This window comes from Sus scrofa, chromosome 10 (assembly GCF_000003025.6).
Source record: "Sus scrofa isolate TJ Tabasco breed Duroc chromosome 10, Sscrofa11.1, whole genome shotgun sequence".
Taxonomy (NCBI): Eukaryota; Metazoa; Chordata; class Mammalia; order Artiodactyla; family Suidae; genus Sus; species Sus scrofa.
The window spans coordinates 52,821,565-53,071,769 of NC_010452.4; the positions used below are offsets into that span (position 1 = coordinate 52,821,565).

Consider the following 250,205-nt stretch of genomic DNA (forward strand, 5'->3'; position numbering starts at 1 on the left):
TTTTGCTCCATAACAAGTTTACCTCAAAACATAGCAGCTTAAATAACACATATGTATTATCTCATACAGTGTCTGTGGGTCACTTATCCAGGAATGGCTTAGCTGCGTGATTCTAGCTCAGAGTCTTTTAAAGGTATCAGTCAAGGTTTGGCCAAGGTTGCACTAACCTGAGGCCTTGCCTTGGCTGGAGAATCTCCTTCCAAGCTCACTCACGCAGCCACCAGCAGGCTTAGCTCCTCACCATGTGGGTTCCTCCTCAGGACTGTGCATGACATGGCTGCTGACCTCACCCCAGGTGAGTGACCTGGGAGAGAGCGCCATAGTCAAAAGCCGTCGCCTCTTGAGTAACCAAGTCTCAGAAGTGACACACGATCCCATCTACCATACTCTACTGGTCACGTACACCAACCTCGACACAGTGTTGAGAGGTTGAGAGGAACCTGGAGGTGGGGGTCACTGGGGATCTTGGAGACTGGCACGGTTTTATCCTCTGCATATTGCTGGATTCGGTTTGTTAATATTTTACTACAACTTTCGTATCTATACTCTTGAGTGAAATTGGACTGAAGTTTTTCTTTCTTATTACCAAGTGTCTGCTCACCTTGGAAAATGAGATTAGTAATGTTTTTTCCTTTTCTGTCCTCTGAGTTTGTGTATAATATCCGAATAGAATATCCAGAATATCAGAATTATTTATTCCTTGACTAGGCTCTGTATTTGCCTTGATTCAATTTCTTTAAATACATTGAAAGATCATTCAGGCTTTAAAGCCACTCAGTTTTTAAATTTCTTCTTGAGACAGTTTGTGTAAATTGTACTTTGATAAAATTCATTCATTCAATAAACATTATCAAATTCATTGGTAGTAAAATTGTGCAGAATGACTTTTTATTCTGTAGTCCATATTTCTAACTCGTTTAGTAATAGTCTCTATTTTTGCTGTTGGTTATTTGTGCTGTCGCTTTTTTTATTGGTCTCATCAGATGCTTGTTAAATTTATTAGGTTTTTTGAAAAATCAGTCTTTGGCTTTATTGATCCTCTATTTTGTGTGTTTGGCTTTTTATTTTATTGCCTCCTGTTCTTATTTCTATCTTGTCTTTTCTCCCACTTTCTTTGAGTTTATTTTGCTTTTCTCCTTCTATTTTCTTGAATTATATTCTGAGTTTATTAATTTTTAGCCTTTTTCTTTTTTAAATTATAGTTTTATTACAATGTTATGCCAACTTCTGCTGTACAGCAAAGTGACCCAGTAATACATATATACATTTCCTTTCTAATATTATCTTCCATCACGGTCCATCTCAAGAGACTGGATATAGTTCTTTGTGTTGTACAGTAGATTCTCATTGCTTATCCATTCTAAATGTAATAGTTTGCAAGCCTTTTTCTAATACAAACATCTTAGACCATAGTTTTTCTAAGTATTGCTTTAGCTGAATAGCGTTGTTTTCCTATGTACTATTTTAAGTATTTCTCAGTTCAAACTATTTTTTAAGTTCAACCATAATTTTGTCTTTGATCCATGAACCACTTAGATGTGGATTTAATTAATTTCCAAACATATGAAAAATTTGTCTCGATGTCTTTTAGTTGTTGATTTCTAACTTACTGCATTATGTTAGGAAAAACATGCTTGGTTATTATTTCAATCCCAAAACATTTGTTTAGGTTGCTTTAAGACTGAGTATTTGGTCAATTTTTCTAAATATTTTTTTTGTTTGTTTGTTTGTCTTTTTGCCATTTCTTGGGCCGCTCCCACGGCATATGGAGGTTCCCAGGCCAGGGGTCGAATCGGAGCTGTAGCCACCGGCCTACGCCAGAGCCACAGCAACGCAAGATCCGAGCCGCGTCTGCAACCTACACCACAGGTCATGGCAATGCCGGATCGTTAACCCACTGAGCAAGGGCAGGGATCGAACCCGCAACCTCATGGTTTCTAGTCGGATTCGTTAACCACTGCACCACGACGGGAACTCCATTGTAAATGTTTTGAATGTGCTTGTGTACATGCAGTTTTCAGTATATGTTTATTAGATTAAGTTTATGAATCATGATGTTTAAATCACATATTTCTTGAAGAACTGTTTTAGATTTATTTTTCAATTAAGAATGGTTATATTAAAAGATGACATGATGAACACAGATGTAACTACTTCTCTGAATAGTTCTATCAATTTTTGGAGTTCCCATCGTGGCTCAGTGGTTAATGAATCCGACTAGGAACCATGAGGTTGCGGGTTCGACCCCTGGCCTTGCTCAGTGGGTTAGTGGTGTAGGTTGCAGGCGAGGCTCAGATCCTGCGTTGCTGTGGCTGTGGTGTAGGCCGGCGGCTACAGCTCCAATTAGACCCCTAGCCTGGGAATCTCCATATGTTGCGAGTGTGGCCCTAGAAAAGATGAAAAGACCAACAACAACAAAAAAAAGTTCTATCGATTTTTAAGATTAAATTATTAGGAGCATAGAAATTTAAAGTTGCTAAATCTACCAGTTGAAATGAACCTTTCGTAATTAGAAATTATTCCTGTTTATCCTGAATAATGCACTTTGTCTTAAAGGCTACTTAGTTTAAAAGCAATTTGGCTTTTAATCTGGACCTTCTAGTTTCCCAATTATAGAATAGGTGGACTCTCCTGGATTCTCTTCTTTCCTTATCAAGGACCATTTTGCATCCTCTTTTTTAAGCTTCAGCTTATTTCACTGTTATTCAGTAAAATCATGTTCGTATTTTTCTCTATTTCTTCAAGTAAAATCCAATTTCAGAGGCCTGGCTTTTGCTTTAAGTAATAAATGAAATTCCAGACTTGGCTCTTAAAAATGCAAGTCTTCATAATTAAGAAAAAGAGCCTAAAAGACATTTGAGGGAGAAGGGCTTTCTCCCCTGGAGCTGCATTAAAGTGACCATGCTTGTGTCATAAAACCTGTTCAAAGAATCTGATCCGATGTTGTGTTGAGGCTTATGTGAATATTTATAACTGTATTAACTTGTTCTGTTTTTTTTATTATGATAAATTTGTCCTTGGAAGGATAATACAAACAAAGGCTCTGGAAATCATTGCTGTGTTCTTAATCTCCCAAGTGCTCTGTAATTCTGATTAGTTGTCTTAATAATCTGATGTTCTCTTAATGTCATCCATATTTCCATATAATATGAGCATGTGTGAGATTGTCCTGTCAAATCAGTAGCTTACTAGCATTTTTTCCTTCTCTCACACGCATGATAAAAAGAGTAAGCGCCCATGACTCTATTAGATTTCTTGTTTAACAAAGAGATTGATCATCTTGTTTCATTTATATTAACCAGCCTAATGGCTCAGCTTCCATGTTTTTGTTTTCTGTATTCTGCTTTTCTATTGCCCGAATTAGAAGCTCCCAGATGTGGGCACAGTAACTGTTGGTGGACTTGGTAGACTTTTGTCTTTGCGTTCACGGCTATGGTTGTGCTTAAAGAACCACACCAGTTTATCCTTCCTGATCAGGTGTATACTCTCTCTGTTCTCACAGTTGGAGCAGGGGGGCTGGGGGAGGGAGGAACCCTGTGTCCTGATTATGGCTCTGATTCAGGTTGTGCCCAACATTTATACTCTCACAAACTTTTAGCCCTGAAGGAGTATTCTGCTGTCCACTCTGATTCCACCAGTCACATCCCATGCTTTCTCCTGACCGAAAGGAAAGGGCAAAACGCAGAGTTTCATCCAGTTCCAGCTAAGACACTATTTGTGTACACAACAGAGACGAGTCTGGTCTCGTGTGGGACTTTCCATGTACCATCTGTGTCTCCAGTCGTTTTAAATTTTTTTAATTAAAAAATTTTATTGGAGTTCCCGTCATGGCTCAGCGGAAACGAATCTGATTAGGATCCAGGAGCACGCAGGTTAGATCCCTGGCCTTGCTCCATGGGTTAAGGATCCGACATTGCCATGAGCTGTGGTGTAGGTCGCAGATGTGGCTCAGATCCAATGTTGCTATGGCTGTGGTGTAGGCAGCAGTTATAGCTCCGATATGACCCCCAGCCTGGGAACTTCCGTATGCTGCAGGTGTGGCCCTAAAAAGACAAAAAAAAATTGCTGAAGTATAGTTGATTTACAATGTTGCAGCTGTGCAGCATTGTTTCGGTTACACATGTGTATATGTACATATATTCTTTTTCAGATTCTTTTCCATTATAAGCTATTACAAGATATGAATGTAGTCCCCTATGCAATAGCTATTTATTTTCTGTTTTTCACTCTAGTTTGTCCAGACTCTTTTTTTGCTTTTTAGGGCCACACCCATGGCATATGGAGGTTGCCAGGCTAGGGGTCTAATTGGAGCTACAGCTGCCAGCCTACACTACAGCCACAGCAGTGCCAGATCCAAGCCTCGTCTGTGACCTACACCACAGCTCACAGCAACGCCGGATCCTTAACCCACTGAGCGAGGCCGGGATTGAACCCACAACTTCATGGTTCCTAGTCGGATTCATTTCCACTGTGACATGACAGGAAGTCGTGTCCAAACTTTTAAATTTGGAGATAGCTTTCCAGTTTCTCTCTTACCTTGTTCCCGGCAAGAGAAAAATAAACCTGTGACTGGCATCACGTCTGGCTTTCACTGACTCACCATGTAGCCTTGGTGAGGAGCAAGAATTTTGTCTTAATACGTTCCTCTCGCTTTTGTTTCCTCTCTCACTCTTGCATCTGCAAAATCTGCTCAAGGATTACCACAATTTCTGTTTCTGAATATGGCTTTTGCAGTAGCATAGAGCATATTTTTGCCCCCTCTAGTTAAATAACTATGTGCATACTGTTTCTATGTCTTAATTTATTATGATATTAATGGCCAGGTCCTGCCATTTTTCTCTGGAAATGAATAAATCATATAATTTTATTTTAATAAAATCCGTATAAGTCAGAGTGCTCCAAAGAAACAGAACCGATGGGTTATAAAAAGAGATTTATTATGAAGAGTTGGCTTATATGTTATGGAGACTATGAAATCCCATGATCAGACATCCTCTGATCCGGTCAAGCTGACACATCATTTTACTATCACAAACTCTACGAGAAACTATGGGTTAGAAAAAGAGTTCAGAACTTTTTCTGGAGGGCAGTTTGCCAATATCTATCAAAAACTTTTTACCTAATAATTTTATAATAGAAATTTATCCAAAAGATATACTCACACAGGTATATGTTGGCATAGGAATAAGGTACCTTGCTGCAATATTGTTTATAATTGCAAAAGGTTTTTTAAAAATATAAGTATCCATGAAAAGGAAACTTCTTAAATAAATCATGGTATGGTAAACCAATACAACTGGTTAAGCAGCAGTAAAAAGGAAAATGAAAGCTCTTTGTGGCTTGACATGAAAGATCTCCAGTGTCTATTGTTAAGAGAAAAAAAAGTGGGGGGAAAATGCATGCATTTGTTTTTATATGCACAAATTAACTCTAGGAAGATTTGGAAAGATACCTAAGAAATGTACATTAGTTGCATCTACGTGAAAGAATTCCATGCCTGGAATTCCATGCCATACTCTAGACTTGGGTATGTGCTTTTTTTCTTCTGACTTTTGTACCATATTTTTGTATTACCTACTCAAAACTGGAAAGGAGGAAGGAGAAAAATACCCCCAGAATGTTAACTCATCTTTTAGTGATTAGAATCTGACAATCTCTTTTGATGTTCTTCAATATTTTCCTAACTTTTCTCATAGTATACATTACTTTTTAATTAGGGAAAATATTTTTGAATGAAAGTAATCATTTTTGTCCTGTTACTTACCATATAAGTCCCTCATACTGTGGTTCAAGCCTAATTCCTTCTGAAGAATAGAGAAAAGACAGGCTTTGAAGACACATATTATGCTGTCCCTCTTGATATAGTGAATTAAGAACAGGCTATTTGGGGAGTTCCTGCATGGTACAGTGGGTTAAGAATAAGACTGCAACACCTTGGGTCACTGCAAAGGTGCAGGTTCGATTCCAGGCCCGTTGCAGTGGGTTAAACGATCTGGTGTTGTCGCAGAGGCTTGGATTCAATCCATGGCCTGGAAACCTCCATATGCTATGGATGTGCCATATAAAGAAAAAAAATAAAAACAAAAAAGAACAGACTATTTTGAAGTGCGTGATATTGTATTGTTTCCTGCAAGGACTATATTGTGTAGCAGATCTCTATAATTTATTCCTCTAGCAACCCTGAAACTTTATACCCATTGCATGACGGCGCCCAAACAAAACAAAATATAAAACAAAACAAAAACAAGGAGACCCAGGGAAATTGAAAAGGGTTGAATACAACTGTTACCTTGAATGTTGTGATGCTGTCAAGGTGTTTGCACACGTCCAGACTCATCAAATTGCACACATTAAACATGTGCATTTCTTTGTGTTATGCCTCAACTTTAAAACTCTTTTTTAAAAAAACTAGATTATTATCTATGTGATCTCTTCTTCCAGCTAAATAATCCAAATTATTCTACTATTTGCCTTCACTATCTATACAGGTAGGAGGTAGAATTCTGTATGTGTGAAAGAGAAAACAAAGGCATCCCCTTTTTGAGTCCTTTGGGTTTACCTCAGATTCCCCACTTCATTTTGCCTCAGTTCTAGATCAAAGAATCTCACCGTTTTCTCTTTCTTCTGCAGCTTGAGTCCTCTGGTGCTACATTATCATTTCAAAGTAAAAAATTGTAAACTTTTTTGTGAATTTCTCACATGGAACCTGGGCCATTGTGACTGGTTAATGCATTTTCATGATTTTCTGGATAAATTCTCTTTAGGTAATGAAATTTCACCACAAGAGGTTATCAAGCTACATAATTTAAATTATTTATACAAAGACTACCTCTGGGATGTGAATGCTTTGAATTCTGATGACTGAGGTGGCAGAAGGAAATTTCCATGCCCTGAGATTCTAAGGGAGAGAAAGGTAGGAAAGCCAGTACTGACAGAGACTTCAAGGCTGAGACCCTCAACACAGGTTTGTCAGTATCAGAACTGTTGCCATAAATAGTCGTGTAAGTTGCTTTTGCTGACTCCCAGTGCTGACATGGCCATGGTCTACAGGCAGCGAGCTCAAAGGTCTCTGCTCCTCCAGCCAGGCAGGTGTTTTGGTCACAGCTTGCTCAGTCCACCAGACCTCTAACATGTCTCTAGGAAAACCGAGGGAGGCACTGGTTGATGTATCCACCCACCGGAATGCTTAGCTCCAGAATATCTTCTCTACCCAGTTTGTTATTGAGGTGAACCTAAATAAAAGCTACCGTGCACAAGAAAAGTCATAATTTTCATCCATGGTCTTTCTCGAACCAGACTCTGTAGTCTGGTCCAGCCCATTCTTTCTTTTGGAAACCAGAAACCACACACCTGGTATGAGGTTAGACCATGACATTAGCCCTAAAAGCAGGCAGACCTGAGTTGACCTCTGACCCCAAACACTTACTGTTTTGGTGATCTAGGAGAATGGCCTAATTTTTCTGAGGCTTAGAGTTCTTGTTGATAAAATTGGGCCAATAATATTGACCTCATGATATGGGTTGTAAAATTAAATGTATTCGAGGAAAATAGGAGTTCTTAAGTACCCAGTATTTCTTCAGTTACGTTCTCAACTTGTGGTTAAACGATAGCACATGGTATAATCTTAGAAGTTATATATATTATATAAATTATATATATACTGATATATATATTAAATGAAGGTATTTTCCATAATCGAACCTAAACAGTGGTAAAACTTACATAACTACTACCAATTATTCTATTTTATTTTTTAGTTCTGTCTCTTTCACAAGTCATTGTTTTAATGTTTGTTGCTTTGTTTTTAAAAGTTAATAAGAGAGTGGAGTTCCCATTGTGGCTCAGTGGGTTGAGAAACTGACAAAGTGTCCATGAGGATGTGGGTTCGATCCCTGGTCCTGCTCAGTGGGTTAAAGATCTGGCATTGCTGCATGTAGCAACATAGGTTGCAGATGTGGCACAGATCCAGCGTTGCTGTGGCTGTGGTGTAGGCTGTCAGCTACAGCTCTAATTCAACTCCTAGCCTGGGAACTTCCTGTGGGAACTGCCACAGGAGTGGCAGTTAAAACAAACAAACCAATGTTAATGAGAGAGAGAAATACATAAAAACGTTGAAATATTTTTCTAATATAAGATTGGTGATAAATTTAAAACTGAGTTCCAAGTTTTATTTTCACATTTTCCAAAAATACTTTTTGAACTGTGATGTGAAACAAACAAACAAAATCCACCAAAAATTATTCCTGTATTCATGTAAATAAAATTGTGCTTTGACTGATGTTTCACAAGCAGATTAAAATATTAATAGGACTGTTCTTCAAATCCAGGTCTGCAGAAGCTAAGATCAATTTCCCCGGAAAACAGACTGAATTAGAGCTCTGGGTATAATGATTGTTGGCGAGTCTTTCAGGCTCAGCACCTGTGGGGAAGGAAGGTGGAGGACGCAGGGTTGATGGAGGAAGAAGCTGAAATGTGAGGCTGTCCCATGGGCAGTGGGGGTCTGGGAAAGCCAGTCCGAGCAGTGCCGAGCAGTGCCGCCCTGAGGCAAGGGAGCGGGATCAGGACAGCTCCCTGCTGTCCAGTCCTCAGCTGCGAGCTGTTCCAGGAACGAAGGTAAGGTGGCTCTTTGGGGCTGGGGGCAATAGCCAGGGAGAACTTAGCTGAGAGCTGGGGAGTGGGAGGCAGTGAGGGGGTGCCTGAGTCACTCCTCCACAGCATCCACCATGTGCTTAAATTAAAATACATTCGGACTTTCTTCAGCTGGTATTGAGATGCGTATTGCAAACTAAGGGCTCCGAAACATTTAACAGCAGCAACCAAATGCAGGGCTGGGTACCTTTCAAAATCATCTAGAAGAAAAAAATAAAATAGAATAAAATCCTCCTTTGTTTGGAGACAGCCTAACAGTGAGCAACATGATTGTTTAACATGCTAAATAGCTATAAAAACAACCACAATCCAGGAGACTATTTCCAACTATTTGTGCTTCTCTTACTAACCTGTTGGTCTTATCAGGGTATCTCCTGGGTATTCAATATTAGGGGAATGTTACTCCCCACCCCCTAACACCCCAGAAGAGAACAGATTTTATATATGTAGCGATAAGTCCTGAGACTATTCATGCAGAGTCTCTGACAGTCAAAAGTGGTGAGACTTTCAGTGACGGCTGGGCTATTCCAGGGTCCAAAAGAGATGACCTTGGACTGAGCCCTAATTGGGGAATTGATCACTTTCTCGAAGCCACGCTGAAAAAGAAAAGCAATGGATGAGGGTGGGGAGATGAGAAGGAGGGCTTTTTACCGTGGATGTCAATTAGTAAATGTAGAAGGAATGATGGTAACAGAAAACCTACCATTTTACAGCTATTATAGTAATGATTTAGTTTAAAAATTTTTTTATTAAAATAAACATTTAGTTTTTAAAAAAAACAAACAGGGAGTTCCCATTGTGGTTCAGTGGGTTAAGAACCCGACATAGCATCAGTGAGGATGTGGGTTTGATCCCTGGCCTCAATCAGTGGGTTAAGGATCCTGCATTGCCACAAGCTGCGGTATAGGTCAAAGATGCAGCTCAGATCCTGCATTGCCATGGCTGGCTGGGGTGTAGGCTGGCAGCTGCAGTTCCGATTTGACCCCTAGCCCAGGAACTTCCATATACTGCAGGTGCAGCCTTTAAAAAAGAAAGAAAAAAAAAATCAAAGAATGCTGAAATTATTGCTAGTTTACTAGGGACAGGATTTTTACACAGTTTCAAGGTATCTCCACAGAGATTTTTAATCTCACAGAGGAAAATGGCAACTATAATGAAGAAACCTGGTAGTCACCCTCTTAACTGAACGTGATTCAGCTTAACCTTGGCACTCATGGGAAACTGATGTCATACACCAAAAGGTCATATCATCTTTAATGTAAGTTTCTTGCCAAAAAATGCATAATCTTGAATCTAATCTTGAGAAAACAATCAGGCAGACCTGAACTGAGAAACATGCTACCCAAAACAACTGGCTGGCATTGTTCAAAAATGCCAACGGCATGAAAATATTAGAAAGCTTCAGGAACTGTTGCAGATTAGAGGTGACAAAAGAACACAACCACTAAATGCAAGGCATAATCCTAGCTTGGATCCTGAATGAGAAAAAAAAAAAATTGCTATGAAGGATAAGCTTAGGCCAACCTGAAAATGTTACACATAGGTCTTATGCTAGATGAAAGTATTTATATCAGTGTTAAATTTCCTGAATTTCATAGTTATATTAGGTTATGATTCTACATTCTCAAGCAAGCCCACATTTGGCCTTTAACAACTTGTTAAAAATTTTTTGCTGACTTTTTTTCTCAACGTTCATAGGATCTGGTATCTGCCCAGGTAAGCCTCTTTCTGGAGGCACCTGTATTTCCTTAGATTTCAGGTTAATTAGCTGCCTGCAGTCTCAGCTCTCGAATGGGGTGTTAGTTTCCTAGGGCTGTGGTAACAAATTATCGTAAATTTGATGGCTTAAAACAACTGAAATTTATTCTCACAGTTCCTAAAGCCAGGAGTCTGAAGTCAAGGTGTCTGCAGGAGTGATTTCAGTCACTCAGGTGCCTAAGAGAAGACTGAAATTTAAGCAAGATCTAACTAAAATGGACACATGACACTATATAATTTGCAGGGCCTAATGCAAAAAGAAAATGTAGGGCTCCTTGTTCAAATCATAGGGATGAAAAGCGCCATTGAAGATGCTCACATATAAAGCTTTTCCTGTCTTCCATGGTCTTTCCACTGGTCAGAGTGCATTTTTGTTTAACAGCTTTCTGTCTAATGTCACTTTACATATAGAAAATTTTAAATTATTAGCATGGATTTTACCATTCATCTTTATAGCATGCATAACTAGTTTGGGTTTTTTTTGGGGGGGGGGGGTCTTTTTATGGCCACACCTGTGATATATGGAAGTTCCCAGCTGGGGGTCAAATCAGACCTGCAGCTGGGGCCTACACCACAGCCACACAGCAACACCAAATCCAAGCTGTATCTTCACTCTATGCTGCAGCTTATGACAATGCCAGATCCTTAACCTGCTCAGCCAGACCAGGGATTGAACCCACATCCTCACAGAGACAACCCTGGGTCCTTAACCTGCTGATCCACATCAGGAACTCCCAGAGCTAGTTTTCCATGCACATATAAGAGCATTGAGTTTGTATCTGGAATTACTGACCTTACGCAATTTGTACTTTGTAGCTTCTACATGCCTCTGTGTTTTTTTCTTACCAGGAGAGTGGAAACATTGTACAAAATGAACTCACCTGTTTTTATTTCACTTTTTGATACATGCACATTCTACTAGAGCCCTCTGCTTTCCTCTTACTTATAAGTAAGGAGGGACTGGAAGGAAAAAGACCCATGCCTTTCCTTTCCTTCTTCCTTTTCAGCATAAGTACTTGGCTAATATCAAAAAGTAGCAAAAGTAAGAAAGACCATGATAGGGGTAGTTGGTCACTCCTGTTGCTTCAAACACCATTGCCCTCTTTCTGTGTTCAAAGTCAGTTCTGGGTTGAATAGAAAGATTAGCTTCCCTGGGCTCTCAGTGCTCCCTCCCTCTGTCAAGACGTGTAAGATGCTTGCCTTGGGCTTGTCTTATACTTGCTTTGAGTCACTGAACTCCACCCCCCAGTGACTGGCCCCTGGAATTCTGTGCTCGTGGGTGTTGCAATACCGTATGCAAACAGGGCAGCAAGGAATTGCACATATATTCCATATGGGGTACCTCTGCTCAGGTGCTTCTGCATTGTCCCTTTGGGCTTCCCTTACAAAGGACAACTTCAAAGATAATGTTGCTAAGAGTCTCAAAATGGAAACAGCAGAGCATTCACCTAGTGTGGGGTCCTGGATGGTTGCACAGGTCACAGACCATGAAGCTGAACTTGAAAGGTTATTTCAGGGGATATCAGGCTGTGGAAACCACGGAAGACATTTTCAAAGATTCAGAAAATACTTCCATTTTCTTAGAGTGTGGATCTGAGGGAAATGAATTATCCATTCAGTTGACAAACTCAGTTCAATCAAAAGGTAATTTCCTAGCATCTTAATCTAGCCAAGGAGTAGTGACAACCCAGGGAGTCTCTCCAGCACTTGGGCTAAGACGCAGGGCTGCAGGGAGAACCTCCTCAATTTGACTACATCTTTTGGAATGAGGAGAGGAATAATGTTAAGAACTCAGACAAAGACTAATCCCCCCCACCCCAGCACACACACAATATTTATTTGCTCCTTTTCCCCTACAAAAATAGAACTGGTGAATTTTTTTTTTCCTTGCCTACGACATGCAGAAGTTCCTGAGCCAGGGGTGGAACCCAAGCCACATCGGTGACAACGCTGGATTCTTAACCTGCTGCACCACCAGGGAAATCATAGAAATACTGAATTTTAATAAGGCAAATGACCACCCAGAAGAAAGACTTTAATCTTCTACCCCTTCCTGCCATTGGGCTGCAGTAATGGGATTAATTTTATAAAGAGAAGTGAGTGGAAATATTTTGCACGATTTATAGAAAGTGTCCTTAAATAGGATCTATGTGTTTTCTTCCTCCCCTTTCCTCCCTCTTGTTGGACCATTTGGACAAAAGCAATACACTTGAGGGGTCAGGAGCCACACAGAGGAGGAAGCCTGGTGATATGGACAAGTTCATAGAGCATTACCCTGAGCCACCTACCTGTAGACTCTTAGGTAATAAAGAAACTAATTTCTCTCTCCTTAAGCTGCTGTTATTTATATGCAGGCCAACACATACTACAACTAATACAAGCACAATACTCAAAGAGCTCTCTTTTTCCAGAATTTTTAGATTTATTTATGTATTAAACTGTTCTTGCTCTCAAAGTTTCATTAAATCATAAATAATTTGCTCAACCGATTTGAAACCACACTGTGCCAGGTGCTGTTCTGGACACTGATGATACAACTGTGAACAAGGCATCCACAGTCTGCTTTCATGAGCTTACAGTCTAGTGGCAGGAGGCATTCAACCAAAAAATAAACATGGACTATGGCAGGAGGTGGTGGTGTGACCACCAAGTGGGTTAGGAGTATTAACGAGTGTCAGGGAATGCTTTCCTAGCAAGATTATATTTGAGCAGAGACCCGAAAGAAGTAGTAAAGTCAAAACAACTTGGTTATCTGGGAAAAAAACATTCCAGAGAGGAATACCAAAAAATAGTAAGTGGGAAGTGCGAGCAACGGGAAGATCATACTTAATGTAGGAGATTTACCTTTAGTGTGATGAGGAGCTAGGATTTCCCTCTGAGTGGAAGGATTAGAGGCTTTTGAGCAGGAGGATTGAAATGACCGGAGTTAAATTTTAAAAGCATCCCTGTGGAAAACAGAGGGGCTGGGGTGGGAGCAGAAAGACTAAGAGAATGTTGATGGTGCAGATCAGAGCGATAGTTATGGAGAAGCTAGATTCTGGATGTATTTTGAGGGTAGAGCAAATGATTCCCTGATGAATTGAATGTGCAGGATGAGAGAATAAGAACTCAAGACTGACTCTAAGATGTGGCCTCTTAAACACTGTCTCAAGGAAACACTGCCATAAATTCCAGCATTGGACAAGGGAGAGGTGAAGGCTTTGTGGCACTTCTCAAGGTAGGAGGGAGGGAGTGGGATGCACTGGGAGTTTGGGATTAGCAGATACAAACTATTACATTAGAATGGATAAGCAATGAGGTCCTACTATATCGCACAGGGAACTCTATCCAGTTTCTTGGGACTGACCATAATGGAAGATAATATAAGAAAGGGAATGTATATAAACGTATGGCCAGGTCACTTTACTGTACAGCAAAAATTGGCACAACATTGTAGATCAACTCTACTTTAAATCTTTAAAAAAGGTAGGCAGGAGTTCCTATCATGGCACAGTGAAAACGAATCAGATTGGGAACCATGAGGTTGCAAGTTCAATCCCTGGCCTCGCTCAGTGGGTTAAGGATCTGGCATTGCTGTGAGCTGTGGTGTAAGTCGAAGACACGGCTTGGATCTGGTGTTGCTGTGGCTGTGGTGTAGGCTGGCAGCTATAGCTCCAATTGGACCCCTAGCCTGGGAACCTCCATATGCCACAGCCCTAAAAAGACAAAACAACACAACAACAACAAAAGGTATTATAGCAGTAACTAGATTCACTATGACCTTGCATGGGCTAAACATACATGTATTACTTCATTTTATTTTCACACCAATCCTATGGAACATTATTTATTTATTTTGTCTTTTTACCTTTTCTAGGGCCGCTCTTGTGGTATATGAAGGTTCCCAGGCTAGGGGTCGAATTGGAGCTGTAGTCGCCCGCCTACGCCACAAGCCACAGCAACACCAGATCCAAGCTGTGTCTGCGACCTACACCACAGCTCACGGCAACACCAGATCCTTAACCCACTGAGCAAGGCCAGGGATCGAACCCGTAACCTCATGGTTCCTAGTTGGATTCGTTAACCACTGAGCCACAATGGGAACTCCAAGGCACATCTATTTAAACCCTCATTTTACAGACAAGGACATGGTTTTAAGTGGGTTGCATAGCTTGTCCAAGGTCACACAACTAGTGAGTGGCAGAGTTAATAGACCCACCTCTACCTGACTCCAAATGTGGGTTCCAGACCACTCAGTAATACAGACATAAGTGTTTCTACCTTCCATCTGTTTAGAGGAGAGCTGGCAAACTAATCCCCACTGGACAAATCTGGCTTTTCACCTGTTTTTGTACAGTTCCTAAGATAAGAAGTTTTATGGGGAAAAAAAAGTCAAAAGAAAAGTATTTCATGACTTGAAAATTATATGAAATTCAAATTTCAGTGTCTGTAAATGACGTTTGGTTGGAATGGAGTCGTGCCCATTCGTTTACTGAGTGCCTATGGCTATTTTCAGGCTACAGTGGCAGAGTTGGATAGTTACAACAGAGGCCATTTGGCTCACAAAACTTAAAATATTTACACTCTGGCCCTTTACGGAAGAAGTTTGCTAACCCCTGGTTTAGAGCATGAACTCTATCCTAACATTGATAAAATGCCGCACTTGTGAAACGTTTCCATCACAGTTAATTTCTCCAGTATCAGAGAAGGTGCTCCTTCATGGAAGAGAGTTTGTTCAGCTGGTTGAAGATTAATTGCTCATGTAGCTTTGTTCTCCAGTGAAAATGCAGTGCGCACTGGAAGACAACCCTGAGTCCCAACAACGGCAATAACCTTGAAGGTGCTCTGTCTTCTCTGTCTGTCTCTCTTTGTCTGTCTCTCTTTGTCTCCCTCTGTCTCTCTCCCTCACCCTCCCCTGTCTTTCTCAAATAAGGGTTAAATACCACTCAAATAACCTGTACATTTCAGGACATTGAAGATTCCCATTACTTTGAAATTATTTAAGCATTTACCTTTAGGACCTCTTTTTGAAAAATTTACGTTACCAAAGATCCAGCTTGGAAACTGTATTACACACTGAGATACAAACCCAATCAAGTTTACTTCTGCTGAATGCCAAGGGTGGATGATTATGATAACATTGATCAAGGGACAGCATTCTATAGATGAACAGTCACTTTATTTCCACCAAAAAGAATTTATGTAAGGGCCACAAATATGGCTCTCCCAGCAGAAAGCTTTGTAATGATCTAATGTGGAGGAAAATAATACAGAAAACAAGATAAGAGCTGTGTATAAAAGAGTATTCAATCTCTGTGCCAAGAGCAGAAAGGCTCCCTTCGTCACAGTTTTAATCTGTGAATCTAGAAGCAGCTGATGTGAAGCTCAGCATGTTTGTGTATTGCTGTCGCTGCTGCTGGCTTTCTCTTCCAATAAAAATCTATCTTATCTGAATTGATCTGAAACAGCTCGTTTTCATCTATGCCATTTCTGGCTTGGAGAGACTTGAGAAATCCCATCCTTGGGGTAGAGTTTTTCAAGTCCCTTTTCAGGGACCCACCTGAATTGCATTTGTATGTGGATGGTAATGCTACCCAGACTCCTCAGAGAGCAAGAACAGACTCTCCTTTTTGGTCATGCCCGCTGCCTCTAGTCATGCTCAACTATGATATCTTACATGTAAGTTTTCTTTACTTTAGAGATTATGTGTATCTACTACCTCTGGTAACAGATATTTTCTTGGGAAAAACTTAAAAAAAAAAAAAAATAGGACCAGGAGTTCCCATTGTGGCTCGGTGGGTTAAGGACCTGACAGTCTCCACGAGATGCAGTTTCAATCCCTGGCCTCAGTCAATGGGTTAAGGATCCAGCATTGCCACAAGCTGTGGTGTAGGTCACCGATGTGGCTCAGATCCTTTGTTGCCATGACTCCCATTTGACCCCTGCCCCGGAAACTGCCATAGCCCCCCGGTGGGCCATAAAAAGAGAAAAATAATAAAAATAAAAAATCATAAGACCAATCTTGATCCAGAGGGTGAAGGTACATACTGTTTCCATTTATAGAGCATCCTCTTTTTTGACAGATTTATAGATATATAATTCACATGTCATACAATTCACCAATTTTAAGTGTACAATTCTGTGGTTTCTAGTATATACAGAGCTGTATAATCAACACCATATTCACTCTTAAAACATTTTCACTACCCCAAAAAAGAAACCCTGCACTTTTTAGCCAATCGCCAACCATTCTCCCCCATCTCACCCAGCCTTAGTCAACCACTAATCTACTTTCTGTCTATAGATTTATCCATTCTGGACATTTCTTATAAATGGAACCATCCAGAATGTGATCCTTCATGGTTGACATGTTTTCAAGATTGATCCATATTGTGCCATCGATAATTGATTCCTTTTTACTGCTGAATAGTATTTCATTGTGTAATTTATCCTATGACACTCTGGAAATGACAACATTATAGATGTGAAGGACAGATTAGTGGTCTCCAGGCGTTAGGAGTGGTGGCTGTGGCGGGGGATGCCATGCCTGTGACTATAAAAGGAGAGCCAGAGGGATCTTTTTGGTAAAACTGTTAGGTATATTGACTGTGGTGGTGGCTACACAACTCTACACATGTGATAAAATTGCATAGAACTAAACACACACAAGTACACATAAATGGTAAAAATCTGAATAAGGTCAATGGGTTGTAGCAGTATCAATTTCCTGCCTAGGATATTGTACTCTGGTTGTGCAAGATGTTATCTTTGAGAGAAACTGGATGCAAGGTATACAGGATCTTTATATTATTCCTTACCACTGTATGTGACTGCATAATTATTTCAAAATAAAATTTTAAAAATAATAGGAGTTTCTGTTGTGGCTCAGTGGGTTAAGGACGTAATATTGTCTCCGTGAGGATGTAGGTTTTATCCCTGGCCTGGCTCAGTGGTTTGAAATCCAGCATTGCCATCAGTTGCAGTGTAGGTTGTAGTAGGTTTGAAGATCCAGCATTGCCATCAGTTGCAGTGTAGGTTACAGATACACAGGATCTGGTATTGCTGTGGCTGTGATGTAGGCTACAGCTGCAGCTCTGATTCAACCCCTGGCCTGTGAACTTCCATATGCCTCATGTGCAGCTGTAAAAAAGGAAGAAAAGAAAAAAGCTTTTAAATAATAAAAACATGAACATGACTTTCAGGAATGGCAGAGTAAGGACTCTGAAAATTTATTCCTCTGTAAAAGCAAAGAGAACACTAGCAAAAATGGTCAAAGTCAACTTTTTCAGAACACTGGAAATTAACAATTTGAAGAATATTTATTCAAGAAAAAACACTAAATCATGGTAGAACAGTGAACTTTATGGCATTTTTAACCTACCCTATTCTCATCCTAATCTCTCCAGTTTCAGGGTAGCCTTGAAAACAAACAAACCTGACATTGTAAAAGCTAATAGCAGGCTCTGGAAGGGATAGAATGTTGGAGCCTCCCCAAAGCCCCATTGCCAAGCAGCTGTCATAATGTGATCTATCTGACTGTTCCACTGTTTTCTTTCTGGCTAGAAAATTCCACTCACAAGATTTATCTTTATTTGACCTGACTCAGAGCTCACCCATTATGAACAGCATTTTTCCCAGGAGTGTTTGTAGAACACAAGCAGTGGCAATTGTTTAATGTCACAAATGAAGATATTCTCAGATACAGAGGCATTGAGAGAATGTTCACAACAGCATTATCATAATACCAACAAAAAGAAATAACCCAAATGTATATCAACTGATGAATGAATAAACAAAAAATGGAAAATTCATGTGGTGGAATATTACTCAGCCATCAAAAGGAATGGGAAGTCTTGATATGCTACAACCTGGATGAATTTTGAGAATATTCTAAGTGACAGAATTAGTCACTAAAGATCATATATTATATGATTTCATTTACATGAAAATTTTAGAATAGTCAGATCTATAGAGATCAAAAGTAGCTAGTGATTGCCTAAGGCTTCAGGGTTGGGGAAAATAGGGCAATTGTGCTTCATTATGAAGCATAACTTTTGTGCTTCAAAGGGTAGCATTGAGAAAATGAAAAGACACGCCACAGAATGAAGAAAACATTGTAAAGCACATACCAAATAAGGAAACTAGTATGAAAGAACTTTTACAACTCAATAATAAAAAGACAATTAACTCTATTAAAAATGGGCAAAGAATTTGAATAGACATTTCACCAAAGAAGATGGCAAAGAACTAATAAACATATGAAAAGATGCTCAACATCATCAATCATTGGGGAAATGCAGTCAGAACCACAAAAAGATGCCACTTCACACCCACTACAATGGCTAAAATTATAAAGAACAGAAAATAATAAGTGTTGCTGTGGCTATAGAGAAATTGAAACCCTCAAATATTGCTGGTAGGAAGGTAGAGTGATACACCCACTTTGAAAACAGTGAGTCAGTTCCTTAAAAATATAAACAGAATTGTTAAATAACCCTGATGTTTCACTGCTAGTTATGTTTTGGTTTTAAAATGTACTATGGAAAAAAAAAAAAACTAAATTGGGAGATAGGATTAAGATGGCAGAATAGAAGGACTGCAGCTTACCTTCTTGCATAAAAACAACAAAATTAAACAAAATGCTGAACAACCTTCAACCAAATGGACTGGAAACTTTCAAAAAGATATCCTACTCCAGAAGACAGAGAGGAGGCCACATCAAAATGGTCAGAGGGGTGATTACACAATATAAGCAACCCCATACCAACCAGGTGGGAAGCCCACAGACTGGAAAGTAACTATCACAGAGACTCACCTATGGAAGTGAGAATTCTGAACCCCACATCATGTCCCCACATCTGCAGATCTGGCATTGGGAGAAAGAGCCCCCGGAACATTTGGAAATGAAGGCCAGTGGGGCTTGTACACAGGAGCTCCATGGGACTTGGGGAAACAGATACCTCATTCTCAAAAGGCAACATAGATTTTCATGTGCACTTGGTCCCAGGGCAAAGCAGAAACTCCATGGGAATCTGGGTCAGACCTATCTGCAGTTCTTGGAGGGTCTCTTGGGAAAACAAGGGGTGACTGTGGCTCATTGTGAGGGAAGGACATTGGAGGCAAAGATCTCTAGAATAATCATCAGTATATGTTCCTCTAAAGGTGGCAATTTTGGAAACATCTGGCCACACTCATCAGCACTGAGAAGTCCCAGGCCAAACAACAAACTAGGTGGAAACACATCCCCACCCATCAGCAAACAGGCTGCCTAAAGACCCCCAAGGCACACAGCCACCTCTAATCATACCCAGAGACAAAGCTCCACCCACCAGAGGGAAAGAATCTGTCCACCTACCAGTGTGTAGGCACCAGTCCTTCCCGTCAGGAAGCCTATAGCAAGCCCCCCTTAGCAACTTAAGCCACAAGAGGGGAGGACATCATAAGCAAGAGTGGCTACAACTCTATTGTCTGCAAAAAGGAGACCACACCAAAAATCTATACAAAATGAAAAGGCAGAGAACTATAACTCAGATATGAGAGCAAGCAAAAAACCCATAAAAACAGCTAAGTGATCTGGAGATTATCAGCCTCCAGGAAAAAGACTTTAGACTGATGATGCTGAAGATGATGCAAGATATTGGAAATGAACTGGAGGCAAAGATGGATAATTTACAGCAAACATTGAGCAAAGAAATACAAGATTTAAAACTTAATCAAGCAGAGATGCAAAATACAGTAACTGAAACAAAAAATTCATTAAAAGCAACCAACAGCAGAATACAGGAGGCAGAAGAAAGAATAAGTGAGGTGGAGGACAAACTAGTGGAAATTACTGATGTGGAACATAGAAGAGAAAAAAGATTGAAAAGAAATGAAGACAGTCTAAGAGGGACTCTGGGACAACGTTAAATGCATAAACATCCACATTATAGGAGTGCCAGAAGGAGAGAGAGAGAGAAAGGGACTGAAAAAATATTTGAAGAGATAATAGCCAAAAACTTCCCTAACATGGAAAAGGAACCACTCACTCAAATCCAGGAAGCACAAGTGCCATACAAAATAAACCCAAGGAGGAACACCCTGAGGCACATATTTAATCACAGTGACCAAAGTTAAAGACAGAGAGAAAATATTGAAAGCAGCTAGAGAAAAGAAATAATAACATACAAGGGAACCCTGATAAGGTTATTGGCTGATTTTTCAGCAGAAACTCTGCAGGCCAGAAGGGATTGGCATGATATACTTAACATGATGAAAGGAAAAAACCTCCAACCAAAATTACTCTACCCAGCAAGGCTCTCATTCAAATTTGAAGGAGAAATCAAAAGCTTTACAGACAAGCAAAAGCTAAGAGAATTCAGCACCACTAAACCAGCTTTACAACAAATACTAAAGGAACTTCTCTAGGCAGAAAAGAAAAGGTCACAACCAGAAACAAAAATACCACAAATGACAAGGCTCACCAGTAAGGGCATATATACAGTAAAGGTAGGAAATCAACCATACACAAATATGCTACCAAAAACAGAAATTGTGAGGAGAGGAGGGGGCAAATGCAGGATACTGGAGATGCACTTGCAATTAAGAGACTGACCACTTAAAACAATCTTGTATATACATAGACCCTTGTACCAAAACTTCAGGGTAATACACACAAATAAGAAAAAGCAACTCAAATACAACACAAAGATAGTCATCAAACCACAAGAGGAGAGAACAAGAAAAGAAGGGAAGAAAAATGACCAACAAAAACAAATCCAAAACATTTCATAAAATGACAGTAAGAACATACATATCAATAATTACCTTAAATGTAAATGGACTAAATGCCCCAACCAAAAGACACAGACTGGCTGAATGGATACAAAAACAAAATCCAGGAGTTCCCGTCGTGGCGCAGTGGTTAACGAATCCGACTAGGAACCATGAGGTTGCGGGTTCGGTCCCTGCCCTTGCTCAGTGGGTTAACGATCCGGCGTTGCCGTGAGCTGTGGTGTAGGTTGCAGACGCGGCTCGGATCCCGCGTTGCTGTGGCTCTGGCGTAGGCCAGTGGCTACAGCTCCGATTGGACCCCTAGCCTGGGAACCTCCATATGCCGCAGGAGCGGCCCAAAGAAATAGCAAAAAGACAAAAAAAAAAAAAAAAAAAAAAAAAAAAAAAAATCCATATATATGCTGTCTTCAAGAGGCCCACTTCACTTCTAGGGACACATACAAATTGAGAGTGAGAGGATGGAAGAAAATATTCCATGCAAATGGGAATCAAAAGAAAGCTGAAGCAGCAATACAAAATAGACCTTGAAATAAAGAATGTTATGAGACAAAGAAGGACACCTCATAATGATCAAAGGATCAATCCAAGAAGAATATATAATAATTGTATATATATATATATATGCACCCAACATAGGATCACCTCAATATATAAGGCAACTGCTAACAACCTTAAAAGAAGAAATTGACAATAACACAATAATAATGGGGGATTTTAACACTCCACTTACAGCAATGGACAGATCATGCAAGCAGAAATCAACAAGGAAACACATGCCCTAAATGAAGTATTAGATATTCCATCCCAAAGTAGCAGAATACACATTCCTCTCAAGTGTACATGGAATATTCTCTAGGATTGATCACATTCTGGGCCAAAAATCAAGCCTCAGTAAATTTAAGAAAATTTAAATCACATCAACCATATTTTCTGACCACAATGCTATAAGACCAGAAGTCAACAACGATAAAAAAAAAAAAAAACTTTACAACACACAAACACATGGAGACTAAACAATATGCTACTAAATTGAAGAAATCAAATAGGAAATTAAAATATACCTAGAAGCAAATAACAACAAAGATACGACATTCCAAAACCTATGGGATGCAGCAAAAGCAGTTCGAAGAGGGACATTTATAGCAATACAAGTCTACCTCAGGAAACAAGAAAAAGCTCAAATAAACAACCTAACTTTACATCTAAAGCATCTAGAGAGAGAAGAACAGTCAACTAATCTATGACAAAGGAGGCAAAAATGTATAACCTAAAGTTAACAGAAGGAAAGGAATCGTAAAGATCAGAGCAGAAGTCAATGAAATAGAAAGGAAGAAAACCATAGAAAAGATAAATGAAACTAAAAGCTGGCTCTTTGAAAATATCAAAAAAAAATGATAAACCCTTTTCCAGACTTATCAAGAAAAAAAAAGACTCAAATCAATAAAATTAGAAATTAAAAAGAAGTTACAACAGACATTACACATCACAGAAATACAAAGGATCATAAGTAACTACTACATGCAACTATACGCCAATGAAACGGAAAACCAAGAAGAAACGGACAAATTCTTAGAAAAGTACAATCTTCCAAGACTAAACCAACACAAAATAGAAAAGATGAATGGACCAATCACAAGTACTGAAATTGAAACTGTGATTAAAAACTTCCAACAAACAAAAGTCCAGGACCAGATGGCTTCACAGATGAATTCATTCAGACATTTAGAGAAGAGCTAACACCTATCCTTCTGAAACTATTCCAAAAAATTATAGCGGAAGGAACACTCCCAAACTCATTCTATGAGGCCATCAACACCCTGATACCAAAACCAGACAAAGATACCACAAAAAAAAAAAAAAAAAGAAAATTACAGGCCAATTTCACTGATGAACATAGATGCAAAAATCCTCAATAAAATACTAGCAAACTGAATCCGACAATACATTAAAAGTATCATATGTTGTGATCAAGTGGGATTTATCCCAGGGATGCAAGGATTCTTCAATATCCACAAATCAATCAGTGTGATATACCATGTTAACAAACTGAAGAATAAAAACCATATGATGCTTTCAATAGATGCAGAAAAAGCCTTTGACAAAATTCAACACCCATTTATGATAAAAACCCTTCAGAAAGTGGACATAACAGGAACCTACCTCAACATAATAAAGGCCATATATGACAAATTCATAGCTAAACATCATTCTCAATGATGACATGCTGAAAGAATTCCTGCTGAGATCAGGAACAAGTCAAGTATGTCCAATCTCACCACTACTATTCACATAGTTTTGGAAGTCCTAGCTACAGCAATCAGAGAAGAAAAAGAAATAAAAAGAATCCAAATTGGAAAGAAAGAAATAGAACTATCACTATTTGCAGATGACATACTATACCTAGAAAATCCTAAAGAGGCTACCAAAAAACTGTTAGATCGCATCAATGAATTTGGCAAAGTTCCAGGATACAAAATTAATACACATAAATCAACTGCATTTCTACATACCAACAACAAACAATCAGAAAGAGAAATTAGGGAAATAATCCCACTTACCATTGCATCAAAAAGAATGAAATAGTTAGGAATAAACCTACCTAAAGAAATAAAAGACCTGTACTCTGACAACTCAAAAACACTGATGAAAGAAATCAAAGATAACCCAAACAGATGGAAAGACACACCATGCTCTTGGATTGGAAGAGTCAATATTATCAAAATGACTATACTACCCAAGGCAATCTATAGATTCAATGCAATCCCTACCAAATTACCAAGGACATTTTTCACAGAACTCGAACAAAATATTTTAAAGTTTGTTTGGAAGCACAAAAGACCCAGAATAGCCAAAGCCATCCTGAGAGAGAAAAAATGGACCTAGAGGAATCAGGCTCCCTGACTTCAGACTCTACTACAAAGCTAGTTACCAAAACGATATGGTACTGGCACAAAAACAGAAATACACATCAGTGGAACAGGATAGAGAGCCCAGAATTAAACCCACACACCTACAGTCAACTAATCTATGACAAAGGAGCCAAGAATATACAATGGAGAAAAGACAGCCTGTTCAACAAGTGGACCTGGGAAAACTGGACAGCCACACGTTAAGGAATGAAATTAGAACACTCCCTAACACCATACACAAAAATAAACTCAAAATGGATTAAAGACCTAAATATAAGCCCGGATATTATAAAACTCTTAGAGGATAACAGGCCAAACACTCTCTGACATAAACCATAGCAGTATCTTCTCAGATCCACCTCTTAGAGTAGTGACAAAAACAAAAATAAACAAATGGAACCTAATTAAATTCACAGCTTCTAATCAAGGTGGGACCAACGAGGCTGAAGTTAGATTTTCCTCAGCCCTGCACAGTTGTGACACAGCCCCATTGCCACAGGTTCACATGTCTGTGCCGTGGCCTCTCAGTTCCTTGACCTCTCACCTCTGATGATCACTTCCTAAACCCATTTCAGATGCTCACTGTCATGATGAGGCCTTGACATCAGCCATGACCAAACCCAATCTGAACCCCAACATTTTCTCTTTATCCATCACCACACATACCTTGAAAACCCTGTGAACTTCCTTGTCCTCCCTCTCTTGTTCTCTGGCAAAGCCCCAGCCTGGCTGAAACCAGCCATCAGCCTGATCTGTGCCTGTTCCTGAGCAGCTGAGTGGTGCTGGAGAAAAACGCACAGCCCCGCTGAACCGTCACACTGCAAATCTGTGACCATAAATTGCAAAAGGACACGCTGAGAATCTGAGAGGCTGCACTGAGGCTGTGGGGTCAGGAGGCCTGAAGGCGGAAGCAGGTATGTGCTTACTAGCTGTGTGACCACAGGCGTGTCATGTAGACCCACTCTGGAAACCGGTGATGATAATAGTAATGTCTCCCTCATGGGATGTTGGGAGGTATCCTAACCCATTTGGGCTGCTATAGCTAAGTACTGCATGCAGGGTGGTTTATACACAACGGAAATGTGTTGCTTACTGTCCTGGAGGCTGGGAAGTCCAAAATCAAGGCATTGGTATGGTCACATTCAGAACGCTCCTTCTGGTTCACAGCCAACACCTGTCTTTTATAAGAGCGCTAACCCATTCATAAGGACTCCATCCTCAAAACTTAATCACCTCCCAAGCAACCCCCCTTCTAATACTATCATATTGGGCATTATTATTTCAACATGTGAATTTGCAGGGGTGGGGAGGGGCTGTGTGGAGACCCTCCACAGTGGGAGGCTTAAACAGGATGATGAATATAAGCACTTAGTAAAACACCCCGTCTCTCCTGCTCTCTTCCTCCAAAGATACAGATGGGATCGATCTCCTGAATCCTCTTGTCTGTGGTTCTCCTTTGGCACTTACCATCTACTACCTTGTACTGTGTTTTATCTTTTTATGTGTGTCCATGTTATCTTCCCCACAAAACTGATAAATTCTGCAGTAGCTGAGAGCTTTTTTCTTTTTCCCTTCTCTTCTGCATGTGGCATGTTGTAACGCAATGCCTAATACATGGTAAATGCTTAGTCAATATTTGCTTTTCAATTGTTTGACATAATGAAATCCTTTATTGCCTGGGTGTCCGAAATCTTGAGAATTGATGTTTCATTTAGTTCATGTACTTCTTTCCCCCCACTTTGATCTCAAAACAGCTGACAACATATTAAAATAGCTAGCAAGAAAGTAATGAAGGAGTTCCCTGGTGGCTCAGTGGATTAAGGACCCAACATTGTTACTGACATGGCTTAGGTCCCTGTTGTGGCACCAGTTGGATCCCTGGCCCAGGAACTTCCACATGTTGCAGGTGTGGCCAAAAAAAAAAAAAAAAAAAGAGTAATGAAGACATCGTTTCTTCCTGGAAGACTGTCTAAGTCTATTTCAATCTATGTCTCTATCAAAAGTGGAGAAAATAAAAACAGACCAGGGTTGCCAGACAATATACTCAGTTAAATCTGAATGTCAGATAAATAACAAATAACTGTTGTTAGTATAAGTATGTCCCATGTGATATTTATTGTTTATTTGACATTCAAATTTAATTAAGTGTCCTGTATTTTTGTTTGCTAAATGTGATAACCCTACCATGAAGGCTCTAAGTCTCCAAGTTAAAAAATTGTGAACAAGCATTATTCTCTACTGAGAATAATGTGCCTAAAAAAACGAGTATGGCTTGAGACATCATTATGAAAACAAGCTTTAACCACAACTATGACCTTATGTGGAAAAGATATGTGATGAAAAAGCTAACGAAAGGAAACATTAACTGAAATATTGACACACATTGCTTTTGACTATAAATGAAAACAGTTGTTGCCATGAAATGCAATCCTGTACTAAATGAAAGGATTGGTTGGGCTTCAGAATCTTTTATAATGAGTGCAGAAAATGATCATATTTGCATATCTAAGTCTTCTTGGAAATACTGTTGCTCTGCATGTTGAAGATATGACTTAGAACTTACAGGACAGGAGTTCCCATCGTGGCTCAGCAGTTAGAGAACCCGACTAGCATCCATGAGGACGTGGGTTTGCTCCCTGGCCTCACTCAGTGGGTTAAGAATCCAACGTTGCCGTGAGCTGTGGTGTAGGCTGAAGACCCGGCTTGGATCCTGTGTTGCTATGGCTGTGGTGTAAGCCAGCGGCTACAATTCTGATTGGACCCCTAGCCTGGGAACCTCCACATGCTGTGGATGCAGCCCTAAAAGACAAAAACAAAACAAAACAAAAAACTTACAGGACAAATCTTAAGAAAAGTTAGAATTATCTGTGGTATGTCTTATTGTCACTCAGGAGAACAGAAATATAAATCATACCTCTCCATCATGTTTATTCAAGATGTCAATGAGAATTTTTATGTGACTGAAGAACTTCTAGACCTAGTCTTCATTTTGGCACCAGATTAGAATCTGATTTGTTTTTAGAAGTCATGAATAGTTCAATACTTACTGATCAAAATGATTAAGGGAGTTCCCATTGTGGCTCATGGGGTTAAGAACCCAACATAGAGTCCATGAGGATGCAAGTTCAATCCCTGGCCTCGCTCAGTGGGTTAAGGATCCTGCTTTGCTATGTGCTGTGGAGTAGTTCACAGAGGCAGCTTCAATCCAGTGTTGCCGAGGCTGTGGTGTAGGCTGGCAGCTGCAGCTCCAATTTGACCCCTACTCTGGGAACTTCCATATACTGCAAGTGTGGCCCTAAAAATAAGGGGGGGGGGCGAGTGATTAAGAGTAGTTATGTGTCCCTGGGGAGTCAGTGTTACTTCAGAGTTGTTGATCCAAATAAATAGTGCAAAGAGTGATTTGTATCAATACACAACACATCCTCCACCATGAACCTCTTGGTTCTTCGAGGTGAAACATGGGACTTGTCATGAGAGTAGCAGTTTACCTTGAGAGCTGCTAATTCTCCTATGGCTTAAACTTGGGCCATTTTCCAGTTTACCTGACTGTTTCTTAAGAATATGATCCATAATACAGAGAGGGAAAGGAATTTTTCTTTTTTCTTTTCTTTTTCTTTTTGTCTTTTTAGGGCCACACCCGCAGCATATGGAGCTTCCTAGGCTAGGGGTAGAATTGGAACTGTAGCCGCTGGCCTACACCACAGCCACAGCACCACCAGATCGGAGCTGCGTCTGTGACCTATACCACCGCTCATGGCAACACCAGATCCTTAACCCACTGAGCGAGGCCAGGGATCAAAGCCTCATCTTCACGGATGCTAGTCAGATTCGTTTCCACTGAGCTGCAACGGAAATGCCAGAGCTTTTCTTTTTAAATTCAACAGTATTTACGGAAAATCTAATATGGGATAGGCACTATTTAGAGGGAGGAGCAAGACAGACAAAGTCCTGCTCTTGTGGAGAGCATTCTAGTGAGTGGAGGGAAGAAATGGAATCATGAGTGAACAAGGAAGAGAACTGAGAGTGGGAAACGCTAGGCAGAGAACTGAAGAGGGTGGCAATGTGAGAGAGAGCACCTGGGTGCCCCGTTAGGTTAGGGGATTAGGAGAGGCCTGTCTCGGCTTAAGAGGTGGTATAATTTCAGTGCAGGACCAATAGAAGGAAGAAGCCAGCCATGCAAAGATCTGGAAGAAGAGATGTTCTAAAGTGAGGGCAGAGTCCCCAAGACAGGATGAGCTTCGTGTGCTCCGAAGGAAGACCAGGGGCGGGGGCAGGAACATGGTAGGCAGTAGAGCTGCAGTTAGAGGCCAGAGTATGGAGGATTTTAAAAAGCGAGAATTTCAGAGTTCCCATCGTGGCGCAGTGGTTAACGAATCCGACTAGGAACCATGAGGTTGCAGGTTCGGTCCCTGCCCTTGCTCAGTGGGTTGACGATCCGGCGTTGCCGTGAGCTGTGGTGTAGGTTGCAGACGCGGCTCAGTTCCTGCATTGCTGTGGCTCTGGCGTAGGCCAGTGGCTACAGCTCCGATTCGACCCCTAGCCTGGGAACCTCCATATGCCGCGGGAGCGGCCCAAGAAATGGCAAAAAAAAAAAAAAAAAAAAAAAGTGAGAATTTATTCTAAGTGTAATGGGAAGCCATGGGTTTTTCAATCAGAAATGTTATCAGCCATAATGTTATCCTTCAAAGTAAAGGTAGTATTCTAACAACCAGGAAAAGGCAAATGCTTTAAAAGAAAATTAAGCAATGGATAAAATATTTTAATAAATTAATCTTAAAACTAAACTGTAACTGCAATGTATACATCTAAGGATAACCTGACCCCCTTGCTGTACAGTGGGAAAATAAAAAAAAAAAAAAAAAAAAAAAAAAACTGACCTCATTACTGCATCATGAAGTATTGATTAAACCAAGATTTTCTCCAGAAATGGAAGATATTAGCACCATCTATTTCTCTGGAAAGAAATATGGTTTAAAATGATGTGTGGGTCTAGAAGTCTGGTTAAACATTTTGCGATAAAGGTCTGATTTTAATCTCATCTTCCATAGATCCTTAGTTTGAATGGATGTCATAGGTGAGAAAGATTCCTCACAAAGAGACGTAGATCCCAACGTGAGAAGGGTTGGTCTGTTGCTAAGTCTTAGACTCTTTTTGCATTTCCATTCCGCAGTTGTGCAAAGGTTTTTGCTAAAATTTAGCTTAGTAATTTTCCATTCTCCCTAATATCAAATAATTGTTCTTGGAAATGAACTGAAAATTAAGGGGTTTTATTTTATTTATTTTTTTTAGGGCTGCAAAGGAAGTTCCTGGGCTAGGGGTTGAATTGGACCTGCAGCTGCCAGCCTACACCGCAGCCGCAGCAACACAGGATCCAAACCGCATCTGTGACCTATGCTGCAGCTTGTGGCAATGTGGGATCCTTAACCCACTGCTCAAGGCCAGGGATCAAACTCATACCCTCACGGACACTATTCGGGTTCTTAACCTGCTGAGCCGCAATGAAAACTCTGGGTTTTTATATTTTTAACAAATGGATTTTAAATCTACTGAAAAAAAAATCTACATTTGGAACCAGTTTTTAAGAGTCCAAATAGAAGAGCAACACATGCCATTTTTAGCAAATGAAAAAAATCGTACTCATAGAATGAAGGAAATATGTCCAAACACACCTTTCCCTGCTTTCTCTGTAGTATGAGCTTCTTTCTCAGTCATTGTTATTAAAACATTGTCTTTACTTTTAAGAGATTCTGTGATTTAAAGTTTTTTAGCAAATTCTAGCTAGTATACTACTGACAACTTTTGTTATTACAAAAGGAGATGAGAATATTTGGCCCAAGGCAAGGAGGTGCTTTCAGGGTGCACCTCTGGGAGGCTGGTTGAAGCAGTGTGGGACTGGTCACCTGGTTAGTTTCACATGAGGCGGAAAGGACCTGAAAAGATTCACCAAGTTACCAAACACAAACTATCAGGTATCAGAGTGAAAAACTTAGCTTTTAGGAGCGGTCAGTGGCTGGGCAAAGTTTGAGAACCTACTAGAAAGGAGCTAATTCTGTCAATTCACACTGAAATGGGTGGGGATAAAAACAAGACTGACATCAGGGGAAAAAAAAAAAACTTTATTTCTACATTTCCCTTTATCACTAATATAAAGAAAGTTCTTTAGGAGTTCCCGTCACGGCACAGTTGAAATGAATCTGACTAGGAACCATGAGGTTGCGGGTTCGATCCCCGGCCTCCCTCAGTAGGTTAAGGATCCGGCGTTGTCGTGAGCTGTGGGATGGGTCACAGACGTGACTCGGATCTGGCGTTGCTGTGGCTGTGGTGTAGGCTGGCAGCTATAGCTCCAATTCCACTCCTAGCCTGGAGCCTCCATATACCGTGGGTGAGGCCGGAAAAAAGCAAAACAAAACAAAACAAACCCCAAGCAAACAAAAAACAACAAAAACACCCCAAAGAATGTTCTTTAGTATGTGCCTCTAAAGAAACACTTAACCTTTTGCAACTTTTCTCCTTAAGTTTGCTGTCAATATTTATTTCAAATGATTTCATCTGGACAAAAATGTTTTTTAGGTGGACACATGGTGGTACCTGGCCCGATTCTGCACGCCCTGGAGACAGCTGTGATGCTAAGGGCTGACAGTGGAGACCAGCTCGTGTGCGCAGAGGAAGGAAAAAACAGGAGCGGATCTTACGAGATCACTGTGGTGTCCATTCTACTTCAGGCCTAGTTTGAAATAGTGGCATCATTATAACTGATTCCTGGAAACGTGGTCTCAGCAGGTACTTAGGAGCAGGAAGAGGGAAAAGAAAAGAAGCCAAGAGGAGTAAAATGTAGTTGTGTGCCTCTCCCACAAATAGCTTGATTTAAAATTCTCAGTTTCACTTCTGTTATCAGAATTTTTACCAACTGACAAGTCAGAAATAATCAAATACCCTGAAACTTCAGAATATGGGACTTACATGTATTAGACCAAATTTTTCCCCTTAGCAATATTTTAATTTAGGGATAATTTTGTTTATTGTCTATTAGTTCTTCATGAGTCTGGTACTTCACCAGTAAGTATAGTGATATCAAGGTCTCAAGAGATAATTGGCAAATTGATGTGCTTATCAACTATTTATACCATTTCACAGTTATAAAATTTACAAACGGCAGAGCATGAATCGAGTCAATGTATCAAATTTTAGAAGGAGTTAAAGACCTGAGTATATGAGTTAATCACATTAAGTTTTAAAAGCGGAGCCAAAATACAAGCTTAGGAAACCATCTGTCAAAAAAATACCATGACAGGAGTTCCCATCGTGGCTCAGCAGAAACGAGTCTGACTAGCATCCATGAGGATGCAGGTTTGATCTCTGGCCTCGCTCAGTGGGTTAAGGATCCACATTGCCATGAGCTGCGGTGTAGGTCACAGATGAGGCTCAGATCTGGCTTTGCTGTGGCTGTGATGTTGGCTGGCAGCTACAGCTCCGATTAGACCTCTAGCCTGGGAACCTCCATATGCTGCAGGTGCAGACCTAAGAAGACCAAAAAAAAACCCTGTGACCTAAAAGCCATTCAAAAACCAGCAGAGGCAAAGGTTAAATTAGTATTTCAGAAGTTCAAATTATATATTTTTTCCTCCTCGTGAGCAAATATGTGAAAGGAAAAAGGAGGTGGAAAATTTCTTTTTAAGCATCTAAAAATGACAGTAAGTGAAGGGGGGCCTGGCGAATGGTAACCTGTACAATTTTCTCTTTTATAAAGCCAATTCTTCCTTAAACCTAAAGGTATAGGTTAGGTGAACATTATCTGTATCTCATCATTTGAAGCTATTGAAATTTCTAACAACAACAAAAAGTATGTTCACACCTTCACACAAGGTAACTCCTTTAGGATGTTAAAATAACCTCTGCCTGGAAAAATGCTCTTTGCCCCCTGGTGGTGAAGTTATTATTTCTTTATTTATTTTTAAAGTAAAAAAACTTTCATTATGGAGACTTGGCACTAAAAATCCTTCTGTGGCGAGCCAAAATAAGAGAGGATTATATATTAAAGTGGGGAGTGATGAATCTAGGCCATGGGTATGGTAAAAGAATTTAAATTTCTTCAGAAATTAACAAACAAACATTGTAAATCAATATACTGCAATTAAAATTTTTAAAGAAGAATTTAAGGAGTCCCCATTGTGGCTCTGCAGGTTAAGAACCTGACATAGTCTCCATGAGGATGCAGGTTCAATCCCTGGCCTGGCTCAGTTGGTTAAGGATCCAGCATTGTCACAAGCTGCAGTGTAGGTCGCAGATGCAGCTCAGATCCTGCGTTACTGTGGCTGCGGCGTAGGCCTGCAGCTGCAGCTCCAATTCTACCCCTAGCGTGTGAATTTCCATATACTGCGGGTGCAGTTGTAAAAAGAAAAAAAAAAAAGAATTTAAATTTCTCCTATCTTACCATTTGGAACTAAAATTTCCTCAGTCTGTCTCTATGCCACGTTGATTGCTAATTCAGTGTTATTTTAAAATGCCACCTTCTTTTAATAAATTTAATAGTAAGCATTTGTGAGGCATGGAATTTCTATGCATAAACTAATGCCTTAGCTGTGTGGCCTGTGACTGAGGTGAACAGCAACTTTGCACTGTTTCCTTTGTGTTTCAATTTGGCATCACAGACAATATTAGGGCTCAAGGGCAGAATGCCAAATCCAGGCTGTTCAGCCTGAAAGAATAGCTGATGAAGAGGTCTGTTAAAATCTTCTTTTGCAGACTAATTGGAGCTTTTGTATATGAGGGAAATACAATGATTTGTTGGGCTCGAGGTCAACCGAGGAGTCAGTAGGAGAGAATACCTTTTTTTGGTTGGTAAAAGGAGAAAAGCTAATTTTCAGAATTTAAAAAATGACTCAAGTAAGTTGGTGGAAACCTTGGAAAAATAAATGATAATCTTGGAATCGTGGAAGATGTTAGAAGAAAGAAATGTATATATAGATTCTATCGAGGCACATTAAAATCTGCATAAAGCAGAAAAACATGATTATCTGAAAAGACAGAGTTACTTCAGGGTAAGACAACCACCAGTGCATCTTTAACAACTAAACTGTTGAATGTGAATATTTTCCCTCCCTTTTGTTCATTTGGGTCATATGCTTTTAATTAGGTATTGTATAACCTTAAGCCAGATTTAGCAAGAACATCATGAATAATATGATTTTGGGATTTGGAACAAAAAAATTCAACTCACTTTGCAAACAAGCCATTATTTTGTGAAGGCAATCTTATCTCCCACCACTTTGGGCAGGCAAATGATTAGATGCATTTCCCATGAAACAGCAAATGATTAGATGCATTTCCCATGAAACAGGTGTTTGCAGCCTGAGTTTAATAACAAATGACTTTAAAGACAAAATCTGAACTTTTAAGAATAGGTAAGATTTATTTATGGAGCCCTTAATACAAGATAGATGGAGACTTCCCATAACATAGTAGTAACTTTTAGCAATTACTATAGATAGGCTCTAAGTATTTCACTTAGTTCCCACAACAATTCTGATAGTATTTGATAGGTTTTGGTAGTATTATTATCCTAATTTTACAGATGAGGAAACTGAAACACAGGGATCACCCAGCTAGTAAGTAGCAGAGCCAAGACTCAAATTTAGACAATCTGGCTCTAGAATCTGTATTCCTGTGCACCATGAGATTATTTGAGTAAATTATTCAGAGAAGTAAAAACCATAGTGTCAACATGATAGAAATATAGTTATTATTTATAACATGAAGAACATCTGTATTTATTTAGGAACAGCCTCAAGATTAAAATTCAATACTGCAATAAAAAAGAGATTATTTTCCAAGGAGGTGCTTCCCCAAACAATATTTTTCTAACCTTTATCAACTCAAAATAAGTTTGCATGATGTTTGGATAAATAAATTACTGAGTGAAGATAATGTTCCAGTAGAGAACAATGATATCTTAAGAACTTCAAGTCCATATATTTGAGAAACAGCCAAGAAGGGGTAAAAGAGAAAATTTCAGGATTTAATGACAGCCAGACATTTCTAAATCATGGGATTTGGAAATGGTGACTTTAAGAGAGATTTAGATTTTTGCTATAATAGCATTATTTTCATTTTTGTTTGATACAGTTAAATCGGATTTTACCCCAAGGGGAAGGATAAACTACCTCTTTAAGTCCTACTGGTCTATGAATTACTAGTGATCTTTCACACTACTCCCTGGAAAGGAGTGATCATTATGATGGTCAAGTTCACGTATAATAAAATCAAAACTCCTTCCATCACCCTCTATGTGGATAACCCATCCAATACCCTAGATTCTCCCTGTTCTCGTTCCCAATGGCATGTTCTTCCTGTGCTTCTTGGCCACAGACTATCACGGTCACACTCTGAACCTTGTCAACACCAGAATCTACAAACTGATGAAATCGTTAAAAATTTTTCATGTAACAACTGATATGCTTCCAGCTCACTTGCAAAAGTGCCATGTTGAAAACAATGAGTACTCATTGTGACCTTCCCTCTGTGAGTACTCTGTGGTTGTTTGTGTGACCCCTTATGTTGAACATTTAGCTCATTAATTGGCTGCCTTCCTTCTTGGAGATATTTAAGGCTACAAATGGGCTTTGAAGTTACTGACTTCACTGCATCGCACAAGGTTTTCAATGGTTTAACAGTGAGATACTCAGGTATGATTTTGGTTTTATTTATTTTTTGTTTTGCATTTATCCTATTTGGAGTTTGCTGAGCTTTTGCATCTTTTTCTTTTTTAAACCGCCTTATTGAGATAATTGACAAACCACATAATCCACCCATGTATTTATTTATTTATTTATTTTATTTATTTTTGTCTTTTTAGGTCCTCACCTGCAGCACATGGGGAGTCCCAGGCTCGAGGTCCACTTGGAGCTGTAGCCACTGGCCACAGCAATGTCAGATCCAAGCCACATCTGTGACCTACACCACAGCTCACAGCAACGCTGGAGCCCAACCACCTGACGGAGGCCAGGGATTGAAACTGGGTCCTCATGGATGCCAGTCAGATTTGTTTCTGCTGAGCCATGATGGGAACTCCCAATCCACCCATTTAAAGTATACAAGTCAGTGTTTTTTAGTATATTAGCAGGGTTATGCAACCCTTACCACAACCTAATTTTAGAACATTTTCTTACTCCCTAAAAGAAATTCCCTATCCGTTAGTAGTCAATCCCCAACCTCCCCATCTCTAGTCTCAAGTAACCACTAACCTACTTTCTGTCTTTCAAAGTTTGCCTATTCTGGACATTTCATATAAATGAAATCTTATATGTAATCTTTTGTGTCTGGTGTCTTTGACTCTGTGTGATGTTTTCAATGTTTGTCCATGTTATAGCGCGTATCAGTATTCATTCTGTTTAATTACTGAATAATAATCCATTGTATGTGTATATACCACATTTTATTTTTTTCATTCATCCGTTGATGGGCGTTTGGGTTGTTTCCAACTCTTTTTGGTTAGTAGAAATAATGCTGCTATGATAATTTGTGTACAAGTTCTACATTTTTATTTTTCTTCTATATATCCCTATGAGTGGAATTGCTGGGTCATATGGTAAGTCTGTATTAGCTTTTTGAGGAACTGCTGAACTATTTTCCAGCGGACTGCATTGTGTTGCATTCCCACAGCAATATATGAGGATTCTAATTTCTCTATATCTCTAAACTCCCTTTTGTCTGTCTTTTTAAATATTGCCATCATGATAGGTGTAAAGTGGTATCTCTTTGTAGTTTTTATTTGCATTTTCCTAATGGCTAATGATGCTGAGCATCCTTCATGTATTTATTGCCTGTTGTATATGTCCTTTGGAGGAAGCCATCACCTATTTTAAAAAATCTTGAAAAAATTCTTTATGTATTTTAGATGTAAGTCCCTTTTCAGGTGTATGATTTGCAAATATTTTCTCCCACTATCTACGTGATTGTCTTTTCACTTTCTTGATGGTATTGTTTGTGACACAAAAGTTTCAAATTTTTATGTAGTTCAATTTATTTATGTTTTCCTCTCTCACAGGCTTTTGGTGTCATATCTAAAGGACCACAGACTAGCCCAAGGTCACTAAGATTTACTCCTATTTTTTTTAATGAGTTTTATAGTTTTAACTTTTACCTTTAGGGTTATGATTTTGAGTTAATTTTTTTTTCATCTTTGGTTTTATGTCTTTCACTGGTTTTGTCAAATTCTTGGCCATTGTTTCTATAACTATTGCTTCTGCTTTATTCTCTCTCTACTCTTTTTCTAGGAGTAGAAAAGTGCTGGATTTATTCACTGTGTCCCACATGCATTTAAAGTCTGTCCTGTCTCTCCATTCTTATTTCCTTGCTTCAGTTTTGGTATCTTTTCTTGACTCGTCCTCAGATTCACTAATCCTCTGCTCTGATATGTCCAGTCTGCTGTAAAACTCATCACCGAGTTTTTGATTTTAGATATTATATTTTCCAATTTGAGATTTGCCATCGTTTCCTTTTTAGGGATGCAATTCTCTGTTGGTATTCTGCATCTTCTAATCCATTTTGTCCACTTTTTCTTCCATAATAGTTAAACTCCTTTCTCCCTCATCTGAGTTATAGTTCTCTGTGTTTTCATTTTTATAGGTTTTTGGTGTGGTGACCTTTTTACAGGTAATAGAGTTATAGCCTCTCTTTCTTCTGGTGTCGGCCCCCCTTGTGGCTGAAGTTGGTAGGGGGTTTGCTGTAGGCTACCTGATGGGAGGGACTGATGCCTGCCCACTGGTAGGTGGAGCTGATTCCTATCCCTCTGGTGGGGGGGGCTTTATCTCTGGTTGAGATTAGGGGTGGTTGTGTGCCTGGGGTGGGGGGTGTCTTTGGGCTGCCTGTTTACTGAGGGGCGGGGCTGTGATCCCACCTGGATTGTTGTTTGCCCTGGAGCTTCTCAGACTGATGGGTGGAGCCTTTTTCCAGAGAAAGGCTCGCTGCTGAATATTCCTGAGAGCCTTGCTTCCAATGTCCTTCCCCCACCACAAGCCACATTCACCCCTGTTTTCCCAGGAGACCCTCCAAGAACTGTGGTCAGGCTTGACCCAGATTCCCAAAGAGACTTTGCTTTGCCCTGGGACCCAGGGCACGTGAAAGCCCGTGTGCGCCTTTTAAGAATGGGGTCTCTGTTTCCCCGAGTCCTGTGGAGCTCCTGCACACAAGCCCCACTGGCCTACAATGCCAGACGCTCCAGGGGCTCTTTCTCCCAGTGCCAGGTCCCCGCACATGAGGGTTTGATGTGGGGCTCAGAACTCTCACCCCTGTAGGTGAGTCTCTGTGAACCAGTTAGTTTCCAGTTTGTAGGGCTTCCCACCCAGGAGGTATAGGGTTGTTTATATCATGTAACCACCCCTCCTACCTCTTGATGTGGCCTCCTCTTTGTCTTCTGGAGGAGGATATCTTTTTGAAGGTTTCTGGTCCATTTGGGTGAAGATTGCTGAGCCTTTGGTTGTGAATTTTGTTGTTTTTAGGAGCGAAGTTAAGCTCCAGAGTCCTTCTATTTCACCACCTTAATCCCATCTCCAATAGTTAAAGTCCTTATCTGGACTCCAATAGCTGGCTTATCTGTGGGGCTTATTTTATCTAATTTTTTCTCTTGCTTATTGGTCAAATTTTCCTGTTTTTCACACATCTCATAATTTTTAACCATAGGCCAGACTTTTATATTAAAAAGTATAGCCAATAAAGATGATGTTATTTTCCCCTAGAGATGAAAACAGACACTTAGGGTGAAGGTCAGGGATTGAGCTTAGGTTGGAGTTTTAGTAAGATTCAGTCAACTTCTGCTTTCTCGGTTTCTTAGGTGCGATTCCCCTGGGATTTTGATAGAGACACTGCAAGGTTTCTGTCTTCTCAGCCCAGCAGATACAGTTCTGCTTTTCAGAGGCTTTAAACTTAGATCTTTATCCTCCTACTCACACTACTTCAGAAATACTGCAGATGTCTTGAGGGGGAAGACTGTGTATTTGAGGCAGACTCCTCTTTTTAGGTAGAGCTCATTTTGTCTGCACTGGTAGAACGTGGGGGGATTTTACTCTTCCTGTCCTTCAGCCTCCCCCGCCACCCCAGAATTCAGCAAATGTTCTGTGAGAAAGCTGGCTGTAGGTCTGGGGCTCCTCTACATTTCCAACCCATTACACAACTCATACAACTGTTAAACATTTCACTGGTTTCTCTCTTCCTGTGTACACTGCCTCTGCCCAGGCCAAGCTTCATCAGTCCATGCCCAGAACCATTAAATGTCACCAGATAAGAAAACAGCTGTCAAATGTGAGCTTACTTAGTCCTGGCTTTAGCAAAAGGAGATTTATTCAATTGCATTGTCCTCTGGGAAAAAAGACTGAACGTGTGAAAATGCCAAGCTGGAAGTCTAAATGTGAGTGTCACTGTGGTCTTTGCAGAGACCTGGACCAGAACAAGCAAGGACATAATTTCAGGGTGGACTATTGCCATTGGAACTGAGCAGGAGGAAGCTTCAAGAGCAATACCTTATGGCAAGGAGAAGCAGTAACAGCACTGTACCGAACAGGCTTTAGTTCTCTTTTAGTTTGGCCTTGGAAAGAGAACTATTTCCTTTTCCTTTTTTCTTTTGGCCAAGCCCGCAGCATGCAGAAGTTCTGGGGCCAAGGATTGAACCTATGCCACAGCAGTGACAACGCCATATCCTTAACCCACTGGGCCAACAGGGGACTCCAAGAACTATTTCCTTTAGATGGAGTAAATCGTCAGAGTTCTTGGACAACATAAGAATAGAACCTGAGAGGAAAGTACCAGATTGCTAAAATATCAGGGCAAGGATCCTAGATTTACGGCAATAAGGTGCCAGTTTCAAATGTTATATTGCACTTAATTCAAATGATCAAATTAGGACAAAAGATGAATGTTGGAATATTATGTAAAAGTAGTACTTAGGATTATTGCTTTCATTTTATTTTGATGTTTTATTCATTGCATAAACATAAGCTAATTTAGAGACTTGGTAAAAATGCCTTTCACTTTAAGGAAACTGATCTCAAAAATCAAACTAAAAAAATAGTTGGGAGAGAAATGGAAGTGGGGAGGTATCCACGGGATTCAATTCAACTAGTTAAATGCTTGTATATACTATGCATTGTGCTTGGCACTGAGTGTACACTGAAAAAGGTCATACCCCTGGCTAGGGACTGAAAGTCTCTGTCCTCCCCAGATTCATATGTTGAAGCCCTAGTGCCCAAGGTGATGGTATTCAGTGGTGGGGCTTTTGGGAGAAAATTATGTTTAGATGAGATTGTGATGGTGGAGCCCATATTGTGGGATTATTGCCCTTATAAGAGGAGAGACTAGCTCTCTCTCTCCTCCTCCCCGACACGCCCCTTTGCAACCTAGAAGCGAGTCCTCAGAACTCCACTGTGCTGACCCTTTCCAGTTGCACTTCCCAGTCTCCAGAACTGTGAGAAATAAATGTCTGTGGTTTAAACCACACAGTCTATGGTATTTTGTTATAGCAGCCCAAGTTGACCAAGACACCTCTGCTTCTATATCTTTGAAAGTTAAGCCTTATGTTGAATTTAAAATGGGATGAGGAGTTCCTGTTGTGGCTCAGTGGGTTAAGGACCCACCTTTGTCTCTGTGAGGATGTGGGTTCAGTCCCTGCCCCCCCTCAGTGGGTTAAGGATCCGTAGTTGCCACAAGCTGTCACAGAGGCAGCTCAGATCTGGTGTTGCTGTGGTGTAGGCTGGCAGCTGCAGCTCTGATTCGACCCCTAGCCCAGAAACTTCCATATGCTGCAGGTGCACCCTTAAAAAGATAAAATGGGATGACTTCAAGTGTATATATTACTTTTAAGCAAGATACACTTGCATTCATTTATAACTATTTAAAAATACTTCTAGGGAGTTCCCTTCGTGGCTCAGTGGTTAACGAATCTGACTAGGAACCATGAGGTTGCAGGTTCGATCCCTGGCCTTGCTCAGTGGGTTAAGGATGTGGCATTGCTGTAATCTGTGGTGTACGTTGCAGACGAGGCTCGGATCCCACGTTGCTGTGGCTCTGGTGCAGGTCGGTGGCTACAGCTCCGATTAGACCCCTAGCCTGGGAACCTCCATATGCCGTCAGAAGCAGCCCTGGAAAAGTCAAAAAGACAAAAATAAATAAATAAAAATACATCTAAAACTGCAATAATAGAAGGATTTCTTCAGTAAGATTTACTTCCTGGATGCTGTTTTTGTAAACTTTGTCAAACATAATATATTCTTGCCATGAGAGCAAAAGTAGCTTTATCATTATCCCATGGAACTAAATTCAGCTGGTGGAATCTCAGAAGGGAAAAGCATAAGATCAAACTCAAAACTGGTCAAGCATCCTGAGTTATACAGCATTTTTTCCTTCCCTTCTGCTTCCTTATCAAGAGTAGGGAGTCAGAAAGGAGAAATGTGAGAAAGCTTTGAAGAAAATAAGATTGACATAAGAGAAAGCGATAGTCGTGGAAGAAAAAAAAAAAAAAACGACTTAAAAATAGAGTGGGAAGTGAGACACTGATGGGAAAGAGTGGGGGTTTTTAGCCTAATGTCTTTAAAAACAGACATCAGTTGGGAAAGGAACCCCAGTTGGAAAGCTGCTGAAATGGATACACTACACTTCCCTTAAGACTGTGTGACTTAATGACTTAGCCAGGTTTATTAATTTCTAATTAATTTCTATCAGGCTACCTGTTTTATGGTATTATGCCTGTAAACCTTAATTCATAATTAGAAGTTTACTTTTTGTCTTGGTTCAAATTTAATGTCTTCTTCACCTCTCTCAAGAGGATATTTTATTCTGTAGATCTGCCCCTTTTAGGCCCTGCGTTCAGTTCCTTCTCTTTGCAGATGGAATATTGAAATGTATGCAACAGAGGCTGTAATCAATTAATCAGTCCTCAAACGTGCTTTTAGTTTTGGTAGCGTAAGAAAGTAGCTGCTTCAAAGATACTTGGGATGTTCCAGGTAGATGTGCGATGTCCACAACTACCCACGTCTCTTAATCTGTGTCAATACACGTAGAACTTCTCCAGCGCGCCACGACGAGAGGCACTTCTCCAAGGCCCAGGTCTGGGGCACCGGCTTCCCTACTTCCGGCCCCGCCCCCTCTCCGGAGGTTGCTAGGAGACGTGATGTCACCGGAAGCGAGGCCTGGGATAGGCTGAGGCGAGGGGAAGCCTCTCCCCCGAGCAACCTCAGCTCCCGGCGCTGGCTTTCCAGCTGTCTGTAGGCCTGGGTGAAGGGTAAGGGTCCGCGAAGGGTGGAGCTGACCGCGGCCCCTCCCGCTCTCCCGCCGCTGTGTCCGTCCGCTCCCGCCGCCCCTGCCCTCCATCCAGGACCGGCCGTGGGGCGGGCGACTTCGCGGCGGCTGCCGGTGCTCCTAACTGAAAGGCACTGTTTCCACAGCCCGCGCTGTCCGCCACGTCCCCGGTCTCGGCCGACGGCGCTGCGCGGCGGGTGACCTCTCCGAGCCCGGCGCGATGACGGCTCCTTGCTCCCGGCTGGCCCGGCTTCCTCCGCGCCGCCGGCTCCGGCTCTTGCCGTTCCCGCCGCCGCTGCTGTTGCTGCTGCTGGCGGCCGCGGGCCCCGCGCGCGGCTGGGAGAGCGGAGACCTGGAGTTGTTTGACTTGGTGGAGGAGGTGCAGCTCAACTTCTACCAGTTCCTCGGGGTGCAGCAGGTAAGCGGGGCCACCCGCCCGCCCGAGGGCTGCGCGTTGGGACAGAAACCTGCCGGTCCCGGCGGAAAGGAGGGGGTGGGGCGGACTGTGACCCCGATTCCTCCGCGGGAGCCGGGCATGCGGGGCAAGACTTGGCCATCCCGGGTTCGGCTGCCGTCCTCAGTCCGACCCACCGGGGTCTCCTCGTAACCAGCCTCAGAGGGAATGGCCTGCCTTCCCCAATTCCTCACCGCCCGGCTCCCCTTCTCAAGTTCCGGTCTCAGTGACAGGCTGGAGGTGCCACCAGCCTGGGGTAGGGACCCTTCTCTTTTTCTCTGCCATTCTGGGGAGATTTTTGCGCCAAGCTTTGCTGGAGGAACAAGGAAGAGTGGCGTGGGTAAATCTTTTACTCTTTCCTTTCCTGCCGCGTGAATGTGGGAAAGAGTAGTCGTGTCTCTAAATTTTCATTTTCCCAATTGCACTTATCTGTCTTGTAGCAGCCTCCTTTCCTCTGCCTTTCCGGGAAGGTGGGAATGCATTTTGGTTGGTGTCTGGATGGCAGAAGTTGTTCGTTCTTGCCTAAGTTTGGAATCTATTTAGCCTGTTGGATAGGGTTTGTAGCACAGTTTAGAAATCTGGAGAAACTTGAAACCCCTGCGGTATTGGTCCTGGAATTCGTAGAAGGAGCTCTCGAGTGTTCCGGGACGGTGGAGGCACCTGGGGGGCTCCGGCAAGAGAAGCCCGACCAGTAGCGCAGGATCTTTGTCTTTTTCTTTTCCTTTCGTTTCGTTCTTTTTGGCTTGAGACTTTAACTGGTAACATCCGTTTGTTACTCTGCTTACACCCCGGGAGTGGTGAATGAGAGTGGATATTCCGTCTCTGAATCCTCCTGACAAGAAGATGCCTTTTCACTGATTGAACGAATATGGGGTGAAAGAGTTTCACATGAGCTGATTGAGCCCTGCATAAAATGCTTTGAATAGTTATGGGTGTGGGGGGGAGACAGACAAACTAAGGTTTACCAACAGTTGTCATTCGAGGCACACTTCACAGTATATTTCCCCCTTACAGTTTATCATAACTTTGTGTGAACTGTTGAGCTTAACACTAAACGGAACTTTACTTTTCAGTTAAATGTAGTTGAATATAAAACTGCTGTTGCCATGGCATCATGATTTTAACAAACTGCAATTTTGTAAGAGTTAAAGGGAGTTTAAGCATTTCACACTTCAGATTCTTATGTGCAAACAATTATATGATAATTATCTATATTCATTATCTTCACCTAGTGCCACTTCCTGCTTGAAGAGACAAAGCACACCTCATTTCAAAGTAAATGGTGATGCAATATGAGTAAAAATCATTAGAGAAATATAACTCCAAAGGCTTTTACGATTGGCTTTAATACTGAGGATTTATCATAATTGATTAGATTCTGTAGTTAGAGAGTCTTACACATAACCTATCCAAACATTTTGAAGATGTTCTCCAATTATTCATGGAGCATTAAGCCCCTTTAGAAGAATACAGAAATGTAATAGCAATGGTTTAAATTTTAGTTTATGCAATCTAGCATGCATGTGAACTCTCATAAAATTTTCATTTATAAATTCATGCAGTTTAATTTGCAGTGTAAGGCAGTGTGAACAACCAGAGCATTTGACTATATGGGCACAGATAGGAAAATAAAGAAGCATAGATAATTGAGAAGATTCTATGTTGAGGTAGAATTTGAACAGGAGTATTCAGAAAATTGTTTTAATCTTTGTTTCTCTATTCAGATGTGTTGAAATTGGAAAGAATATAGATGAAACTTTATTCCAAGCAGATAAATTGATTGGAACAAGTTCTTTACGTTACACTGAATCTTAACTTTTTTGGGAGAATTTCAGGAGACCAGAAATTTGGTAGGGACAAATGCAGCCTGTCTTGGTGTCTGGATTGCAGAAGTTGTTCATTCTTGCCTGCAGTTTGGAATCTATTTAGCCTGTTGGATAGGGTTTGTACCACAGTTTAGAAATCTAAACTGGGCCGTTAATGTGTACTTTCAAGCCAGAGCCAACCAATCTCTTCTTGACTAGCCAGACATGAGGGACCAGAACAAAGTAGATAAGTTAATTACTCAAGAATGGTGACCTGGCTCTACACACTTATCAGTTTTGTTGTTTTCATTCAACAGAGATTAAGTAAGCTCATCCCTACTAAATTTTAAGTACTGGGAATTGGCCAGTATATAAAATTAAACCCCCTGAACTCATGGCACTCACATTTTAGTAGGGGAAACAGATAGTAAACAACCAGACAAATAAATGTCAGATGGTCAGAGAAGGCTTCAGAAGGAAGGAAGGCTATAAATGCACTTAAGTATGTCAGACAGTCCAGGGCAAAGGCCTTGAGATGGGGGCTTGCTTAGTATTTGAAGAATGACAAAGCAGCCAGTGTGGCTGGAGCAGGATGCAGTAGGTGAGATCAGAGTTGTGCGGGTTGGGGGGAGATCTTTTAGGGCTTCATAAGTCAATATAAGGATTTTGGCTATTACTTCTAAGTTGGGGATGGAGGGGTTGAACAGAAGAAGTACATGATTGCCTTCAATCTTGAAATGATCACTTTGTGTTGCAGGTCATCAATGTGTATGTTATAAATTACTTGGATAATTGTAGTATAAAATGGGTGGTGCAAAGTGGTCAGATTCTGGATATAATTTGATTATAGAGGTTAACAAAATTTTGCTGATTGTTTAAATGAGGGATGTGGGGAGGGGAGAGAAAAGTTGAGGATAATACTAAAGCTTTTTCTAAACCTCAGAAACTGACTGAATAAATACTTGACTCTCTGGACTTGAGATGGTGAGCCTAGAATAGAAATAGGTATGGTTGGGGGCAATCAGTAATTTGGTTTTGGTCATGCTAAATTTGAATGTCAAATAAACAGTAAAATAGAGCTGGTGTATGGGCAGTAGGTTATCCAAGCCTGAGTTGTAAGAAGAAAGTCATGCAGTGTAGACAGTAAATTAGAGCGTCTTGGCACTTACTAGGTAATTTGAAGCCACAAAACCAGGTGAGTTCACTAAGGGAGTGACTGTAGGAAAAAGAAAAGAGTGGTCTGGGAGCTGGACCATGGGAGGAACCAGGGAAGGAGATGGAGAAGGAACAGCCAGTGAAGTAGGAGGCAAACCAAGAAAAGATGGTCTCTTTCAAGTCAGGTGAAGTAAGGATTTTAAAGAGGAGAAAGTGATCAGCGGGATAAGTGCTGCTCTTAATTTAAATAAGCTGAGTTCTGAGCGTTGCGTGTCAAATAACAGTGTGGAGGTCATGAGCTACCTCAGCAAGAGCTGTGTCAGCAGAGTAGTGAGATCAATAGCTTGGTTAAATTGAGTTCAGAAGAGAAGGAAGAGGGGAGATTTGGAGACAATTAATACAAAAGATTCTTGAAGTTCCCATTGTGGCTCAGCAGATTAAGAACCTGACATAATCTCTGAGAGGATGCAGGTTCAATCCCTGGCCTTGCTGAGTAGGTTGAGGATCCGGCATTGCCACAAGTTACAGCATGGGTTGCAGATGCAGCTTGAATCCAGTGTTGCCATGGCTGTGGTGTAGGCCAGCAGCTGCAGTTCCAGTTCTACCCCTGCCCTGGGAACTTCCATATGCCTCAGGTGTGGCCCTAAAAAGAAAAAAGAAAGAAAAATTCTGAGATATCCATACTCTGAACTAGATGCCAGGGATGATTAGTGACAGAATGTGGCATCCATTTTATCTCCTTTTCCACCAGGTCTAAGTTTGCTCAGTCACTCCCTAAAATCTGTAATTGGAGTAATCAGTGACTTTTAGAACTTGGACCAGGCCGCTAACTGGCTTATGATCTTGTCAAATTAGTTGCCTCACTTCTAGGACAAATGGTAGTTTCTTTATTTACTTCCTAGTAGACACTTAAATATTTATTAAGTGAAAAAGTATAAACATGGTTAACTAAAACCAAACAGTGTTTCACTGAGTGAATAATTGCTTGACAGTTTTTACTCAGTAGATTATATTTATATATGGCCTTTTATTGCTCTCATACAGCAAAGGAATCTCTTTCCATGTATTCCTCGGTTTCAAATTGGTTCTAAAAGCTTTTGAAGGGATTCCAGAAGATTTTAGTGGTGGTGTGTACACAGGTGACATACCAGAGGCTTGATCCATTTTTAGAGTGACTTTGTTGTTCACAGGGCATTCCAGTTTGGATTTTGCATCTTTTCAGAGGATACAGGGTAGAATATTAGAGAAGTATAGGGAAAACAGATGTGTTATTGAAATATCTTTCACTAGTAACTTAAATTCTAGGTTCCCAACAGTATTTATATTTCCTTTAACAGCTTCTGCTCCGTGGACATCTGTATTTCTTATGGGGTCAGTGGCAATTCTATATTGTCTCAGTGTCTTTTGGGACCATGACTTTCTTTATCCTTTGTACAGTGTTCTAGCCAACAATAACTATTTCATAGTCTTTTAAAAATCTGTGAATTGAAATTGTTAATAAGCTAAGTGATCTTAAATTTTGCAGTGTTTACTTTCTGATGAAGTCAAAGGAGTTTTCTTAGTGCCACTCATTATAGATTCCTGTTCATAGAGCTAGTAAATGTGCCTTTCTCTTGTCAATTTTTAAATAACTGCATCCTTACATTCTAATGAATGCCGAAACCTAGTTTAAAAAATAAAACTATTGTGAAGTGACATGTGCTTACAAAATTGTTGGATTTTAACTTTTTAATCAGAATCTGTAAAGCTCTTTCAGTCTGTATTTCCAGTGCACAGAATGCGTAAATGCACAGAATAGCAGCTTGTATGAGGGAGGGACAATTATGGCCCACTTATCCCATATGCTCATCCAAAGTTTAGACCTCTCTTGCCAAACTTTGACCCATCTTTTACATCTTTGGATGGATAAGTGAGTTACCTTGGTGGAGTATTGTTGCCTTTGGTTTGCTTTGCTTAAGTGGGGAGAGCAAACCAATCAAAAAGCTATGTGGAGTTGGACTCATTCTCTTCTCTGCCTAGACCAGTAAGGCAGTTATTATCCTGGCCAGACTTTCTCTTGACGCTGCTGTCTCCGTCTAGACTGAAGATGGGAGGGCAAAAATTGCCAGCAAGCCTGTTTGGCTCCCATACATAAATTCTCCAGTAGCTTTTCAGCAGTGAAGGTGCTATTTGATCTCTATTTACCTGGCTCTTGTGTTTAGTGTTTTTTGGATGGGAAAAACACAGAATCATTTATGGGGGCTTCTTGACTCTGTCATGGTGCTTTTTAGAAATAAAGAGGAAGATCTCTTTCATAACTGACTGGTGAACCGGTACTGTGATTTTCAGTTCTCTCTAGTGACCCTTGTGGTAGATTCCACTGAGCTTGTGGGGGTGGTTGAATACAGTTCACTCTTTCTCCAGTGAGTCTATTGCCTGGTAAATCTATGTCATGTAAGAGTCACTCCTCTATTTTCATTGTAGAATCCAAAATTATTTGTTAGGAGAGAGAGAGAGATACACAAAGTCTGCAATGGTAGATATCCTTTCAGTCATTTGCATTTCTGATGTAAAGCATAGCATAGCATGTATAGAATTAGAGCTGAATAATTAGTTATCTAATGGTATGCATACTTGCATCTGATTGGATTATTATAAAATTAGTTTACTTTTCTTACATATTCACTGTTTAGTGGAGGTTGCCTCGACATGTTTTATGGGGAAAAGCAAGTCTATTAGGCAACTTTTGCCACGTAATCTAGTGCTGATGGAACAGAAATCCTCTTCTAGTTAAAGGTTTCCTTTTTCTTTTTATGCTATCCTAGAAATTTTTGTCATATTACTCCTACACACACCCTAAGCTGAACTGGGAAATTGGAACTGTCATTTGTTATTACAATTATTCTTAGAGTTATATTCTAAAAAAGTAAAAGTTACTATTTTACCCAGTAATAGGTATAATGTGAATTTCAACAGTGTTATGTTTTATTCAATGCTGGGAATGATACACGGGATGGGATGGAGTTGAGGGTAGATATTTGACTTGGTTGCTTAGAGGAGAGCATATGTGGCAGTTGTACCACCAGTACAAATACTTCGATAAAATGCCTAGTACATTAAGCCAGTCTCAACTCTGTGTTTTCTACCAATGAACTACTTATTGCACAGACTGCTGCTGTATGGTCTTGGGAATCTTTTTCTAAGCCAGACATTATTGGGTCTATTTGGATAGTAATGATGTCAATTAATTCCACCCAGAATTAAAACAACCCCAAAGCTATTCTTATATAGAGGTGTGCAAAGATGGAAGGAAAGGAGTTGCAGTGAAAAGAGAGACTTCTAAATTGGGTGAAGCAGGACCCTAGACCATTTTATAATGAAGTTATAGTTATATGTATTTTCAGAAGCCTTTATTTTCATCAAAACACTTACTTGTGAAAGATAGGTCCTATACCTAATGGAGGTAAAAATAAGATTATGTCTTAAATAACATCATAGTACTCCATTTTAAGGGCTAAATTTTTTAAACTTATATTCACTGAAATTTTTGTCTAAGTGTGTCATTAGGACTTAATTAGAAATTTAATCTAAAGTTTGTATCTTATTCCCATCTGCCTTAATACTAAAATAAGGTTAGAACTCATTCACTTACCCAGTTAAGTGTTTCTGATTATCATCATCCAGCAGCTAGACTCTGTGAGTAATCAGGCAAGTTGGAAAAGCAAGGGCATGCCACAACCTACATTTTTTGGTTAGAATATGTGCATAAAACAGTATGTTTCATTATTAGACAGAAGCCCATTTTAGTGCCACTGAGGCAGTGGGCATAAAGCTATGTGCAGCTACATGGTCAGCTAATAGAATTTGAATTAAATATTAAAGGTAAGAGTCTAGGATCTGGAATTAAATATAGGATGCCTCATAGTATCAGCAGCGGTATTAAAATGGAAAAGAAGCAGTATTAAAATGCCACTAGGTGCAAACACCAGAGTTCTAAAAGGAAATAATTTTCTTAAATTTTGGAGTACATACAACTCCTGGTTATAGAAAGCACAAGACTTTTAAAAAGCCACATGAGACCCCACTGTAACATGTGTAGTGAGCAGTAGCCAAAATGAGTTAAGACCAGAAAGATTGTTGTTGTCATTTATTGGGAGGGTCCATATACATGCCTGTAGAGTCTTCTTATTTTTACCCCATACTTAAGACTTTATTTGTACCAATAAAATGGATCAGGTTAAGGAAGCTATCCCATGACCAATTACTAAGAAGCCTCTTTTGGGAATTTTGAAAAAAAAAATACAAATATTATTAGCAGTTATTTTCACTTATCACATTTGTAGTTAACAGATAAGCATTTAGGTTCTCTGCCTTTAGTATTTTGTGTTAGAATTGGTGATTAAATTTGATTTAAGAAAGTTAATGTATTTATGGATAATGTAGATTGACTGGAAATTATTGTTACTTGTAGTTAAGTATGTCATATAATGCTCAAATGATTGCATAGTAATGATATAATGATATAAAATATGTCATATTTTCTAAAGTCCAAGTGATTGTCATGCTGTGCAGTTCTGTGGTAGTTATACAGAATTCATGTAACTATTTGTATCCTACCTTTGTAAGTATATACATTTTAACAGAGTAAATTAGATCTTGAAATTAGTTTTGGTGGAAACTAATTTCACAGGTTTGCAACAATGCTGCCACTTCTCAAAACATTGTTGAAACTTTTATTTTGTTTGTTTGTTTTTTGTCTTTTGTCCTTTTAGGGCCACACCCGCAGCATATGGAGGTTCCCAGGCTAGGGGTCTAATCGCAGCTGTTGCTGCCGGCCTAGGCCAGAGCCACAGCAACGCTAGATTTGAGCCGCGTCTTAGACCTACACCACAGCTCGCAGCAACGCCAGATCCTTAATCTACTGAACAAGACCAGGGGTGGAACCTGCTACCTCTTGGTTCCTAGTCAGATTCGTTTCCTCTGCACCACAATGGGAACTCCCGAAATGTCTTATTTTGAATTGTCTTCGAAGCCTGCAGCATATTTGGTAGATTATCCTCATTAATAGTAAATTTTTACGATGGATTTGATTTTTGCCTGTAGCTAATAGTCATTTGGAGCTAAATTTGGTGACTAAATTGGGTTAGCAAGCTTGAGTAAGTACATTTTGCATTGACAAAGAGATCAGAAAGTAAATTTCAAGTAAGGCTCATAAACTGGTTTGAGGACTGTTCTCAAAGAAGAATTCCAGAGAGGTTTGGAGGGATAGCAACATGAAGTAAATCTGTAGCCTTACAAAGTAGCAGAATGTATGCCAGTAAGTGACTTTTAGAGTACTTACTACTTTGTGGGTAGCAAATTTTTGGAAGAATTTATACCTACAGAAGAAAACTATATAATAAAAATTATCTCAGTTTTAGAGAAGGGGGATAGAATTGAACTAGAAGAAAATATTATAATTATCTACCTGTGTTTAATATTAAAAACAAGGATCCAGAAAGTATTCACTACATAGTTTTTCTGAAATAATGCTAGTTGAAGCAGAGTGGCAGAGGAACCAGTGTGAACGTTAGGGATAAACACAGTAGCTGAGAATACCACTGAGGGAGAAAGTAGGAAATACACACAGACAAGGAAATGTACACGGGGGGAAATTGCATAAATACAAATACTATATAAATGGTAATGGAGTAATATCTCCATCTTGTGGCCTTTTTTGTATATTGTTGTTAAAAATGTTGAGGGTTGTATTTTCACAACTGTAGGCATAAGTCAGATGAAAATGCAATATGGGTCAGAGAGTTTTTGCAAGGCCTTTTGAGTCTGAGCTTCCCAGTTGGTGTGCAGTAGTCTAGTGTTCTGGGACAGCAATGCCTTCCCTTGAGTGGCCCTAACAGTTAACTCCAGTGTGTCTTACAAATGTAATTTTCTGTGAAATGCCATAGTATGGAAAATGTTGGAAAAGCACTGCAGAGGCATGCAGTTATATTTTTCTTCCAGGGGAAAATTTGTGCATGTATATGAACAGAGTCGTCCTGTATAGTTACTCTCATCAATCCTTGCTATTGTAAAGATCCTCATTTAGCTCTTATAGAATGAAGAGCATTATTTAACATATTGGTGAGAGAATCTGGATATAAAAGGAATCAAGAAGTCTTTGATAAATTAGTGCTCTTCAGTTACTTGATTACTTACTCTGGAAGATGGAATGACCATTAAACATAACCATAGTTTGAAACCATAATTTCAGAGGAATACTTTAGCAATTACTCATAATCTTCTTGTGAAGGGGATACAAATGTCTTTGGAATGTATAAACATACAAATTTGAGTAGCCTAAAGTAATATTTTGCAACACTAGGAGATAAGGTAGTATTTTATTTATAAATCCTGACTGGCATATGTTTCAGATTTTTGACAGATGACGGACTTTTTAAAGCCATTGATCCCTTAGAGAAGCACTGTGCTTCTAAGTCTGGTAGATACTTTAAATTTGTACTACTAGCACACTTCAATTTGGATACTGAATTTTGATTGAAAATACCTGATCTGTGTTGAGATTTCATAGAAAGTGCAGCTAACAAGTAGATACGTGTACTCAAATTCTTGCAAACTAACAAGTAGGTTCATGTACTCAGATTCTTCCAAACATACTTAAAAGCTTTGCAATAACTGAATCAAGTATGTTTTAAAAAGTTAAATATAAATGGCGTCAATTAAACAGTTTGGCTTCTGAGTCGCATTAACACATTTCAAGCGCTCACACATGGCTAATGGCTACCACATTAGATAGTAGCTCCTTAGATGAACATATCTCTGTTGTAGAGATATATCTAAACATTTTGGGATAAAATCACTGATTACTTTTTCCACTTTGTCAGGGGTGCAGTTTGTAGGTTTTATTTTTGTGTTTTAACTCATTGTGGTTTTGTGGTTTTGCTTTGTTATTTAGATTGTTACAACTGTGCTAGAGATCATCTGCCTAGTTAGTCTTCTGTGCATTTTGTCCATTCTTTTCTTTGGCTTGTAACATCTGTTAGTGTAGTCCATGCTGCTCTTATCAAGACAATGGTTCTGAACAACCAGGAGAGAGGCCTCTCTGCCGAGGGTGTTTTCAGGTAATCACCTTAATCCAAATTGCCATTTACTTTTGCTGACTTGCATGTTATATTTTATAATTCTAACTTAATATGTTAGGTCTTCAATGATGATTTGACCAAGATATCACCAGAGTTCCTACTTTGTGATTTTAACTTTGAGGCTACCTGTTCTCCCTATTTGTTCTGAAACTTGTTCATAAAATCTATTACTAGCTAGGAAATATTCACTGAATTCTCTACTGTCATTTATTTTATATCTCTTATTATATAATTTAAAAAAGAGACTTCCAGGTGTAGTTCTACTTGCATGCCAGTCTTTTGGCCCTTTGTAATATCAATCAGGAATTCTAGTCACCCTTTTTCACTTGCCACCTCTGCTACCTCCATTTGACTCCTGAAAGTACTGCTTTTCTTTGGTTTGATTAATTAATTGCTGATATTTTTGCCTTTGCCTTTTGTAATTTCATAAGCAGATAAGGAAAAGGAGTAGATCTTCATATTGGTGGTTCTTGTACCTAACTATTACTGTTTTAAATTGTCTGGTTAAAAACTATACTGAGAGGAAAAAAATTAAAACTTTAAAGAACTTATATAGAATCTCAAAGTTGGAAGCAACCTCACTAATATCTAACCTATTTCCTCATGTGGGAACCTCTTCTGTAGCCATCCCAGAAGATGGTCCTCCAGTCTGTTTTATTCATGCCTAACAAGGAGGGGATTATGAAAACAACCTGTTAAATTTTGGTAAAAGTAATCTTTTTCTTATGTAGAGCCAAAAATCATTCTTATACCTATTTCCAACTTTATTTGTAGTCTTCTTCTGTAGTATTCCTGAATATATATTCTCTCTGAGTTATTTTTCTGAAATGCCTTAAAATGCACATGGGAAATAATTATTGATTCTCTCCACAACAGTAGTTATTAAAAACAACAACAACCCACAGTTCTTTGTAAAGCATTTATACCTCAATAAAGGTGTTTTTTGTTTGTTTGTTTTAAATACGGCAAGCTGAAAAGCCTACTTGCTTTTATGGTCTTTAGATATGTGTTCAGTTCTCCTAGAAAAGACCCAAGCCACCCTAGTTAACAGTTGTCTTGGAACTACACCAAGCATGATTTGAGGTTACTATAAATAATTCCCTGGGCTCAGCAAAGTCAGCAACAGGAAATTTTTGAACTTTGAAAAAATAAGATGTTTTGGGGTATGCCAACTTTGATAATATGGCCATAGGATTAATTAATACTGTACACAGAAGTTATTATAGACTCTTAAGCAAAACCTGTGTGTTTAGCTGTGCCAGGTTGTGTGTCTGATTCAAGCCATGTTTTAGATTTCAAGATTTTTATGAAGAATTGCACATAGGTAGTTAAAGTGAAGGTAATTTCTCTTTCATAATTAAAATGTTATGTTTCTTTAGGTAGAATTTTGGTTTTCAGATTCATCTTGATTGGGTGTTTCTCTGTCCTTTTTATTCACCCCTCCCTAGGGGCTTTACAGTGGCTTTTACTCCTTTCCCTGAGACACCTAGACTAGGAGTAGGTCTTATATAGGCAGCTTAGGGCTCCCTCCTGAGGTTATATTGAGGCCATTGCAGATCCAGATACCAAGCCTGCAGGTTGCTTGGCCTGGTTTCAGCTGTTGGGGTAAAACTATGGCCTCTTAACATTTCAGATACTTGGTATTTTATAACCTGTAGCCTCGGGCAATGGCCTTCTCACTTTTTACATTTTTTTTTCCACAGGTGGTAGAGTCCCACTTCAGCCCTTGGTTTCCAGCATCAAGCCTGGCTCTGATCCCAGGCCTTTTGTAAAGTACTTTTAGTCCTCATTACTCTGTGGGAGTCAAACTCCGAATTTCTTCTGCCTACTTATAGGTGTGGAGTCTGGGCTCTAGCTTGAGCTCTGTTTGTTGCTACGTGCTTCCATTTGTTTTTGTCTACGGAGATACTTAACTGGTTTTGATCATGATGTTTATAATTTTCTCTCTTTAATTTTTATCACTGGTATACATTTGGAGTAGGGTTTGAGAGGAAGTCCCTCAAGTGCTTGCAGTGCTTTTGACTTCAGAATATTTTTAAAAGCTGTACTTCTTTTATACTATTATTTTTAATACCATTTTTCTACTATCTAAGAACCTTTTACTATTTATCATCCAGAAGTATAGTCAGGCCTCTTATTCACAGCAGTATAAGAGGCTCTTACTTAGACATCAAAGGGAAGAGTAAATCATTCAGTCCCTGTTCCTATCTGTCCACTATTCTCAGACTTGATCCAAGTCTGGGTGCTAAAACAGGCAAGTGACTTTCCTAAAATAATCAGATCCCTCAGGTTTTGAATAATAAGTAGATCCATTACCTCAGAGTAACATATATTTGGCCCTGTCATTGGTGATGTCCAAAGGAGAGTCTTAAACTGTCTTGAACCTAGGTGGAAAAATATGCCAAATGGGGAGATAGATATTGAAACTCAGGTACATGTCCAAAAAACTATTGCTAGAGGAAATGAATGGTTCTGAAGCTAAGATATATGTAGGTAATTCCATGTTGATCCTTTGTAAATATATACCACTCACAGTCCTTTTAAAAAGACTCTCTTGGAGTTCCCATCGTGGCGCAGTGGTTAATGAATCCGACTAGGAACCATGAGGTTGCGGGTTCGATCCCTGCCCTTGCTCAGTGGGTTGACGATCCAGCGTTGCCGTGAGCTGTGGTGTAGGTTGCAGGCGCGGCTTGGATCCTGCGTTGCTGTGGCTCTGGCGTAGGCCGGCGGCTACAGCTCCGATTAGACCCCTAGCCTGGGAACCTCCATATGCCGCGGAAGCGGCCCAAAGAAATAGCAAAAAGACAATAAATAAATAAATAAATAAATAATTAAAAAAACATAAAAAGACTCTCTTTTTCTGGACCTGAATAATAATATGTTCTCTTACATGTAGTCTTCAAAGTTCACAAAATAGGAGTTTCCACTGTGGTGCAACAGGATTGGCAGCACCTCTGTAGCACCAGGATGCGGGTTCAATCCCTGGCCCAGGAACTCTGTATGCCATTGGGTGGCCAAAAAGGGGGGGGGGGGTGGAAATCACAAAATAAAAAATAGGACAGTGAGGGTTAACCTCACTGAAAAATGTTTTCATAGTTGACTTGATGGACCGTACTAAAATCATAGAACCTCAGTGGATATTAGCTTCATGGAATTAAGTGATCTTTTTTTTCTTGTCTTTTGGCTGCACCCAAGGCATGTGGGAGTTCTGGGGGCAGGGATTGAACCTGCACCACAGCAGTGACCCAGGCTGCTGCAGTGACAACACTGGATCCTTAACCTGCTGAGCCACAAGAGAACTCTGGAATTAAGTGATCCTCAATCAATGGTTCAAGTAGTTTATAGAGTGCATATTTGGAATGTATTTTAAATGGTTTATTTTAAGGAAATGAGTATTCAGACTTACAACACAAGATAAAAGAGTCTTTTCATTTTAGATTCATAGGATTTAAGTATCAGTTTACAGACAGTTTGAAGACATTTATTTTATAATTATTATATACCTTTAATATTGTGTTGTTAATCTAAGGGAAGTCTTTAAAAATACTAATGTGAATGAAAACAGTGATATAATGATCTTTTTAAAAAAAATATCACTTACAATCATTGTTGCTTTTCTTTAATATGGATAACGGTTTTCTGTCTCTGCAGTAGTTCTCTGCCGTAATGTTTCTAACCTTTGTTTTTATGATAAAATAGAATATGCACAGCTATCTAGAGTATGTTATGAAATTCTGATAACAGAGCCTGTTTTTCATATTTATTCATTCATGCTTTCTTTCTATAGTATACTCATAGTAGTAAAGAATTGGAGACAATCAGATTCTAATAGTAGGAGATTATTTGAGTAAATTATAATATGTTCTTTGTGTGATACATAATTATTAATAACAATCTAAGTGAAAAGTACATGGCATCATGGAAAAACAAGTGAAAAAAGTGGGATAGCAAGTTTATTCACATTCAGTTTATAATTTTGTAGGAATTATGTATATGAACAAGGGTGAGACAGTAACATGAACAGATGAGAACAGTTTGAATTGTGGATTGGTGGAATTGTTTTATTTAGGAATGAGTATTTCATTTAGAGTCCTGAAACATTGCTAATATATACCCACATAAATTCTAATTTTATGCTAAAAATACCATGTGTTTATTTTTTATTTTAAAATATTGCCACATAATTTTTAATAATTATTTCAGTGAATCAAACTATTCCATCTTAAGTCTAATCTTCCAGATAAGACTATAAAACTCTGTTGTTGAGCTTATAACATGTAGAGATAACTGTATATGATAATGATAGCATAAAGATGGGGGGGAAAATGGAGCTATCATAGAGCAATGTTTTTATATTTTTCCAGAATAAATTTAGTATTAATCTGAACTAGATCATAAGATATTGCAATCCTTAGACAGCCACCAAGAAAATAAGTAAAAATTTTATATAATAAAAATTCTCACAAAGGAAGTAAAATGGAACACTAGGCATAGCTAGAGGTATACAGAAAACAGCAAAATGGCAGATGTAAATCCGACCATATCAGTAACTAAATTAAATATAACTGGATTAGGCATGCCAGAAAAAAGGCAGATAATATCAGGATGGATTTAAAAAAGAAAAGAAGAAAAAAGATCCAACTATATTCAACTATGTGCTTTTTACAAGAGACTTACTTTATATTCACAAATTGGTTGAATGTAAAAGTATGGGAAAGTTCCCAATTTTCGGAACTTAATACATTTCTGAATAACCCATGGGTTAAAGAAGAAAATCACAAGGGGAATTAGGAAATATTCTCAACTGAATGAAAACAAAAACAGAGCATATCAGCATTTATGTGATGCAGTTAAAGCAATACTTAGGTGGCATTTATACCTTCAAATACCTCTATGAACAAAGACCAGATTTCAATTCAATAATCTTATACTTCGGCCTTACAGCGCTTGGAGGGGAAAAAGTGCAAACTAAACTCAAAGCAAAAAGGAAGGATATCCTAAGATTAGAGAAACAAATGAAATATAAAATGGAAAGAGAAAAATCAGTGAAACCAGAAGTTTGCCCTTTGAAAAGATTGGCAAAATTGATAAACTGATAGCCAGACTGATCAAGGAAAAAAATATGTATATAAATACCAACTTTAGGAATGAGAGAGGATGCATTACTACTAACTCTTTGGATTATGCTGTAAGGAACCTAAATTGTGATTTGTGAAGTATCTGAGCATTTAATAGTTTTCAGATTGTTCTCTCCCATACAAATGTACACATATGTACACATTTGTATGTTACTTGTATATATAAGGTTATTTCTGCTGTTACATCTTTGCTCTCAGAATTTGATCTCACTATGTTTTGGCTTTTATATTTATTAAAATGTAATTTTTAATGCAAAATTGTAAGTCCTAAAGGCTTATTCATACATATCTTTTTATTAGATTTTATGCTTTTTAGAAATAACTCCAAATAGAAGAGATCAAAGTTGAAATTTTAGTTATATGAAAAATTCTGTTAAGTGTCTGTGGTAGACTACCAGTCACCTATCCATTTTTCTCTTTAGTAGCATAACCCTATATTATTGGATGTTGGAGTTAAAATTTCTGACAGGTATCTACCAGAATTCTTTACAGATGATGGGGGCCAATGAACAGAAGACATAGGGCTGGGCTTCTAGAGAAGGAAATCCTTAAAGGGCAGTTTGTCATTCTGTCCTTGTTTCTCCCTCCTTTCTGCTCACTGGAATGTAGATGAGATGTTAGTAGCTGTTGCAGCAGACGTTTTGTGATTAGAAGTGACCTTGAGACACCAAGAGCAAAGAGATGGTAGGGGCCTGGGTCCTTGTGGCCGTGGAGCCACCATAACTTCCTTGGATGCCCACTTCTGTACTTCTTTTATATGAGAAAAATAGACCTCTGTCATTTTAAAAGTCATTCAGTATATTGAGTTTCTATTACAAACAGCCTGTTTCTAATATACTGTTCTTACCTATATAAGGGGTTGTTCTTTAAATAATTTTTATTAAAAAATTTATATAAAAGCAAAGAAAAAAGAAATTTTAAAAACCTAAAGAAAAGCAGTTTTGACATTTTAATCTATATCATTTCAGGGTTTTTTTTTTTTTTTCTCATATATATTCTTTTTACCTCAGTAACTTTGCTCCTACTATTAACTGTGTCCGAAATTTCTTCTGCCTCCCAAAGTACTCTCATATGAGTACGTTTATGTGATTTATGCTAACTGCTCTTTATAAAATTGTGTAAAATACACATAACATAAACTTACCAATTTGAACCATTTTTAGTGTACAATTCATTGGCACTAAGTATATTCACAAGGTTGTGTAACTATTATCGCTATTCATGTCTAGAACTTTTTCATCATCTCAAAAGGAAACTGTTTGCATTAAAAAAAAAAATCACTCACCATTCCCTCCTCTCTCAGGTCCTGATAACCTTTAATCTATTTTCTGTCTCTAAGAACTTGCCTATTCCAGGTACCTCATATAAATGGAATCATATTTTACCCTTTCCTCTTGCTTATTTCATTTAAGCTTCAAGGTTAATCCGTGTTGTAGAACTCCTCAGAATTCTGTTTTATGACTGAATAATACTCTGTTTTATGTATACATCACATTTTGTGGAATATATACATTTATCTGTTGATAAATTTTTGGCTATTTTAAATACAGTTAACCCTTGAACAACACAGGTTTGAACTGCATAGGTCCATTTATGCACAGGTATTTTAAAATAGTAAATATTTTTAAATTACATGATCTACAATTGGTAGAATCTGCAGATGTGGGGGCTGAATAAAGTTGTATATGGATTTTCACCTGCACAGAGGGTCCGGGTTTCTAACCACACCCTCCCTCCCCTTGTTCAGGGGTCAACTGTAATGCTGCTATAGACACTGGTAAACAAGTTTGAGCCCCTGCTTTCAATTCTTTGGGGATATACCTAGAAGTAGAAGTACTGGATCATAGGGTATTCTAGACATAACTTTCTGAGAAATAGCCAGACTCTTTTCCACTGTGGCTGTACCATTTTACATGCCCACAAGCAATGAACAAGGGTTCTAATTTCTCCACAGTTTCACCAGCATTTATTCAGGTTTTTTTGTTTTTTTTTTTTTTAATGATAGTCATAGTGGGTAAGAAGTGGTATCCTATTGTGGCTTTGATTTGCATTTCTCTGAATGATTGGTGACGTTGAAGATCTTTTCATGTACTTGTCGGCCATCTGTATATGTTCTTTGGAGAAATGTCTATTCAGATCGTTTGCCTGTTTGGGGAGGAGGTTGGTTTTTGTTGTTGAGTTATAGGAGCTTTTGATATATCCTGGATGTTAATCCCGTGCCAGATATATGATTTGTGTCTTTACTCTCGTGATAGTATCCTTCGATGCACAGAAGTTTTACATTTTGATGTAAATGTTTATCTTTTTTTCTTGTGTTGCCTGTGCTTTTGATGTCATGTCCAAGAAGTAATTGCCAAATTCCATGTCATGAAAAATTTCCCCTATGCTTTCTTTTAAAAGTTGTATAATTTTAGCTCTTACCTTTAAGCCTTTGATCCCATTTTGAGTTAATTTTTATATGTGATAAGGGTTCAGCTTCATTCTCTTGCATCCAGATATCCAATTTTTCTGGCACCATTTGATGAAAAGGCTACTGCTTAAGTATTTAGTATTCAGTATCTTATTTAATATTTAAAACAGTTCTATCTAGTTAGGCATTTTATCAGTGAGTAAATTGAATTTCAAAGACTTCCCCATGGTAACAAAACTAATTGGTGGGATTAGGATTTACACTCTTGTTTGTTAGGTTCAAAGATCATAACCATTATTCTGTGTTATTTCTTACTATTCAGATGCCACCTGGTCTTAAAGATCCTGCCTAAATTTAATCCCTTTATTAAGATTTTCCCTGCTGCTTAACCTTCTAATCAGATATGATTGCTTCAGGGCAAATTTTTTATACTCTTAATTTGTAGTGCACTGCAACCAGATTGTAGATATTCAGTACATGGTGAGTGAATGATTGATAGAATTGTAATTCAAAATAATCTAACCTATACCCTTACCAGTGTAAAATGTGAGCAGAAACCAAAAGGATAAAAATAATCACAGAAAAAAGATAATTCCAAGAGTTCTCTTGTAGCACAGTGGGTTAAGGATCTGGAGTTGTCACTGCAGCAACCCAGGTCTCTTCTGTGGCGTAGGTTTGGTCCCTGGCCTGGGAACTTCCACATGCGGTGGTAAAACAAAAAAGTAATTCTGCATTTTGCTTAAAAAAATCAATTGCACAATTATAATACGGAAGATCTAATTTGACTTAATAAAGATAAATGCTAAAGTTCTGGTTGATCACAAACTGAATTAGGCCCCAACGGTATGATGCATCTGCTTTTAAAAATGAGCTCTAGTTTGCATTAATGTATGTGTAGTGACTTGGTTATAGAAAATGAAAAGTATAATACAATCTACAGTGTAATATTATGTACATTCCTTGTAACATATATATTAACAAATGAGGGTTTTTTTAAAGGGGAGCTATAAGAAGAGTAGAGATTCTGGAATCTCATCCAGTGAATTCAATACATATTGCATTTGAAAAAGAAAGGCTAATGGTGTGTGTGATCACTGACTTTAAATATTAAGATTAAGAAATATATTTTTAAACTTTTAACTTATGATCTTTCATTTTGGAATAATTTCAGACTTACCAAAAACAGTAAAGGAGCTGAAGGTCTAGAACAAACTTTGGTCAGAGTCATAGGTAAGCAAGAGAAATTTGATAGTCTTTTTATGCATTATGCCTTAGTCTGAGCAACTTGAGAAGGTTGTATCAGTCTGCCATGGAGATAGCCTCAAAGAAGCAAATGAGGATATCTCCTTTACTAGAATCCTGTCTTTAAGTAGCTTTTCATTATTTTCTTCTTTATCCAGATGGACCAGATCCAATGGTTATTTCTGCTATAATGTCATAATTGGCTTCTTGTTCTGAAAAACCACATGCTAAAATTAATATATTTTATAAGAGAAATAGGATTGAGTAGGGCCTTCAAAATCTATGGAACTTTATGAGCTCTAACAAAACAAAACCAAGAAATACTTAAAAAGCTTCATCTCCTACAGCATTTGTACCTAGCATCATAGTCAGTTCTTGGAACCCTTTAAAGTCCTGTTCATGCTCCTTTATTTGAGATAGAGGTTTTTAGGTCATTTGGATAAAAATTCAAACTATGATTCAGTGTAGAACCTTTTTCACTGATCTCTAAGTTTTTAAATTGAGGAAATGTATTTCAACTGTACTCCCAGTATCATCAGATAGTTCTACATAGTGGAAACCATAGACATTCACTATTTATTAAACGAAGGGATTTCTGTGAATTCGTAGCTTTTTTTTTTTTAAAGCTCTTTGTGTATTGCTTTAACTGTGAGAAAGCTTGTCTCCAAACATTTAAAAAAATGAGTGAGCTGGGAAAAGATCAAGTTGAGTTAACACAACGTCTGCATTATAATGACATCATACCACTATTTACTAACCACATGTTAAGTAGTTCAAGTTAAAGAAGCACTTGTCATAGCAGTAATTAACCTGCAATAAACTGAGTAATTGATTGCTAGTGTGTACTTCAGTGACAATGTTTAAACAGAGTTGATGTTTGCATTTTTATAGCCTTAGGTGTTTCTGATAACAATGTATAAGCATATCACTTGTTGAATTTACAGAATATTTGAGTAGAAGATGGCCTTGTGATGTGGTTGTTTTTTAGCCTTTGGATCCTTGGGTTTTTTGGGTTTTGTTTTTGTTTTCTTTTTGGCCAAGCCTGTAGCCTGCGGACAGTCCCAGGCCAGGGATTGAACCTGTGCCACAGCAGTGATAATGCCAGATTCTGTTGCACCACAAGAGAACTTCCAGACCCTTGGGTTTTGTAGAGGCTCTTTTGGGTAGTGGTTTTGTGTATGTTTCCGCAGTCTTTTAAATTCTTTCCTTTTTTTCCCCCTATGCATCTTTCTGTTCTTCCATCTATTCTGTTAGTCCCTGGCACTGTGCTAAGTTTTTATGGAATCTTCGAAAGAAGTATATACCATGATTCCTTCCTTTTATAGACAGGAGATAATTTGATAGCATTGCAAGACAGGATATAATCAATTGGTGGATTGTTCTGTGTTGCCTGTAAGCAGTAGGCCTGCCTGTGCTCTAGTATTGAGACACTTGAAGCTTAAGAAGATGCTGACCCAAGTTTGACCAGGTTCTGAGCCAACCCTTTCACTTGCTAATTGACTTTCCCACTTCATTCATTTCTTTAAATTACGTAACAATATATGAGTACTACAGAATCTTGCTTCAAGAAGTAATGGAATAGCCAAGATATGGAAAAAACCTAAATGTTCATTGATAGATGAATGGATTAAGAAGATGTGGTACATATATACAATGGAATATTACTCAGCCATAAAAAAGACAAACTAATGCCATTTGCAACAACATGGACAGATCTAGAGACTGTCACACTAAGTGAAGTAAGCTAGAAAGAAAAAGGCAATTACCATATACCATTTATTTGTGAAATTGAAAATATGGAACAGAAGATCCTATCTAAAAATAACAAACAAACAAAAAACAGTAACAGATCATGGCCAAGAAGAGCAGACCTGGGGTTCTCAAGGGGGAAAGGGGAGGGAGTGGGATGGATGGGCAATTTGGGGGGTTTGGGGGTGCAAACTGTTATATTTGGAATGGATGGGCACTGGGGTCCTGCTGTACAGCACAGGGAACTGTGTGTGATTGGGTCACTTTGTTGTACAGTAGAACAAGATGAAACATTGTAAATCAACTATAATAATAATAATAAAAAGAAGTAATGGAAACTCTTATAGAATTACCATGTTGTGTTTCTCTCTCTCCTTCTCTCCCTCTCCTCCTCCCCCACCCCCGCCTGTCTTCTCTCTCTCCCTCCCCCGCCCCATGAAAGTTTGCCTCTCTTGATGGAGTTAGGCTTCTAGATGACTAGAGGCCTTTGGTATGTTATATGCTTTAGTTTTCTTGAATATGGTATTGCCTATTAAAGAATTAATCAAGAAAAATCTCACTCTGTCCATGTGTATATTTGGTTGATGAGGAAAGAGAAAGATTGAAAGACTTAAAGTAGAAGGGCTTTAAGAAGAAAACTCTTGAAGCTTATCTAACTTACAAAATAAGCCAAGTGTTCCTGTATAGAAAGAAACTAGACAAGCTTTTGCAGTTATGTATTATCTAAATGTCAGTTTGAGTTCAGAAGAGAAGTATAAAGAGATATCTGCTTCTTCTTCAAGTCATACAGATGCTTGTGTTAAATTAATAATTACTACTTTTGGAAACCATTTTTCCTTCAGAATTTTATTTTAATTTATATCATCATTTGTGTGTTTATAAAGTAAGGGCATGAATTCTTAAAGAAAACCTGTTAATAGTTGCTTTAGAGAAACTGAGCTTTGTAGATTAATTAATTAGACTATACTGCAACTTTAAGCTAAATTATATGTTTACTTGGCACAGTCTATTATTTCATTTTTCTTTTCATTTTTTTACATTTGGTAGTTTTCTTTTTTAAAAAAATCACCAAGATAAAGTCGTGACTCTTGCCTGGCATTTAGGTACTAAGCACTCTGATTTGCATTTGTGAGCATGAGAGTGTGTGAAGGGAGTGACAGGCCAGCCAGGTGAGTGTCCACCACAGTCCCTCCCTCCCTACAAAGAATCCTGGGTGCCCTGGCTCATTCCTGAGAGCAGTTCTAGAGTTATCACTGCTCCTTTCTTCTGTTCCTTGCCATTGTTCCTATTTCTTCTTCACCGATGCTGCTTGTTTTGATGTGTTGCTTTTACAGTGGTTGTGTTGGTGTGTTTTGAAAGAAAAGAGAAGTAAGGGAACCTAGTAGGCAGCCTGCACTCAAGAAAAGACAGAGAAAGGCAGTGATGCTGTCCTTTCTTCCTACACTGATTTTAACACAGCCATAGTAGTCAATAAACAGCCTCTGTAGTTAAATGAAGGCTAAATTCTCCAGCTTTTTTGCTTTTTGTAACCCATCCAGAAAAACCAGAACTAGGAAAAGTGCCTAATTCCTAAAAGCAAATGTAACTTTTTCAAATGGTACTGATTGTTGTTGGGTTAGGAAATACAGTGTGTATTCCTTTAAACCCCACTTCAAAAATATCTGTTGGCATTTTCCCAGTATTTTATTACATTTAAAAATTATTGCCCTTAAGAATTTCTCTCTGTGGCCCAGTGGGTTAAGAATCCAAGTGCAATGGCTCAGTTACTGCAGAGGGTTTGATCCCCAGCCCAGCACACTGGGTTAAAGGATCTTGCATTGCTGTAGTTTTAGCTCAGTTTCAAACCCTGGCCTGAGAACTTCTTTATACTGGGAGTGCAGCCATAAATATATGTATATACGTGTCTATATAGCTATATATATATATATATATATATATTTTAGTGTGTGTGTGTGTGTGTGTGTGTGTGTGTATATATGTGTATATAGGATTCAGTGATAACTAACATGGCCAAAAGAAGATTTGGCATGGAATTTTAGCTAGGATCGTATTGGTTCCTTCAGGAGCTATGGGTAAAAGGGAACAGAGTGTTAGGATTAATGAATGAATATTATATGGGTTGCCTTAACTTACTATTGAACAGTTATATACTTTTATTTTTGATACTCCTATATATCATAGGAGTAAGGCCTTCTACATATGCCTGACGTTTTTTGTTTGTTTTTGTCTCTCTCTCTCTCTTTTTTTTTTTTTTTTTTTTTTTTTGTCTTTTGAGGGCCGCTCCTGCAGCATATGGAGGTTCCCAGGCTAGGGGCTGAATTGAAGCTGTAGCCACTGGCCTACGTCAGAGCCACAGCAATGCGGGATCTGAGCCGCGTCTGCAACCTACACCACAGCTCACGGCAATGCCGGATCCTTAACCCACTGAGCAAGGCCAGGGATCGAACCCGCAACCTCATGGTTCCTAGTCGGATTCATTTCCTCTGCGCCAGGATGGGAACTCCTACGTGTGCCTAACATTTCACAACATTGTCATTACCAAATATTTGCATGCCTAGTATGTGATACTTTTTTAGGTTTATAGAGTGTGTGAAAGATATATCCTTGCTCTCAAATACAGATAGTTTAAAAAAGATATGGTGGAGTTCCCGTCGTGGCTCAGTGGAAATGAATCTGACTAGTATCCATGAAGACACAGGTTCGATCCCTGTCCTTGCTCAGTGAGTTAAGGATCCAGTGTTGCTGTGAGCTGTGGTGTAGGTTGCAGACAAGGCTCAGGTTTGGCATTGCTGTGGCTGTGCTGTAGGCCACAGCTCCGATTTGACCCCTAGCCTGGGAACCTCCATATGTCCCAAATGTGGCCCTAAAAAGATGGATGGATGGATGGATGGAAGGAAGGAAGAATGGAAGGAAGGAAAGAAAGAAAAGCAAGCAGTATTTTGGAGTCAGGAAGATAAATACAATTTCCAGTAATAAACTTATTACTGTCTTTTAAAAAATCTTATGCACACCTTCAAGATACAAAGTTTCCCTTATACTAATAAATTACAATTATAGCTCTAACTGCTTTTGCAGCAGCTGATTGATTTATAAACCTGTTCGGTGCACATTAGGATTTCCCTGTTACATTTTTGTCCACTTAAATATGTTACTCTTTTCCTAATTTCCCCCTAATTTGTTTAGAAGAAATTTAAAGTGAACCTAACCTAAAAAAAAAAAAAAAAACCAAACCAAAACAAAAACCTTTAGTCCAAAAAACTTGAGTCATAATCAATTCATAGTTTAATAAAGGACATGTGTAGTTTGAATTTCTGGATAACCTCTCTTCCTTTGAAAGTGTTCCTTAATTAAATCCAGATGAGAGCAGCAAGAAAGGTATTCAGAGCACTAAATAAAATGGATGTGCTTCATGGAATTTGCAGAATTCATCAATACATGTAACAATGATTTATAATTGCATTTGGTCCTAACACATATCAGTGTACCTCTAACCAAGGCACAGTAAGATAGCTAGTATAAAACGCTAAGGTGAAAGGGTTAATTGGCCTTGCACAGTTCAATTTGCCACTCTAGTGGCACTTTCTGTTGTCTGTGTAAACAGAATTGCTAAGTACTTTCCCACTAAGCTGCCACCCTTTTATTTATACAGTTGACCCCCCAATGAGGAATGGATCAGTTTACCACTCGTTAGGCCTTTTCTTCCTGCCTTTCAGCCCACTTCATGCCCCCCCAGCTGTGGGTACATACCTCCCTAATCTTTCCTTAGTCCTTATGATTTGTGTGTGTATGTTCTTCCTAGCTGCTTTTTTCTCTCTTATTCATTGATTTAAGTGTATGGGTATGTACACCTGGTTCTGCTCATCTGTACTTCATTCTTTCTCACCTCTCTTCTCATTCATTCATCATCCTCTCTTTCATTCATCCAATTCCTACGTCAAAACTAGATACAACTCTTCTGAGTTTTTTTTTTTTTTCTTCCAAATAACGTTTAAATTTTTGTTTTGTTTTGTTTCGGTGTTTTTGGTCTTCTAAGGGCCAATCTGCAGCATATGGAGGTTCCCACGCTAGGGGTTGAATCTGATCTGTAGCCACTGGTCTACACCAGAGCCACAGCAACACCAGATCTGAGCCACATCTACAACCTACACTGCAGCTTGTGGCCATATCAGATCCTTTACCCACTGAGTCATGCCAGGGATCAAACCTGTATCCTCACAAGACAGTGTCAGGTCCTTAACCCTCTGAGCCACAATAGGAACTCCTCCAGTTTTGTTTTGTTTTTTTTTCCTCTATTTTAAACAGTGCCACAGTGAACAGCTTTACAGATGTCTTGTACATGTTGCTCCAATTTTTTAGAGCAGTGTTTTCCGAACAGCAGGTAGTGAAATCAGTTTAGTAGGTTGAGATCTGCATTTTGAAAAGAATAGAATGTAATAGAAAGTGTCAGAGTAAAGGCTACTTATTTTTTCATGAAAGGTACATCACAACTCTGAACACAATTGCATGAAAGGTACTTCCTACTGCAGGTCTCAATCAGATACATATTTTGTACTGTGTATCTACTCCCTATTTGGTTGATATACCCAGATCTGGATTAACTGGATTTTAGGCTACATAGTATTTTGAATTGTTTTGAATGTGCCAAATTACTTTTTGTAGTGGCTACATTAATTTACGATTCCTAAACCCTAATTAGTATTTGATATTCTAGTCAGAGTTTTATATTTTCTATATTTTTAAGGGTGAAAAATTCCATCTTATTTTAATTTTCATTTTCAGTAGTGAAGTTGAGCATAACTTCCTTATTACTAAAAAGAAAAATATTAAGATCCACCTAGTTGGTAGATTGCTATTCTTGTAAATCATGTTTCAAGCTAGCGAAAGCTTCATCTCCACACTCTTTGCTAGTACTTTTTTTTTTTTTTTTTTTTTTTTTTTAAGTAGTGGGCTTAAAACCTTGTGACCTTAGTAGGTAATTACTACTAAATATAATTTTGTTAACCTGGCCACATTATGTTACATTCAGGTTTGTCTCAAATTTGCTTTGAAACACAATTCTCCTACCCAATATGAGCAACTTTGGGTATAACAGCATATTTGTGGAATACTGATATCCCTAAGTATATGGATTTAGATTCATTTCAGCAGAATTCTATCATGCCTAATTCTTCTGTTGTAGGAGAGGAGTTCTTGGCAAGTGCTAAGACATAGTTCATCCCTTTGTTAGGACCACTGTGGACTGATAAGATCTTAGTATTGAGCAGAACATTAGAAAATAATTTTAGTTTAATTATTATTAGTTATCTACCTTCTGTTTCATTTTCTCTGGTAATGGAGATATCGTCACTTTCTTTCTAGACAGTCTTTCATTATTAGTGTTGGTTATTAAAATTAAACCTGATACCTGTCAGTTTTATTCATTGGTGCCTTCAGGAGTCACATAGGAAAGACCGTACTTCTATAATTATGACAGTTCAATATTAGAAATGATAGGATTTCTTCTTTGTTAATGGGAATTTTTATTTTCAGAGAATTGAGAGACCAGAACACACAACCAATAATACAACCAACAACAACGCACACTCACACTAATATCATTTCTGGGTTTATTACTTCCTAAGGCTTATTCTATAAAATGCCAGTTTTTAATATTTCTTCACTTCAGTTGAGTATGTGGTTTGCAAAGTTAAACAAAATTGCAATCTGATTTGGAAAATGATGTTATATTTTGAAAAGCCTTTCAGCTTTTTTTTTCTGAAGCAAAATCTTTCTATTAGAGTGTATCATGATATTTAGGTGACCTGGTTCTGTTTTCACAGTGAAATTACCCTATTTTTGTTTTCTTGGTGTAGAACATGAAATATGCCAGCAACTATTCTCCAGACAGGGCAGAAGTAGTTCTGGATTAAAACCTGTTGGTGATCATCAGTCCCTTTTATGCTGCCCATGGCAGTGGCCTCCTGACACTCTTGTAGAGCAAGTAATGTTTTATACTAGACAAATAAGAATTCTTTATAGGAATGCTTGAACAACCAGTGTTACTCTTGAGGGGAAACAGATTAGATTAATTTAATTTATAGTTTGGTTTATTTTCAAGGCTCAGTATTTTTCTCATTTAAATTAATTGCATGCTCAAACATCATTCAAACTTAGCACTTGCCTTCAAAATGTGGTAAGTCTGCTTCTTAATTTTAAGAAAGTTAGGAGTTTCCATCGTGACACAGTGGAAATGAATCTGACTGGGAACTATGAGGTCATGGGTTCAATCCCTGGCCTCATACAGTGGGTTAAGGATCTGGCGTTGCCGTGAGCTGTGGTGTAGGTTGCAGACGTGGCTCAGATCTGATGTTCCTACGGTTGTGGCGTAGGCTGGCAGCTGTAGCTCTGTTTGGACCCCCAGCCTGGGAATCTTCCACATGCCACTAGTGCGGCCCTAAAAAGCAAAAAAATAAAATAGTTAATTAAATAAAGTTATATTCAATGCATTTATTTTAGATTTAAATATATACTCTCAAACAGCAAATTTATGGAATACTTAGCACTTGAATAAAGCTATAATCACTAATTTCTTTTTTTAACTTTTTATTATGATTTACATTGTTCTGTCAATTTCTGCTGTACAACAAAGTGACCCAGTCATACATCTATACACACTCTCTCATCTTTCATCATGTTCTATCACAAGTGATTGGACATACTTCCTTGTGCTATACAGCAGGACCTCATTGTCTATCCAATCTAAATATAACAGTTTGCATCTATGAACTCCAAACTCCCAGTAAATCCCAATCCCTCCCCCTCCCCCTTGGCAGCCACAAGTCTGCTGTGCATGTCTGTGAGTCTGCTTCTGTTCTATAGATAGGTTCATCTGTGCCATATTTTAGATCCCATGTATAGTCATATGGTATATGTATTTCTCTTTCTGACTTCCTGCACTTAGTATGAGAATCCCTAGTTCCATCCATGTTGCTACAAATGGCATGATTCTTTTCTATGGCTAAGTACTATTGCATTGTGTATTGTACCACATCTTCTTAATCCATTCAGCTGTCAGTGGATATTTAGATTGTTTCCATGTCTTGGCTGTTGTGAATTGTGCTGCAATGAACATAGGGATACAGGTATCTTTTTGAATGGAAGTTTTGTCCAGATGTATGCCCAGGAGTAGGATTGCTGGATCATGTAGTATTTCTATATTCAGTTTTCTGAGGAACCTCCATACTGTTTTCCATGGTGGTTGTACCTGTTTACATTCCCGACAGTGCTAGAGGGTTCTCTTTTCTCCACACCCTCTCCAGCATTTGCTGTTCATAGTCGTATTAATGATGGCCATTCTGAACTGTGTGAGGTGGTACCTCATTGTAATTTTGATTTGCATTTCTCTAGTAATTAGTGATGAGCATTTTTTCATATGCCTGTTGGCCATCCATATGTCTTCTTTGGAGAAATGTCTATTTAGGTCTTCTGCCCATTTTTCAATTGGTTGTTTTTTTGCTGTTGAATTGTTTGAGTTGTTTGTTTATTTTGGAGATTAAGCCCTTGTCAGTTGCATCATTTGCAACTATTTTCTCCCATTCCGTAGGTTGTCTTTTTGTTTTTTTACGGTTTCCTTTGCTGTACAAAACCTTGTAAGTTTGATCAGGTCCCATTGGTTTATTTTTGTTTTTATTTCTATTGCCTTGGGCGATATAAGAGCTAATTTCTAATGGAGTTTTTGGTGTTAAATTCTGTCTTTTCTCTGAGACAGTGCTATTCAAAGTGTGGTCTGTGGGCCCATTGGTTTGTGAATTGTTTGTGACTTGTTTGCACTGAGATAAACACAGAAATTGAGAGTAAGCATTTAGAAATTTTTAAAGCGATTTGACACATTTTATGCCTATTGAATTAAATAATAAAATTTGTAGTTATAGTTTCTATATCCTTATTTTAAAATTTCTTTACTCCATAATTCTTATATATTTTATGTTTAGAAGTCTCCTTGAAAGCAAAACAAAGATTAGGTCACACTCCGTATCAGTAAGCAACTACAACAGAGTGGAGCTCTTAATTTTATGCAGATGTGTATTAAATAAAGGAGATAAAAGGAAAGGGGGGAGATGGTGAGCCTAAATTGTAGTATCCAGGTCCTGAAAACATTTCTGAGAACATTTTCTTTTGTATTTGAAATCTGTTTACATCATGTATTTAGTCATGCTGTCTCATCTTCTGTCAATATGCTCCAGTTACTCTCTGCAGTTATAACCATCCAGCTTCCTCTAAAATTCTCAAGTTCTAAAGTTTGAGAATTTTTAGTGCTATACATCTGTGCCATTTGCTCTTTAGTTTTAATGATTAATTTCAGTAAATGTACTTTGAAAATAACATCAGACTCTCAGTTCACAATACTTCCCAAATGAGTTTTAGAGGAGTTTCTGATGTGAGCAGAAATCAGTTATGATAAGTTTGGGTTTTTTTAAAGTATAGCATATCTTATATTTCTCGAAGGAAAGAGCTTAAAAAATGACTGTTATGTTTCTCATACTACATACTAAGCTAGTAGTTCTTTTTTTTTTTAAGTTATTATTTCTTACTTAAAAGTTCACATTGTATTTTCCAGGTATCCTTTTCTTTTGATTGCTCATAGGCCTGAAATGTTTCTCTTAAGTTAGTCCTTATAAATATGTAGCAAAGAGAAGGACAAGATAGGACTCTTCAAAATGATTTTAGCTTCTAAAGGTGAAATCGATTGTTAAGATAAACAATTTAGGAGTTCCTGTCTGGCTCAGTGGAAACAAATGTAACTAGCATCCATGAGGACACAGGTTCAATCCCTGGCCTTGCTCAGTGGGTTAAAGAACCAGCATTGCCGGAGCTGTGGCGTAGGTCACAGACACACCTTGGATCTGATGTTGCTGTGGCTGGGGTGTAGGTCAGCAGATACAGCTCCAATTCAACCCCTAGCCTGGGAACCTCCATATGCCACAGGTGTGGCCCTAAAAAGGCAAAAAAAAAAGATAAATAATTTATTGTTTAACAAAAGTAAAAGATATACAAATAACTTATTTACTCCTAGTTATTATTGAGTTTTGATGAGCCAAATCTGATTAAAGAAAAACAATCATTAGTGGTCATTTTTCCTAAATACCTCTAAACAACTTGTAAAATTAAAGGCATTATGCCACATCTATGTTTAGACATATATTGTATATACTTCTGTGGCCAGAGTCATATCAGGATTAACTAAAATATTTATTCTAATTGGTATGGAATACAAGTTTAGAAGCTGTATTAGAGACCTTTATCATGATATAAAATATATGTGGGAGGTTAAAAGTATAGAGAAAAATTAGGGTATCAGGAAAAAAAATCTCAAAATATTTAGGATAAGATTGCAAACTCTTAGGCTGCTAATTTTATCTTTTCTTCCTACCATACTAACTATCCCTGAGAAAATAGTTTTAGGAATATTTTGTGTGAAAGTAGCACAGCAGAAATCAAATCAATTCCATATTCTGTTGTAGTCCTTGTTTGAAAAGACATCATTGGTCTGTCAACTTTAGATAGAGATGCTGGCTTAGGAAGGAGTCTGTCATGATTTACAAAGGAAAACATTCATTATGGAAGGGCAGGGACAAATATTTGAATAGGATTGCAAGTACTTTCTCTCCTCTTGATAAATTTCAAATCCTTTATTTAAAAATGTTTAGTAGTCTGTCTTGTAACTGAGAATTTCCTGTTTCTATTTGCTTTCTGGTTCTAGTGCTACTTCTGCATTTTCCCCTTTTAAAAAAAAATTTTTGTATTTTATACTTATAGGGAAATGTGCAATTTTTTGGTTGTTTTCTCCTAAGCTCCTTTAAACAACTTAGTATAAGAGGGAAAAGGGACTATTAATTTATTAGATAACTTAGCTTTCCAAATAATAAAATTTGGAGGGCCACAAAAAAGAGAATTTACCTAATTCATAGTGTTCATTCCATTTTTATTTCATAGTACAAAATTATTTATATAACTTTGAACTACATTATTTTTTACTTTGCAATAAATCTGCCCAATCAAGAAAAGTTAGAAATATCAAAATGCCAAGTAGCCAAAAAATGCTATATTAGATCAATGAGATTGTTAAAATTTTTCATGGTAACAATGATAACTTAAGAAATTAACTTAAATACCTAAAATATTTTTAGTTGTTATCCCAGCCTTGCAAATTATGTATAGGTTATAATGAGAAAACCAGGAACTGAGTAAATTGGAAACTCAGCAGAAAACATCATACTTTGGAATCTGAAAAAAGCAGGAAAATGCCAGTGCTATATGATCTGGGTTAAACATCAGCTTTTTATCCTGCATAATGCATAAGCTCCTGGACAGAAGATGAGATTGGGAGGAGAGGGGCATGATTCCATTGATGTTATATCTGAAGCTCAATATTAAGATATCCTGTAGTGAATTTTATAGAAAGCACTGGTTTTGTAATCACAGCATGTTGTACCACTATTTTATGTATTACTTACATGGAAAGCATACTGTCAAAGCTTTTTACCATTTAGAATTATCATGTTTATCAAAAGAACTCTAACAGAATTAGTAAGATGTAGATCTTATTATTTATAACTCTTGCACATACCTGAAAATGAAAAATGTATGTGAAATAAATTGGTTAAAGGATTGTTAAAGTTCTCTACATTCAGAGCCCAACCCTTTTGAAACACTTTTTGACCCAGTCACTGATAATTAGTTTTTCCACATGGAGTCTTGCATTTCTGAAAAAGAATCAGGAATCATTTGTGCTCAGTTTCTAAGCCAGCTTGGTAATTATGCGGAGCTAACCTAACCTATGATATCCATTTTGGAAATGCTGCTAAATATGTCCTGTTTCCCCCACCTTGGCCCTCTCCTCATGATTGTTAGGTTCTTAGGAATTAAAAGGAGAGTTCCAGGATTATTTCTAGGATTTTTTGACAATAGAAATTCTGCAAGTCTTGGGACTAGTGCCTTGGAGGTTTGCGTGCACACGGGGAATAGCACCTGCCTCGTTATTGTCACTTAGAATTCCTATAATAGCAACTGTAGTACACCAACAATTTTAAGATTTGCCCTGAACTTAAAGAGTTTCAAGTGTGGGGGGAATGTTTATTTTAAAAGCATGCTGGCTAAGAGCTTAGAGTTGGGTTGCTCTAATAATTACTAATTGTGTGATCTTGGGTAAGTAGCATAAAGACTCTAAATCTTAGCTGTCTCATTTGTGAGATAAGGAGCCCTTACCTTAGAAGATGGTTGTGAGGTTTCACTATTATGATGCATGTAGAACATACTGTTAATAAGTGTTATTACTTTATCTCAGTTGTGAGAATATACTTTTATTGAGCTCCTTCTGTATTCTTTTACATATGTATGCTTTTACTTTGAAGGAAGTGGTGACTTGTGGAGAAGAAAAGATACTGATAAATTTAGGTGGCAAATGGCTGAGTGAAAATTGTGGAAAAAATTCTAATGGAACTTTCATTTTTGGTGCAATGTAAAATTATTAAATGTGCATTTATAACTAAAGGAAGGTATTTACATAATGGGTCATTTTGGAAACTTGACACTAAGTTATTTCTCTTGTTTTAGAAGATTATTAATGATTTTAAGTTGTAGATTTTGAAATGCTGCATTTTGTAACCATTATAAGAACTTAGATCTATTGACATATTTTGTAACTTTAGGGTTTTGATCTGTGATCATTCAATGAACTATTGCCACCTTGCACAGCTTAAAAGAGTAGGCAGTAAATATGTTTTTTTTTTTTTTTTTTTTTTTTTTTTTTTTTGGTCTTTCTGCTATTTCTTGGTCTTGGGCCGCTCCCATGGCATATGGAGATTCCCAGGCTAGGGGTCCAATCGGAGCTGTAGCCACCGGCCTACGCCAGAGCCACAGCAACGCGGGATCCGAGCCGCGTCTGCAACCTACACCACAGCTCACGGCAACGCCGGATCGTTAACCCACTGAGCAAGGGCAGGGACCGAACCCGCGACCTCATGGTTCCTAGTCGGATTCGTTAACCACTGCGCCACGATGGGAACTCCTGAATTGAAACTATTCTATTTGAAACTGAATAAAAAAGGAAAAAAATTAAATGCATTGCCCAGCTGGCCTAAAGTTAGCATTCCTTAGAGTGTCAAAACTTGCCTATCCCAGCCTGGTTGTTTGATAGAGAGGCAAAAACATCTCCCCTGAGAGTTTGTAACCAGGAGTGAGTCCTCATATAAATTGGTGGTTCTAAGTTAGATTACTTATGTAGGATGAAAACTCAGGTGGGGAATTTAATTTGAGGTAGTCTCTAATTGGCACAAGGGTCTCTTGTGCTAGTTATCCACCACTACTTTCTGGGTTATAGATGAATATGTATAGCTTATAGCTGCCAAGCTGGCAACTACTTTCACTAACGTCCCTTGAATGTTGGTATAGCCAAGCTAAGGTTTTGGCAATGGATTATAAACAGAAGTTATATGTGGCACGTCTCTGTCTTGCCTTAGGAAGGAATGTCTGTATACAAAGCCCTCCTTTCCCCCTGCTCCGCACCCCACCTATTTCCGTCTTGCGTGCTGAGAGTTGACAAAAGCTCGAGCTGGCAGAATTTGGACATAGAGATTGTAGTATGTGTTGAGCTGCCCCTTCAGCTATGCACGGCTTATTTCTAGACTATTACATGAGAAGGAAATAATCTATTTTATTTAAGTCACTATATTTTAGGATCTCTAGTGCCCTTTAAAGAATAAACAGATTTGCAAAAGACCATTAGTACCAGTATAAATTTTTAAAGATGGAAATAAGAACTTAGTGAATAAATTAAAAGAACCAGGGCCCAATGGAGAAATGGTTGATTCCAGGGCTGGGTCAGGAAAAAATAGAAGGTGAATCTAGAACACTGTGGTGCAGGAGAATAAGAAGGTGCTTAAAATATTATAAGGTTAGGAGAGTGCTCTGTAAATTTTTTTGTTGATTTTGGATTTTTTTGTTTTTTTGTCTTTTAGGGCCACATCTGTGGCATATGGAAGTTCCCATTCTAAGTGTCAAATTGGATGGACCTGCAGCTGCAGGCCTACACCATAGCCACAGCAACACAGGATCCTTAACCAACTAAGGGCCAGGGATTGAACCCATATCCTCATGGATACTAGTTGGGTTTGTTACCATGAGCCATGATGGGAGCTCTGCTCAGTAATTTTTTTTAAAAAATGAACAAATGATACATGTAATGACATGGATAAACCTCAAAAACAAGCTCAACAAATGAAGCCAGATACACAGAAATGATATAAAATTTATGAAATTTCTAGAAAAGATTAAAGAGATAAAAGGTAAACCTATGTTTGGAGTTCTCTTGTGGCACATTGGATTAGGGATCTGATGTTGTCACTGTAGCAGCTCTGGTAGCTGCTGTGGCACACGTTTGATCATTGGCCCAGGAACTTCCACAAGCCACGGGCACGGCAAAAAAAAAAAAGAATCTCTGTTTGCCTTGGGTTGGGAGTTGGAGTTGGGGTTGACTGCAGAGGGATTTGAGAAAATGTTTGGGATGACAGAGGTATTTTAAAACTGGATTGTGATGAAAGTTGCACAACTGGGTAAATTTATTTAAAAAGTCATCAGATTGAATACTTAAGATGTGTGAATTATCTGTAAATTTTTCAGTAGTGCTGTTTAAAATATTTGAGAGGTACTGTAAAAAAATGATGGAGTGGCAAAAGTAAATTAAACGTAGCAAAAGAAAAAAGCCAGTGGTAAAGTAGCAGCCTTTCATTATGGCTTCTATACATCAAATAGACTTAGGAGTAAAATTTGAGCCTTCTTCAATTTTGAGGAAAGTTTAAGAGGTGGCACATCTTGCTATTGATCACTAGTCTTACACTGGTGATTAGAATAATTCACTATTCCTTCATTCAGCAGTGATTTATTGATGGTTTACTATGCGCCTGGCACTATTTTAGGAACACAGCGTTGGACAAAGCAGACAAAATTCCTGCTCTTATGGAGTTCACATTTTAGAGGAAGAGAATGACAATAAATTGGTGATTTCGCACACACACAGATAGTTAAAATGCTTTGGAGACATGTTGGGGGAGGGCTGTGATTCTGAGCAGGATAGTCAAGTGAGCCATAATTGAAAGGGGGACATTTGAACAAAGGTGATATTCCTCCTGGAGGAGGAAGGTTGTGAGCCATGAGAGGAGGGGAGTCCATTTCAGGCAGAGAGATTGACACATGTAAAGGTTCTGAGCAGGACTGTTCCTGTGTGTGTTCAAGAAACATCAAGGAGTTGTGAGTGTGGAAAAAGCCAGAGGGAAAATTGTTGGAGTTGAGATCAGAGAGATAATGAGAGATCAGATCCTGCTTACTTTATAGGCCTTTTAAAGGACTTGGAGATTTTAATGTGATTGTAAAACCTTTGGCTTTTGGGGGAAAAAAAAGTGTGGTAAAATATATAAAACAAAAAATTTGCTATTTTAACCTTTTTTATTTTTACTTTTCATGGCCACACTTGCAGCATATGGAAGTTCCCAGACTAGAGGTCAAATTGGAGCTACAGCTGCTGGCCTACACCACAGCCACAGCAATGCTGGATCCCCAACCCACTGAGCAAGGGCAGGGATAGTACCCACATCCTCATGGATACTAGTCAGATTAGTTTCCACTGAGCTATGGTGGGAACTCCCCATTTTAACCATTTTTAAGTGTGCAATTCAGTGGCATTAAGTACATTCACAGTGTTGTAGAACCCTAACCACCATCTGTTTCCAAAGTTTTTCATCACCCCTAAACTGAAACTCTGAATATATTAGGCAGTAACTTCCCATACTCCCTCCCCCAGAGCTGGTAGCCTCTAATCTGTTTTTTGTCTCTCTGAATTTGCCTATTCCAGCTACTTCATATAAGTGGAATCATACAGTATTTGCCCTTTGTAGCTGGCTTATTTCACTTATCATAGAGTTTTCAAGGTTCATCCATTCTGTAGCATATATCAGAACTTCTTGCTCAGTAATTTTCCAGTATTTTACATTCATCTGTTGATGAACTTTGGTTATTTCCACCTTTTGGCTATTGTGAATAATGCTGCCAGCGACACTGGTTTACACATATCTGTTTGAGTCTTTGTATTTAGTTTTTTAGGGTATATACTGAGAAGTGGAATTGTTGATCATGCTGTAATATGATGCTTAACTAATTGAAGATCTGTCATACATACCGTTTTCCATAGTGGTTGTACTGTTTTACTCTCTCACCATCGATGTATAAGGGTTCCAATTTCTCTACATCCTCATCTACACTTACTGTATTTCATTTTTTAAAAATAGCCATCCTCGTAGTTCTGAAGTGGTATCTATTATAGTTTTGATTTACATTTCTCTAATTATTGCTAATGTTGAGCATCTTTTCAGGTACTTTTGGCCATTTGTATATCTTCCCTGGAGAAATCTTTTCAAGACATTTACCCATTTTTTTAACATGATTATTTTGTCTTTTAATAGTTGAGTTGCAAGAGTTATGTATTCTGGATATTTACCTGTTATCAGGTATATGATTTGCAGATAGTTTCCCTCTTCTGTTGCTTTTTCACTCTTTTGATAATGTCTGTTCATTGACGTCATTTGTTTTCTATAGCTTATGTTTTTTATTCCTTGATTTCTCCATTACTGCCTGGCTTTGTATTTGGTTGATTTGTGTGTGTGTGTGTGTGTGTTGCACCATTTTTATTCTCTTCTTTAAAAAAATTTTTTTTAGTTATTTCTTAGTGGTTACTTAGGTTGTTAAAACTAGCTTGTTGTTAAGTTTAAGACATTAATTGCAGTCACTAAGGACTTGGACTTCCTATCTGAGTGAAAGGGAAAGCTGTTGGAGGTTTTTGACTGGATCTGTTTTTTGTTTCAGTCTGGCTGTTGTGCTGAAAACATACTGTTGAAGGAAGGGGCCTGGCAAGGGCTGACGTCAGGAGCTGTGTTAGAAGTTTTTGTAATGATCCAAGCAAAAAAAGGGATGGTTGTTTTGGACTCTAGTGGTACTGGTGAAGGTGTGAGTGTTCAGATTCTGAGTATAACTTAATAATAGAACCGTCAGGATTTGCTAATGAATTGGATGTGGACTGTGAGAGAAAGAGGGGTCAAGGGAGACACCAGAATTTTTTGGAGAGTGGATTTCTGTTTGGAGATAGAATTTCATTTGGGGATAGAATTCCAAATTTTAAGAGATCTACATAAAATGGATTTTTCGTCAATTTTTTTAAAAGTGTATTCCACATGCAGGAGAAACTAAAACATCTCAAGGATATATACATTTATATGTTGACTTTCTGTTTTGTTTGTTATTAAACTGTCAGGATATATATTGAAGTTGATTCCTTATACCTTCCATGTATACTGTTTGCAAAACCATGCTTTATTGAGAATAATGATCATTAAATACTGCAAGATTGAAAAGTGACAAAGGAAGAAAGGAAGGAAAGGAGGGAGTAAGGGAGGGAAAGTAAAAAAAGAATTCAGTTATATTTATAGCATCCTTACCAAATGAGCAAAGCATGTTAATGACTTCTTGAAAAAAACTTTAGCAAAGTCATTATCCAAAAAAAATTTTTTGCTGCTGAATCTGATATTTAAATACAATCAGAAAAACCTCATCCCTTCCATTTACATGAATGTTCGGAAAAAGCAAATCTACAGAGATAGGCGTAGAGATCTTTTTGAGGTACTGGAAATATTCTAAAACTGGATGATGATAACCTTGCACAGCTCTTTGCATTTACTAAAAAACCATTGTGTACTTCAGACAGATTGCTTTTATGATTTATGCTCTAAGTAAGCAGTTTAAAAATATAAATGAATCAAAAAGAAAATTAAACCCTCATTCCTTGATCATTCTGATTCATATTTTGATACTTAAGGGGAATATTTTTGTTAAACTTTTTAAATCCAATTATAGTTTTAATTTCATTCCCTACTTATGTATTTTATGTATTTAAAATAGTGTATGTTTTATACAGTGGTGTTCTCAATTAAATGTGTCCAATAATAAGCTAAATCCCTGGTAAAAACAAATGTTAAGTAGCATATCGTGTATGAAAATGAATATTAACATCAAAGCCCAGCAAAGCAATACATAAATGGAAAAAAGCATGTGTTAATTATAAGTTCTTTTTTTATTACAAGGAATTATAAGTTCTTTTTTTAATATAAGGAATATGTTTTGGTTAATGGTGATATAAAGTGGAAGATTTCTACATGTATACATATATGAAAGTAAATTCATTTAAAAAGAAAAAGATCTAGGAGTTCCCTTGTGGTGCAGTGGGCTAAGGATCCAGTATTGTCACTGCTGTGGCTTGGGTTGCTGCTGTGGCACAAGTTCAATCTCTGGCCTAGGAACTTCTATATGGCCTTAGCACAGCCAAAAAAAAAAAATCTAGAGGGATGTATATGCACCAAACTGATAACCATAATTACTTCTACTGAGGGATTGGGGTTTGCCAGGGAGGATAGTTAAGGGGGATGTTTTACTCTATGTTACTTAAATTTGTGTGTGTGTGTTTATTCATGCATTACTTGTATAGCTAATAGATAGCAAAAGTACAAAGACTTAACTAAAAACGAGGAGTTCCTGTTGTGGCACAGTGGAAATGATTCTGACTAGTATTCATGAGGATGCAGGTTCGATCCCTGTCCTCACTCAGTGGGTTAAGGATGCGTCATTGCTTTGAGATGTAGAATAGACTGCAGATGCGGCTTGGATCTGGTGTCAGTATGGCTGTGGTGTAGGCCGGCAGCTACAGCTCCAATTCGACCCCTCACCTGGGAACTTCCATATGCCATGGGTGCAGCTTTAAAAAAAAAAAAAAAAAAAGCAACAACTACAAAGAAAAAAAAGATCAGAGCCTAAATGAAGGCAGTGAGAATAGAGAAGGTAAAAATGTGAAAAATATTTGGTTGCCAAGTTGATATAGTACAAAATCATTGCAGAGATCAACAGAGAATAGATAAGTAAATTATACTGAATTAACTAAATGGAACTATGAACATTACTTGAACATAAACATTATAAAAATTTTTAAATTTATGAAACAAAATAAAAAATTGATAGGTGTACTGACTAAAAGGAAAGAATATACACTGTAGTATGTACAGTTTCGTTTACAACAGTAAAAACAAGTAGGAAAATGAAGAAAAAGAAATAAAGATGACAATGAGAGAATTTAAAGTTAAATGAATGGAAGAGCACTTATTACCCTGTATTTTCTTTAAAGAATTTCTGAATAATCAAAAGTAGTTGGAAAGAAACTTTCCTAAAATGAGGGGTTGAAAAATGTACATGGTTAAAATTATTGTAAAGAATGCTAGAACAAATAAGGATTGTTTGAAAGAAAAGTGTGTACCCACTTTTATACACATCTTTGAGCAGCACACTTGAAATACATACCACAGCTGCTGGCCTACACCACAGCCACAGCAATGCCAGATCCTTAACCCACTGAGTAAGGCCAGTGATTAAACCCACAACCCCATGGTTCCTAGTCGGATTCGTTTCCACTGCACCACGATGGGAACTCCACCTCTAGTGTCCTCTTTATTATTCAGTTTACTGGCATTCGAACCCATGGTTAACTAATTAATGTTTTTGTCTAATTAAGCATAATTATTTTTATTATGAATTTTATCATGGATTTGTTTATATTTCCTATGTTAGCATGGATATAGAACATAACATATGGGAAAACATCAGTAAAAAACCTGGAAAAAGATTCTTCTGGGCCTAGCAGAGAGCTTTACATCCTCTGGAAGAATCACTGCCTAGAGTGGGAGTGGGGTTGCCCAGACCAGACATGGCAGCAGGACCCCAGAACCAGCCTGATCTGAGCTGTGGACGGAAGCCCTTAGAGCAGCTTGGAGTGGACTGGTGGGCAGAAATGTATTCTTTCTGTAACCATGGCAGACACCTAGCTGGCTGGGTGCTTCTGCAGGCTTGCCTCCCTCCCATCCCTGACCCTGCACTTAATAAGCATAGCTAGGATGGTGATGTCAGAAAGAAAAAGTTTTTCCTAAAATTTGGTATCTAAAAAACTGTAAAAAAACCCAAATGTTGTTTAAAAAAATCTAACATGATGCAAAAATACATAAAGAAGCGGTATTCTCATACTTGGTCTCTCATTCCTGTTTATAAAAAGTGACTGGATTCATAAATTTGGATGAAATTTATGTATCTCTATTATTTCCTCATTTGCCTACAAAAACCTTGTATTGTGAGATTTGCCCCTTAAGTTATATGTCATCCCCTAAATAGTAAGACTTAGAATTTTTCTATCCTAAACCATCTGTAGATTTAAAATTTTCTGTATTGTGGTAAATAATTTAAAATTGAGGAAAACGAATTTCAGATTAATTGGTCATCACTTGCTTCTGCAGTGTTAGATTAAATAATCTTATATCAGTGATTTTCAACCGGAGGATTTTCAACCCTCTGATCCTCCCTCTCCCAGACATTTGGCAATGTCTAGAGACATTTCTGGTTATATAACCGGGACGGCGGGGCGGGGTGGGGGAGTCATGTTAATGGCATCTGGTGGTAGAAGCCAGGGATGCAGCTAAACATCCTGCAATATACTGAACAGCATTGCCATCCCCTCACCCCTGGTAAAGAATTGTCTGGTCCAATATGGCAGTAGTGCCAAGATGGAGAAAACCTGCCTTATATGAAAGTGAGGACTACCCAGACAGACTACTTACTTCATATCTCATCCCTACCACTCACTGTGAGACTGTGAGTGGTTATTTAACTTCTCTGTGCCTCAGTTTCCTTATCTATATAATATTAATAGTACCTATTTTATAGGGTTGTTGAGAGACTGTTTAATACATGTGAAACATCTAGAATAGTATCTGGCACACACTGAGAATTCAAATGTTGGCTACTATTATTAATTTATCATGGTAGTTCATTCCTACAAAATTTTCAGTTTCTCTATGATTTGTAAACATGTGTCTTAGTAAAAAATGTAAATGCAATCAAAAGAATAAAATCAGAGTATTCTGAAATTTTCACATTACAAATATATAAAACAGAATGGTCCATTAATATCTACTTTAGCAATTTTGGTTAGTTTCTAAACACAGTTTTGAGACTTACTAAGTTAACCACATTCCTACATACTATTTCACACACAAACAATTTTTTAAAATATTTTAAAATTATGTCATGAGTGATGCATCTCACCGAGCAGCATTCTTTGAACTGAGGCATTATTTCATTGGTCTTTTCCCCTAGGTTCTGTAGCTGTAGTTTCGTTTTGGGGATATTTTGCTATCACCACATCCTGAGAGTACAGTGAGAGTGTTCAGTTTATTAAAATTGAGATTATTTTTAGAAGTAATAGAAAATCCTATTTTAATCACATCATTTTTTTCTTTTAGTAACTGTTGTAATGCACTATAAAATCCATTAATATTAATGCTTTGTGTTTATCACTGCTGTCCCTATTGGTGAAGCAATTTATGAACTGTATTTACATTACGTATATCACTAAACTACATAATGATTTAATTCAAAGTAGCTTTATATTCTTTGCAAATATAAAAATATCCAGAAAAGTTTCAGATTTACAAGTAATTACTATTTTCTAGAAACAGATGGCAAATCTATAGTCTCCATAATTACTAAGATAATAAGTGGTACAGGAGAAAAACAAGCTCATTTCTTATACCAAAAAAAAAAAAAAGAAAAGTGTGTGTAAATGGTATAGAGTGCATACATTTTTTTCTCCTTTTTTTTTTTTCTTTCAAAGTTCAGTTTTAGTTTTTTACCACTTGATGGCAGTGATGGAGCTAGAGCTACCCCAAGAAGGTTAGGGCAGGAACTCATCATGAATAACAAAAGGGTAGATACAAAAGAAATCTCTGACATTTTAATATTATTCACATTTCTAGGTGATAATACTTATATTGCAAGTGACAGTAATAGGGGGAAAAGCCTCTAGATGGAGCTTCAGTACTTTCTAAGGGAGAATATTTGCTCTATATTTGCAGATAAACACTTTATATTGTTGTACATAATGCATTGAATGCAGAATGAATTTTTTTAAAAAATAATACTTAAGGATGAATATATGTCAGTTGTAATTAGGGAATCTGATTCATGAAGTCCACCAATAATTTGAAAAAATAGCGACTTAAGTATCCTAAATTTCTATTTCATTGTTAGTATTTGTTGAAAAAAGTATGTTAAAATTGTTAGTCAAACATTCCTAACTAGTATTAGAATGAGCCTGCGTATCTAACAAGTTAGTAAGTCATTTTATTAATAAGAAATCATGTACTTAAAATCAGTATTGCACTTAATTAAGCAAGACCATCTATGTTGTTAATTGTTACGCTTATTATCACTCAACATTTCAGTTCTTAAGAGAATGTATTTTTCCAATTCAATTCCCTAATTTTTTAAAAAATTAAATCAATTTAAATTAACCCAAATTTAGTAATTTTTTGTAAAATATTATTTTAAAGAATACACGTTTTAAGTAATAAATATTCTTACTCTCATCAGATATTATTTTCTTTTGTAGTCAAATAAAAGAGTCCATTATTACTATATGTAAAAGTGTGGTGGTCATTTTCAGTAGGGGAAAAATGGGGATGTTGATGTTCTCAGTACACTGTTGATGTATCTACTTCTTACAGAATACCTAGAAAACAGGAAACAAAAATAGTAAGTTTTCTTACCACTCTGATCATATGCTTGGATTAATTTTGACATCTTACAAATCTTTTCAGTAAGTATGTGCTATTGGTTTACAATTGGTATTTTTAGCACTCAAAATATTACCAGGAAACCATGAGTAATATTTGGTTTGATATTTATGTGAGGTAATTGCTTTTTGTTGAAAGAGAATGTATAACTGGAAAATCATATGAGAAGCATGAAAAATGATTTACAGTGGTTTTATTTCAGTTTCTTAAAATTCTTATTCTCTATTGAGACAAGAGGCTCAATAAAAGAGAGTAATTGCCAATAACTCTTTATAATTATATTGAATGATAGTGTTAGCAATAGTTGCTTTCCTTTTTAGCTAAGCAAATAGTGTCTAAATTAATTTCGGATTGTGTGTATATAGTCAGCTAAATGTGCAACATAGTTTGCTTGTTAATAACCTCTGTAGTAACAAAGGCCTGCATTGCCTTGTTTCTGATCTTATTAAGTTTGGGGACTGTAGTAAGAAAGAAACACATTTCAAAAGCATCTGTAATTTTTCAAACATCTCCATTTGTTATTAATACCTCCTAAACTGATGTAATTGCATTAAATTAGATTTCAATTGTGTATTGAAATAAAATTGAAAAGATGTGGTCTGTTTATCAGAGATAGGAAAACTCAAAAATCAAAAACTGTTATGCTACTGCAAATAGGTATAAATGGTAACCTTGTAATAGTAGTTACTAATGAAATAAATCATTTAAAGTAGTGAAAGTTAAGATTCAATCTAAATTTTGACTTGAATCTCTCCTGACAAAGGGAAACTGAAACATTCTCCATTTCTCTGAAGCCCTTGCTTGCTCTGTGAAGAAAGTGGTTACATGTGTATCAAGTTAATTTTACATGTCCAACCTTTTCTAAAAGGAAACAGAATAAAGCATGCAGTTGTTATTTGCTACAGTCAAAGAAGACTTAAAACTATCTTTAATTCGGTGGAGGAAAAATTCCTCTCTTTTACATAGGTTGCTGAGTTGCATTTTCTCCTTTTAAACCAGTATGTTGGTATTATGTAGTATCATCTATAGTATTTAAAGTCTACTTAGATTGCTTTTTTATCTTGCATTCCTATCAACCAACACTTACTGTTATATTTAGGGTATTATACTCACTTTCAGTATTAGTCCTATAAACATCTTTAACGGTAACATTGATAAGGCAAAAATAAATTAAGTAGAAAAGGACCAACTTTTCATTTCTTTTGGTAAACTAGTTTTTAAAAAATAAATTTTCTTGAAATGTAGTCTACTTAACAGGTTTTATTAAACTGTATGACAAAAGTATAATCACAAGGAAATTTGTAGGAGTTGTTATAGTGTCTAATAAAAATCTTTTGATTCGTCAGAGCATTCTATTAATACACCAAAAAAAGCACTGACACAGCTCCTGCCATTTATACAGACTTTGAACGATGTAGATTGTTTGTCAGTTCTTAAAATGTATCTGGACAACTCTATAATGTTTTGTATGTATTCTAATACTATTTGTCTTTTTACTCTTGTGTTGAAGTTTTGATTTACATTGTTATTGAATAGCTTTCAGTACTATCTAAAATATGGTCATAAAGCAGCTAGAAAAACAGTTTGGCTCTCTAGTTCTTTTTGTTTCAGTAAAAATTTTATTCATTTTCATATATTTTAGCATTAAAGAATTCTTATTTTATTTTACTTTTGAAAGTAAAATATATATATAATAAAATAATCTAAGTTTCACTTTATCTTACATCATCAGGCTATCTAAATAGCTATTGAAATACTTCCCAAAGCTTGCTTTCTTTTGAAAAAAAGAATTTTTTTAATGAAGTTGTACTACACAAATGATGTCTTGGGGTTGATCTCACCCTGGATCTCCTTTCCCTAAAATTTTCATTATAAAACAGAAAAAATATATGATTACTTCTCTAATAACACTGTAACTTTTTAAACTAAAAAACAAAATATGTCAATGAAAAATCCTTCTGAATCTAGTCTTCTCTGTGGTAATTAACACTAAATGAAAGGCCATATTAATTAATATAGGCATAATTTTATAGTACAAGCATCATTTTACTGTACTTATAAATTTTATGTTAATATTCTTTTAATTAAAGTAGCCGTGATTTATGAAACAAATTTATTTGCATCCAAATATAAGTTTGATGGCTTACAAAAATTGTACTTGGATATCTATCTCCAAATTAATACGTAAAAAAAAATTTAGCCAATAACCAAAAACGAAACTTCAGTATGAATTAGTAGCTTATTAATGAAGGTTAACTAAATAATGAAATCTGTGTGAGGCAAAGAGTGTATAAAGTGTGTAGAGTGGATTATATACTATATGAATATACTTAAAATATGTACATCTGTAATAAATATTTTATGATACCTTGAGGAAGATGAATTAATTAGTTATTAATAAGAAATAATAGTGTAAACATAAAGAATTGTGTAGAAAAATTTTCAACTTTCTAGTCATCTGTTCTATAAATGCCAGCTAGATAGTATTTTGTTTTAATATTTTGATAAGATCTTAAATAAACCTGTGTTGACTTAGTGCTCTTGTTAACATATTAATTGAACTATAGCATAAAAGTAATAAATAATAGCTAAGTAAACTTAAGTAACTGAAGATGACCTGCAAAAAGGAAACTTTATTAGGTACAGTGGTAGATGTGTGTTAAGCTGTTGTATTATGAAAATACATGTATAGGAATTAATCCAATATTTTAGGTTTTTTTAACCTACATTTTAAACTCATTCCAGACCTGATACACTGACTAGTTTAACAAAGTGTTGAAATTTAAATATTTAACTTGTGTTTAAGTATTCATCTTAGATTTTATGATATTTGATTTGATAATAAATTTTCATTTTTTAAAAAATCCTTTCATTTCCTTTTGCTTTTGTTACTCAGTTTATTGAGAATGTAGCTTTGCTATAAAATGAATTTCAAAGTTCACTTCGAATGTCACCTATTCTAGGCTAAAAGTGTGTCTTTTAAAATTTTTCATAGACTTGTAATAATGTTTGTTAAGAATATTTTGTCAATTTTGAAAATATATGAAATTAAGAAAAGGAGTAATGTTTTATATGTTGGATGGATATTATGTGTATGTAAAGAAACTAATGAAATAACCTTTAGGGTATTTCTAAAGTTTTTTTTCTTACAGGCTAGCATAAGTTCTGCATTTAAAAATAGGTACATTTTATCTTAATGGGTATGTTTTGATGTGATGAAAAGCCTTCCTTTAAACCCTTTTATACTAAAAAACCTTAATATGTCAGAGTTTATCTCTAAATTAAGAATACTTAAGTAATTAATCAGTTATACTCATTTAAATACTTCATAAATAATACATAAAATGGTGTTATTCTAGAATAATAAGAATTTAAACACAAAGTGAAACTTAAATTGCACAAGCTTGCTTGATGTGCTTTTTACATTTAAAGTAGTCATAACTGCTTAAAGACTTAAGAGTAGAGGATCATTCCTCTTTCTGTCTTGAATTCCTGACTTCTTAGTCATGGGCATTTTTCTCTACGTATACTAGTTCTTCTTTCTGATTCATTCTATACAAATGATCATTACAAAAATATACGATTGTCAAGGTTTTGAAAGAGAGTGTTTTGTTATCAGTGTAAGTCCTAATTTGTTTTTTAAATGCTAATTTGTTTTGACATAAAAAATTTTTTATCAAATTGTCTTTACTAGAGTCCCCTGCAAAATCCTGTAGGCTTATAGAACTGTATTTGTTACAATTAGCAAAGTAAGCCTAAATTATTCAGATAAAGAACTAGAAGTATATTATCATCATTCATAGTTTTGTTAGCTTATCAAATTATTTTCCAGATAATTGTGATTTTAATCAATAATAATATCTAAAAGTTTATTTTGTTTTAATTTTAATTTCACGTTTTAATATAGGTCTATTCTGGGTTGGAGTGGAACTATTGAAGACTAGTTTGATTTCTCAGATATTTCTCATGTTGTGATTCAAAGAATGGGATATAACAAAAGTATTAGTACTAATCAATCTGTATTTCCTTACCAACTTGTAGTCTTTAATGTTTAAATCTATAATTATAAACATTTGAAAATCTGCATATTTACTATGTTTAAGGAATGTCAGAAACCATTGCACAAAGTCACTTTAGGAATAAAGTAAACGACAAAATATTGAATCTAAGAAGCACTTAGATGTAATATCGTAATAGTGTCCAAATCAGCACTGATGGAATCAGTATGGAAAATTTCTAATTCCAGGCAGATTGTGTTTGGTGACCTGTAGTGTACATTAGGAATCAAAGGTCAAAAGAAGTTTAGGACAAATTAATAGCATCTCTTCTTTAAAATACTTGCTCTTTATCTCAGCCTCATTCTCCACTTCCTCCCAATTGGAGACTTTCTAGGAAAGCAGTTTTACTAAAAACACATTAAATTAATTCAGAGGAGTAGCTCAAAGAAATTATATCTGTCTTAGTGAGAGGTGAGATGCCACCAGTTATACTGTAGGCAGTACATTTTTAAACCTTTTACTCACCTTGAATAGTTGAAACATTTAAAATTTGAGTATAATATATTTGAATTTTCCTTTTCTATCTTTTCTGTGTACTGCTTAAAAACAAAACAAAAAGTAAAATTCCAGAAGGAAAAGTGAAATAAGCCTAGCTAGCTTAACAATGAAGTTTCAAAAATTTTCCTTCATTTTACCCATGTACGAAAACCGGGAATAAACTATTGAAATAATTTCTGCATTAATTTGAGTATAGGGGTTTTTTTTTCCTTCTACTTTTAACTGATTTAATAAGAGATTTTAAATCATTTCCACATTCACAAGCATTATGTCCTATTGTGTTTTGAAGAACTCATGTTTCAAGAAGTGATTGCTTTCTAGCTCCTCTGTAGCCTTCCAAGAGATTGTACTGTCATACTAATACATTATTTATAAATAAACACATTTTGGTAATGCATGCTCAAAACAGTTTGGTAACCATTCCATTATAATCATCTTTGTAAGACCAGATATACTGACTCACCCATTGTTCATTACAATAGACTCTTTTCTTACCTTGTTCTCCTTTCAGTGGAACTAACATTATTACATTCTTTAATCTTGTAGACATTTCTAACATCTAGATGTGTTTGCCTTGCTCTCCAGGTCACATCAAACTCCTAGGCGGACTCTCCTCTGTCTGCATGCCACCCAGGCACTTCCTCCTTGGCTTTCACGATCATTTTCTGCTTCAACTATTGCCGTAATCTCCCCCACTCATTCAGGCCGTGTACTAATATTTTGAAAGATGAAATAGAATTTTGCTTTTAATAAGCTATATTAATAAGCCTTCTTTCTTTTGTGATCTCTGCAAACGTAGGCTTGTAAATTATTACAAATATTTTAACAAAAATTTTGGTCACAAGTCAAGCATGACAAATATGCTAAAGCAAAATATTTTTTCAGAGATGAGAACTGTCAGTAACTTCCTAGAGTATAATGATCACGAAATAATCTATAAGCAGCTATTGCATAATAAAAAACCCATAGTTGAGAAACTTGAGTCTTCTAAAATTCTTGCCTTCGGGAGCTGCTGAAAGGTATAGAAAAGATCCATAGTATCAAAGTATATACTCTGGTGTAGATTTCCTTTTATTAATTGTTGGTGGTGTTCTTCTTAGAAATTAGACCTACCCTGTAAAAAGGAAGAGAAATTATTCCAAATCTTCTCCCTGGTTACAGTCCTAAAACTAACCACAGAGCGAAAGGGAAGAATAAATCAGGCCTTTATCATTTCCTACAGTTTTATCTTTAGAAGGCTACAAATGAGGTTTCTTTCCATTTTTGTTGTTTATTCAAGGTAACGAAAGGGAGATCCTAGGGAATGAAACTGGTTGACAGGTAGTTTTGGGTTAATTTCCATGTATTTTGGTTTTTTCTTTTGGAAGAGATGTTGCTTAAATGTTTAGGTTGATTTTCTCTTGGATTTATTGCTATTTCTGTAAGGAGTGCATTTGAAGAGTCAAATCTACCAAAGTAGTTTGAGAGAGACAGTTTTCTGAAGTGAGGTTTTTATTGAAATGCACACTCAGGAGTTCCCAGTGTGGCTTAGCAGTTAACGAACCTGACCAGCATCCGTAAGGATGCAGGTTCATCCCTGACCTTGCTCAGTGGGTTAAGGATCCGGCATTGCTGTGAGCTGTAGTGTAGTTTGCAGACGTGGCTCAGATCCTGTGTTGCTGTGGCTGTGGTATAGGCCGGCAACTACAGCTCCAGTTCGACCCCTAGTCTGGGAATCTCCACATGCTACAGGTACGGCCCTAAAAAGACAACAACAACAAAAAAAGAAAAGAAAAAGAAATGCACATTCATACCTTCAGAAAAATGTAAAAATCATAAGAATATAGTTAAATGAACTTTCACAACTGAATCCATCTGTGTAATTACCAAAGCTGAGAAAGAGAATGTTACCAGCCCTTCTAAATCCTCTGTTGTGCTCCTTCCTTATCACTCTCCCCCACAAGGACAACCAATATCCTGCCTTCTGACACCATAAATTAGTTTTACCTTTAAAAAATTTTATATTCACATAATCATATAGTAAATGCTCTGGTTGCTTGACTCCTTTTGCTCAACATTATGCTCATGAAATTCACTCATGTTGTGTAGACTAGAAGTTCACTCGCGTTCACTGTTGTCTGTGTATTCCATTACATGAATGTATCCCAATGTGTTTATCCATCCTACTGTTGATGGACATTTAGACTGGTTCAGTTTGAGGCTGTTACGAACAGTGCTTCTGTGAACACTCTTGTACTTGCCTTCGGATGAGCATATCTTTGCATTTCTGTTGGTTACCTACCCGGAATGAATTTGCTGGATCATAGGGTATGTGTGTAAATGATCTTTAGCAGATACTGCCAAACAGTTTTCAAGTGGTTATACTAGTTTATACTCCCTTTAGCAGTGCAGTGATGTTATAGTTGCTCCATATCCTGTCAGCACTTGGTTATTAATTTCTTTTTTATAAAGAGAAAATCTTTTACAAATCTCCACTTTACAAAGATAAATTATCTTTTTTATTTTGGCCATTTTGTTAGGTATGTAGTGGTATCTCACTGGGGCTTTACTTTTCCCCAATGATTAATGCAATCGAATATGTTCTCATTTTTTGGCCATTTGGATATAAAATACACAAATTGTAAAGTATTATCTATTTCTGTGTAAAGTATTATCTATTTTTAATATGGTTACAGAGAAAGAAAAGTGGGGAATTTGAATTTACTGATCATTTCATCAGTGATTATCTACATAATTTTTCTTTTTCTTTTTTCTTTTTTGGTCTTTTTAGGGCTGCACCACCCACAACATATGGAAGTTCCCAGTCTAGGGGTTGAATTGGAGCTGCAGCTGTTGGCCCACAACCACAGCCACAGCAACACCAGATCCAAGCCACATTGGTGACCTATGCCACAGTTTGTGGCAACGCTGGATCCTTAATCCATTGAGTAAGGCCAGGGATTGAACCCACATCCTCATGGATACTAGTTGGGTTTGTAACCTGCTGAGCCACAATGGGAACTACCTATAATGTTTATTTTTCATGCATCACTTCTCAGTTATTACTTAACAGTTATTTTGCATAAAATTGGAAATATGAAGAAACAGTAATGTAGGAGAAAGGGTTAAGTTTAGAAATAGCCACTGTGGGAGTTCCCATCGTGGCGCAGTGGTTAACGAATCCGACTAGGAACCATGAGGTTGCGGGTTCGGTCCCTGCCCTTGCTCAGTGGGTTAAGGATCCGGCGTTGCCGTGAGCTGTGGTGTAGGTTGCAGACGCGGCTCGGATCCCGCGTTGCTGTGGCTTTGGTGTAGGCCAGTGGCTACAGCTCCGATTGGACCCCTAGCCTGGGAACCTCCATATGCCGCAGGAGCGGCCCAAAGAAATAGCAAAAAGACAAAAAAAAAAAAAAAAAGAAATAGCCACTGTATACTTAAGAGCCTCTGTTAAAGAACAGCTAGGCAGAGAATTACTAGTTTTGTCTCCCCGTGCCTGCATGTCCTCTTTTTCTCTTAGTGTGACCTTCCTACTCCCTCTGATGAAGAGTTCAAGCCTAAAAGAACTCTCTTACCATCAGCTTGCATCCTCATTCGTGTTAATTCAAAGAATCCCTCTCTCAGCTTTTATCAGCAATGTTTGTATATCGTCAGGATTTATAACATTTACAGTCAGATGCTTTCACCTTCCCACAGTCAAGCGACAGACTTAACTCCCACATCTATCCCCTCCTTCCTACTGTAGATGTCCCCTCTCTGAAGGCCAATTTTTATCTCATAATTTGGATTCTATCCCACCTGCTCTAGAAACATACTGTCAATAATCCTTTGTATCACCCATGTTTAAATTCTTCTATCAACTAGATCCTTTTCATTGGTATTAAAAAGAAAAAAAAAGACTTAGGATGGAGCATGATAATGTATATATGTATGTGTGATTGGGTCACCTTGCTGTACAGTAGAAAATCGGCAGAATTCTGTGAACCAGCTAGAATGGAAAAAATAAAATAAAAATCATTAAAATAAAAAAAAGAAAAATTTTCTTAATCCCACATCTCCTGTTAGCAGTCAAATTTCTTGAAAATCTGTCCTCATTTCCTCACTTCCCACTCATTCTTTTGTTGTTGTTGTTGTTGTCTTTTTGCCTTTTCTAGGGCTGCTCCTGCGGCATATGGAGGTTCCCAGGCTAGGGGTCGAATTGGAGCTATAGCTGCCAGCCTACACCACAGGCGCAGCAACTCAGGATCCAAGCCGCATCTGCAACCTACACCACAGTTCATGGCAACGCCGGATCCTAAACCCACTGAGCAAGCCCAGGGATCGAACCCGCAACCTCATGGTTCCTAGTGGGATTCGTTAACCACTGAGCCATGACTGAAACTCCCCCCACTCATTCTTTACTCTGCTCTGGTTTGGTGTCTCTATTACTCCACCAAGATAACTCTTCCCAAGGTTCCTGGTGATCTTCAAAATACCAAATCCAGTCAATACATTTCAGTGCTCATTTTACCTAACAATAGCAGTACTGATATTGCTGACCATTCTTTTATTTTCAAAGTAGAACTATACTCTTCTGATTTTCTACTTGCCTTTGGTTCTTTGTCATTATTTACATTCTTCAATCTCATTTAGGCCTTCATATCTTACCACCCCATACTTTCTCTTTAAGCAGTCTTATTTGTGCCTGGAGTTTGATTTTTCTTTATGTACCAGTCGGTAGCTTCTAAATGTATATATCTAGTACAAACTATTTCTTTGAGCTTCAAACCTGTGTATTCAGATGCTTAATTGATGATAGTTGCACTTGATAATTTCAAAGGCACCTCCTGCAGGGCAAACTCATAGTCTTCTCTTCTAATCTTACTCTTCCCGTGTTCTCCTGTTTCTACCAACGGTTCCAGAATCTTACTTGTGCAAGTCTAACACTACGAGCTACCTGTCATTTATACTCTTCCTCCAATCTAAATTATCAACAGTTCTCTTAATAACCTTTCTTTCTTTCCTTCTTTCTTTCTTTCTTTCCTTCCTTCCTTCCTTCTTCCTTCCTTCCTTCCTTTCTTCCTTCCTTCCTTTCTTCCTTTCTTTCTTTCTTCCTTTCTTTCTTTCTTCCTTCCTTTCTTCCTTTCTTTCTTTCTTCCTTTCTTTCTTTCTTCCTTCCTTTCTTTCCTTCCTTCCTTCCTTCTTCCTTCCTTCCTTCCTTCCTTCCTTCCTTGCTTGCTTGCTTGCTTTCTTTCTTTCTTTCTTTTTTAAGGCTGCACCCGTGGCATATGGAGGTTCCCAGACTGTGGGTCTAATCGGAGCTACAGCTGCCAGCCTACACCACAGCCACAGCAACTCCAGATCCTTAGCCCACTGAGCAAGGCCAGGGATTGAACCCATAACCTTATGGTTCCCGGTTGGATTTGTTTCCACTGCACCATGACAGGAACTCCCAGTAACATTTTTTTAAAAACCCAAAGATTATCTAAGATAAACTCATTGCTACTCCCCTACAATATGTAATTCTGTGGAATTCTATCTTCCCTTTTCTCTTATCCTAGGCTCACCCATTATTTCTTACTTGAACTGTACTAAGATTGCTGTGGTCAGAAAGTCGCCATGATCAGGAAACTATCATGATCACTTAGCAACAGCTACCACTCTACTATACCTGCCCCACTCAAAGGATTACCCAACACCCATGAAGCTAGGAGTTGAAACTAGGACTTCTAATACTGTCACAGAAAAACCTGTGGCTTTGTTTATCAGCAGAAGTGGTCTTTGCCTTGTTTTGCATTCTGTGTTAGAGTGCATCTAACTTCTTTAGTATAGGAAGATGCTCTAGAAATTCATTGTTGAATATAGTAGCCGCTAACCACATGTGGTGATTTGAATTTAAATGAATTAAATTAAATAAAACTTAAATTCAGTTCTTAAGCCATGCTTCCCACATCTCAGGTGCTCAGTAGCCATATGTAGCTAGTGGCTACCATGTGGATAGTGCAGATCTGGAGCATTTCCATCATTGTGCAAAGTTCTTTTTAAACATTGCTGGACTAGAAGGAAGGTAGACTGAATATCTACTTTATGTACCAAGGAGCCATGATACCTGAAGCAACGTATAGTTTGAACAGAGTCCCCTAGGAGGTCCAAGAATAAGTTGCTTGGACTAGGATCATGGGAGTGTTTGGATGGAAACACGGAGGAAAGAAAATAATTGAGGCTTACCATTAGATTTTTGGCTTTGGCTACTGAGTAGATAGGAATGTCATTTACCTAGAAGGAAAAACTGAAAAAAGAAGAAAATCTAGGGGATCTGTATTATTTATACTTTCTAGTGGGAACTTTAAAAATATATAAATGAAAAGAATTGGTCTCCATCTTTAAGGGATTTACAATCCATAGGATGAATAATAGTATTTAGAAATATACCCTAACAATCCTTGTAGAAAGGGAAAAATGTCCTGGATGATTATTACATGTCTGTTTATTTGGAGATAAAGATTTCACCCTAAAAAAGTGAGTTAATTTCAGAGATCCAAAGAAAAGCATTTATTACCACTCCCTTGCATTTCCTAGATTGAACTTTTATTTTGTAAATTATTAGTTTTTTAAAATGCTGTAGGAATTTATTAAAATTGGAGGATAGTATAAAAAAACACACCTTCTATGCGGTAAAGACAGTGGATTGGTTTCAACATTTATTCCTTCTTTCAGGTATGTTGTCCTACACAAAATGTGGGAAGTTAATAACTGTTTCTTATGCTCACTTGCAGTTTGTTTTCTAGATGTAATGTAGTTTTGACTAGTAAGTGGCAATTAGATAGAGGCTGTGCTTCTGCTGCTTTTGCCCTGGCTCTTTGTAGGCATATGTGCCCATCTATTTTTCCATTGGTGTGGCAAGGATTTGAAACCATTGCTTTCATTGACTATAGCCACCTTCTCATTTTACCATGTCACGGTGGAAGCATACCTGTAGGAAAATTGGACTAAACCATTTAGCACTAGAAATTGGTTGACTCTCATTTGAGAGGTTCCCCCTGTGGGCCTTGGGAACTCTTCTCTGGACTGACATTCTGGGGTGGGACTCTTGTCTTTGGGAAGAAGACTGCCCAGAACAAGATACAGTCTGACAGGAACCACAGTGGAGATAGGTCCTGTAAGAGGAACTGGTGCTCTGAGGTTAAGAGCCAGTCTGTCTCTGAAAGGGAATAAATGCAAAACTGCTTTAGGTGAATGACACATTTCCCTGTGTCATTTCTAGAACTTGTCTAGGCTGAGCTTTCAAATGAGATCATTTAGCTCTGCTCTTGGAAAGTACAGCAGGCAGAGGTAGTGGAGAGGAAAGTAAAGTTGATAAGTGACCATTTTCAAGATACGAAAACAGATTTTTATATGACTGAGAAGGCAGTCTGTCTCGCACGTTTTGTTCATCATTGTGAAGAATCATTTTTTTTTTTTCTTCTTAGTTTCATTACTTTCAGCTTTTATGTTTTACTTGTTCTTATTTTTGTGTGTGTATTTGGTTGTTCTTTTTCTGTTTTCTTAGGCGGACTACCTAATCAGTCATTTTTGGATTGCCTTGTTAAAAGAGCATTTAAAGCTACAAGTATACCCTCTAAGAGCTTTAGCTCTCATAGCTTTTGATATCAAATATTTCACTTTTCATTAATTTCTAGGCGACATGTAACTTTGGCTTTTACTTCTGCTTTGCTAAATGTTTTTTAAAAACTTACATTTGGTTGTTCTGTCTCTCAAACCTCTTTAATATAGAATAGTCCCTCCTGTTTTTTGCCCCTGCCATTCACTTGTTAAAGAGACTGCCTTTTCAAGATAAATTAGTTGCAAAATATAGTCTAGGATATCTAATCTGGTTACCAGAAATGATGATTTTGTTTTGTGAATAGTTGATCTGATGTTCCTGCTATCTCAGTCCCCCAGTAATTAGATATCAGAAGCAGCTGTCTCTTAAGGCTGCAGTATTTTGTTTATCTACATTTTGGAAAATACTTGTATTTTTAATCTTATGGAGAAGGCAGAGGTGTGTTCAATTTAAATAAGCGTGTTGTTAATCCATGTTTTTTTCATTGCAAGTTAAAAATAAACGACAAAATGCATTCCTCTTACTGTACGGGAAATTATCTAATTTGTCAATAAATTATTCTTACTGACCTTGACAAAAAATAATAAGATATATGTTCTATATAAGCATCAATAACCAGGATTTTGATATAGACTAACCTTTTATTGGTTCCTATGTATAGTTTAAGGCTAAGTCAATTAAAGCCATCATCTACACTCTATGGGCCAAAACCATACACTTAACTGCTTTCGAAAATAAAATTTCAGTGGGATACCACCACAACTCATTTGTTTTTGTGTCATCTATGGCTGCTTTATCACTTCTGTGGCAGAGTTGAATAATTGTAACAGACTCTGGCCTGCAAAGCCTCAAATATTTACTATCTGGTCCTTTACAGAAGGTTTGCCAATCCCTGATGTAAAATAAAATAAGAAACCCCTCTTGAGTCACCTAAGAATTTTCATGCTTTCACTTTGTGAAGCTTTTATGAGGATAGAGATTGGGATAGAGATTGGGTTTATTTTGTCCTCAATGTTTGCACTTAGTAGGTACTCAATAAATATTGTCAAATCAATAAATAAAAGCCATCCAAATCCATTTTATTCATCTCAGTCCCCTAATACTTATGGTCTAAAGCATGAATCCACATAAACCACAAGTCAGATTCACCAAGTGTTAAATAAAGGAAAAATGGGGACTTTCTACTCTACACATGATAACAATTTTCATTTACTCAGCACTATTGCAGTAAGCGCATTATATATGTGCACATACATACATATAGCCATATAGATCACAGCAATCTTTTAGGTGTTGTAACATTATCATCTTCATTTTATAGATGAGAACTTGAGACTTAGAGTAGGTAATTTGTCCAAAATCACATAGCTAGTAAGTGACTCAGTTGTATTCACATCCATCTTCATCCTAAGCGTTGTAGTAGGTGAAAAGGAACTAACTCTAATGTCTAGGATAGGAGTAAAGTTTCTGTGAGATTTGTCCCACATCTAACAGCCTTACTAGATCTGTTCATAAGTAAATTAGATAAGAAAATTTCATTTACGTTAAAGTATTTCTCTTTAGAACAATGTTTCACAGAGAGCAATCCATACATTTCAAATATCTCTGGTTTGAACTACATCAGATCTTTACTAATCCTATTTTTTAGATTTCCATATAACTGGCTCCATTTGGATGTATATAACTTGAACTTACGTTAGAAGGTAATCAAGGAGTGGCCGTAGGATATGCAGAAAATAGTAAATTAGTCTTTAATTCTAGAAGAGGTAGTAAGGGAAGTGAAACTAAATTACTGGCAGGAATTTTCTGTCACCTAGTACCTGTGTAACATTTTGGCAGATTACTTAGCCTCAGTTTGCACTCCAGTTTCCTCATTAAAATAGAGATAATAACATACTTATCTCCAAGGATTATAAAAATCAAAGAAATTAACATATGTAGGTGGCTAGAACAGTGCCTAGCACATAGCATGCGATAAAGATAATTCAATATTTTTCAGTTTTTAAAAACTGAGGTATAATTCATGAAACACAAAATTTGCTATTTTAACCATTTTAAAGTGTCTAATTCAGTGATTTCCAGTATATTTACAATGTTTTGCAGCTGCCATCTAATTCCAGAACATTTTCATCACCCCAAAAGAAACTCCATATGTATTAAGCTGTCTCTACCACTCCCTTCTCCCCTCAGCCCCTGGAAACTACTGATTTGCTTTCTGTATTAATAGATTTTTTCCATAAAGGGCAAATAGGCAGTTAAAATGGAATCATACAACACATGGCTTTTTGTGTTTAGCTTTTTTCATTTAGCATAATGTTTTCGAGATTCATTCATGTCATAGCATATTTCAGTACTTCATTCCTTTTATGTTTTGAGTAATATTCACCATCTTGATATACCTATACTATGTTCTGCTTGCCATTCATCAGTCAGTGAACATTGGATTGTTTCTACTTTTTGGCTATTGTGAATAATACCATTATGAACATTTGTATACAAGCTTTTGCTTGAACACCAGTTTTCATTCTTTTCAGTAAATACCTAGGAGTATAATTACTAGGTTGTATGGTAATTCTATGTTTGTTTATTTGTTTTTTAAGGAACCACCAAACTTGCAGGGTGGCTGCAAAGTTTTATTTTATTTTATTTCTTTTGTCTTTTTGCCTTTTCTAGGGCTGCTCCTGCGGCATATGGAGATTCCCAGGCTAGGGGTCTAATCAGAGCTGTAGCTGCTGGCCTAGGCCAGAGCCACAGCAACACAGGATCTGAGCTGCGTCTTCAACCTACACTACAGCTCACAGCGACACTGGATCCTTAACCTACTGAGCAAGGCCAGGGATCGAACCCGCAACCTCATGGTTTCTCGTCAGATTCGTTAACCACTGCGCCACGAGGGGAACTCCTGCAAAGTTTTAAATTTTGATTAGGTACAATTTGTCTGTTTTTTCTTTTGTTGCCTGTCCTCTTGATTCAACCATTGTAAAATCAAAGGTCATATAGATTTACCTCTACGTTTTCTTCTAAGAGTCTTAAAGCTTTATTTCTTATATTTGGGACTTTGATTCAAGTTATTTTTTTCATACAGTGTGAGGTAAGGGTGTAAATCTGTTTATTACTAGCATGTAGATATCTAGTTATCTCAACATCATTTGTTGAAGACTTTCTTTCTCTGTAGAATGATCTTGGCATGCTTGTTAAAAATCAATTGACCATTGGAGAGTTTCCGTTGTGGCGCAGTGGTTAACGAATCCGACTAGGAACCATGAGGTTTCGGATTCAATCCCTGGCCTTGCTCAGTGGGTTAAGGATCTGGCATTGCTGTGAGCTGTGGTGTAGGTTGCAGACGTGGCTCAGATCCCGTGCTGCTGCGGCTCTGGCGTAGACCGGCAGCTACAGCTCCGATTAGACCCCTAGCCTGGGAACATCCATATGCCACGGGAGTGGCCCAAAGAAATAGCAAAAAGACAAAAAAAATTTTAAAAAGAAAAAAAAAAAAATCAATTGACCATAGATGAATAGGTTTATATCTGGACTCTGAATTCTTCTATTGAGCTATATGTCTATCCTTGCATTGTGACCACACTGTCTTGATGACCATGCCTTTGTAGTAAGTTTTGAAATCAGGGTATGTGAATCCTCCAACTTTTATTATTTTCCGGGTAGCTTAGCTATTCTGGGTCCCTGGCATTTCCTTGTGAATTTTAGAATAAGCATGTAAATTATCCCAAAATGCTGGTAAATTTTGATAGAAATTGCCTTGAATCTGTAGATCAACTTGGGAATTATTGCCATCTTAACAATGTCTAATTTCTCTAATGCATGACCATGGATGCCTCTCCATTTATTAAGACCTTCTTTCATTTCTTTCAGCAATGTTTTATAGTTCACAGTGTATAAATGTTACACTTACTTTGTTAAACTTATTTCAAAGCATTTTGATGCTATTATCAAGGAATTGTTTCCTTAATTTCATTTTTGGACTTCTAATTGCTAGTATGTAGAAATACAGCTGATCTTTATATTTTGATGTCATATCCTACAACTTATTGCATTCATTTATTAGCCTTTAACACTTGTTCAGTGTTGCTTTAGGATTTTCCATGTATAGGATCATGTCATTTGTGAATAGAGATAGTATTAATTCTTCCATTCCAATTTGGATGCCTTTTATTTCTTTTTCCTAAATAATTGCTTAGGCTAGAACATATATCCGTCTTACTTCTGATCTTGGGGAAAAGCTTTTAGACTTTGACCATTAAGTATGAAGTTAGCTGTGGGTTTTTCATAGATATCTTTTATCAACTTGAGAAACTTTCCTTCTAGTTCGTTGAGTGTTTTGTTATCAAACAGTGTTGGACATGCTTTTTCTGCGTCAGTTGAGGTAATTATATGGCTTTTGTTCTTCATTTTATTAATAGGATGCATTATGATTGATTTTCATACACTGGTCCACCTTTGCATTCATGGGATAAATCTCACTTGGTCATGGTATGTAATCCTTTTTATATGCTGCTGGATTTGGTGTACTAGAAGTTTGCTGAGGAACTTTGTATCTGTATTCATAAGGGGTATCAGTCTATAGCTTTCTCTTTTTGAGATGTTTATCTGGTTTCAGTATCAGGGCCCCATTAAGGAGTTACCATTGCTTCCTCCTCTGTATTTTGAAAGAGTTTAAAGAGAACTGGTGATTTCTTCAAATGCTTAACAGAATTCACTAGTGAAGTCATCTAGTCTTGAGGTTTGGGGCTTTTCTTTCAAAGACATTGGGGTTTTGGGGGGGTTGGTTTTTATTAACCAGTCAGTCTGCTTACTTGTTATGTCTGTTCACTTTTTCTGTTTTTTCATGAGTCTGTATGTTTCTAGGAATTTGTCTGATTGGCATACAGTTGTTCATAGTATTCTTAGTGTGCTATCTGATTATTTTACTACTTGATTCTTTGTTTCTTTTACTATATATCTTTATTTTCTTTGTGTTTGTCATGGAGATTACAATTAACATTTAATTTATAGCAATCTAGTTTGAATTAATACCAAATTTAGCTTCAATCATGTAAAAATTTGCTCCTATATAGCTCTATTCCTCTTCCTTATATAGTTATTGTCACAGATTACACATATGCCCATATACATAGATCTGTATTATTGTTTTGTTTGACATTTATAATTATTGCTTTAAGTAATTGTCCTTTTTAATTTTATTTATTTATTTATTTAGTTGCTTTTTAAGGGTCATACCTGTGGCATATGGAAGTTCTCAGGGTAGGGATAAAATCGGAGCTTCAGCTGCCAGCCTGCACCACAGACACAGCAATGCCAGATCCAAACTGCATCGGCAACCCACGTGCAGCTTATGGCAATGATGGATCTTTAACCTGCTGATCAAGGCCAGGGATGGAACCCACATCCTCATGGTTACTAGTCAGGTTCTTAAGCTGCTGATCCACAATGGGAACTCCCAAGTAGTTGTCTTTTAAATCATATAAAAATTGGAGTTATTGAGTTACTAACCAGAAATATATCAATATTGACTTTTATATTTATCTGTATAGTTATCTTTACCACTGTTCTTTATTTCTCTGTATGGATCTGAGTTACTGTCTAGTGTTTTTTTTCCTTTCAGCCTGAATGACTCTTTGTAGTACTTTTTTTTTTTTTTTTTTTTGGTCTTTTGTCATTTCTTGGGCCGCTCCCGGCAGTATATGGAGGCTCCCAGGCTAGGGGTTGAATCGGAGCTGTAGCCACCAGCCTACGCCAGAGCCACAGCAACGTGGGATCTGAGCCGCGTCTGTAACCTACACCACAGCTCACAGCAATGCCAGATCCTTAACCCACTAAGCAAGGGCAGGGACCGAACCCACAACCTCATGGTTCCTAGTCAGATTTGTTAACCACTGCACCACAACGGGAACTCCTGTAGTACTTTTTATGGAACAATTGTGTAAGTAATGAACTCTCAGTTTTTGTTGAATTGGAATGTCTTAATTTCTCTTTTATCTTTGAGGTGTAGCTTTGCTGGATAGAGAATTCTTAGCTGACAAAATTTTTTTTAAGCACTTTGAATAAGTCATTCCATTAACTTCTGGCCTCCATGGTTTCTGATGAGAAATTAGCTGTTAATGTTATTGAGAATTCCTTGTATGTAATGGGTCACTTCTTTCTGCTGCTTTCAGGATTCTTTCTCTTTGTCTTTGGACACTTGGATTATAATGTTTCTAAGTGTGGATTTCTTTGTGTTTATCCTATGTATGAATTGTTAAGGTTCTTGGATGTATATATTTGTGGGGTTTTTTTTAATATCAAATTTTGAAAGTTCACAGCTCCCCCCCGTCTTTTTGGCCCTTTCTTCTATTTTCCCTCTTTGACTCTTACTATGTGTATGTTGGTACACTGGGTGGTGGTCTCTTAAGTTGTATTCATTTTTCCTCAGTTTTTCTTCTTTCTGCTTCTCATATTGGGTAATCTCATTGACCTATCTTCAAATTCATAGATTCTTTCTTCTGCCTGCTCAAAGCTGTTTTTGAGCCCCTCTTATGAATTTTTTATTTCAGTTATTGTGTTTTCAAGTCCAGAATTTCTCTGTTTCCTTTTAAAATTTTCTGTCTCTGTTGTTATTCTCAGTTTGGTAAGACATCATTCTTATTCTTTGTGCTCTTGAGAATATTTTAAATAATTGATCTAGGAGTTCCTGCTATGGCACAGTGGGTTAAGGATCCAGCATTGCTGCAGCTGTGGCATTAAGTTGCAGCTGTGTCTTGGATTCGATTCCTGGCCCAGAACTTTCATATGCCATAGGAGTGGGAAGAAAACAATAAACAAATAAATGAAAGTTGATCTAAAGTCTTTCCCTAGTAATTCAATGACCAGTCTTCCTCAGGGACAATTTCTGTTAATTCCTTTGTTCTGTGTGTATGGGCTGTATTTTCTTGTTTCTTTGCATTCTTCCTAACTTTTGATGAATACTGGACATTTCAAATATATAATGTAATTATATATTTTTTTCACCTCACCTTGGTTTATTTTTTTGTTTTTTGATGCTTGTAGTTGATGTTGTCTGGTTTTTGTTTTGTTTTGTTTTTTTACTTTTTAGAGCCACACCTGCAGCATATGGAGGTTCCCATGCTAGGGGTCAAATCAGAACTGTAGCCAACAGCCTACTCCAGAGCCACAGCAATGCCAGATCCAAGCTGCATCTGAGACGTACACCACAGCTCATGGTAACGCCAGATCCTTAACCCACTGAGTGAGGCCAGGGATTGAACCCGAAACTTCATGATGGGAACTCCAGTGTTGTCTGTTTGTCTAGTGATTTTTCTGAACTAATTTTGTAAAGTGTACATTCTTTGCCATGTGTGGCCACTGACATCTCTGATTAGCTTAGGGGTCAGCTAATAATTCAGCACAGATTTTCTTTTCTTTTTTGGTTTTTAGGGTCACACCCATGGCATATGGAGGTTCCCAGGATAGGGGTCCAGTCAGAGCTATAGCTGCCAGCCTACACCACAGCCGTAGCAACACAGTATCCAAGCCACATCTGCCACCTACACCACAGCTCACAGCAGCACCAGATCCTTAACCCACAGAATGTGGCCAGGGATTGAATCTGTAACCTCATGGTTCCTAGTCAGCTTCGTTTCTGCTGCATCATGATGGGAACTCCAGCACAGATTTTCTTAAAGATTTGTAACCAGAAGAAAAAAAAATGTCAAAAAATCTTTGGCAGTGATTCTTTGTATATTTTGAGACATGCTTTCAACACTCAGCTAGGCAGTTTCCAGCTCTTCCTTAGACTTTACTTCCTGTTTGTTTACATCCTAAACTTCATCCAGAAGTGAGAATTTAGGGTCTTCTGAGGTCTTTTTGAGCAGGTACTTCACCCTGAGCATACCCATGTTGGTGTTCTGATTTCCAAGGAGTATGTGGGAGCTTTTCAAATCCCATATTTCCTAAAGCATCTCACTTCCCAGTCTTTCCTCCCAAGGTTTTTTTTTTTTTTTTTTTTTTTTTTTTTTTTTTTGTCTTTTTAGAGGCACACCTATGCATATGGAGGTTCCCAGGCTAGGGGTCTAATCAGAGCTGTTGCTGCCAGCCTATGCTAGAGCTACAGCAACACCAGATCCAAGCTGCATCTGCAACCTACACCACAGCTCACGGCAACGCCGGATCCATAACCCACTGAGCGAGGCCAGGAATGGAACCTGCAACCTCATGGTTCCTAGTCAGATTCGTTTCTGCTACACTATAACGTGAACTCCATCCTCCCAAGTTTTTGATGTGTCTGTTGTATACCCCAACTGCCATTCCTTGCCTCATTTGGCACCAGCTAATAAATTTGCCTTTAAATACTTTTTGACAAATGTCCTAAACGGTTGCCTCTCTACCCTGGGAGAGATATGAGTTTGGTAAAATAAAGGTAAGCCCTTTACACGATCTGTCCAGAAACCCAGACAGGCCAGGACAAGCAACCACAATTCTTTGAGAACAAAAGGCTACTTTGCTTACTGTAGCACTAGGAATCACCCCAATAACTCAGATTGGCATCTTCAATACCCTACTAGAATTGGCTACCTTTTTCTTCACTAAGTGCTTGACTGATTGCTGGAGTCCTTTGACCGTTTGCAGAGTTTGGATAAGGTTGATTCTGACAATTTTTGCCAGGTTATTTGCTGTTTCTCTTCAGGGTCTGGCCCTTGGAGTTCCCTACTCTGCCACTTTCATTGATGTCTCATCACACTGTTTCAGTTTTGACAAACATATATTACTTTCATAGTTTCTCTTTTTTTCTTTTAAGAATGACTATATGTCTCTTCTTTACAGAGGTCATGCAAGTGTTAAGATAATTCATGTTCACCTTACCGAAGAACCAATTTAGAAGGGAAAGAATTCTGGCGATTGAATCCTGTAGATCTCCTGATATTAGCAGTGTTAATATCAACAGTTCACCCATAGTCCTATTAAAATTTTTTCTCTGCAAGCCAGAGAGATAAAAGGTCTAATTCACTGAGTATGTTCTACATTCAAGTCTCGGGCAGAAATATGATGTAAAATGTTCTACAAAAGCCAACATTAAAAAAAAAAAAGCCCTATATATCAGAATCTGTACCTTTAGAACTGCAGTTGACTGCATTCACATTGTGGTTATATGGATGTTTTCCATATAGTTTATCAGATCAGTAAGATTGTAACAGTCATTCTCACCGCCATCCCAAAAGCTATAGCCCCTGTGTGGTGATTCAGCCCAAATCTATTAAGTGAATTGAAAAAAATCAAGATAAAGAGCTATGTTTCTGATGTAGTATTTTCTGGGTCTTGAATTCTCTTCCTCTGTTTACTAGCAGTGTGAACTTGAGCAAATTGCTTAACCCTGCCTCACTTACCTAATCAGTAAAATAGGCCTTCTAACCACTATATTAAGAGCTTTGTCATGAGGATAAAATAAGTTAAGATTCATTAAGAAATTAACATACATAAGCTAGCTTGAGGTGCAGGTTGCCTAGAGCATGTCTTTTAGATAGAGAAATCTCTGAATCCCCATTTAGGATGAAGCTTATTGGTGAAATAAACCTACTAGGTACTTTTCAAGAGGAAAAATAGGCAATATTTCTGTGTGGCTGAGAGGCCAATTCCTAAGTCAGGAGAGAACTGTCTGTATCCACAGTTGGGTACCAAAAAAACCCAAAAACATGAGGTTTTAGCATCCTATTGTGTGATGATTTGGGGGACGAGGAGTATGGGCCAAGACGGTGGGATGTGAAGCTAAAAATACTGGAAAAGACAGATGATGAAGATACTTGGGAGTTACTAGGAAGGATTTGAAATAGGAGAGCTATCTAGCCACATTTGCATTTAGGGTGTATACTGTGGCAGAAAAATAGAGGCTTGGGATCAGCTTGGCAAGACTGGAAGGAGAGAAATGTCTCAGGTCACTGTTAGTCATTTTTATTTGTAAATAAGTCATACATGTTCCATAATGAGCATGTATTAATTTTGTAACATAAGCAAATACATGAGCCTTTATTTTGTAAGAAATTTACTTTTGAGGAGTTCCCTTCATGGCCCAGTGGGAACAAATCCGACTAGGAACCATGAGGTTTCGTGTTTGATCCCTGGCCTCACTCAGAGGGTTAAGGATCCGGCATTGCTGTGAGCTGTGGTGTAGGTCACAGACTCGGCTCGGATCTGGGGTTGCTGTGGCTGTGGTGTAGGCTGGCAGCTACAGCTCCAATTCGACCCCTAGCCTCGGAACCTCTGTATGCCACAGGTGCAGCCCCAAAAAGACAAAGAAAAAAAAGAAAAAAGAAAGAAATTTACTTTTGAAATTTGTGTATTATATAGTCCCAATTTAATAAACTCTAAAATTAAAGTCCCAATTCAGAGAATGAGTGTTCATTTGACACTTGACCTCTTTGCTCAACATAATTTTCATCATAGAGGTTCAATAAGTAACCATTCCTTTTGGTTAAGTATAAGGAACACATCAATTCCATTGAGCAAATGAGAATGAAAATTATAACCACATTACCTGCAAAACTTACTCTGCTAATTTTATAGCTCCTCAGCCCTCCACAAGTCAGAAAAATATTCACACCTAAGTTGAAACTTTAAAGTAAAGTGATAGCCTCGAGCAGTAAGCCCCAGAAAATTGGTAGTGAAAGTAATGGTTTATAAAAGAGAGCTTGACAGGCTAATTATAGTCTCACTTTGCCTCTCTCCCAATTCTATTTCTTTAACAGCTATTTAGTACCAGGTACAGAGACTTCAGTTAAGTTTTGGTTTTTCAGTCATTTGAACTTTTTAGTAAAAAGCAGTTTTAGGAATTAATTGAACAAATATTTAGCTATAAAACAAGTTAAAATTTAGTAAGCAGCTTTATTACCATTGTGCACTACTATGAATATGTTAGTCATTGGAATAACTTTTAACCTTAGTGGAGATCAAGTTTTATACCCAACTTAACAGTGTATTCTTTGTTATCGTCATGTATTTTATATGGGCCATGTAAAATGATGTTTTTTAAGTTTACATGTACACACAGGATTACATAAAATGCAATTTTAACCTCCACTTAATCCGGAATACTCTTACTCAGCTATCGTGATCTTTTGAAATATACTTAAACTATGTTAGTAATACATAAATAGTGGGCAGATTTATTTCTGCAAACCAGATTGTGGGGACTGGACATCACTGAAAATATGCCCCTTTATAAAGTACTAAAAAAAATGTTAAGGACAATAGACATAGCTATTTCTAATTATAATTATTTTGGATAAATGCAAATTTAACTGCCTTCAAATAGGCATACTTTTTGACATGTGAAATTAAGATTCCATAGGTTGTTGCTCCATGGTAAATTCAATATAAATAACAATGAAGGAACCACATATGGTAAGCCTGGGATTCAGACATTGGCTTTAAGATTCTCAAATAAATAAAGACCTTCTTTGAAGGCACACGGATGTATTAATTTTTAATTTGTTTCTTTTTGATCTCTTAATTACTGAAAAAGATTTATTGGTTAATTTTAGGAAGGCAAGTGTTTGAAAAGTTTTGCCAAATACTGTCTTCTTTAAATGAATGTATGGTAATGAAAAGTTAAGAGGAGAGCCAAATTAGATTGAATAATTGTTCAGTCATGTGGGTCAGGCTAGTTGCATAGCCTGGTTGTTAGACTGATTGCTCAAATTACATTGCCTGGGGTCCTGCACTTGGTTGGCTGTCTTCTCAGATCTTAACAAGGTTCTGGGAATTTCTTTTTCTGACAAAGTTTGCTTTGTGTTTTTGCCCTCCCCACCCCCACCTCCAGGATGCTTCTTCTGCAGACATTAGGAAAGCATATCGTAAGCTTTCACTAACTTTGCATCCAGACAAGAATAAAGAGGAAAATGCAGAAACTCAGTTTAGACAAGTAAGTGAAATATACTGTTATTATGTATACTTTTGTGATAATTTATAAATAAATGTTGATGATAGAAATAGTAACCTATATGTAGAATATTTCTGTTTGAAATGAGATTGTAGTTTAGAAATATAATGTATATGTTTAATCAGTTGTTTACAAAATATGTTTTTGCCAACACTTTTATATTTTTTTATATTAGAATTCTTCGAAGGTCATAATTGTTATAATTTTCTTGTCTAATTATAATTTATGCTTTTGAAAAGTACATGTTAAGAGGATTATTACCTTTATCTTTCCCAAAGATTTATTTTGGTATCAAGCACTTTTTAACTCTTAAGGTGCTACCAAAACCATAAAATATTACTTATAACTAAGATTTTATCTATTCATTGTACATACAAGCAACTGGGATTTTTGCATGTGCATTGTAGTGTGTTCATCTTCCTACGTGATTTCTTATAGTTGAGAGTATTTTTATGTTAAAGTAATACTTCTCTTTTAGTTGGTGGCCATTTATGAAGTTTTAAAGGATGATGAACGAAGGCAGAGGTGAGTGTTCATCTGCTTTTGAATTAAGATGTTGTACTCTGATGTCTTAGTTTGTAAGGAATTGTCTCTCTAAACATTTTATTTATTATAAGTTAATATTTTCATTCTTTTCAAGAAATGCATTGTTCTTAAAATATATGTTTAGAGCAAAGTTAATTTCTTTTGAAAATATTCTCTAGGTTGATTCAGTACTTACAAGACTTCAGGATCATGGCTTCATTAGATAAGATTTTTAACATGAGCACCTATGCCCTGGGAAATTCAAACACTACTTGACTTCAAACAAATGCCTATTCATTTTTTATATTTCAGTAATTGCTCCTATCTGGGCTTGGGGGGCTTTCCCCCACCCCCACCCCGGCTCTATTTCTTGAATGTTTTGCAATTAGGCAATTAGTGATATTCAAGTTATTACCATTTCTTGGTGATTTCTCACTCTCAAAATAATAAACCCAATTCGTGAGTAAGAGAACAGATTAGTATAAGTCTGCAGAAGATAGGAATAGAAGGAAAATAATTGCTTTTTTCCCCTATTTCTTTTGCTCCATCCGTTCCCTCACTCTGCTCCAGGGATTCTGTGTTTAGGGTTGAACGTCAGAGAGGAGGCAGCCCGCTCACTTCGAGACTTCTCTGGGGCCCTTTCAGAAGAGTGGTGATATATTTATTCAGGGCTTTATATGCTAGTGACTTAATACAGACAGACCCCTTTCCTCTACTCTTCAGAATGTGTGAAATGTAGGCACAATTGCAACGGGTTTTAGAGCTTTTAAAATCAGACCCATAATAAGAAATTTTGCATTAGGCCTTAGGACACACAGAAAAACATGCAACTGAAACAAACTTCACAAAACACTTCTTACTGTGTGTGTTTCACACATAATAAGATATTTTCTATTCTAGGCTAGTCTAGACTAGTCTTTTTTCATTTTAAAAACAATGCTTGTTGTAGTCTACTAAATGGATTTCATGAGACCCTAGTGAGCTACAATCTGCCGTTTGAAAATATTGCTCTACAATAAAAGGGTACCTTAAAGAGAAAACTGGTATTTGAGATTTTAGGCTAAAGCCAGCCTAAATATCTGTATCTCTCTTTGGAAGCTAGTTATCTTAAAGACTACCCCAAAAATTGTGCAGTATGACACTCTGAATCTTTCTTCAAATGTATTGTCTGGAATTATTCTGCAGCCTACATGTTAGCTACCACTCTTGGTTCTCATCTTAGCTCTTTAATTTAAATACCTCACTTTGTCACACTGCAAAGCAAGGACTCAGGATATTCTCTTGAAGTGTTCTTTGCTTTATAACAAGGGTTGGCATTGGTCCAGATACCATAGCAGACATTCCTCTTGTTTGAGATAATCCATAATGTTGAAAGAGTCCTAGAAGTGTGTTGAAAGAAGTGTTGGTCATTCTGTGCATATTTTCTAGTTGGTTTCTCTCACTGAGCCCCTAGTTTTGTTTCACACATCAGGAATGTGTCTGTATAGATAGCTTTATTTAGTGTCCCTACATCTTTGGCATCAGATTTTGTCCTTTTGTTTGTTGATATTTTAAAAGTCGGTAAACTTTGTAACAATTTCTTTCAATTACCGAAATTATTTATATCTTTTCAGAACAAATCACTTCTCATGTATAAATTGTTTCTTCATTAACATAGACTCATCTAACATTTTCTTTTTAGGATTAGTTCTTTTTGCATTTATTGTAGAATGTTAGTAGGAAAAAATGGATCTGACAGTAACACATACAGCTGTGGTATTTATACCCCTTGAGGCACAAGTAACTCTTTGGTAACTGCTTTTCCTTGAGGCAAAAGTCTTAACTAATCAAGCTGAGAATCACTCCTCTAAAGCTTGTGCCTGAGGCCAGGTGACCTATGAGTATTTAAACATATAGGAGAAATGCACCTCTACAGACAATTACCTAATGTTTATAATTCCTTTAGAAAAAAAAATAAAAGCATGGTTTTATCTTCTGAAAGAAGATTGTTTTATACCGGTATTAAAACATGCTCTTTTGTATCACAATTATTTATTATACATTTGCATCAAATAAATGCTTTTAAATGTGTAACCTTCCAGGAATTTGCAATTTGGAAAATTGTCATAGAAATGTTTATTTATTTCCCTGGCAAATAATTGTATTTTCACTGAAATCAGGTGCATTTTAAAATTTTGGGTAGAAAAGGGAATAGCAGTGAAATAAATAACCAACTGAGTAACCTTTTTCTTTTTTAATTTTTTAAGAAATAGACAAATTTTATTCTATTTATAAAGCAGCCTTATTTAGGTATAATTTGCATACCATAAAAGTTAACCTATTTTAAATGTATAACTCCATGATTTTTAGTAAATTCAGAGTTAAGCAAACCATCACAGTCCAGTTTTAGAACAATTCTGTCACCTCAAACATTCCCTCAAGTCCATTTGTAGGCACTTTTCACTGTGCTTTTAGCCCCAGGCAGTCCCTGATCTCCTTTATGTATCTATAATTGTGTCTTTTCTGGACAATTCATGTTAAGGAAAGTATCTAATATGTAGTCTTTTGCATCTTGCTTCTTTCTATTATCATAATGTTTTTGAGTTATAGTCGTATTGTAGCTTATACCAGTAGGTCATTATTTTTTATTGCTGAATAGTATTCCACACACCATTTTTGTTTCTCTGTTCACCAACTGGTAGACCTTGAGGTCCTGTCCACTTTGGAGCTATGATAAACAATGCTGCTGTGAATATTCACACACAAGTCTCTGTGTGAACAGATGTTTTTCATTTCCCTTGGGTAAATTCCTGAGAGTGCAACTGTGAATAAACTTTTAAGCCTTTTTTTCCTTTCAAAGGCATAGACTATAGCATGAAAATAACAAGTTTTCCTGGTTAGTGTAAGGAAGATTAACACAGAAGCCTTTTCTAAACACCTTAGGTAACTTGCTTATTTTAGGAAATAGCAGCTCAGCTATGTTCCAACATAAATTTTCTATACAAGTGCCTTGAGTGTTAACTGGAATAAAGTATTGAGTGAATACTAATCACTGCCTGTATATGCTAGATTGTACTTTAGTAATATTAGGATATTTACTTTTGTTTAAAAATCTGTTATAAAGTTTTAACCAGTATTTTTTTGCTAACCTGCTTGGGCAACTTAAATTTTTTTTGGGGGGGGGTCTATTTTATGGTACTGTATTTGTAAAAGTAGAGTGTATTTTTTTAATTTACTAAAGTCATGTTTTATGTATAAATCCAATGAAAAGTATAGTTTAATCTCAGCTTTAATTTGCTAGACCTTTACAAATCCATTACCTCCTTATTACAAATTTGATTACAGGTGTGTTTGAATAAAATAAACATTAACCTGAGAATGAGAAATCTTAATACCTTCCCTAATTAGGAGATATTATGACACCTATTATATACAATATATAAAGTGCTGTGTTTTATAATTCTTGGCATATATATATATATATATTATAAAGGAGAATAAGATCAATTAATTTAAACTTGTTCCCTGTTTATGATCTTTGTACAATTAATTTTTACTCTCAGGTAAAAATTCAAACATTTCATAGTGGGAGATTCAAAATTTAGGCAAATGCTAAATTATTTCAATATTCATTTCAAATATACATATTTCCTATTTTAATTTTATAGTTACTATTTTATATTTCAAAGCATGCTAATAATATGCTAATCATATTTTTAATTTACATAATTTTTTTCTTCTGGTAATTTAAACATTTTTAGATTTGCTTTCTAATGTTTATATTAGACTAATTATATTTGATGAATTGCAGGCTATAGAATGGAACTCACTAATGATTATGTAACCATTATTATATTCATCATAATACATTTTAATATAATCAAATGAAATAAATGTGTATTAGCCCATATGTTTGATGTGTAGAATTGATCAATTAATGCTTTAATTTCTAAGATAATATCTTTATAGTTCCATATGATTTTTTACAATAGTGATGTTTTCATCAGAGAAATTTTACTTCTGTATTTTCTTACAATACATTCATACATGTGTACATTCTTAATCTGGTTTTAATAAATTGTTAACAGCAGTTTGTATAAACATAATTATTTTAACAGTGATATATGTTAAATACAGAAAATGTATAATATGTCTTGTCAACACATTTTTTCTTAAATAAATTATGAATATAGTATGTGTGTATTTTAAGAGATACCCATTTTTTCAGTGTTTCAGGAAAGCCCTGATTTATCTTTTAACAGTATATATTCTAAAAATGAACTATAATAGAAGCTATCTTCCCTTAAAATGGCCAGTCGTGTGAGCCATAATGTTCATTGATAGTAAAATCAATAGAGCATTGATTCCAAGCTTAATCCTTGGAGACTGCTGTTTAGAGTGGCAGACATAGCCTAGTAAATATCTAGTTTTGTTTAATGTGTTCAGTGCATGAGGCTTTGCTATCTTGTATTTAGCTGTGCACTAAATACAGTTTATAAGTGGGGTAGAAAATAGTAGCTATTAACAGATACATAGCATTTCAGCAATGATAGCGATAAAATATTTGATATGAGAGTCACAGCGATGGGTCTGGCTGGTTTTTCTTCCAATACAGTTTAGATCTAAAACAAAATTAATACGTAGTAATGTGCTTAGGGAATTGTTGCCACTTTCTTTAATGTTCTTTATTAATAGCCACACTTTTACTTGAAGTTATTTCATGGGAGAGATTAGCTGAAAATAATTATTTTTATATTCCCCCTTAACAAATGTGAAGTAGAGTGTAGATTTAGAATAAATTCAGGGCTTCATTCAAATGTTGTAATTTTGTATTATACCACTTGAAACCTTTTTTCCAATCTGTTTCTAATTTAAAATGAGTCCGTTTTTGAAGAGATGGATTTAAACATAAATTTTTGAGGACAAGAATGATAGCTTTTGATGGAATCATGTTATTATATCCTGATATTAGTCTTAAAGAATTGCTATATAAATATTGAAAAAGAATATTTAACATCAAATCTTGTCTGGTGCAGCTACTACACATCTGTATTTTAATTTGCAGATTCCTGTATACTATACAATTTGCTTGCCTTTAAGAATTTAGTACCACTAATGTCCTTTGCTTTGAACATTGGTTATTCTGATCTGCCATTATTATTAATAATCTAAGTTGATCCTAAAAGTCAGGTTTTTTAGATATCCTAATAAAATATATTTTGAATTTATAACCAGTATTTTTCCACTGAAAAAGAAGTTGCCTCTAATAAATTCTCTGCTTTATTTTTTTAAGCATATCTCCAAGGTATCAATTTAATAACTATCAAAGTAGCTACTGCAGTTGTTGCATTTAAATTGATTTACATGTCAAGACTGGCAGTTTAGCAGCTGCGCTATTATTCCTAGATCGGTCAATTTACTTGAGAAAAACCTACTACTGAGTTCTGCTGACCTGCCTGACAATATAGGCCCTATTTCTATTCCTGTAATTAGGCCTGCGACTAACTCAGAATATTTTTAATTAAAATATTTTGGTCAATGTGTTGCACCAAATTAGGCCTTTCAGTGAAGATTTAATTCTGGAAATAGTGTGATTAGAATATTTAATGAGTTGTGTTCAACTAAAATTAACAGGTTGTGTGTTTTGAACATACAGTGTTTGTGATCATTTTGAGTTTTACAATCATAAATGTTTCTCCTGATTTTTAACCTTAAAAATATTTGCCTCAATAACTGTTTGATGAATAAGTTTTAAAGTTCAGTTGAAATTTTATTCTAAAGAAAGCTGGCTTAAAATGCATTACTAAGGAAGCTTTTGTTTGTTATGTTCTATCCTTACAGCAAAGCCAAAAGTGAGGAAATTGCTGCTTTAAATGTTTACAAATAAACAGTTTTATTGAGAAATTGGTTGTTTCCACATCTCCTGTTTGGGGGATTTTTTATTCTCTAAAGGAGTGTTAGCAACATAAAGTTAAAAGGTGCTCATTGTATAGGCTTTTTACATCATTAAGAAGCTTTGATAAAAAAATTAATATTTCACCCTTGAACACTTGTACAGAGATGGGTATAAAAGCACTGACTGGAAAATTTATCTTGAATATAATTCAATTAATATGTAAGTCATGGTAGCAGATAGAGCCCTTATCTTGATTTTCTCCCATGGAGATCCTTCCTTTTGTTGCTCACTTCTGTGCTGGGGGCCCCGCTGCAGCCTGTGATGGAGAGGTGGACCCCGGCTCCTTCAGTCTCCATGTCATTCCCGGAGTCACGCCCTGTGGTGGTTGTAAAAACACAAGGTCCGGTATCCACAGTATATCTCCCTGTGCCTTTTTCAAGGTTGTCTGTGATTGGATACAGCATTTTGATTTATAGGCCACTGTAATGCTGATGATCTATATAAATGTAATCTATTTGGAGAAATTCTTTTCTCTTTCCTCTTTTTAAGTATGGGTACAAATAGTTTTTTGTTTATTTTAAACTCCCATGAAAAACTGTTATATTTGCTGCTGTAGGTATGATGATATTCTGATCAATGGACTTCCAGATTGGCGACAGCCTGTATACTACTACAGGCGAGTGAGAAAAATGAGCAATGCTGAGCTGGCATTACTTTTGTTCATTATTCTCACAGTGGGTCATTATGCTGTGGTATGGTCAATCTACCTGGAAAAACAATTGGTAAGTATTGGTAATAAATCAAATGACCTAGCCTCCTTAATTTTACATGGAATTTCAGACATTTATCTTTCAACTGATGAAAATTCAGCTTTTCTGTATATATCCTTATTCTAATATTTTTGTACTCATTAATATCTATGTTTCTAAGTCAAGAACTCATACCATAAGAAGAAAATATGCTTCTTTTAAAAAATGTATTTGAATTTGTTACAAAATTTTGTGAAGGCTCAAATATCTAGCTGAAAATTAGAAGGTAGAGCCATGTTTTCTTAATTGTCACCTTCTAGACATATATATTTTTTATATCAGATGATTTCAGAAAATTTTTTGTCACCAGCCCTATGTAAAGAATGATTCCTTTAAAAACTTTTAACTAAGTAAAACTTGAGAATAATTTTATAATTTTGGAGATCAGTTGGTTGAAAAATTATTACATTTCTTAGTGTTATATACTACTACCGAGTTTATTCTGCTATGGACTTTTATTTATATGCTAAAGATAACCATATTTATCAGTATTCATGAATTAGCATCTGTTTACTCATTCTTTTTGAAGTGACATTATTAAAGTTGGATGAATGAGAAAAAGTAAGTTGAATGCTTTCTCTTCTTAGAAAACTTTGATTGCTATGGAGATACACATGACTGACAGTGCTGAACTTCATGTGTGTTTAAGGACTGGATACCATGGCAACAGTTATTGTTAAAGATTGATGATTTTACTTAATCATGTTGGACCTTACATACATTTGCATAAATGTTCTTCTATAATGTTTACCCTTCACAGAAGACTCTTGATAACATTTGAAGAGTACATGTTAATGATAACCTGTAACCATAATTTTTTCCACATTAAGGATGAACTGCTTAGTAGAAAAAAGAGAGAAAAGAAAAAAAAGACAGGCGGCAAGACTGTGGATGTGTCAAAACTTGGTGCTTCAGAAAAAAATGAAAGGTGGGAGCATATAAAAATATAATTTGAAATTGTTTTAACATGTCTTTAACATCATACTTCATCTGTATATCCATTTCAGACATGCTAATATTTACATCTCTATTCAGTTTATAAAAGACTGGTAATGTGCCATAGTTTATGAAACAAATTCTGATCTTAAGCAAAAGTCCTACAGGTTTTTCCCCCTTGTAAATTATTAATATATACTTAAATAATTAAATCCCCAAGTTCTTGTCATTTGAAATTTTTATACTGAACTTTAGAAACAAAAGTATTACTAGAAGAATCTGTCACTTTAGTGTTTAGCTCAGGAGTGACAATATGTAGAGACAGTGATATGCAGCACACTCAAAGAGATACCACCATTTCTTCTATCGATTCATAGAAAGAAATAAAGGGTTTAAATAGTTCACACAGCAGGGCAGGAGCTGGATCAATGTGAGATGGAGATCAGAGACTATTTTGCCTGTCTTCTGTTCTGATGACATCGGTGAGTAATGCTTCAGTGAACTGCAAATGACATTAATTTTTATGTATTGGTTTGTTTATGCTACAGTATTCATATCTGCTTGTCAGCACTTGGAAACACTCAGATGATGTTTAGTCTTTTACAGCTGAAGTAATCATAAGGTCTGAGAATTCATTTTGCCAAACTGATGAAAAGTCCAGGTTAGAAAGAGGGCTTATGTTCATAACTTAATTATGAGTCCCCTTCCCCAAAATCTTAGCCTAGATTCTCTTACTTACTATGCTTAATTGCATTTGTTGTACTAATATATTTCATGATAGAATACATTAGATTAAGTGATGACTGCCATAAATATTTCCTTTTTAAAACTTGATTTTTTTGTTGAAATAGCCATTCAAAAGAGAATTCATGATCATTATGAAAAGATTTTTGTCTCTCAACTTTCTTTCTGCACTTTGCTTCTTTATTTTTGCTTTTTGTTTTCCCTTTAGATTACTGTTGAAACCACAGTGGCATGATTTGCTTCCATGCAAGCTGGGAATTTGGTTTTGCCTTACACTAAAAGCATTGCCTCATCTAATCCAGGTAAAATGTACCTCTTTTGTATAATGTTAGATGCTTTCATTTTAATTATTCATGAAATAATTGCTATCTGAATGCTGCTATCTGAATGCTGAATATGGATGCTTCATAATGCCGATGGAAGTGAATATTTTTATAAGTGTAAACCTAATTTAGGGTAGTGGCAATATTGTTTAGGTATCTATTCCTGTAACTACCTCTTACATTACTTTTAGAACACCTTAGAATTCCAAGACACTATAAAAAGGAAAAGACAACGTTATCTTTAGGGCAGCTATAAAAACAATAAAAATTTAATCCACTGTTATCATTTAAGGAGTATCTATTAGAAAAGAACAGGACTCATATAGCTTGTTACCATTATTTTAATAGCATTTAAGTACATAGTATGAAAAAAACACTTTACATAAGCATTTGTCTAATTAAGCAAAAATAGAGCTTTCCATTTTACTTGCAACTTTAAGAGGAGTGAGGATATTTTGTCTTACACTGGTAATCAAAGTTTCTGTTGCTAGTCTCTCTTGATCCAACAATAGAAAGTGAGTACCTATCATATTTATATGGCAGTTTCTCTTATTTTCTATATTTAGATACCATGACATATTTTAGGAAATTATTGCTTTGCTAATTTTAATTATTGTATCTGGCTAGAAAATTCCTGGAACATAAACATAACATTTGAAAGAATATGTAATAGTTTTAGTGTACAAATTTTAAGGTTCTTCGAGGTTGTAATTTGGAGGAGGAAATGTTTCATTTCAGAAAACAGAGCAAGAGAGATAATTTCTATTCAGTTCTACCCACTTTTTTCATGTAACAGAGCTGTTTTTCCTAATCGTTTGAGGAAATGAGTGACTCCAACTTTTGTATTTTATTCTTTTTCCTCTAATAATGAAGATTTTATATTTGAAGGGGAAATGAACTAAAAATCACTAGTGTGTTTCTGGCCTTTGAGAAATTTGTTGACCAGTTTTGTTTTGTTTTGTTTTTTAATCAAAATAGTTTAATAGTTAACTGCTTACAAAACCATATATTTTGTTTACAGTTAATAGAGACAATTGAAGTATTTTGATAATTTAAAAGATTCTGTTTTTTGTTTTTTAAGTTGTTTAGCATATTGTTTATTTGAATAAAAACCCTCAATCCTTGTGTACTATGTATGTAAGACTTAATAAGAAATAGGGGAAAGTACATCTATCATAATGGTATATTTCTGAGAAGATGTAACAGAAAAATATTTAAGGACATATTTTCTTTTTTTTGGAATGGTTATTTTTTGCTAGCTTTAAAATCTGTGCAATAGGCAAACCAGAATGTAGATGAATTTAAAAGTGTAGTCATGAGGCAGTATAAGTAAAATATCACATAAAATGTCACTCCGAAACACTTCTTTGTCATTTTAATCTAAGTCATTTGAAACAAAGTTTATTTGGTAAAATTAACACATTTCTTGGTTAGCAAGCACAGTAATTTGAAAAAATAGAATCAATATATTATGATGGCTTAGCTTTGCAAGTTGTTATTGTAAGTATTTTGCCTTGTCACAAATTTATAGAAAACTTTTTTTTTTTTTTTTTTTTTTTGGCCTTTTAGGGCCACACCTGCAGCATATGCACGTTCCCGGGCTAAGGGTCTAATGAGAGCTACAGCTGCTGACCTACACCACCCACAGCAACGTGGGATCCAGACCATGTCTGCAACCAACACCACAGCTCACGGCAACACCAGATCCTTAAGCCACTAACGAAGGCCAGGGGTCGAACCCACATCCTCATGGGTACTAAGTCAGGTTTGTTACCTCTGAGCCACAATGGGAACTCCTAGAAAACTTTTTAAAAAAAGGGATTTTATGAAAGTTTTTAGCCACTTCAGAAACTTTCTCAAACTATCGAATCAGTTTGAATTTTAAGGTTTTTCTCATGTTTACTAACAAAAGAATGTAATATACTAGACTATGATACAAATTATAATAGTAGTAACAGTATTTTAGGTAGAACATATAGCTGATGGTTTCACAAGCATCAGCAAAGCAATGTTGAATAGTTGCTATTAGAATTAGATTTTGTCTGCTTTTTTTTCCAATCTGCTTGGACCTTTGTATTTATCATTCATAAAATTGTGTAATGTGGATACATATGCCTTATCTATAACACTGCAGTTTTGGTGACACTTCTATGAGATCTTCTTAAATATGGTATTTATGAAATTTAGAAGCCGCCTTTTTTACCGGAAACAGTCAGGTTTGGTAACTGGTGCAGTGGTGATAAAAGATCCTACCAAAGCCCCTAATATGAAAAATAATACACATGACCTTAAACATTTTAAGCAAGGGCTTTACATTTATTCGCCACTCTTGTGATACAGGACCATTGTTTTATTTTTAAGTAGGAGCCCTTTTTCATGCATAAAGCATACCTAGCATCTTCCTTTCTTTAAGGGCAAATTTCCAGTTGATTTCTTTAAAGAAGAATGAAACCATGCTCTTGTGAAGGAGTGTAATTGTATAAGCCTTAAAGATTTTTATGGTATCCCTCACTCAGTCATCCACTGTTGACTTGTTTACATCTAGGTAATAGCATTTTTAGCAACTCTTTCATTGAGATTTCCAGAGCATCTACTTTGTTTTCACAGAAACAACTCTCACTGTCTACTCACTTTTCACCTTTTTTCTATAATATTTAAAAGTTGAATCAGGAGTTCCCATCATGGTGCAGTGGTTAACGAATCTGACTAGGAACCACGAGGTTGCGGGTTCGGTCCCTGCCCTTGCTCAGTGGGTTAAGGATCCAGTGTTGCTGTGAGCTGTGGTGTAGGTTGCGGACGCGGCTCGGATCCCGCGTTGCTGTGGCTCTGGCGTAGGCTGGCAGCTACAGCTCTGATTTGACCCCTAGCCTGGGAACCTCCATATGCCGCAGAAGTGGCCCAAAGAAATAGCAAAAAGACCAAAAAAAAAAAAAAGTTGAATCATAATTACAGGTATCACTGACATAAATAGATTCAAGAGCTAATATAGCCAGTTCATATAATACACAATTAGTTAAATAGGTATCAGCTGAGGGAGTTTTACATCTGTGTGTTGATCCTTTGAATTCATGAGAAGTTTGTTAAGGACTTCCTGTTGTGGCTCAGTGGTAGCAAACCCAACTAGTATCCATGAGAACACGGTTCAATCCCTGGCCCCCACCCAGTGGGTTAAAGGATCTAGTAGTGCCATGAGCTGTGGTATAGGTTGCAGACATGGCTCAGATCTGGTGGCGTTGTGGCTGTGGTATTGTAGCCAGTGGTTGTGGCTCTGATTCAACCCCTAGCCCAGGAACTTTCATATGCCATAGGTGTGGCCCTCAAAAGCAACAACAACAAAAAAAGTTCATTGAAACTAAGCTGAAAATATTCTGTGTCTTGCTCTTAGATAAGATGGAGGGTCCAAGCTAAAAGGGGGAAATTTGGAGACTTCCAGCAAATGGCCTTCACGCTAGCAGAACTTGTATCCAAATTTTGTCCTTGTTGTATCAATAGCTCTTCATCTCCCAAATCTTTCCTCCCCTTCTTCTTCTAAATACTCATTCCTAGATTACGTTTCACTTGCATATATGATTGGTTATCCAGTAGGATTTGGAAAAGTGGTAGTTCTGGTTCAGCTTATGCTCCTAAGTTCACTATTTATTACTTAGCATCTAAGATCCCTGAGAAAACTCCTATTGTCTACTTAGTTCATTTAAATTCTTTTCCATCTTCCTCTGAAAATATAGGAATGAAAATTGTTATATCAATATTTGATGTATAAAGCTTGTTCTGGTTATATGTTTAGAAAAAAATTAGCAGGTTCAGTAAAAATTTATTAAACACAATATCAGCACAAAGCACTTTAAGAGACTAGAGAGATGAATATGCCTTCTTGGACCTTACAATCAAGTAGAAGTTATATCACATGAATTAAAATAATTGGGACACAGCGCGGTATATAATTTCACACATGTAGTATATAAAGAATGATTTCTGTAGCTATTCAAAGAAGTAAGATTGTCTCTATTTAGGATAACCAAGGAAAACTAAAAAGAGGAGCTACTTGAATTGAGTCTTGAAAGGTAAATAGACACTTGACAGTGAAGTGCCCATTCTGTGTACCAGGTAGTGTACAAAAATAGTTTCATAGATATAGTAACTCCCACATAATCATGCATGTTAGGACTGAAAGACACCTGAGGAAAATATTGTACAATAGCTTTAAAAAAAAAAAAAAAGAAAAAGGAAAAAGGAGGGAGTTCTGGTCGTGGCTCAGCAGTAATGACCCCAACTAGAATCCATGAGGATGTGGGTTCAATCCCTGGCCTCACTAAGTGGGTTAAGGATCCAGTGTTGCTGTGAGCTGTGGTGTAGGTCGCAGATGCAACTTGGATCCAGCGTTGCTGTGGCTCTGGCGTAGGCTGGCAGCTACACCTCCGATTTGAACCCTAGCCTGGGAACTTCCATATGCCACAGGTGCAGCCCTAAAAAGACAAAAAGACACAAAAGGAAAGAAAGGAAAGAAAATACCACGTAGTCCATTACTATCATCTGAGATTAAATCCCGGGTCTCCAGATTCTGAATATAGCCATTTAGGAATTTATACTATAATAGATACACCTGGCAAATGTCTTAAAAAAACATTTAGACAGGCAAAGTTGTTTCTGTCACATATGTTTGTCAAAGGTATGTATACATTGTTAGGAATGGGAAAGTTAAAGTGCATAATGGGTAGAAACTTCTCAAAGTGGTTCTGTGATCAAGCAGGGTAGAGGTAAAAGTATTTCTTTGATAGCTGCCCTTGCTTTTTGAGAAGGTCTTTGTAACCTCCAGCCCTGGGTTTTGTTCCTTTTTTTTGCTCTGAAGAAGATATTGGAAGAATTTCAAGACTTGGTAGATGAAAGGAGTGAGGCCAGTAATGACAATGATTAAGTTTAATACATGTGTAATATTGAGTTAATATCAGACATTTCCTAGATTGGAAGATGTTTGGATATTACTATATTTAGCAAAATGCGTGCCCCCATATCATTCATACCCACATAGGTAGAGAAGTAAAAAGTCAAATGAGAAACCAAAGAAAAAATACAAAGAGTGCTTTATAAATTGATTTGTCCATAAAGAGATGACAGACAAATTAGAGAGGAATAAAATGCATGACTATTTGCAGAAAAGTTGGGGATACCTGAGAAGAATGTGTTTAGATGGTGAAAAAAGCAATGAGCGAATAAGGAACAGAAGATACGGAATATGAATAGAATATAACAAAGAATTTGGCCCGTAGCAGGAGAGGCATCATGTGCTTTGAGGTTAGAGTTTTATTTCAACATTGAAAGTATAGCCTTAGTGACACTTTGATATCTTACTGGTCTGTGTCTGTTCTTAGGAGTTTTGAAGAGAGCATGCAATCTCTAAGAGTCTGACTAATCCAGTCTTCAGTGTTGACAGTATTCAGCCCATAGCTCCAAGAAATATTTCTAACCTCCAAAATGCTCTTCTTGGATCTTTTAAAATTGCCACTCTATCTCTTTCTGGGTGTGTGTGTGTGTGTGTGTGTGTGTGTGTGTGTGTGTGTGTGTATGTGTATGTACTTTCTGAAATGTATTCATAGCCATGAAAATAGCAAACAACAGATGAAATATAATCAATGCTATGTACATATTTTGGGTCTAACTCTTATAACTTTATTTTTGTCACTGCCTATTTGTATTGGAGCTTCATATATTTGGGCCCATAATAACTTAGATTGTTAATACCATCAATTTCTCATACAAAATCAGTAAGTGCCAGATATCCCAAGTGATTACCAATCTGAATCATAGTTCAGAGTTTTCTGCATTTTCTAAGATGAGATGAATTTTAACTATTCAGAATTTATTTGCTCGATAGTTTGACTTTCTGGGAATTCACCATTTTAGTTTCTCTCTACCAATGTCACATTCCTTGGTAGCACATTTTGGAAAATAGGAAACTCCTTTAGATGTGCATTGCCTAAAAGTTGTTAATTTCCCCATTGTTAAGTCCCAGTCCCATCTTTGCTCACTACCGAGCTGATCTTATATGAACACGGTTAGACTAGAAATTATTGTAGGACGTTTCCAGCATGCATATGTCCACTCTCATTAGGATTTATAGGTTGTCAAGGAACAGTGGCTGAGAAAATAGAAAAATCTTTGTAGTGCTATGGCTTTTACCTTATAAAATTAAAACAAAAGTTATTTAAGAGAGTAAATGGAATACTATATTTTATACAACTTTTTATAAATGCAGGCACCCTCCCTCCCAAGAAGCTTCTTCCATGGAAACTACAGCTGTGGACAAGCCTGGAGGTCACCCTGTCTAAGGCCTGGGCCCTTCATTTCTAGTCCCTTTGCTTATGCTTGCTGCAACTCCGTCAGAAACCAAATAAACAAAGCATTCACAGCTAATTAGCAGGGGGGGGAAAGCTTCTAAAAGGTTAGGAGGCATTTGTAGCAAGCTGAATTGCCTGTGCTTCTACTCAGAGTTAAACAGATTTTCCAAGGAATGAGGAAGCTTACTTTTAGTACTCTCATAACTTTTTGAAATTTTTTGCAGGCAAATATATTTTACATAGGAAATATGTAAATAAATGAAAAAGGATGAAAAACTCGTCTGAATTTTTATAAGGCTGAAACTCTGCCGAAGGACAAGTGATAAAGGAAAATTGGAAAGACCTCACAATACAACAAAGGTTCCATTCCTTCACTCCTCTGAAAAGAGAACATAAGATGCAATCATTTGGAGGTCCAAAGGCAGAATATAGAGTTTTTTAGAAAAGATTGAAAAACCACAAAATGTTAGGTAGGATATTAAAGACATGTAGTCTCATCAATTCCATATTTTATTGATGAAAAATACTTAAGACTTAGATTGGTGAGGCAATTTGCCCAAAGTGACAGACTGGTTAATGGTAGAAATGAAACTTAAAGCAAATGAAAATAAATTTGAAATATAAAAAATGCAGAAGCTAAGAAAGAATAATTTTTTTTTCAACAGCTAGATAAAGAGATAACTAGTGTTATGGTGAGTGAATAAACTAGTGTTATAGGTAGCGAATAAGCTGTCTGATCTTAAATTCTCTATAAGAGTATTGAGTCAGAGTGTAATATTATAAAAGCTATAGGATTCTTACATTGAGTTGGGGTGGAAAGAGATGACTTCCATGGTTTCTTTGTTTCTTAGCCCAGATTTAGGCCTTCCATCTTGTTGAATACTGCTGACTAAAGCAGAGGAAAGCAAAGCGAGTTGTTTTCTGTCTTACTTATATTACTTCTTATAAATTTAGTATTATCACAGTTCTGTACCCAAAAAATTGTCTTGTATTCAAAGTATGAAATTTAGACGTTTTCCTATATTCCTCATTGTAATTTTATATATTATATGTAATTCTAAGATTATAATATAAGCCAATTGGGAAACAAAATTTGATATAGAGCAATTAAATTTGTGGGCAGATTTTCAGAGACATGCTCATGATGATCTACCATGGTTATATGTAAACTTCAAAGAAGAAACTTGTGCTGTTGGACAGTCAAAGAGAAAGGGCGCATCCTCTGTCTCTCTTGCTGCTGCCTCTTCTCAGAGTTCCTTGTCCCCATTAAGGCAGGTGGCACTCTTTTCCTGCTCATACCACCCTAAATCAACTCACATCTTTCCTAAGAGTTTTCGGATTGCTTAATATTTCAAAATTTATATGGAGCAATGAAAGTAAAGCAAAGCAAGACAAGCACATTGTTTTATCACTTGAATAAACTATGTCAGTAATGTTAAGAAGAAAAGTTTATAATAAGGGATACCTTGTATCTCAGAGCTCAGTAACCTTGGGAATACCACATCCTGAAGGCTTAGCTAAATTGTTATCATCATTATGAAACCTTTCCTAATCAGGCCAGCTGAAAACTTCCCATTTATGTACGCTCTGTATTGACTTCATAGCACTTAACAATTTGTATTAACCAGGATAGAGTATGGTAAGGTACACATCACCCTGAAATTCCAGTGACTTGACATTTTTTTCCAATATATGCCACTTACCCATTGCTGGTTGGTGGGAAAGAGGGCATTCTGCCATTTAGGGGCTCAGAATAATGACATCATCATCTTCTAGCTATACCCATCTGGAACATGTGGCCTCCTTGCCCACTATGGCAACAGTAGAAAGCTGGAGGATGGCATGAGCTTTTCTGTATTTGGTTTGAAATGACATGGTATTTCTAACTGCAGCTCATCCAGAACTAGTACCATGACCCTACCTAATCTCAAGATGATAAAGAAATGTGGGGAAGCAGATAGAATGTTGGATGAACACCACTCTCTCTTCCAGTAATTCATTCAACAAATATTTGTTGAGTGATTACTATTTGCTAGGTTCTCTTTTGGGCCCTGGAAATACCCAAAAAAAAATTTTTTTAAGACAAAAATCCCTGTTCTCATGTAGTTTATATTCCTTATTTTGGTTATTATTCATATTTATTTTTACGTATGCTTTAAGGGCAACTGTTTGTCTTAGCATATGATTCTAATATAGCCTATCAAAGTACAACACACGTGGTAGTGGTTTAGTAAATAAGTATAAATAAATACCACTATTTAACACCTGCTCGTGCAGGACCCCATGCTCTACAATTACATGCAAAAAACCATCCATAACATATAAATTCTTTAAGTAAGTCATCGTCCTATAATATAAAACCACTCCTCTGTTTGATGTCTATGCAGACAAGCTTTGAGCCTTCCAAGAAATTTTAAGTATTAAAGAGAGTTGATTCTAAAGGAAAAGCTTTTTTTTCATGTTCTGTCCATAAGGATTATAAACTCCTCAAGGATAAGAATCTCTCTGTTTGGAACAATATAAACTCTGTAGTTTTAATAGAGTGTTAGGGAGCTAAACCTAGGCAGTCCAAAGCTCTGATTGAAAGTAAGTATTTATTTGCTTATTGAATACTTAGTAAGCATCTATTATGTGCTGGGCAGAGTCTCCAAAGATAAATGAGAAGTTTATATCACAAGAGATCTATCATTTCCAGTGTAGGTAAACTAGGGTTTATCCTGGACTCAAAATGAGACTTTGTGTTTATTTTCCCTACTTAACAATGGTATTCATATAAATTATCTTCTCATGAAGAATGGCAGGGAAAAAAGGTTTTAAACAACTGCTCTTATTTCAACCTCTTTTGAATACATGATACCCACTCCCTTAATTCTCCATTCCTACCACTGGCCTGGTCAGTTGGAATGTTATCTCCAAAGCCAGTCTGTTTCATTTTTGGTGAGTTTAATGGTTAGAAAACCCTTTTTTTTTTTTTTTATTTATCCAAACTCAAAACTTAATCCCAAATCTTCTCATCTCCACTCCCTTTTAAATACAGTTTCAAGACCAGACTCACAAACTTAGAAGACAAACTTATGGTTACCAAAGGGAAAGGGAAGGGAGGAGGGAGAAACTAGAAGTATGAGATTAACAGATACAAACTACTATACATAGAATAGAGAAACAACAGGAATTTACTGTGTAGCACAGGCATCTATATTCAATATCTTACAATAATCTATAACGGAAAGTAGTCTGAAAAAAATATGTGTATAAAACTGCTTCATTTTACACCTGAAACTAACACAGTATTGTAAATCAACTGTACTCCAGTTGAAACAATATATATTTTTTCATATATATATACAAATATACACATATGTATACATATATATACACACACATATATAGTTTGAAGACCCCTCACATTGATCACTTTTCTTTTAAGGTCTTCCAGTTCATCAGGGCATCTTAAAGAGTGGGACAGCAAGCTATTCAGAAGGATGATTGGAACAATATAGAGTTTGTTGAGTATAGTGGAGTTATTTGAGATCATAGCTTTATTAAAGAAGAAATGCTTCCTAGAGTAGGCATATTGTAATTATAATTTGGAAGTACAAGTAAGATGTAGGAAAGAAAAGTCATGAGGAACATTTAAATAAAGGCTTAGAAATGGAGCAAAGGGAAGTTAGGATTCTTTGCCTAGAACACATTGCGAGTGAGACTAGGGAATGTGTTAAAATTCTTGGAATTAGATGAAGTAGGTTAAGGCAATTGAATGCATTGCAGTCCTCAGATAGGTGTGGTTTTGCATCTAACGGCTATTTTAAAAAGGAGTTTTTGATGGAATTCTGTGCTGTAGCAGAAGGAAGAAACATTAACAGAGAAATGTTCAGATTTGTTAGAACCACTAGAAAGAGAGCTCCAGCAAAAGGTTTTTGCACTGAGGTGAAGAGAGTTCATGGGAAGAAAAATCATATGACCAAGATGATAAAAGATTCTGCAGGCGGAGTTTTGGTTAAGTATGAAGAAGAAGAACTCACCCTGACTTTGCATGAGGGTAAATAAGATTCTTGGCAAAATAAAACAGGTAACACATATAAGGCCTAACCATGTGCAAGATGTTATTCTAAGTGTTTCCTATATATTAACATTTATATACACATATATTTCATCTTTCCAACAGCTCTGTGAGTTAGGTATTCTTATTATCCCCATTTAATGGATGAGAAAATTAACCCATAGGAAAGTGATGTAATGCTAAGAGTCACATAGCTAGTGAGATGAAAGCTGAAATCTTAATCCAGGCAGCCTGACTCTAAAATCTGCTCTCTTCTTCTCATCACTATTTTCTATCTCACCCTACTATACTGTGGTGTAAGAATTCAACTCACCTTCCTTCACACCTTGTAAGTAACTTAACTGTGCTCTTCTTTCCTTACGTGGTACAACCTTTCCTATTTCCTTAAAGCAGCCAGTGCCTTTGTGACCTTTTCCCTGCTATTACAAATTACTCTCTGGAAAGAAGCTAATAAGCCCATTCATACCAAGGAATGAATGGCTGATATAGTTTAATATACAGTAAGACTGCTCCACGGTTGAGTTTTGGGGGGTACAGGGAATGTTAGAAGGGGCCATAAATTTTTTGTGTGTGATTTTTATTTTTTTCCATTATAGCTGGTGTACAGTGTTCTGTCAATTTTCTACTGTACAGCAAGGTGACCCAGTTACACATACATGTATACATTCTTTTTTCTCACATTATCGTGCTCCATCGTAAGTGACCAGACATAGTTCCCAGTGCTACACAGCAGGATCTCATTGCTAATCCATTCCAAAGGCAATAGTCTGCATCTATTAACTCCAAGCACCCCATCCATCCCACTTCTTCCCCTTTGGCAACCCACAAGTCTGTTCTCCAAGTCCATGATTTTCTTTTCTGTGGAAAGGTTCATTTGTGCCGTATATTAGATTCCAGATATAAGTGATATCATATGGCCATAAATTTTTAACCCAAAATCTCCTTGAAATTTAAAGTATATGTGGGCATAAGAGGATGAGTAAGTCAGGTGCGTGACCTCTATGCCCTTCAAATTATACCATTATTTAGCTGGCCCAGGGCTTGTAGGAATTCTTCTAGAAGAAATGAGATAAGGAACCTAGAAGTGGGAATGGAAAGAATAAGAGATACATCTTTATTATATTGATTCAGTGATTTTAGAAATGCCCTGTTATTTCCCTAATTAATTATCTAATGGAAGAGTTCTGATATAACCCCAGGAGACATAGATCCCAGGTGAAAGATGATAATCTATCCCATTCTAGGTTTAAGTGTTCGTGCATTTACATCTGAATTGAGATAGAGCAAAGGATTGATTTTGTTCATTTCCTGCAGAAATAAAACCTTCTCAGATGGGTCCATGATTTATCTGCTCTAGGAATTGTGCAACCTGGGAATGTTAACCTAGAGTTACCTTTTTTTTTCTTTTTTTTCCCCCATTTTGGCAGCACCTGCAACACATGGATGTTCCTGGGCCAGAGATCAAACCTGCGCCACCATAGCAACCCAAGCTGCTGCATTGACAATGCCATATCCTTAACCTGCTGCACCACCCAACTCTAGGAAATTACACCCTAGAGTTATCCTTGATCTTTCTTTTTCTTATTCCACACTGGACAGTCATCAAGCCCTTTCATTTCTTTCTTTAAATAAGGTTTCTCATATATTTCAATCTAATTCAGCTCAGTGAACACTTATCAAGTGCCTGCCTAATTCTACATATAGTGCCCTGAACATACAAGTACCCCATCTCAAATTTCTCATGTTCTGGGAGGGAATACAGCATTGTACAGGCAATCATAAAAGTGAGTTTAAATACAGAAGCAGTATACAGGAGAGATTATTCTTCTAGTCAAGGTCAGAAAGACTAGCAAAATAGGGTTTTCAAGGGTGAATAGAAGTTCTTCAGAATAATGGTAGGGAAGCAAAATATTCTAGCTAGAAGGTAAAGCATACAGAAAGACATGGAAGCAACACAGTGTAGCCTGAAATACTACAAGTAGTATTTCTATAGAATAGATGAAGTTTGGGTCAAGGGCTGGTAGAAAATGATCTGGTTTTGCTTTTTTCACTGTCGGGATCTTCATATGCCTAGAGCACCAACTTGTTTTTTCCATATCTGTAATTATTGAAAACCTAGTCTTTTTTTCAGCATTCTGCTAAAGTCACATCTATCGTATATGCCCCTCCTTGAGACTTTAACCACTATATCTTGACACCTAAGTATCTGTGTACAGTGTGTGTCCTCAATCTTCAACTCTCAGTGGTGTGACAACTTTCACTTGTAGCTACATGGTCATAGGGGTTTCATAATCAAATTTGCATATAATAATTTTGAAAATGTTTTGGAGTAAAGAGACGAATATGAAAATAGTGTTAGTGCTTTGTCAGTCACAATAATATAATTTACTGTACTACCAAGTAGTTCAGTTCAGCAAATGTGTTTTTCTGCTCTCTATCCATGTATAATATTGAGAAAATAGACAGTGGAAGAAAATAGGAGGATACCTCATTTATGTATCTGAAAGACTTTACTTAAACTTACTTATATTCATTTAATTTCTGGCTCTCATTAGTTCTTTTTTATATAATGATTTTTATTTTTTCCATTATAGCTGATTTACAGTGTTATGTCAGTTTTCTACTGCACAGCAAGGTGACCTCAAAGACAGAAAAATCATAGAGAACTGCCTATTCAATTTCTTCTGTTCATCATAAAATTTGAACATATAAACACAAAGGAAGACCACTTGTTAAATGAAAACACTGCTTTAAATTGAAGTTATGTGGGAAATAGCATCAAAGCATACTGACTTTTATGTTAATTTATTTGTAACTTCTTTTTTCAGGATGCTGGGCAGTTTTATGCTAAGTATAAAGAAACAAAATTGAAGGAAAAGGAAGATGCGTTGACTAGAGCTGAACTTGAAACACTTCAAAGTGAGTTTTAAACATTGTCTTATTGTATTAACTGTATCACATAAAACTGATTATTTAAATTTGGATTTTCCCTTAAATTCAGCAGTAATTAAATTTTCTGTGCCTTTTTTGCTACTCTCTAGAGTTACTTGTACTTAATGTACTATATATGGGAAATTCTACATTAATAATTTCCAAACCACTGCAGCTCAGTGTCAGAAGGAGAAATAAAATTAACATGGGGTCATATAGTTGCTTTAATCTGGGAGGCATCAAAAATCTAGAAAGTCCTTAAATACTCCAGTGCTGCAGTTGTTATTGATATTTAGTGCTGAGTCTGCCCAATTGATCACCAACTTGCTATGTTACATTAGTAAAAGGGAAACCTGAGAACTTCAATGATTTTGTTTTCGTTTGTATTATTGTTACACAACATACTTGGCTAACGTATCAGTATGTTGAAATCTTCCCTCAAACTCTAAAGACAGTTCTTGCTCTGAGTTCCCATCGTGGCTTAGCAGAAATGAATCCAGCCAGTATCCATGAAGATGCAAGTTCGATCCCTGGCCTCGCTCAGTGGTTAAGGATCCCATGTTATGAGTCAGGGTTTTCTCTGGATAGATGACATTGAAAAACTTATGGTCTCTGGAAGAGACAGTTTTTGGGGTGAGGGGATGTTCTTGGGTTGCGGGATGGAAATCCTGTGAAATTGGATTGTTATGATCAGTATACAACTACAGATGTGATAAATTCATTAGAGTAATAAAAAAAAAAGGATCCCATGTTGCCGTGAACTGTGGTGTAGGTCACAGATGCGTCTCGGATCTGGCATTGCTGTGGCTGTGGTGTAGGCCAGCAGCTGTAGCTCCAACTGTTCCCCTAGCCTGGGAACCTCCATATGCCGCGGGATGCAGCCCTAAAAAGACAAAAGACAAAAAAAAAAAAAAAAAAGATTTGGGGAAAAGTTGAACATAAAATTAAAAGAAGGCATTTCCTCAGCCCTGGTCTTGTCTAGTTTTCTGTATCTACATCTCCCTCCCCCCCATATATATATATATAAAGCAATGTAAAAGTATATATACTATACTTTTACATTGCTTTATTTTTATCAGAGCATTCAACACTTCTTAGCATTAATTTATATGTTTATTTTGTTTGTTCTCTAGTCCCCTCAATGGAATGTAAGCTTCATGAGGGGAAGGACTTTGTTTTGTTCACTGTTATGTCTGTCCAAGGAGTCCCTGGCACACAGTAGGTACTCAATAGGTAATTGTTGACTAAATTCATGGAGGTGAAGTCTCTTCTTTTAAAAATTCAAATTTGAGTGTTTTTGGTTCAAACTTAATTCCCCTCTACCTACCTGGATTCCTAGAGGAATGAATGGTGTGCATGGCACCAATCTAGGCACAGAGGACAGTACAAACACCGTTAATACCCGGTCAGCTCACACCTAGAAACATATGTAAATCCACAGTGTGTGTAGTTTACAAAACTACTTGTGTGCTTTTGAAGGTGTACAGTAAAAGCTATTCCTGCAGCCCATAAGTAATTTAGCCAAATGAAACTGGAAAAAGAACTGTGGTATTAGTAACACATTCAGCTCACACTTTCAACGTACAGAAAAACGATGATGGCTCTTTTCTCCCTCATATACTGAAAGTCCAGCTTTCTGCCTTTACCCTGACACCAGACCATGGTTTGAGAAGAGAGGAGTTCTAACTCTCTCCAGACTGAAAGAGTACATTGCCACGACCTAAATGTGACTTTGAGGATTGTTTTTTAGGCCCCTAAACACAGATTTATTATCATAGAGATGTGTGGATCGGAAGTCTGACATGAGTCTCACTGGGTTAAAATCAGGGTTATCAAGCAGGGCTGCGTTCCTTTTCCAGCTTCTCGAGGCCTCCCACTTCCTTGGATCATGACCCCCTTTCTGTTTCTTCAGAACCAGGATGTTTCATCTCTCTGACTCTTCTGTAGTCACATCTCTGTGACTAGGAAAGTTTCTCTGCTTTTAAGAACTTGTGATTAGATTGGGCTAACTTGGATAACTCAGGATAATCTCCTATCCCAAGGTGCTCAGCCTTAATCACATCTGCAGAGTCCCTTTTGCCAGGTAAGGTAAAATATTCCCAGGTTCTGGGGATCAGAACATAGTCATGTTTGGGGGCCATTTTTTGCCTTCTACAACCTTCGGGTGTCTGGGCAGCTTTAGTACAGGGACTGTTTCCTTTTCATCTTTGTGACTGAAGCATTGAATATAGTGTCCTCACACAGAGTAAGTGTTTAATAAATGGATGAATGAATATATGACTTAATGTAATTCCATGAATAAAGAGTGACATATGAGCACCTATCTTTGTACAGGACACTGTTTCAAAGAGCACATAATTTAATTCAAAAAGTTTCAACAATTAGGAGTTCCTGTTTTGGCACTGCGGAAACGAATCTGACTAGGAACCATGAGGTTGCAGGTTCAATCCTTGGCCTCGCTCAGTGGGTTAAAGATCCGGCATTGCCATGAGCTATGGTGTAGGTCGCAGACATGGCTAGGATCTGGGGTTAGCTGTGGCTGTGGTGTAGGCTGGTGGCTACAGCTCCGATGGGACCCCTAGCCTGGGAACCTCCATATTCTGTTGGTGCAGCCCTAAAAAGCAAAAAAAAAAAAAGTTAACAATTAAAAATACAAGTAATATTCACATAAACTATATAATTGTTAACTATGTTAGAGGATTACATACTAAAGTTGACTGATATATGTGTTGAAGAGTAAGGGTGGGCAAATGTTTATTATTATTACAGTAAACCTAAGATTGAAACAAAGTTAAAGTTATAGCAGTTGTTGAAATAGTTTTAATTTGAATAAATCAATGAATAAATGAAACGAAGTGTAATTTCTATATAATTTTTACTTTTAAGTAAAATTATTACATAAAAATTTTCTAAGCCTTTTAAGACTAGTCAAAAGGAGGGGAAACAAATCACATTTACAAGAAAAGAGAAAAATCAAACTAAGCCACAATTTACCTGTGAAGGCAGTTTGCGTACACTAACTTCATTGCTTTTCACAGTCATGCTTTCATGACTGTTTTTCCAAAAATATTCAAAGATTTGTTCTGCCAAAGAATTCCATAGCAATTTTTCAGATTTAATAATTCTCTCTCTTATTTTGTTATTACTATTTAATTTAAAAATACTATGTAATATTTATAATATTACTAGGTATTGCTAATAAACACAAATTTTAAAATCGGTAAATATCTGAAAACTATGTGCCAGCAAAAAAATGTGTAATAGTCTTTTAAAAAATTTGAAAATTCATCACTAGCTTATTGTTCTTGATACTCAGTACCAGAAAACATTAAAAATAATATTCATATTAGGCTCAGAGTATTAAGACTTCTGTTACTCATATTTAGATATCAGTGCTGTATTTAGAAAAGGTGGTGGTATTGACATTAAGAATGTTAAAGAACAGTCACATAACTGTTACTAATATCAGAAACTGCCATATATATTTAAATGTAGTCTCTAATGTTTACATGCAAAGAATCTTTTAATTAATTGTGTTAACTTCATTACAGTGTTCTACATTGTATACTTTAAAATTAATACATAAAGGCCCCAAATCCCCCAGTGTGCATTTCATTTGCCCCCATCCTTCTTAATTTTAAAGACCATCATTGGAATACTGAGTTCATAATAACATTTCCATCTGCTTAATTGAGTAAATGCATCTCATGCAGATTAGCAGTAGCTATTTTATGCTGCCTGTTTTTCATGGCCTAATTGCTAATCTGCCCTCAAGTCTATCTGCTTTACTGCTGAGATTGTGCAGTGTCCTCTGAGGGCTACACTTGAAGCCACATTGAGTAGGGTGTGGTGGTCTTACTAAATGGTATTTTAGAGGGAGAAATCTGAAAAGGGTAATTTCTTCAAAATAAATATTACCATTCTTCTGTGAATTCTTTACCTCCGAAAATGTGATAATCTATTTGGAAATGTTTCAGTATTTGTTTCTTTGTTATAAACTTTCAATCCATGTTATATTTTACATTAAATAAGTTGAATATTTATAAATATAAGACTTTTTCAATGCTAATACTTTTATAGATTCTCTAATTATATGTTTTAATCTAAATCAATAAATGTGTGTTATAATTACTGTAATGAAAAAGCCCATATCATGAATGGAAAAAAATGAGCTATAAAGAAATTGATTGTAAAGGTTAAAATTTGAATAGACAGAAGGGGGAAGGCAGGGTAGAGGGAAAATGTAATATTTCACTTTTTTTCTCTGTACCTTACATGAGTTAGGAACAAAAGCAAGATCAAATAACCAAAACCCTATTGCTATGTACTTTTTGTTTGTTTGTTTGTTTTTTGTCTTTTAGGGCTGCATCCATGGCATATGGATGTTCCCAAGCTAGGGGTCGAATCAGAGCTACAGCTGCTGGCCTACACCACAGCCATGCCAACCCCAGATCCTAGCTGTGTCTGCAACTTACACCACAGCTCACGGCAACGCCTTTACCCACTGAGCGAGGCCAGGGATCAAACCTGCATCCTCATGGATGCTAGTCAGATTCTTTTCTGCTGGGCCACGACAGGAACAAGTACTTTTTTTAATCTGCAGAAATAATGGTTCCAGATACTGCCAAATTCACTGAGGCTTTTGCCCTATATTTTCTTGGAAGACTTTTAGTTTTAGGTCTTATACTTAGGTCATTGATCCATTTCAAGTTAATTTTTGTACATGGTATTGGGTAAGGGTCCAACTTGCTATCTAGTTTCCCCAGCACCATTTGTTGAATTAACAGTTTTTTATTTAAATTTTTATTTTGAAATAATTATAGATTCATAGGAAATTGCAAAGATAGTACAGAGAGGTCCCATGCTCTCTTCTCTCAGTTCCCCCCATTGGTTATCTTCTATAACTGTAGTATAATGTCAAAACTGGGAAACCGGCATTGATAGAAATTGTGTGTATAGTTCTCTGCCATTTTATTACACACATACATTAATGTAACCACAATACCTGTTAACCACTAACCTTTTATAGTCACACCCATCGCCTTCCCTCCCCTCCCCCCATTATCCCTAATACCTGGCAATTACTGATCTATTTTTCATCTGTCTAACTTTATCATTTTGACTACATGATTTCAAGAATGTGAATGAGAACAATACAGTATGTGTTCCTTTGAATCTGGCTTTTCCACTCATTGTAATGTCTTTGAGATTAATTTAGTTGTTTCATATGTCAATAACTCATCCCCTGTTATTTAGCGAATAATATTCCATGGTATGATTGTACCACAGTTTGTTTAACCATTCACTTATTGTAGAACATTTTGGTTGTGTATAGTTTTTGGCTGTTATAAATAAGTCTTCTGTGAACTGTTATGTATAAATTTTTGTGTAAACCCAGAAGTGCAATTGCTGCATCATATGATAAGCTTATATTTAGTTTTAAGTAATTGCCAAATTAATTTCCAGAGTTCCTGTACCATTTTATACTCCTACCAGAAATGTATGAGAGATTTAGTTTCTCTTCATCCTCACCAGAATTTGGCGTTCTCACTATTTTTTATTTTAGCTATTCCAATAGGTGTGGAGAGATATTTCATCTTGTTCTTAGTTTGCATTTCCCTATGGATAATGATGTTGAAACATCTTTTCATGTGCTTATTTGCCATGTGTGTATCCTCTTCAGTAGAATCTTTGTTCATGCCTTTGGCTTGTTTTCTACTTGAATATATATATATTTTTTACTGTTGAGTTTGAAGAGTCCATTTTTATATGTGTTCTAGATATGATTCTTCTTCCAGAGAGGTGGTTTACAAATAGTTTCTCTCAATATGTAGCTTATCTTTTCATCCTCTTAATAGAGTCTTTTATAGAGCAAGAGTTTTTTTTAATTCTGATGAAGTCCAATTAATTGTTGTTTTTTATGGATTGTGCTTTTGATGTTATATCAGAATTGTTCATCAGGCCCTAGTTCTAACGTTTTTGTCCTATGTTACAATTGTACATTTTACATTTAAATCTATGATCCATTTTTTACTTAATTTTTCCATAAAGTATGAGGTTTAGGTTAAATTCATTTATTTATTTATTTTTTGCTTATGGATATCCAGTTTTACCAGCACATTAAAAAAAAAAAAAAACTATTCTTCCTTCAATGAATTACTTTTGCATTTTGTCAAAAATCACTTGGCCTCACTTGTTTAAGGGCTATTCTAACTCCTCTGTTCTGTTCCACTGGTCTATATACCTTTGCCAATATGAAATATTGATTATCACAGCTCTACAATAAGTCTTAAAATCAGGTAGAGTGATTCTTTCTATTTCTTTTTCAAAATGTTTTGGCTATTCCATTTCCTTTATCTTTCTCTGTAAGTTTTGGAGTAAGTTTGTGTATATCTATCCAAAAAAATGTTATTGGAGTTTTGGTAGGCATTATGTTAAACTTATATAATAATTTGGGGAGAATTGACCAATTTACTATCTTGAGTATTTCTCTTCATTTATTTGTATCTTCATTAATTTCTTTATTGTTTTTGAGTCCTTAGCTTATAAATCATGCATATATCTTGTTAGATTTATATCTAAGTGTTTCTTTTTTTATTTTGAGTGATTGTAAATAGTTGGGTTTTTAATTTCAGTTTTAAACTGTTCACTTAAAGAAATTCATTTGACTTTTGTATGTGGATCTTGTATCCTGCAACCCATTTGTATTTACATATTTACATATTAGTTCTAGGAGTTTTAAAGTAGATTCCTTCCATTTTCTATGTAGACAGTCATGACAATAGGGATAATTTTATTTTTTCTTTTCAATTTTTATGCATTTTATTTCCTTTTAATGCCATATTTTGCTAGCTAGAACTTCTAGAATTATGTTGAACATGAATAGGCAGAGAGAGGGCATTCTTCCTCTGTTATAAACTTTAGGGGGAAAGCATTTACTGTTGTACCATTAAGTATGATGTTATCTGTAGGGTTTTTGTAGATGCTCATGACCAGGTGTTGAGTTTTGTTAAATTTTTTCATCAGTTAATATAATCATGTGACACTTCTTTGGCCTATTAATATTTTGAGTTACACTGATTGAATTTTGAATATTGAACACCAGATCCTTATCCCACTATTGACACAAGGGAACTTCCAGGGACTGGTTCTTTGAAAAGATCAATAAAACTGACAAACATTTGCCGTAACTAACACAAAAAATGAGAAAAAAGTTACCAGTATTTTAATATTAAAACATGAGAAATCACTGCAGGACAAGCAGACATTAAAAGGATAATAAGGAACAACTTTATACACATAAATTTGACAATTTACATGAAGTTGACCAACTGTTTGAAAAACACAGATTACCCTAACTCACTCATTAAATAGATATGTGAAATAGTTATTTGAATAGCCTTGTAATTATAAAGTAATTTTAATTTGTAGTTTAAAGTCTGCCAAAAAAGAAATATCCAGGCTTAGATAGCTTCAGTAGAGAATCCTACCAGATATTTAAAGAATTAACATCAATTCTATTTTCTTCAGAATAGAGAAGAAGACTTCCCAATTCATTACATGATGGTAATATTACCCTGATACTGAAATCATATAAAGTTTCCTCATTACAAAGTTTTGTCTTGTTAATGCTGCTGCTTTTCCGGTCTTTTGGCTAGAAAGAGAAAGCTTTAAAATTCCATTTTTAATCGCTTCTTCTTGGCCTTTTGGCTAAGATCAAGTGTAAAATTCCATTTTATTGTTACTACTAGCATTTCTGTTCTTGTTTGTGTTTCTGGGTTGCAAGCTTCTCTAGGACCAAGTCTAGGATATATGAGGCCATAAGAAAACCCAGAAAAGTTACCCTTGGAGCTCACTGGATCCTGCTATTCCTAGTTGGTCCATCTCTCCAGCATTCATATTCTTCTTGTGTTTGTTTCATGTGTATAACATTTAGGATTTTTATGGGATTTTTGGGGGGTTTGTTTTTTTTAGTGCAAGTTGTTTTGGTTTGGTTTTGGGGTGTTTTTTTTGTTTGTTTTTTGTTTTTTGTTTTTTTGGTCTTTTTAGGCCACACCTGAGGTATACAGAAGTTCCCAGGCTAAGGGTTGAATCAGAGATTCACTTCTGGCCTACACCACCGCCACAGCAATGCCAGATCCTTAACCCACTGAGCAGAGCCAGGGATTGAAACCACGTCATCATGGATACTAGTTAGGTTCGTTATTGCTGAGCCACAGCAGGAACTCCTTGTGTTACTTTCCTAAGGTAGTTTTTTAGATGCTTATTTCAAAAGATTTAGACATTTATGGTTATGATCAACACCAAGAAATAAATACAACCAGATTTATTTGTTTCCTTTTTATAGCTGATTCTCTATAAACAACCAAATTTAGTACTGATGAGATACTTTCTGGTGTATGTATGTTTTCCCTTAGCAGTAATTTGTTGTTCAAAATAAAGAAAATTATGAGAAATTGAGTAATGTGACAGACTTCATAAGGAGCCATTTATATGACCTCTTCTTTTCTGAAAAATAATTTTGAAAAAATAAGAACAAAAAGCTGGAGTTCACATTGGCACTCAGCAGTAACGATCCCAACTAGTATGAGAGGATGAGGGTTCAATCCCTGACCTTGCTTAGTGGGTTAAGGATCCAGCATTGCCATGAGCTGTGGTGTAGGTCGCAGATGAGGCTTGGATCCAGCATTGCTATGGCTGTGGTGTAGGCCAGCAGCTACAGCTCAAGATTCAACCCCTAACCTGGGAACTTCAAATACCATGTGTACAGCCCTAAAAAGACAAAATAAACAAACAAACAAAACCTAGCCTCCTCTTTAGGCTCATATTTCACTCTGGTAGCACTATATTTTTTTACCTTTAAAGTAGACTCGTGTCATTTAAGATACTAACTACCTACTATGGTATCAAGGTTTGTAGGGTTTTTGTGTGTGTTTTTTTTGTTGTTGTTGTTGCTGTTTTTTAAATTATAGATGATTTCCGATGTTGTTGTGTAGGGTTTTTTTAAGTCACCATTTCAAAAGTCTGTATATATAAAGGTATTGATGCAGTATAAAATATAGTATTAGATACCATGTAATTTCTAGTTAAGGTAATATCCTTTTTAAGTAGAACTTTTCCCATGACTGTATATTTTTAATGTACATTATTTTTGGCCAGTTTTTCTGTTGGGCTGCTTATCCTTTTGTCAGTTTCTAAGATCTCTTTTATATTCTATATTTCAACCTTCTATTTGTACTCTGGATTGTAGATGATCTTTCCAAATCTATTATTTCTCTTTCTTTTTTTTTTTTTTTTTTTTTTTTTTGTCTTTTTAAGGCTGCACCCATGGCACATGGAGGTTCCCAGACTAGGGGTCTAATCAGAGCCATAGCTGCTGGCCTACACCACAGCCACAGCAGCTCCAGATCCAAGCTGCGTCTTTGACCTACACCACAGCTCATGGCAACACTGGATCCTTAACCTACTGAGCAAGGCCAGGGATCGAACCCTCAACCTCATGGTTCCCAGTCACATTCGTTTCCACTGTGCCACAGTGGGAACTCCCTATTATTTCTTTCTTGATTTGTTTATTCTGTATTTTATCTTTTTCTATAGCATCTGGTTTTCAGTCTTAGTTTTCTCCTTCCTTTAAATAGCACAGGTAGGTTTTTTTAGATTTGTTCTTGCAAGATTTTTATTGTTTTGGTTTTTAAAGTCATGTCTCTTAATCAACTGGGATTTATATATTATTGTGTCCAATTTCCTTTCAAATGGATATTCACTGTGCCAGCATCATTTACTAAATCCTTTTCCAACTGAACTGAAATATTTATGGATTCTCTCTTCTCTTCTAGGAATTTGTCTATTCATAAGTCAGTATCATTTTATTACATTGGCATTATGGTTCATGTAAACATATACACACAGGATGGTGAAGATATGGTTATAAGGAGGCAGGAGTTTTCCATTGGTGATTAAGAGTAGGGTTGCTTCTCAGTGTTAACTTTCTAATCAAAAAGGGATTCAGTGAAGAGACCAGTTGATATACATTTGTTGATAACTACCCCTGATGTTGTCAGATTAGATTTTTGGCTTTGTAAAATGTTAAAAAGAGCTGACTTTCTGCCAAATAATATGTTTGGGGATATATAATTTTCCTCATATCTTCTTTAACAGAAGAGAAAATTAATACTTATTCTAAGGGCTAAGTTACTTGCCCAATATTATGTAATTATTAGGTGGTAAAGGCAGGAGTAAAATACCAATGACCAGGCTCTTTTTATTGTACCAAAATGCAGTATTTCATGAACAGTACTTTGGAACCTACAAATTGTTGTGATTATCGCATAATCATCTATCATTAGCATCTGTGAGTTTTATTTTAAAACAATTCAATGGATAATACACAATAAAATATGTAACTATTTATAGCAAAGCAGGTCTGTTTTGATGAAAGAACTATATATGTGTGTGTGTGTGTTTATGTGTGTGTGGGTTTAAGTTTTATTGAAGTATAGTTGATTTACAAGGTTGTGATAATTTCTGCTGCACAACAAAGTGATTCAGTCACACATATACACACATCCATTCTCTTTCAGATTCCCTCCCACAGAGTATCACAGTGTATTTATGTGTTCTTTCAAGGTGTAGTCTATGAAGTCTGTGAATAAAATGTTAGAAATTCTTTTTATTCTTTTATTAATTTGTTATTTTAAACATTTTTTTTTAGAGGAGAAGAAAGTTAAAGTAAAAAAACCAAAACCTGAATTTCCTGTATATACGCCTTTAGAAAGTGCATATATTCAATCTTACGATCATGGAACTTCCATAGAAGAAATTGAGGAACAAATGGATGATTGGCTGGAAAACAGAAACAGAACACAGAAAAAACAGGTAAATTTTTAAGAGTTTGTCTTAACTGAGTAAAATACACACAGGAAATTACATAAAATATAGATATACAGCTCAGTAAACTATCATGTGGTAAACCCAGTTAACCATTGCCAAGGGCAAGAAATAGAACATTGCCAGTGTCCAGAAGCCATAGTCATGCTTCGTCTTGGTCACTACCTTTCTTTTCTTCCACAAAGATAATGATTGTCCTAACTTCTAACACCAGAGATTAGGTTTTCCCGTGGTTCGAAGTTTATAAATGGAATTGTTCTATCTTAGTCCCTTCAGGCGACTATAACAAAAATACAATAGACTGGGTGGCTTAAGCAACAAATATTTGTTTCTCACAGTTCTGAAGACTGGCAAGTCCAAGATCAAGGCACCGGCAGATTCGGTGTCTGGCGAGGGCCCTCTTCCTATTCATAGACAGCAGTCTTCTCGCCGTGTCCTCACATGGCGGAGGAGGTGAGAGAGCTCTCTGGGGTCTCTCTTCTGAGGGCAATAATCCCATTCATGAGGGCGCCACCCTCATGACCTAACCAGCCCCCAAAGTTCCCACTCCCTAATACCGTCACACTGGGGGTTAGGATTGCAGCTTATGAATGGTGGGGACACAGACGTTCAGTCCATAGCACATTCCATATTGGCTCTTTTACATCTGCTTTCCTCTGTTCAATATAGCATTTGTGATATTTAGTCATTATTGTGTGTAGCAGTAGTCTGTTCATTTCCATTGCTGTTAGTCCCTTTAGAAGTATAGCACAATTTATTTTTGTTGGAGGTTTGTGTTGTTTCCAGCTTTTGACTACAATAAATAAGTTTCCTGTAAACATTATTATATTTTGAGTACACATATGTGTAAATTTCTATTTTTGAGTTAAGTTGCAGGGTCAGCGTTAGTAAATAATTCAGAATAGGTTTTTTTTTTTTTAATGTTTGTATCAATTTATACCTCAGCAGCAGGATATGATAATTTCAATTGCTTTATGTTCTTGCCAACATGAGGTCTTTTATATTTTTAACTATTCTGTTAGATGTGTAGTGATATTTAATTATAGTTTAATTTGCATATTCTTTGATGAATAAGATTGAACACCTTTTCTGATATTCTGATATTCTCCTATGTGAAGTGCCTTTTCAAGTCTTTTTTTTATTGGGTTGCTTATGTTTTCTCATACTGATTTATAAAGAGTTTTTAAATATATTTCAGAAGTAGATCTTTGCACATATTTTCTCCCACTCTGGCTTGCCTTTGCAGTCTCTTAATGGTGTATTTTGATGACCAGTATTACTAATTTTAATCATCAATCTTTTCTTTTTCTTTATGTGGTGTGTGTTGTGTGCTGTGTTCAGGAAATATTTTCCCACTTTGCAGTCATAAACATATTTCCAAATTTTTCTAGAAGCTTTAATACTCTACTTTTTATGTTTAGATTCATAATCCCCTGGAATTTATATTTGTGTTTAGTGTGAAGTAATGATCAAGTTTAACATTTTTTTCAAAAGTTTTCCAAACCAATTGACCCAATACCGGTTAATGAAAAGACTGCTGCCTACAGTTTTGCAGATCCTACCTTTACTGTAAAACAACTGTCCACAGTTTTGTGGGCCTGTTTTTAGACTTTGTACTTGTTCCATTGATCTACTTCTCCATCCTTGTACTGATACCACACAATCTTAATTACTGAAGCTACATAATAGATATCTGGTATGGTAATTTTCCAGCTTTGTTTTCCTTCTGTAAGATTTCCACTTTATATTCACATATAAACTTTTAAAGTAACTTGCCATTTTCCACAAATTATTCAGCTGAGATATTAAATTAGGATTACACTGACTATATAGGTTAATTTAATTTCTACAGCCCATGAATAAATCTTTTTAAAAAATTTAAATAATGTGTTACAGGGTTTTGTGTGTACATATTACATGTTAAAAAAGTATCCTGTGAGTGTTCTAGTTGTGGCTCAGCAGGTTATGAACCTGACTAGTATCCATGAGGATGTGGGTTGGATCCCTGGTCTCACTCAGTGGGATAAGGATCCAGGGTTGCCATGAGCTGTGGTATAGGTCACAGATGCACCTTGGATCCAGTGTTGCTGTTGCTGTGGCCTCACTGGCAGCTGCAGCTCTGATTCCACCTGAAGCCTGAGAACTTCCATATGCAGCAGGTGTAGACCTAAAAAATATATATATATATATTCTTTGGTATTTAGTGTTTTTAGATGACATTGTATTATTTCTTAAATTTCACTTTCTAGTTCTATTTGCTATATAGAAATACAATTTATTTTTGCATAATAACCTTGTATCCTGCAACCATGCTAAATTTATTTTCTAACACTAACAGTGTCTCTGAATATTACACATTTTTTTTCTTTTGTGCTGATAAGGCGCTCTGGTACATGTAGACTGGAAGTGATGATAATAAGTATTCTTTCATTTCCAATCTCAAAAAAAGTTTTCATTAGTAAAACTTAATTTTATCATTAAAATTATATATTACTTTATTTAACTAATTATGATATAGGCTTTTTATAGCATTTTTTATTGAGATATACTTCACATAACTAAATTCACCATTTGAAAGTGCACACTTCAGTGGTTTTAGCCTGTTCACTATGTTGTGCTACTATCACCACTATCTAATTCAAAAACATTTTCATCACCCCGAAAAAATAAATAACCCCTTACTATTAGCAGTTAGCTCTAGTTCTCTGCTCGCCCCTTCCCTGGGAACCACTAGTCTACTTTCTGTCTGTACGGATTTCCTATTCTAGACACGTCATGTAATTCGTATCATACAATAGCATCCTTTTGTGTTTGGCTTGGCATAACATTTTCAAGATTTACCTGTCTTGTATTTAACAATGCTTCCTTTCTTTTTATGGTAAAATAATATTCCATCATGTAGATATGGCACATACTGTTTATCCATTCATCAACTAATGGGTACTTGATGTGATTCTACTTTGGGGCTGTGATAAAAATGCTATGAACATTCATGTTCAAGTCTTTATGTAGTCTTTGTGGTTTCTCCAGGGGTTACAGTTAACATCTTAATTTACAGCACTCTAGTTATAGTCAACTTAGTTTCAACAGTGTTAAAAAACTTTGCCTCATATAATCTGTTATTGTCAGAAATTAAATCTTTATATATTGTGTGCCTGTAAACTTAGATTTATAGCTATTGTTTTATACAGTTGTCTTTTTCGTGAGATAAAGAAATAAAGAATAAAAAATATGTTTATGCTCTTTTTTTATATTTAGCTGTGTAGTTACCTATCCTTGTGCTTATTTCTTTTATGCCGTTAAGTAACTGTCTAATGTCCCTTCATTTCATTCTGAAGGTTTCTCTTTAAGCCGTTGTAGGACCAGACTGCCAGCAACAAACTCTCTCACTTTTTATTTATCTGGGAATATTAAGATTTCTCCTTCACTTTTGAAGAAAAATAATTAGTTTTGCCAGAAAAATAATTTTGGTTTGACTGGTTTTTTCTTTCAGCACTTTGATTACATCATCCCCACTATCTTCTGACCTCTTTTGTTTATGGTTAGAAATCAAATATTAATCAAATTGATGATCTCTTGCAAATGATGAATTACTTGTCCTTTCATGTTTTGAAGATTTTCTTTGTAGCTTCTGATCAATTTGATTATGATGTACGTAGGTTTAGATTCCTTTGAGTTTATCCTTTTTGGTTTTTTTTTTTATCATTTATTTATATTTTTTTTTCTGCTGTACGGCAGGGTGACCCAGTTACACCTACGTGTATACATTCTTTTTCCTCACATTACGTGTTCCATCATAAGTGACTAGACAGAGTTCCCACTGCTACACAGCAGGATCCCATTGCTAATACATCCCAAAGGCAACATTCTGCATCTATTTACCCCAAGCTTCCAGTCCCTCCCCTCCCTCGCCTTCCCCCTTGGCAACTACAAGTCTCTTCTCCAAGACCGTGATTTTCTTTTTTCTGTGGGAAGTTTCCTTTGTGCTGTATATTATATTCCAGATATAAGTGATGTCATATGGTATTTGTCTTTATCTTTCTGATTTACTTCACTCAGGATGAGAGTCTCTAGTTCCATCCATGTTGCTGCAAATGCCATTATTTTATTCTTTTTGATGGCTGAGTAGTATTCCATTGTGTATATATACTACATCTTTCTTTTTTTTTTTTTTTTTTTGTCTTTCTTTTTTTGCTATTTCTTGGGCCGCTCCCGCGGCATATGGAGGTTCCCAGGCTAGGAGTCGAATCGGAGCTATAGCCACCGGCCTACACCAGAGCCACAGCAAGGTGGGATCCGAGCCACCTCTGCAACCTACACCACAGCTCACGGCAACGCCACGGCAACGCCGGATCGTTAACCCACTGAGCAAGGGCAGGGACCGAACCCGCAACCTCATGGTTCCTAGTCGGATTCGTTAACCACTGCGCCACGACGGGAACTCCCTATACTACATCTTTCTAAGCCAGTCATCTATCAATGGACATTTGGGTTGATTCCATGTCCTGGCTATCGTGAATAGTGCTGCAACGAACATGCAGGGGCATGTGTCTTTTTTAAGGAGAGTTTTGTCCAGATATACGCCCAAGAGTGGGATTTCTGGGTCATATGGTAGTTCTATGTATAGTTTTCTGAGATACCTCCATACTGTTCTCCATAGTGGTTGTACCAGCTTACATTCCCACCAACACTGCAGGAGGGTTCCCTTTTCTCCACACCCCCTTCAACATTTGTTATTTGTGGACTTATTGATGATGGTCATTCTGACTGGTGTGAGGTGGTATCTCATGGTAGTTTTGATTTGCATTTCTCTAATAATCAGGGATGTTGAGCTTGTTGGCCATCTGTATATCTTCCTTGGAAAAATGTCAATTCAGGTCCTTTGACCATTTTTCAATTGGGTTGTTGGCTTTTCTGCTGTTGAGTTGTATAAAAGTTGTTTGTATGTTTTAGAGATTAGGCCCTTGTCAGTTGCCTCATTTGAAACTATTTTCTCCCATAGTCTCTTTGTTTTCTTTTGGGTTTCCTTTGCTGTGCAAAAGCTTGTCAGTTTGACTAGGGCTGATTGGTTTATTTTTGCTTTTATTTCTGTTGTTTTGGGAGACCAAAAATATTTGTAAGGTTGATATCAGAATGTTTTGCCTATGTTCTCTTCCAGGAGTTTGATGGTGCCTTATCTTATATTTAAGTCTTTCAGCCATTTTGAGTTTATTTTTGTGCATGGTGAAAGGGTGTGTTCTAGTTTCGTTGATTTGCATGCAGCTGTCCAGGTTTCCCAGCAATACTTGCTGAAAGACTGTCTTTTTCCCATTTTATATTCTTGCCTCCTTTGTCAAAGATTAATTGACCAAAGGTGTCTCGGTTTTGAGCTTCAAATTTTAAAAGTTTTGACCATTATCTTCAAATATTCATTCCCTCTCCCCTCCCCCTTCCCCTCTGTCACTGTTATTGTGTGTATATTGATAGGCTTAATGGTATCTCACAGGCCTCTAAGGCTTTATTTTTCTTCATTCTCTTTTCTTTCTGCTCCTCGAGTCAGATCATCTAAGTGGATCTCTCAGTTTGCTGACTGTTTTTTTTGCCAGTTCAAATCTACTGTTTAGCCCCCTCTAGTGAAATCTTAATTTAGTATTGCTTTTTTCATCCTCAGAATTTCTACTTTATTCCTTTTAATATTTTCTACCTATTTATTGACATTCTCAATTGGATGACATTTTGTTCTCATACTTTCCTTTAGTTCTTTGGACATGGTTTCATTTAACTTGTGAAATACTTAAAATAGCTAATTTAAAGCTTTTGTCTTAGAAATTCCATTGTCTGGGAGTTCCCTGGTGGCCTGGTGGTTAAAGGATTCAGTGTAGTCACTGCTGTGGCTTGGGTCCCTGCTGTGGTGCAGGTTTGATCCCTGGCCTGGGAACACAGGCATGCTGTGGGCATGGGGGGCGGGGAAGGAAATTCCATTGTCTGGTCTTCCTCAGGCAATTTCTGCTTATTTCTTTTTTCTTTTATATGGGTCATACTATATTGTTTCTTTACAGGTATAGTAATTATTATTGTTTCTGTTGAAGACTGGATATTATAACTGTTACAAGTTGGCAACTCTTAAAATTCAGATTCTGTCCCCTTTCCGGGGTTTATTATTATGTTTGGCTTATTGTAGTTGTTGTTTGCTTGTTACTGAGTATTCTACAAACTCTATTTCTTTTGTCTTGTGTAGCCACTGAGTATCATTCCATTAGCTTTGCTTCAAAGTGCTGTAGGCCCTGCCACTAATGAAAGTTCTTCCCAGGTCTTTTCTGACCATGCTCACAAGCCTGAGCATCTTATTTCTCAGCCTTTTTTCCCAAGGTTTTTGGTTAATATATTGTTTGCCCAATTTTCCTCAGGAAGCAATGGCTAAGAAACTAGTCTCAACCATTTTCCCAGAATGTGCCCAGGGAAGAGCTTTTAGCATTAGGCCAGTTTTCAGTTAGGGGAAATAAAGATAAGCCCTTTGAACTGGTCTTCCATAGAGCCTACAGGTCAAAACAAATGATTACATTTCCTTGAAAATTAGTTCATTCTGCTCCCTCCAGTATCAAGGTTGTTATTTTCCTAGATAGCGCTGAGCTATGGAACAGGGAGTAAGACTGGGGTAAGTTAAAGCAGCAAAACGTTGCTGTTCTAATCAAGAATCATCTGTTTTTCTTGAATACATGTTAATCATAGTGCAACAAGCCTCTGTTAATAATTTCCAGAGTTTAGAAAAAGTTGATTCTGTCATATTTTGACCATTTTTTGGTTGCTTTTATAGCAAAGGTAGAATTTGGATTTCCTTACTTTGCCATTTTCGTTAACATCACTCTTTGAATTTTAAAAATCAAATTAAGTTCTTTCCCTAGATTTGCTCCCTGGTGGCTCAGCAAGTTACAGATCTGGTGTTGCCACTGCTGTGGCTCAGGTCAGTGCCACAGGTACAGCCAGAAAAAAAAAATTATTTATTAAAAGTGAATGTTGTAAAATGTTATCAAATACTTTGGGGAGTTCCCATCATGGCTCAGCAGTAACAAACCTGACTAGTGTCTGTGAGGATGTGGGTTTGATCCCTGGCCTTGCTCAGTGGGTTGAGGATCTGGCATTGCTGTGAGATGTGGTGTAGGTCGCAGACACAGCTCGGATCTGGTATTGCTGTGTCTGTGGTGTAGGCCAGCAGCTGTAGCTCCAATTCTGCGCCTAACCTGGGAACTTCCATATGCCATAGGTGCAGCTCTAAAACGAAACAAAACAAATCAATTATGATTGTAAGCTTTTTTACCTTGATTTTATTAATGAGATGAATTACATACATTATTTTTCTAATATTAAACCACCTTGATTTCTTGAAATAAATCCGTTTGATATGATTTCATATTATTTTGTTTAGGATTTTTTACTTTTTTATTTATGAGAGAGATTGATCTATGATTTTTCTTTTTTCCAATAATATCTTTTTCAGGTTTGGTATTGGTCATATGTTAGACTTAGAAAATATGAATTTTTTCAATGAATTTTTATTATATTTATAGTTGTACAACCATCATCACAACCTAATTTTACTTTTCCATCAAATATGAATTTCTTAACCTTTTTATTTTGGAATAACTTTAGATTCATGGGAAGCTGCAAAGTCAGTACAGAGAATTCTAATGTACGTTTAACCTAGTTTTCCCTAGTGGTTGTATCTTATGTAATACAATAAAAATTCAAAACCATGAAAATGACATTAAATACAGTGGCTGTATATAGTTGTATGCCATTTTATCACATGTGCAGATTTATGTAACAACCACTGCCATCACGATATAGAACTAGGCAAGATACAGATCATAGATATATCACTCATGCTTCTTTATATTCACACCCATCACCTTCCCACCATCCGTAACTGCTGACAACCACTAATTTATTCTTTCCCAATAATTTTGTCACTTTGAGAATGTTATATAACTATAATCATTTACTATGTGACCTCTTGAGATAGACTTTTTAAAATGCTTTTCATTTTTATTCCTTTTTTTTTTTTTACTGAGGCATAATTGGAATATAGCATCACATTAGTTTCAGACTTAAAACATCATGATTTGATTTTGTATATGCTGTAAATATATCACCACAGTAATTGTAGTAAACATCCGTCACCATACATAGTTCCAATTTTTTCTTGTAATGAGAACTTTTAAGATTTACTCTCCTAGCAGCTTTCAAACGTGCAGTACAGTATTATTAATTATAGTTACCATGCTGTGCCTTAACTTCCCTAGGATTTATTATTTTATAACTGGAAGTTTGCACCTTTTCACTCATTCCATCCACCCCTCACTGCCAGAGCCCCACCTCCTATAAAAACCATTTGTTCTCTTTTCTTGAGCTGAGTTTTTTGGCGTTTTGTTTATATTTGCTAAGATTCCTCTAAAAAAATTGAGATGATATGGTATTTGTCTTTGAGTTATTTCACTTAGCATAATGCCCTCAAGGTCCATCCATGTTGTCACAAATGGCAAGATTTCCTTCTTTTCATGGCTGGAGAATATTCCTGTTCATGTCACATTTTCTATATCCATTCATCCATCAATGGACACTTAAGTTTTTTCCATATTTGGCTATTATAAGCTATCTGTAACAAACATTAGGGTGCATATATCTTTTCACATTAGTGTTTTTTCTTTTTTTTAAATAAATACCCGGAATTGGAACTTCTAGATCATATGGAATTTTATTTTTGATTTTTTTAGGAACCTCCACATTGTTTTCCATACTGGTTGGACCAATTTATATTCCCACCAACAATGCGCAAGGGTTCCCTTTTCTCCATACCCCTGCTAGCGCTTGTTATTTCTTGTCTTTTTTATAGTAGTCGTTCTAACAAGTGTGAGATGATTATCTCATTGTGGTTTCAATTTGCATTTCCCTATTCATTAGTGATGTTGAGCATCTTTTCATGTACCCATTGGCCATCTGTATGTTTTCTTTAAAGTGCCTATTTAGATCCTCTGCCCATTTTTTAAATTATATTGTTTGTTTTTTTGCTACTGAGTTTTGTATGGGTTCTTTATATATTTTGGATATTAGCCCCTGTCAGATGATTTGCAAATATTCTCTTCCATTCAGTAGGTTGACATTTTATTATTTTGTTGATGGTTTCCTTTGCCGTGCAAAACTTTTTAGTTCATTAATGAAACAAGTGCCACTTGTTTCTTTTTACTCAGTTGGTTTTTTGGTTTTGTTTTCTTTTCTTTTTGCTGTGGGGCTGTATGAGTTCCTTAGAGTTTTGATATTAACTGCTTATTGAATATGTAGTTTATATTTTCTCCCATTTCATATGCTTACTTTTTATTTTGTTGATGGTTTCCTTTGTTGTGCAGAAGCTTTTTAGTTTGATATAGTCCCATGTATTAATTTTTGTTTTTGTTGCCTTTGCTTTTGGTGTCAAATCCAAAAAATCATCACCAAGACTGATGTCAAGGAGTTTATTGCCTATATTTTCTCCTAGGAGGTCAGTTTCTTTTACTAAGGCTTATTCCATTTTGAGTTGATTTTTGTGTATGGTATAAGCTAGTGGTCCAATTTCATTCTTTTGCATATTGCTGTCCATAAATGATTGTTTTTGTCCAGTTTTGTCAAATGCATCTATTCAGATGATCATGTGGGTTTTTTCCTTCATTTTGTTAACGTGGCATATCACTTTGATTAATTACAGTTGTTGAAACATCCTTGCATCCCTGGAATAAATCTCATTATATTATGGTGTATGATCCTTTTAAAATACTGTTGAATTTGGTTTGCTAGTATTCTGTTGAAGATTTTTGCATCTTTGTTTATCAGGAATATTGGCCTATAATTTTTTTTCATGGTTTTCTTGTCTGGTTTTGGTATCAAAGTAATGCTAGTCTTGTAAAGTTAGAAATGTTCCTTCTCCTATTTTTTTAAGAGTTTGAGATGGACTGGGGATAATTCTTTAAACGTGGTGGAATTCACCAATGAAGCTCTCTGGTTCTGGACTTTTGTTTTTTGGCAAGTTTTTGGTTACTGATTCACTTCCCTTGCTAGTAATTAGTCTGTTCAGGTTTTCCGTTTCTTCCTGATTCAGTCTCGGTAGGTTATGTGTTTCTAGAACTGTATCCCTTCCTTCTAGGCCATAACTTGTTGACATATAGTTGTTCACAGTAGTCTCTTATGACGCTTTTTATTTCTGAGGTATTGATTGTAATCACTGCTCTTTCGTTTCTGATTTTATTTGAGTCCTCTCTCTTTTTTTTTCCTTGAGTCTTGCTGAAGGTTTGTCAATTTTATTTATCTTTTTAAAGAACAAGCTCTTACTTTCATTAATCATTTCTGATTTTTTTTGTCTCAATTGTATTTATTTCTACTCAGATCTGTATTATTTCCTTCTCTCTAATGATTTTTGGCTTCATTTGTTCTTTTTCTAATTCCTAGAGGTGTAAAGTTAGGTTATTATTTGAGGGGTTTTTTTGGTTCTTGGTGTAGCCATTTATTACTGTGAACTTCTCTTTTACAACTGTTTTTGCTACATCCCATAAATAATGTTGTGTTTCCATTTTCAGTTGTACTTATTTAATTTGTATTATATTTCATTTCATTCATGGTTTTTTATTTCTTTTTGAATTTTTTCTTTGATTGGTTTTTCAATAGCATGTTGTTCAATCAGCATATGTTTGTGAGTTTTGTTTTCTTGTAATTGATTTCTAACGTCCATGCCAAAGGTGCTTAATATGATTTCAGTCTTCTTATTTTTAAGACTTGTTTTGTGGGCTGACTAGCATATGATCCATCCTGGAGATCCATGTGCACTTGAGAAGAATGTGAATTCTGTCACTTTTGGGTGGAATGTTCTGTATATGTTTATTAATTCAATCTGGCCTAATATATTGCTTAAGGCCAATGTTTCCTTATTGATTTGTCTCTCTAGATGATTTACCCGTTGACATAAGTAGGGTATTAATGTCCCCTACCATTATTCTATTGCTGCCTATTTCTCCCTTAATTCTTTAATATTTTGCCTTATATATTTAGGTGCTGAGGTTTACTTTTTTTGTAACTGATGTTATGCTCTTAAGATCCCTCCAAGTGTTTGAACGCATCCATAGTTTCTTTTTATTGCTGAATTATAATCCATGGTGTGCATAGAGTATAGTTTAAATATCCCTCTACCTAAGGACATTTTGATTGTTTCCAGTTTTTGCCTGTTACAAACAAAACTGCTATAAACACAGTTTTTTGTGTAAATGTAAGTTTTCGGTTCTCTCATGTGTATACCCAGAAGTGGAATTGCTGGGTCATGTATTAGCTCTATGTTTAACATTTTGAGGAACTACCAAACTTTTTCAGAGTGGCTGCACCATTTTACTTTTCCACCAGAAATACATGAGAGATCCGGTTTCTTTGCATCCTCAGCATCTTTTCATTGTCACTGAGGCATTGTTAAGTGTGTAACATTCCATTGTGTTTTTAGTGTCCTTTTCCTTAATGACTGTTACGTTGAACATCTTTTCATGTCCTTATTTGCCATGTGAATATCCTCTGCAGTGAAATATCCATGTCTTTTGCCTTTTTTCTAATTAAATTATTTGCTTTTTTTTCTTTTTTGCTATTGAGGTTTGAGTGCTTGTTATATATTCTTAATATACATCTTTTACAGATGTTTGGTTTTGGAAGTGTTTTTTCTCAGTTTGTAACTTGTCTTTTCATTTTCTTAATAGAGTCCTTGGCAGAGCAAAAGCTTCTAGTTTGGGTAGAGTCTAGTTTATTATTTTGGCTTTTTATGTATTGTGCTTTGGAGTAGTGCCTGAAAAGTTTTTACCATACAGTAAGTCCCAAAGTGTTTCTCTTGTTTTCTTCTAAATATTTTATAGTGCTATAGTTTATATTAAATATATTATCCTCTTTATAAGTTAATTTTAATTTTAGGTGTGAATTTTATGCCTGGTCTTTCTTTTTTTTCTATGTATAATCCAGTTACTTTAACACCATCTGTTTAAAAGATTGTGCTTTGTTTTTTATCCTGAACTAGTTGCATAAAACTGGAATTATTTCTTCTTAAATATTTAGAAGAAATCACTATAGAGCCATTACGGTTTTCTTGGAAGGATATTTTTAATTGCTAACTAAATTTCTTTAATACTTATGTGATCATTCAGGTTTTATGTATTCTTGCTGTGTCATTTTAAGTAGGTTGTGTTTTTCCCAGGAGTATTTTGATTTGTTTAAATTATGAAATATATTGCTATAAAGTCATTCATTGTATTTTCATTTTCTGTTTATAACAGTGCTGTTTAGTCACATTTTCTGTAATTATGGAAATGGTTCTAAATCTGTGCTGTTCAATATGGTATGTGGCTACTAACTTCTTAAAATTTGGCTGGTGTGATTAAGGAACTAGACTTTTTCATTATAAATTTTATTTTAAATAGCATCATGTGATAAGTGACTATCATGTTAGCATACATCTTTGAGGTATCTATAATGATTTCCTCCTTTACTTTCCTGATATTAGATATTTGTGTATTTTTGTTCTCTTTTTCTCTTTCAATAGTCATTTCAGTTTAAGTTATTAATCTTTTTAAAAACCCTTTTTTTTTTTGCCTTTTTTCTGTCTCTATATTGTATGCTTGTTTTCTGTGTCACAGATTTCTGTTCTCTTATTATTTCCTTCATTTTACTTTCTTTAACTTGGTATTTGTATCTAAAAGATGGAGATTTACCATATTACCTTCAAGCCTTTGTTGTAATATATGTATTAAAGACTTAGGAGTGGCTTTAGCTATAAAGCCACAAGTTTGATATTTTGTGTTTTCATGTGCCGTTCAGTTAAAAATATTTCTAATTCTCATTGTGATTGCTTTGTTGGTGCATAGACTCTTTAGGTGTGTATTTTCTAACATACAAAAACATGAGAATGTTCTGGGTATCTTCAGGTTAGTAATAGCCAGCTTAATTGTTTTGTGATCAGAAAACACATTCTGGGATTTCAGTTCTTTGAAATGTGTTGAGACTTGATTTATAGACTAGTCTGTGGTCAGTTGTTTTAAGTAGTCACTGTACTCTTGGAAGAACTGTGTAGCTATGAGTGTGGTATTCTATATATATCAATTAAATAAAGCTTGTTAACTAGTTTTTAGGCAGCTTGTTTAACCAGTAACAATGAGAGAAGTATTAAAATCTTCCATTGAGGTAGATTTTTCAGCTTTTCCTTATACTCTGTCAGATTTTGCTTTATATATATTGAAGCTATTTGAATTTTGGATATTTATATCTTTGGATAAATCAAACTTTTACCGTATGAACTGTTTCGGCTTACCTCTACTGATGCTTTTTCGCTTAAGTTTTCTTTGTCTAATATTAACATAGCTATACTAGCCTTCTTTTGGTTATGTTTGCAAGGTGTGTTTTTTTCCATCCTGTTACACTTTGTTTCTTTATACATTATATAGGCCTCTTATTATTGTGCAGTTTAAAAAATTTATCCTGACAGTATTTGAATTCATTTTTATTTAATACTAACTTTTTGGAGTTTAAATCTACCATCTTACCATTTGTTTATTTGCCCTTCCTTGTCTGTGTTATTTTTCTCTCTCAAACTTAACTTCTTTAGGATTGATCCACTACTGATAATATTCCATTTGTTCATGTTTTAAGTTCTTTTTTTCTCTTCCTTGTCTTCTTTTGTGTTGATTGATACTTTCTTACATTCTATCTCCTCCTTGTAATAGCTTTAGTATTGATAGCCAAATGACATAAGTTTAATTATAAATAAATTATACAGTTTAGTACCTTTTGTAATATGTATGTATACCCTTGTGAAACCATTAGCATCAAGATATTGAACAGACTTATCACCCTCAGAAGTTTCCTCATGCCCCTTTATGATCTACTCCTCTCAACTTTACAGCTTTCTCCTGGCAACTGCTGATCTACATTCTATTGCCATAAGTTAGTTTGTATGATCTAACAGATTATGTATATAGGCAGCATACAGTGTATACTCTATTTTAGGATTTATTCATGTTTATTCATGTTTCTATAGTTTTCCCTTTCGGTGCTGAGTAATATTCTATTGTATGAGTACACTACAATTTTTATCGGTTGGTGGACATTTGATTTTTTTTCCAGTTTATGGCCCTTATAAGTCTTCTATGAAGATTCATTGTACGTGTCTTTGTGTGGACATATGCCTTCATTTCTCTTGGGTAAATGCCATGTAGTAGAATGACTGGAAGGTGTGATTGGTGTATATCAAAATGTTTTTAAAGTTTCCAAACTTGTTTCCAGAGTGGCTATTCATGTTACCTTCCCACCAGCAGAATGCGAGAGTTGTCCTTGCTCCACATCTTGGCAACCTTTGCTATTATTGCTCTTTTTAACTTTAGCCATTCTAGTGGATGTATAGGACTATCTCATTGTGATTCTTTTTTTCATTGTTTAAAATTTTATTGAAGTATAGTTGATTTACATTGTTGTTAATTTCTGCTATATAGCAAAGTGATTTAGTTATACATATGCACATATCCATTCTTTTTCAGATTCTTTTACCATATAAGTTATCACAGAATATTGAGTAGAGTTCCCTGTGCTATATAGCAGTCATTAATTGTAATTTGCAGTTCTTTAATGATTAATAATACATCTTTCATGTATTTATTTTCCATTCATATATCTTCTTTTGTGAAGTATATCTTCTCCCTGTTTATAAGTTCCCAAGCTAGGGGTTGAATCAGAGCTGTAGCCACCAGGCTGTGCCACAGCAATGCAGGATCCAAGTCTCATCTGCAACCTACACTGCAGTTCACAGTAATGCTGGATCCTTAAGACTCTGAGCGGGACCAGGGTTCGAACCCCACATCCTTATGGATACTAGTCGGGTTTGCTACCGGTGAGCCACAGCGGAACTCCATGAAGAGCAAAAGTTTTAAATTCAGATATTCATGGAGTTCCCATTGTGGCTCAGCAGTTAATGACCTGATATTCATAGGCCTGCAGCTACAGCTCCAATTCAGCACCTAGCCCAAGAACTTCCATATGCCACAGGGAAAAAGAAAAAGAAAAAAAAATTTAGATGTTCCGTTTAGTAAATGTTTTCTCTTACACCAAGTTCTTTTTATGTTCTAATTAAGAAATCTTTGGCAAATCCAAAGTTACTAGGAGTTTCTCCTATGTTTCCATTTAGAAGTTTTGCAGTTTTAGCTCTTACATTTAGGTCTGTGAGATTTCAAGTTAATTTTTGTATATAGCGTGAAGTAAAGGTTGACGTTTATACTTTTTCTATTGAAGTATAGTTGATTTACAGTGTTGTGCCAACTTCTGCTGTACTGCAAAGTGACCCAGTCATACATATAAATATATTCCCTTTCTTACATTATCTTCCATCATGGTCTATCACAAGAGACTGGATGTAGTTCCCTTGCTATACATTAGGACCTCATTGCTTCATTGCTTATCCTTTCTAAATATAATAGTTTGCATCAACTAACCCCAAACTCCAGTCCATAACACTCCTCCCTCCTTCTCCTTGGCAACCACAAGTCTCTTCTCCATGTTTGAGTCTATTTCTGTTTTGTAGATAGGTTCATTTGTGCCGTGTTTTAGATTCTACATATGTGATATCGTATGATACTTGTCTTTCTGACTCACTTAATATGAGAATCTCTAGTTGCATCCATGTTGCTGCAAATGGCATTATTTTGTTCTTTCTTATGGTGGAGTCCTTGTATGTGTGTACTCCATTGTATATATATATACTACATCTTCTTAATCCATTCATCTGTCAGTGGACATTTAGGTTGTTTCCATGTCTTGGCTATTGTGAATAGTGCTGCTGTAAACATATGGGTGCATGTATCTTTTTGATTTATAGTTTTGTCTGGATATATGTCCAAAAGTGGGATTGCTGGATCATATAGTAGTTCCATATTCAGTTTTCCGAGGTACCTCTATACCGTTTTCCATACTGGTTTACCAATTGACATTCCCACCAACAGTGTAGGAGGGTTGGTTCCCTTTTCTCTACACCATCTCCAGCATTTGTTATTTATAGATTTATTAATGATGGCCATTCTGACTGGTGTGAGGTGGTACCTCATGAGTTTTGTACTTTTTTTTTAACATTTGGGTGCCCAGTATTCCAGTCCCATTTGTGAAAAAGATTGTTCACTTTTCATTCCAATTGCCACAGAACTGTTGTTGAAAATAATTGACCATATATATCTTGACTTATTACTGGGCTCTTCTTCTGTTTTATTAATCACTATGTCTGTATTTACACCAAAACAATTTGTTTTAATAATAAGCTATATAATAAGCCTTGAGATCAGAGAGTGTAAATCTTCCAGCTGTTTTCTTCTTTTCAAAATTGTGTTGGCTACTCTAGTTCTTTATATTTCCTTATAAAATTTAGAATCAAGTTGTCAATTTATACAACAGCTGGTATTTCTGCTGCAATTGAATTGATCTGCAGATAAATTGGGGGAGAATTGATAACATAATCATATTTTGTCTTTTGATCCATGAGCATAGTATAGCTCCTATTTTATTAAAGTCTTATTTAATTTCTTTTAGGAACATATTTTGTCAAGTTTATACCTAAATATTTTCTACTTCACACTATTCTAGATTGTATTTTTAATTTCACTTTCTGACGTGAGTATATAGAAATACTATTAATTTTTGTTTATTGACCTTTTGCAGTGTGAAGCTATTCATCCTGTATTTCATCTAAGTTATTGAATGTCCTGGCATAGGTTATTTATAATATTCTTTTATTATCATTTTAGTATCTATAGAATCTGTAGTGCTTTTTCCTCTTTGATTTCTGATATTGGTAATTTGTGTCTTCTGTTTTATTTTTTGGTCAGGGTCTCAGAAGTACATCCATTTTACTGATTTTCTTTAAAAATCAACTTTTGGCTTCATTGATTTTTCTGTGTTGTTTTTGAGGTTTGTATTTCATGGATTTCTGCTATTAATTTTTGCTATCTTACTTGGGGTTTAATTTGCTTTTTCTAGTTCTTAAGGTGAATGCTTATTAGGTCATTGATTCGAGAACTTTCTTCTTTTCTAAGTATTCATGTTGTAAGTTTCTTCTGAACACTGACTTGTTTAAATGTAGGACTTTCTATTTTGTATTTTTAACATTTATATATTTATATTTTAGCTGTATCCTTCAAATTTTGATAACATGTATTCATTTTCCTTCAGTTCAAAGCACTAATTTTCCTTGTGATTTCCTCTTCAACTCATGTTTAGTTTCCTTGAAGATAAGTATTTTTCAGATTTCTGTTACTGCCTTCTGTTTGTATATAGTATTTTTATCATTTAAGTTTACAGTTTTCAAAACTTGGGATGAGCATTTAATTTATATTTAGTGTAATTACTGATATTTCGAAGTTTAGATTTATCATCTTATTATTTGCTTTCTATTGTCTCTCTTTTCTAATTCCTTTCTTGCTTTATTTTAGATTTTTAATTTCCATCTTTCCCTTTTATGAACTTGCGTCATTATACACTCTTTTATTCTTCTTTCAGTGGATAATCTATAGTTCTCAGTATGCATCTTATTACAGTCTTGCATGAGTTTCTCTTGCTATTCCTCAGACAATACAATGATCTTTGACCTTTTACTTCATCTGTTTTCTCCTGTATTTTATTTGTTATGTGTTGAGTTGTGTCTCCCCCAAAATTTGTATCTTAAAGCCCTAACTCCTGGTACCTCAGAAAAAGACATTTGTAAACAGGGTCATTGAATATTATTATTTAAAGTCACACTGGAGGTTTTTGTGTGTAGAACACTGTAATGATAAAGCATTTCATTCCCTGGGTTTCTTTGTTTCAAAACCTAAATTCTTTTCTCATTAGAAATTTTTACCCATGGTTTCTGTGGTTGAACAGACTATAGAAATGTGCACACATTATATTCTCATTAAATGCTTGTTAAATTAGTCAAGTATCTAAGTCACATGGTGACTTCTGCTGGGAGACTGTGCTAATGGAAGGCGTGGGAGACAAAAATGCTGGATTCTTAAGATTGGATGACCTGATCCAATTCTAGTTTTAGCATCCCTGTTTATTACCTATATGAGCTGGATTTTAGTTTTCTTATTACCTAACACCATACAAAAGTGTAAAATCTTCTGGTCTTTCTACTTTAGAGATAAAAGTATACATGTTAGAATGTTTTATAAACTGAGAAACCCTAAAACATAAAATTTTCTTTTTTCTAACCTTCTTTGGGATTTTCCAGTAATTTTCAAAGTTTTCATCTAAATTTAAATTTTTCTTTTGTCCTTTTATTAGTAGAAACCAAATGGAGAGAAATGTATGTCCCAGTTGACCTCTCTGCTGTTTGTATTAAGAAGTTGACTCTTTACTCAAGAGCTTCGCTGATAATCTTCCTCACTAGTTTTTGCTTTGTCTACTATATATCTGGAAAGATTTTGTTTCATTTTGCTTTGGCTGCACCCCCAGCATGCAGAAGTTCCCAGACTAGGGATTGAACCCAAGCCACACCAGTGACAATGCTGAATCCTTAACCACTAGGCTACCAGGGAACACTTGGGGAAAGGTTTTAAGTACCATGGCTATGGGCTCTCACAAAATATTGCTGTAAAATGATGTAAGGGAGAGAGAAACTCCCTGGGCATATGACATGGTAGTGAATGACTATAGACAAAGGCTGTACCTCTGTATAGCTCATGTAAACGAATTGCGTAAGGAAAATACCATAGTAAAAAGCTAGCTGTTGATTTTACTGATAGTTCCATATCAAATAAGGAAATATAAAATTTTTATTATCATTTTTGACATCCTGTATCAGATACTGTCCTGTATATTGTACTCATTTAAAGATTGTTCATTTAACCCTCATAAGAACCATGAGTTAGTAATATTTTTTTCCATTTTGCAAGGGATGTTTGATTATCAGGGATGCTCTACTATATATAGTTCAGTCATATGAAGTTACCATTTTTTAGGACAAAAACATTCAAATATCAGGAATTTTGCATGGCTCAACTAGTATAAGTAACTCAACATTAATCCATCTATGGAATTTCTTAACCTTCTTAAGCTATTAAAAGGGTCAAACTCAGGTAATTTTTCCCGAATTTGCCATGGCTTTAATTTGTGGCAGTGCCTGCAGCATTCTGAAGCAGTAAGTAAAAGATGACAAAGATCCAAATAGAATATTAGATGAACGGTGAAATATAAAAAGTTATTTCTGGAGTTCCCTAGTGGCCCACAGTTAAGGACTTGGCTTTGCAACTGCTGTGGTTTGAGTTATTGCTGTGGCTTGGATTCGATCCCTGACCCAGGAAACCTCCACCTGCCGCAAACGCAGCCAAAAAAAAGTTATTTCTGATTATAATTGCCTGACATTGTAAGTTAAGTTGGTGATAGTCTTTTTTTTCAGCTTCTGAAACAGTTTAGTGAAATATTTTAAGTTCAATAAGCAGATCTCAATTTTTCGTGTCTGCAAACAGTCATTCATATATATGATTGATAAAAGTGAGGTTTTAATAAGTCATGGAGTAAGTCAAATAAAATAATTCTCCACCATAAAATTTATAACAAATAAACTCTTTTAAAATAAAATAGTTTCTTTCTATACCTCCTAGCCCCATGCCATGACCTGGTGGTAATATTCTGCAGTGTTTTACGTAGGAGACCTGGATTCCATTCCTGTTCTTATCTCTCTCCCTGGGGCTGCAATGAATAAAATAAGAAATAAAATCACTATCCTGAATCCTTATTGCCATGGGCCGTACCCTTGTCAGATTTCATAAGCTAAGCTAGATGGGGTCTGGTTAGAATTGGGATAGAAGACCTCAAAACAAAGTCTGTGGAACACACATCTTCCGTGCAGCCCGTATTTCATCTTCCTTGAACCCTTGTCCTACAGTCATTATTGCTCTTTACTATTTGATTGATTTACTTGCTCTAGAAAAAGGTCTTTAAGGTAAATGCATTTCTAGTCATTTAAATCAATGCATTTATTTATTTTCCATTTTCAAATTTGAAAAAGACTAGTTTGAAAGGTATTTTGCTGTATCTTGAAAAGACAGTATTCCAACCAGCAGTAGGTTTTATTGTCTAAAAATTTACTTTCTCAGAGACTTCTCGTTTTATCTCTGTAAAGTGTTTCTAGTTTTCTATTTGTTTTGAGAGAGAGTGTTACCGTTGTTTTACAAATAATATACAACACATGAAATTATTTTAAAAACACATAAATTGTGCGAAGATTCAAAACTTAGAATTGTTTTCTTGTTCCCTTTAAAACCAAGATTATCTACATGGTCTAATTTTAAATTTTAATTTAAAAACTGAAATATCAACAATTTAATTAGACCTTTGTCTGTGTATTATATAATGCATGTAATTCAGTTTAAAATGCACTAATGTTTTAACCATGAATAGACCCAATTTCATGAGCTGTTCCTCAGCACACATAAACACACCTCTCATAGTTACAGCTGGTACATTACATGCACGTGCACACACACGCTTGCATACCTAAGTTCTCTAACATACTCTACCTTCTTTCTTCCTTCCTTCCTTCTTGCTTACTTACCTACCTACAATGGAACTCTTTTTTTCTAATGACATTTTACAGAGAACCCCAATACATAACATACAAAAGGTGAGGGAGGGAGGCTAGAGTCCCATCCCTCTAGACTCTATCACCCTCTGAGGCAAAGCATTTTAGAAAACCCCTAAAGTTCTAAGAAACATGTCAGTCCTCTTCAGTTTCACATTCTTCCATATACACGAAAATTTAATATTTTGAAAGTTATGGTGAGTACAGAAAAGTGAATAAACAGAAACAGAACAGAAATAAAGTCAGATTGTCATAAGAAAATACTTGAATAGAGATAATAGACGTGTGAATGTAAAAAGCAAGAAAATTATTTAATGAAGAAGGGCATAAATCTTCATCAGGAAAACAACTTCCAGAATGCTTCCTAATTTTAAAATGTTAGTGGTAACACAAACTTATAACTGTGAGCATGGGCCTGAAAAGTATTCAACAATGAGTCTTAGCAGTTTCTTATTCTACCCTAATGCCAGATCCTCTTCATTTCTGTTTGGAATGACTCCAAACCAAAATTAAACCCCCAAAGTCATAGCAATCAGTAAAGATGGATGGTATATTTTTCTTTATGAAATAAAAACGTATTTATTTATATTATGGAGTATTCCAGAATTGATCTAATTTATAATTTAGTACCATTTAAGGTAATATTCCCTATATGTCATTAATGACGTTTCCAGAAGTAGTTTTTCGAATATTTTAACGATGTTACTCATTTTAAACCAGCCGCCTTTGTAAAATTTTTTAGAATACCCCATGAGAGTGGTGGTTTGGTAAAATTTTTAAATTAAGGGAGTTCCCGTCATGGCTCAGCAGAAACGAATCTGACTAGGATCCATGAAGACCCAGGTTTCCATCCCTGGCCTTGCTCAGTGGGTTAAGGACCCGGCATTGCCACGACTTGTGGTGTAGGTTGCAGACACGGCTCGGACCTGGTGTTGCTGTGGCTGTGGTATAGGCCAGTGGCTACAGCTCCGATTGGACTCCTAGCCTGGGAACCTCCATATGCCACAGGTGTGGCCCTAAAAAGACAAAAAAATAAAAAATAAATCAATTCTTTGGGGGGGGGAAGAAGGCTTAATTTTATAGCATTTGCCAATTTCAGTGATAATTACTCCCATCATGGTTGATTTGAAATTATCAGCATGAAGTCACTGAAAATGGAGTTGGGAAAAGATAAGCAGTGGTAGTTTACCATTAAATAATATTTCTACCATTTAGATACTAGATGTGAATATCCTCAAGAGTAGACATAATAATAAAATGTAGTAAAATCATTAGGAAGCAATTTAGTATTTATACTATAAATCTATTAATTTATACTATAAATGTATATAATTTAATTTTCATTGATGGACACATTTAACAACCAGCTCATACATGTCCTGAGACTTTGGCAGTTGGCTGTCATGAGCTGGTGTGTGGGCTCCAGCACCCACTGTCCTTGGGAAAACTCAGTTTCTTTATTCTTCACTGTAAGTCTGCTTCAGCCATTCTTCATCTATCTTCACTATAGCTATGCAGATTATTTTGCTATTGCTATATAGGGGATATTTAGAGGATATAAATATAAGCCTGTTTTCTGCTGCTTTTTATCAGCTTGCCTATGTTATTAGGGCATCTGTTTTATTACTCTGCAGTCATTTGATATCTTACCTCCCTGTTCCTTGCCTAGCAAGATGAATTTCAACCCATTAAAATGATTGTCTTTCCCATGTTTTAACAACAGAACCAAAAGAAATGAGTCCTAAGTACATTGGAATATTGGTGAGATATTTTTGTTGCTAGATCCTCACCTACCTAAACTGCCTAGATTGATCTGTTTATTGGTAAGAACAGGGTTTTCATTTTAAAAGCTTTTCAATGTAATTGTTTGGTAACAGCTGAAGTCTCCGGTGAGAGGTCTCAATCTGTTACCCAGCAATTAACTATTTGTATTCATCATTGATAATAGCAGCTTGACACTGAATATTTTTATTAGTTTACCCTTTAATAAAATTGTTCTTTCTGAAGCGTATTTTATTTTCAAAATAATGTGGCCTTGGCAATATTCGATCTGGGATATCTGCCCTTTCCAAAAGATAAATTTGAATTTTGCCTATTAGAAAATTGTATATGTTGCCGAGTTGGCCTCTTGTATTAAAGCTGTTTACCACTTAAGTAAAGCTTCAGGAAGGAAACGAAAACTCTTATTAAACATTGTCCCTGACTATTGTGGACTGGATAGCAGAAAAGTCACTCCAATGGATGAATTATTATATGATGCTATTAAAAGTGCATTTCTGGGTTCTCTTGAGCATCATGACAGAAAATGGCCAGTAGATATGAGAGCACAAAAAAAATGAAGTGTTTGTTCACTATTTATGTGTTTAGTATTCTTATTTTATTAAAATCCTATTTTAAATCTATTAAATTACTTTCTGCAAATATTAAGCACCTATATTTTGTAGCATTGTTCTACAGGTACGACTTGTTTGATAACACTCGGAGTACAAAAGATGTCAGATATCTCAGTTTTTCCAAAGAAATTTCTGACTAAGCCCTTCTCCATCAGGGTCTGTGAGAAGTCCATTGCTACTCATTCTTTGGGGCACAATCCCTTTCCCAATTGTCTCTCCAAAAAGAAGTTGCTCAGTCCAGGATTACAGCTTCGGTGATTATCTGAGAATGCCCTCTAATTCCTTCTGAAGCGAGTCCCACTTGCTTGTCCTTGTCCGCCTGGTTTGGCCAGTGTGATGTTTGTAGTCTCTGAGACAGAGAGAGCCCCCTGGGAACTGCTTTCCCAAGCATGCCAAACTAACCAGGGGACTCAACCCCACTGAGAGCTTGCTTCCAAGTACAGATACGTCATCACTCCCTTCCAAACCCTATTTCCTCTACCTGCTGTGTGCAGCCCTGGAAATCCACAAATCTACCTTTCCCAATTTTAGGAACTTTTTTATCTTCCCCAAATTATCTTGATCTTTTCTTCGCCTTTCCCATTTATACTCAGATTTTCTTTTCCATCCTTTTCACACAAATGGAGTCTAATGGCTTCAGTAAGCACTGGACAGTTCTTTTTTTTTTTTTTCTTTTTCTTTTTCTTTTTTTTTAATGGCCACATCCACAGCATATGGAAGTTCCCAGGTCAGGATTGAATCAGAGCCGCAGCTGCAGCAACGTCAACTGTGCCAGGCCGGGGATCCAACCTGTACCTCCTCAGTGACACGAGCCACAGCAGTCAGATTCTTAACTGACTGCACCACTGCAGGAACTCTTAGGACAGACACATTGCTTTTAAGCAGTAAAAAGTAAAAAATATAGTATGTTCTTATATTCTTCTATATTAATTCTTAGTAACTCATCTTTTTATAGAAATTTTCTCTGAGTGGGAAAGGAGAGAATGAACAATCGCAGTCTTCAGTTTTACAGACTAAAATAAAGTGAAAGCACAAAATACTTTTGTGTGGACTAAAATACGTACATGAGATTTATATATCAGTTTGTGTATATCACATTCATGGATATATTCAACGACATATATGAGTGGACAACAAAGAAAACCATGAGAATTAAATGAAAGAAATACGTAAACATGGCAGATACATTGTAGGCCTTACTGGATTAAAAATAAATTTAATTTTAGATAATTTTCTAAAAAAATAATGGTCTTATGATTAAGGTGGGTGTTTATCAGCATATTTTATTCTACTAATACTCTTTAACACTATCTTTGGTTTCATAATGTCTTTCAACAATTATTTCACTAATAACTGGGAAACTTTCCTTTTTACAGCCTTTTTTTGTGATGGCTCTTTGACTTTAACTTTTTCTTTGTAAATTTATTTTCTTCTTAGAAACTTTCTACAATGGAAACAGTTGACAATCAGTTTGAAGAATGCTAAGATAATTGATATTTAAGTCTCTGAAGTGGGTCTTTCGTGAAGCCCAGGCATTTTGTAATTAATGACTACTACTACACCACCTGCTCTCTTCTGCCTTGAATCTTATCACATCAGTGCTGCTTTGAAATCCGAGAATCCTTTCCACTTCCTGACAACTAGTATACCACTTGTTTCAGTCAGACATCCTATTACTAATTAGCTGAATACTATTTCCTGGTGGTTGTTGTTTTTTTTTTCTGTATCTCTAAATAAACCACTTTTGTCTTAGTACGATTATGATGTTATATAAAACATACTTAAATAAATTAGATTTTTTTTTTTTGCAGTGGAAAGGAGATCATAGAAAAGATGAATCACAGTATCCTGAATGCTTTCCAAAAGTAAAATTCTGATTTTTAAAATATAGCTAGGTATACCTTTGGAGAGAGTTTTTAAAAATCTACATTTGTTTCTGATTTTCCTTTCCTAACATAAGAGGTTTTTCTGTATTCTGTAGTACAGGATTTAGTTTTTGTGCTTAGTATTATTTCCTTTGCATCCAGTCTCAGTAATATAAGTAACTATTTTTAGGAATAAACTGAGATATAATTCTTAAAATTACCTGGTCACTTAGAGTGTTCCTCTACTCCACTATAAACCACCCAAAGGTTGAGTTCATACCATTTTTAATTAATGAATTTTATTACATTTATAAGTGTACAGCAGTCATCACAACCAAATTTTACAGCAGAGTTCATACCATTTTAATTTTATATCCACTGTAGTGTCTATCTAAAGGGTATTAATTGTATTGAATTCAGTTGTTGAATTAAACTGATCCCACTAATTTACTTCCCTCCATCACTCAGTGCCCATTAGTGTTCTCATATTTTATGTGTTCATCTTTCAAAAAACAATCTTATTTCCATGACTTTAAAGTTCTTGGGAGTATCTCGCCATATTCGCAACCAGGAATCATGGGGGCAGGGGTGATTTATTGATACTGGATTAGATTCAAGTTTCTGGACCCAAAAAGCAGTTTTCCAGTATAAGTATTTTAAGAAGAGGTATTCTGATACAACAATATGGTTAGTATTGAGAAAATAATAACTTTATCAACCTAAATAAACTGCCTACAAGGCCATAGTGTGTTCCTGATTGCTGGTTTATTCATTTGTCATTTGGATCAGACTGCTCCCATAACATGTGGTAGTTTATCTCTCCCATGCTTAATCCATATATTAAGCTAAATTACATGTAGGAGACCCCTTGTCAATATACCATGAAAATCACTTGCTCATGACTCAGAAATATTTAAAGTAGAGAAGAGAGTGAATTCTTGGAAGAAAAACTTGTTGAGCAGAGACATAGAGGTAAATTTCAAAACATGTTCAAGATAAGATGGTAGGTCATTTGGTCTAGCTTTCAGAACCTAGTGGGAATATACTATGAGATAAGCCTGGAAAGACAGGTATGTTACAAAATATAGAAGTTTTTGAACTCTAGTCCAAGAAGTTTACATTTTATGTAGCAGGGAATCTTTGGGTTTTGAGCTAAAAGGAATAGGGTGTTGATGTGCTCTGTTTTATAAAGACAGCTCTAGCAGCAATAGACTGAAACTGCGGAATGAGAGTAGAAAAGAAAGAAATGCCAGAAATTATATAGAAATTAAAAAAAAAAAAAGGAGTTACTGTCATGGCACAGCGGAAACAAATCTGACTAGATCCATAACGCAGGTTCAATCCCTGGCCTTGCTCAGTGGTTAAGGATCTGGCATTGCCATGAGCTCTGGTGTAGGTCGCAGATGTGTCTTGGATCCCTGGATCCCAAGTTGCTGTGACTGTGATGTAGGCCAGCAGCTATAGCTCCTATTCGACCCCCAGCCTAGGAACATCTATATGCTGCGGGTGCGGCCATAAAAATAAAAAAAGAAAGTTCGTATTTGCCTGTAATCATAGCTAACTCATAAACAGTAGAGCTACTCAACTCAGATGGTTTATCTGACTCTGAAACCAATACATTATCCTACCCACCTCCCAAACACAATATAAATCTAGTCATCCCTCAGTATACATAGGGAATTGGTTCCAGAACATTGCTTCCAACCCCAGGACACCAAAATCCACAAATGCTCAAGACTTTTATATAAAATAGCATTGTATGTGTATATAACTTCTACACATCCTCCTATATATTTGTAAATAATCTCTAGATTATTTATAATACCTAATATAATGTATATGCTAGTAAATACAAACGTAAATTATATTTAAACGGTTGTTAACATGCAGCCAATTCAAGTTTTGCCTTTGGGAACTTTCTGGAATTTTTTTTCTGATTATTTTCAATCTGGAATTGGTTGAATCTGCAGATGCAGAAGTGGCAGATATGATGAGAGCCGTCTGTATATTGTATTATAAGTATTTAAGTGTCCATTTACTGGGAGTAAAAACCATGTCTTTTCATTTTATGTCCCAGAGTCTTAGCAACAGTGCCTTAAAAAAAATAGTGGGGGAGTTCCCATTGTGGCTCAGTGGGTTAAGGACTCAATGTTATCTCTGGCAGGATGTGGATTCAATCCTTGGCCTCACTCAGTAGGTTAAGGAGTCGGCATTGCCACAAGCTGCGGCATAAGTCAGAGATGCAGCTCAGAGCCACTGTTGCCATGGCTGTGGCATAGGCCTTAGCTGCAGCTCTAATTCAGTCCCTAACCTGGGAACTTCCGTATGCTGCAGGTATGGCCATAAAAAGAGAAGAAAAATAGTGGGTACTTCATTGGTTCAATCAGTAAACATTTATTGAGTACCTGCGGGGCACCATGCCAGGGTATGCATATGATTCAGCTCAAGTAGGTTATTGCTGTTTTTTCTAAATAATTATAACCAATGTAGACATATACACCAGTTTATGAGAGTTCCTGTTGCTCTAAGTCCCTGCCCACACTTGGTATTTATGTCTTTTTTTTTTTTTCATTTTAGTTCTTCTAGTGATATATGAATGTGGGTTTTTTAAATATTTTTTTAACTGAGGAGAAATTCACATAACATGACATTAACCTTTTAAAGTGAAGAATTCAGTATTACTTACCTTTGCAGTGTTGTACAGCCACCACCTTTGTCTAGCACCAAAGCATTTCATCACCCCAAAAGGAAGCTGTACCCATTAAGCAGTTGTTCCTCATTCTCTATCCCTGTCCCCACCAGCCCATGGCAACCAGTAATCTACATTTTGTCTCTGTGAATTTGTCTGTTTTGAATATTTCTCATAAATGGAATCAAACACTATGTGACCTTTTGTTTCTGGCTTTTTTCACTTAGCACTTTTTTTTTTTTTTTTTTTTTTTTTTTTTTTTTTTTTTTGCTTTTTAGGACCACACCTGCGGAGGTTCCCAGGCTAGGGGTCTAATCAGAGCTACAACTGCCAGCCTACACCACAGCCACAGCAACGCCAGACCCAAGCCGCGTCTGTGACCTACACCACAGCTCATGGCAACATCAGATCCTTAACCCACTGAGCGAGGCCAGGGATCGAACCTGCAACTTCGTGGTTCCTGGTTGGATTCATTTCTGCTGTGCCATGACGGGAACTCCCACTTAGCACATTTTGGTATTCATCCACACTGTAGCATGTATCAGTCCTTTTTATGGCTGAATAACTTTCCACTTTATGTGTACACAGCAATTTATCCATTCTTCATTTGATGGACTTTTAGACTGAACTACGTTTTAGCTGCTGAAAGCAATGCTGTAAGGAACATGTGTGTCCATATATTTGTTTGAGTACCCGATTTAAAATCCTTCGAGTACATATCCAGTGGAATTGCTAGGATATCTGGTAATTCAATGTTACCTTTTTGAGGAACCTCTAATCTGTTTTCTCTAGCAGCTGAACCATTTAACATTCCCACCAGCAATGTACAAAGATTTCATTTTCACATGTCCTTGTCAACATTTATTATTTTCTAAGGTATGCAGTGGTATCCATTGTGAGTTTGACTTGCATTCCCCTAATGACAAATGTTAAACATCTTATCCTGCACTCGTGTATCCTCTTTAGAGAAAGGTCTTGAATTGGGTTGTCTTTTTCTTATTAAGGTTATTATATGTCCTGCATACTGGATATGTGCTTTGCTTATCAGATATATGATTATGATACACAAATGTTTTCTCCCTTTCTGAAGTTTGCTTTTCACTTTCTTAAAGATGTCCTTTCATGTACAGACTTTTAAAATCTTGATAAGGTCCAACTTAGCTACTTTTTTATTTGTGGCTTTGAGACTATAGCTATGAATCTGTTGTCAAATTTAAGGTCATGAATTTTACCCTTTTGCTTCCTTCCATGAACTTCATGGTTTTCATTCTTATACTTAATTATTGATCCTTTTTGCATTAATTTTTGTTAACTGTTCAAGTTAGGAATCCAGCTTCATTCTTTGCATGTTATATATAATCTCAGCACTGTTTGTTGAAAAACTTCCTTTCCCTATTAAATGATCTTGACACCCTGTCAAAAATCATTTGACCATACATGTGAGAATTTATTTCTGGGCTTTCTATTCTGTTCCAGGTGTCTATATCTGTCTTTATGCCAGTATCATACTCTTGATTATTGTAACTTTGTAGTAAGTCTTGAAATCAGAAAATGTAAATTCTCTGGCTTTCTTTTTCAAGATTGTTTTGGGTCTTGAGTTCATCTGAGATTCCATATGAATTTTAGGATGGATTTTCCCCATTTTACCGATAAAATATCATGAGTATTTTGATGGAGACTGCTTTGGATCTGTAGATTGCTCTGGGTAAAATTCACATATAACAGTATTAAGTCTTTCGATCCATGAATATGGGCTGTCTTTCCATTTATTTATCTCTATAGTTTTCTTTCAACAGTGTTTTGTAGTTTTTATTGTACAAGTCTTTCACCTCTTTGGTTAAGTTAATTCCTCAATATTTTATCCTTTTAGATGCTCTCATAAAAGGAATTGTTTCATAATTTCCTGTTCAGATTATTCATTATTAAGTGTATAGAAATGTAGCAAATCTGACTAGTGTCCATGAAGACACCAGTTTGATCCCTGGCCTCACTCATTGAGTTAAGGATCTGGTGTTATCATGAGCTGTGGTGTAGGTTGCAGACGTGGCTTGGATCTGGTGTTGCTGTGGCTGTGGCTGTGGCATAGACCCCTAGCTTGGGAACTTCATATGCCACAGGTGCAGCCCTAGAAAGACCAAAAAAGAAAAAGAAAAAGAAAAAAAAAGAAACAGAAATGCAACTGAATATGTGTGTATTGGTTTTATATCCTACAATATTGCTGAATTTGTTTGGTTCTAACACTTTTTGTGTATGATCTCTACACTTTTCTACATATAAGATTATGTCATCTGCACACACAGGTAATTGTACTTCCTCCTTTACAATTTGGATATCTTTTGTTTCTTTTTCTTACTTAATTACACTTTTCTTACTTAATTGCACAGTCGAGTACTGAACTTCCAGTACTAGATTGAAAAAGTGGCAGAAGTGAGCAGTCTTGTTTTCCTCCTGACCTCAGAGGGAAAACTTTTAGACTTTTACCATGGAGTGTGATGCTAATTATGTTTTTTTCCCATTTATGATTTTTATTATGTTGAAATTATTTCCTTCTGTTCCTAGTTTAAGTGTTTTTATCATGAAATAATGTTGAATTTGTCAAATGCTTTTTCTGCATCAGTTGAGACAGTCATGAGGTTTATTTTCCCTTCATGCTCTCAATGTGTTATATTACATCGAGTGATTTTTCTTATGTTGAATTACCTTGGCACTCTGCATAAATCCCATTTTGCCATGGTGTATAATTGTTTTAATGCACTTTTGGAGTTGGTTTGCTGGCATTTGATTGAAGATTTCTTCATCAATATTCAGAAGGTATATTGGTCTGTAGTTTCCTTTTCCTGTGGTGGTATTGAGAACATAGTACTACTGGCCTCATAGAATGTGTTAGGAAGTGTTCCCTCTTCAATTTTCTGGAAGAAAAGTTTTGGAAGAGTTTGAGGATTGATGATAATTCTCTTTAAATGCTTAGTAAAACTTACCTTTAAAGTCATCTGGTCCTAGGCTTTTATAGATTGGAGGTTTTGTTTTTGTTTTTTTATTCAATCTCTTTATTGTTATAGGTCTGTTGAGATTTTCTATTTCATCTTCAGTCAGTTTTGGAAACTTGTTTATTTCTACAAATTTGCCTATTTTCATCTAGTTTTATCTAATTTGTTGGCATACAGTTATCCTTGGTAATCACTAAAAACTGTTTTTATTTCTGAAGTGTTGATAATAACATCTCCACTTTCACTTATGTCTCATTTTAGTTATTTGCCTCTCTCTCTCCCCCCTCCCTTGCTGTCCTCCCTCCTCTCTCTCACTTCCTACCTCCCTCCCTCTCTCTGTCTCTGTCAATCTAGCTAAAATTTTTCAATTTTGTCAATCTTTTAAAGATCCAGGAGTTCCCATTGTGGCTCAGTGGTTAACAAATCCGACTAGGAACCGCGAGGTTGCAGGTCCAATCGCTGGCCTTGCTCAGTGGGTTAAGGATCCGGCATTGCTGTGAGCTGTGGTGATCGCAGACGTGGCTCGGATCTTGAGTTGTTGTGGCTCTGGCATAGGCTGGTGGCTACATGTCCGACGAGACCCCTAGCCTGGAAACCTCCATATGCTATGGGTGCGGCCCTGGAAAAAGACAAAAAAAAAAAAAAAAAAGATACAACTTTTTATTTGATTCTGTTGTTTCTCTATTCTTTATTTCATTATTATTTACTCCCTTCTGCCAGCTTTGGGTTTAGTTTGATCTTTTTCTAGTTTCTTCAGGTGTAAAGTTTAAATTAATGATTTCAGTTATTTCTTCTTTATTAATATAGACATGTACTGCTACAAATTTCCTTCTGAATATAGCATTCACATCATTCCGTAAATTTTGGTATGTTTTATTTTCATTTTCATTTCCCTCTAAATATTTTCTAATTTCCCTTGTGTTTTTTTTTTGTTTGTTTGTTTGTGTTTTTTTTGGACCCATTGGTTGTTTGACTGCTGTTTAATTTCCACATACTTGTGAGTTTGCTACTTTTTCTTCTGTTATTGATTTCTAGCTTCATCCATTGTGGTTAGAGAAGATACGCTGTATGATTTCAATATTTTTAAGTTTTCTGACACTTATTTTGTGGCATAACATATAGTTTATCCTGAAGAATATTCTGTGTGCACTCGAGAAGAACATGTACTCTGCTGTTGAATGAAGCGCTTTGAATTTTAGTGTAACATTTACTAACCACTTCATAATGTCTTTTTCCCTCCAGTTTGCTTGATGGAGGTCAGGCTCTATCTATGCACTGGCAAGTGAGGTGAACAAATCTGTAGTTTATCATCTTGTGATTAGTGCAGCTTGAAGGGAGAAAGAGAAGCATCAAAAATAGAATATATCATGTTTAAATTGATACCCATATAATTACCCACACCTTCTCCTTACAGAAGTTGAAAAATCTGTTCTTTTAAAAGCTATTTTCCCTTTAAGTGATAGTATCTTTAAAAGTTATTCTGGGAGTTCCTTGATGGCTCAGTGGCTTAAGGATCCAGCATTGTTGCTGCTGTGGTGCGGATTTGATCTGTGGCCCAGGAATTTCTGCATGCCATGGGCAGACCTACCCTCACCCCACAAAAAAGCTATTTTGAATGCATTAGAAAGTTAAGTATCAGACAAACAGATTTGGAAACCAACTTAGAGAAAATAAGTCAAAATTATTAATAGGATGAAAAACTGCAGAGTTAAGTAATATATTTTTAAATCACAGGGTAGTTGCTTTCCTGCTGTGTCACTGGCTAAAACTTTTTATATTGCCATTATTTTCTGTAATATTTCATAATATTCATATCTCTTCTTCTGCACAGGTGAAAACTGTCCAGTGGTAGTAAGGTTATAAAATAGTTTCTGAATTTTGAGGTCATTAGCAAAACATCAGTAAGTAAATGTACTAAAACTGGAATGTTGATTAGAAGACAGCATACTTAGATCTTCTTTGATTTGAATAAAAAAATTTAGCTCTTCGCCAAAAAAGGTCAGAGAGCTTGGACTTCACTTAGCTTACACAATCAACTAAATAAATGTTTTGAAATCATCTTACTGATAAATAAATGTGTGTGATAGAATAAGATAATTAGCTTTTCCTATAATGATACATATATTTCTTCTAAGTTATGAAATGTTTTTTCTCAATTCCAAGTAGTATATACTTCCAAGAACTTTGTACCTCTCATTATGACATCTTGCTTGATACTTGCACATCATCCTTTTATAGCGAATCTTTTCACCCATGAGCAACCTTTTCACTGCTTTTTATTCACTCATTCATTCAACTCATATCTAGTCTATTACCTGCTATGTGCAAGGCACTGAACTAAGCCCTCAGGATACATTTGAGAACATGAGAGCCCCTGCTCCAATAAAATTTACATTTTTACCAGAGAGATAGATAGGTTTTACTCAGTGTTCCCAGTTACTGAGTTTACATAAATCCCTTATCAGAAAATTCTTTGACTGTTTGATAACTGGACTGTAAACCATCCTAAATTATAGGAAGGCAATGATGGAATTTTCTCACAAAATTGTACCCCTCAGTCCTCTGCTCATCTTCCATATTTACTCCTGCCCGTTTATCTATGGGTACATTTTCAGCCCATTAACTCTATTCTGAGGACTTCCTAATTTACATATTTAAAGCCTCTTAGCTTTATTTTATAGCTACCTGCAGGACCTTGCCATATCATACCACACAGCGTATCTTCAATATGAGATATCTAAAACTGAGCTTAATCCTCCCCAACTGTCTCAAATCCATACTTGCACCATAGTTGGCCAGTACCACAGACTCAGGACTTTATGGCTGCTTTTTGTTTTTTGTTTTTTCACTTCTTCCTGTTTTGATAAACCCAGGTTATTCTGGCTTTGTTTTCTCTGTTTCCTTCCCTTTGAAATTCCTCAGTGCGACCATCCTAGTCCAATATGTCATCTTATGACTGGTAGCTAATAGTTTCTTGACTGTTATCATATCAGTTCATCGTGTTTGCTTCTCTCCATTAAAATACAATTTCTCTGAAGAGTCCCTCTTTCCTATTCTATGCACTTTGTATATAACCCTTTTAATCCTCTTAGCAACTCTATATGGCCTACACTATTATTTTCCTCATTTTACTCAGGAGAAAACTGAGGTATAGAAAGATAAAATAACTTTTCCCAGATTAGTTAGCTAATAAGTGACAAAATCATGATCCAAACCAACCTCATTGCTTGAAAATCCGCTACCACTGTACCATCTAGTTGAAAAGGTAGAGACCAAAATAAGCATATTTTGGGGTTTAATATAACAGCTTTGTGAGAGGGTTAAAGAACTTTTACAGGTCAGCAAGATTACTTCTACCTAGGGAAAAAACCAAAGGCATTATGAAGGATGTGGAAGTGGGGTGGAGAGAAACATTCCACAGAGAGGAACTTGCATGATATAAAGTACTCGAGACGAGACTATTCAGAGCATGTCACCAGGCACAGTTACTGGAACAAAGGATATTTGAAATGGTAAAGGAAAATAAGTTTATACAGGTGGTCCAAAGCCAAGTCATAGATCTTGAATGTGAGATTAAGATGTTTAAATCATGTTTTGCAGGTAGTGGGGTGATATCAAGTCTGTATCATAGAAATGTTTAATGATGTAAGAGGTCACAGGGAGAGAAGGACCAACTAGAAAGTTATTGTAATACACTAAGTAAGAGATAATGAAACTCTGAATTAGGTAACTAGCTTAGAAAGTAAAGACCAGAGGAGAGACTCTGAATCCTCTTGAATCTTCAGGATTTGTCAACTGATTGGCTCCACAGCAAAGGTGGGATGGGAGAGTAAAAATGACTAGTAGGCGGTTGGAAGAGGCAGATGCATTAACCAAGAGAGGGAGTATTGTTAGGTGATAGTTTAGGAGAAAGGAAATACATAATCAGTTTGAGACATGCCAAGTTTAGGATGCCAGTGAGATGAATCATTCAGCAGTAATGTAAAACGTCAGATCAAAATTAGAGATATAACTGTTGGAGACCTTAGTGTACATTTGATACCTAAATCCAGGGATGGATGTCGACGAAAAACATGTAAGACACACATGGAGAAATCAGAGGAATATTTCCAATATTAGGAGAACCAGAAGATTATGGGGATTAAATTAGGAAGTGAGGAAGTTTCAGAGAGGTAATCAAATGGGCAAAATATCAGTGTTTATGATATCTAGGTTGTGAAACATGAGTATTTATGCTTCTGCATGCAATTTTATTCTTTAGATTTTTTTTTCTTTGCTTCTGTAACTGGCTATTCTCCTCCAAATCATTTTTTGATCATTAGGTCTTATAAATGAAGTCTAGATTCCATCATAGCACCTGGAAATCATAGATTAACTATGGTATCTGCACATGGATACTCATGGATAACATGAATATTAAGTTATGCACTCTAGAGTAAATAAAGATTAGGGCTTAACAAGATCCCCTTGGGAGATTTCTGGCAGCGTAAAAGACTGAGCTGATATGAATGAGCCCTGTCCTTCCAATAAGATTAAGAATAAAAGTCATAATCATAGCCTTGATTAAAAGAATAAAAGGGAAATCCAATTTTGTTTTCAAGTCGGTAACAGCTCAAACCCACAGCCAAAAGCAGTAAGTGACACCACAGAATATAAGCCTTGGTACCCAGGGTCTTAATACCTACTTGAAGCAAAAACCATGCCTTTGGGTCCACAAGCAGCTGGAATTGAGTCTCTTGCCTAAAGCCTAGTCTCAAAGAGCTACAGTGTTGTGAAAGAAGAATGAGAAAAATGCAATGGTCCAGAGCCATTAAAACCCTTAGGGCCCTGATGGAAGACAATGCAAAAACTGTTCTGTACCACAAAACTTAGGTCTTCTGGAGCTTCTGTTAAGGGAGCATTTAAAAAAAAAAAAAAAAAAAAAAAAAAAAAAAAAAAACTTCAGCAGAGATGTACTCACAATGTAAATATAAACTTTGAGGAGAATCAACAGATACAACAAAAAAGAAAATTACCATTCTAAGAATAGGAAACAAGAAACCTGATCTGAAAGATACCATAAAACTAATTATTTTAAAATAAACAATTAAAGAGATAAAAGAAGGAATAAAACCACAATGAAAGAACATGACAGATGAGAGAAAAAAGAGAGCTTCTGTAAATGAAATGTTCATTGAGATTTTTTTTTTCTTGAATGGTTGAATTAAACTGCTGAAATGAGAATTAGGGAATTAGAAGACAGTCTAGTCAAATCATCAAGAATGCAGAAGCAAGAGATAAGAAAGGAAAATGTAAGAATGGTCAGGAGACATGGAAGATAGAATGAGAAAGTACAGCACATATCTGTCTAATGACAGTTTTAGGAGTGAATGGGAGGTTCAGTATTATAGTGAAATAGTTCAATATTGCAGTGAAATAGTGACCAGAATTGTTAAGAAAGTCAAGTCCTTGTATTCAAGAAGTATACAGTATCCTGAACAGGATAAATAAAAACAATCCACATTTAAACAAACCATGGAGAAACTGTTGACCATTAAAGCAAATGGAAATTTTTAAATCAATTACAGTGCCAAAACTAAGGAACACCAGTTATTACTAACAATTGCCTTCTCATCTGCAACAAAAGACGCCAAAAAAAAAAATGGGAAAATATCTTCAAATTGCTTAGAGAAAATAATTGTCAACTTAGCATTTTATACCTTCTTAAAGTATTGGTTGAGAATAAGAATAAAATGAAGACATTTTCAGAAAAATTAAGACATCAATTTGCCCTTCACAGACCCTTACTATGAAGGCTGCTAAAGGATATACTTCCATGAGAAGGAAAGTGAATAGAGAAGGAAGGAGAGGGCAGTGAGAATAAGTTCTAACCAAAAAGAGTAAACATGTTGATTAAATCTTAAGCATTGACTAAAAGAAGTTATTTTAATGATAATGACTGATTTGGAGGAGGGTAAACACAAAATGAAGCTAAAGTATATGACAGCAATGCTTAGAAAATGGGAGAAGAAAATCATAAACATTTCAGAATCCTTGTATTAAGTGGGAGAAGGATAGAGATACTGATTAACTTTAGAATTTGTTACTGATTATTTTTAAAATATAGGGGTATTCCTTAATAAAACTAGTATGTACAACTTCCAAACCAATAGGTGGAGGAAAAGCAATAAGAAAACTTGATCAATAGAATATAGAAAAAGAGACAGAATAAAAGGAAATGTATGGTAAATAAAAAGCGTAAGTCAGGATAAAGAATAAACCTGAGGAGTTCGCATCGCGGCGCAGTGGTTAATGAACCCAACTAGGAACCATGAGGTTGCAGGTTCGATCCCTGGCCTCACTCAGTGGGTTAAGGATCCAGCATTGCCGTGAGCTGTGGTATAGGTCACAGATGTGGCTCAGATCCCCAGTTGCTGTGGCTGTGGTGTAGACTGGCGGCTACAGCGCCAATTAGACCCCTAGCCTGGGAACCTCCATATGCCGTGGGTGCAGCCCTAGAAAAGACAAAAAAAAAAAAAAAAGAATAAACCTGAATATTTCATTAATCACAGTACATGAAAATAGACTTTTCAAGTTGAAAAACTAATACAACATGGGACCACAGGCTTTTTATAAGAGAGATATCTAAAACACAATGTCACTGAAAGATTGTAAGTAAAGGGATTTTTAAAAAAAAGAATTCTGGAGTTTGCATTGTGGCTCAGTGGTTAACAAGTCTGACTAGGAACCATGGGGTTGTGGATTCAATCCCTGGCCTTGCTCAGTGGGTTAAGGATCTGGCATTGCTGTGAACTATGGTGTAGGTTGCAGACGTGGCTCAGATCCCACGTTGCTGTGGCTGTGGTGTAGGCCAGAGGCTACAGCTCCAATTTGACCCCTAGCCTAGGAACCTCCATATGCTATGGGTGCGGCCCTAAAAAAGACAAAAAAAAAAAAAGAATTCTGACCCTAATCCTTTTTTTTTTTTTTTTTTTTTTTTCACTTTTTAGGGCTGCACCTGAGGCATATGGAGGTTCCCAGGCTAGGGGTCTAATCAGAGCTGCAGCTGCCTGCCCACACCATAGCCACAGCAATGCCAGATCTGAGCCACGTCTGTGACCTACACCACAGCTCACGGCAACACTGGAACTTTAACCCACTGAGCAAGGCCAGGGATTGAACCTGCAACCTCATGGTTCCTAGTCAATTTCATTTCTGCTGCTCCACAGTGGGAACTCCTGACCCTAATAACCTTTTGCATCTAACAACATAACCCAAATATACACGGCAAAAAAATACACAATTACCACACCTGAAGATAATGTCTATCATATATATATAGATATTCTAATATTTATAGAAGAAAACTCCCAAGTTCTTTTATAGGCTAATGTAGGAGTTCCCATCGTGGCTCAGTGGTTAATGAACACGACTAGGAACTATGAGGTTGCGGGTTCGATCCCTGGCCTTGCTTGGCAGGTTAAGGATCTGGCATTGCTGTGAGCTGTGGTGTAGGTCGCAGACATGGCTCAGTTCCCGTGTTGCTGTGGCTCTGGTGTAGGCCCCTACCCTGGGAACCTCCATATGCCACAGGAAGCGGCCCTAGAAAAAAGGCAAAAAGACAAAAAAAGTAAATACGTGTTATGAAAAAGGAAAAGTAGAGGTCAGTGTTGCCTAGGAATATAGATACTTAAATTTCCACAAAAAATGTTAGATCCTGAGTTTTCAAAAGTTGTTCTGTAATACCTGAGATTTGCTTTAAAATTTTCTGGTCTGTTAAATGAGTATGACAGTAATACCTGCCTAGAAACATGGAATATAGGCAATCCAGCTTGAGCTAGCCAGCCTAGATCAGCTGTCTCTGAGTGTCCCACAGACTCAGATAAGAAATAAATGCCTGTGGGTTTACTAAGATTTGTGGTTATTTGTTTTGGCAATAACAAACCGATACATCTAGCTAAGTTAAACTTTAGATGTTGGCAAGTATGTGGGGGGAAAGTGGGAAATCTCTATTGCTTTTGATAGGAAAGTAAATTAATACAACTACTTTGTAGAAATGTTCAGTGATATCTAATTATAAATTTGATTATGCCCATATCCTGTCATGAGGAATTCCACTTCTAAATCTATACAGTAGACAAACACAAGTAAGTAGAGTCATTTAAAAGATATTTCTTGCAACATTCTAATAGTAAAAAATTGGAAACAACCTAAATGTCCATTAATAAGGTGAATGAATAGATAAATTATATATTATAGTTGTATAATGTATAGTGAGTAGTGTCCTCCCAAAATTCACGTCCACCCAAAACTTTAGAATGTGATCCTATTTGAACATAGGGTCTTAGTTAAGATGAGGTCATCCTGGATTAAGATGAGCCCTATATCCAATAACTGGTGTCCTTATAAAAAGAGAAGGCAGACAGAAACACACAGGAAAGGAGTTCATGTGGCGACACAGCAGAGGCTGAAGTGATACAGCTACAAGCCAAGGAACACCAAAGATTGCTGGCAACAACCAGAAGCTAGAGAGAGGTGTGGAACAGATTCTCCCACAGAGCCTCCAAAAAGAACCAGCCACTCCAACACTTGGACTTTGGACTTCAAGACTAAAACTATGTGGGATGTTTAAGCTACCCAGTTTGAGGTATAATGTTTTATGGTAGCCCTAGGAACTAATACACCATGGAATTCTACGTAGCAGTTTAAACAGATGAACTAAAACTATATATATATCAAGATGTGTGAATCTTGAAAATTTAAAAATCAAATGGGAAAAAGTATATAGCATTAAAGTTTATGTAAACACAAGGCAGACCTTGGGCGAAGAAGGATATTGTGATCTCCAGTAAGCAGATGATACTGATTGAACAAAGTGGCTTTAAGCTTCATTTTAAAGATGAATAAAGTAGGGAGCACAGTCTTCAGGGCATTAGCCTGCTGTGACACTCCTTTACCTAGCAGAGCAATAAAGCTTTTTTTTTTCTCCTTCACCCAAACAAACAAAAGGATATGATTTAAAAAAAAAAAAAAAGATGAAGTGCAATGAAGACTACAAAACATTGCTGGAAGAAACTAAAAACAAGTAAGTGGAGAGGCATCTTTTGTTCATGAATTGGAAGATTTAATATTGTTAGATGTGAAACTACTCAAAGCAATGTAACGATTCAGTCAATGTCCATCAAAATGGAATCTCAAGGGACTCCACATAGCCAAAACAGTCTTGAAAAAGAAGAACTAAATTGGAGGATTCCTATTTCCTGGCTTCAAAACATTACTACCAGACTACAATAATCAAAACAGTGTGGGACTGGAGTTCCTGCTGTCATGCAGCAGATAAGGATCCAGTGTTGTCTCTGTGGCAGTGCGGGTTTGATCATTGGCCTAGCACAGTGGGTTAAGGATCTAGTATTGCCACAGCTGTGGCTCAGATTCTGTCCCTGGGCTAGGAACTTCCAAGTGCAGCCAAAAAAGAAGGAAAAAAGAAAAACTAGTTTTGAATTTGAAGTATCAGTAGACTTCAGGACTTCCATAAAGACAGACGTCTAGATCAGTGGAATAGAATAGACTTTAAAAAATTCCTCACATACATGGTCAAATGATTTTCAGCAAGGGGGCCAGGACTGTTCAATGGAGAAAGGACAGTCTTTTCCACAAATGGAAATGTGGAAAAGTGGATAGCCACATTCAAAAGAATGAAGTTGGACCTTTGTTTTACCTACATGAAAAAATTAAAGTGGATCAAAGTTATAAATGTAAGAGCTAAAACTATGAAACTCTTAGAAGAAAACATGGGGAAAGCTTTATGATATTGAATTTGGCAAGATTTCTTGGATATGACACCAAAAGCACAACAACAAAAGAAAACATAGATGTATTGGACTTCATCAAAATGAGAAACTTCCATATATCAAAGCATACTATCAAGAGTGAAAATTGAACAGAATTGTGGAAAATATTTGCAAGTCATATCTGATAAGAAATTAATATACAGAATATATAAAGAACACAGAGAAAAAAGAAAAAGGAACCAAATTAAAGATGGGGGCAAAGGACTTCAACAGGCATTTCTCCAAAGGAGAAACACTCAAGGCCAAAAAGCATCTGAAATGATTCTCAACATCATTAATCATTAGGGAAATGCAGATTAAAACCACAATGAGATACCTCTACACACCCTGTAGCATGGCTATACAAAACACAGGGGAAAAGGAAAATAACAAATGTTGGCAAGGATGTGCAGAAAATGGAATCCTCATAAATTACTGGAGAGTATGTAAAATGGTTCAGCTGCTGTGAAAAATAGTTTGGTCAGTCCTCAAAAAATTAAGCATAGAGTTACCATATGATCCAGCCAATTCCATTCATAGGTATATACTGAAGGGAATTGAAAATAAGAATTCAGACAAACATATGCACATGTATGTTAACAGCAGCACTGTTCATGATAGCCAAAATGTGGAAACAGCCTAAAGGTCCAGCAATCGATGGATAAACAAATGTGGTCTATAAATACAATGGAATATTACTCAGCCATAAAAAGGATGAATGTTTGTCACAATGTGGATGAACGCTGAAACATTCTAGTAAATTAGCCTGAAACTAAAGATCACACATTGTATGATTCCATTTATATAGAATATTCAAAATAAGTAAATCCATGGAGACATGATGTATGGTATATATATTTTACCACAATAAAAGAAATTAAGGAAAGGCAGGTTTGTAGCAGTCCTGGGCACTGGTTGGGAAGTGGGAGCTGGAGGGGAGCAGCGTGGTGGCCCAGCCTGGTAGGAGGCAGACAGAAAGAGACTGTCCTCACCTCCACCTCCCTCTTGAGGGCTGTTTGAAAATTCAGTAACCCACAGCTAACATTTATTAAATATTATTATTTTCTAGGGCCTTAATATATGTCCTTAACTCACAACCTCACTTCCAGTGCTCAAATGTATCTCCATCATCCTGGGACACCAAATCTTTCCTGAAAGATTTGAATGATCTCTTGTTCAGGGCATGTTCCATACTTAAAACATCATTTATGGGACTCTTAACACTTCAGCTTCGTTGAGACCAAAACCTGTCTGAAAGCCTTTTCCAGATCTTGTTCCTCCCATTCTCTTCTTGCCTAGCCTAGTTTTTGCTGTTGGGCTGTACCAACTGCTCTTGTTTTATATATCTTTTTTTAGTACACAATGAATTTTATTACATTTATATTTGTACAGTGATCATCACAACCAAATTTTACAGCATTTCCATCCCAAACACTTAGTGCATCCCCCCCAACACCCAGCCTGTCTCATTTGGAAAACAAGTTTTTCAAAGTCTGTGAATCAGTATCTGTTCTTTAAAGAAGTTCATTGTGTCCTTTTTATAGATTCCACACTTAAGTAATAGCATATGATGTCGATGTCTCGTTATCTGACCGACTTCACTTAGTGTGATAATTTCTAGGTCCATCCATGTTGCTGCAAATGCCATTATTTCTTTCCTTTTGATAGCTGAGTAATATTCCATTGTGTATATGTACTGCATCTTCTTTATCCACTCCTCTGAGATGGACATTTAGTTTGTTTCCATGTCTTAACTATTGTATAGAGTGCTGCAGTGAACACTGGAGTACATGTCTTTTTGTGTCATGGTTTTCTCTGGATAGTTGCCCAGGAGTGGGATTGCTGGATCAAATGGTAATTCTGTTTAGTTTTCTGAGGAATCTCCATACTGTTTTCCACAGTGGTTGCACCAATTTGCATTCCCACCAACAATATAATAGGGTTCCCTTTTCTCCACACCCTCTCCAGCATTCTGGCCATTCTGGCTGGTGTAAGCTGGTACCTCATAGTGGTTTTGATTTGTGTTTCCCTAATAATGAGTGAGGTTGAACATCTTTCATGTATTTTTTGGCCATCTGTATGTCTTCTTTGGAGAATTGTCTGTTTAGATCTTCTGCCCATTTTTTGATGGGGTTGTTTTTTTGGTATTGAGCTGTAGAAAGTGCTTATAAATTTTTGGAGCTTAATTCCTTATTAGTCGCTTCATTTGCAAAGATTTTCTCCCATTATGTGTGTTGTCTTTTCATTTTGTTAAGGGTATCCTCTGTTGTGCAGAAACTTTTAAGTTTAATTAAGTCCCATTTGTTTGTTTTTATTGTCATTGCTCTAGGAGGTGGATGTGAGAAGATGTTGCTGTCGTTTATGTCAGAGAGTGTTTGGCCTATGTTTTTCTCAAAGGGTCTTATAATATCTGGTCTTACATTTAGGTCTTTAATCCATTTTGAGTTTATTTTTGTGTATGGTGTTTAGAAGTGTTCTGATTTCATTCTTTTAAATGTTACATGTAGCTGTCCAGTTTTCCCAGCACCACTTATTGAACAGGCTGTCTTTTTTCCATTGTATATTCTTGCCTCCTTTGTCATAGATTAATTGACTATAGGTGTGTGGGTTTAATTCTGGGCTTTCTATCCTGTTCCACTGATCTAAATGTCTGTCTTTGTGCCAGTACCATATAGTTTTTATGACTGTTGCTTTGTAGTAGAGTCTGAATCTGGGAGCCTGATTCCTCCAGCACCATTTTTCTTTCTCAGGATGGCTTTAGCTATTCTGGGTCTTTCATGCTTCCAAACAAACTTTAAAATATTTTGTTCCAGTTTGATGAAAAATGTCCTTGGAAATTTGATAAGAATTGCATTGAATCTGTAGTATAGTCATTTCAGTAATATTGATTCTTCCAATCCAAGAGCATGGAATGTCTCTCTTTGGGTCATCTTTGATTTCTTTCATCACAACTTGTATAGTTTTCAGAGTACAGGTCTTTTGTCTCTTTAGGTAGTTTATTCCTAAGTATATTATTCTTTTTGATGCAATGGTAAATGGGATTGTTTCCCTAATTTCTCTTTCTGATCTTTTGTTATTAGTATATAGAAATGCAGTCAATTTCTGTGTACTAATTCACATCCTGTGACTTTGTGAAATTCATTGATGAGCTCTAACAGTTTTCTGGTAGAGTCTTTAGGATTCTCTAGGTATAGCATCATGTCATCTGCAAATGTGATAGTTTTACTTCTTCTTTTCCAATTTGGATTCCTTTTATTTCTTTTTTTCTCTGATTGCTGTAGCAAGGACTTCCAAAACTATGTTGAATAGTAACATGAGAGCAGACATCCTTGTCTTGTTCCTGATCTCAACAGGAATTTTTAGCTTTTCACCATTGAGAATGATGTTCACTGTGGGTTTGTCATACATGGCCTTTATTATGTTGAGGTAGGTTCCCTCTATGCCCACTTTCTGAAGGGTTTTTATCAGAAATGGGTGTTGGATTTTGTCAAAAGCTTTTTATGCATCTCTTGAGAGGATCATATGGTTTTTATTCTTCATTTTGTTAATATGGTATATCACACTGATTGATTTGCAGATATTGAAGAATCTTGCATCCTGGGATAAATCCCACCTGATCATGATGTACAATCCTTTTATATCATGGATTCTGTTTGCTAGTATTTTGTTGAGGATTTTTGCATCTATGTTCATCAGTGAAATTGGCCTGTAATTTTCTTTTCTTTTTTTTTTTTTTTTTTTTTTTTTTTTTTTTTTTTTTGGTGGTATCTTTGTCTGGTTTTGGTATTGGTGATGGTGGCCTCATATAATGAGTTTGGGAGTGTTCCTTCCTCTGCAATTTTTTGGAATAGTTTCTGAAAGATAGGTGTTAGCTCTTCTATAATGTTTGATAGAATTCACCTGTGAAGCTATCTGGTCCTGGACTTTTGTTTGTCGGAAGTTTTTTAATCACAGTTTCAATTTCAGTACTTGTGATTTGTGTGTTCATCTTTCCCATTTCATTTTAGTTTAGTCTTAGAAAATTGTACTTTCCTAAGAATTTGTCCATTTCTTCTAGGTTTTCCATTTTATTGGTATATAGTTGCATGTGGTAGTCTCTTATGATCCTTTGTATTTCTGTAATGTCCATTGTAAGTTTTCCTTTTTCCCTTCTAATTTTATTGATTTGAGCCCTCTCTCTTTTTCTCTTGATAAGTCTGGCTAAGGGTTTATCAATTTTGTTGATCTTTTCAAAGAGCCAGCTTTTAGTTTCATTGATCTTTTCTATGGTTTTCTTTGTTTCCATTTCATTTATTTCTGCTCTGATCTTTATGATTTCCTTCCTTCTGTTAACCTCAGGTCTTGTCAGTTCTTCTCTAATTGCTTTAGATGTAAAGTTAGGTTGTTTATTTGAGCTTTTTCTTGTTTCCTGAGGTAGGCTATACACGTCCCTCTTAGAACTGCTTTTGCTGCATCCCATAGGTTTTAGAGTGTTTTATCTTTGTTGTCATTTGCTTCTAGCATTTTTAAATTTTCTCTTTGATTTCTTCAGTGACCATTGGTTGTGCAGTAGCATGTTGTTTAGTCTCCACATGTTTGTGGTTTTTTGCAGTTTTTTTCTTGTTATTGATTTCCAGTTGCATTGGTGGTTTGAAAAATGCTTGATATGGAGTTCCCATCATGGCACAGCGGGAATGAATCCAACTAGGAACCCATGAGGTTGCATGTTCCATCCCTGGCCTTACTCAGTGGATAAGGATCCAGCATTGCCATGGGCTGTGGTGTAGGCCAGTGACTGCAGCTCCAATTAGACCCCTAGCCTGGAAACCTCCATATGCTGAGGTTGTGGCCCTAAAAAGACAAAAAAGACAAAAAAAGGAAAAGATGCTTGATATGATTTCAGTTTTCTTTTCTTTTCTTTTTTTTTTTTTTTAATGTCTTTTTGCCTTTTCTAGGGCTGCTCCCATGGCATATGGAGGTTCCCAGACTAGGGGTCTAATTACAGCTGTAGCCACCAGTCTATGCCAGAGCCACAGCAACACAGGATGCGAGCCTCGTCTGCGCCCTACAGCACAGCTCACGGCAACACCAGATCTCAACCCACTGACCAAGGCCAGGGATCGAACCTGCAACCTCATGGTTCCTAGTCAGATTCATTAACCACTGTGCCACGACGAGAACCCAATTTCAGTTTTCTTAAAGTTACCAAGGCTTGATTTGTGGCCCAGAATGTGATCAATCCTAGAGAATATCCGTGTGCACTTGAGAAGAATGTGTATTCTGCTGCTTTTGGATGGAATGGCCTATAAATATCTTTAAGTCCATCTGGTCTAATTCTTCATTTAGGTCCTGTGTTTCCTTGTTGATTTTCTGTCCAGACGATCTGTCCATTGCTGGAAGTGGGGTGTTAAAGTCCCCCATTATTATTGTCTTATTGTCAATTTCTCCTTTTAAGGTTGTTAGCAGTTGCCTTATATATTGAGGCATCCTATGTTGGATGTATATATATTTACAATTGTTATATTTTCTTCTTGGATTGATCCTTTGATCATTATGTAATGTCCTTCTTTGTCTCACACTATTTTTTATTTCAATGTTTATTTTGTCTGATATGAGTATTGCTACTCCAGCTTTCTTTTGATTACCTTTGCATGGAATATTTTCTTCAGTCCTCTCACTTTCAATTCGTATGTGTCCCTAGAAGTAAAGTGGGTCTCTTGAAGACAGCATATATATATGGGTCTTGTTTTTGTATCTATTCAGCCATCTGTGTCTTTTGGTTGAGGCATTTAGTCCCTTTACATTTAAGGTAATTACTGATATGTATGTTCTTATTGCTATTTTATTAACTGTTTTGGATTTGTTTTTGTTGCTTTTTTTTCTTCCCTTCTTCTCTTGTTCTATCCTGTTGTGATTTGATGACTCTCTTTAGTGTAATATTTAATTTGCTTTTTATTTGTATGTGTATCTCTTGTAGATTTTTGGTTTGCTGTTACTCTGAAGTTTTGATATAAGAGTCTTTCTCTCTCTCTATCTCTACATATATGTGTGATTTTTTTAGGTTGTTAGTCTCTTAATTGCAAGTGCATCTCCAGTGTCCTGCATTTGTACCCTCCTCTTCTCATGATTTCTTTTTTTTTTTTTTTTTTTTTGGTAGCATGTTTGTGCGTGGATGATTCCTACCTTTACTGTATATATGCCTTTACTGGTGAGCCTTGTCATTTGTGGTATTTTTGTTTCTAGTTGTGGCCTTTTCTTTTCTGCCTAGAGAAGTTCCTTTAGTATTTGTTATAAAGCTGGTTTAGTGTTGCTGAATTCTCTTTGCTTTTGCTTATCTGTAAAGCTTTGGATTTCTCCTTCAACTCTGAATGAGAGCCTTGCTGGATAAAGTAATCTTGGTTGGAGGTTTTTTTCTTTTCATCACTTTAAGTATATCATGCCACTCCCTTCTGGCCTGAAGAGTTTATGCTGGACAATCTGCCAATAACCTTATCGTGATTCCCTTGTATGTTATTTGTTTCTTTTCCCTAGCTGCTTTTTTTTTTTTTTTTTTTTTTTTTTTTTTTAAGGGCTGTACCCATGGCCTTACCATGGAAGTTCCCAGGCTAGGGGTCAAATTGGAGCTGCAGCCACTGGCCTACACCAGACCCACAGCAAGGCAGGGTCTGAGCCACATCTGCACCTCCACCTCAGCTCACAGCAATGCCAGATCCTTAACCCACTGAGTGAAGCCAGGGATCAAACCCCCAACCTCATGGTTCCTAGTGGGATTCATTTTCCTGGCCTGAGCCCATGGATGGGGAACCTCCCACTAGCTGATTTCAATATTTTCTTTGTCTTTAATTTTGGGTTAGTTTGATTAATATGTGTTTCTGGGTGTTCCTCCTTGGGTTTATTTTATATGGTACTTGTTGTACTTCCTGGATTTGAGGGAGTGTTTCCTTTCCCATGTTAGGGTAGTTTTCAGCTATTATCTCTTTGAATATTTTTTCTGTCCCTTACTCTCTCTATTCTCCTTCTGGCACCCCTATAATACAGATGTTGGTGCATTTAACATTGTCACAGAGTTCTATGAAACTATCTATTTCTTTGCAATCTTTTTTCTCTCCTTTTCCACATAAGTGATTTCACTAGTCTGTCCTCCACCTCACTTATTTGTTCTTCTGCCTCCTGTATTCTGCTGTTAGTTGTCTCTAATGGATTTTTTTTATTTCAGTTATTGTATTTTGCATCTCTTCTTGCTTAAGTTTTATATCTTTTTTTTTTTTTTTTTTTTTTTTTTTGGTGTTTCTTTTCTAGGGCCGCACCTGCCGCATGTGGAGGTTCCCAGGCTAGGGGTCTAATCAGAGTTGTAGCCACCAGCCTATGACAGAGCCACAGCAACAACAGATCCGAGCCGCATCTGCAGCCTACACCACAGCTCATGGCAACACCAGATCCTTAACCCACTGAGCGAAGCCAGGGATCAAACCCCAACCTCATGGTTCCTAGTGGGATTCATTTCCATTGAGCCATGACAGGAACTCCAAGTTTTATATCTAGTATTTCCTTGCTCAGTGTTCCCTGTAAATTATCAATCTCTGCCTCCAGTTTATTTCCAGTGTGTTGCATCATCAGTCTAAAGTCTTTTTCCTGGAGGCTTGGATATCTTTTTGAGAGTTTTCAGTCTGTTTGGTTGAAGGTTGTTCAGCATTTGGTTGTAGGTTTGTTGTTTTTATGTGAGAAGGTGAGCTCCGGTCCTTCTATTCCACCATCTTAATCCCGCCAACTATCTTAATACTATGATTTTTGAATAGAAGCCAGCTCTTCCCTTAGCAAAGTGCATGTAGTCTGCCTGGTTATGTGCAACAACTGTGTAGTGGCAAATTCCTGCCTCTATCAAAATGGCCACAATCTCTCTTTTCATTGTTCATTTTGCTAATCGATCAGCCAGTCTTTCATTCAGCATAATTATTATAGACCCTCTGTGTGTCAGTCACAGTGATGCATTTCACTTCTTGATACATTTATTATATCTAATTTTTATTCTCAAGTATTGAAACAGATGAAGAAATATCAGAGTACTTTATGTATTATTATTGATAAAATTTAAAAACTGATACTGTTTTTATTAAGTGGAAAGCATATCAGAAGCCATAGATATTTAAGACAATGAATAAGGAATGAAGAAAATATGACAATTGAATAGCTTTCTCTTGAGAGTAATGGAAATAAACATCAGCGAGAGAAAAATCACAATAAATGTTAAGGGAAAAAAAAAAAACTACCCTGTCTAAAACTGCAGTTAAATATATGGTGGTGCACATATATATGACTATGAAGGTATCATTTTACAACTTGATCCTGGTGTGGATTGGTCTTTATACTTTTCAGATCCAGTTCCCTTAACCTAGGAATTATTGTACAGATGTGTACAATATGTGTATGCAGAACTGGATAAAACATGAAAATGTACAGGCTTTACAAAGAATCAGCTCTTCAGTGCACACTTTATCTGAGTTTTTGTTTTCACCTAAAAAAGCTTCTAAGAGGTTGATTTGTGGTTATCTAGATGTTAGGGCAAGTCTCCTCGAATTTGCAGAGATTAGTGAAGATTTAAATAACAGCTATTTTTAAAAATCATTATGCTTTGGAGTTCTCCTGTGGCCCAGTGTGTGAAGGATTCAGCATTGTCACCACAGTGGCTTGGGTGTGGGTTTGATCCACAAGCTACAGGCATAGCCAAAAAAAAAAATTCCTCTATATTGTATTTTTCCTAGCTGTATTCTTGTTTGTATCCCTTTCTTGCAAACTGTGTAGCCCTTCCCTTTTTAATGGTTAACACTTGAGACTGCCATCGGTGTTCTTTCAGTCAATTTAACACATGTTTCCTGAGTACCTAGTTTGTGTCTTGTGTCACAAAAAATAATGTGACTCAAAAATAATTCAAGAGGCTGAAAATAAGAAAAATGTTGATTGGAGTTCCTGTCGTGGCTCAGGGATTAACGAATCCAACTAGGAAACATGAGGTTGCTGGTTCGATCCCTAGCCTTGCTCAGTGGGTTAAGGATCCGGCATTGCTATGAGCTGTGGTGTAGGTTGCAGACGCAGCTCAGATCCCGAGTTGCTGTGGCTCTGGCGTAGGCCAGCGGCTGCAGCTCCAATTCAACCCCTACCCTGGGAACCTCCATATGCCGCAGGTGCAGCACTGGAAAAGGCAGAAAGACAAAAAAAAAAAAAAAAAAGACAGAAAAGAAAAATGTTGGTTTGAGTTCTTAAGGATCACAGTTCAGGAAACATGTTCAGGTAACCCTGAAAAGAGTTCCCTGAAGAAGAGAAAAAGTCAGGGGCTTTTAAAGACAAAATACCACAAGGTTGTTAAAAATTGCCTGGTGAGAATCATGACTGACTCTGATGTGAGGCAGAAAATATTTTTCTTGAGGAATCACAAGTTGTTTTAGGGTAAGGGTCCAAGAAATATCTTGAGTTTCTGGCAGGTGTTCCAGATGATTTCATCAGGTCAAAATGTCAGATTCCTTCCAGGCTGAGATGTGAGTAAGTCATACTTGCTTAATGGCCTCCCAGCTCCTTTTAAGAGGGCTCTCTGAACAATTCCAGCTAAAGATAAACCATTGAAATGAGGCTATTCTAAGGGAATATGATGACTAAAGGTGTTACCCTTTAAGAAAGCTAGTTAGATTCTACTGTACCTATATGATTCCAGTGACTAAACAAAGAATCAAGTGCCATTCTGTTTAATATGGCCTTTGACAAATACTGGATGCATTATAATTGAACACAATGGAAAGAATACTGCAGATTTCCATTTTCCCTTGTATTGTTTACCAATACATCCTTTTACCATCTGTACTGATTTTTAAAAAGATCTTTGTTTCATTTGATTTCACTTCTCAAATAAGATAACAGAAAAATTTTTGTCTGTGGACAGAATCGTTGGTCCTTGAGGTCACATTTAACATAATAACTGTAAATCTATAAGTTAAAATGGCCCTTAAGACACCAAAATGTCTCTTTGTTGGAATTCTAACTTTACTAAGCAAGAGGTCTACATTTTAAGCATCATTGGCCCTGGAGAAATATGTAATTATTGTCATTTCCCACCGGTGTCTGAGTTATCCACTTCTAACAATACATCTAGAACTTATCGTCCTACCTCCAGAGGAGCCTATTATGCTTCCCTTCTAGTTTTCTTTGGGGTTCTTCAACTTTTTCCTCAAACACTCATTCAGTAATTATTCACTGATTTTATAATGTGCTCTAGGCTATTAGAATATATACATGAAGGACACAGTCCCTAAACTTTAGGAGATTATAATAATCCATAAAAAGAAACAGTTATATAAAGAGACCATCACAATGTAATGCCATAATTTTTATAAAAGTATATGCAGTTATGGAGGGAGCATAGCAGAAAGAGAACTTCAGTGTTTCGGGTGTTAGAAAGGCTTCAAAGAGGAAACTTTTTCTTTTTTGTCTTTTTAAGGCCACACCCGCGGTATATGGAGATTCCCAGGCTAGGGATCTAATCTGGGCTATAGCTGCCGGCCTATTCCACAGCTCACAGCAACACTGGATCCTTAACCCATTGAGCGAGGCCAGGGATCAAAACCATGAGGTTGCAGGTCCTAGTCGGATTCGTTTCCGCTGCACCACGGCGGCAACTCCAGAAACTTTTTCTTAATCTAGGAGTAGCTATTAGGTAGACAATGCAGAATAGTACATTCTAGACAAAGGGAAATATTCAAAGAAGGCAGAGTGATATGTGACATCCTCAATGTTCAGCCAGTAGTTTGATATCTGAAGCAGTAGGATAAGAGGCAGAAATTAAGGTGAAATAAAACTGGAGAGGTAGGCAGGGGGTCACATACCCAGCCTTTAGATACCATGCATAGGAACTCGGATTTTTCTCCTAAAGGAAATGAGAAACATTGGTGGATTTTTATTAGTGAATCAAATTTTGAGGTCAAGGAGCTTACTGCCTATGTTGTCTCTTAGGAGTTTTGGTGGTTTCAGATCTTAACATTTAAGTCTTCAATCGGTTTGGGTTAAGTTTTGCACATGGTGTGAGAGAGTGGTCCAATTTCATTCTTTTGCATTTGGCTGTCCAGTTTTCTCCGCACTGTTTATTTATTTATTTATTTAATTTTTGTCTTTTTTTAGGTCTGCACCCGCAGCATATGGAGCTTCCTAGGCTAGGGGTCCAATTGGAGCTATAGCTGCCAGCCTACGCCACAGCCATAGCAATGCCAGATCCAAGCTGCGTCTGTGACCTATATCACAGCTCACGGTAATGCCGAATCCTTAGCCCACTGAGCCAGGCCAGGGATTGAACCTGTGTCCTCATGGTTACTAGTCAGATTCGTTTCTGCTGAGTTCACTCCTCTGCACCATTTATTGAAGAGACTATTCTTTCCCCATTATATATTCTTGGCTCCTTTGTCATAAATGAATTGACCATTTATGAGTGGGCTTATTTCTAGAATCTCTGTTCTCTTCCATTGATTAACATAATTGATTTTATGTCAATGTTGAGGGTGGGGGTATCTAATTCTTATTTTTTTTTTAATTTTTATACAATTTTAAAGGTTACTTTCCATTTAAAATTACTACAAAATATTGGCTTTATTCTCTATGCTAAACAATACATCCTTGAGCCTATCTTATATCCAATAGTTTGTGTCTCCTACTCCTCCACCTCTATATTAGCCCTCTCCCAAGCACTGGTGAACACCACTGTGTTCTCTATATCTGTGAGTCTGCTTCCTTTTTTGTTTTATTCATTAGTTTGTTGCATTTTTTAGATTCCACATATAAGTGATATGATATAGTATTTTTCTTTCTCTGACTGACCTAGTTCACTTTGCATAATGCCCTGCAAGTCTATCCATGCTGCTGCAAATGGCAAAATTTCTTTTTATGTCTGTGTAGTATTCCATTGTGTATATATACCACATCCTCTTTATCCAGTCATCTGTTGATGGGCACTTAGGTTGTTTCCACATCGACAATTGAAAATTATGCTTCTGTGAACATTGGGGTGCATGCATCTTTCAATTAGTGTTTTTGGTTTTTTCAGATACACACCCAGGAGTGGATTTGCTGGGTCATATCATGGTTCTATTTTTAGTTGTTTGAGGAACCCCCATACTGTTTTCCATGTTGGCTTTACCACATTACATCCCTCCCAAGCAGTGTATAAGAATTCTCTTGTCTCCACATCCTCACTGATATTTGTTATTTGTATTCCTTTTGATGACAGCCATTCTGACAGGTGTGGGGTAATATCTCATTGTAGCTTTGATTTGCATTTCCTTGATGATTAACAGTGTTGAGCATCTTGTTATATACCTGTTAGCCATCTGTATTTCCTTTTTGGAAAAAAATGTCTTTTCAGTTCTTCTTCTCCATCTTTTAATCAGGTTACTTGGTTTTCTTAATGTTGGGTTTTATGAGCTGTTTATACATGTTGGGTATTAATCCTTTATCAGTCATATCATTTGCAAATACTTTCATTCAGTAGATTGGGTCATATCATATTGCTTTGGTTACTATGGGTGTGTATTATTATTTGAAATCTGGGACCATGATGCCTCAGTTTTGTACTTCTTTCTCAAGATTGCTTTGGTTATATGGGGTCCTTGTGGTTACACTCAAATTTTAGGATTATTTGTTCTATATCTATAGAAAATGCCATTAGAATTTTGATAGGAACTGCATTGAATCTGTAGATTGCTTTGAGTGGTATGAAAAGTTTAGCATGTTCTTTCAATCCATGAGTACACACTATCTTTCCATTTATTTGGGTCTTCCATTTCTTTCATTAATGTCTTATAGTTTTATAGTTTTAAGTATACAGATCTTTCACCTCCTTGGTTAAATTTACTGTTAGGTATTTTATTTTTTGTAAATGGGGTTTTCTTAATTTCTTTTTCTGATAGTTCATTATTAGTAAATAAAACCAAGTAGATTTTATAATTGATTTTGTTTCCTAAAACTTCACTGAATTTATTAGTGCTAACAATTTTTTGGTGGAATCTTTAGGGTTTTCTATATATCATACCATATCATCAGCAAAAACTGACAGTTGTACTTCTTTATTTCCAGTTTGCATACCTTCTTTTTTTTCTTGCCTACTTGCTTTGCTAGGACTTTCAATACTATGTTGAATAAAAGTGGTAAGAACTGGCATCCTTGTCTTGTTCTTGATCATACCTTTGAGTATTATGTTAGCCATGAACTTATCATATATGGCATTTATTACCTTGAGGTACATTCCCTCTATACTACTTTTTTGAGAGTTTTTATCATAAGTGGACGTTGAAATCTGTTAAATTCTTTATCCACATCTACTGAGATGATTATATGATTTTATCCTTCATTTTGTTAACATTGCTTTATTTGCACATGTTGAGCCATTGTTGCATCTCTGGAATAAATTCCACTTGATTATGGTGTATGATGCTTTTAATGTATTACTGAATTCAGCTTGTTCATATTTTCTTGAGGATTTTTAAATGTATCTCTTTTTTTGTAAAATGTATCTATTTTCATCTGGGATATTGTCCTATAATTTTCTTTTCTTTTGGCTTCCTTGTCTAGTTTTGGTATCAGGTAGCATTTTACTATACTAACTTTATAAAATGAGTTTGAACGTGTTCTCTCTTGTTTTTTGGAAGAATTTGAGAAGGATTGGTATTACAGTTGACCCTTGAACAACATGGGGATTAGGAGTGCCAACCCTTCACACAGTGAAAAATACGCATTTAACTTTACTATCCATATCCATATCCACAGTTCCACATCTGTGGATTCAGCCAACTGCATTTTATATTGTACTCTAGTATGTCTCTATTGAAACAAATCTACATGTAAGTGGATCTGTGCAGTTCAAACCCATGTTTTCAAGGTTAAACTATAATTCTTTAAATGACTCATCAATAGCTGATCACAGTAGACTCAGTTTAGATGTAAGGACACACCCAGACTGAAAGTGAAGGGATGGGAAAAGATATTCATACAAATGGAAACCAAAAGAAAGCTGAGGTAACTATACTTATATCAGACAAAGTAGACTTGAAAACAAAGACTATCATAAGAGACAGAGAAGGGCATTATATAGTGATAAAGGGATCAATCCAACAAGAAGATATAATTTTAAATTATGTCGGTGATAAATCAATATATTTTGAAACTTGCATTTCAAAGCATGACTCACAAGCTGGTGAACTAACTCATGTCCTCCGAAACTTTAAAAAAAAAAAAGTATTGTTTTTTTCATGAGGTCTTAAAGCGAGTGTCACATTCTAAACTTTTCCCTTAACATCATGTTCGTCTTTAATATGATATAACTTTGTCCTAAATAGTATAACAGTGATATATCTAACTAACTTTGCTTTTCTACACTCTACTATTCATTTTTCTCTAAACAGTAAATTTTCAGGTGGTAAACAGTAATGTGATTCTTTATAAAGCATTTCCTAGTTTTTAGCATTTAAAAAAATAGTGGAAAACAAGTAATGATGGAGAGTTCCCTTGTGGTAAAATAGGTTAAGGATCCAGCATTGTCATTGCAGCAGATTGGGTCACTGCTCTGGTGCAGGTTTGATCCCTAGCCCAGGAACTTCCGCATGCCACAGGCATGGCCAAAAAAAAAAAAAAAAAAAAAAAAAAAAAAAAAAAAAAAAAAAAAAAAAAAAAGTAATGACAATTTATATATATATAAATTCCACCAGAATTGAGGTGGAAACCCTTATGCCCCCTTTTGGCTGGACTGCCACCAGAAGGTATACCCACCAGATAGGCCTGGGATTGTCATAAGGGAAAGAAGCATCATGCCCAATTTTCTAAATAAATCTCTACAACCCCACTCTCCTTTCATCCTAATCATGGCCCATGACCCAGGAAGTGGCCGAAAAGACTAGATTCTTTTCTGGGGAAGGTGACTTTTAGTGACCAAACTGCCTTACTAAGGTGTAAAGACCAGGAGGAGGGGAGGGAAATAGAGTCGGAATTCTTCTTGAATCATTTTGAATTCCATCAGATACTTTTAACTCTTGGCCCACTGTTGCGTGGTTTTTGCAGTAAAAGGTGTACTGTTGACAGACTGCACATGGTCTGGAAAGCTGAAAACGTGACAGAGATCACCTTTAGGAGTCATCATAATGTGACTGATCAGATGGCAACCGCAACACAGTAACCTGAGAAAGTGTCGGTGCTGGGGAGGCACCCTCTGCCTGTTCTGCTCACTGAGCATAGTGATACCCTGTTTTGTTTTTTCATAGGTGGTACTGAGGTTGGACAGCCCAGTCGATAACCATCAGGTTTCTGATGAGCTTAACCATCAGTGAACAAGGCCCAGGCATTTAGGGGCACCTTTGTGAACTGAGCACCCCACCGAGCCAGCAGGTCTGCTTCAGATAGTAGACCAGAGAGTAGAAGTTTCTCCCAAAGGGCTCGCTGCCACTTTTTCATGTAGAGACCAAAGGCCAGTGGGGCGAGGCCAACTGCGTTCTTGAACGTATTTCCATTTAACAAGCAAGGTTTGTTGGGCCCTTTTCAACCTGAGTCATTGAATCTATGTTGACTCACCCAAAATAGGAATATCAGACTGGAGAGTCACAAGGCTTCCTTAAACCTGGCATAATAGTTGCTTTTCAAAAAGGGTGCACCTCTCTGAGAGCTGTGTAAATAAGGCAGCAAGTCCAAAACTAAGAGATGCCTCCAGGTCAAGGCTGTTTTCCTTTGTCATAGGCTCCAGTTGAGAAAATCATTAGTCACAGAGACTTACAGTTCAAAAGAGTCAAGAAGATGTGGGACTTCAAAGCAGACAGCATGCCTGCAGCTTCTGGACAGGTACAAAGGCAGCCTGTTGGTTTGAACCCCTTCAAAGTATACTGAAAAGTAGTTTAGTCCATATAAAGTACAAGGTAGAATGCTGAAATGGGACACATACTATTCCAGTATTCAAAGATCTGAATAAGGGACTTTTAATTTTGAGTTGCACAACACTGGCTTGTGGCTCAACCAAATGCAGCTCCAGAGTTTTGGGTGACCTGTGATCTATATCAGGTGGTGAGGCCTTCATGACAGACACCATCTATTTGACTTCGAAAGTTCTTTGACTCAGCACTATAGCCACAAAGCTTTCTGGCTGAGGTCATGGGTTTCCACTGGCTGGCTCAGGCTTGCACAGTGGTGGCTTCTCTGACAAGTCCACCTTAATCCGGAACAACTGCTCTCCCATTACTAACATCTCTAATTCTCACTCAGTTTCTGCATTAGGACCAGGGGAGTTGTCCAAGGTGGTAGGCTGACCACAAAATTTACCTGGATTTCTTGTGAGTTAGTTTCTCATTCTCTAGTTGGTCATACATCAGCATTCTAAATCCAACCTGAGGTAATAAGAACCTGAGTACTAGTCGAGGCTTCATTTTTGGTTTCTTCGAAGAGTTTATCTTTCTCTGGGAGATCTCCCTAAAAGCGTAATAGTAGCCATGACCCACTTCCAAAACCTCTGAGAACTTTTACTGTCATTTCCAAGTAGATTTGAGGTTGGTAAGAAAGATAGCAAGAAAGACAGCCCAGCTGATTTCGTTTGTCTTTAAAGCATTACACACCCTTTCCCCTCTAAACCAGCATTATTCTAATGAGTGGCCTGATTTATGCCCATGAATTTCTCTCCTTTCATCGTCATTATAGATATGTGTCTCTGTAATGGTCTGAAAGAGTGCAGAACCTTATGTCCGAAAGGGGACAATACTAAAGTGAATCTTACTACTGGTGGTTTTAGTGGTACACACCTAAGGCTGATTAACAGTGTGGCGAGGAGGTGCCCCAGCCCAAAAGAAATTGAGCAATGACAATGACACCTCTGAGGCAGCTGTGTTGAGCCTATTTCTTGGTGTTGAGACTGCACACACCTCCAGCTCATTCTAATTAATAGGCAGTAAAAGGAAGGGCTATTTGCATCCATAAGTGACTGTGTGATTTGGTCAACATGTTCACTACGACTCCCATGGCCTTCCCTCAGGTGTCTGCAAGGCTGTCATCCTTCCTCTTTCAGAAAGTTATGTCTCTGTCAGAATCCTCCCCTTGTCACCAAAACTGGAGATTCTACAACTTTTGCAAATAAGTGAGTTAGCCTGCCACAGTTTCATGGATGCTGGGAGAAGACATGAGATCCCTGGATCAGAGATAAAGGACAATTTATCACTGGCAACAATAGCAGTAGCTACAGTATCAACATTTTTCTGCTGGTTCCCTCAGCCCACTTTCCACAGGGCAGTGCAGAGGGAGAGATGACCCCCTCTGCAGCCAATGAGTTTTGCTGCAAAAGAGGAACCCAAATCTTTTTTAACAGGCAGTAAGCATGGCTGTCTTTTCCTCCAGGGAGAGGCATTATGCTACTAAACTAGACAGTAAGAATGTTTGCCCTTTAATCTTGAGGGAGCTCTAGCTCTTTCTGTCATCCACTATCTGCCAGGCTGCTTGAATGCCTCACAACTTGGCTTTCCCCAGAGCTGAGTGGTCCAAAAGACAGCAAGGTGGAAGCTGAAATGTCTTATAACCTCTCCTTGGAAATCACACATTGTCATTTCTACAGTTCATCCTAGGCACTGGGGGAGGGGACTGAACAAGGGCATTCATACTAGGAGGTAGAAATCACTGAGGATTGGAGTTCCTGTTGTGGCGCAGCAGAAATGAATCCGACTAGTATCCATGAGGATGCGGGTTCAATCCCTGGCCTCAAATAAGTCTAAAGCTATTTCAAAATAAAAGTTGAAGAATTTTTTTTTATATAATTTTTTTTTATTTTCCCACTGTACAGCAAGGGGGTCAGGTTATCCTTACATGTATAGATTACAATTACATTTTTTCCCCCACAAGTTGAAGAATTTTAAATGAGACTATAAGTTACAGACTGGAAGAAAATACTCACAAGACATCTATCAGACAAAGATCTTGTGTCCACAAAATATAAAGAACTCTTACAACTAAGTGATAAAAAGACAAATAAGCCAGTTAACAAATGAACACAGGAAATGAACACACACTTCATGGAAGCAGTGTGGCCATCAAACACATGTAAAGATACTCATGATCATTTTTTATCTGGGAAATGCAAATTGTTACCACAAAAAATTACATTTCGTTCCCACCAGAATGGTCAAAAATAAAACTAGTAATATCAAATATGGGTCAGGATCTGTAGCAACAAGAACCCTCATTTATTGCTAGTTAGAATGTAAAATAATACTCTGGAAAAATACTTATGTAGTTTCTTATACAGTCACATGTACACTTTCCCTATGACCCAGAAACTCTACCACTAGGAACTTATCCAAGAGAAATTAAAACATAGGACCACTAAGATATTTATACACAAATATCCATAGCAGCTGGATTCATGGTACATAATAGCTAAGAGCTGGCAGCCGCCAACATGTTTATCAATAGGAGAATGGATTAACAAATTGTGAAACAATTTTTTTCTGTTATGTGTTGGGAATATTTGCTCCCAGTTTGTGGCTTTCTTTTTCATTTTTAAGCAGTTTATTTAAAGACCAGAAGTTTAATGTTAGCAATCCAAATATTTAGGGCTTTAAAGTCATCATTTGTACACAACTGATAATTCTTACACAGAGAGAAGGCTTTCAAAACCTCTGCAGTGAAGGAGTCTCTGGGGGACACTAATAGGAATGTCTGTTTTTTCACAGTTTGGAACAGATTCTAGAGCCTTTTGTTAGAAGGGGCCAATTCAAGGTGAGCTGGTTTGCAAGTAACAGCATAAATGGGCTTAAGTACAATTTGTGAATGAGAAATGAGTTTCCTCCAGGACACACACTCACACACAAAAAAAGCTTAAAAGAAGTTGTGAGTGCTGAGAGGGTCAATAGTTGCTTCTTGACAGTGTCATAGATGGAGCAGCCTTCAGTTTCCCAAATAAATTTCAGGAATTTCACCAAGATGGCAGGGCCTTCCACTCTGTATGAGGTGGTGGCCCATCCCCTTTTGGAGCTCTTTGTATTTGTATGACGTGAATGAGTGTGTGAAAGAGGAAATGGTCGATGCCATGTCATACCTGTGTTCCTGGAGAAAGCAGGATGTAGTTACGACCCTTCCCTCAAAGACTGTGTGCATTGACAGGGCTGTGAGGTCCTCCCCACAGGAGCCAGGTAAACTGTGTCATAGCCCTTTGAAGGGGAAGGCAAACTGCAACCAAGAGGCTGTGGGAAAAGTCCTGAGCAAAAGATGTTCTACAAATCTATAAGAGCAAAATGTTGACCAGCTGCTGATTGGATGAACTTGGTAATTTCCATGATATTGGCTGTGGGGACCTTCATGAGGCCTCCAGCATTAAGGTTGAGGTAATCCACTGTGCAGCACTGTTCATTCTTCCCAGGTTTAAGAGCAGGCCAAATTGGGCTCTGAAGTGGCAAAGCAGTGGGGGTAATCACCACTTCTTTAAATACATCTTGCCTAAGTGGTTCCAACCATTAAAGACTGTTTTAATTTACATAGGGCCATATTAACTATTTTAATAGGAGAAGAGGTCCATGGGTTTTATCTAGATAATTTGTAAATGACAAATATTTAATTTTATTACTCACTGAGTCAGAGAACATGACCACTGTGGGACATTTTAGGACAGTGGGTACTGTGATCATGAGGAATTTAGGCAAGACAGTAGTTCCTGTGGTTAAGGTAAAGCATATCTGTGTGTCTTCTGCATAATGTTCAGTAACTTCCTAAAGATTGCAGAGGGTACCTGATTTAAATTTAGTGGAATACATAGGGTACTGTGGTCAAATAGTCTAAATTTAGTGGGTTGCCAATGTAAACTGCAGTTTGAGCCCCATTTTTTATTAAGGCCATTAAGGTTTGCCACCTGTTGTGTTTCAGAAAATGTTAATTAATTCAGGACCAGCATTACAGAGGTACCAAAGCCAGTCTGTTCTTGCTCTGTTGTAAAAATTCTTTTAGTAAAATTTGGGTTCCCAATTGGGTGAATCGTGGACTTCCATTTCAGTTTTTGTTTCCTCCTTGTTGTTGACTGAATTGTGTCCATCTTTCATACACTGATGCTCTAACCCTCATGTGGCTAGATTTGGAAATGAGGCCTTTCAGGAGGTTCAATGAGAGGATAGGGCTGGGCCCTAATCTAATAGGACTGGCGTCCTTAGAAGAAGAGGAAGAGAGGCTGGGATCTCTCTCCTGCGTGCACACACGAGGAGGAAAGGCCAGTTGATGTCACGGTGAGGAGGAGGCCGTCTGCCAGCCACAATGAGAAGTCTCACCAGAAGCCAGCCCTGATGACACTCTGATCTTGTTTTTCAAGCCTCCAGAACTGCGAGGAAATAATGGTTGAATTTCACCTTGGCCACAAGGATGCCAGGGTTTTTTTTCTCTGTATCCCTGAGGGTCAAGAACTTGTTTGCAACAGAGACATAGACAGCAGAAGCAGCAAAAGCACTTACGGTCCTGGGGAGCCATCTGCCTAGAGGAGTATGGATCTAAGTAAATTCACTCTTCAAATAATGACAGCTCTTCAGAGACTGCAGTTTCTGCACACAAGTGACCACCCAGGGGGCCTGAATAAGCTCTAAGTCTCTTCCCTTGAGCCCTCCTCTGGACAGGGGCCAGCACCTGGTTAGTCACACAGCCAGTAGGTCACAAGAATCTTTCCCCGAGGCCATCAATCAAGAGGGACATTTCCATCTAAGACACAGAGCTGAGTCTGGGCTGAGACACATAACCCCAGTCTACTTAAAGGAGGGCCCGTAGTCCTCTCGGGGAACACCAGGCATTGAAGCTTCCAAGTTAGGTGGTTTAACTCTTTGACAGAGGCTTGGTAGAACCCAGCAAATACAGCACCAAGTGGCAGGGCTAGTCAGCAAACCAAACAAGAGAAGTGGTGGTGCCCCCTCAAGACATCTTGCTCCCAGTGCCATTTGCCATGGCCACTGTGCAGGGACAGGATGCACCACCTCCACACCCAAAATTCGGTTCCAGTGTCAGGACTGATGTAACACACACACACACACACCACACCAGCAAGATTATACCAAAAAGGGTGATTTTATAATGAAGCTCTCTGGCTGGGTTTCCATGTTGGCCCCAAATTGCTTGAGAGTGCAAAGGAAAGAGGCTGGTTTGGAATTTTTTTTTTATTGTTTTTTTATTGTTTGGGCTGGGGCTGGGCTGAGGGATCTGAGTACAGGTTTCAGTCTCACTGGCTTCCTTAAGAGCTCCCCCTAGATGCGGGGCCCAGAGGGAGGAGGGAGTGGTGAGACTTCAAAGCTGTCAGCAATCGGACATCATAAATGGAGCCAGCTCCTTATTACAATATTATCACGATTGGATAATTCCAGTACATACTATTCTGGGTGGAATTTGAATAATGTAATGTGTGAAGAATTAGCAAATTTTCCCATATAAAAGCATATTCTCCTGGGTAAATATATCACCTTGCTCACATTGACTTATTATTACTCCTTTCTGAGTCCCCACAGAAGGGGAGAGTAGAGAAGTTTTTAAAAAGCAGAGATATTGGTACTGTCATTAAAGGCTGAATAGATTCTTAAACCATGTTGCTCCTTTCACTCAACTGATGGGCCTGTGCAGAAAGTTATCATAAACCTAATTAGCTGTGGTTCTGGATGTGGTCATCTGGGCCAGCTGCATCCGTGCACCTGCTTTCAGGTGAGGAGGCTGACTCTGGCCGTCTCCTCTGATAGCAGGTTTTAGCCATCGACACTGTCACTGCACCCGCCCCTTTGTAAATAAGCCTCCTCAGTGAGCAAAATAAGCACTGAACTAACTGAAGGAAAGAAACTCCCCTGGAGCTCCTGCTGTGTCCTGGGAGCCCTGGGACTCAGGTTCGGTGGCCACTGCACCTGGGATGTGATTCCTGGCCCAAAAGCTCTCTGTGCCTTGGGGCGGCCAAAAAAGAAAAGGGGAGGGGAGAATCTCTCCAGTAGCTTCTGTGTCCTGCAGAGTAAACAAGCCAGAGTCTCTCAGCTGGCCTCGTCCCCTCTCCTGCTGCCTTCACTTGCTTTGCTCCAGCCACCTTGGTCATTCTGCTGTTCGTCAAACATCTGAGACATACTCCCACCTCAAGGCTTCTGCCTAGAGTAGTCTCTTACTTCGTGCCAAATCACTCCAACATTTAGAGGCAGAAATTATTTTGAAAAATAACGGATGATGCATCTTTGTGTCCATTTCTCAAGGGGGTCCATTTATTTATTACTGCTAAAAAAAAAAGGATGTAAGTAGGAATTTGAACTATTTGCACTGTCTTGAGCAGTGTTTTTCAAACTATCAAAACCAGGTTTCAAAAATTGTTTCAGTCTGTTGCTGACCAAGCTGTAGTCCTTTCACGCCAAACAGGAATATAGCTTGCACTTCCTGTGACCCACCATGCTAGTTTGACAATGCCTACCTGTCGAATATTCTATAAAGGAAGAGCCTGCTGACAGCTCTCAGCTATTGTGGCGGTGTTCAATTGCTGTAAGTTTCTAACCCTTACTCCAAGTTTCTGAGCTTTGTCACAGATGGGTAACAAACTTGTTTGCTGGTGGGCACCAGACTGCACTTTAGAATCAGTGGTCCAGAGAGGAACCTCTCTTTTGGCAAGGCAGCTAAGTAAGAGACCTTTCTGGTCACAATGATGGCTGCTAAAGGATCAGAGCATTATAATAGCAGCTGAGGATGAGTCACAAGCGTCCTAAGAGTAAGAAGACATTTGAAATGATTTTTTAATTTTGTTGTTTTTTCAAAATACCATTTATCCGCATAGATAGTCAAGGTCAATTAACTGTTCAGTTTTCACACTGGAAATAAACACTGTGTAGCTGAAAGCCAAATGCACATTCTAAAACACAAAGACAGTACAGACTGTAGAATGAGGATGGCATGCTATTTGATTATTAGATATGCCATCCACATTATTAGGTATGTATCTGATACTCTAACTAGGTGATGCTATGTAAGGATATTATTTCTTAGTAAAATCTGAGGACTTATGAGTTGAGATGAATCTATTAAAAATTATTGAATCCAAAATTGTAAGTTCTGTGTGACATAAATAATGATCATTAATAGGTCATTTCAACAGAAATATTGTTCAATAGGGAGTTTCAGTATCTGTGTAATAGGAATAGACCTTTTGTCATTAAACTATGAAATTGCAATAAATAAGTACATTTAAATTTTTTCTTTTAATTTGATCATAAGTTTTTAGTACCAAATAAATCACATGACAGTTTATAATTGATATTTTATGCTCTCAGCGGGAGGAAAATATATATGGGTTACTTAAAAAATAGAGGGTGACTACTATATATAGAATTTTTAGGTAATAGGGACCTACTTCAGAGGACAAGGACATTTACTCAGTACTGTGTGGTAATTTATATGGAAAAGAATCTGAAAAGGAATGGATATATGTATAACTGATTTACTTTGCTTTTCACCTGAAATAAACACAACTTTGTAAGTCAGTTATACTCCAATAAAATTTTTAAAAAGAGAAATTCACAGACTTCAGAATCATATTTAGAGTTATCAAATGGGGATACCATTGAGGGGTGGGTTAAATTGGGGGAATAGGATTGGCATATACACACTACTGTGTGTAGAATAAACTGGCAAGGACCTGCTATACAGCACAGGGAATTCAACTCAATATTCTGTGATAACCTATATAGCAGAAAGAGGGCTAAATATACATATATGTAACTGATTTGCTTTGCTCTGCACCTGAAACTAATACAACATTGTAAGTCCACCAGACTCAAGAAATCTTTTTAAAAAGGAAAAAAGAAAACTGTGTGTGTTTTCCCCTACAGCCTCTCCTATCCCACAAAAATATTAAGGATTTTCAAAGGCAGCTATTTTGAGCATAGCTGGTTTTATTGCAAAAATCTGTTCCAAAGAGATGTTAATTTGAGAATACAATTTAAATGTTATATCAGCTCTTTAGTAGATGTATTTTGGGGTCATTACATAAAAATATTGAATAATTTGAAAACTTTTTATTTTTCATTCGGTATGGAGATTTATTCCCAGAGCAGGGCTTTTCTGATGCAAAATTGGAATGCTTGTGTAGTCACAACAGCTGTCCCCACACCATGTGGTATCTTCCATTACTTTACTGTAGAGATGAATTTTTGGCCCAGTGTCTCAGTAATATTGGACACACATGGTTTTAAGTGGCAAAGCAGTATGCTTATGCATTCATTTGACTTTCACAGCTACAGTTGGCTCCAGATTAGAACAAGGAGAATACATTCACACCATGGCCACCCTCATGGCTGCTGTAGTAGCTGGATCACAGTAGGCTCTGTTGCTTCTAAAGACACAACTAACCATTGCTTGAGGAAATACACATTCACCAAAGTGCTGTTCAGCTGTAGGAGAGAGAATAATGGATGGCTAAAAGGATTCTCTCAAAGACTTCAGATTATAGTCCTAGTTATTATCAATCTAGTTTTTTTTTTTAATTAAAATCATGGCTATGAAATAAAAATAGAACTAAAGGGAAATATTATCAAAGCAGTAGATGATTTTTTAGGATATCCATCCAAATAAAATTTTTCCTTTTGGGGGGGTGGGGGGGAGTGGTACTGTCCTTTTAGACTCATCTTATTAACAAGGAATTAAAATTAGATTCTTAGTGCCCATTGTTCATATGTGTGGCATATTAGGAAAGCCTTTCAACTTTACTATGTGAAACAATGGTTTATGTCATTGACATTGTAGACAATTTTGTTTGCTCCAAAAGTGTTTAATTAATGCAGAAATAAGATGATTTGATTTAATGTGAAATTGCATTGATATACAGTATGGTTTGAATACTCTATCTCTGTGCAGTGTCAACTTAATGCTCTTGATGGTATGACGTGGTATTATAAGCTTATATTTAAATTCTTAACTCTTTTGCATTTCTGAAGCAATTAGTACAGTTATTAAAGTTGCAGCTTTTCAGCAAAAATGACTTACTTGAAAATCCAATTACATGTCTCTAAATAATATCTGAATAATACTTTTCCCCCTCAATGAAGTAAAAACAAGCAAAAGGGAAGAATAAACCTTCAGTGTAAAAATTTAAATGATCTGATGGAGAATTAGATTTCTGATATTCATTAAATATCAAAGAAATTCCGACCGTACTCAGTGTAGGCTTTTTATAGAAGTGAATTTATGCATGTTTCGTAAGGGTTGTACTGATGAATATGTTTGAGGCTTTCAGCTTTTAGTGGATACAAAATAGAATGATTGATAAAATCCTCCCTACTATTGGCTATTATTTACTGACTCTTAAGTGGCAGGTTGTATTTATGCCAATTTATCTGCTTCAGGGAACATTCTTGATAGCAGAACAAAGTGAATAAAAGTAGTTTGCTTTGCAAATGAATGCAAATGGGAGAGCCTTTCGGAAAGCCCTTTAGCAGGGGCAGTGCACTTTGATTATGAGTGAAGCTGCCATTTGGACATGGTGAAAAGAGCACGCTTGAACCATTGATTGGGGAAGACAGTAAGAAGTCAGGAAGGGCCCCGTTAAGCTTGCAGTGAGGCAGGCGGATGTCAGTGTGGTTAGAGCACAGTGGGAGAATGACAGGGAGGATTAGTGTCAGGGAGAAGCTTTGCTGTAGCTGTGCAGATAGTCCCTGGGGTCACTCACCTCTGACTGTTGTTCTGTGCTGATGGTTCTGTAATGCAAAGGCCTGATGTATGCCTGTTCATTATCGGAAATGGTGATTAGAAAAGGTATTTGCCTCAAAGGTTTCCTTCCTCCTTTCTTTTATTTATTTTTTTAAATTAAAGGAAAATAAGGCGGCTTCCTCCATCTCTGCTCACTCCTCGTCTGGTGTAACACCAGCATGGCTACTGCCTCTGGTAGGGAATAGTTTAGTGCTGTAACGTAAAATAATTGTACTATGGTTATCTAATATATGATAATGGTTTCTCTTGCTTTGCTCAGCTTTGGCAGTGCTGAATAAAATGCAGAGAATATGCTCTTAGAATTTTTGCTCTCGCAAAAGAGATTTTATAATCTTGAAGGAATTTTTTCATTCAGTTAATACTTTGATCAACTTTTAGAAGCTCTTTATTTTCTCAAAAAGGAGGTGTTGCTTTGCGTGAGCTGGATGGTTTAAGTCTCAGTCACAGGAGTTTCTAACTTATTTCTGTTCCCAAGTTTTATAAAATGCTGGCACGTGATAAGTTAAACTTCTTGGATACACATGATTTTTAGAATTTAAATGTCATGTAGAATGAACAAAAAATATATCTTTGTCTCAGTTCTGATTCTAAATCAGAGCATTTATTTGTTCACATTTGCATTTACACATGTAACGTTTTTTGCTTTTTTAATATTTTTTGTTAAAACTTCAAGACCTTCTGTGGTAACCTTACATGAGGCATTTGTGAACATTAGTGACACGCAGTGCACTTCAAAACAATTGTCTTTTTTTAATGTCTTCAAAACCTGGGTTCACAATATTTCTTCTTTACTATTTGGTATACATTGGAACATTTAAAAGCCTGCTAGAGCTTTGCATTCTGATATTAAATATGCAACTCAAACCTTCACCTAAACTATTAGATACATTTTAACATTGTTATTTTTGCAGAAAGCATGGTGCCAGTACTTTATTTCACTGGCTTACTAAATGTTTTAGCAAACATTCTGAAAATTATCTTTTTTCTTGACTGTTTTGCAGGCACCTGAATGGACAGAAGAGGACCTCAGCCAGCTGACAAGAAGTATGGTTAAGTTCCCAGGAGGGACCCCAGGTCGATGGGAAAAGATTGCCCATGAATTGGGTCGATCGGTGACAGATGTGAGTTCACTCAGATTTGCATTGTATGGGGAGTGACAAACCAGAACAAGCCACCTATGTAGAAGGCAGACATAGATGCATCCCACACTGTCTTTGGAGAAAGGCTACAATCCTTTTAGGACCTGGAAGTGAACCATTAAGGAAATAAGCAAGAAGCAGATGTCAGCCAGTCCCCTGATCTACAATTAACAGCCATGTGAGGAATGCTGGTGTTTAGAGATTTAAGCTACTGTAACCTAATCATAGAAAGACAATCCTAGTTCTTGGGTTTAGAGTGACCCCTTTAGCTGTGGGGAAAAAATACTTCTCAGACTGATCAGAATTAGAGAATTGGTATTTCAGTGAATCATTTCAACTGAAGTACAGATTGCTTTAGGCATTTAAACAGGTGGTTTGCATTAATTGAGCAATATTCCTATAATGTTGTTTTTATTTCAAGGATGATACCTACCATCCATTTTGATGAGTTGTTTAAACAAAAAACCTGCAATTTATATGCATATAATTTTATAATTAAATTTAATATACTTTAAAAGTATATATATATATAGCTTTTATATATAAAAATATGTAATATATAATTATACATATGTATGTATATATGACTAGTCATACCCACCATTTAAAAAACAGTGTTTACCTAGAAAGTTTTAGATGTAATACTTCTGTAATTTAGGGCAGAGAACCTTATAAAAATACTTACCACAGCACTGACATTTACTAAATAGTAAATGTTTAGTTGAAATTAAGAAGGCTTTATTTCCATCAATATGATCCTTATTTTCATGACAGTAAGTATTCTTTGCTAAATTATTTACTGAATTTACTTTAAAATAAATCCTATAGATATAAAATATTTAAGGAGTTACTGAAAGCAAAGATTCAGATTTCTCATGTCCACTTCAATTCTGTTAGTATATCTTTGGGTCTTTTTTGATAATGAGCAATTTTAAAACAAAATGATTAATAAACACAACTACTGGAGTTCCCATTGTGGCACAGTGGTTAACGAATCTGATAGGAACCATGAGGTTGCAGGTTTGATCCCTGCCCTTGCTCAGTGGGTTAACGATCCAGCGTTGCCGAGAGCTGTGGTGTAGGTTGCAGACACGGCTCAGATCCCAAGTTGCTATGGCTCTGGCGTAGGCTGGCAGCTGCAGCTCCGATTCGACCCCTAGCCTGGGAACCTTCATATGCCACCGGAGCGGCCCAAGAAATGGCAAAAAGACAAAAAAATAAAAAATAAACACAACTACCAAAAAAATCCAACTTGTTGCATAAACACAATGTTATTTTGCATAGTAAACTTCCACTTTTTAACTTAGAAACAAACTTACAAAATATATCACTGTTGGAGTTCCTCAGTGGTTAACAAAACCGACGAGGAACCATGAGGTTGCGGGTTCAGTCCCTGCCCTTGCTCAGTGGATTAAGGATCTGGCGTTGCTGTGAGCTGTGGTGTAGGTTGAGATGCAGCTCAGATCTGGTGTTGCTATGGCTGTGGCGTAGGCCAGTGGCTACAGCTCCAGTTAGACCCCTAGCCTGGGAACCTCCATATGCCACAGGAGCGGCCCTAGAAAAGGGGAAAAAAAAAATTTTTTTTTAAATTACTGTCAATTTTTTGTGGTTTTTTTGATAGGAGCTGCTTTGAGAATTTTAAATTAAAAATGTTTTTACTACCATATAGTAAATGTTTTTAAAATTACATATAAAAGACTTCTATTTGAATTTTTATCTTATGTTTTGCATTATTTTGGCTTCAGAGTTAAAGTCAGATCATGTGGAAACTTAGCCCTTGTAGCTTGCAACTTTTTTTTCTGTTTCATGAAGAGACCAATTAGGTGACGGGAGAAAAGCCATAAGGATACCATTTATTCTGCTAAGACTGTTACTAGGATGTGCATTTTATTATCTTGTCTTAAGGTTGTTTGTAAAAATTAATAATGCCTTATCAGTAAATTTCTGACCTAATTAAAGATAGTTAGTGATTTTTTTGTACTATGATCCTTTATACAACTACTGTTAATGATTACAAAAAATTACTAAAATAATTTTTAGAAAGTTATGAAATAGGCATTGGTTTAAAAGGGCTCCAAAACCTTTATTTCAGTTTGCTAATGAGAGAGAATAGTTAATTTAGTGTCTCCTTTGAAGACAGCACTGCCTTTAATGTTTTAAATAACATTTCTGAGAGATCTTGCAGGTAAATGATAGAATAGAGCAGTATTTTACATTAATTTGTTGTCATAAAAATCTTGTTAAATTTTTAATCTAAATTGTTCATCTATATTTTTACGAGGAGAGAGATGAAAGTTTAAACACTAATATACACCTTGTGATCAACACAGCCTTGAGATGGCTGGTTAGTATCATAAGTCTAGAAAAGTAAGTAGTTTGCAAGAGTCATCTCAATGTAGTTCTGGTGTCAGTGAAGGCCTCTCTTCACACTTTTGCAAATTCATCCCATAATTTTTTTTCCATCTTCTTTTAGACTTACTCTAATTCACATCTATAATAGATTTTTTTCCCTTTGATCATGGAAGTAGCAAACATGACTTTTTGAGATTTGTTTTTCTCCTCCAAGTACTCATTCTGTTTTCATAATACCAAGAGCACCTCGGAAACACATACTAGTAAACCTAAACTTTTTGGGCACCAAAAATGCCGTTGTAACTTTTCCTCTCTATCAGTATATACATGTATAGAGTCCCACGGTATTTTCATTCTGTGAGCATCATCTCCATGGCTGGACTATTCTCCTCATTTTAGTAACTACACATACAGGCACACAAGCTATAAACTCCTCTCTCTAAAAGAGAACAGGTGTCTGAAAACTCAAAATTCATTTCAGTGAACACGCAGTTAAACTGAAGCAGCTGAAATGGGTGTGGCTAATACAGTTCACTTAGTAGAATGTTTAGTGAAAGTTAACGACAGTTGAGAAGATCACTTCTACTTCTTTTTGGTGTCTGGTATTAATCAGAGTTGTTTTCATTAAGTATTTGACTATGAAAAAGAGAAAGCAGGTTCAGAACCTCTGTGTAGTGACCAGATCACCTGTACCAATTCTTCTCAGCTCTGGACATCTGTTCTTTAACCCATTTTCCTTGCTAAATGTGTAGCTTCAGGCTTAGTTCTCTTTCCTTCAAGAAATAATTGACCTTTTGCGGGGCAGGGTGAGAGAGTGTCCATGGTGGAATCTATACATCCGTTATTTAGGTTGATAGATTACAGTGAGAAACACATTTTATTCCTCAGTTAAGAAAGGAGGTTTCAGGAGTTCCCATCATGGCGCAGTGGTTAACGAATCTGAGAATCTGACTAGGATCCATGAGGTTGCGGGTTTGGTCCCTCCCGCAGTGGGTTTGCTCAGTGGGTTAACGATCCAGCGTTGCCGTGAGCTATGGTGTAGGCTGGCAGCTGCAGCTCCGATTCGACCCCTAGCCTGGGAACCTCCATATGCCACCGGAGCAGCCCAAGAAATGGCAAAAAAAAAAAAAAAAAAGGAGGTTTCAGGGTGTTAATTAACAAGTTAAATTTCTAAATTCTACTCTGGATAAGTACAAGCCATGTTATTAACTTTGTAAAAAAATCAATGCAGGGCCTATTTTAACTCTGTAAGACCTACTTTATTAAAGGTGAAATATTTTAAATGTTAATTATATATGCCTTTCACCAAATAATTTTGTTAACACAAAGAACACTGAAATTGTAAAAACAACAGGAAACAAACTCTCTGGCATGTAAGACCAACTTTAATGTGATTACTAACTGCAGTTTTCTAAATTAAGGTAAGGGTACCTCGGATTTCTTGCTTGTGAAGTAATATCATTCCCTTTCCTGAAAGGATGTAAGCTGATTCTGCTTCTCTCCTGGTCACTAATCTCTTGCATTCTGGTTGTGATAATAGACTGATTGGAGATTTTCTACTTGCTTGAAAAAGTCCCAGGTAGGAGGCAGCAAAACAAAAGATAGGTAGATAGATTTGAACGGACTTTTATAATTAGCTTAGGGCCACAGTGAGAGGTGTGGAGTTAGGTGAACATCCCATATGCAGGTGAAAAGGAGGAGGAAGAATATTAATAAAATTCCCATTTTACTCTTTTTAGCCACAACTAGAGAGGAGATGGGGGGATACCTGTTGTGGGGATTTCTATGTTATTATGGCAGTTGTTTCCAAAACACCTAACTTTTGGAGTTCCTGTTGTGGCTCAGCAGGTTAAGAACTTGACAAGGGTCTGTGAGGTTGTAGGTTCAATCCCTGGCCTCACTCAGTGGGTTAGGGATCTGGCATTGCTGCAAGCATGGGTTGCAGATGTGGCTCAGATCTGGTGTTGCTGTGGCTGTAGCCTAGGCCATCCAGTCTGACCCTTAGCCCAGGAATTTCCCATATGCTGCATGTGCAGCTATAAAAAAAAAAAAAAAAAAAAAAAACTTTTTATCAGTGACCTAAATACACAGAGTATGTAATGCTGAAAGGCATATATTAACATTTAAAATATTTTATCTGAGAGTTCCCTGAATGGCCTAGCAGATAAGGACCTGGCATTGTCACTGGCTCAGGAACTTCCACGTGCCTTGAGCATGGCCAAAAAATAAATGAAAAACAAAATATTTCATTTATAATAAAGTAGATGTTACAGTTTAGGTATATCTCAGTTAAAATATACTTGTGCCTAATTTTTTTTAACAAAGCTAGTAACATTCCTTATATTTACCCAGAGTAGAATTGAACAAAATAACATATATATTTTCATAAATACATTATTGCTAATACTTTTAGAGTCAGACTAGTCCTACACAGGTTGTAAAAAGAAAAAAAGAAAAAGAAACTTACAACGCAGGTTGTAAAGGTAACAGAGATTGTCCTTTAGTTTTCCGTCTTGACAGACACCACCCTCTGCATGGGCCTTCCTGCCATAGCAGCTCCCTCGATGAGCCTGATCTCATGCTCTTCTCCCTGCCTCATCTTCTCAATCCCACCACCTTCAAAGACACTTAAATTTTAGAAAGGAATGGGCTCTTTATCCTACTCTTCTTGGTAGATGAGTCACTGATCTAATAATTAATAGAGGATAATAATGTGTTGCCCGATCTCTCTCTCCCCCCCTCTCTGCCCCCCCACACCACACTTGTAATTTAATAGGAGCCTTCAAGGACTTACCACAAATATATGAATGACTGCTGTAAGAATTTCAGGCAACTTGATTGTCTGTCTGAAGCAAAGAGAAGGCAGAGTATTGTTTTGAGGTGGAAGGAACTTTTAGTGTCCATCAGCGAAAACTACATAATTAATTGCCTAATCTATCCATTGGTCTGGTTAGAGTTTTTGCTACATAATTTCTGGGCCAGAGAAGAGATCTGCACTTTTAGATTTGCATTCTATGTCACTATTTCTCTGTCAACATTTACCAAAGTTACACGTAGGACAGGATTGTAAACAGTACAATTACTGCATGAGAATAACATCTCAAAAATCAGTTATGAGGAGTTCCCATTGTGTCAGGGGTAGCCAAGGTTGGATCCCTGGCCTCACTCAGTGGATTAAGGATCCTGCATTGCCTTGAGCTGTGATGTAGGTTGCAGATGCAGCCTGGATCCCGCATGTGGTGTAGGCCAGCAGCTATAGTTCCAATTCGACCCCTAGCTTGGGAGCTTCCATACTCCACACATGTGGCCCTTTTAAAAAAAAAAAAAAAAGTTATGATATCAAATCAACATTTTTAACTGCTTTGAGAGATATTAGTTACGCCAGCATTCATTTTTGTAGTATTTTACATTTTTAAAAATATTTAAATATATTTTGCTTGATCTTCTCAACAGCATTGTGAGGTAGCTAGTCGACCATCACTTATACCCATTTTACAGTTGAGTAAACTGCTACTAAGACTTATTCCTGGTGATTCAACTGTTAATGGAATAACACTAGTTATTTTGATTCCTCATCTTATCACTACTTAATACTGTATGAAAAACACTTTAGAGACTTTTACCATTAGCCTTTTTGTTTTGTTTTGTCTGTCTTTTTGCCTTTTCTAGGGCTGCTCATGCGGCATGTGGAGGTTCCCAGGCTAGGGGTCTAATCCGAGCTGTAGCCGCCGGCCTACGCCAGAGCCCCAGCAATGCCAGATCCGAGCCGCGTCTGTGACCCACGCCACAGCTCACGGCAACGCCAGATCCTCAACCCACTGAGCAAGGCCCGGGATCAAACCTACAACCTCATGGTTCCTAGTCGGATTTGTTAACCACTGAGCCACGATGGGAACTCCCATTAGCCCTTTTTTTGGTAAAACTATTTTCATGGGAAAAAAAGAGAAACTTTTAAAAATAAACTGAAGAAAAAATTTTTTCTAATAAACCATGATGAAAAATGACTTCTACAAGCATTTTGTTATATATCATTCCAGACTTTAGTCATCTTGTATGGACACATGACTCCATTTTAGCAGTATTACTCTGTAACCTGCCCTTGTCACTCTGCTGTGAAACATGGGCTTCTTTCCACAACAATAAAGATCCACATCCTTTTTCCAAACACCTGCGTAATACTCCATGTTGTCTAGATATAATAAAGGTGCACACAACTGATGGTCACTTAAATTGCTTCCTTTTTTGCTATTTTACTGGAGTGTCTTTTTCTTCTATTTGTATGTTTCCTTAGCTTGAATGCCTAGAAGTAAGAGCTGCTTGGTTGCCTAGAAGTAGAGCTGCCTTGGTTCAAAAATAAGGCTGTTTTTGGACCCTTTGCTGACTTTAAAATTGGCCCCCAGAGAGGCTATAACAATATGCCGCTGGTAGGATGAGAGGAAACACTTCCTTCTAGTCTTCTAGCCACAGAATGTTTTTTTGTTTTTCATCATTGTTCATCAAGTAAGTGAGAAGTGCTATGGCACTGATTTTTGTAACTTGCCTCCTTTTTGGTCTTATTTTGAATAGAATTAGTGTTAATGCTTTAGCATTTTAGGATAGTCAGTCTTACCTTCTGCAGATACTTTGCATTTTCTTTAAATCTTATCTTATTTGAATGTATTAGCTAACAATTCCAAAGGAATGTTATATTGCAGTCATAGGAAAGGATACTATTGAAAAAAATCAGAACAAAAATAAGTATACAAATAAATGAAGTAAAATGGTTGAAAGTTATCAGAAAAATCTCCTGAGGGATTTCCTGTTGTACCTCAGCTGGTTAAGAACCCAATTAATAATATCCATGAGGACACGATTTCAATCCCTGACCTCACTCAGTGGGTTAAGGCTTCAGCATTGCCGCAAGCTGTGGCTCAGATCTGGTGTTGCTGTGGCTGAGGTATAGGCAGGCGATTACAACTCCAATTCAACCCCTATCCAAGGACTTCCATATGCTGCAGGTGCAGCCCTAGAAAGAAAACGGGGGGAGGGGAAGCATTACTCAATAATTACACACTGAAGTTTTCCAAGATGAAGGAACATTTGAGACCAATTTGTAAGAACCTTCCAAAGTCAAGTAGAATACATAGAAAAGATCCTGGGAAGATTCATGAACACTGTGACTACATGCAGAAGATCTATAAAGCTTCTAGAGAGAAGACACCTCCAAAGTAAGGCCCATCAGAGTGAGAGCAGATTGCTTAGCAACGCTGCATCCTGGGAGACAAGAGAAAGTGCCTTCACAGTTCAAGGGGAAATGGTTCTGAATCTAGAACGGACCAGCTGTGATGGTAAATACATGGGGCAAGGATTCTTACTCTTTCTTAGACAATTTCCTGAAATTGCACTCCAGCAAACGAGAAATCCTAAGATACAACAGGGATAGAGCAGCCAAAGCATGCAGGAAGTTCACGTTGGAGTAGGAGAACAAGGACTGTGTGGGAGCAACAGCAAAAGCTTATATAGGGGAACAAAAAGCAACTAGAAACATCAGAAAACAAAAAAGGCATAGTCCAAATTTAAGTTCAGCCATACCTCAGAGATATTGCAAGATTCAGTTCCAGATCAAGATAAAGCAAATGTCACAATAAAGTGAGTCACACGAATTTTTTGGTTTCCCAGTGCATGTAAAAGTTTGTTTATACCATACTGTAATCTTTTAAGTATGAAATAGCATTATGACCCAAAAAGATGTACATACCTTAATTTTAAAAATAATTTATTGCCTTTAGCAAGTCAGAGTAACATCAAAGATCACTGATCACAGATCACCATAACAAATACAATGATGATGAAAAGGTTTGAAATAGTGTGAGAATTACTAAAACATGACACAGAGGCATGAAGCAAGAAGATGCTGTTGGAAAAATTGCACCAATAGACTTTGTTGGCACAGTTGGCACAAAGCTTCAATTTGTAAAAACTTGAGTCTGCCTGTGTACTAAAAAGGGGAATTAATAGGAAGAGCAAAAGAATTTGATTCTGAGACTATTCTCCTTTAAGTAACATAAGAAGTGTGATCACAGTACAGTACTTGTCTCTACAGCCAGTCATGTTTACCAGATCACAGTTATGTAAGATCTTACATCACAGCTTTTCATATTTTAAACACCTTATATACTTTACAGATGACTTTTCAATTTTTAAAATCAACAAATCACGAATACTATGGCACGTTGTCCATCAAAATATGTTTTCCCTTTCTCTGGTAATAGAGACATCAGGCACGGATTTGCCCAGGAACACTGTACTTCCAAGCCCTCCAAGCTCTACTCTGGCCAAGTTACTAATTCTTCTCAAAGGAACATAATCAAAGCATGTGTGTTTCTAGGAGCCCTTGCCCACTTTTCCCTTCCACTGAGCCAGAATACCAGTTTGCCTGCAACTAAGCTGCAACCATGCAAAGACAGGCAGGGAAGCACAATGGAAAGACCCCGAAAGTATGGAGTAAAAGTAAAAATGTAGATGGTGACAAGCACCATGAGGAAAATAAAGCAGATTAAGAGGTTAGAGACTGAAGGGAGTTGCAGTTTAAAATGGGGTTCTGGGGAAAGTCCTCTCTAAGAAGTACCCTCTGAGTGGAGACACAAAGCAAGCAGTGAGGGAGCAAAGTGGGGAAAAGAGGCTGAATTCAGACTATAAAACACCAAAAGCATGTTAGTTTGTCATGTATACTTGGAACCACCAGAGGAACTGTGAACATACAGATGGTCAACAGGCACATGAAAAGATGCTCTACTGCTAATTCTTAGAGAAATACAAATCAAAACCACAATGAGGTATCACCTCACATTAGTCAGAATGGCCATCTTTTAAAAGTCTACAAATAATAAATGCTGGAGAGGGTGTGGAGAAGAGGGTACCCTCCTCCACTGTTGGTAGGAATGTAAATTGGTTCAGCCACTATGGAGAAGAGTATGGAGATTCCTTTAAAAACTAAAAATAGAGTTACCATATGATCCTGCAATCCCATTCCTAAACATACATCCTGAAAACACTCTAACTGGAAATGATACATGCACTGCAGTGTTCACAGCAGCACTATTTACAATAGCCAAGACATGGAAGCAACCTAAGTGTCCATCAACAGATGAATGATATAAAGAAGATGTAGCATATATATACATAAACACACACACAATGGAATACTACTTAGCCATAAAAAAGAAAGAATGCCATTTGCAGCAACATTGATGGACCTAGAGATTACTGTAGTAAGTTAAATAAAAGGCTAATATATAATATCACATATGTGGAATCTTAAAAAATGATATGAATATTTATAAAACAAATAGACTCACCTCACAGACATAGAAAATAAACTTATGGTTACCAAAGGGGAAAGGGGAGGAGGAATTAATTAGGAGTATAGGATTAACATATATACACCTGTATATATAAACAACAAGGACCTACTATATAATATAGGGAACTATATTCAATATATTGTAATAACCTATAATGGCAATGAAAAAGAATAAAAGAATATATATATAAAATAATCACTTTGCCATACACCTGAAACTAACGCAACATTGCAAATTAATTATACTTCAAAATTTAAATAGTTAAACAATGCCCAGAAAAAAAAATTTAATTAAAAAAAACTGTGAACAGAAATGAGTACCTCTGGGTGTAGGGTACATGGATTTTCATCAGAAGCCCTTGTTGTAAACTGCTTTTTTTTGTAAGTTATTTACATATATTACCTTGATTTTAAAAACTTTTAAAAATTTAAAGAAAAAAAATTTACCTTTAATATCTTTCCATATCAATATATATAACCTACTTCATTCTTTTAAATTTTTTATTACAAAAGCTTTATTGATTTATAGAATTAAAAAAACAATCCTAATATTTGTATGGAACCACAACAAATCCCAAATAACCAAAACAATCTTGAGAGAGGACAAAGCTTGGAGGCATCATATGTCCTGTTTTCAAAATACGTTATAAAGCTACAGTAATCGAAACACTATGGTACTGGCCACTGATGTGTAGGCCTAAGAGGAGAGTAGTGTTCAACCTCTACTGAAACACTTGCCAGACCATCCCTTCAACACAGACAGCTTTTCTAGAGGATTTCTAGAGCCCTCTGTTAAAATTTTTGCCTGTCTGTATTCCCCTGCCAAAGGGTCTTGAGGACTAACTTGAATTACAGCTATTTGTACACCCTTGTCCAGAGAGTGTCCTTCTTGTCTCTGGTCGGCTGTCTTCTTCCACAGAGGACACAGCCTAAGGAGGGCAAACAGACTACTGGAGAGAGAGGAACACACTCTCCACCCAGCCTGCTTACATGTCCGTCAGGTATCAGGGATCACCCTCAGATCTCTCTGACACACACTGGGGACGTCAAAGTACACAGGGCTTGGATCTCTCCTCCATTCACCTAGTTGGTGACTGGCTATTAATAGCTCAGGTAAAGGAGTACAGAATCGGCCTTCTTGAGAAGGGAGGCCAAATTCCCCAACTGCTGACACACAAGCCTCTTTTGGATTGCTCTTTCCTTACTGTGGCCAATATTGCTTTAGAAGTAAAAGACCTTTAAAGCAATAAACAATGATTTTCTTTCTTATAAGCATGGTCTTAATTAATTCAAAATCTGTTGAACAAGTATGCAAGGAAATAACCACGCTGTGGAAGCTCCTTGAGGTGGATAAGACTATCTTCTACACACACCACTGTTCTCAGCGCAGTGCTAGGCTAAGCCTTGTCAAGCTCTAACTAAACATTTGTTCATCTTCCTCAGTTATGCATTCAAGCAAAGCATAGCTGCAGATTACGTGAAAACTTCTCTGTATACATCTGCCACTTGCCACTCTTAAAATGTTCTTTTCTGGATCTTATTTAGTGTTCTGGATCACTAATCTGCTGAGTTTGTAATCTGTACTCGCTCATCAGAACCCTCTATCTTACCAACAGGATAGGATCCACTTTAAAGTCCAGATCTAGTTTACTCGTTGCAGTGACATTTACTTTTAATACTATGGATGTTTTATTCATGAAGAAACTGGCTTCTCATGGTATAATCTATGGTCTGGTGACAGCATCCTACTTTCTAGTGGGGGGTTATTTTATTACCCTGAATTACTTGCTTGCCTCTCTCTTATGTACAGCTTAGAGATGCAGCAAGTCAGTAGACTGGTGATCCTTGGACAGATGCTAGTAAGTGTTAATGCAATTTAAAACTGCTACAAATTGGAGGAACCCATTTTAAAAAGAGAAAAGTGGGTGAATATTTGTTGAGGTGTTACAGTATCTTGCTGATGGACTAAATATACCCACAAAATTACACTGTAGTCTGCTGGCATTAGTATTTTCTCCCAGTAAATGGTCATCTCCATTACTTAGAGATAATCAGGACGTGAATCGACAGCCCCTTTGTTAATGATTAAGATGAACACTATTATTATTTCTTGTATTTTTTTATCCAGAGAATCCAGAGAAAAGTTTAAAGACATTGGAGAAATAATAAGAATGAACAGCACTGCTTCCTACCAGTTGGAAACACTTTTCAGGCGGTTTATTTAATGTTCAGGTAACAGAGGGCCCTTTTTACTTGAAAGCTACAACAGTTCCTGGTTATACTGAGGGCTAGATTCAGTAGAAAGGTGGCCAAAATTAAATACAAATGAATGGAAACAGAGTTGATCCTTGAACAGTGCTAGAGTCAGGAGCCCTGATCCCCCAGTCAAAATCCACACAGAACTGTCCAGTCAGCCCTCCACAGCCACAGCTTGACATCCACACACTCAGCCAGCTGTGGACTGTGTGGTACTTCAGTACATATTTACTGAGAAAAATCCACATATAATTGGATCTGCATAGCTCAAACCTGTGTTCAAGGGCCAACTGCAATGAGCTTCACAGTTATATAATTTGTATTATTAGAATACTTAAAATGTCATCAAATTGGCCAGAATTTGAAAAACATGACTTGAGATTATCACTAGTAGTCAACATTTATTTTCTGAGTTATTAGAGGATGCCAGGAATATTAGTATATACTTTATATAGCTCAGAAAATTGTAAAGTTCTTTTGTATATTGAGTAGAAATGTGCCACTATGTAACTCTCCACTGATCCTAACTGTACCCTATAGAATATAAATTTCATTTTGTTAATTTTATGTTATTTTCATCAGTGTTTTCTCTGGAAGATATGAAACCTATTTTAGTTTTTTGAGTTTTTTTGTTTTTTGTTTTTTGTCTTTTTGCCATTTCTTGGGCCGCTCCCGCGGCATATGGAGGTTCCCAGGCTAGGGGTCCAATCGGAGCTGTAGCCACCGGCCTACGCCAGAGCCACAGCAACGCGGGATCCGAGCCGCGTCTGCAACCTACACCACAGCTCATGGCAACGCCAGATCAGCAACCCACTGAGCAAGGGCAGGGACCGAACCTGCAACCTCATAGTTCCTAGTCAGATTCGTTAACCACTGCACCACAAGGGAACTCCTATTTTAGTTTTTTAAATTCATTCTACCCTACCTATATATCTCAGATTTAATCCTAAGAATTTCAAAGGTGACTTTAGGTATAAGTATATTAAGAAGAAGGATTATATTTTCTGCCTATGATTAAAACATGAAACAATTTCCCTACAATTCTATAATCCATGTAGCTGTTAGTACATGTGTGGATAGTGGTATCCAAAAGCCCACCTGAGGCAGCACACAATGTTATTTGTTCAGATACTGAGGAAGAAGAGAAGCCTTGTCCCTGTAGACTGTGTAGGAACATAGGTTTTCTCCCAAAAGGAGACTAGAAAAAAGTCACAGACCTACATTAAGTCAGACAGAGACCACTGTGTTCTATAACTGCACATGATATAACAGCTGAATGAGTAACTGAAAAAACTCATTTTAGAATATGCAAGAAAAGTAATACTAAACATTCGTGACTAAATCGGCACCCATGTTATTGAAGTCACCTAGTTCTATCAGAGAGAAACAGATTTGGTGATGGCCATGTCACCTCCAATGTCATCTCCATTTGCAGATGACATGATACTACATATAGAAAACCATAAGAACTCCACCAAAAACTGTTAGGATTAATAAATTATTTCAGTAAAATTTTAAGCTACAAAAATCGGTTGTCTTTCTTTATACCAACAACTATCAAAAAAGAAAACAATCTATAATGGCATCAAAAAGAGTAAAGTGCTAGTTATAAACTTAACCAAGGAGATAAAAGATCTGTTGCTGAAAACTATAAGACATTGATGGAAGAAATTGAAGAAGACACAAATAAATGGGAAGATTTTTCATGTTTATGACTGGAAGAGTTAATATTGTTACAAAATATCCATAACACCCAAAGCTATCTACAGATCCAGTGTAAACCCTCTCAAAATTCTAATGGCATTTTTCACTAAAATAGAACAATCTGAAAATTTATATGGAACAACAGAAGATCCAAACAGCCAAAGCAATCTTGAGAAATAACAAAGCTGGAGGGATCACATTTCTGATTTCAACTTATATTACAAAGCAGTAGTAATCAAACAGTATGGAACTGGCATTAAAAACAGAATAAAGAGGCCAGAAATAAACCTGCTGATTTATTTTATTCATATGGCCAACTAATTTTTGACAAGCCAAGAATATACATTAGGAAAAGGATAGTCTCTTCAATAAATGGTGTTGGGAAAACTGGACAACAGCATGCAAAAGAATGAAATCAGGCCCCTATCTTATACTATACACAAAAACTAACTCAAAATGTGTTGAAGACTTGAACGTGAGACTTGAAACCACAAAACTAGAGGAAAACATGGGGGGTAAGCCCCTTGATATTAGTCTTGATGATGATTTTTTTGGATTTGACACCAAAAGCAAAGGTATCAAAAGCAAAAATAAAGCAAGTGAGACCTCATCAAACTAAAAAGCTTCTGTATAGCAGAGGAAACCATCCACAAAATGAAAATGAAACCTATGGAATGGGAGAAAAATACTTGCAAACCACATATCCATTAAGGGATTAATATCCTAAATATACAAGGAATTCATACAACACAATAGCAAAAACAAAAACAATTCACTTTTTAAATGAGCAAAAGACCTAAATAGGCATTTTTTTCAAAGATCTATAAATGGCCAACAAATATATGAAAAGATTCTCAACATCACTAATCATCAAGGAAATGCAAATCAAAACCACAATGTGATATCACCTCAAACCTGTTAAGGTGTCTACTACCAAAAGGACAAGAGATAACAAATACTGTTAAGGATGTGGAGAGAAGAAAACCCTTGTAGGCTTTTGGTAAGAATGTTAACTGAAAAACAGTAGGAAGGTTCCTCAAGAAGTTAAAAGTAGAACTATCAAATGACCCAGCAGTCCCACTTCCGGGTATATATCCAAAGGAAACAAAATCATCTCAAAGAGTTACCTGCACTCCCAATTTCACAGCAGCATTATTCACAGTAGCCAGTGCATGAAAACAACTTAAGTGTCCAGCAGCAGATGAATGGATAAAGAAAATGTGATTCCCTCTCCCTCTCCCTCTCTCTCTCACACACACACACACACACACACAGAGGAGTATTATTCAGCCAAAGAAAAAAGAAAAAAAATCAAACTCAGAAACACTGCAGAAAAGTTGTTGCCAGGGACTAGGAGATGGGACAAATAGGGAGAGGTGGGTAAAAAGTTACAAACTTTCATTTCTAAGTTGAATAAGATTTGAGGATTTAATGTGTAACATAGTGACTATAGTTGATAACACTGTATTGTATAATTGAAACTTTCTGAGAGAGCAGAACTGAAATGTTCTCAACAATGATGAAAGTAAATATGAGGTGATTGATATGTTAATTTAGTGGGGGACTCCTTTCAAATATGCACATATCAAATCATTATGTTGTACCCTTTAAATATCTTACAATTTGTACCTTTAAAAAAAAAGAAAAGCAGGAGTTCCGTCGTGGCACAGTGGTTAACGAATCCGACTAGGAACCATGAGGTTGTGGGTTCGGTCCCTGCCCTTGCTCAGTGGATTAACAATCCGGCGTTGCCGTGAGCTGTGGTGTAGGTTGCAGACTCGGCTTGGATCCTGCGTTGCTGTGGCTCTGGCGTAGGCTGGCAGCTCCAGCTCCGATTGGACCCCTAGCCTGGGAACCTCCATATGCCGCGGGAGCGGCCCAAGAAATGGCAAAAAGACAAAAAAAAAAAAAAAAAAAAAAAAAAAAAAGCAAACTGACACCCCTGTAATTGAAATTACCGAGATCTATGAGAGAGAAATAGATTTGGTGATGACCCTACTCACTGGAGGATGACCTTCCTCCCTGAAGTGGCATGCTGCCATACTCAGAGACAACCTGGCCATTGAGCTTTACATCAGACTCTCACTTATTTGGAAACTTCTGAATCTGCCTCGAATAATAAATGATCTGCTGAGGATGCCAAACTTGCCTCCAAAATAAATATGTTGCCATCATTGCCATATACACGCCTTCTCCTGAGATGAAAAGTAGTGAAAAAAAAATTCTTAAGAAAAAAATAGGATCACTCATAATTATCTTTGTTGTATAACCATTTTATGACACCAAGAGATATGATGCAAAAAAGACAGAATATTAAAATACTTGTTGAACCACATAGACTTGGAAGATTGACCAGTTATACTTTGCTTCTTTCTTGTAGGTTCTAGGTTGCCTTTTTAAGTAGGAGAAAAGTATGGCTCAAAGATAACTTTGGTGATATCCATTCATTTCATTATGTAAAAACTGAGGATCTCAAAGACTAAGATTATAGTAGCTATTTGTCTTGTGCAGTATGGACAGGCCAGACCTACCCCTACTTACAGTGGATCAACTTAAAACAGTTGAACTTAACATTCTTACAACTTTATGATGCTGTGGAAACAATACACCTTCAGTAGAAACCTTACTTCAAATCTTGACTTTTGATCTTTTCCTGGGCTAGTGATATGCAGTACAATACTCCCTCATGATACTGGACAGTGGCAGTGAGCCACAGCTCCCAGTCAGCCACGTGACTGTAAGGGTAAACAACTGATACACTTACAACCATTCTGTTTTTCACTTTCAGTACAGTATTCAATAAATTACATGATATTTAATACTTTACTATAAAATAGGCTGTATGTTAGATTATTTTGTCAAGTTTTAGGTCAGTGTACGTGTTCTGAGCATGTTTAAGTTAGGCCAGGCTGAAAGCTATGATGTCCAGTAGGTTAGGTGTATTTATGTAAAGCACTTTCCTTTTTTTTTTTTTTTTTTTTTTTTTTTTTTTTGCTTTTTAGGGCTGCACCTGTGGCGTATGGAGGTTCCTAGGCTTGAAGTCAAACTGGAGCTATAGCTGCCAGCCCCACACCACAGCCACAGCATCAGATTTGAGCCACGTCTGCAACCTATACCACAGCTCATGGCAATGCCAGATCCTTAACCCACTAAGCAAGGCCAGGGATCGAACCTGCAACCTCATGGTTCCCAGTCAGTTTCGTTTCTGCTGCACCATGACAGGAACGCCTTAAAAGCACTTTCAACTTATAGAAACATGTTGAAACTTTATTGGGACATAACCCCTTCATAAGTCAGGGAAGATCTGTACTACATTAAGAATTCTCTAACAGTACAAGGAAAACTAACCGGGTATTCTCAAACCAACTTGTGAATGGTAACTTCTCTGGGAAGAGCCCTTCTGGAGTCAGAAGAAATATCAAACATTGGTCTCAGAAACTATTCCAATTCCTTCCAAGGAGCCAGGATTTGATTTGATTTGTTTATAGAGCAATTTAGGCCCTGGGGTATTTTATGAGCAATAGCGCATCAGCCAGTAGTTACTGGAGTTTTAACAGCTGGGTGTGGTCAGGTAAAGAGAGGAGGAGAGTCCTGCAAATACCACTGGCATCCCAAGATGACTGGACATACCCATCCCTGCACCTACCTGAGGAGTAACATCAGAGACTTTATGCTGTAGGGGACAGAGGGTAGCTTAGCTTCCCTAAAATAGTCCAGTTACCCACTAAGCAAATATGCAAATAAAAACAAATCTTAATCTGGGGAGGGTGGTAAGGGAAAATGAGTAACCAGGATTGCCACAATGCAGTATCTAAATGTTCAGTTTTGAGAAAAAATAATGAGCCATGGAAAGAAACAGGAAAATATGACCCATACGTTAGAAAAACAGAAGACAACAGAAACTGCCTTATAAGAGTGACCAAACATCATATTTCACAGAAAAAGACTTCACAATAGCCATACAAATATGTTCACAGAACTAAAGGAAAGCATGATAAAGATACAATGAAAATGTTGCATCAGATAAAAAATACCAGTAAAGAGATAAAAATTTTTAAAAAGAACCAAGTAGAAATTCTGGCATTAAAAATACAGTAATTGAAATTTTAAAAATTCACTAGAGATGCTCCACAGTAGATTTGTCTAGCAGAGGAAAGAATTAGCAAACTTGAAGATAGGTGAATAGAGTATTCAAGCTAAAGAACAGAGAACTGAAAGAAGAAAACTGAACATAGCCTCAGAAAAATATTAGCACCATTAAGCACAATAACATATGTATAACTGGAGTTAGGAAAGTAGAGAGAGAAAGGAAGGGAAAAAATCAAAAATTCAGTGGGTGAAAACTTCTCAAATTTATTGAAAAATGCTAACCTATACATCAGAAAGCTCAGTGAATTCTGAGTAGGATAAGCTCAAAAATACCCACAAAAGACACATCAGAATAAAAACGCTGAAAGTCAAAACTAAGGAGAATATCTTGAAGGCAGCAAGAGAGAAATGACTTCTAATTTATAAGGGAACTGTCCCCCAGTAAGATTAACAGCTTACTTCTCAGCATACACCACAAAGGCCAGGAAGCAGTGGAATAATATGTTCAGAGTACTCTGAGAAAAACTTGGCAACCAGAAATCCCACATCCAGCAGAGCATTTATCAAAAAATAAATGCAAAATAAAAAATTTCCAAGATAGGAGTTCCCGTCGTGGCTCAGTGGTTAACAAATCCGACTAGGAACCATGAGGTGGCAGGTTCGATACCTGGCCTCACTCAGTGGGTTAACGATCTAGCGTTGCCGTGAGCTGTGGTGTGGGTCGCAGACTCGGCTTGGATCACGAGTTGCTGTGGCTGTGGCACAGGCCAGCAGCTACAGCTCCGATTAGGCTCCTAGCCAGGGACTCTCCATATGCTGTGGGTGTGGCCCTAGAAAAGACAAAAAAAAAAAAAAAAAAAAAAAAAATTTCCAAGATAAATAAAAACTGAAGTTTTGGATTCCCGTCATGCCACAGTGGAAACAAATCTTACTAGGACCCATGAGGTGGCAGGTTCAATCCCTGGCCTCACTCAGTAGGTTAAGGATCCAGCATTGCCATGAGCTGTGGTGTAGGTCACAGATGCGGCTCAGATCCTACATTGATATGGCTGTGGTGTAGGCCAGCGGCTACAACTCCGATTAGACCCCTAGCCCAGGACCTCCATATGCCGTGGGTGCAGCCCGGAAAAACCAAAACCAAAACAAAAACAAAAACAAACCATAAAACCCTGAAGTTCTTCAGTTGAAAGCAAGTGACCCCAGATGGTAATTTGAATTCACATGAAAAAGAGCATCAGTAAAGGTAATTAGGTAATTATAAAAGACAGTATAGATACATTTTCTTTTCTTAACGGATTTAGAAAGCAGTTGTATCAAAGAATAGATATATGTTATTTTGGGGCCCATAACCTATAGAAAGGTAGTATTTGTGTAATATATTTGCCAAAAACAGCACAAGGAGGTGGGTGAGAGCAAAGCTCTATGAGCTGAGAAACCGCTACAGATGGTAAAGCAGGAAGTGTAAGGATGTATTGCTGGGTTTATAACATGAATAGATACAGTATGTATCATGGTCATATCATAGCATGGGGGTAAAAGGAATAGAGCTATAAAGGAGTCATGTTTCTATATATCACTTTGAATTAAAATAGTATAAATCTGAAGCTTATTCTCATAAGTTAAGACATATATGGTAAACCCCAGAGAACCTCTTTAAAAAAAAAAAAAAAAAAAAAGATAGTAAAAAAAAAATCACAAATTAAAATCCTACATTAGGGAGTTCCCTTTATGGCTAAGCAGTTAACGAACCCAACTAGGATCCATTAGGATGTGGCTCGATCCCTGGCCTCGCTAAGTGGGTTAAGGATCTGATATGAGCTGTGGTGTAGGTTGCAGAACAGCTCGGATCCCACATTGCTGTGGCTGTGGCATAGGCCAGCAGCTGTAGCTCCAATTTGACCCCTAGCCTGGGAACTTCCATGTGCCACAGGTGTAGCCCTAAAAAAGCAAAAAAAAAAAAAAAAAAAATCCTACATTAGAAAATATTCATTTATGCAAAATAAAGCAATAATAGAGGAATAAAGTAACCAAAAAAAAAAAAAATCAAAAAGTTAAAAGAGGAGTTCCACTGTGGCTCAGTGGTAAAGAACCCAACGAGTATCCACAAAGACATGGGTTCAATCCCTGGCCCTGCTCAGTGGGTTAAAGGATCCATCATGCTGTGAGCTGTCAGATCGGAGCTGCAGCCACCGGCCTACATCACAGCCACAGCTACGCAGCAACGCTGGATCCTTAACCCACTGAGTGAGGCCAGGGATTGAACCCACGTCCTCATGAATACTAGTTGGGTTCATAACCCACTGAGCCACAACAAGAACTCCTAACAGGCATCTCTTGAATGTTTCATCCAACAACAACAACAGAAATATGTTCTTCAAGTAAACATGAACATGTTCCAGTATATATTTGTATGCTAGGCCTTCAAACCACCTCAGTAAGTTTAAAAGGATAGAAGTAATACAGAGTATATTCTCTGACCTCAACAGAATGAGATTAGAAATTAATAGCAGGGAAAAATAGGGAAATTCAACAAATATGTCTAAATTAAACCATAGAATCCCAAACAACTAATGAATTGAAGAAATCCCAAAGGGAATCAAAATTCTCAAAGAGAAATAAAAATGAAGACACAACACCAGAATTTAAGGAATACAGCTAATAGTTCATAGAAGGAGATTTATAGCTGTAAATGCCTTTATTAAGAAAGATTTCAAACCTATAATCTAACTTTCCACCTTAAGACACTGGAAAAATAACTATACTTAAAGCAGAAAAAAGGAAATAATTAAAAAGTACAGCAGAAATTGCTGAAATAGAGACTAGAAAGAAAGTCAATGAATCCAAAAACTGATTCACTGAAAATATCATAAAATTGAGAAACATTTAATGAGTTTGACAAAAAGAAAAAGAAAGGGACTTGATAGGATCAGAAATGAAAAAAGGGATATCACTACCAACCTTACAGAAATAAAAAAGACTTAAAAGGAATACTGTGAACAAGTGCATGCCAGGAAATTAGATAGCTATTTTTCTAATAGAGATGAAATGGACAAATTCCTAAAACACATAAACTACTAAGACTGAATCCAAAAACAGTTGAAATAGACGTGTAAAAAGTGAAGAGACTGAATTAGTAATTTTTTCAAAAAAACCTTTTCACAAAAAAAAAAGCCTAGGCCTACATGGCTTCACCACTGAGTTCTACTAAATATTTAAAGAAGAATTAATGCCAAAACTTCACAAACCTTCTCAAAAATAGAAGAAAGTAAACACTTCCCAACACATTTTATGAAGCCAATATTACCCTAATACCAAACTAAAGACATAAGAAGCAAACTGCAGACTAATAATTCATATGAATGTGGATGCAAAAATTCTCAACAAACAGCAAAGTGAATCCAACAGATTATGATTATAAACCCTAAGCAAGTGGAGTTTATCCCAAAAATGCAAAATTGATTCACTATCTTAAAATCAATTAATATAAATTCATCATATCAATAGAAAAAAAATAAGATCTCTCAATATAAGCATTGGACAAAATCTAATACCCTTGCATGATAAAAATACTCAAAAAGTTAGGAATAAAAGGGAAGATCTTCAATCAGATAAAGAAATCTACAACCCCCCACAGTTAACAGTATACTTACTGGTGAAAGAGGGGGTTATTTTCCTGCTAAGATCAGGAACAAGACAAGGATTATCTGCTCTCACCACATCTATCCAACACAGTATGAAGGGTCTAGCTAGGGCAATTAGGAGATAAAAAGAAATAAGATTGAAAAGGAAGAAGTAAACTTCTGTCCCTATTTGCAGATGACATGATTTTATATATACAGAATGCCAAGTAATTAACTAAAAGACTTGTTAACTAATAAAATTAGTTCAGCAAGATTGCAGGAAACATAAATATACAAAAACATTTTAATATACCTACAATGAACGAACTGAAAATGTAATTAAGAAAATAATTTCATTTACAGTAGCTTCAAAAAGAATAAAATACTTGGCAATAAATTTAACAAAAGAGTACAAACTAACTCTGAAAACTACAACACATTATTGAAAGAAACTGAAGAACATTAAAATAAATGGAAAAATATCTCCTGTTCATGGATCAGAAGATTTAATATTATTAAGTATTCCCCTAAATGTAAGAGCTAAAACTATAAAACTCTTAGAAGAAAATAGAAGGGTAAGCCCTCATGACCTTGGATTTGGCAAAAGGATTCTTAGACACCAAAAGTCCAAGCAACTAAAAAAAAAAAAAAAAAAAAAATTTGGATGTGATGAGAATTAAAAACTTTAGGAGTTCCCGTCGTGGCACAATGGTTAATGAGTCTGACTAGGAACCATGAGGTTGCAGGTTCGATCCCTGCTTGCTCAGTGGGTTAAGGATCTGGCGTTGCTGTGAGCTATGGTATAGGCTGCAGCATGGCTCGGATCCAGCATTGCTGTGGTGTAGGCCAGTTGGTACAGTTCCGATTAGACCCCTAGACTGGGAATCTCCATATGCCCCAGGAGAGGCCCTAGAAAAGGCAAAAAGACAAAAAAAAAAATTAAAAACTTTATGTTTCATAGGATACCACTAAGAATATGAAAAGTTAGCCCACAGAGTGGGAGAAAATATTTGCAGATCATTTATCTGATAAGGAATTTGTATCTAGAATATACAAAGAGCCCTTAAAACTCAATAATACAAACCCCAAAATTGGAAAAAAAAAAAAAATGGACAAAGGATCTGAATAGACATTTCACCAAAGAAGATAAACGACTTGTCAATAGACACATGAAAAAAAAGTTCAGTATCATTAGTCATTAGGAAAATGCAAATCGAAAACAAGGTACCACTTTGCACCTACTAGGAAGCAGGATAATACAAAAAGTTGGAAAATAACAAGTTTTAGGAAAGAGGTAGAGAAATGAGAACCTCATATACTGCTGATGTGAATGTAAATTGTGCAGCCATACTGGAAAACAGTACAGCACTTCCTCAATAAGTTGAACATAGAGTTACCATATGACTCAGTAATTCCAATCCTAGGTATATACCCAAGATAAATGAAAATATATGCCCACACAAAAACTTATACACAAATGTTTATAGCAGCGTTATTCAAAATAGCCAAAAGATGAGGACAATACAAATGTTTATCAACTGATAAATGAATAAACAAAAATGTGGTATATCCATACAATGGAATATTATTCTGCAATAAAAAGGGAATGCAGTACTTCCTGGAAGGAAGGATGCTTACAAGAAACAGATCGGATTGTGGATTTCTCCAACTTTGTGGTCTAGTCATTCATGAGCCATCAAAGGTATTTGATCAGAAGTCTGCCTTGGGACATTATTCTGTAGGAACTGCTAATAAGTAAGTTGCAGACCAGCTGGATGGCTGTTCTATTAATTCAGTCCGGTAAGAATGAAGGACTAACACAGGTGGTGGAGATCTGAGAGAGGAGGGAATAGATGGCACCAGCTTTGTGAAGAACATAGCAGGTGGTCAGGGAGGGAGAAAAAAGTCCCCAAATTGGCTCTTTGGTGTTGGGCCTAGGTGACTCAGAACTACTAGGAAAAGGAAGGAAAAACAGAAGTTGAGTTTAGGTTGGGATTTGTTTAGGTTGAGGAGCTAGGAGACCTCTAAACAGGAGATGTAATGGCAGTGAGAAAGGTATGGTCTGGTGCTGCAACCACAGATTCAACCAGCCGCAGATGGAAAATATTTGGGGGGGAAAATCCTGAAAGTTCCAAAAAGCAAAACTCGAATTTGCCTCATGCGGGCAACAATTTACATAGCATTTAGATGGTATCAGGTATTGTAAGTAATCTAGATTATTCAGAACACCCAAGAGGCTATGCAGAGGTTATATGCAAATTCTACATCACTTTTTTTTGGCTGCGCCTACAGCACACAAAAGTTCCCAGGCCAGGGATCGAACTAGAGTCACAGCAGTGACGATGCTGGTTTCTTAACGCGCTGAGCCATGAGGGAACTCCTCTATGTCATTTTATATAAGGGACTTGAACATCCTCTCCAAGGGGACCTGGAACCAGTCCCCAGGGATACTGAGGGACAACTGCATAGCAGGAAGAGAGCCTGGCCTCTTTCCTCCACTGTAAAGTAAGACTTAGATTCAAAAGGCAGTCTGTTACAGGCATTGAGAACAAAGATTTTAGAGCCTGACTTGCCTGGGTTCATCTACTCACTACCTTTTAATCTTAATTTTTTCTCCCTGAGCCTCAAACTCATGGGGATAATAATGCACCCACTTACTGGGGCTGCTGTGAGGAATCCATCCTCGCACATGTTATTTAAGAACCCTGCCTGGCACACAGGAAGCTGCAGTCCTTTTCAGATCTGATGATCCGCTGTTATCATGTGGTCAGTTTCTACAGACTGGCATGCCAAGGTAGAGGTCAGGGCCAGAGATCTAGGTTAAGCATTTCTTTTCCAAAGCAGCACTGAGCAGGTGTTATGAGACCCCAAAGGAGAAAGTGGAAGGAATGCAGGAAAGGCTGGGACGGGATGCGAGGAACACTGCATTAGGGAGCAAGAGGCAGCAGCGTGTGGGAGGGGCGGAAATAGTCACAGAAAGAGAAGGAGAACTCGGAGGTGCCGTCGTCAAAGCCAAGTGGGATAGAAAAGGCAACTCAAGAGAAGATAGCCTTTTAGAGTAGAGACTGCTTTGCTTCGAGCTCAGTTTGAAGGTTTATGGGGCGTATGTGACAGACAGGGAGAAGCTGCAGAGGAAAGCAAAGGAAATTAATTGACGGGCATTGTTCTGTGAGGATGAAAGGCAAAGGAAGATAATCTCTTTCTTTGAATTGGGATAAACTGTGGGGGAGATATATGGTGATGTAATCAGAATTTTGAGTTGGGAACGTTGTCAAGGAAGCTTGTGTTAGATAACTTCAACTTTTTTTTTTTTTTTCCATAAGATAAGAAGCAAGGCCATCCATGGAGAAGAAGGGAGGGATAAAATTGCAGAGTGTTTCTAAGCAGCTTTAAATATTTTCTCTAATTCTGCCTTTTGTATGAATGAAAAACAAATGATCCACATCAATTATAAGAGGCAATGTTTACTGAGCCTTTAACATCTGCTAGGTATCACGCAAAGAGCTTATTTCAAACTGAAAACATCCCTAAGAGACAAAAGGTATTAGCAGTTTTATCCACATATTACAGAGGGTAATACATGAGACAGAGAAAAGGATTGGAAATTGCTCAAGGTTACCCAGCTAATACGAGGTAGAACCAAGACTGAATACAAGATCCAACACTCAGCTCTTCCCAAGCATGCTTTCTAGGCTTTTACTTTCAAGTTTCATTAAAGCAGTGAAATACTGGTTCAAGAATCTACATGGATTAATGGGATAGAATACAAAAAAATAGAGGAATGCAATGGAATGTAATTTTAATGAAGTTAACACTTTAAATGAGAAAGGATGGCTTGCTTAATAGATGCATTGGGGCAGTTAATTATCCACTTATAATTTTCTAAATTAATTTTTCCTGTTTAAAATATATATAATAGATATCAGAAGAGTGGCTGTCTATAGCTGGATAGAGATGGGCTTAGGGGCACAGGGCACTTTGTGCAGTAATAGGAATGTTCCGTAATTTCATTAGAATGTTTTTGGTCAAAACTCACTGAAATGTACATTTAAAACTGTACATTCTACTCTCTGTAAATTCTGTCTCAATTATAAAAAGGAAAATCCATCTGTAGATCTCCAAGACATGGTTAAATTTTAAAAAGCAAGCTCTAGGGTGAGACATACAGTATGATACTATTTAAATAGAAGAACGAGAACGAAATTATTTCTGTGGATCCACACTCGTGTAAATGTAAGTATCTCCTGGTTCTGGGGTCCATCTGCCCTACCCCACCAAGAGGTCCTTCCTCTAGTGTCAGTCTTAGTGATCGGAGGGTTTCTTTCTGGGACGTAAAGAAAAAAAAGACTTTTATATTATAATATCATTAGCTTAAGAGTAAAAACTTCTCATTGTTCATAATACTCACTGGTATCATATTCTCCAGTGAAGAGAGAGGCTCTTGCAGGAAATTCTAACTGGAAAACATGACCTCTTTGAATTTTGAATCTGAAACTAGTGTATCTTTAGAGGAGGTTTGAATCTGAAACTAGCGTATCTTCAGAGGAGGCCTAGTGTCATGGGACTGTGATCAGGTGATCTGAGTTCTTGTTCTGACTCTGCCACTTGATGAGATGGTATTTTGGAGCAGTTCGTTTAATCTCTCTGGACTTCAGTTTCCTTGTTGGTTTAAAAAAAAAAAAAATGGATTGAACCGATGACCGATCCTGGATGCTCATCGGGGCCTAAGATTCAGTAAACCCTGTTCTTCGCATGGACCCTGTATGCAATCGGTCGCTTGACCTACAGTTGATGTGTGGAAAGTAAGATCTGCTTTTATATTTTGAAACAGGTGACAACCAAAGCTAAGCAACTGAAGGATTCAGTTACCTGCTCCCCAGGTAAGGCAGCACCCACTTGGTCCCTTTATTCTAAAGCCGTTTCTTCACAATTCCCTTTTTATAGCAACATCTGTAAAAACGATGTTGTAATAGTTTTGCCCAATGCGCGCTACTGGTCCTCTCTCTAAAAGGGGTTGGGTTACAAGCACCCACAAAGTCCTGCACACAGAGTGCTGCTAAGATGTACTTAGTGAGTTTGAAGAGCTGTAAAAACCTTGCTCTTCTCTAGTGTCGGTGGTGAGTGGGACCAGGCAGGGGAAAGCCAGCCTGGTCACTTGCCGCACTGTCACCACCGCACACACACAGCGTCCTTCAGGACACACCAAGCAGCTTCCCCCTGAAATCTATGTCTCTGAAAATCCATTTTGTCTAAGACTAACGGAATTTTGCTCAGAGGCCCCATACTGTTTGCTGGGAACCAGGAAGTAAGAAAATGCCGCCTAAACCTTCCAACTCCACTTAAATTCAGGTCCCTGTACTCGATGTAACCAGCCAGGGACCAGCAAGCCCTGTTATCTCAAAACGTCTCCACGGGGAGGACCCAGGTGGGGTGTCTGTGGGCTTTTCCAGGTTGCTTTCTTGCCAATACGGCTGCTGGTCTGGGCGTGGAGACAGAAATAGGCAACCAGTGTTCTGTGCCAGAAGCTCCCCCAGTCTTTGGGAGCCTGATCCTGAAGGGGGGGGGGGGCAGACGGCCTAGGCCTCGGAGGGGTCGGGAGTGTGTGGGAGAACAGGAAAGGTGTGGCTGCACATTTGAGGGGGTCTCTGAGAGGCCCCTGTGGCTTTGGGGGTGGGGGGATTTTTGCTTTTCCGTCAGTCGAGGCATCACCGGGCTGGGGACGCAGCGGGGCGCAGAAGGCCGGTGCCCGCAGTGCCGCCTGAGCACCGCGGACGGTCTGATGGGTTCACTCACTCCCGCTCACGGAGTTCACAACAACTCTGGGCTCTGAAGAACATCCTGCTTACCTGGAAAGTGCTGGTTATTCCTTCTGAAAGATCTGCACGTCGTCGGATCACAGCCGGACTCTGAACTGCTGCTCCTCAGAGTGGTGGCAAGGACAGAGGCTGGGGATCAGACAGAAGTGGGTTCAGATCCCAGCTCGGCTTTTTCTGAGACTGACTTTCCTCCTCTGCACAGTTAGGGCGGCGGTTGCGTCTTTCTGGGGAAGAAGAGCGGGGACATCAACAGCGTGCAAAATGCCTAGCGCGCTGTCAGCTGCGGCGGAGGCGCTGCTGTGCCCCTTGTCGCCTGAACTGACCCTGCCCTTTCCCTGTGCTGTGCCTTCCTCGCAGGAATGGTCAGGCTCTCCGACCTCAGACCCACGGCTCAGAATCCCAGGCCCCCCAAGAGCACGGCGGCCCTGCCGGACGATCTCATCACGCAGCGGGAGGAGCCGGCCGCGGAGGAGGCGGAGGAGCAGGGCGAGGCGGAGGAGCAGGAGGCCGAGGTCCCCGAGAGCCGGCCCCGGAGGCGGAGGCCCGCGCGGCTGCCCGAGCCGGAGGAGAAGGTCCGAGCCAAGAGGCAGAAGGACTTCGATTTGTCAGAACAGATGGAGTCCAGCGATGAGGAGAGCCAGAGGAGAGAGAGAACGCGAGCCACAGAGGAGCCCTGGACTCAGAACCAACAGAAACTTCTGGAATTAGCCTTGCAGCAGTACCCAAAGGGATCCTCTGAGCGCTGGGACAAGATAGCCAAGTGCGTCCCGTCTAAGACTAAGGTGGGTGAAGCCAGAAGGAGGGCCCTGCCCTGGTTCGAGAATACACGGAAGTGGCTGTAGCCCGTTCTGTCCGATTTCCCTGTTATCCTGTGTATCCACCTGATCTCTTACGTACCAGTTATCTTCCAGTAGATTCCTCCTGAGCACCGATTGATGAGTATAAATGAGGTCAAGAGGCTAAATTTAATCCTTATACAGACGTTTAATCCTTACACAGTTATTTTTTTCTGAGTGAAAACTCCACGTATAATGTAAACTCCCCGCACAACCACCCTGCCATCTTCTGGAACATTCCCGGGCAGGTGGAGAGAGCAGAGAGCAGCAGGGGACGGCCAGGCGGGGCCCCCTCGTGGCTGTGAGGGCCCGGGGAGCCTCCAGCGTCAGCAGGCAGGTTCTGAGGGTTCCGTACAGTCCCGAGATGGTGTGGCAGACGTGTTACCATGGTCGCCAGTTCCGCCAGTAAGTTCCCCTGGACGCCACGGCAGCGCCTGCGGACCAGAGGCTGGGAGGAGGGCCGGGCAGGTGGGTGAGAGGAGGCGAGAGGCGGACGTCGGGATCCAGCCTGTCCTCTGCAGCACGGTTTGCAGTAGCCCTTCCTCCCTGTCCGCAGCTCTTCGTATCTGCCTCACCACCTCTGCAGGTCCCGGCTCGGAGGGCAGGCGGGCATCCCCTGCGGAAAGTCAGGCCCCCGCCGCGGCCTCTGCCTTCTGCTCCGCCCGGCGCAGCTGTAGCGCCTCCCTGGGTGTCTTTCCAATGCGGGCCTTTCCTGACACACACAGTCTCCTGGGCTTCTTTCCTTGTAGCCAGGCTCTTCGTCTGAGGCGCCAGGATCACTGAGAAATCAAAAGAATGCATCTCTTCTGCCTTCTGTGCCTCCCACTCAGTAGCCTGTGGGCACATTGATGTTCATTTACATTCTTCTTTTTTTTTAATTGAAATTCGATGTTGGAAAATCTAGCTCGTGGCCATGAATGTCCCCGTGTGTGCAGGTCTAGTTATCTATCACCTACTTTAAAATGATGAAGTTGAGAATTCCCGGGGAGAAAAATAAACCATTAGCAGTGGATCTATTCGAGAAACACAGATCCTCCCAGCCCCTCCAACTGGTTTGCCAGAAGTAATTATTTTCCCCGAGTTTCTCTAGCATCTGTCAGGACACAGGCATTTACATGTGTGATGAATCGGCACTGGCTTAAAATGAAGCCTGGATTCCTAGGGCAGGAGCGCTCGAGACGCACTGCCTCAGGGTCTGGAAACCTTCCTGCTTCCAGGAGGAATGAGCAGCCCATCCTGCACATGTTCCCTTTAAGCCTTGACCTTAGAACCAGGGCCCACTTCCTGCTGAGTGACTCCTCCGGGCAGGCCTGCTGCTCGGGGTCCCCGTGACCCCAGCGAAGTGGTGGCCGAGCTCGCTGTCACTCTGCACCACACAGCGCAGCTGTCGGAGAAAGGCTGATATCTTAGGCAGGTGGTCTTTGGGGATGCAGAAGAGGCACTTACTAGAAGGTTCTCCCAGAACACTGCTGAGCCGAAACCCCAGGAAGAGAACGAACACCCATTCTTTGTCGAGGGCAGCTGATAAAGTCACCTGCTGCAGACCAGAAGCCAGTTTGCATGTGGCTTTAAGTTAGGGAAGGCTCGCGGTGCTCTTGGGGTCTTTTTGAACAGAAACAGGGCGGATTCAGGCACTTAGGTAAACGGGAGAGCAGCCAGGCCGGTCCGCTGCTTCGCCAGGGTGACAGGCAGCTGGGTCTGAAGCCGCTGCTTCTGTAGCCTGATAGGCTGGACGGTCTCGATGGGAAGGGGATGGGCGAACCAGAGGAAGAGCTGGCATCGCCAGCGGTGTCCCCTGGGGCTGGGCCCTCGTGGCCGCCTGGGGAGAGGCAAATGGTAATAATACTAATAGGATGCCTGCCCCCCCCCAGGTTCTCGGTTTCTCAAGTCCCTGAGGCCTCCAGTGAGCTGAAAGTCACCACGGTCTCAGCCCCTCCCCCAGGGTTCACCCCACCCCATCCCCACCCTGGTTCACCCAGGAAATGCCAGGCACACAGGAAAGCCCTTGATCAGAGCTGGGCACGGCAGGCTCGCCCCACGAGGGTCACACTGATTGTGGAAGTAACTGTCCCCTCTCTCCCTCTCTCCCTGCAGGAAGACTGTATCGCTAGATACAAGCTGCTGGTTGAACTGGTCCAAAAGAAAAAACAAGCTAAAAGCTGAATCCTCTGGAAGATGATGTTTACCTTTATTTTCTGAAATATTATTTTAAAAATCTTATGCAGAAATTTGCATTTTGTACCTCAGTATTTCTATACGTCATGTGCCTTAGTAAAAAAAAACAAACAAAAAAAACACAAAATTTAAAATAAATGTGCTACATTGTTTAAACAAATACTGTGTTAAAGGAGAAAAAAATGGATTTGGGTATTTTATAAGTTATTTTCTCTCATCATTGCCAAGTTTAATTTCTTGAGGGAACAAACTGAATAGTGCTTTCTAACAGGCTTTATTATTATTATTGTTGTTGTTGTTTAGGGCCACACTAGCAGCATATGGAGGTTCCCAGGCTAGGGGTGAATCGGAGCCGAGCCCCCGGCCTACGCCAGAGCCACAGCAACGCGGGATCCGAGCCGCGTCTGCAATCTACACCACAGCTCACAACAACGCTGGATCTTAACCCACTGAACAAGGCCAGGGATTGAACCCGCAACCTCATGGTTCCTAGTGGGACTCGTTTCACTGCGGCACAACGGGAACTCCAACAGGCTTTCTAGTAGCACTTTCTAACATAAATGTCTGATTTTGAAGGAACATACGAGTGAGCCAATGTGTAAGAATTAAAACATAATATGTTTCTCTGACCAGAGGTCACACCAGATGCTGGTGTTTGGGGAAAAAAACGAGCTTGTTGTGGGGCCAGCTGGCTGGGAACAGTGTGGGGTCATCTTAACTGCATGTACGTGCATCCATTATTTGTATCCAGAAAAAAAGAAGCCTAAGCGCACAAGGATGTAGGTAGTGAACGCTAAGCCTGAGAGGTTTGGTAGCAACGCACCCCCGACAGGCAGCATTTCCAGAGAACCTATAGACAAGGTTTTAGGAACTGATGACACTGAGTCCCACTTTCAACACCTAAGTGAACATCACAATTTTGTGCTGTTGATCTCGTCGCTTTTTGCTTTTTAGGGCACACCCACAACACGTGGAGTTCCCAGGCCAGGGGTCAAAATGGAGCTACAGCTGCTGGCCTACCCCACAGCCACAGCAATGCAGGATCCAAGCCAAGTCTGCGACCAACACCCCAGCTCACGGCAACGCTGGATCCTTACCCCACTGAGCAAGGCCAGGGATCGAACCTGTGTCCTCACGGGTACTGGTCGGATTCATTTCCACTGTGCCACACCAGGAACTCCTGTTAATTTTGGTTGAACCACCATCATCTGACGGGCGTTCCTTTTTAAATCTGTCCTTTGCTCAGGGCTTGGAAGTAGTTTTTGCTAAGATGCAAATCACCTAAACGTAAAAACCATCAAGATCACAAGAACACACTTCAGGGAGGTGACTTGATAACATATCTATACAGACATCATTTTTCTCTAAGGATTGACCTGAGGTTAGTTCCCCAGAGCAGGTTCAGGTGCTGCCACCACCGGCTCCATAACCTTCCAGCCAGAGGAGGACACACGTGGCCCAGGTAAGCCCTGGCCCTGTCCCCCATGCCCTCCTCCAATGCTTTGGGGCCCTGCCACCTCGGAGACCGCAAAAAGGACATGGAGAAACAGCACGTTACCCCCAACCGGCTCCAAGTCATTGCCTTCATGACCCGAGTGTTCGGGTAGCAGCTCCCTCCAGCCTGCCTGACCCGCAGGTCAGAGCTGGCGCTGTCCTGGTCACCATCTTCTTCCCTCTAAGAACAGACCGAAGCCTGTCACAGGTGGTACCAGGGCCATCAGCTTCTCCCCCAGAACTTTCTCCCAGAACCGGTGGGGCTATGAGGTCCTTGCTGTGCATCCCTTGGGACGTCTCAGAAGCGAGAGCTGGTGCTGAGGGGAAGGAAGAGAGTGTTCTGGCCGCTTTCTGGGCCCGGGGCCGTCCTGCCTCGAGGCCGGCCAGGGCTGCTCTGCGGCACCCATCCCCGAAATCGCCCTTGGCAAAACCGACGGCCTTGGAACTGGGCTTCTGTGCATACACTCCCGATCCCATGACAAGTCTCCGGGGCTTCCAGGCCAGAGATGCCTTAAGTACAGTTTACACTGAAATGCTCTCATTGGCCTCCCGGCCTCATCTTTTGCAGGCTCACTAAGGAGGAGTCTCCAGCACGGTGTTTATTTGATGACTGTCCCCACCACCAGCCACTTTAAAGAAACCACAAGAGGCCCTTTCTGCATGGCCTGCCCTATTCGGACCCACAGCTGCTGAGCTTTGTAGACGGGGGACAAGTGGGAGGGGAGGGCTCACAAGGCCCATGGGCATCGTCTGAGCAAGGTCACGGTCGAGAAGGCAGGGATACCTCCACAAGGGGCTCCCGACACAGGTCACAGGGAGCAGCACAGCCCCCCTCTTCTTCCTGACTCCCCCCCTCTTCTTCCTGACTCCCCACCCTTCAAAGCCCGCCTTGGGACCTTATTTGAAGCTGTGTGACCTCAGGGCCCGCGTTCTGTTGGACTCCTTGCCTGGCAAAGCAGGGAGCAAGCGGAAGCTGCTGCACAGGTTGTCAGCATGACCATCTGGCTTTTTGAAAACGATAAATGTTTTTTTCTACCTGACCGTCCAGGCTTCCTGTTACCATCATTTTCGTATGGTGGCTGCTGATGCAGGTGGCAGGTTTGAAGGACCACTGGCCTCACTCATTTGAGCCCTCGCAGGCTGGCGTTCCTAGCCTGGGCCCGGGAGTCTGGGACCCCCTGCAAAAGATATGCGAAGTCCTCTTCTCTTGGCTCCACAGTGTTCATCAGGTGCCCCGAGCAGGTCACAGCCTCCTCGCTACTGGCGCAGCCCAGGGGGCCCGTGTGATACAAGAATCCTCAGACGTGGCCTCAGACCAAGAACCTCTTGTTTCCTCGGAGTCCCCACCGGACTCAGACCCCAGCAGATGGCGGCTCCCGCTGGGCTGGGAGAGCCCGGCCGCCTGCGCACCCTCCCTGCCTCGCTCCTTTATCTCCACAGGGCTTGACCTTCTCCACCGGCGTGGAGCCACACAGCCGGTCCTTCGCAACACTGGACGATTCCCCAGGCGTCCTCACGAACCCCTGCCCGACTGTTCCAGCAGGTTCCTGCCCAGCAGCCCACCGCGCGGAAGTTTCCAGCGGATGACCTGGTTCTTCCGTGCAATTTGCTGAGGGTTCTGCCTGGGGGCCTTGTCTCCTTGATGGACCTACAGACGCTGGGACGCTTCCTGACCCCACAAGGGGAGATCCCTTTCGACTGGAATGTTGCCGCCCGTGGCCGTCTCTTGTCCTGATTCTCTGCTCATCATGAGTGGCCTTTCCCGTGGAGGTCCTGGACGCCTTAAAAATGCCCCTTGCCTCTTGGTGTGTGCCAGCCCCACCCCCCCAGACCAAGTCCTCCCACCCCTTTGAAAGTGGAGAACCTGTCCTTTTAACATGCCAGCTCATCAACCCTGCTTACATCCACAGGGTGTTTGCTCTCGCAGCTGTTTGTCTTAGCAGTTGGGTTTCTTCCTAAGACTGAACTGGCAGAGTTTAACTCGTGATGTTCTATACACACGGGGTGACCACACGCCTCAAGTGGCCCAGGGCAGTCCCCGTTGGTACTGTCTCTGTACCCAGTTTGGACGGCACGTTACACAGACACCCGGTACGTGAGGGGTTGCTAGAGCATGATCCTCTCAGGCCCTGGAGAGACACTACGCCCCCCACATGGCCGTGAGGCTTCTGCAATTATTTTGCCCCTTCTTGGCTGAGAAAACCCAAGGACAGAGCTCCTCCTGGGGCACAGGGACACCCCGAGTCAGCGCCCCCGCCCCTGGCCCTAGGGCTGCGACAGACCTCCTGGCACCTGAGCCGCCCTGCTGTTCCACCTGTAGCTGGAGCAGAGCGCTGGGAAGCCCCCCTGTCTTGGCAGACGTCCCAGCCTCCTGTCTGAATAAACTGCCTGGCCTTCACCCTTCGACTTTATTCATTGGGGAGCTAAATTAACACGCTGTAAAACTGAGCGGCCGCAATTACTTTCCTCTGGTCTGGGGGAGAAAAGAATGGCTTCTTATAGAACAGAAAAAAAGGAAACCACTTTAGCAATCTGATTCCCCGGGGCGAAGCTACTGGTGTCTCAGAGAGCAGTGTCCAAAGAGAGCTGGGGCCGGCCCAGTGCCTTCACCTCCCCACGTGCAGGGCTGTGAGCGGGGCGAGCCCGCCTCCCTCCTCCACCCCCGGCACCTCAGGTGCAGCTGCCTTCCCCCCCTCCGGCCTCACTCCCGAAGCTGCTCCCAGAGTGAAGGAAGAGACCCCACGTTATTCTATAGGGAACTCTGCTCACCGCTGGCCTCCCCCACCTGTAATGAGCCAGGAGCATGACAGTCAGCAGCTCCGGGGTTGTTAAGAGGAATGTGGTTCAATTAAGCCTATCTTTGGTTAGCCCAGTTTCAAAAAGAAATCCTACTTTTACAAAATGAAATGGAGAAAGATTTGAGTGGCAGTCAGTGGGTCATTTTTTTTTTAATTGAAGTATAGTTGATTTACAGTGTTGTGTTAGTTTCTGGTGCACAGAAGTCATTCCCTTGTACATATATATAGTCTTTTTCATATTCTCCATCATGTTTTATCACAGGATATCGAATCTAGTTTCCTGTACTGTACAGTGGGACCCTGTTGTTTATGTATTTTGTATAGAGTAGTTTGCACCTGCTAATCCCAAACTCCTAATTATCCCTATTGTCCTCCCCTTTGGTAACCTTGAGTTTATTTTCGGTGTCTGAGAGAGTCATCTTTTAAATCTGTACGTCTTAAGTTACAAAGGAAAATGATCAATTTCTGCCATGTTTTCTTTTATTGCTACTCAAAAAAAATTTTTTTGTAAAATTGAAGATAAAATACCAAATTGTTTATCCTAAATTATCCTAATTCCAATCTGTCTCACCAAGGGTGTTCCTGCAGTGACTCTAGGAGGCTGACCCAGCTGGTCTCCTATTTTCAGAGGCTTGGGTAAGAAATCCTGTCTTTGGCTAAACTGAGATCTGTTAAACTGGAATGGAAGAAACTGGTGTGGAAATGTCTGCCCAGGCCTGTCTTTACTAACAGGAGAGAGGAGGATTCCGGGCTGGAATGCGACAGGATGTAAATCTCAATGAGGAACCCACCCTCGCTTTAATCCTGGCACCCTGCTGGGCACCAGCTCCGAGCAGCAGCAGGGCCGCGGGAGGCCTGCCTGTGGTGCTTTGACCGCGGAGCTGCCCTCCGTCCCCAGTAAGACCAGGAGCACGCGCGGACGGCTGCGATTAAAGTGTCACAGCCTCGTCCGGACGAACAAGGCTGCTGACCCACGGCTGGGAGAGGCAGGTCCTTGAACAGCCGCCAGGCCCGCAGCAGGCGCTGCCCTCCGCCGGCCTCGGAAGCTGCGGGCCCGGGCAGGGGGTCCCTCCCGGGAGGGCAGAGGGCCCGGGAAGGGCCAGGAGAGCCGCCTGAGGGTCATCGCGCCCCCAGCACCCAGTTCCGAGCCCCACCCCACGCTCCGCCGACAGTGGCCCGGCCGCGAGGCTGCGGAGAAAACATGCACCTTATTTTGTTCAAAGCCTCCTCTGCCCGCGAAGAGTTCAGCTGCGGAAGCACCTGCCCGCGCTCGCTCCGGGAGGAGAGCAGAACAGCAAGAGCAGCGGCGGTGCCAAAAATGTAAAATCTCCTAATTAATCCGTCTGCTTGTTGAGTGAGCCAAGCGAGAACAGCAGATGCATCAATCAGAATTTGAGGGAAACCAAATTAACTCCATCAGCGAAAAAGTGAACGTCTTGCTTTAAACTTCGGAAGGCCCAGCACAGCCCACACGCTGCGCCCTCGCCGCTCTCGCGCAGCAGCATCCCTGACCTCCGGCCCCTGCCCCTCGCGCCACCCTCCCCGCTCCCACTCCGGCTCCCGCTCCCGCAGGTTGGATCTTCAGCACGGACGGCCAGGGCCGGCGTCAGCGTGCATCTCTGGGCGGCCTCAGGATTTTATGGAATGCAGTGGGTGTAATTCAACAGAACAGGGAGCTCTCCCTGCCGCCGCCGCTTTATCTTCCCACTGCCTTTCAAGCCTTTCAAGCCTTGGGGTCCCCAAGGGCCTGCCTCCGGCGCCCCTCCTCGCGGGGGCGGCCGCGCCACCTGCATGGTGGATCAGCATCCTGGCCCCGACCCACCATCCTCTCCGGCCCGGGAGCCCAGTGCTCCCCTCGGGTCTCCAATCAGAGCACAGACGTGGCGACGGCCTCCCTGGGGCCCCCCGGCCCGGAAAGCAGAGGTTGGAAGTCCCCCCACAGGGCTGAGAGGCAGGCGCACACACATCTCCAGCCCAGAGCCAGCCTCGGGGTCTGCCAGTTCCTTGACCCTAAAAGCCTCCACTTGGTTGAAACACGCCTGCTGGTTCCTCCCCCTGCTACGGGCCTTCCCGTCCACACGGCTCATCTGAACCTTCGAGCCAGGCCAGGTCGGTTCCCAGCCCCACCGCGTGGTTGGCCGCCGGGACTCAAGGGCATTTCCAAGGCCCCGCCTGGCCGCCAGCCTCCCCTGGGGCGGCGCCTGGGCTGCAGACTGGGAGTCAAGGCGCAGCCAAGTCTTCGATCTTTCGGAAAAGATCGTCATTTGAAAATTATATTAACGCCAGCACCTAACAGCGTCATCAGCCCCGAAGGTGGATGTACAGGTGACAGTTCTGGTTGCTCTGGGAGGCCGGTGGCCCGAGGCAGCCCGAGGCCTGAGAGACTAGGTTGTCACGGCTGCAGGGATGGATCGGAGCCTCCCCTGTTCCTGAGGACAGACTGGCCAAGCCCAACCAAAGCCACAGCAGGACGCTCACAGAAGACTTTAGGGAACTTACAGGACTGTAAACATCCGGGTAGGAAAGACAGCTCTTTCCTTTGATGCCAATAACAAGGTGAGGGATGGGCCTGCAAGCGGAGGAGGCCACCCAAATTCTTAACAGGGAAACTTATTTGAAAACCCTAATGGCTTCCAAATGTCTACAAAAGTTCACAACTATTTCACTGGAAAGAACTGGTTGAATTTATACCAAAAGTTGGTGTCACTGAAGTACGGTTCATTTTCAGTGAGTAAAAACAGAGTATTTGTCTCATTCGGAGTTGCCAGTTTCAGAAGTCCATCCCCTACTGTGAAAAGCAAAATCACATTTCTTTGTAAGGCACCTCTGCCTCCAATGCCAAGGGCCTCTGCCGCCACCCTGGGGGAGCACCCAGGTATAGCAACCGTCCTGTCTTCTGCGTGGTGGATGGAGAGCTTAAGAAAACACCCTGGTGACTTGTTTTCTCAGCACCTGCACCCAGGGCCTGCTGCACCACAGCTGAGCACACCCCCATGGCCCTTCTGCACCGAAATCCAGACAGGAAGCAGCCCCGGCCCCCCATGTCCATGCAGAGCCCCCCCTTCTCAAGGCCTGTGCTGGGCAACGAGCAGCAGCTGCTCAGAAACTTGTCCGAGCAAAGCTCAACCGCAGGGACCCACAGAGCAGCAGCCCAGCTGCCCCTCATGGCGGGTGATGAGGCTGCCCAGCACCTCAGGTGAGTAAGAAAAGCGACCAAAGCCTACGGCGTCGCACCAGGACGCTGCCCAGTAAGACAAATGACACGTTTAAGAAATGAAAAGGTGGAGTTCCTGTTGTGGCTCAGTGGTTAACGAATCCGATTAGGAGCCATGAGGTTGCGGGTTCAATCCGTGCCTCGCTCAGTGGGTTAAGGATCTGGCGTTGCCCTGAGCTGTGAGGTTGGATCCCGCGTTGTGTGGCTCTGGCGTAGGCGGGCAGCTGCAGCTCCGATTAGACCCCTGGCCTGGGAACTTCCATATGCCTCGGGTTCAGCCCTAGCAAAGACCAAAAAAAGGAAAAAAGAAGAAAAAAAAGGTGCACGGCCAGGTAGTGTTCTGCGTGAGTACACAACTAGGTGAGAGTGAAAACTGAGGAAGCCTGTCCTTCTGGAGGAAGGCTAGTCCTCAGCCTTGGGAGAGACAAGACTTTCCAGAATCAGATAATTATTTTCCCATCAAAAAGGAAGTCACCTCAGGAACCTAAATTTCGCTCTTTAAGAAAGTTAAAAGCCTAGACCAGTGTTCCTTGTTTATACAGTGCTTAATTACTGAGGAGCCAGTTACACAGCTCAGCATGTTCTGGTTCAATTAAGTCTGGGCTAAAGGCTGACCACTTGCAAGGCCCACAAGTGATCCTGATGCAGGCTGAGACCCAGTGCCACCTGGCAGACTTGGCTTTCTCTGTCCCTGAGAGGCCTCTGGTTAAAGTTAACTATAAACAACCAGAATTTCACCTTTCCCAAGGATGAATACGGCCTCACCGAGTGCTGTAATTCTCACCTGGAATTTATCTTCCTTTTATCTCCACTGAGATTGTTTGCCTGCTGTCTGTGCTGCGGCAGTTTGCAGGGCCTGCTCTGTCATGGGGATGACCCTTGGAGTCGCACACAAAGGGGTTTGTTTGCTCCACACGATGTGCAGTCTACTCCCGCGCAAGTTTAAGTAACTCCAAGATGGAACCACACTGATGCCAACGCACAAGGCGCCCAGGGGCCCTGGAACGAACTGACACAAGGCACCATTGGCCTCAGGGGCTTCCTCTTCTCCAACCAGAAGGGGGGGGCCTGGAGAGTGACGTCACCAAGCCAGTGGCCCCCACTTAGGAGAGGACGCCCCTAAGAAAATCCTAGACTACGAGGGTGAGGCTGAAGCCCGGCCTGCACCGCAGAGACCAAGACAGGCCTTAGGAGGCGGTAAGAGGAGCGCTCCACCTGCCCCCGCCGGGCCGCACAGCACCAGGCGGGGGGCTGCGTTTCCCCCGCAGTGGGAAAGAGCCCAGGGTCCCAAGTGGACCTTGAGCCCACCCCAGCACTGCTTCATGGGAACCCCTACTCCAGGGCCCTCACCACCCCCCGCCGCCAGGGTTCTTAGGGGAACGTGCGGGCGGGCCCTCGACCCCCGGGACCGTGGGGGAGGCGGGGAGGGGCTTCCAGCCACCAGCGCTGGGAAATCTGGGCCGACCGAGCTCCTACCTGCAGAGGCCGGGCGGCAGCCCCGCCAGCAGCTTTGCGCATCCGCAGCGACAAGGCGGCGGCACGTCGGAGCCGGAGCCGGAGCCGGAGCCGGAGCCGGAGCCGGAGCTCGGCTTCCCGCGGCTCAGGCCGGGAGCCCATCCCGGGCCCCGCCCACCGGAGCGCGGCCGGGCCCCGCGGGAGGCGCCTGGGAAGCCAGGCCTCACTCACAGCCCCGCCCACGGCTGAGTGTAGCCCGGGCCCACCTGGGCAGAACCGGCCCGCGCGCCTGGAAAGCTGCACAGGCCGGCAAGGCTGGAGCCGAGTTGGGCAGGCAGAGCTGATCATCCGCCGAGCACATCCAGTGGCCCTGTTCAGCCAAGGACCTTAAGGCGCCAGTGGGCCTGAGCCCAGACCACGACGAAGAGCCTTACCTGTCCTGAGCCAGTCCTCCCACTCCTCCCGGGCAGGGGAACTCATTTGCCGCCTCCCCCACTACTGAATACAGCTGCCTGCCCTCAGCCGCAGGGAGCCTTGCCCAGGGCACATGGGAAGCTGTGTAGCCCGTCCCTGAGCCCTGCCTGCGGTGGCACTTAACTAAGGGAGCACAGCCTGTGCCGCCGAGTCAGCAGAGCGCCACCAGGGGCCCCTGTCTGATCAGGGAATTCAGTGCACAGTCTGGCCTAACTAGGGCCCCCCAACAACGAGCTTACAAACCCTGGGTCCCATACTGCCGCTAAGGACCACGGAGGAAAACTAGGTGAGAGCCCAGGTGTAGTACCCAGTCCTGCCTGTCTAATAAATAAACCTGACCAGAAAGCCCAGGCGACAGCAAACCTCACACAGACAGGGAAACAAGCCGGCGGTCCCAGCCGGTGCTCTCAGCAGCACCACCACCCCTCCCCCACCCCTCCGGGCTTACACCCAAAGAGACCCTGATACAGGGGTCATGGTGTAGGTCACAGCTCTGGCTCACATTCGATCCCTGGCCCCAGAACTTCCAAAAAAAGAAAAATAAATCTGTAATTACACAAAAGAACATGATAGAAAAATCAAAGCATACCAAAGCATACTTGTACCCCAAGACATCAATACAGAGTGAAAGACAGCAGGATAAGGAACAAGGAACAGTGGGTCTACAAAACAGCCAGAAAACAATGAACACAATAGCAACAGCAAGTCCATACCTATCAGTAATTACTTTAAACATAAATAAATTCTCCCATCAAAATTAAAAGAATGGCTGAATGGATTCAAAAAACAAACATAATCCAGCAATACCACTGCCTACAAGAGACTTATGTTTACCTATAAGACATAATTAACTGAGAGTGATGGAAACTGTTCAAGCATCAGTAACCAGAAAGCACGGAGAGGCAGCTATACTTATATATCCGACAAAATACACTTTAAACTGGAAATCATAAAAAGAGGTAAAGAAGGTCATTAGATAATGATAAGGGGTCAATCCATAAAGATACAACAACAAACTGAAAAAGACAATCTACAGAATGAGACAAAACATTTGCAAATTATATATCTGATAAGGGATAAACATCCAAAATACATAAAGAACTCATACAACTAAATAGAAAAAAACAAATAATCCAATTTAAAAATGGGCAGAGGACCTCAACATTTTTCCAAAGAAGATTATACAAATGGCCAACAGCTACATGAAAATTCATTTGAAAAGTTGCTCGACATCACTAATCAGCAGGGAAATGCAAATCAAAACCACAATGAGGTCTCTCACCTCATGCCTGTCAGAATGGCTATTATCAAACTACCATCCAATCCAGCAATCTCACTTCTAGGAACATATACAAAGAGAACAAAAACACTTACGTCAAAGAGGTATCTATCCTCCTGTGTGTCACAGCAGCATTATTCACAATAGCCAAGATATGGAAACAACCTACATGTCCATGAATGGACGAAGTTGTTGTGGTATACATGTATATAGTATGTGTGTCTGTGTATATACATGACACATATATACATGTGATGTATGATGGAATATTATTCAGCTATCAAAAGGGAAAGCCTGCTATTGTGACAACATGGATGGACCGTGAAGGTCCTTAAGTCAGATGGAGAAAGACAAGTACTGCATAACTTCATTTGTGGAATCAATTTCAAAAAAGAAAAAGTAAGAAAACTCTAACAGAAAAGAGGCAAGGGGTGAGGGAGACAAAATGGATGAAGGTGATCAGAAGGT

General features: G+C 37.9%; 1 protein-coding gene across 1 annotated transcript; it reads left to right on the forward strand.

Annotated features, from left to right (window-relative positions):
- On the forward strand, window positions 41,249-239,183 carry DNAJC1 (DnaJ heat shock protein family (Hsp40) member C1). The gene is made up of 12 exons (XM_005668160.2): window positions 41,249-41,769; window positions 108,086-108,187; window positions 108,684-108,730; window positions 115,222-115,387; window positions 116,245-116,342; window positions 117,303-117,396; window positions 130,638-130,728; window positions 141,452-141,615; window positions 208,696-208,815; window positions 235,028-235,076; window positions 236,370-236,794; window positions 238,943-239,183. Exons 1-12 carry the CDS (start codon window positions 41,572-41,574, stop codon window positions 239,009-239,011), a joined length of 1,623 nt encoding a protein of 540 aa, XP_005668217.2. The 5' UTR covers window positions 41,249-41,571; the 3' UTR covers window positions 239,012-239,183.

Excerpts from the sequence above, each read along its gene's own strand:
- DNAJC1 (XM_005668160.2), top strand. The coding sequence starts at position 41,572 with ATGACGGCTCCTTGCTCCCGGCTGGCCCGGCTTCCTCCGCGCCGCCGG. Across the intron at positions 108,188-108,683 it reads CAGAAACTCAGTTTAGACAA|TTGGTGGCCATTTATGAAGT; the intron begins GTAAGTGAAATA and ends CTTCTCTTTTAG. Across the intron at positions 116,343-117,302 it reads GCTTCAGAAAAAAATGAAAG|ATTACTGTTGAAACCACAGT; the intron begins GTGGGAGCATAT and ends TTTTCCCTTTAG.